The sequence below is a fragment of the Amblyomma maculatum genome, chromosome 1, assembly GCF_055883805.1.
Source record: "Amblyomma maculatum isolate TAMU_Amacu chromosome 1, ASM5588380v1, whole genome shotgun sequence".
In the NCBI taxonomy this organism is placed as follows: domain Eukaryota; kingdom Metazoa; phylum Arthropoda; class Arachnida; order Ixodida; family Ixodidae; genus Amblyomma; species Amblyomma maculatum.
In genome coordinates, this window is record NC_139344.1 from 215,984,756 (window position 1) to 216,225,329 (window position 240,574).

At 44.3% G+C, this 240,574-nt stretch overlaps 5 protein-coding genes and 4 long non-coding RNA genes across 21 annotated transcripts; 5 read left to right on the plus strand and 4 right to left on the minus strand.

The window, feature by feature from the left end:
* Positions 1-20,797: 20,797 nt before the first annotated feature.
* Positions 20,798-120,119, minus strand: LOC146205598 (uncharacterized). 3 transcript variants are annotated; one of them, XM_084590286.1, is made up of 10 exons: positions 119,916-120,118; positions 119,232-119,341; positions 115,839-116,109; positions 107,200-107,286; positions 104,751-104,912; positions 102,832-103,308; positions 90,908-91,112; positions 89,507-89,587; positions 63,578-63,616; positions 20,798-22,351 (listed from the first exon to the last, which is right to left on the minus strand). In XM_084590286.1, the coding sequence occupies exons 1-10, from the start codon at positions 120,024-120,026 to the stop codon at positions 22,236-22,238; spliced, it is 1,659 nt and encodes a 552-aa protein (XP_084446412.1). In that variant the 5' UTR covers positions 120,027-120,118; the 3' UTR covers positions 20,798-22,235. The 3 variants fall into 3 exon arrangements, with proteins under 3 accessions (XP_084446412.1, XP_084446413.1, XP_084446414.1); XM_084590287.1 differs by lacking the exon at positions 63,578-63,616 and having other exon boundaries at positions 119,916-120,119; XM_084590288.1 differs by lacking the exon at positions 104,751-104,912 and having other exon boundaries at positions 119,916-120,116.
* Positions 120,120-121,411: 1,292 nt separating this feature from the next.
* LOC146205599 (uncharacterized) lies at positions 121,412-136,643 on the plus strand. Its single transcript, XM_084590289.1, has 5 exons — positions 121,412-121,622; positions 133,291-133,339; positions 133,417-133,627; positions 134,034-134,092; positions 136,542-136,643. The coding sequence occupies exons 1-5, from the start codon at positions 121,499-121,501 to the stop codon at positions 136,549-136,551; spliced, it is 453 nt and encodes a 150-aa protein (XP_084446415.1). The 5' UTR covers positions 121,412-121,498; the 3' UTR covers positions 136,552-136,643.
* An 867-nt stretch (positions 136,644-137,510) lies between these two features.
* On the plus strand, positions 137,511-151,502 carry LOC146205600 (uncharacterized). Its single transcript, XR_014704218.1, has 5 exons — positions 137,511-137,537; positions 139,021-139,111; positions 144,050-144,283; positions 146,652-146,848; positions 151,431-151,502. It is a non-coding gene; the product is annotated as an uncharacterized LOC146205600 (long non-coding RNA).
* An 8-nt stretch (positions 151,503-151,510) lies between these two features.
* Positions 151,511-157,628, minus strand: LOC146205601 (uncharacterized). Its single transcript, XR_014704231.1, has 3 exons — positions 157,510-157,628; positions 153,637-153,726; positions 151,511-151,957 (listed from the first exon to the last, which is right to left on the minus strand). It is a non-coding gene; the product is annotated as an uncharacterized LOC146205601 (long non-coding RNA).
* Positions 157,629-157,729: 101 nt separating this feature from the next.
* On the plus strand, positions 157,730-182,126 carry LOC146205602 (uncharacterized). 6 transcript variants are annotated; one of them, XR_014704223.1, is made up of 8 exons: positions 157,931-157,971; positions 162,573-162,610; positions 163,902-163,960; positions 167,085-167,394; positions 168,878-168,968; positions 173,914-174,147; positions 176,516-176,712; positions 181,287-181,424. XR_014704223.1 is itself a non-coding variant. In XM_084590291.1 (5 exons), the coding sequence occupies exons 1-4, from the start codon at positions 157,742-157,744 to the stop codon at positions 163,481-163,483; spliced, it is 516 nt and encodes a 171-aa protein (XP_084446417.1). In that variant the 5' UTR covers positions 157,730-157,741; the 3' UTR covers positions 163,484-163,495; positions 167,085-167,200. The 6 variants fall into 6 exon arrangements, 1 of the variants encoding a protein (XP_084446417.1); XR_014704219.1 differs by lacking the exons at positions 168,878-168,968; positions 173,914-174,147; positions 176,516-176,712; positions 181,287-181,424 and adding exons at positions 163,159-163,207; positions 163,285-163,495; positions 166,407-166,507 and having other exon boundaries at positions 157,730-157,971; positions 167,085-167,223; XR_014704222.1 differs by lacking the exon at positions 168,878-168,968 and having other exon boundaries at positions 157,939-157,971; positions 181,287-182,126.
* LOC146205603 (uncharacterized) lies at positions 181,676-187,478 on the minus strand. The gene is made up of 3 exons (XR_014704229.1): positions 187,358-187,478; positions 183,463-183,552; positions 181,676-181,813 (listed from the first exon to the last, which is right to left on the minus strand). It is a non-coding gene; the product is annotated as an uncharacterized LOC146205603 (long non-coding RNA).
* Positions 187,479-187,577: 99 nt separating this feature from the next.
* Positions 187,578-212,004, plus strand: LOC146205604 (uncharacterized). 6 transcript variants are annotated; one of them, XR_014704228.1, is made up of 8 exons: positions 187,779-187,819; positions 192,427-192,464; positions 193,756-193,814; positions 196,939-197,248; positions 198,732-198,822; positions 203,774-204,007; positions 206,376-206,572; positions 211,145-211,282. XR_014704228.1 is itself a non-coding variant. In XM_084590292.1 (5 exons), the coding sequence occupies exons 1-4, from the start codon at positions 187,590-187,592 to the stop codon at positions 193,335-193,337; spliced, it is 516 nt and encodes a 171-aa protein (XP_084446418.1). In that variant the 5' UTR covers positions 187,578-187,589; the 3' UTR covers positions 193,338-193,349; positions 196,939-197,054. The 6 variants fall into 6 exon arrangements, 1 of the variants encoding a protein (XP_084446418.1); XR_014704224.1 differs by lacking the exons at positions 198,732-198,822; positions 203,774-204,007; positions 206,376-206,572; positions 211,145-211,282 and adding exons at positions 193,013-193,061; positions 193,139-193,349; positions 196,261-196,361 and having other exon boundaries at positions 187,578-187,819; positions 196,939-197,077; XR_014704227.1 differs by lacking the exon at positions 198,732-198,822 and having other exon boundaries at positions 187,787-187,819; positions 211,145-212,004.
* On the minus strand, positions 211,534-217,347 carry LOC146205605 (uncharacterized). The gene is made up of 3 exons (XR_014704230.1): positions 217,230-217,347; positions 213,335-213,424; positions 211,534-211,671 (listed from the first exon to the last, which is right to left on the minus strand). It is a non-coding gene; the product is annotated as an uncharacterized LOC146205605 (long non-coding RNA).
* A 99-nt stretch (positions 217,348-217,446) lies between these two features.
* Positions 217,447-235,588, plus strand: LOC146205606 (uncharacterized). Its single transcript, XM_084607518.1, has 7 exons — positions 217,447-217,676; positions 222,277-222,314; positions 222,863-223,207; positions 224,232-224,547; positions 230,980-231,213; positions 231,932-232,130; positions 235,416-235,588. The coding sequence occupies exons 1-7, from the start codon at positions 217,447-217,449 to the stop codon at positions 235,485-235,487; spliced, it is 1,434 nt and encodes a 477-aa protein (XP_084463644.1). The 3' UTR covers positions 235,488-235,588.
* Positions 235,589-240,574: the final 4,986 nt, after the last annotated feature.

The window sequence follows — 240,574 nt, forward strand, 5'->3', positions numbered from 1 at the left end:
ATTAAGCTCTCATCATCTGCTGGCATTGATAATATGAATTCCAAAGTCTTAAAAAATACCAACGGCATGTCCTCCGTATATCTGTCTCTTTTATTTTCCCAGTCTCTTTCTACAGGAACGCTACCGAACGACTGGAAGATGGGAAGGTCATCCCAGCCCACAAATCAGGTACATACAAGAGAATCGCCATTAAACTACCATCCCATCTCTCTAACTAGCGTTCCATGCAAACCCATGGAACACGCCATCTACTCCCATACCATAAACTTCCTAGATTCCAACTTCTTTCATCCTGGGCAACATGGTTTCCGAAAGGGTTTCTCATGTGAAACACAACTAGCAATCCTTACTTTCAACCTGCACACTAACCTTGATCATAACCAGCAAACTGATTCAATTTTCTTAGATTTTGCAAAGGCCTTTGATAAGGTGCCTCACAAACTTTTACTACTGAAACTTGCCGCTCTAAATTTGCATCCCAACATTCTAAACTGGATTAAAGAGTTCCTTGCTAACTGCTCACAGTTCGTCTATGTCAATAACAAAAGCTCAAACACAATGCCTGTAACCTCTGGCGTCCCACAGGAATCTGTACTGGCCCCTCTCCTGTTTTTAATATATATAAATGACCTGCCTCTTCATGCACACTGTCAGAGAAGAATTTTCGTCGACGATTGCGTAATCTATAGACATCTCTGATGAAATAGCTCTACAGCATGACCTATTCCAAGTACAAGAATGGTGCAACCGCTGGTTAATGACTTTAAACACCAAGAAGTGCAAACTCATCTCTTTTACTCGTCAGCATAACCCTCTTCTTTTTTCATATGAAGTTTCGAACTCTTCCATAGAATGCGTGGAATCATATAAGTATCTTGGAATCATACTGTGCAGCGATCTTTCTTGGTGCTCACACATAACTAACATCATATCATCTGCAAACAGATCTTTAGGATTCATAATACATCACCTACGTGATGCGCCCCAACAAGTAAAACTTCTGGCATATAAAACACTGATCAGACCAAAGCTTGAGTACCTCAGTCCAATATGGAACCCATCTCAGATATACTTAACAAATGCGATCGAATCAGTTCAAAACCGTGCCATCCATTTCGTACATCACGCATACCCATATTCCACCAGCGTTTCATCTCTAAAGGAAAATTCCAGCCTTGATAACCTTTTACTTCGCCGCCGCATTGCCAGTCTTTGTTTGCTGCACAAAATTCTAAACAGTTCACTAAATCAGGCACCTTACATTGTGCATCGCACCGACATATCTCATCGCGCTTCGCATCCGTTTCAGATAACTGGGCCTGTTGCTCGCACAAAAACCTTTTCAGGATCTTTTTTTTTCCCGAGCAATTGTGGACTGGAATGCCCTTCCTCGCGAAGTCGCCACCCTCTCATGGCAATCTTCATTTCTTGAAGCCGTAAGAATCCATTTTCAAACCCAATGACCTGTGATTGTATTTTTTCATGTCTGTAATTCCACCCCTTATGTAATGCCTCCAGAGAGAGGTCTTAAGGAAATAAAGTGAAGTTTCTTTTCCATAGAATTTATCCAATTTTTACCTTCTGTGTTTTTTACCTGTTGCTTAACACCCTTTATTTCTTCGTCCTTGTGGCCAGTATACTTAATGGTTAGTTTCCTAGTTCTCTTCCTACATTATGAGTCAACATATTTTAGGTATATATTTAAATACTTTAGCTGCCCACCTGTTACTGTCCAATTTCCTCAGGCGTTCCTCATATTTTACTCTGAGCTTCTCGAAATTCGAAAGATACCCAGCTTATATCTCCCTGTGCCGCCTCATTTGTGACTTTGCTGTGGGCACGAAGTGCTAATCGTCCGACGGCCCTCCGATTTATTTCTAATGTCGACTGTATCTGTGGTTTTAGGCACAAAACTGCATTTCCGAAAGTATTCCCGGGCACCATAATTCCTTTCCAAATACCCCTCAACACCTGATACCTGTTCTATTCCCACAATGCCCTATGCTTCATTATACTGGCATTTCTTTGCCTTTTGCCCTACGTGATTACTCATGCTTTTCAATGTATGCCAATCCTTCGTTTACCCATACCCCGAGATATTTATATTCTGCCATTCTGGGTATTTCATGGCCTTGTATTTTAAGACCCTGATCAGTTGAGCCGTTGAAAATCATCAGATCCAACTTAACTACGCTAAAGCCTACAGCGTCCACTTCATCTCCGCAATACTTAAATAGAGTTTGCAAGTCTTCCTGAGTCTTTGCTAGCAGCACAATATCGTCTGTATACATTAAACCGGGGAGGCGCTGCTCTACCACCGTTCCGCCTAATCTATATGACAAGTTAAAACCTAGGTTACTTTCTTGTATCCTCCGTTCCATATTTATCACATAAAGCATGAACAGCGGCGGTGATAGAGGACAACCTTTCCTTTGTATACCGACAGCTTCGTACTTCTCATCCCTTCCCATTTAATTTCTACTTTGTTATCCCAGTATATTTCCTGTAGAAAATCTGTTATCTCATGACCGATACCTTCTTCTTTTAATATGTTCCACAGGAGTTCCCTGTCTACGTTGTCGTATACGCCCTGTTTATGTCCAGGAAGGCCTAATACAAAGGTCTATTTTCCGCTCTAGATATTTCAATGCATTGGGTAAGCACGAACAGGCTATTATCTATAGGCGCCTTTCATTTCTATAGCCGTTGTGAAGTTCTCCAAGTATCTTTTTACTTTCTACCCATGCTTGCATCTTTAATTTCACCGCCTGCATGGCCAACTTGTATATAACATGTTACGGTAATCGGCCTGTAGGATTTTATGTGCATCCTTTCTCCTTTCCCTTTATAAATCAAATTCAGTTAACTCTGCCGCCAGCTGTCCAGAATTTGCTTATTCGTTGACTGTTTCCAAAGATTTTAACAACATTTCTTTACTTCTTGGACCAAGTTCATTAATCAGCTTCATCGAAACTTCATTTATTCCTGCAGATGTGCTTTTAGGAATATTTTTTCTGCCTTTTTCCAGTTTAGATTGGTCAGTTCTAAGCTGCTTTGTATTCGGCTATCTTGTGTTGCTTCCTGATTTGCAGAGATTACCCTATCGTCGCTCTTAAACGACTCGGCTATAACTGATGTAATGTAGTTCACTGCGTTGTCTCCCTTTAAACAATTTCCCTCGTTATTTTGAATCCGGTCCTGCTTTCTTTTATTCTTTTTACCTAGCCAGCTTTTATGGTTCCAGAATTTTCTTGGTCCGCCTCTAGTGGCATAGTGTATTTCAGCCATCCAGCGATCGGTGGACTGCTTTATTTTACTTTGGGCGAGGGCCTGTACATCAAGTTTCTTTTGTCGATACGATTCCCATTTTTGGTCTATTTCCTCCTGAGATACCTGTGCTTTCTTTGCTTCTCGGTGTTCCCTTGAAGCTGCCCGTCATTGTTCAGTGGCTTCCCTGATTTCCTTATTCCACCAGCTCCGTGGCTTCCTCTTTCCATTCCAGCGGTTGGCTACTTTAACCTCATTAACTTTTCTCCTTATGAGTAGTTCTACCTGTTCATAATCCCAGTCTTCCATGGGTCTTTTCTTTATTGCTTCCTCTATGTCTGCTGATATCTGCACTATTTGATCGTCGTTTAAATTTGCGTTTGCTTTTTGCCTAAGTTCTATTTCCCTTTTCTTTAAGGGCCCCATCTGCAGACCAATGCGTTTATGATCACTTCCCAGACTACACTCCCCTTCTTTGTCTATTTCCATTTTTGCGAGCTGGCTATAAATCGCCTGCGACATTGGACAGTAGTTAATGGTCGTCTGCCTGTTCCGGAATTCCCACGTGATTTGTCCCCGACATTTTGTTTTCCTATTTACAATAACTAGGTTGCATCGCTACACAGAAATCTAGCATTAGCTTTCCGTTACAATCCGTGTATCCATCCAGATCGTCGATGTAGCCGTTAATGTCCCCCAGTAGAATAATATCAGCCTAGTCTCCAAACTGGCTTATATCGTCAGTGAGACATTCAACGAGATCCTTGTTTTCCTGCCTGCATTGGTGTTCTGTTCCTAAATAAACTACCCCTAGCCATGGCCTTATGCCAGCAATTGTTCCTGATACCCAGATATGTTCTTGGCAAGATGATTTTATTCTTTGCCAATTTGTTCCTTGGTTTATCAACATACCTACCTTGTTTTCCGCACTTGTTCTGTTGCACCCTTCCCAGACGTAGCCTTCTATAAACGGCGGATCTTCTAGATTCCCGAGATGAGTCTCGCATAGAGCGTACACACCTATATCGTCATCCTTTAACTGCTGTTCTATTTCTAGCCATTTCGTTCTTTTTCTACCTCTTTGCATGTTTATGTAGCTGATCCTATAGTGCTAAATCTCTTTCTTGTACTTTTATTTCTCGACCTCCTCTTTGCCATTTTGTTGGGCTCAGCCTCCATTATTATGCTTTCTTCTACTTCACTTCCAACTACCCCTGTGCCCGGAGCCCTCGTGGAGCCCCTAAAAAAAGCTACAGCCCTGCCTGCCAGATGCCAGCCGATCTCTTCTCCCACCCTTCTGTTAAAATGGATGCCATCTCGCTGAAAAGCCCTGCCAAAACCTGCTCTATGCACCTCCCCGTTTACCTCAACCACTTCAAAATGCTCCTCCAGGCTTAACTTTCTTTTGTGATGATTAACTGTCACCACATCTTTTTCAAGCTTTCCTTTCGTTCCTAGTATATCCGGTACTGTGCACACAACGATCTGCGTTTGCTGTGCTATATCTCCCTGATATCGTCAACTCTCTGAGCTAAACTTTCCACTACTCCTGCAGCGTCACCATTTAGGACATCGTTCAGCCCCGTGGCTACTATCACCATATTGTGCTCTGCGGAATTTTTTGACGGCCTATTTTTGGTCTCTCTCAGCACTGCACTCATTATCATCCCTGGGAAGGTTCCAACTAATACTCGCTTATCACCCTTTACACTTTCCATGATATCTCGGCTGCACCTGCTCATGTTGGAATCCCCAATGATAAGCACCTGGACATTCTCTCTCTCCCTCCCAACTGTTGGCTCCTGCTTTGGGTTATCTGTGTTTTTCTCTCTGGGATTTTCATTCTTCCATACTTCTTCCTTCTTTTCCAACTTCTTAGTAGCTACTTCTAAATAACTCTGTCGGTTCGGCTCCGCCTGACCTACTTTGGTTTTGCCATCCATGCCAGTGCTGGTCCCAGCTACGTGGCCCGCACTGGAATGTCCATCCTCGTTGCTTCCAAGGATGTCGGCCATTTTTTTTTTCATTTGAGGAAGCTGTCCCAGCAGTTTCTGATTTTCTAAGGCTTCCACACGCGACACTAGACTGACCTTTTCTAGTCCAAACCTGTCTAGGCGCGCACTCAGCACGCAACACCGGCACAAAAAGTCACTGCCTCCGCTTCCTCTACAGAGTCGAAACGCGTTTTCCTGCACCTCACACTGAGTACACTTAACTTTCTTTAGGTTGCACATTTTAAGCCTATATCAACTGAACTATTTCTACTACGAGTCCTCAGAATAAACAGACTACAAAGGAGGAAAGACAGAAACGACTAGCAAACATGCGTTCAAATGTTGCGGATGCCAATAACCTAGAAAAAAGAATAATTACCTAAAAAGCTAACAAAATAGTTAAAGAATGAACGCTGAAAGACCTAGCTGCTTGCACGAAGACTAGGCCGCTAGGACAAAGAGCTAAAATCTATTCTTTAGGCTGCATCTAAAACTAACTAGCTGAAAATTAAATAAAGTTAATAAAACAAAGAGCTCATCTATTTGACGCTTTCGGAAGCTCCCACTGTCTCCAGTCGTACGTTTCCGGTAGCCACGTGCAATCGGAGGAGCGATGAAACACGCGTCCGCACCACACGACTGCCAACTGTCCCCCCTGCCCCGTCAATATCCCCGTATAGTGGCGCACTTAGCAGAAATAGCGGGTGCAACTGTAAACTCCCCAAGGACGCGCTTGCCCATTGATGGCGGCACGACGCAGCAGGCCGCACCTAGTGTACTTCCATCGAGCGGCCGTTGTTTAGCTTTGATTTGGCCATACCTGTAAGATTCGAACATTCTTGTAGCCGATGCGCTGGCCGCCAGCCGAATGGTGTGTTCAGTCATCTGGCGCGTATGTGCGCCTTGTGAATTTTTTCGACGTTCTTCCCATAGGGGTTGTGCATTTGCAAGGTCGCCGCTTGGCGAGACGTTCTGCCCGCTCTTCAGGCATCTCCGGCACACGCTTAGCCCTTCCAGCTGCATTCTTAAGGGCCAACCACATGGAGCGAACTTTCTCTGCGAACTTCATGCGGCGCGATGGAACGCCGACGCACCGTCGCCGTGCCGAACCACATGCAGCGAAAAATTGACGGTGTCGGCAGCATCGACGCCCGAGTGAGAAAACTCACGACATGGGATCGATTCAACAATGCACTTTTCACACTAAATGACATTTCAAGAGCAACACATAAAATAGGCACCGTCTCAAATTGCGCCCGACAGCGCTGTCAATGTTAACGCCGGCGCTTGAGGAGTCTGCGCATTCCCATATTATATGATCTAGTGTGCCTTTCTGGCCACAATTTTTACATTTTGAGCAGTCTTCCTCCCCGGTCTGTGTTAAGAAAACCCAGACCGGGTAGATGTAGTTACCGGCTTGTAATCGCCTCCAGATGCGTGCTTCATTGTTAGTGAGAGACAGATCTAGGGGGTGAGGGGGAGACTTTTTGATCTAGTTTGTAAGATTCAGTGATCTCATTGTATGTGATAGAGTAATCTTTTATTGCCCTGCATTCAGGCTGTTCCGTCTTTTGCAAAATTCCAGACAGCCGTTTTGCTCTCACTGATTATAGTTTCGGCCTGTGTACCAGTGCATGCAAGCGCTATTGCGACCTCTAGCTGTGCTAATGTCACGGGTGCGTGTTGAGGCCGCAATTATAGGTACACCTTCTCCATTTACTACTGCCGTGCCGAGACGACTGCTCCGTGTCGTCCGCATGATGCGTCTACATAAGCAACTTCCTCGACAGTTTTGTGTTCCATTCTTTTAGCGATGGCTTTGGCTCTGTGTTCTTTGCGTTCTTTGTTATAGTCTGGGTGCATGTTTCAAGGTAAGGGTGGTACCAGTACGTGTTCCCTTATGTTGGGTGGGACAGACGTTTTTGTCTGTGGGCCTCTGTCTGATTGGAGTCCGACCCAGTCTAGGATGGTTCTGCCTGTCTCGTCTGACTTAGTCTTTCCACTTGAACGATTCTGACTGCTTCAGTGAGCTCTTGCCATGTATTATGATTTCCCATTTTCTCCAGCTTCTCTGTTGACATGGAGATAGGAAGGCCTAGTGCACGTTTGGCGCATTTTCGAATTATGACGTCGATTCTTTCATGTTCTGTCTCTTTGAGATTGAGAAAAGGTGTGGCATAACATATGCGACTGATGATGTAGGCCTGTGTCATTTTGAGTAGACTGTGCTCCTTGAGACTGTGTCCTCTAAGCGCTACTCTTCTGAATATGCCTGTAACTTGAGATGCGTAGTTCCGGTGTTTTTGTTCTGCCCTGTTGCTTGGAGGACCATTCCCAAGACTTGTGGGACCGGGTAGTTTTGACATTTATCTTTATGTCTGCTTTACTTTTCTTATTTTTGGGGTCGTAGATGAATAGTTCTGACTTTTGCGGTAAGCAGGATAGACCGCGCTCCGCAGCGTACTCAACCACCTTATTTGCACATTTTTGGCGAAGCCTGAAGCGCAAAAAAGGAAGACAGGGACGTGAGAGACACACCGGACACAGCGCTAACTTGCAACTACATTTTATTGATGGCGCAGAAGCATACATATATACAGAAGATTGTTCATCAAAAAACAAAGAAAGAGAGATGACACTCATCGCATGCACATGTCATTACCATTGAGAAACGCGATTTTTTTATCTGACAGACTAATCGATGGAGTACTAATGCAATCAGCTGCTTTCTTGCGAATCATATGCACCTCGATTATTTCACGCGTGTATTTATCTTTGCTCTTTGCCTCCAGAGTGCACTCGCTGAACAATGGCTTGCAAGTTTTACTAGGGCAACCATGACAATGTACGGGCAGGGTACCATTCCTTGGTTGGGCCACATTACGCTTGTGTTCTGCAAGTCTTTTATTTAAACACCTGCCAGTTTGCCCTATGTATACTCGACCTGAAGTCAAAGGAATACGGTATACCACCGCTTGTACACACTCTACAAACTTACTTCTATGCTTTCTGATGTATCCCTTTGGGGGGCTTGGAACCGGGTTTGTGATTCTTGATAATTTCAACAGCTTTCCTTGGGCAGAGAGAACCAATCTAACACTTGCCTATTTTGCCACCCTCTTCAGTCTATGCGAAATTCTGTGCATATACGGAATCGCTGCTATCTTTCTACATTCGGTGGGCTTCTTGGAACTGGTTCTCCGGCATTTCTTCAGCAAGCTTTTTGCCACCGAAACAAGCAAGCCTTTGGAATAACTAGCGGCAGAAAGACGACTGGCCTGCTCGCTAAGGCTGATGGGTATCAAGAGAGGACAATATTTTTTCGTGGCATTATTAAAGCACATATTGACTATTGCCCTTTTTACAAGCTTTGTATGGGATGATGAATAAGACAAGAGGGGTTTGTTAGCCCTAGGGTGGTAATACCAGCTTACGTGGGTGTCGAAGAATGTTAGCATTAGGTCTAAAAACTGCAATTTGTTGTTAGCTGGTAGCTCATGGGTTATCACAAGTGGATGAAAATGCCAGCTAAAAATGTTTAAAAGGGATGCAAAGTCCCGTCCAACGCAAGCTAGGCTATTGTCAAGAGAAATTAAAAAATCATCCACGTAACGAAAGACCTTTAAAACCTTACAATCTGTAGATGGGTGGCAATCAACCTGTCACAGTGGGCTAAAAACAAATCACTAAGAACCGGTGCTATACAAGACCCTATGCAGACACCCTGCTTCTGTAAAAACACATCACCGTTCCACTCAGCATAGGTCGAAGTCAGATGTAGCTTTAACAGACACCAACAGCATTCTGAAACGCTACAGAGCCAAAACAATCGATGCTGTACTCCAGGCAAGCAAGCAGCTGGTCATGAGGGTGAGAATAATACAGGTCTTTTGTGTCTACAGACATTGCCGTCATGCGCTTGGTGGAATTATTTGTTAATTATTATTATTACAAGAATTATTACAAGAAAAGTTAAATCTCTTGGAAATCAACGATTTGTTTATAGCAAAGAATTCTGAAAGTTATTTTTAACAAATAATTCCACTAAGCGGATGACGGCAATGTCTGTAGACATAAATGACCTGTACAATTCTCACCCTCATGACCAGCTGCTTGCTTGTGTGGAGTACAGCATAGATTGTTTTGGCTCTGTAGCGTTTCAGAATGCTGTTGGTGCATCGGTGGCTGGGTTCATGGAACTGTTAAAGGTATATCGGACTTCGATCTATGCTGAGTGGAACGATGGTGTGTTTTTACAGAAGCAGGGTGTCAGCATAGGGTCTTGTATAGCACCGGTTCTTAGCGATTTGTTTTTAGCCCAATGTGACAGGTTGACTGCCACCCATCTACAAGATTGTAAGGTTTTAAAGGTCTTTCGTTACGTGGATGATTTTTTAATTTCGATTGACAATAGCCTAGATTGCGCTGGATGGGACTTTGCATCCATTTTAAACATTTTTAGCCGGCATTTTAATCCACTTTAGATAACCCATGAGCAACCAGCTGAAAACAAATTGCAGTTTTTAGACCATTATTTGACACCCACGTAAGCTGGTATTACCACCCTAGGGCTAACAAACACCTCTTGTCTTATTCATCGTCCCATAAAAAGCTTGTAAAACGGGCAATAGTCAATATGTGCTTTAATAACACCATGAAAAAATATCGTCCTCTCTTGATACCCATCAACCTTAGTGAGCAGGCCAGTCGCCTTTCTGCCGCTGGTTATCCCAAAGACTTGCTCGTTTCGGTGGCAAAAAGTTTGTTGAAGAAATGCCGAAGAATCAGTTCCAAGAAGCCCACCGAATGTAGAAAGACAGCAGTGATTCCATATATGCACAGAATTTCGCATAGACTCAAGAGGGTGGCAAAATAGGCAAGTGTGAAATTGGTTTTCTCCGCTCAAGGAAAGCTGTCAAAATTATCAAGAATCACAGACCCGGTTCCAAGCCACCCAAAGGGATGCATCAGAAAGCAAAGAAATAAGTTTGTAGAGTATGTACAAGGGGTGGTTCGCAAGAAAGCAGCTGATTGCATTAGTACTCCATCGATTAGCCTGTCGGATAAAGAAATCGCGTTTCTCGATGGTAATGACATGTGCATGCGATGAGCGTCATCTCTTTCTTTGTTTTTTGATGAACAATCTTCTGTATATATGTATGCTTCTGCGCCATCAATAAAATGTAGTTGCAAGTTAGCGCTGTGTCCTGTTTGTCTCTCAAGTCCCTGTCTTCCTTTTTTGCGATTCAGGCTTCGCTAAAAATGTGCAAAATCCACCAACTAGCCCAAGAATCAACTTTACTGACCTTATTTGCGGCAGCCTGGAGTTTGTTCTCTATCTCTGCGTCGCTACCTTTATTTATACAGAGATTTATGTCATCTGCGTACATGCTAAATTTTAAGTCCGGTATTTGCTTTAGTTGTGATGGTAGCCCCCTCATAGCAATGTTAAATAGAAAGGGAGACAAGTCAGTCTTGTGGCATTCCCTTGCTATCCAAGGTGACTGTGGGCGATTTGGCGCTTTGAAAGTTCATGGTGACTTCTCTGCTTGAGAGGAAGTCTTTGATATAGTTATAGGTTCCGATTCCAACCCCAATCTCTTGCAGACCTTCGAGCGCTGCCTTATGCTTGACATTGTCGAAGGCTTTGGTTAGGTCTAGTCCTAGTACAGTCTTTGTATCCGAAGATTCATGTGTTAGGATATCGTATCTAAGTCTGAGCATCATGTCCTGTGTGCTTAGTCCCAGCCTGAAGCCCACCATGTCGTGTGGCCAGAGGTTCTCTTGCTCCATGTATTTGGTAAGTCTCGCCTGAATAACGTGCTCCATTAGCTTGCCTACGCACGAGGTCAGCGATATGGGTCGTAGGTTTTTCTAGTTTTGGCGGCTTTCCCGGCTTGGGTACGAAGACTACACTGGAATTTTTCCATGCCTGCGGTAGCTCTCCAGTCTCCCATACCTTATTCATGTATTCTGTTAGGGCTGTGATTGACTCGTCGTGTAGATTTCTGAGGATCGTGTTCATGAGCACGTCAGGTCCTGGGGCCGATCTTGTTTTTAATCCAATAATCTCAGCTCGGACTTCAGCCCTAGTGACGGGGTTACGATAATCTCAGCTTGGACTTCAGCCCTATGTCTAGGTTAGGTTTCCCCTCATATGCTGGTAGCGTTTCGGTTTGCGTTTGTCAGATGTAGATTTTGATTAATTTACTCATCAATTGTTCGTCCGAGCCTTCGAAGGCATGCTTAATTTTAGTTTGATTTAGGTTGGCTTATATTTTAGATTTGTCCGGATCGAACATGTGTCGTAGAATGTTCCATGTTTTAGACAGGCTCATGCCTTGTTCCATTTCATCACATCTGCTACACCAGTTCTGTTCATTTAGTTTGATGGCGTATGTCTCTATCTCTTTATTATACCGAGATATTTCTCTCCTAATATTACGGTTCCATCTTTGCGTTTTTAGGCTTTTCTCTAGGTCCTGTTCCTTGTTCCTGTTTAGGAGTTTGCTATCGATACTGGGCGGTGCATCTTCGTCTTCAAGTGTGACTTTTGCTTTCTCCGAGTGTTTCTGCGTGGCTATTTCAACGCAAGGAAGTAAAGTCATAACAAAATGTGACATCATAAACCAGAATTGACGTTCAGACAAAAAGTGACGTCAATTCGTATGACGTCGTTGGTTTAATGGCGGATTGCTGAAATCATGGAGGAAGGAAAGAACTTAGGAGAGGCCCCAACGTCATTTTTTTGAAGCTGGCGCGGCCACGCCGCAACCGAACGCTGCAACGTCTCTCCTCCTCCTTTACCCTCCGCATTCTCTTTCTCCGTGACGCTCACGTACCTAGGGCCCTTAGCAGTGCTGTGGCTAGTGGCCCGAGTTTTCATGGCAACAGCGTCGCCGTTGCTAATGGGACGACTTGGCTAATCCTAAATTTTGACGTCACTACACCCACACTTTCTCCAATGCATTGGGAATGGCAAGGGCCTCTCCTAAGCTGTTTCCTTCCTCCATGGCTGAAATTTTTGTACTGTCCGTGCTGTGCTACCTGGTGCTAATTTGAGACATCGTCGACGCAATCGTGTTGCATCTTCTATTTCTAGGCGTACTGACTGACCGTCACTGCATTGCATTTTATGGTTTTTAGTATTGTTTATAGTCACTGCAGCGCTTATTTCAAACCCACATGGCGGGTTTGCTTCTGCAGCCTCCCTGGGCCTTTGTTGCGGCAGTTCCTAGCTTTACAAGGGCCATTGCTGAAACCAGACCTACTGGAGAGGATACCCAAGTGCAGCTGCTCAGTTACGGTACATCCTGGCTCGACCCGCAGCTCGGGTTTGCTTCCATTGCAGTATGGACTGCTCGCAACTACAAGAACGTAGAATTCAGGCGCCGTTGGAACGCTGACCATTTTTCTGCATCTACCGTGTGCCACTCTCCTGCTGGTGTACTGATGTTTGTGCACACAGAATTAGCTTCAAAATGGAGATGTCACGCTTAAATGACAACGGGACAAACGCAAAATATGGATATCTTCATATTGGTCCGGCATCGGCCGTGTCACGATACATACGAAAAAATTATACGTGGCAGTGCCCATGTCGCTTGGTTTTATTTACGCCGCTTATTTATTGCTTAGTAGGTCCAGAGTTTCAGGAATGTGCCATTCCCAAATGTAAAACTAAGTTCCCCTGACTTGCTGAATTGAGGTAGAGGCAAGTGAGTGTTGCTTTTCTGTATTTCAGTTATGAAAGAGACCTTCAATGGGAGTACTGAAGGACTTTTGTTATGAGTCAAGTTTTACTGCCAGGGTCATCTTGTAGTGAACGATCCAGCTGCTTGAGCAGGAAAGCATCGTCTGTGCCATCCGGCAATGATTTGCTGCCCAGAAGGCTTCAGCTGGGAAGCATAGTGGATACGTATCTAGCAGCCAAATGTTTTTGTTGTGAGATCTTAATTATACCAAGAGAAGGTCCATTCATTCAACCTTCCTTGACATGTTCTTTGCTGATGACTGAATATCTTTTGTGATACTGTACCATTCATTTCCTCATAAAAAAAAAAATGCATTTTACATAATGGTGAATAAATTCATTTGCGTGGCACTCCCAGTCAGTGTGCTAACTCATGCTGCCTAAAGTTTTCTCTTGCTAGCAAGGGCACCTTGAGTCTCGAGAATAATAGCACTTGGCACCATTACGGATCCTCAGTCGAGATCTAGTTCAGTGGGAGTTGTTCCATCACCAAGAACCTAGCAAACTTATCCTAGAAATAATCGAAGCTGAAGCCATAGATAGCTTAGGTGACATGTGCATTGCAAAACCGTCTGTTGGTTTATCTTAAAAAGAACTACATTATCTGAGAAACTATTGCAAATTGTTGGTCCTGCTGTCTGTGTAATGCGTCTGCGCAATGCATTGCCACGCCGTGTATATTTACCGCCCTGCGTTTCGTAATAAACTGTTGGAAGTTAGCGCTCGTGCGTGTCCTTGCTTGTCCTTGTTCTATCCCTGCGCTATTTTTGTTGACTTGGTACACGGTCACTCAAAAAGGAGCAGGCCATGCGGTGGCTGTCACAGAAAGAAGGTAAAAATAAAAATAACAGTGATTCAGCGAAGAGCAAGTCAAGTTCATCAGCGGTTTTTCAGCAAATTTGAGCGAAGAAACGAAATGCATCAAAGCCTACAAGGAAATATGAATAGAGCTTAAGAAGCGTAATGCTAATAATGCGAATTCACAGTCTCCATATCTTTTTTCTTTTTCGTCACCAAACTTGCCACCTCTAGCAGGCGGAATAAATTTTTGCCCAGTAAGGACACTCGCCGAGTCCACGTCTTTGGGCCGTTTTACCTTGCATAGTATGAACAAGTTCGAGTTATTCAATGTGTATGTGCTGAGCCGCATGTGCAAGGATGAGCGGGAGCAAGCGAGCTGCAATTCCGCGCGAATCGGTGAAATTAAAAGATATTAATATCGGACCGTATAAATGGGATAAAAAAAAAATCTTGCAAGGGCCACCTTTTACCGGCGGCGTGTACTACCTACCTTTGTAAATAAGCCTCTTGTACTGCAAACCATGCTATCACACTAAAGGAAAAGGATGTGAGCAATAAAACCGAGGAGGTTAAGTTTTCAAACTTCGGGGACCGAATAAAAATAGAAAAAGCTAGAGAATATGCTTTTTTTCCCCTAATATCGCAAGGTTTGGCAATCTTAATCACGGGATCTTATCTTGCTCCCAAGACTTGTAAAACAAGATTTCGCTGTCTACGAAGATAACAGCTTGTGTCTAGCGAGGGCATCTCCAGAAGAGCCCAATTCGAAGCCATGACTGCGATCAGCCTGTGCCCAAAAGCGAGCGCAATCCCGTCGGGGTGGAGCAGTGGTTACGGCGCTCGACTACTGTTCCCAAGGATGCGGGATCGAATCCCGGCCCCGGCGGCCGCTTTTCGATGGAGGCGAAGAGCAAGGCGCCCGGTCGAAATTTCCAGAGTACTCCACTACGGCGTCTCTCATAGCCTGAGTCGCTCTGGGATGTTAAACCCCACAAACCAACCAACCAAAAGCGAGCGCAGTATATATATTATATATATATATATTATATATATATATATATATATATATATATATATATATATATATATATATATATATATATATATATAAGTTGATTCAGAAGGAAACAGAAAAAAAAGAACAGCGACCAAAAGGTGTAAGGGCAAATGCCGAAGACAGATAAGAACGCGTTGTAAGCAAAGAAAACATGATGGACGAGCACATCTTCGGCCCATAATTTACGCTTTCTAGGGGCTGGCGATGCCTCGGGATATTAGGTTATATATTTCGTGCACAGAACAGACAATTCATAATATTTGAATGTTCCACCATCCGTAATGTTAATTTTGGCATTCTTGGGCTCAACTGCGGCGTTATGGATTTCAGTATTAAAGGCTTCTGCACGTTTCCCGGCCTTCTGATGGCGCCCGAAATAAATTTCAAATGTTATATTAGCACAAACATATAGAAGCCATAACTGATGCACCTGCTATGCTATCTGAAGACGGGAATGTGAGTCTATCAATGAGACAGCATAAAAACCTTGCTGTACATGAATGGCCCAACAAAATACAGCAAAAGAAAAAACGCAATACATCGATTAGAAGCATGGGCGCTTAAAACACTGCGTTGAAGTATTGCTCCAAAATCACAAGTACCACCACGGCCCTTTTCGCAGCGCGACAGAGTAGCAGTGGCGCCTCGTTATCCGTGCAGTGAAGCATCCCCAACCTGGGGCTCTTCTCGACACACATGGCCGCCGTTCGGCGCCATTTTTTTCTCTGATTGGTTCTCAGAACAGTCATGTGTTTCAAATTTGTGGCGCGAAATTTCAGTGTGACGAAATGGCTTTTTGCGGTGACTTAAAGATGACGTGAGCGTAAAAACGTGGAGGGTATATACAAGTAACTGTGGAGGGAAAACAGAGGTGTATATATGACAGAAAAGGAAGCACTTACGCTTGTATTACGAATGGGCTGAAGTGAACCGCCCACTGTCAAGAGCAGACTCCTGAAATCTGATTGGCTGACGTTGTGTGGCGGGAAATACGTCATGCACAAACATTTAATGATGATGTCAAAATGACGTTTCATTACGCAGAGGATGTTGTGCCATTGCTGTAAGTGATCCAAGGAGGTTATATAACGTCCTTGAAGTGACCAAAGTTGGGCGCCTCATTTTGAACCACTTGAGGCGGCAGCGAAAAAAACATGGCGAATTCGACGTGCAGTGTAGTCGGATATTAGCTCACCGCCGTTTGGTAAAGAGCTTGGTGGGTGGTGAAGTAAACTGACACATCTTGTTGTAATTGCAGAAAGCACTGAAACGACGTCATGAGAGAACTTTTCAGGTGCGTCATCTTTTAAAGGAAAAAGGATCTTTTAGAGGAAAAACTTTGGCAAGTTTCCATTCTGGAAGTATCCAAGCATTTTGAGAATAATTACTAGCTCTAATAACGAGTCAGTTGACTCCTCAACGTTACCAGGACCAGGAGCAGCAGCTGACAATCTCATCACTAAAGAAGAAAGCTCAGAAAAGGTAATTTGAGGGTCATAATTAACTGGATCCACTGGCAGTACAGACATCGAGCATGAAGGAAGTGCAGACGAGAAACACTTCTCCAATCGTTTGGCAATTGTTTCAATTGTGTCTAACGCTTCATGAGGACTCAAAACAAGAAAAGGTAGATTTTGCAATGCTGGAACCTTTTTCCGCAACCGTAAAAACCCGAAAAGAGCACTTCGGTTGCCAGATTTAGAAAGGAAATTAAAAAGTTTTTCATATTTGCCCTTTGCTTTTGCAATTGTACGTTTAAAAGTAGCTGCGATCAACTTATAATCATGCCAGTTTTTCCGGCACTGATTATGGATAAGCTTCTTCCATGCAGCCCTTTCTATGTCTGTAATCCCGGGAACAATCGGCATTGCACCAAATAGCTGTAGTACTCCCTTTTGAACTCCGTACCAAGATCTCAGACTTTTTATGGCAATCCTCAAACGGCAAGCATAGGCGTTTTGATTTTTTTTTCTTCATCCATGTTAATAACTGACTCGAGTAGAGTGTAAGGTTAACTGAAAATTATTATAGTTAATAAATGACTTCGCCGGTTGTACGGGGCAGTTACCAAAAACAATTGGTATGAGGTCACTAGAGGTGCCACAGTCAAGTGTCGACCAATTATTGACAGAAAGGCTGGAAGTGGTAAAAAAATCTAACACAGAATGAGTGTGTTCTCATATGAAAGTAGCTGAACCTGAATTTCTACAGAAAAAGTTATATATTACCCAATCCCAAAGATGCTTGCTGCAGCTATCCGTCTTGTAGCTCCACGGTACATGATGCGAATTAAAGTCACCAGCCAAGAGAACAGAGTTCCACAGCAGATCTAGAGGTCTAGTATTTGTACACCACTAGGGAAATAAGCACTCACTAATGAAAATGGACAGTGCCCCGGAATTTCAGTCTAGAGCCAATAACTCACATCTAGAGAAGATAGCTGGAAAGAATTCTTAGCCCTGTGACAGAATTTCGAAGAAATAAATATAATTAAACCTCTTCCTCTTGACTGGTGATCTTGTCAGAATAAACAATAATTTTGTAAATGGAAATGCTTATCAGCTATTAGCCAAGTTTCTTGCAAAACAATTATATCTGGATTATGCTGTGAAGAAATGTAAACTAAATCTGTTGAAGCTGTTAGAATTGATCGAGAGTTCCCCTGGATAACTTTTAGCATCCATATGATTGCAAAATTCGGGCAGCCGCAACTGCCTGCCCCAAAATATTCTCCTTTGGCTTAGAACCAAGCTGATGTTTCTTTGGTTTTGGCTGGGACTGGGGAGAAGTAGGGTTGGACATAGGAGACCCACACCAATTTAGAATTCTTGCGTCATTAATGATTCTGTTCTCATCTGGAGTAGTAGTCCTGTGAGAAAAAGCAACAGTAGTTCTTTCTTGAGGCTGAGACCTTTCAGAAGGCATGTTTAACATGACAGGGGCTGTTCCTGTTTGCAAGGCTTGTGTAAACTGAACTGCCAGAACGTTAGTAAAACACTGACAGTAGCAACTACTACTCAGTCCACCATTTAGTCATAGAGGCTTCCACAGCAGTCATTATTGCCATTGAGATTGATGCAACAAGAGGCACACCTGATCAGGCTGACACACCTGCATAACCATGTAACCTCTCTTTAACTACTGTTAAAGTGTCACAATACGAACAGCGTTTCCTGTCTATCACTTCTAGAATTTGAAATTCCTGCGTTCGAGATGAACAATCCAAGGAATTTGCAGCATGGGCTCCACCGAAAAGGCAGCATTTGTCATTTTGTCCTGAACATGATGACAAATGACCATCGTCGCATTTGCAACACTGCACGGTGGACTTGAACCACGAGCACTATGACCATATTGCCAGAAATTAATGCACTGCAGTGGCTTAGTTTGAAGAGGATCAACACGAAAGACCAATGGCTATGCTTTTATCTCTGACGGGGATGATGTTCCCGCAAATGTGGCGAATACTGACTCTGTTGGCACCCGCATATTATTAACCTTCCTGCTGCAATGATACACCGCTACCACGCCAGCCAAAGAGAGAAGGTCGAGAGTCTCAGCTGGAGTTAGAGTCTACTCCTCGGACAATTCCCTTTGTGCATGCAAGATGAGAAGGGATAAAGCTGCTTACCTGAAGCGATCCAAATGAAGTGCATTTAAGGAGATCCTTAACACAATCAAGGCCTGGTGATTAACACAGTGTCCTGCCACGTCCAAATTGTTTCACTTCCGTAATTGTATCATAAAGGAAAGAGGCTGCCTTGAGAGCAGCTCAAACAGTCCCAGGGTTGGTCATTTTGATGACTCCACCATTCTTAGGTACCAGTTCTATAGAATCCTGAGGCAGAATGAAAGCCGACCAGGGGGAGCTACCCTGGCCGGAAGACTGCGCAGACATCACTTGAGAATTACAATCTCTCCGCAAGCGTTACCTATAAAGTAAAAGGCACAAAGGCGCACAGGAAATAGAAAAAGAGGACCAGACGCCCAATACTTAGCCGATTCAAACCTGCATCGAAAGCCCCGTCAGCACAGGCCAGAGCTGTTGATGACAGCCTGCCAGTGTGGGTGGGCGAGTCCCCTGTGACTAGGTTTCAGTCATGTATCAAATAAAAAGATGCACTCAGCATTGATTTGTGAAGCCGAGAGTGTGCCATCGATAACAAGGAATAGCACACAACAATAGAGAAAATTGGCATCTGTATTGTACAAATTATATATGGGACTGGCAATTTACAAAAGCAAGGCAACGGGTGAAGCAAGGCAAAAATGTACTGTTGCAAATAATGATGCAGGTGCATTCAACCCAATAAGAATAATTGCAAATTTCACTTCAAACGTGCAACTCTTCTCATTGCATATGGTACAATGCAGTTTTCTGCAGCCTAGGAAAATAAAGTTTCATTACAATGCATAGAGCGACATAAGTGGAAGATTTTACACTAGCATCTGGCATAATGTACAAAGCGACAAGTATGAAAAATGAACTATCTACAGCTGCTTAGCTGGTAATTTATTTTTTAAAAAAAGTCTAACACTGATGCATCACTATCACGCTATAACGCACACACATTTGAAGAGAACGAAGCTATTCGAGCACATTCAAAAAAGAGGTTCACACCTGCACCTTGCCACATAAACGCATCAAGAAGTATTCACACAAATTCTCTGTAAATGAAATGCGACGCACAGTACTTAACACTACATGTACATATGCACAGTCACATACAATAAAAACTGCCAATGCAAAATTTTTAGACATGTAGCTACATGTGCAGCTCCTGCTTAAGTAAATCCTTCCTGGCCAAACTAAAGGTACTAAAAGCTTAAAATAGCAAAGTGAGCAGGGGAGGGAATAACAGCAGCTGAAGTGCACTTACTATCTGAAGTGCCCACATCAAACATAAGGCTGCACTGAAAAGCTACACAGCCATCAGTAATTTTCCATGCAAATGACTGAAATGGATTCAGTTTATATCGGATTAAAAGCTGGAATACAGGCACGGTTGCTCACACACATTTTGAGTGCACGCACACCTGCACACAAAATGATTTCAACAAGCACTGTAACAAGCAAAACCGATTGTGGCCTGTATGAGCCATATTTTATGAGCCAAGATAAGAAGATACCACACCAAGAAATGGCTAATCAAAATTAGCCTTTTTAAATTTCTTAAAGCTGGGTCCTGGTAGACACACCAAATTCACCTCTGCACTTAAGTTATACAACAAGGGAAACACATAGGGAGCTGTTAACTGTCAGTCAGGTACCTAATTAACTAAAATTGATAATGAACTTTCCAATGACTGCGGTTCGCAGGAGTGTTTATATCAAAGAACTTGAGAGAGTTGTAGCTCCTACACAATTCAGTTCGGTTGAATTCTCTTAGCACACAAATGTCCCAAGATATTCACTTCCAAACTTTCAGCTTGATGTACGCAACTGTGCATGCAAAGAGGTGACAATCGGTGTTAAAATGATGTAGAGCAAATGGTGAAGCTAATCAAAATAAAGAAAAGCTTGATGCAACAGCTGCACCATACTACAGAAAGTGGTGGCAGAAGGCTGTCACCGCTTTACACATGCAATTATGTAAAATCAGTGGAAACATTAGGGATGAATATCTTGGAATATGCATGTGCTAGAAGAACTTCGTATAAGTGTGACAGCCTCCATGTTACAAATATAAATATTAACGGCAACCACTTTTAAAATATTTGTTAATTAGGTACCTGTTGGTCACAGTTACAACCTATGTCCCCCACTGTCCAGATAACTAATGTGCAGAGACAGATTTCAATCACCTCTCCACATCCAATTGTAAGAAATCTGTGAAGCTGAACTTTTTTCTCCCTGTATATTTCTGCTTGTAAGGAGACAAGAGAGCAAACAATACCAAGAATAAAATGGGTGTTCCAGGCTGATTTATTGTTGAATACTTTTTATTGCCAATTAAAATGAAATGAAAATGTACAGAGTGACAGAAATTCAAGTGCTTATTTATGAAATCGGGCAGGCATAACACCTTTAACTAACACCCATTTACTTGATAAAACTAGAGCTACATTAGTGATGCAGCCAATTATGTGAAACTGTGGAAAGTGAAGCAACTTAATGTAAATTATAAATTAACCAGAAAGAAAGCCTCGAGGGTTGTACACAGACAGCAAAAGGAACATATCAATCATTCCAAAACGTCAGAAACAAGTAAATTCACTGTATATACTTTGAGATAATCTGCAAGTTTTGACCAAGCATGTCTACAGCGGTAAGACCGAATGCATAGGCATAAAGCAAAGTGTTTTTTTAAGTACTGTCAGGGGGCAAGGTTCAATACGCATGGTCCCTCGAGATTACGTCTGAAACTCGAGGGTATTTTTCCTCAGTTAAAAACTGGCCAAAGCATTTCGCAGCATAAGGTGTTTCAAACTGAAAAAAATAAAAAATAAAAGCTAACATAATGCATGTTTAACAAAAAACAATTACAGTATATGGTTCTGACAGACTCTTTGGAAAGTGATCTCTTTGGTCCATGCAGAGATGGGAAAGAAATGTACACACTATAGGGAGGCAATGCTCTGAACATATTACTTCACATTCTGCACATCTCGTTCCATGAAATAAACCTACATTTTGTGCGTGAATTTTTTTTTGCATTTTACGTTAATGAGTCAATGGTTTAACAAAATAAATATTACTCCTTGAAAAACATGAGGGACCATTGTATGGGCCAACAAATAATGAAAATGTACATCAGGTAACACAAAAAAGCCTTCAAAAAAACAGCCAAAAGCACTCATTACACCGGCAAGGTTTCTCCTCCAATGTCGTAACCTAAGCACCTTAAAGGAGCTTAAAGTGGAATACCAGAGCAATTTGCAGCATAATTTTTGTCATGATGCAAAGTATGCTTTTAGTGATGATGAAAAGGTAACCGAGCAGAACACTTTTAGTCAACCAAAATTCATACCTGTAAATAACACTAATTATGGCCAATAAATGCACTTTATTACCTTCCACAACCTTTTTATCATGTGAGTGAATTCCCACAAGTATGGCGACATTGGCTAGAGGCAAGTTTTAACACACTCAAAACATTTTACCCAATGCAATATAAACAAAATAATCAACTGCAGTGGTTGCAAAAAAACAAGGAAATATCACACAACTCTGCAACAGCTTGAACCCAACCTGCAAAATGACTAAGGGCCTTTACAGCCAAACGTAACCTTACTTATGATTACGCCAATAAATTTCCAGGCAGTCCAAATGATAGGAGAAAGCTATTCATGAGAAGAATGTTGATGAAATCTGGTCAGTTACTAAAAATCAAAGCGACAGCAAATCAATCTTGAAAGCCAGTCACACAGGTAGGATGTCGTAAAGGTCACAAATTCCTTCTGTGTCATCAAGGTTGAAGAAGTAGTCACGCTCATTAAGTGGTGGACTAAGGCACAGGAGTGGCAATGTTGGGATCACTGCAGAAAGAAAAAAGGATTGACCCTTTAAATAACACAGCAGATAAAAGGCTTCAGTATGAAAACCCTTAAAATAATATCAACTTTAGTTTTGAAACAATTAGACTTGTGTGGGGAAAAAAAAAAGACTGGCATGCATAGGACGTATCCCATACCATGCCAAATGTTTAAAAGCCAAATTACAGTGGGGGAACTGACAACAAGCCCCTTGTAACAGCTTTTGTAAAAAAACGACCTGCAGTAGAAATGCCTGGTTTTGAAGCAGGAACAGCGTTTTGTAGCAAGCATTCCTACATTATAGCAGAGAAAAGACTGTTTTAAAGAAAAATTTGCTTTAATCATCATCAGCCTGACAGCACCCACTGCAGGGCAAATAACTATCCCATATCCATCCAATTAACCCGGTCTTATGCAAGCTGCATTCATCTGGTCCCCGCAAACTTCAAAAGCTCATCCATGCACCTAACTTTCTGCCGCCCCCGCTACGCTTTCCTTCCTTTGCAATCCAATTTGTTACCCTCAACGACCACTGGTTATGTTGTCTTCGCATTATGTGCCCTTTACAGTGCTTCTTCTTGATTTCGACTAGAATGTCACTAACCCCAGTTTGCTGCCTGACCCACTCTGCTCACATCCCTTCTCTTAATGTCGCATCTATCATCTTCCTTCCCGTAGCTCGCTGCACTGTCCTTTACTTAAGTTGAACCCTTTTGTTAGCCTTCATACTTCTGCCCCATAGGTGAGTGATACACCTGTTACCCACTTTCCTTTTGAGGTATAGTGGCAAACAGCCATTAATGATCTGAGGATGCCAGTCAAATGTGCTCCATACCATTTTTATTTGTCAAGTTACAGTGCAGTCCACTTAAACGATATCTCACTTACAAAGATCAAATTCTTAGGATCTGTCAGTTTTCCCATTGCCCTTATGTAAAATAAACCAGATATAACGATCAATTAGCAGCAGTATGCCAGATGCAAAGATAGCTTTATCGCTACCCGATAGATGTTTGCCACGAAAATTTGAATGCTTGATACAAAACAAAATACTAAGAAGAAAATGACGTGACTTGACATATGCGGCTAGAACGGACCAGCGTGGAGAAATCCGCGAGGATTATTGCATGCAATGCAGTTAGGAAATGAACGCTATCGTTATCGCAATCACTGTCTGTTGCTGCGCAAAAGGTCACGTGCGGCCGTATCATCATTGCCATCGAGAATTATGCATTCTTTCCTTTCTTTTTTTGGTTTCACCGTGCGGCTGACGTCAAGGTCTCCCCATTAAAAAGGGTACAGCCAATATCACTATCACCATCACCATCACTATCAGTGGAAGACGGCACCAACCACAATGGCAGCGCGATAGTTCGAGATGAAACAGCAGATTCATTAGAATTTCTGGTGGGGTTTCAAGGCTGGAAGCCTCTCGAAAAAATGCGGGCATCTTCACTCTATGATTTCAATGATCATCAAGGCTGGGGATGTCCTGCCGTTCATCCAGTTGCTAATCGGTTTCTGCAGCTGCCAGCGTATGCGCTACTGCAAGCAAGCGAGCATGAATTTCTAACTTTTTAAGTAGACTAAGTTATTTATGGCTCTTGATGTATCCTGTAATAAAGTGTTCAGTGCTCTTTACGATGACTAGCTTGTTCAATCTGATCTACTCATTGCTGATAAGTAGGCAAGCCTACATGCATGGAAAAATATGTAGGTATGTGCTTTTTGTTTGTTTTTCCTTTTTTTCGCTAATCAGACACAATGATAATCGATTATAACAATCAAATTTTCCATTTTTTTCCCTCCCTTCAATATTGTGAGATGGGAGGAAGCACCAGCCAGTTCACCGTTCTATTGTCAGACAAGCCGACGCAGAAGCTAACAACCAACAGCAGTTTGTCTTCTCCAGACAAGCTGACCGATGATGATGGATATGTACAGATGAAGATGACATTCACTTACAGTGCTTACACTCTTCCTCTCCCTAACAAAAGCGACCATCCTGGTCACAGGTTATACAGTGCAGTCCACTTATAACGATACCAGAAATAATGATATATCGCTTATAATGATCAAATTCTCGAAATTTATCAGTTTTTCCATTGGCTCAATGTAAAAATGAACCAGATATAATGATCAATTATCGGCGGTACATCAGATACAACGATAGCTTTATCGCCACCAGGGGCCGTATCCAGCGGAGGTTCCTTTCGGGAACCGTTCTCTTTCAAGATGACGTCAATTTGACGTCAGCAAGGCAGCGGGTGCCACCTCACGGTGAAGACGGGAAAGACAGCGGCCAATCAGCGATGGCCCCAGATCGTAGGCGTGTCCATCACGAGCATGTGGCTTTTTCTGGTACCAAATACTTGTACCAAAGTGGTATTAAGCACGAAATAAATCTAATAATTACATAGTAATGCAAACTAGTGAATAATAGACTGAAATATTCTTAGAAGCATCCTGTTAACAACTGCCAAGCAATTATCTTGGCTCATGAGTACCTTTCTTCGCTGCTAGATGGTGTTGCGCGCGCGGCGGCGTCGTCTGCTTTCTCGCTCGCTGTGAAGTTTTTGTAAGTTCTGCCTTTCGCACAGAGTGGTAAATATCCTAATAACGATGTCTACAACGCCCATAGTATGCAGTCCGAATCACGCTAGCTCTTTGACAGAGGAGTTGCTGCCGCCGTTGCGAGTACGAACGAGCTGCTTGATACCGGCACCGCGCCGGCGCATCCGCACCTGCCTATGTAGCGGGGCAGCGTCCGTAGCCTTATCGGCCACTCAAGCGTCGTGAGTATGCGCGACCTTTCCGTGAATAGCTGTCAATGTAGGACGCAGCCAATGACACATGGAATCCGACTGCACTCGACCCAGTCAGCCACCGTCTGCTCCCCTTCCGCTGATGTAGGAGGAGGGAAAACTCAGCCCGCACTTACGGATGCGAATTATTTGTCTCTACGACTGCCGGATTCAAATGGTCGCACTGCTGTTGGCCGAGAGCTCCCGATCGCAAAGTAGCGATCGAAGCGCGTAGAGCACCTTTGCTTCTGACGGCAGCCCGGCATACCCCTTCGTCCCCACTTCGCTTTGCGATCGGCACGCAGCCTTAGCCAGTGTTGCCGCAAAACCTCCCGAGACATGTAGAAGGTGTTGTCTCGTTTTTCTTTTTTTTTTTTTACTGCGTCAGTTTACTAAACCCGCAAAGCGCTGCCCCCAAAAAAACACACACACAAAAAAAGGATACCACGGCCGTACTCAAGCAGCTGCGCGGCGCGCGCCGTCGCTCAACTACGGCCGTGAGGCGCCACAGCGAGCGCAAGCGGTTCCATCTCGAAGCAGACCAACTCGTCGCGGTTCCTGCGCCGGCCGGCAAAAAGGTTCCTTTCGGAGCGGTGGCCCCGCCCAGTGCCGCTCCGTGACGTAGGCGAAAAACGTGGAGCCGCCTCCGGAAGTTTTGGGGGTCACGCCGGACGTGACGCAGCAACCAATTAGGAGCGGCGAAAGGAACCAGTTCCCGAACGGAACCGTCGCGGGATCTGGCCCCAGGTAGATGTTTACCCCAAAAATTTGTATATTTAACAAAAATGAAATACTAAGAAGAGAATTGTTGTATTATGATTTATGTGTGTTTCAGTGCTTGTTTCTGTTTCAGTTCTTGTTTTGGTTCTGTGGATTGTCTTGTACTTGTCTTTGGATTTGTGTGTGTGACGTCATCTTGACTCTATATATACCGTGTCCCGCCAATAAACGGGGCTCTCGGCCATGGAACAGCATCAGTGACTTGGGCTCTTCTTACTAATGGCCACCCCAGCCGACACTACATTGGCGACGAGGACGGGATAGGCCTTGAATAATCTGATGACATCCGTCATCCTATGAAGTAATAGTCCTGCCGCTTTTTGCTATGCAAGCTGCACAAGGAAGCCCAGTCGGAATGGATACAAATTTCGAGAATTCAGCACATTTTCTTCTAGTTTTGAACTTCGTCGCATAGCGAGGTCGTCGCCTAGCTAGGAGGTTGCTTGCTGAGCCACCACCTGTTGGGACGCCAGGGCGGGCCGAATTCACCACTCAAAGTCCGTAAGTTAATACATATTTTAATTCAGTAAGACTTTTCGGGAAGGCAGGCAAGAAATTTTCGTGTTGGGCCGAATGTGCTACCCTACGCCAGCCTTTGTGCGCATTCTTAGTTCGCTGTCAGAAGTTTTCAAACGTCGCATTTGAACAAAGAGCATTTTTGGGGTAAGCTGCAAATAGGACCGTTCGTCTCCTTCGCTCAAGAATGTTGCGTCAAGCTTAGTCAAGCCTCGTTGTCGAGGAAAACAAAGAAAAGAAAAACGTGATCCCAGTACAAGAGAGTGCATACGTATACCGCCCGAGGCATTCAGAAGTATTTCCCGACTGCCGCGCGCTCTCTGTCCTCCCACAATTAATCACTGAAAACTTCCAATATCTGTCAAAATGGCTTTTTCGACTTCTTTCACTGGCGTCCGTGCACTGGACCCATATCTCCAGCATCCGGATCGTCCACTAATTCCATTAATTGAGTGGAAGCAAACTTCTCAACTTTACTTGAGTCTATCAGGTGGCTCTGCAGAGACTGCCGAGAACAAAAAAAAGCCTCCTCCTGTATAGCCTAGGAGATGAAGGATGGAGAATTCATTTCGCTCGCGCCGCATCTCAAAATGAGACAGTAGCTCACTCATTGACATAAACAGCCGATGCCGCGCCAGACATCAACAAGACAACTGTTGTCTGACTGCAACAAGAATTCAGTGCACCCTCCAATCTAGTGATGGAATCGAGAAGATTCCAAAACAGGCAGCAGTTAGCAGGTGAGTCTATCATGGAGTACATAGCTGCCCTGTGTGATTTGCTGCAGCTGTGTATTATGCTTCTCCCGAAGACATGCTGAGGGATCGATTTGTGACAGGAGTCTCTTTCCAAAGGGTTAGAGAGAGACTTTAGCTGGAAGGATCCAGAGTTACTTTCTCTGCAGCGTCTAGCGTCGTGTTGCAGTACGGACAGGTGACTCGCGATGGAAAAAGAAATCTTGGCCCCTGTCCAGCCCATAAGGCACGCAACGTCAAATCATCCAGTTTCATCAGAAAGGCCAGCACCTAGGCAATTTCGTCCTCATTTTCCGTCACAAGCGCCGAGCTTTTCTCAGCGACAACCTGCGCCACAGGCTGCAGAATATTGTCACAGAAGCCAGTGGAACCGGTTCAGCAGGTTTACTTACAACTAAGTAAAAGCACCGGCAAGATAAGGCATGGAACTGACTGGCGGGCGAGCACCGAGAGCGAAGACGACGAGCGCGTGCCAGTCTCTCAAGCTTGCCACAAGGCGGCGCCAGTAAGATAACATTGCGGCAATATCAACATAGGCACAGGGGTGGAAGCAAGCTCAAGCATGTTGGAGCAGCTTTGGGAGCAGTAATAAAGCCATTTTGGAGCAGCTTTGGAGCAAAAAAACAAGAACTTTGGAGCATTTGAATTATGTTCTGGAGCAAGTTTCTAAGGTTTTCTCTTCCTGAAATAAAAATCTCCAATCCGATTCCTTTTTATGCAAGTTCAATGCCTTTCCAACTTCACACTCATTACTGACAAAAAAATGCATGTGAAGATATATTATAACATAGGCTAACCTTAGCAACAATTAGGAATAGACTAGCGGCAAACGAAACGCCTGCTGGCGCAGACCTAAATTGTTTGCCCGTTTTCACTTGATAGATTCAAATGTCGAGCCTACCACTTCTATGCGCTCAACCAGTGCCACTATTTAGAGTTCAGATTAATGGGCACGACGTTTGCACCTCTATCTTATGCATATCCTTTTCGATCATATGTCCGTGCTGATAAATTTTTAAGCACTGGTCAGTAGTGCCTTCAGGAAAGATAGATGGCACTGAAAGGTAGCCTTTTCATACTTCAGCTTTTTTTTTAATTCCTTGTCTCCTGCCAATAGTTCTATCATTCTTCGCTTGAGTAATGCTGGGGTTCATTTTTATCATCTTACACAACCCTTTTGAGAAGCTTCCTAGTGGTTGACACCTTTGGCATGCCAACCTATAACGCTTCAAGTATGATTTTGTCTGCCATAGGCCTAACAAGCTAGTCACTGACGAAGAGGCTCGATGGTGAATGAGGTCTTGTTTTCAAAGCAGAACCATTAGAATAACTCATGCAGTTTTTGCAGTCAGACAAGTTTCCCAGCGGCTCACAGTAGTTTGTGGCTTCACTTGTTGCTCTCGCTTCTTCCTCCACCAGTGATTCAAAAGGCTAGGAGGAGGTGCTATCTCACTTGCACAGTGCATTTCTTTTAATTTCCTCCAATCACGTGTAGCTCACTAAATTTGATTGCAAACAAATATTTATTATGCTCCATGCTTCCCTCCCTTAGAAAAATTTTTTTTTGTACTAAGCCCAGTGCAAGATGCGTGATATCTTTGGCCCCGGTGCAGTGACATTGCTCCCGTGTTCTGCTAAACTTGATGGCAGAACACAGAGGCCGCCAGTTTGGAGCAGTTTTGGAGCAATATTGCACATTGGAGCAGGTTGGAGCAGGAAAAGCAATTCAGAACAGAATGGAGTAATTGGAGCAGCATTTCCACCTCTGCTTAGGCAGTACAATCCGCGGCACACTCGTCAGAGTTACCCTCCACAAAATAATGCAACACCGCCAAGGCTGCAACAGCCTACGAGGCCCCCCAACGTCAGGCATTTCCAACGGCAAAACCAGTGTTCAAGGCAGCCATCCTGTTTTAGGTGCGGATCCAGTTATCACAGTGCTGCAGCGCCTAATTGCCCAGCTCAAGGCAAGAAATGAGTCTTCTGCGAAAAAATAGAACAATTTCCGGTAGAAACGATCCAAGTGACAGAGCAAGCGAAGTTAGGCTTTCCCGCAATGCATCCCGCAATGCAATTCCAACAGCTGATACCGCAGTCACACAGCCAAACGCCAGACGAGTCTGGTCACAACCAAGGGTCAGAGCTTGAGCTCGCTCATTCCCTTGTCCGCTCATCGCCAAGCAATAGTCAAGCATCAGAACTAAAAAAAATCAGCGCCTCTGCCCAACAGATTTGAGGTCGCAGAGTCTCAAGGAGAACTTTGTGCAGAAAAATATTTGGCCAGCAATGTTTACGTTCTTGACAAGGACTGGAGGTCTGGCATTCATGTCCATTTGCAAGGAGCAGAGGTCACTTTGTCTTTCCTAGTTGATTCTGGGTCTGCTATTTCCATCATTAATAAGCACCTCATGCAACACTCATAGATTATTCCAAGAGTCTTATTAGGATGTTTCAGTGCACCAGTCAAGTATCATGACAGAACTGTTCCTATTCTTATGTTGTCTTTGAGGGTACTACACTTATTGGCTTGGATGCTATTGGAGCTCTCAATTTAGTTATTGTGGGAACGACCTTGCAGTGCTTTCAGACGGTGGCAAATTTCGTTTAAAAAATTCCTCCACACTAGTGACAGAGTTTCCAACACTCTTTTCAGACGAAGTGGGACGACTAGTTTTAAGCGTCACAAATTTTTCTCCTCCGCAAACGGGTCCGCGGGCTTAAGAGTCGCAGATTTTTTTGTCTGCTCCGCAGCCAGCATGAAATGAAAGTGCATCCGAAAGTGCAACCTGTAGTTTCCAAACTACGACAATTACCACTTGCTATCCATTCCAAAGACTCTGAGAAACTCGAACGGTTAAAAAAGCAGGACATTATTGAAAGAGTGAATGCTTCAGAATGGATTTCACCGATCATGGTTATCCAGAAGCCAAATGGGAGCATCCGCTTGTGTATTGGCTTGCGTGAAGTCAACAAGGCCGTGGTACCTGATGTGTTCCCACTGCAATACACAGGAAATTCTCCATGCACTGGTAGGTGCTACTCACTTTTCTAAGTAGGACTTAACTTCTGCATACTACCAGATTCCTGAAATCCTAATAGTCATGGTTTAACAACATTCATCACACATACAAAAAGAGTTTGTTTTGGTTTCAGTAGATCATGGCACAAATTTTGAAGGACTGTTCAGGAGTGTTGTTTTACATAGATGACGTCACTGTCTATGGCATATCAGAAGCAGAGCATGATAACAACCTTCGGAAAGTGTTGACTTTCATCCAAAAGGCTGGTTTGAAGCTGAATGAAAAGTGCATTTTTTCAGTTCAAGAACTGACTTTTCTTGGTCATAAGGTCACTTCACAAGGCATCTTTCCCATTCATAATGCAGTGGAAGCTATGATAAACACTCCAACACTGCAAAATGCAACAGAACTAAAATCCGTTCTGGGTTTGACAGAATACTATGCAAAGTTCATTCCATCTCTAGCTACTGTGGTAGAGCCTATGAGAGTTCTCCTACGCAAGAATCGCCCTTTCATTTGGTCAAATGAAGTGCATGAAAGTTTCAACAAAGTGAAATTTCTCTTGGTCTCTGCACCTGTCTTGCAAATTTTTGATCCCTATTTGTCTACTGTTGTGACTAACGATGCTTCAGATGTAAGACTGGGAGCAGTCCTCCAGCAAGTGGGTCCTCACGGACTCCAAATGGTAACCTTTGTGTCTCTGACCTTGTCTCCTACAGAGCGAAAGTATTCAGTGGGTTAGAGAGAAGCACTCACATGTCTTTGGGCATGTGAACGGTGGCATGTCTACTTATGGGGTTGTCCATTCACTTTGCGAACGGACCATCAAGCGTTAGTTTCATTGCTTTCAAGTCAGGGCACCAATCGATGACCGCTTCGAATTGCAAGATGGTACAATAGATTATTGCGCTATAACTTTGATGTTCGGCACTACAAGGGATCTAACAACCAGGTGGCAGATGCACTTTTTTCGACTGCCAGTGCTAGTTCCTAACAGAGTGTCAGATGACAGAGACGAAGTAATCGCTTACAGCCAGCTTGTATCACAGGTTAGGAGTTTAAGACAGATCTCACAGGAGACGCTTGTCTTAGAAAGTGCAACAGTATGTCCTTTCCAATTACCTTCGAAACTTCAGTCTTTTTCTTTTCGTTTAAGAGATGAACCCTCTATTATTGCTGGTCTCTTGTATTGAGCTGACCGGATTGTAGTCTCCATTTCATTGATTGATCAGCTGATTGCTACAGCTCATGAATCCCATCAAGGGATTGTCTGCACTAAGGCACGTCTCAGGGAAAAGTTTTGGTGGTCTGCGATGGACAGGAAAATTTAAAATGCTGTAAAGAACTGTCCTGTCTGCATAGAGGCAGACAAAAACATGAAGACTTCCGTAGCTCCTTCGCAACCAGTCCCGTATCCACAGCGCCCATGGCAAAAAGTGGCCATAGACATAATTGGTCCTTTCGAGAAAGCCCCTGCCAACTGTCGGTATGCCATCACACTAATGGATTACTATTCCAAGTGGCCTGAGGTAAAGTTCACCCCACAAATCACAACCAGTCATTACTGATTTCCTTCTTGAAGTTTTGGCGCATGAGGGTTATCCCGAGGAGGTCATTTCGGACCAGAATCCACAATTCATGTTCTTACATGTTCTGTGTCAAGCGAATCTTTACTGTTAGTGTACTTTTCCGAATCAATGTATCAGTCAATCTTTTTTCTCCAAGGAAGGGAGTATGTTGTATTGCGATTTACCATATACACGCGTGTAATGGCCGCACCCCGAACTTTAGAAAGAAAATTGGGGAAAAAAAAAAAACAAAAAAAAAAAATTCCCGAGTAAAAGCCGCACCATGAGCTTCAGGAAGTTGGGCAGTGCCGTCTACTGTGCGGTGCAAGAAATACGGAACGTTTTGTGGTTACTGCCGCCAGGTGGGGCCCAAAAATCAAGTGAAAGCCAAAATGAAGCGTAAGGTTAGAAGTAGAATTGCCAATAAGAATTAAGAACAAAATATTTGAGGAAAAAAAAAAGTCGAGCATGGGGCCAGCGGCCACCACTTCCGTTACAAAGGGGGCGCTCCTAGCCGCAGCGATGCCTGCCCGTTACAAAGGGTGAGGCCAGCAAATCCAATCCAATCCAAGTCTGTTCGCTCCTCTGTTTTACAGCCATTTCCTCGATCGCCCGAAGCATATCACATGCGATCTCGCAATCGGAACGCATCGCTGCCCTGATTTGTTCTGCGCTCGTGAGCTGAAGATTTTCTTTTTCCTCGATGGGAAAATATGTTAGTTATACCACTCACTTTAAGCTGAAAGTGATTCACTACGCGAAAGAAGAAGGAAAAAGAATGACTGGACGAAAGTTCGGCGTTGACGAAAAATGTGTACGGCGATGGTGCTCTCAAGAAGATGCCCTCAGGAAAACAAATGTTCAGAGGCGCGCTTTCCGAGGGAAGCAGAGCATGTTTCCGGAAGTTGAAGACTCACTTCTCGTTTGCCACTGGATACTCGAAGCGTGGGCCACGGTTTCGTTCGAGACTATGGAAAAAAGTTTCAAGGTGACAGGGATATCAAACAGGCTGGACGGTACGGAGGATGACCTCATCTGAGACAAGGACGAGCCTGAAGTCCCGATGAGTTCAGAGGAGGAAGACGACGACGAGGAGTGATGTTTTGGACACTGGACGAGCCTGAAATCCCGACGAGTTTAGCGAGGAGGACGAGGAGTTTTTTGACAATAATAAAGGCAGGTACCACCGCAAATAATTTTTTTCGCCGTCTTTTTTCTCATGTAATCGCCGCACCCCGATTTTCACCCCAATCTCGGAAAAAAAAGTGCACCCATTACACGCATGTATACGGTATATGTGTTCCAGTGCTTGTTTTTGTTTCAGTTAGTTCTTGTTTCAGTTCTGTGGATTGTCTTGTACTTGTCTTTGGATTTGTGTGTGTGACATCATCTTGACTCTATATATTGTAATGAGTACAAGGCAGCGATCACTGATCGGAACAACGCGCTACACTCAGTTTCGTCCTCTTTGTCCTCTGTTCCTCTTTTCAGAGAGGCACGCGGCATTACCCCCCCCCCCCTCTTCGAAAGCGGTGACTCGACGCCGGGAGTGTCCTCAAATTATGCACATAGGAGAAGCAGGGAACACAAAGCTGCACACACGCAAATCACTGCCCCTCATAATACGGTTTCATCCACACTACATGAACAGTTTCAGCACTTGAGCACCGACGTGTTGAAGGTCATTGGCCCCGAGCAACAGCTCCGTAAGTCACGTTACTAAGACGCCGAATGACCTCGTATGGCCCAAAGTAACGGCGAAGTAGTTTCTTGGAGAGTCCTCGACGGCGCACTGGTGTCCACACCCATACAAGATCGCCAGGTTGGTAGTGAGCGTCTCGGTGTCGGAGGTTGTACCGACTGGCATCGCGATGATGTTGATGTTGAATACGGCATCGTGCGAGCTGGCGCGCTTCTTCGGCCGGCTGTAGAAATATGTCGACGTCTGCATAGGCGTTGGTGACATCGTCGCCATGACTTATGGGTAGCATAGCGTCAAACATTGTGGTGACGAGATGACCGTAGACTAGCTGGAATGGCGCAAGACGCGTCGTCTCTTGTTCAGCCGTATTGTATGCAAAAGTTGCATACAGAAGGACTTCATCCCACGTGCGACGCTCAATGTCGACGTACATGGAAATCATGTCTGCAAGCGTTCTATTGAGGCATTCAGTCAGTCCGTTTGTCTGCGGATGGTAAGCAGTAGTCCTCCGATGACTTGTGTGGGTAAGACTGAGGAGAGCCTGCATTAGTTCGGCCGTAAAGGCTCTACCGCGGTCAGTAATAATAACCGATGGGGCACCGTGGTGCAGTATGATGGCCTTGAGAAAAAATTGGGCTACTTTAGCAGCAGTTGCACGGGAAAGTGGCTGTGTCTCGGCATATCGCGTTAAGTAGTCCGTCGCCACTACTATCCATCTGTTCCCTGATGCAGACGTTGGGAAAGGGCCCAGAAGATCCATGCCCACTTGCTGGAAAGGCGCTGTTGGTGGAGGGATCGGCTGAAGAAGCTTTGCAGGCTTCAGCGGAGGTGTCTTTCGCCGCTGGCAATCTCTGCATGTTCTCACGTAGTGCTGGACTGAAGGCAGCAACTTAGGCCAATAGTACTTTTGCCGAATGCGTGCTAATGTTCGCGTGACTCCTAAATGACCAGCCGAAGGCTCATCATGGCATGCGTGCAAGGTTTCTGGCCGGAGGTCGGATGCACAACGAGAAGAAAGGTTTCCTTGTTGTGCTGAAAGTTTCTCTTATATAGGACGCGATCGCGAATGCTGTAGGAGGATAAACCCCGTGCGAAAGCACGTGGGACAGCTACATCAAGGCCTTCGAGATGCTCAATAAGCGGACGTAAACCGGGGTCAGCCCGTTGACGCTGTGCCATGTCGGTGGTCGTGACGCCAGCAAAAAAACGGGAAGTCATCGTCTTCTCGGTCGGGAGGGGCAGCATCAACTAGTGCACGAGACAAGCAATCGGCATCGCTGTGCTTACGGCCGCTCTTGTATACAACCGTAATGTAGTATTCTTGGAGACGAAGGCTCCACTTTGCAAGCCATCCAGAGGGGTCTTTGAGGTTGGCTAGCCAGCATAACGAATGGTGGTCGCTCACAGCCCTAAAAGGGCGGCCGTAAAGATAGGGTCGGAACTTAGTTATCGCCCAAACTACTGCGAGACATTCCTTTTCCGTGGTTGAATAGTTTGCCTCTGCTTTTGAAAGAGAGTGACTCGCGTAAGCGATAACTTTCTCAGTGCCATTTTGCCACTGAATAAGAATGGCACCGAGTCCAAAATTACTGGCATCGGTATGAATATCCGTAGCAGCTTTTCCATCAAAATGGGCAAGTATCGGGGCGGCCTGCAGGCGTCGGCGTAACTTGTTGAAGGCATCCTCCTGATCATCTTGCCACGCAAACGGAACATTGTCTCGGGTAAAAAGCGTAAGGGGCTCGGCAATCACTGAAAAATTTTCGACGAAACGCCTGTAATAGGCACAAAGCCCCAAAACCCTTCTAACGGACTTTTTGTCGGTTGGGCGTGGGAAGTTTTCCACAGCAGCAGTCTTGTCGGGATCCGGTTTCACGCCCTCAGCACTAATAACATGGCCAAGAAAGCGGAGCTCCTGGAATCCGAAATGGCATTTCTGTGGTTTTATCGTCAGTTGGGCTGAACGCAGCGTCTGTAGTACTATTCGCAGCCAGTCGAGGTGCTCCTCAAAACTAGCCGCGAAAATGACATCGTCAAGATACACTAGGCACGCTTGCCACTTCAGTCCAGAGAGAACGGTGTTTATCATTCAAGGTTGCTGGCGCAGAACAGAGACTGAAAGGAAGCACTTTAAATTCATAAAGGCCGCCAGGGGTGACGAACGCTGTTTTCTCTTTGTCCCTTTCGTACACTTCTATCTGCCAGTAGCCATTCTTGAGGTCAAGCGACGAGAAATATTTGGCATTGCGTAACCGGTCCAATGTGTCGTCGATACGTGGGAGCGGGTATATGTCCCGTTTCGTTACCCGATTTAACTTACGATAATCGACGCAAAAACGCAAGGTGTTGTCTTTTTTTTTTTCACCAACACTACAGACGAAGCCCAGGGGCTGGTAGCGCGTGGAACTGTTCCGATCAGTGATCGGAACAGTTCCACGCGCTACACTCAGTTTCATCCTCTTTGTCCTCTTTTCAGAGAGGCACGCGGCAATATACTGTGTCTCGCCAATAAACGGGGCTCTCGGCCATGGAACAGCATCAATGACTCCGGCTCCCCTTGCTAACGGTGGCCCGGCTGAGACTTCAAGAATGATGTGAAAGCTCGACATATGCAGAAAAAACGGTCCGTCGTGGAGAAATGTGCGGACGGCATTGTGTACGGTTAGGAAATGAGCACTATCATCATCACAATCGCTGCCTGTTGTCACGCAGAGTGCGGCCATATCGTCATCGCCATCACGTCCGTAGAAGATGGCGCCAACCACATTGACGGCACGTATCGGCGCGATAGCTCTCGAGACATTAACGCCAGATTCATCGGGATTTCTGGCAGGGTTTCATGGTTGGAAGCCTTGTGAAAAAATACAGGCATTCGCACTCTACCATTTTAATGATCATCAAGGCTGGGGATGGCATGCGCGCAAGGACTGCCGCCAGCGAACGCGGTACTGGGAGCGATTTCACAGCGATTGTCAAGCTTTAGCTGCTGCTCAAGCGAGCATGAATTTCTGGCTTTTTCTAAGTATGCTTAAGTTATTTTATGGCTATTGATGTATCCTGTAATAAAGTGTTTATTGCTCTTTACGATGATTAGCATTGTTCAACCCGATTTACTCATCACTGGTAAGTAGGCAAGCCTACATGCAAGAGGAAATACGTGGATGTGTGCTTTTCTTTTCTTTTTTTTGCTGGTCTACATATAACAATAATCGGTCATAACGATCAGATTTTCCGGTTTTCTCAATATCGTTATAAATGGACTGCACTATAGATGAAGATCGGCGGGTTAAGTGCTTCATACATGACACGTGCACTACCTCGGTGCCGTGACAACTACGGTTAGAACAGGTGATGCAGAGGAGATTCGATAGTTCACTGGGAATGTTTGTTCAAGGATTGTGTACGAGCCAATAAAGTGGCTCAAAATCTTTTTACACATGCCGGGGATGTGAGTGGTGGTCCAAAGCAAATCAGCACTTTGTCACCAGGGCAGAAAGACACGAGGCAATGAGTGGGTTGAATCATAGCTACTTTTTCTTGAAGCTTGAGTTGCTTCATTTTGAAGGCGGGCAAGCTCACAGCAATGAGCGAGACGAGAAACAAACTGTTCATAAGAAGATGCAGCAGAAGCTGGGTAAGCTGAGAAGAAAGATGCTTCGAGCGAGAAGGTAGGAGGGCGGCCATAAACAAGAAAAAAAACGGAGAGTAGGTGGTGGTTCATTGAACGGCGGTGACAAAGGGGAGTAAAGAGTTCCAATTGTGATGCGGGCGGATGTAGGTGGACAGCATATCGCAAAGGGTGCGAAGAAAGCGTTCTGTGAGGCCGTTAGTCTGAGGGTGGTAAGCGGACATAGTTTTGCGACTTGCCACGATCGCTGAGGAGGACATGAGGTGCACTAAGGCGAAGTATGGTGTGGAGAAAAAAGTTGTCGATTTCAGAAGCGGAGCCGGAAGGAAGATCTGCGGTTTCAGCGTATCGGGTGAGATAGTAGACTGCAGTAATGACCCAGCGGTTGCCCACTGGAGTCAAGGACCGGGGTCCATACAAGTCGATGCTGACCACTTCGAAAGGTGTGAAAGGACACGGGAGAAGTTGCAGGAGACCGGCCGAAGGTGAGGTAGACCACTTGCTTCATTGGGACGGGATACAAGACGCGACATATTTCAGAACAGAGGTCGAGAGGCCAGACCAGTAGAAACGGCTCTTGATGCGGTAGTAGGTTTTCTGATAGGTTCGGTAGCAAAGATGGCCAGCAGTGGGACCGTCATGAAAAGCTTGCCAATTTGAGGACACAGAGAACGGGGAATTACGGGAACACAGGTATGGCCCAGCAGGCAGTAGTTGTGCCAATATAGCGTGCCATCTCATAACTTGAAATTCTTGAGCTGACGACGGAGACGGGCATTTGGAGGTATAGTAACATCACTAAGGTGATCGACAGTATGATGACAGCTGTCGACAGTATGGGTCAGCACGCTGGTAGTGAGCAAGATCACAGACTATTTCCGACGCGGGAGCAATGGAAGCGGCAGTCATGAGTGTAGGCTTTGAACGCTGTGGATCCAAAGGCGCAGGCAATGATGGGAAGGAGTGGTATTGTGACGGCGAAGCAATAGGACAGCGAGAGAGAGCGTCTGCGTCCTTATGCTGCTGACCTGATTTGTAAGTTACTGTGAAGTCGTACTCTTGAAGGCGGAGAATCCAGCGCCCGAGACAACCGGACAAGTTTTTCACAGATGATAACCAGCATAAGATGTGGTGGTCAGTAGGGATAAAATTTTTCAACAGCCTAGACAACAGCGAGACATTTTTTCTCAGTAATAGTGTAGTGTTCCGGAGCAGTGTTGTAATGAGTGACTTGAAGAGAAGGAGGGGAACACGTAATGACTGCTGATGCATTGCAGAGGAAATCCCAGCCGAGATTGAGCTGATGGACATAGGATGAGAGCACAGCGACTTTTCGTAGTTGTAAGCACAATTCAAGCTGCATGACGGAAACTGCGGCGCTGGTATCAAGTTTCTAGTATATGGCCTTCAACGACTACAGTCAACATGTTCGATGATGGCAGAGGAGGAATTGTAGCGACAGTAGGCGGTGCAGTTTTACCTCCGGAAACTTCACAAGTCAGTTTTCCGTGCGGCGGGCAGAGGTCGAAGAAGGTGGGCGAAGGGGCAACAAGGTCCAGCAATACGGTGATGGAAAGCGGCGACACGATGGACGTTCGTTTGTAGAGCGGTCAAGGAAAGTCGACGAGGAAGATGGGCGATGAAGCTCATTGTTGAGTAAGACTGGCGAGGAGGAAACTGGTGCTCGTCGTCACGTTGCAGGCACCCGTAGCCTGCACGCTCATTTCGCAGGAGTCTGTGACAGACACGTGCAACATGGCCTCGTATGCCACAGTAGAAACAAACCGGACGGGGTGGCAGGCTGTGTTGCACAGGCGCGGGATGGACAGGAGAACAAGGAGCAGGGGTCGCAGCAAGCTCAGCGTACGTCGGGATGTAGGCAGTGGCTAGTGCTTCTGGAGCCACGGGACGAGTGAAGGAAGCAATTTCGTCCTTGATGATGTCCCGCAACTCAGTAGATGGAGCAGGTGGACGAGAAAAGACAGGGGCTGAAGAAACGTCACTGTGCAGCTCCTCACGAATAATGGAGCAGATCATGGTGCGCAGATCAGCCACTGGCAAGCGGCACGAATGTCAGCTACAGTAGAGGGATTTTGTTGCGAATGCAAAAGATCCAATGCCCTTCCAATCATTGCGGTGTCACGACACCGCAATGTGTTTTCATGACAGTATGCAATCATGCATAGCAGTGGTGCAATCCTTCATGGTGTGCGTCATTACCAATACACTTGATGGCTCGGAGGATGGCAACCTGCATGGCGGACTGGCAGATACTGGAGCTGTGGCGCAGAACCCCAAGGCGGACTTCAAGCAAAATGTACTTTTTTTTTTTGCAACTGACTCAAAGTCTTTTTATGGTTTTGAAAGTGATTACCACACCTAGTAGTAAAAAAGTCTTTGGACTAATAAAGTTCATGTTCCCAGAGAAAAAATTTGAAATCCATGTGCACTGCACTTTTTCTTTTGGAGGGAAAATTCTGTCACCACCATCTTAAAATTCAGTGCCATCTGCTTCTTTTAATGTGGTTCTTGAGAAAATCCATGGTTAACGATGACTGCAGTTGCAAAACACTTTGCAAAACCATTGCAGGCAATGCCAACCTCCTTTGACGACTGAAGGATAAGAGCAGACGACATGAAGCAAGAAGTGCTCCCTGTTCATGCATCCTCAGTGGCTGTACTGTTAATTCGTGCAACTGTCATTTCAGCTGCTCACAGTACCAGGGTTCTCCCCATGGTGGGCAACAGTGATTTTGCCACCCACGTCTCCAACCACCAGCCCATCACCCGCCCACCTCTGCTGTCCTCTCGAGTGGTATGCACTGGTGACCACATGGCACCCAACCATGCCGCTGGCTGCCATTTTTATGGTGCATGTAGCAGACAAACTCCTGACAATCCTGCTCCGAAAGTGTGCTTTCGTCATGTTATGGCAAGGCTTGCGTGCGACATTCATGTTGTCAGTTAGAATCCACATGCTTCAGAGATCAAGTCTGTAACTGTAACATGCAATAGCTGCATGAAAATGAGTAGCAAACAGATGCCATGCACTTAGGGTGGGCACATGCGCTGGGTAGCGCTGCTCAAGTCGAGATACGTGAAAAGGATGCAGCGACGAATATTGTTCGTGGATTCGGTTTCTCTCAATTCTGAAATGAAAGTTCGGACAATGGTGACAAGAGCCCTTCCACGAACCCGGAAAGCCTCATGTGGTTTAAGCACACTAAAGGGAAATTAAGAAGACGCAACCAGATGGTTGCGGCTGGTCTACGGTGCTTTTGTATTACTCTGGACAACATAGCTGCGCAGAACTTTTATTTCCATCTCTTTGGCACATGTGACCTACTGTGAACATTTTGGACAAGGTGCATCCAGAATAAGTGCAGGAGGAGCACCAATTAAACTTTCCCACGAATGGTATGTATGAAATGTGTGACCTCATTCTGTTTTGGACCTTAAAATGAGTCCTTCAGGCGTGCGCTTCATTTTCTGGGGGTGTCGAGGCCACTATAATGGCTTTCTTGCTCTTCTTTGTGGACAGCTGGAAATCCATGCTTGCGTTGGGGCAATACTGGAAGCTCACCGCCTAGCTCGGAAACCCGCCAGTTTAACTCTGTCACTGCATCACACGTGCACTGTGTTTACAGATGCCAACACGAAAGATAGGCACAGCAGGGTTGAAGTGCAGATGACCGAATATTGGCTATACATTCATGCGTCAACTTTTGTCAACACATACGGCGCACAGTGCCAGATTGAACCACCACCGTGAAAATTAGCTCAGTTTGGTGCCTTAAAGGGGCACAGTGACGTTCGGCATGCCGCTAATTCCAGCCAACCTCTAGGTTCTTTGCACCGTGCCGACGTCAGTTCAAAAAGAATTACAAAAAATCAGCGTGCAGAAACAAGAGTTATTCGCTTTATAAAACTCCAAATACAAGAAGAAAAGAATAACGCGTCTGAGCCGGTGTAGGAGGGAGTCCCTCTCCCATTTCGCTCGCCCAGCGCTCGACTAGGGCAGAACCTATGAGAAACGCAGCTTTCTGCTGACGTATCGGAAGCTATCCACCATGGTTGCTTGTCCAACTCAACCTCTAGCCATGCCTTTCGGCAGCGAAGATGTGCTATAAAGAGCAGCTTCTCCGTCTGCTCAAAGCTAGCCTATCCCACCAGACGCTGCTCCATACCAGCTTTGCGGGGGTGTGGACGAGGTGGACCTGACGGTCAGCAAATCTGCATCGCCGTTTTAGCGTTCCGCAGCCATCTATCACTGCTGCTGCCGCGAACCACTCGAGCACTACTTGTGCGAAAGGCGGAGACGGAGGAATGGCGTGCAGGAGCTAAGGTGAAGCCTACCCTGGACCTGTACAGGGCCAGCAAGAAGGTCATCTGCCGGGAACGACTAGACAACTCCTTGGGCAGTAGCTTGCTGGCGGAAGCCCGCTGCGGAGTGCTGCGGACCAAGTGCGGACTCGGGTGTGGTGTGGTGAGCGCGCTCCACGAGCGATCTCAACACAACTTGCGCCATCTGTGGAGCGTCGGCTGAAACGATCAGCCACAAGATTTTGCGACCTCAGAGACTCGAACACGTCAGCTGCTTTGGGATTTGAGAAGCATGTTGAAAGGGAGACCACAAAGCAGCATCTCGAATTCTGGTGGCAGGGGAGCTCTGCAACCTCGGCGGCGGTTGGCGACTGCTGTGTGACCTTTGTGCTTGTGATCGTAAAGCCTGTACAGCGACTTGGCAATCTTTTTTCTCTGTTCTTTTTTTTTGGTTCCACCGTGCCAGAAGGCAATGCAGAACCGCTACAAAGAGCAAAGTCAGCATCACCATCATCACAGCAAGCAGACGCTCCTCCGCGCTTGTTGATAACACCGCATTTACCCGAGTTTACAGTCCCTATCTTTACAAGCGCTCCAAGAACATACGCGCAACTAAAAACACCTTTTATTTGTGTTCTGCATAGTAACTGAACATTCGATTGTAAAATCGAAAGTGCGTGCTCAACCAATCTACACCCAAGCAAGAAGGAAGCGTCATATCCGTTAACTTTGCCGTCGTGTGTCGCTCACATCGGTGCCAAAACACTGATTATTGAAGTGTATAAAAATATTAGGTGCTACGATTTTGCCGTTATGATTGGGCTTTATGGCACGGGGAAGGTAGAATTAGTGGCCTGGCGAACGTCACTATGCCCCTTTAATAAGCGACCATTGCGACAGTGGATAGCCACCTTTGTGTAAAAGAACAAAAAAAAATTAGCTGTGGTTTAGCTCTATAAAGTATGTTGCCAGGCTAGTTGATATAACATCTTTTAAGAACTGGGAAAAAACACTGGCGCAAAAAGTAACACACAAAAAGTTCCCTTGTCTCTCTCACGTGTGTGTTACTTTTTGCGCCAGGTTTTTTTCCCCAGTTCTTAACAGGTGGTTTAGCTCTGGTTAACCCTAGCTGAATTACAAAAGCAACGGCGGAAGCTTCATTTACCTGCTACATTATTCCCCTATCACACCCTATCAGTGTAAGGTGCTACATTTTTGGTGACACTTAAGCTCATCCTTTAAGGGTATGACGCGAGAGCCTAAGTTACCAGCCCACATATAAAGTCACGCTTCAACCAAGCCGTATGGACGTGCCTGCGTGTCACAGGGGTAACGAGAATGCAAATGGTTTTGGCAGGCTGATTCTGATATCACCCTCCCATATGAAAGGAACGACCAGAGTTGCCAGCTCCTGCTCGTGGCATAGAGGTAACGTGAATTCAAATGCCATGGAGGCCGATTCCACCGAGGTGAAGCGTGCTTATATCTGCAAAGCGTCACCTCCTCTCCTCTGCCCACGGCGCACACATCTGGCGGGAGCGAGTGGTAGCGGCGCAGCGCCAACCACACTACCTGGTGGAGCTCAGCTGAAACGGTTGCTAGGCAATGGAAGGCCATTCGTGCCCATTGGCCACCGACTACGCGAAGAGGCGAAACCTGGCGTAATGTTGCTTTCGCAACAAAATATATCTCTAGCGTGGTAACAATAAGGCTTCCAAATTCCAACTCTCCAATTTCACAGAAGTGCTGCAGCCCTTGACCATTATTGTCTGCACTTCCAGTCACCCCACGGCGTCGTTGGACTGTTTTCTCAACCTCGGCATGAGTAGCGCTAAGCAGCACAGCTGCCCATCCGAGGTGAGGTGGCATTTATTTGCAACATACAGGGTGTCAGCAAGCCACTATTTTCAAAATCCCCGACTTTTCCAGATCTCCCCTCATTATTTCAGTTCAAATTCCCCTGACAAGTGAAGAGGCTGAAGAATGTAGCTGCTAATGATGATGAGCGTAGACAAATAATTCACAACAAAAAGCTATTTATTAATCATATTCTACAATTTACAATAGAGAGAAGGCTGTAATAGTGTTAATGGTCATTAAGAATATCAAAAGTTTACTGCAAATCAAAAGCGCACTGATGCCAAGCCTCAAAGCACGCGAGCCATCCATTCTGCAAAATGTCGAGCCAATTCAATATGGCTGTACGCAAGCTTGGCAGCTTGCTGTGCACCAGCTTAAACTGAAAGTGCACTGCAGAATATATCGTGCCATTTTCCCTGACTTGGCAAAATTTTTGATGGTTTCCCTGACATTTCAGTGATTTTTCCCGGTGCATAAAATTTCCCTGAAAATTCCCAGTTTGCCCGGTTGCTAGACATCCCAGATATAGTTTCTTTGCCACAAAGTTGGTGCCTGCCCTGCTCCTTCCCACTTTTGTGGCAGCGGGGACCCAGGTTGAGTTCGACCCATCGTTGGGAATGAGGTTTCCGCAGCATTTCCTCTTTGTTTTGTTTTTGCCTTGAGCGCTTTACTGTTACAGTGACGATGTGGACCGGCCTTGAAGAAGGGAAACTCGGACCTGGCCGCACAGTCTCGAATGTAGGCCACTACGACTGTCAGTTACACTGAGGGGTAATATATGACCTTCTCCTGTCAGACTGTCCATGGGTTTGGTGAATTCGACATAGGCTTGACACCTGGTCGTCTCTGTAATTTTGGTCCGTAAAGTTGGTTTCTTGGAAGCGTATGAGTCAGGTGCATGTTCACACTAAATCATCATCATCATCATCAGCCTGATTATACCCACTGCAGGGCGAAGGACTCTCCCATATTTCTCCACTTAACCCGGTTCTGTGCTAGCTGCATCCACTTGACCCCTGCGAACTTCTTAATCTCATCCGCCCACCTAACTTTCTGCCGCCCCCTGCTACGCTTTCCTTCCCTTGGAATCCAGTTTGTTACCCTCAGCGACCATCGGTTATCCTCTCTTCCCACATGTCCTGCCCATGTACATTTCTTCTTCTTAATTTCCACTAGAATGTCGGTAACTTGAGTTATTTCTCTGACCCACTCTACAAGCTTTCTATCTCTTAATGTTACCCCTACCATTTTTCGTTCCATAGCCCTCTGGGTTGTCCTCAACTTAAGTAGAACTCTCTTGGTTAGCCTCCACGTTTCAGCCCCATAGGTGAGTACAGGCAAGATGCAACTGTTGTATACTTTCCTCTTGAACGAAACCGGTAAGCTGCTAGTCATAATCTGCGAGTGCTTGCCAAATGCGCTCCATCCCAATCACACTAAAGCCCCTTGATAATTTGAAAGTTACGCCGATTGAACTTTGCCGCAGCACTACCTCCTCGCCTCCTCCTCATCCCTTGCGCGCCACTTCCCTGAAGGCCGGCTGACGATTGGTCTCCCTGCCATTGCCCTTGGAAATGAACGCGCGTCTGGCGTTTTCCTTGTGTTTTTCTTTTTCCTTCGCGCCATTTTTCTCCTAGAGTCGGCAAGCGAATATTGCGCGCTGTGCTTTTATTGCAGTGTGCAAGCTCTATGCCGTGCTGTTGCGCGTACAATCGCAGCAAGTGGCCTGAATATGGTTATGCGGTATTCCTGATACCTCAAGGAAAGTGTGACGGCTTGCGCAAGAGTCAATGTATTCACAAGATTGGTCGAAAGAAGTTTATTCCTAGAAAGAACAGAGTTGCTTGCGACGTAAGGCTCCTTTCTCACTCCCCGTAATAACGAGTCACCTGACGCTGCATTTTCTATTCTTCCTACTAGCTTTTAAATATTGTTGTGGCGGCAACGTGTTCGTTGCATAAAAATAAGGTTGTCCTCTGCAGCATGCTCAATATTCTGCGAGGCATCATTTCATACGCTGTCGATTTCTGTAGTCAAAAATACTGCACTATAATCTGCTTTTTGCTGTCAGTGATAACTGGAAAAGAACAGCCTGTCAATTGCATTGGTCGCGATTATGTTTGGATCCCTGGCCTCCTTTACTAAAAATCAAAATTTGGGCTTTTAGAGGAGCTAGTTTTTCCAGCTTGTACTTGTAGTGTGCGTAGATTACATAGGAGCAATGAATGCTGGCCCCGAAAAACTCTTTGGCAAGTACACCCGCGGTATTGCGGGTAATCAGCACTAGCTAGGTCGTACTGCATTTTTTTTTTCAATTCCTGAATGTGTCTTGCCATGCTTTCACGCATCCGTAAGTTAAAAAGTATGGCTACGTTTTATCAGGGATATGACCAATGTGCAGGGGGTGTTCACATGATCACACACGCTTCACTTTGATCATGACTACTAGACGTTGGCAGGTTACCTTCACTTTGAAAGCTGGAGCTCTAAAACCGCAATTCCGCGCATTCATTTACTGCGGGAAAAGTTTTCCCATCGATATCAAATCAGCCAGAATTTTTGCATCAATTTGCTGTATTTGCGAAACTTAAACAATTAATAATGATTATAGTTATAATGTAAAAATAGGGGAACATTTTGCGAGCAACAATTCTTAGCACTGTAACATATTACTCATTTCAATTGTATGCAAGAAGATTTTTTTTCATTTATCCTGAGTGATTACCTCATCGCTCTATGTCCTTAATACATTTCACTGAAGACCAGTTTGAGCCGCGAATATTATACGAACTAGAAAAAAAAGCTGAGGCCCAACACAGTTCCGTCAATCTTCTCTCACCGACCTGTCCCGAAGCAAAGGAAGCCTCCTCGACAGAGACATGAACCTCGCGCTGATAGTAGTCAGTTATTTCTGTGGCTTGCTCATTTCCCACCTCCATTTATGAGAAAACAAGAAAGCACAAGAAATAAAGGTCAATGTATAGTTGTATCGTCAGATATTATGAGATAAAAGAGATATGACTGACAACGTAAGTTATATCAATGGGTCATGAGACGGCATCAGATTAAATAGTGATGGTTATGAATAGTGATAGCTAATGATGGTGACTGTTATGGATATTAATAGTAAATGATAGTAATAGGCCCGGATAGTGAGGTGATAGTGTTCGCTATGAATAGTGACAGTTATGATAGGTCACTTGACTGCTTTAGTAGATTTAGTGATAGATAGGATAGCGATAGTTAATGATTTGGCAGTTATATGCTTTCGCATTTCTGCACGTTGAAGACTTATGTGCACCCTGTAATTTTTTTATTTGATTGTTGCGCTCAATGAAGTTACGCTCTTTTACATAGCGCTTGAGGCCACAGCATGCTTGCCCCAGAACTGCAGTGTGTTGGCAATAGGGCCCACCACTTCTCCCAGTGTACCCTGCTGTCTTTTAACCACACGCGAAGTCAGTGAGTGCCCGCATACTCATACAATTATTTAATTCCTCCATCAGCATCATATCAAGACTGCCGTGGCGATCTTGTTCCTTGCCTCGAAGCGGCAAGTAACAGCTCAATGTTTGGTTTTATACAAAATTAACTAATTAACAAAGATTAATGCGGATCACTAACAAGCACAGTGCCATTACACTTGGCCTAAGCTTTCCAACGGTATATACGGTTCGATGCTGCAGCTAAAATTTTGGTTTTAATTACAATTTACTAAATATTAATTATTTGGCCTAGTAATTGATCAAAATACATGCACAATTAACCAATAATCCAAACTCATGGTTGATCACGTGACATATACTATGCTTAGACAGATAGCTTGACAGTAGCGAAATAGACTGTCCTGATTTGACCTCTGATGTTGAAGCTCAAAGCACCAGCCTGGATCGTTTTCCGAAGTTTTGCCGCGGTTACAGATTTCACGCTCTAAAAAACAAACACAGACAAAGTCAGAGGCAGTGCTAGACTAGGTGCACAAAGTAAAACATCTTATCAATTGACTTAAAAAGTGTCTGCAGCACAGAACTCGCCTGAAAGCTTTGTTTATCAGTATTCCCTATTCAAACAGTTCCAAGAAGAAACCAATTTCTTCATGAACGTTACTTTCGGCATTCTCAATGCTTTTCTCGTATTTTTTCAAAAATTTTGTGCTTTTCAATTTTTCAAAATTTTGGCCCAAAAGCTCGCGCTTCACTCTGCTGCGGCCAGCCGGTGGTTGCCAAGGAGAAAAAGCGTGTCGTGTGCAGCGCTCGCCGCCGTCTTGCGAGGAGAATCGAGGAGGAAAGAACGGCGCGGAGGAGAGTGTCGATACTTGCAAAATATTAAGGGACTTTAGTTCACACTTCCTGGGCTCTAGTGTCAGGTTACAGCCGGTTTTAGAGAGAGGAGACGGCGGCAAAAGAAACGCACGTCAGTCGGCTTGGAGAAATCGGTGCGTGTGGACGGATGTGCAAGGTCAGCCAGGGTGTGCAAGGGCGAGCCAGGGTCGGTCAACAAGCTTGGGCAGGGTTTATCGCAATGAGACACGTGGCCCCAGACCCACCTGTGTTCCAGACATCACCTCGGCCCTGCAGCAAGCATCTGCAGCCTGACACTCCCTGCGACCGGACCTTGCCAGATAGCTCCAGCTAAGCCATCGTTTCCTGCTACTCCCTCACAATCTTTTCTTTACCTCGTCACTCTATTGTTTCTTGTCTTGCTCTTTGGTTCAGTAATAATTTCAGCTAGTAAAGTTGTACAGTTCTTTCCCTGGCATTTCCTGCTTCATGTTCATAGTTGCCTGCATCATCTTTCTGCTTGATACTAACATTGCACCTTTGTTATATAATGCTACTGTGCTTTGTTACTTTTCCTTTTGTGTGTGCGTGTGTATGTAAGTAATTTATGTTGCCATTGAACATGAGTACATTTCAAGCCTCCGGCCAACAGCCAATTAAGCGTGGCCCCCATCGCTGGTCAGCCGTCCAAATCTTATTTTGCACGTGGGGGGAGAAAGTTTGTCGCTCCCTTCCCTCCAACGTACGGAGAGTGCAACGGTAGGCAGGTTGGCTCGAATAATTATAACTTCGATGCCGGCCAACCGACCAGCCATCCACCAAACTCTGATCATTCTTGCTGCTGCCACGCATGGTAACAGCCAGCCAAATCTCCTGCGCTCACAAATTCCAAGCAGCAATCTGAATGCGTAATGTGAGGAGAGCATGCTAGCGAAGGTGTTTTGTCTGTTACGTGCACCGCAAGCATGGCGGCTGGCAGCACAGTTGGGCGCCAGTGAATGACACCTACACTCAGCGACTTTATATGACTATGCAGCGGAAGCTACAAGACCAACTTCCACAAGCATGCTGTTTGCATGAGCTCACGAACCAGACGCAGCTAGACCAGAGAGGTGGTGGTAATCTTGGACAATCGCGGTATGCATGGTGGTATGTGACCTTCAGTGCACCAATACCATCTCGGCCTTATGGCGTGAGCTTTGCTCTAATTGCCTTTCCCTGCAGTAAAATCTCATTATTCGACCCTCAATAGTTCCAAAATTCCAACTAGGAGTGCAGTCCCGACCGAAGTAGTAAGTCTATGACATCAGATGCTCGCTAATTCAGCCATGGGCAGGCTTGCATCGGTTAATTCGGACGATGGATCACGAAGGCAACGATCGTCCAAGTCGACCTCCCCGAACCTGAACTTCATGGAACAGTGGTGCCCGCGCATCTGAAGCTTGCGCACTATGGCAGGCATAATGATGACTGGAAGTCTTCCATTGCACAGCAACATACAGTTTTGCTTCTCTTAAATTCATGCCATTCCGACGCTGCCATCGAGCATGCATGGGCCAGTTATGCCGTTTCAGACGCTGCGGCATGAGTCAATGACCTTTTAGTTTTAATTTGGGGCACCTTCACACCATTCTAATGCCGACTCATATTTTTCTTTCTTGCTTCCATGCGCTTCGCTGCTCTGAGTATGCTGAAACATTATAGTCGAGAATGCTGCACCACATAGGTCATGGTCCATGCAGGTGAATCATCCTCAAAACGCAACGGGGCTGTTCGTAATGAGGCACCACAACCACTGCATCGCACTACGAAAAGGGCCACAGTGGCACTTACGATTCTGCAGCGATTCTTCAACACTCCAAACAGTGTTCGTAAAGCAAAGCACTTGACAAATCTGCAAAAAATTGTCTCTCAGCTCTCATCTCAACTGTGCGGACAACCATAATCCAGGTATTTGTTAAATAAAACTGCTTTGATGCAAATTGTTTTTGGCAGTTTTTAGGGCCCTTAAATATTTTTAACATTCTTCCTGGTCCCTTGAAGGCCAAATTAATGAGATAGGGCCACCACTTTAATTCTTCATTTACTTATTTCATTATTCTTTGCTTCTGAAAAGCTGCATTAGTCTTTCTGTGCAATATCACCACTAGCACAATGCCTATTTCTCTGGCGCATTCACACTTTCAAAACATTCCATTTTTTACCATGGTGTGGTGCCATCGAATGCCCCGCATTCAGGCAAGGTCGACGTAAACCAAGATGCACTCAGCACTGCTCAGCACTGTGGACTGCTGGGAATGCAAGCTTAAACTGCTTCAAAATCCTAAAAGCCTCTGCTAACCTTTTTGCACATCTATGTAGTAGCAGTGGTGCCTCTTTACAAATGACCCATTACGTTTTGAGGATGCTTCACCGCACAGACAGTGAGAAGTATGTGACCAGCAAGCAGTTTTAAAGTACTCGAAAAACAGACGAAGCAAGCACATGGATGCAGCAAGCAAGGACAATACATTTAGTGGTTAGAACAGCACAATGCCATCCCCAAATAAAAATAATATACCAGTGACACATGTGCAAATCTAGTTTCTCCCGTTACATCTAAATGGCCAGCCATAGCCCCATCACATGCCAGGACAGCGCCAGCTGGCGAGAAGGCCAATTAGCTCCTTGAAGGGGGAAGCAGAAATAACGATGGGAGTGTCACCATGCTACGTGCAATCTCATAGAGAAATGAGGTCTGCATATGGCCAGCAACAGCGAATGAAAATGTTTCATCAGAGGAGTAAGAGTGGGCTAAAGAAGCTCCCATTCTGCCAACCAGCGTTAGAAATGGTGCAGCCAACCAAAGCGCGCACCCGACTGCAGCAGCACGATAGCATGAAATTAGGAACACTGAAACTGCCCGACTGGGCTATATTTCAGAAATAGTGGACTTTCCAATCGTCGTCATGCCTGCCATAGTGCACACGAAGTGCACTATTCAATGCAATTCATGCTTGGGAAGGTCCACTCTGGTGATTGCTGGTTGTGCGGGCAGCATGACCTGCTGTCCAAATTAACAGGTGCGAGTCTAATCATGTTTGCATTAATGAGCATCCGACTCCATAGACTTTCATGAATGTCAGCCGAGACTGCACTCCTAGTTCAAATCACCATATTTACCCATTTCCAACCACACCTCTTTTCAGCGAAAATAGGTGCTAAAATCGCATGCGCGTCAGATTGAAGTACATAGCAGCACATTAATTTGCTCAGCATTTCCAACGTTGCAGGATCCATTTGCAATCGGTGCGGTGTTGTCGTTGTCCGACACCCAGGCTCTCCTGCCAATGAATGAATGCCGCAGCGGCGATGAAGACACATCGTGTCCGCCAGGGGCATCAGTTTTAAGCGTAAAGATAATGTATGTGCTGAAGAGAGCGGCAATAGGGAAGCAGCACGTCATTTTGGCGTGGTGATGACTGAAAAAAAGTCAATCTTTGGACCAACATATCAAGCAAAGGCCGCCACGGTCCGCAAGCAGGGAGATTTCCAGACTTTGAAGATGAGCTGGCTGACTTAATGCAACATATCAAGCAAAGGCCGCCACAATCCGCAAGCGGGGAGGTTTCCAGACCTTGAAGATGAGCTGGCCGACTTCATGAGGTAGCTGTGGGTGGACCAGATGCCCGTGACTACCGAGGTGTTAAAAGTGGAGGCCCTTGAGCTTCCCGATTCATGAAGTGCAGACAATTTTCATTTCGTAGACGAACTGGTGTGTGCCACAAGTTACCGGAGGGTTTCGAAGACAAGCTGATTTCATTTCAGTGATACGTTCTCACTTTACGGCACAGCAATGCACATGAACTTGGGCAGGTCGGCAACACCGACTAAACACCATTATATCGATATGTCTGGCTATACTAACAGTGGAGTTGACCGGCGCGAAAAAAGTCCGCATGCTGACGTCGGGCAACGGGAAGACTCGGGGACCACAATGTTTGCCTTTACAGCAGGTGGTGGTAAGTTGGCACCTTTTCTTGCATTCAAACGGAAGACGCTCCCGAAGTCTGAAATTTCCCTTGGGTGTTAAGGTGCACGCCAACAAGAAAGGCAGGATAGTTTTCGACCTCGTCATAGACTGGATTAACTGTGTACGGCGCAAGAGGCCATGCACTAGCTCGGGGCTACGTTCTATGCTTGTTCTGGTCGCATTCCACAGCCACCTAGACCAGCTTGTCGAGAACAAGCTTGCAGCTTGCAACATTGCCACTGTGGTGAAACCTGGTGGAATGACCTCGCAACTACTGCCACTAGGTGTGTGCATTAACGAGCCCATGAAGGACCCCATTTGGGTACTGTACAATGAGTGGCTAATGAATGTTTGTCTCACGTTCACAGCCAACAATAGGCTGAAGCTTGTCTGAAATGGACAAATGGCCAGGTGGGTGTGCGAAGCTTGGCTTGGGATTTCCTCATTTATGGATGTGAACGCATTCAAGAAATGCGGCATTTCTAATGTCATGGATGGCACACTGAAGCCGAGATGTGTTCAGAGAGCGACAGTGATTAAGTTCACGCGAGTACAGATCCCGTTTTTAACTGAAAATATGCAAATGCTTACGCGCTTTATTTCATTCAATAAATCATATGCCCGTTAGAATCGGAGCTTGCAATTTTTTTTTTTCTTGCTCATGGCAATCGGCCAGGTGCGCGTTAGAATCAGGGCTTCTAGTTTTTTTTTCTCTTTCGGTCACGTAAATTGGGTGCGCGTTAGAATCAAGGGCGCGTTAGACATAGGTAAATACGGTATTTCAATTTTCGAATGAGCTAGATTTTGCTGTACATGCTTGCAACAAGTGCCCGCTCATTACAGTTTCTGCAGGCAATAAAAAGCCATAGAAATGCCGTGCCTACTGTGCCCAATGGTTCCATGATTTTTTTCTTTTTACGGCCCTTAAAGCATTTCGTAATGGCCATCCTTTTAAGTGTCTTCATTACAGAAATAACTATGTTTGTGAGGATATGAATGCATTCTTGGATGTAGGACTCCCTCTTAGCATGTGACTAGAAAACAGCCTTTTTATGGGGAAGAAAGCTTCATTGCAGTTGGCTTTTTAAGAGTTGCACGATTTACCACAATTCCTTCCACTCTTTAGAATATACTCTGAAGTCCTCTTCTGGGATTACCATAAGACGCTTTGTCGAGTCTTTTGGATTGTTTAAAATCTACTACTGTTCAAGCGAAACAGCAGATCTGGAATAGCCCTGACAGAGATCGAAGAAAACTGTTAACATTGCATTAGTGTAGTTCAAATTCTGTCATGCCTTTTTCTAATTTAATGATGCCAGTGATTTCCTCTGGTTGAAATGCATTTCTATCTTTAGATTACAGTCACAGATTCACTAGAAGTGAAGGACAGAATATGGTCATTACATGTATCATTCTTAAAACTCGTATCGAAAAGAAAATAAATCTCATCAATTTGCCCTTCAAGGGATCAGAAACAATGTCAGAATAAACCAAAAGTTTGAATGATCGAATGGGCCTATAAAAAAAAAGAAAAATCCTTTGTATCATAGCAATTTTATGTGATGAACATCTGTATAATGATTTCAAAACAATAAAACAGCTGTGCTACCATGAGAAGGACAAGGAAGAGGCAAGACATGCAGAAATGGATGCCTCATTGCGATGCGAACAAAGAGTGGGTATAATAGCGAAGCTCCAGTTCACATGCGTTGAACAGTTACCCGAGATGTACAAGGATCGTCAAAAGTTCCCAGGCCGCTCCGAATAGCCAAGGAGTGGTTGCTCTCCGCTAGTGCGGCGCTGCTATCAGATGCATGCACCACCATGCGCCGGTGGCGAGGGTATGCACTGAGAGGGAGACGGGCCCCTTTGTTCTCTCTCCTTGATGACAAAGCAGTGAAAAAGTTCCTTCTTTGGATTCCGCTGCGCTGTAGTCCGTGGCTAGGCATACGACCATTCGCCAGAGTGAAGCGTGATGCTGACCTCAATATTTAGCTCAGCAATGCACGCTTCTCTATACTTCTTGCCTTCTTGGCATGTGACAACATGCATTTACCTCGACATTAGCTGTTTCACAATCACAGGGCCTCAACTGTGCTTTCTCTAATCGTTTCATTTGCTGGCAATCTACTGGATGCGAATCGGGGTAGAGCACGCATTGTTTGCTTCTACTTCTGAAAGGTTTCCATGGCTGCTTTACTTCCAGCTGAACCTCTCGAACCTTGTATTAGCGAACATGTTCAGTATCCTCACGCACGTGAAGACCGGTGAATGTTGGGACTTCAGCACGTGTTACTATTTTCGCGAATTATTTCATGCATTTTACGCATTATGAACTACCACAGTTGCATTTTCAGTGCCTGTACTCGCCTTCCCACTCCCAAAAGAATGGAAGGAGTACTTTTTCATATTATCAAAAAATAAGCGGGGAACCAATTCGTTTCACACATGAGGTCATGTCACAAATGTTTAAGATGAAGTGACATGCTATTAAACCCGTCCCTCGCTTTTAGGTTCCACGCTTTTCGTCGGGCGAACTGATATATTCGTCACCACCGCAGAGGCATATAGTATAGTCAAAGAGTATAGTAGAGTATACAGCAGCCGACCGATTTTTCGGACCGCAATAATTAGGACTAGCATGATATTTCAAACTTCATTCAGGAACCATCACGCGCCCCATAGGAGAGTATACATTTTCACAACCGATATTGCGGACACTAAGGTATCTAAAAGTTCGATTTTTCAGATCAGCAGACCAGCTTAGCACGATCCGCTACTGCAGGGCACCACTGCGCATGTGGTGACCACTTTCGGCAAGTTACATGCTTCCCAGCGGCGTGCATACTTACCGCGTGGGGACCAGTTAGTGTGTCCGCACTGGCCGATGGGCCCATCGTATCAGATTGCGCTAGCGCGTGCGCATAGGCGGCGCGCAGAAGCTGATCATAGTAGCAGATCGCGCTATGCGATAACTCCCTATTATTGACTTATAAACAAAACATATAGGCAGCGGCAAAGTTCGTGATTTTTGTAAAGCTGATTTTGCGCAGAAAACGTTTTTTTTTTCACGTTCACTGATTTTCCCGGGTCCTGGATCCCGCCTTGTCCGCAAAAATGGTTGGCGACACACACACACACACACACACACACACACACACACACACACACACACACACACACACACACACACACACACACACACACACACACACACACACACACACACACACACACACACACACACACACACACACACACACACACACACACACACACACACACACACACACACACACACACACACACACACACACACACACACACACACACACACACACACACACACACACACACACACACACACACACACACACACACACACACACACACACACACACACACACACACACACACACACACACACACACACACACACACACACACACACACACACACACACACACACACACACACACACACACACACACACACACACACACACACACACACACACACACACACACACACACACACACACACACACACACACACACACACACACACACACACACACACACACAGTATATAGTATGGTATAATATAGTACAGGGTTGCGGACACCTCAGCTTTCATTTGGCGCTTAGGCAGTCATGCACACTCTCAATATATACATACCATGTCTATGACAGCAATGGGCTTACAGTTCTGTGTATTGCACTTTTGAGTTGCAAAGCCAAAATACATACGATGGCAATGCAACGATGTGAAAAGGGCGCATATGCCCATGACTACGCTCTTACAGTTGAATGAATGACCTGCCAAAGAACAGTTTGGAAATCATTTTCTACGGAACTGAAGAGCGCAAACAGTCTGTCTTCTGTTTGCACTCTTCAGTTCCGTAGGAAATCATGAACCAACTAGGCCCAACCAAAGTTTTATTGCAGTTTGGAAATGGACAGCTCAGATCAGTGCGCACATGCACCTTACGAAAGCAACCATGAACTGCAAGCCGTGGCACACATGTTGAGTATGTCTATTTACGAACTGTTTAGTGATAGGCCTTAGAAGAGCGAATATCGTCAAGGCGTCTTTTTTAAGACGCTACTTCGGCAGTATATGAGGATTTTCTGCGCAAAATAAAACGAAGCCCATTTAACTTTCAGGAATGCATGCCAAATATTAGGAACATGTATGGCTGCACAGGTGTGATATGAGTAGCTTCTATCACAAGCAGTCGTGTCGAGTCACGTGACTTGGCGGCACTTGCAGGGGGTATCGTCTGTTGATGGAAGAGCCAACACCAATCGTTCGTTGAGTTCGCATGTGGTTCACGGTTCCCATGTTCGCACTTTTGACTTTACGACCGGTCACATGCTTCGTCATGAGCTGTCCAGTGAAAAAAGCATTCGGCACTTGTTCCGCGCAGTGTTCAAGGAGGCGGCTATCATTTATGCTGAAGAAACAACTGCGCTGTGGGCCGTAAATTAAAAGGTTCTAAACAGGCTATGCAGGAATAGCAGAGAGACAAAACTTTCAACTGTGATGTCCGGCGAAGAGGCTTCCAAGGGATACAGTTGGTATGCTATACACAGCTGGAGGTCAAGCTTGCAGCATAAATCATCAAAATATGGGATTTGAAATGGAGACAAGTAGTGTAGCAAGGCAATAAATTTTTGTTGTCGAAAGCATCCATCGGCATGTTTTTTTTTTTTGTTTTTTTCCAGGACATGTGATTCAGGGGGTCGACTTATATTCGAGTTGACTAACAATCATGTACCGTATTTACTCGCATAATGTTAGCACTTGCCTAATGCTTGCACCCCCAACATTGGGCGTCAAAAATTGGAATTTTTTTTTCCCTCGCATAATCATCGCAGCACCAATATTACCACCGCGAGAGTCGTCTGCTAGTAGTAATAAGCACCATCTTTGGAGCGCTACTGCACCTAGCCGGCCTCGTTGTGTGCATGCGCTACCAGGCGGCGATAGCGTGCTTGGGTAATCATCATCATAGATTATGCGCGTCTTTTTCTTTTACTACCTCCATGATGCTCGTAGTCACGATTTCGCGAGGTGTCACCGCGTCTCGTCATTAACTACAGTGTTCTTGGCGTCACATCGCGATGGGGTGGTATGCAAGTTATACAGCTGGTTTTAAGCTGAAAGCTTTGGAGTACGCGCTACAGCATAGCAACCGCGCTGCCAGTAGGCACTTCGGTGCCAATGAGTTCTGCGTAGTATGTACACTCTGGAGACAGCGATTGCAGAGTTGGCACGGACTAGGGTCAAGTCTCTGATCAAGAGTAGAACTGTATGGACTGCTGTGAGCATTATACCACGAAACATGGGCAGTGATAAGACTGCGTGAGGCAAATAAAGTGCTCTAGCAATTTGTGCTTTTGGCGACCCTGTACTTTGATAACAAGGGTAAGTTCTGCTTGAAAGTAATGTTTTGGTTATATTTACAATAGCTGGCCGAAGAATCCCGATTCACATCTATTTAAATTTGCTTTTAGCGCTCCAAAACCTTTGCTCAAAAATTTTCCTCGCATAATTGTCACACCCCCCAACTTGGCATCAATATTTCGCGAAAAAAAGTGCGAGCATCATGCGAGTAAATACGGTAAATACGGTATTGGTCCGCTCGACAAAAAGAGCGTAATCTAAAATCGCGGGACGGAATGAAGAGCCTATCGACTATTCTAAAGGAATTTGGGATATGGCTGCATCTCGTGAAATACATTCATTGTCTGCTTGTTTTCTGACAATATTAGAAAGTGCGCTTTTTATTCTCGTAAAAATGCACAAGCACAAAAACGTAGCCCTGACATTTCATACTACGTGCAAAGCCATGAAATACTTTGCAGAAGTGTCAGTAACACATGCTAACTCCCCAATACACGCAGATGAAGTGCTTCACCTATGTACGTTGGTGTGTTAGCACACACTAATTAATATGATGCCTGAAAAAGTGAAATGACAATTACGGATCAGCAGTACCCTGCAGAAGCAAATAATGCGTGCTCTATCCCGATTCAAGTGCAGTTAATTGCCAGCATACTAAACGATTACAGAAGGCACAGTGATGGCCCCGCATGCTGTGAAAGAGCTGATATCAAGGGAAATGCATCTTATCGGACGCCAAAAAAGTGAAAAGCATGAAGGAGCGCACATAATTCAACTAAATATTGACGCCGGCGTCATGCTTCAATCCGGCGAACGGTCTTCTGTCGCACCACAGGCTGCAGAGCAGAGAAATCCAAAGAAGCAAGCATGAAGAACAGGAAGAACAAAAGGGGCGTTCCCCCTCTCAGCACACACACTCATCAGTGTGCGGCGGGGCGTGCATCTGATAGCAGCACCACAATAGCAGACAGCAACCGTCCGCTGGCTATTCAGAGCGGCCCGGGGACTTTTTACTACCCCTGTATTACTGCTTCGAACTCTGTCAGTCGAGAACGCGAAAATAGCCTCTCACTGCGCCGCCTCTTAAAGGTCTACAGAAATGGTCACCAAGAAGCCACTGATAAACGTGTTCAGTGTGCAAAACGAATCCTTTTGAGCATCAACCCAAAGTATAACTCCTTGGAACAAAGCCAGCGATTTATTATTATTTTTTAAAAACGGCGTTTTTTGACATTCGCGGGCAGAGAGGTTGTCGCTTGGCGGTGTCGCATGTAACTATTTCCTTAACCCGTGACGTCACGGGTGAGTTGACTGGCAAGTTTTGCTAGAAGCTGCCATTCGCTGCGGCCACTGCAGCCATGACGTCACGGACACATTTCTGGTAGCTGCGAAGGTCGTCTGCTCGTGCGCTGCGCGAACTCCTCAGGCGCCCCAGGCGTGTGCGAGCGAGGTCAGTGCCTTCACGCACATCGCACACATGGTTAAGATTTATACCCGTTACACGGCCGGCTTAACCGAGGTTACCAAACTTAACCATGGTTAACCGCCAATCGTGGTTCGCTGCTGTTACACAGCGCCGCCCTTCTCAGTTAGGCGGCCATTGCCCATCAAGTACAACAACAAAAGTGACACAGTGATCGGCTGGAACGAAGCTGCATTTACAAATATCTTATATATATAATGTGGTTTCAGGAGTACCGGAGTGCCGTCTAACGAGGCATGAACAGCACGGTCAAGCACCGCACGATGGCAGCACTTCCTCGACCGCCGTTAACACTGCCGCTGTGGCCCCTCCTCCCGCATACTGTACGCGAATGACACGGCGGATCGTTAGAGCCGATGTCCGAAATAAAGAGTGCTAAAATTTGTTGGCAACTGGAATACTGAGCCTAATATCAAGTATGAAGCCCTCGTGAAGATCGCTGACCCGCAGCAAATTGCTGGTAAGAGCGATAGCCGTGATACAAGCAAGTTTCTGCTCAAGCCAGCTGCCGCTGGCGCATTTCGGCTGATCTGATCTGCTCGTACTAGCTCTGCGATTAATGCGTCGCCAGAGTTAATCCTATGATTTTTTTACTATGGCAGGATAGGATTCACAATAAGGCAGTTTCATAAGTAGACTATTTACGACAGCGTTGATCAGTTCCAAAGCGCCAACCGCCGCGGCTTGAAGCGAAACAATTTAGGCCTAGCGACGACTAGGGACGGTCACGCACGGCGCCGTCGTTTGACGCACTCGCGCACCCCATCCCCGCAGTAAAGTGTAACGTACCTCAGCCTGCTCGCGGCATCTCATGCTGCAAGCGTTGCAAACTCGTGTACTTTCATTACAGCTAAGGCCGTGCATTTTTTGACGTTTTGCTCAACAACAAGCCGTTCAAACATACTACAGGCAGGACAAGGCTTCATTTCAGTACGCAGTCGCTGCGCTGTCGGCCGTAATCAAAGACGTCAGGCGGCACAGTAGACACCGCATATTCTATGCAATGATCTTTAAACGTGATACAGTGGGCAAATGAATAACTTTGTGAAGCAGACCCGCTCGTATGTTTCACGCACTCGGGCGGCAACAAGTAGCCTCCGTCAACAGATGCCGCCATAACCTCGGCTAATGATGCAAACCGAGGTCGCCAAGCTCGATTTGCAATAATCGCGGTTAGTAGTGTAACCATGATTTGGTCCACCGTGTAACATGGCTAACCACCGTATTACTCGTGCGTTGCGCGAACTGGCGAACTCCTGAGGCGCCTCAAGCTTGTGTGAGCGACGGGTTGATGAAAGTACGCCAGCAAGCGAGCGCACGGCAACCGGAAGTTTGTCGAAGTGACGTATTTCTGGGCGAAGCTTTGAACTTGCTTGTATTTTATATTTGTTTTATGACTCCCTTCAGCGTACGAGCTGAGAGAGAAAATTGGAAGGGTCATTTTTAAATGCAGATATCTCTGGTGTTGCAGAAGCTAGATCGAAAATTTTTGCGGGAGAATGATGGGTGGTTCAATATCTATCAGTGTTATGGCGTTGTTCACCTTTCTTGGAGATCATTTCTGTGGACCTTTAAAACGAACGTCTGGGGTGTGCATACCCCCGCGCTCATGACTGCTCCGGTGACTGAGTTCAGTCGACATCTTTTTCGTACTGCTGGGCTTTTTTTGAGAACCTAAAATCCAATCCTGCTTGCATTTTATACATTTAGCGGGCAAGAAGTCGGATCTATAATAATTTTCAATTCTTGCATAAGAGTCTTATACGACTTACTGTAACTACTAGTGCATCAATATTATGCAATATATTTTTAATGATTTTGAAAGCTGAAGTAAAGAAGAGCAGGTGGACAAAGTTTAAAAAAATATAAAAAATTTTTTTTAATTGTCCTCAGAAATTATCATTCTCTTTTTTCTTGAAATTAGCGCGATCATATCTCTGTATTGAAACGTAATATAAATATACGTCTTAGCAGTTTGATAGATAAGTATGCTGAGAACACAGTGTGGAATTACTGCTGTTCTACCATAAACCTTTCTTGAGATAAAGGCCTGCAAAGCAGGTAAATTTTCGTTTCCCGGGCAGATTTTGAGAAATTGTATAAAAGCAAAAATTAACAGAATACAAATAGAAACATGCATATATTTCGTCAGACAATTTTCAGCTACAGTCGAAACCCGCAATAACGAAATCGCCGGGGACAGCAAAAAAATTCGCTTTCACGAGAATTTCGTTGCCGCGAAAATGAGACAGAAAAGATAGAAAACAGCCCGCAAAAAGAAAATTTATTGCCAAAAGTCAGTCAGCTTAGTTTGCCGAGCCTTGCCTTGCAGCAACTTCATGGTTCTATTCTCACACTGCAAGAAGTGATCCATTGCCACGTCGTCGTGTGCGCCTTGTCGACACGACGACGAATTGTCGACAGTGAGCTGCACGCAATCCCGTATTCGTCGGCGATATCCATTTTTTTCCTGCCTTTTTCTGCTTGAGCAATGATGGCAGCCTTCTCTTGCAGAGACAAAAATCTTCGTTTTTTGGCTGGCGGAGACATCTCAAACGCAAAACGTGCGGACTGCTGCTCATACACACCGCCACCACACACAACGAACACATGTGCACCGCTCGCAGGCCTAAAAGTGCAGCGCTGATGATCTAGTGTCGCCCCCTGATGGTGTCGCTGCGAGGCTGCCTTCCCTGAACATAGCCTCCGAGATAAACAACCACGCGGAACCGATAACAGAGGACACGCGCTGCGCCGGTATGGTGGCTAGCACAGGCTCAAGGTGGCTAAAGTTTTTAAAGTTGTTCCGGCTGCAAGGTTGCCAGGCGCCAATGCTCTCGCTGTAGCCACGCAAGCGCGCTATTGCAGTTTGGTCAATTTGAGTGCATTTTTGACGCTGTTATTCATAATATGGGAGACAGTATGCAGACCGACGCTGCAGCAAATTTTGTTATCGTGGGATTGCGGTATAAAAATGTTTCGTTACCGAGAGATACGAAATACATTGGCCCCTATGGGCATTTGCCGGGATCTCGAAAATATTTCGTTGCGGCGAGAATTTCGTATTCTCGAGATTTCGCTATCGCGGGGTTCGACTGTATCTCATTTTAATATATTCTGTGTAATTCATAGCCAAAGTTGGCCAAAATACGCAGAGAAGATTAGCGCAGCACTCCAACTCGTCATCATTAATTCCTTGTGCCTCGAAAAAATTTCTGGCAGCAAAACCAATTGCAGCTCTCTTCTTTCTAGTCGTCAGGTGACAATATACAAAATTTTGAAATATATATCATAGGTCGATTGACCATGCTTTGTTTGACCTTACGTGGAAACACCAAATTTGCATTCCAACTCCATTATGCATTGCAAGTCCAGACGGTTGCTCGAGCTCATGAGAAAGCATTGCTTTTTTTTTTTTTAAACAAAGCACGCAGCAGACAACTTCCACTGCTTCCGCAGAGCCAGCCATCGCGACCATCACTGCTCTTTTTTTTTTTTTTTTTTTTTTTTTTTTTTTTTTTTTTGCGGGAGAAAAAATTAAGGCGCTGACATAGTGACGTGGGAGCAGCGATTTGCTGGTGTCTGGAGCCTCTTTGAATATCGCACCATCTCCAGCCACTGTTGTTCGGTTTTCCCACAGAAACAGAATGACAAGTTTTTCAAGCCACTCTGTGAATAAAGTGATGTTTTTTTAGTGTGAATTCATTTTTTCGAACTGCCTGGCTTTTATTCTGGATGCTTTTTTGGTCCACTGAAGGTCTGAAAAATCAGCCATCGACAGCATAACAATCGCAGCTGAAGAAAGGTTCATCTGCTGCAAAAGTTCAAGGGATGTTCTGGCAAAAGTTGGAAAATGTACTAAAGTTTTGTATTTCTCTTCCCCTTTTGACCCCTATATTCTCTCTCAGAAGCCCAGAATTTCAACCAGGTAACATTTACAAAAAAGGATTTAGCGAAACAGCATTTTAGGTTTCCGAGTTCAGTTTCCCCGCTGCAGCTGATGGAAAATGTTGGCGCTATGCCGTGGACGAAATCTCCGGCACTGAGCAGACAACTAAAAATGACCATCACTCCGCAGCCATTCAGAACCGGAATGGCACATGCCTCTAATTGTGCGTCAATGAAAGATGGCGCTGAACAAGACGATGCGCTAGATCTCGAGACGAAACAGCAGATTCATTGGTATATCTTGTAGGGTTTCAAGTTTGAAAGCCTCAAGAAAAAATATGGGCATTAAGGCTGAGGATGTCCTGCAGTTCATCCAGTCGCCGATCGGTTTTGTGCACGCAAAAGGACCGCCGCCAGCGTATGCGCTACTGGAAGCGATGCTTACAGCAACTGTCAAGCTTCAGCTGTAGCTCAAGCGAGTGTGAGTTTCAGACATTTTAAAGCGTTCTCATCACTGGTTAGGCAAGTCTGCATGCAAGAGAAAATATGTGGATTAGTTCATTTTTTTTTTCATTCCGCCAGTCTAGATATAACGATAATCGGTTATAACGATCAGACTTTCCCGTTTTCTCAATATCGTTATAAGTGGACTGCCCTGTATGTGTCTCGCATCAGTTACCACATGCCGTTACTATCCTCCGCGACAGCACAGAGCACACACGTGTTTAAAAGATCACAACTTATTCTGTGTTTATGGCAACAGAACCAGAACATGGGTAAGCACATATGCATTCCGGAATGCAATGGAATAATCTAGGCATAGCACAAATTAGACCACTAAAATTTTTGCTCTGTTTGATTAATTCTAACATTCTTCCGTTCCCAGTAAATTTAAATTAACATATTTTTTTTACTGTTTAAACTTTTGGCATCATAGGTAATCAATTTTTGAGCTTCCAATATTTAATCTTAGACCCTGCATTTTGCAATGCAATTTAGATTGTTTCAATGCTCTGCTCATTTGACATTGGCATGCCTGGCTGCAAACTTCAAGCACAAAAGAAGCATGCAGGCCAAAGCAGCACTAATCTGTCTGATCTGAAACCGGAAGGTGACATATGAACATGGCTAATGCAGTAGAAATGGGAGCGGAAGCAGTGTGCTATTTGGAAAAGTACAGCTAAGAGCCCTTGCAACTTACCATTTTCAAGGGGCTCATCCAAGTTGCCTACATTGATATCTGGAAAAAAAAAATATATATATATACATATGATGTAGCTAATCACAGATCACTATGAAAGAAGTAGCTGATTACATTAAATGTCTGTCTATAATTACATAAAATGCCCCTAATAACGTGAGAAATGTGGCTTACTTGACAATTGTGCATCCTCAATTAGAATTTGCTTCACCTACGTGGTCCCCATATCAAAAGTACCTAGTCAACTTGCTTGAATCCGTGCAAAATAGAGCCGCTCGTTTTATCACTTCAAAGGTCAGTCCTCATTTCAGCGTAACTAAGATCTAATTCGATATCTCCCTTGAACCTTTAGAAATTCGTCGCTCCATCGCTCTTTTATGCTTATTTCACAAATATTGTCACAGAACCATCGAAGAACCTACACGCATTTCCCGCCGCCTACATAACCAGTACAGTATTAAACGCATACAAGGTAGAACCCAAGCCTTCAATTCATCTGCCCTTCCACGTGCCATTCTTCTTTGGAATGATCTTCAAGACAGTATCGCATTCATCAGCAATCACAGACCATTTCATGACCAGCTGCACAAACATTTTCTTCATTGAGTTTGTGTCATTTTATAGGATTTATTGTCCTATAAGTTCTTTTTCTCATCGTTACTAATATATTGTGGTTTGGTTTCTTGTGCTGTTTCATCAATTCGATTTTTTGTTATGGCTTCTGCTTATTCTTTAGATGTGTACTGAGTACAAGCGATGCGAACTTCCCATTTGTTATGTACCCTTTACTAAACTGTTGCTTGCGGTGATGTGTCTTGTCATTATATTTACCCTGTATAATCCTAATTGTTTTTACTCTGTCTTGTACTGCACATTGTAGTGTTCCTATTGTACTTTGCAATTTTGCCCCCCCTTACTCAATGCCCTTCTAGGACCTGTAAAGTATTTTGAATAAATAAATAATCAATATGGTACAGGCCAGACTAATTAGTTATGTGCACTACATTCGAATGCTTGCTGTTATACCCAAAGTCTTCTGTTCCAACAATGAAGAACTTCCAGTTCTACTTTCCTTTAACAGCTAAAACTTTTGTCAAGACCCAAGTGATTTCAAGTTACAAAATACAAGCAAAACGGCTTTTGCAAAGAGGGGACATAATGGTTAAAAAGAAACTCAAGGGATCTCTGCTTTCTACAGGTAAAATGTTTTCATATTTTGACATTTTGCATTTCATCCACTTAGTCACAAATAATATAAAAAGAATCTTGTTCACCCGGAAGTGTTTATTGCAGCTGACAGCTCATAGCCCCATGCAAAGTCAGAGATCTGCCTAAAACACCAAAAAACATATCTCACTGAACTGGTACACTAAACATATTTGGTATAGGAGAAAATGCAAAAAAACTGCACTTTGAGAGAAAAATGTTTTGCACATGCTTGTTGTACTGCATCACACAGAAAGAAGCCTTTCCTGCCAAAAGTAGTCAACAGCATTACAAGAGTAGCACGAATTGCTTACCCACGGCGGATCAGCGGTTGGGGTGCGTAACTACTGAGCCGGTAGACCTGGGTGCGGTTCCAGTAGTGGCATCCAAATTTCGAAATGTCCCAAAAATCTACATGTAATATTTTTATGCAAGTCTCAGCAATTTCAACCACCTAGGGTTCTTCCATGTGTGCCGACACTGCACAGTACACGGGCATCTTGTGTTTCACACTCATCCAAACATGGCTGCCACAGCCGGAATCGAATCTAGGTCGCCTGGTCAGTTTATTAAGCCCCTGACATAACAGTGCTGGAGACAGAACATGCTACAGTTGTGAATCATATACGGCAGGATACAACTCAAGAAGGCAGCGGCATATACTCCTCAAAGGAGGCCCTTCAGCCAATGACACCAACTGGTCATCATGACATCGCGGTTAACACCATTTCACAGATGCAACTGCCATTTACCCGAGATTTTACTGCTATGCCACAAAAGCTGGTCGATAGCACTGACTAGAGGGCCTCCTTGAAGGGCACTGGCCTGTGCTTTAAGTTGTACCCCCTGTAGTTGAATACCTAACAAATGGTGCTGTGTATGCTGCAGATGAAAGATGGTGATGACAGTCATCATGCGTTGGTCTTGGCAATTCATTATTATTCATCATCTGTGTCTTGTTTGTTAACTAAGCTGTATGTTCAGTCCAGGAAGCTGGGATTAACTTTCATACCTTATTGCAATAAAATTAGATTAATCAAGATGTAATCCACTTGATAATAATACCAGATATAATAGAGCACTTACAACTATCAACCTTTTTTATGAGTTTTCGCATTGCTCCATGTAAAAATAAACCATATGTAACGATTAATTATCAGCGGCATATCATATACAATGATAGCTTTCTGGTCACCTGGAAGATGTTAACCGCAAAACTTTGCCTGAATTGTTGATAAAAAGTAAAATACTAAGAAGAGAATGACATGACAGCTCGGCATAAGTGCTGAAAAAAGACAGGTGTGAAGAAATCCATGGAAGGGCATTGCGTGCGTTTAGGAAGTGAGCACTATCCTCATCGTTATCATTGCCGTTACCGCGCAAAATGTGTGGCCGTATCACTATCGCCCGATTGTGCATATGTGTGTCGCTGATAAAGATAGCAGCAAAAGCAGGATTTCATCAGGCTGGCAGCCTCAGGAAAAAATACGCATTCACACTCTACGATTTTAACTAGTTCATTCAGTGGGTGATCTGCTCCGTGCATGCAAAAGGGCTGCTACCAGTGTACGCGCTACTGGAAGTGACGCTCAGAGATCGTTAAGGGGAGACACTGGTCTTAAGACAATTTTTCTTATTATTAGAGATATGGTAACAAAATTCGGTGTGTATATGCATCTCTTCCTGCTGTTTTCAAAAATATAATCTGTTTCACTATATCTCAATTAGTTCTCGTACTATGGGAACAAAACTGACACCAAATTAGGTAATTTCTTACAGGTCGTTAAGACATTTTCCCTCAATATTATATGGTTCCAATTAAAATTTATCTGTAGCCAAAGACCCGTCATGTGGAGCTACGCTATTTATATTGTCATTGAGGTGCATTATCATATAAAAATTCTTCCTGAATTCAATGGTATGTGTACGTGATGAAATTGTAAAAAATATTTTCAAGAAGTTATGGGTTGACTTTTTTTTAGTCCACGAAAGCGCGGGCTAGAGTGTCTAGCTCCAAGGACATTATTTTGAGCCCTGAAAATCATTCTTTGGGGGGAACTAGCGATCCAGAGCCAAGGAGGCCTGAGCGCCCCTTAGCAAACAGTTGGGTGGTCCTAAAAATGTCCATTGTGACGCCCGTGCGGTTGAATACCGCTTGTGCGGTTGAGCGATTGACCGCTCCCGTCTTCGCGATCACATCGCAGGTTCCGTGCTTGAAGTGCACGATAAATTTGTTCATCACTTTCATGTCCACAATCATGAACTCGGCACCGGCATCGCATTCCGCGCTGAGGCTGAGCTCGTGCTGGGTCACCGACTTTCCCAACAGAACGAACTTTGGGCAGACCGCTCACCACAGTGCGCCGGCTCCGGCGTCGAGTAGCACACGGCGGTGGCATCAACACGAAGTGTACTGTGATCCGGGATGCAATAGGTGGTGATCAAACGACGGCGGACATTGCGTCACGGATGGAGTTTTGTCACGTGAATTTCAACTTCAAGGTCATTTCTGTGTTATCGTTTGTGCAGCTATTGCTGGCTGGCGTGCGGTTTCAACCTGCATTTCGTCAATAATAGCACTTGTGGCATGCCATCGTCGTCTCGGCGAAGAAGATAGCCTCAGCACGCCTGCCAAGCACGCGCAGTTCTACGCGGCAGCAGGATTGAATGCCAGCGGTTCGTTGTCTCGTTGCCGCCTGGCACAATGGGTCCTGCCAAAATATATTTGTGCAGACCCGATGACTAGTGTCTGTGGTTCATCTCCACAAATTTGGTGACTTCGGATTTCGAGTCTTCGCCCTCTGATCTTGCCCTTGCATCAGCTGCTTCGCTAGGCTACCAGCGCCCGGAGCTCGAGATCCCGCCTACCTTCGATCGTGTAAGCCATGGCCACGGATTTCCCCACTCACGTACCGTCTCCGTCGCCTCACACGGCGCCATGTCATGAGTCCGCGGTCTTCGCTCTCAAGCTCCCTGACTTCTGGTCTTCAGACTCGGAACTTTGGTCCCTCACCATCGAAGCCTTATTCCGCCGGCACCGCATCACTTCGCAGGTGACCATGTTCGACCACATCATTGGCACGCTCACGCCTACTACTGCGGCGATTGTTCGCGACGTCCTGCAGTCTTTGCCTGCCGATCGCCCTTACGATCATCTCCTGGCGACGCTGATCCAGCGAACTTCTGAAACGTAGCCGCGTCGTCTGCAGCAGCTCCTTACCTTAGAAGAGCTCGGAGATCGCAAGCCTATCGAGCTGTTGCGTCGCATGACCGCCCTGGCTGGAGACTCTGCTGCTTCACATGACAGCGCACTCCTGCGGGAACTCTTCCTGCAGTGTCTACCACCACAGGTGCGCATGATCCTGAGCGTGTCTTCACCTCAAACACTAGAATCCCTCGCTACATTGGCAGATAAGATCATGGACGCCGGTTCTCCCTCCGTGGCAACAATTCATCGTCCTCTTGCCCCTCAGTGGCTCAGCGTTGCTGCTGACGATCACTATGCCTGCCTGACAGATGCTAATGAGAAGCTCACTCGGCAAGTAGCGCGGCTTACAGCTGAAGTTGCAGCCCTTAGTAAGCGGCAGCCGCGTTTCTCATCTCCACCTCACCATACCAACTCCAGTGCTCCTGGCAACCGTTCTCCGCCCTCCAGGACCTTTTGCTGGTACCACCGCCGCTATGGCTCTCGCGCACATCAATGCTGCCAGCCCTGCTTCTTTGCGGGAAATGGTCTGGCCGAACACTCGCGCGACCGGTGTTCTCGGCCCATGATCTAGTCGCCTCTTCCATGTAACTGATCATATAACGAAAGTCCGCTACCTAATTAACACCGGTGCCGAGATCTGTGTTCTTCCGCCTACGTTGGCGGAGTGACGCCGTCCTTCAGACTTTCCACCTCTGATTGCAGTCAACAGATCGACCATATGGACATCCAGACAGAAGTCTGTAACTCTCGAGATCGGACTCCGGCGTACCTCTCACTGGGTATAAGTCATCGCGGACGTGCGCTCGCCAATCATTGGCGCCGATTTTATGGCACTACAGGCTCCTAGTTGACATGCGGCAAAGCCGCATACTGGATTCCGAAACGAGCCTAGTCGTCCAAGGCATCTCTTGCTGCGATCCACCACTCCAGCTCCTCCAGGCGCACAGCACAGTTGTAATCACCACTGTCTTAGAAATGACTAATCAAAAATCATTAGGGCATTCAAGTTGTGCCAAAGTGATATGCCAAAATTAAAATGAGCCCACTAGTTGGTTCAACATTATGCAAAACTTGGTCAAAGGAAGGTGTAGCAAATGATTAAATTAACTTCGATCAAGCTTCTGTGTTTGCTAGAAAAGCCGAAGTAAGATTTCTGTGCACTGTACCATGCATTGTTGCAGTTTAGTATTTATCAGTCATAGGTCTATTCAAACACTTTAATTTTGTATGCTGTGTCGTGCATCTTGTTGCAATTTGCTCTTTATCCCTCACAGCTCTGCTTAGACTAATTAGTTACATGTTATGTATTGCAAACTTTTGCAAGAAAAGGTTGTTATTGCCCACATTACAACAAGGGCTTATCATTAGCAGCTGAGAAACTTTCCCCTTTCACAGTTGTATAATAAAGCTGCCTATGTCATGAGTTACGTCTTACTATTTTCTTTTTGTGGGACCCTTGAGTCCAAGTTTGTTTCTTTTGTGGTGCCTGTAGCAAACTGCGCACCAAGCTTTAAAACATACCTTCCTTTAATTAATACAGGTTTTCATTAGGAAGAACCACAAGACAAGCTCACCTTTTGCCTAGCTGTTCGTAATAAGTGCTTTACCTTGAACACACTGCGTAAAATGCATAAGTTACATTTTCCACATTTCTGTATGTATGCATCAGCAGCCGAGGTGTCCTCCATTCAAGGCATCTGTTTGTACACGGGCTGGTGATACTCGTTTAACCAGGCTCCGAGTATAAAATACACACTGGCAAAATGGCTACAGGCTTTTCTCTACATTGATGGGAAGCAAGTGCAGGGGTTTTACATTCTGAAGCTCCTGGAGGTTTCAAGGAGTGCCAGAAAAAAAAAGACTGTCTCTACTACTTTCTTATTCACATAATGCAGCAATCAGTACTGGGAAAAATTTAAAATGAACAGCTCCAGCAATTGTATGTATATGGTTAAAATATCTAGCCCCCCCTGCTTGGTTAAATTTGGCTAAGCATGGTTCTCTTGCACATACCAAAGCCTCAGCTAGTGAATGCCTCTCGTATTGCTGGATTAGTTAGGCCCATCCGGGCCAGGAACAGCTATAGTCCCTCCAGGCCCTTGACATACATTAGTAGAGCTTTTCAGCCATTTACTATTGGTTTCATGCATGTTGGGGCATAACGCATACATGCAAAACTGAACATTCACAAAAAACAATGCAACATATGCGATGCAGTTGCAGTTTTCAATACAGCTGAAATAAAATTCAATTGCATGAGACTTTTTATTTCTTTTATAATACTCGCAATCCTTTTATTTATTGATAGATATCAATAAAATGAGCCCAATTGATAGCTGTCAACAAATAAAAGGATTGTTATACCAGTAAAATGTTACTATACTAGTACCGTCAAACCCGGATATATCAAACTCAAAGGAGATCACAAAATAGTTCGATATACCGATAATTCAATATACAGAAATCGGCTTGAGATGCCATTTGCGATTGTGAAAAATGATACTGTATTTGTCGTGTAATCAACCCACTCGCATAATGAACCCACTTTTGACCCCCCCCCCCCCCCCCCCCCGAGAATTTAAATAATAATAAAAAAAAAAGCGTTCGGTGGCGCGTCCCTCCGTTTTGACCGTTGCATCCACAACTCATTTATTGGCTGCGTGCCAAATGCTATGCAGCGATAACGTCACAGCGTGTTTATCTCTTGACTACTTTTTATAGATCCTGCGGTGGCAGGGAGCGAACTCAGCAGATTGCCCGTGATGGCTTGATTGCACAAGCCTGGTTCGATTTATCGTGCCGCGCTTGGGGCGGGCATAGTCCACTGCCACAAAATCATTGGAAAGCGTGATAGCTGCAAATGCCGTTTGAAGCGAACAATGCTAAAAGCCAGTGTCATGATTGCAGCTGCTCAAGTGCTTTTGTTGATTCATAGATGCAAGAATAAACAACTCTTGCCAAAAAAAAGAGAAAAATCTGCTGCTTAACGTCCGCAGCCGCCGTAGCTTACGCTGCGCCACACGTTCAGGGATCGGATTACGCACCGCTCTCAAACGGATCGCTCTCAAAAGCCTATGTCCTATTGGTCAGTTCTGACCGGCGGCCATATTGATTTTCTGTGTCACCGGTGGACGTCATCAGATGTCATGAACACGAAAGAAACTATGACGTTGAGCACCTAAATGTGGCCGCCAATTGAGAGCGTTTTTTTGAGAACGACCGAAGCAGTCTCAAACGTTTGAGAGTGAAAATGGCGGCCGCGTACATTGCGATGCGCCGCTGTGAGGCATTGTGTCGGCGATCCACGGCGAGGGATGAAGCAAGAAAATGCGTTTGACTTGCCAGACGAGTTGTTCCGACTCTGCTCAACTCGGGAACAAGCAGAAAGTGGAGTGACTGCACGACGATTGGTTTGTGGGGTTTAACGCCCCAAAGCGACTCAGGCTATGAGAGACGCTGTAGTGGAGGACTCCGGAAATTTCGACCACCTGGGGTTCTTTAACGTGCACTAGCATCGTACAGCACACGGGCGCCTTGCTTTTCGCCTCCATCGAAAAGTGGCCGCCGAGGCCGGGATTCGATCCCGCGTCCTTGGGAACAGTAGTCGAGCGCCGTAACCACTGCGCCACCCCAGCGGGGTAACTGCGCGACGATTGCCGACGAACATCGATGAACGGAGGCTTGCGGACGAGTGCGTAGTCACGGTGACGGCAAGCGCACCACATTTTTTTTGCTACAGGAGGCTTTCAACCACGATTACACTGTGCTTCCAACGTGCGTAGGGAATGTAAGATTGTTTGCATCACACAGCGCGCTGGTAGACGGCGGGGAGATACAGAAACAAGTCGCTAGGCAAGGGGTTCTATGCACGTAGTGAACATCACAATAGTGAGTAGAATTTGTTTTTGACTGCGTGTGTTTGGCTAAGAGTTCGGAAGATCATAGTAAACTTGTATTGTGCCTGTTTTATCTCAGATCTGAGACGCGAACACGCGCATATTGTGACCGTCGCTGCCCCGCCAAACCAACGCCTCCTCCAAGACGCATTCGTCTAGCGGTACTGTGCACTGAAAGGTGAACGAAGATCTGCTGAACACCTGCGTCTTTTTTCCTGGTTAAGCTCTAAAAAACCCGTTTTGGTCATCAAACGATCTTGATTATATGCACTGATGTGTGCAATGAACCACTTGTCAGTCGGCTTCTCTGCCAGGCTTTTTTTCCAACCAAAAGGTCTCGTTCCCACGCGTGCATTGTTTGAAGAAACGCACAGAAGCAAGTTCTCTTTTCTTTTCAACAGTTGTCTTCAAGATGACTTAGCGAGAGCTGTCGAAAGGGTTCAATAGCTGTATACCTGCCCTTTATATGTAAAGTACAGGATGAAGGGACTATTGATTGTCCAGCGCGCCTTGCTCTCGGGCCATTTGTCATGCTCCCTGCCTGCGACACATTCACGACTTGAAAGTGAATGCGCCGTAAAAACGCCTGCTTCTTTTCATTTTAGCAAAGACCGAGAGCGTTTACTGATAACAAGACCTTTTTTTTCCTTGCAACGAGAGGCTGACTTCGATTTCGACAAGAGATCCATTTCCTGAATATGTTGAAGCTGCATGATTGAGACGGGCTAGTTATGCCAAATAATGCACGTTGCAGTGAAATTTTGTTGTTATGGCAAAAGTAACAGGAAACAAATATTTATAGTGTTTAAATTTATTTGCTGTCTAAGAAACCGGGGTACTTGCGTTATGCAGGTAATCATCACACGTTATTTATATCACTTCCAAGTTACAAGGCTGTCCTTACAATGATGCTTGCCTAAACAGCATTGGCACACACTGTCAGTATTCCTGCGAATGTTTACGATTCTAGCTGTGGGCTACTTGGTATGGATCTGCAATCGTATGCTAAGGCATGCTCTAAAGCTGTTGAGGTTAGCAAAAGGTGGGCCTAAGTGGATTGGTTGGTTGGTTGGTTGGTTCATAGGAAGGGAAAGGCGCAGTATCTGTCACACTTGCTCTGTGGACACCTGAACCGCGCCGTAAGGGAAGGGATGAAGGTGGGAGTGAAAGTGGATAGAGAGAAAGGGGGGCCGTAGTGGAGGGCTACGGAGTAATTTCGACCACCTGGGGATCTTTAACGTGCGCTGACATCGCACAGCACACGGACGCCACTTCGTTTCGCCTGCCTAAGTGGATGTCATATTTTGATTATGCAGGAGACGGCAGCTACACACTGAAGTCATGGCTGATTACACCAGTGCCAAGCCATCCCAGTCCCAGCTCACTGTCCCTTCTCTGCTACCATCTTGCAGCCTGGTACAGTTGGCTGTGGTCACTGTGGTGTAAACATGCTTAAACTGAAACGTGCAGCATTACAGCAAGGCAGTAAATGTTCATGATGCTGATTGTAATCAGAAAATACTACCAACAAAGACCTTTTAACTGCCACTTATATTCAGTAGAAAGGCTTATTTCTTGGCAGCTACATTTCACTTCAATGTTTTTATTGCAAAAGAGGCAGCATATAGAGAAGCACATGTACCTTGATGTAAATTGACCATACAACATTAACATGTACATTGGAGAATAAATTATTAGGCTCAAAGAAGCCATTCCTTTTCATATTGAAGCTACCTATACAAATAGGTACTGTATACATGGTGCAATATACAAAATGCTTATATATCAGATATAACAAAGCCAGCTTGATGGTAGACTATTAGACTTCTTGCTCTCTGCTGTAGCAGCTGCTAGGAGGATAGTGTACTTTACTAGACTTCAGTGCCCAGAATGACTGCTAAATGACAAAAATCTTAGTGACAATAAAATAACTGTAAGCATAACAAATGCATTTACGGGGCGATGTGTGAATAAAGGTTATTTTACATTAATAAAATGTGCAACACTGTCAAGAAGAATGCTAAACAGCTTGAAGACAGTAGAGTAAGCAAAACTATAAGCATCCAAAAAATGACTACGCCATAAACGTGTAATAGGTGCACCTTTAAACAGCTACTTTTGTCATTGGCATTTATTTTCTAAGTATTTTCAACAAATAACCAAAAAAAATTTATCTTCTGTTCAAACTGATATTTTAATAGAAAAGGCTTGTACATAAATCACATAATATTGAAAAAGAATGCGTAATGTGTATAAAATGAGAATATTTTGAAACACGACAGAGACTCCTTGATGGATATTAGACACTTGAAAGCTAGTTGTCATATTGCGATCGCAGAAATTAAGCCTATTTCCAGCTCACCTGCAGCATCACATGCGTGATACGCTTGCCTTTCCTGCCGACAGAGTGGATACCGTATAGCACGAACAGGCACTATGACACCATCGGAGAGGCTTTGCAACAATGCGCGACCAACACCACCACTCTTCCCGCTGCGCGAAATGCAACATACTAGACATCCCTGTTCAGGCCTACCTTTATCGCCTCTAAACTGAGGTCTGGTAGAACAAACTCGTTCTCGCCTCGGTGACAGTAAAAAAAAAAGTGTTTTCTTTCTCTTAAACAAACCAAGCGAAGCATAAACATCAGTTTTTGTACCTTACACAGTCTGAACAACATCAGCAACTGAACATGAACGGAATGGAGCAGCAACAGCATCAATCGCAATTATCAAGAACAGAGCCCAATGTGCCCGAAGTCAACTGGTTGCGAAGCACAGCAGCGAGTCACCGTGGCTTGCACGAGAAGTTAGTGGTGGAGGGTCGTGCGTCGGATCTCGTTTCCCGCACTGCAGTCGCGAGCTCTTGCATAGCGGCTGCCACCTACTTTACTGATACTGCTAGCTTCCATCTGTCGGCAGAAATAATAGTGAGCGTAATCGGGCAGAAGTGCGTAATCGGGCGACCCGACGAGCCTCTCCAGCGCAGCAGAGGGTGCTCGAAACAGACCGCTCGGTGTCGAGAGAGAACGGCAAAATGGTGTCAAGAGAACGTCGAGGCGGACGGGCATAGAGGAGGAAAAATGGACTATAGGAAGTTGTCTCATGCTTCGAGGTGTTATAGGCGTAAGTAATGAAAGGAAGCACGTCATCCCAGTTCTTGTGCCGCGAGTCAACATACATCGCAAGCATGTTCGTCAGTGTCCGGTTTGTATGTTCGACGAGGCCATTTGTCTGGGGATGGTACAGCGTAGAGTGACGCAACTGGCAAGTACAATAGCGCAAAAGCTGCTCCACAACATCTGCCGTAAACTAGCGGCCTCAGTCACTGATAATTACACGAGGAGGCCCATGACGGAGGACGACAGCGTGAAGAAGAAAGAACGAGACGTCAGCGGCGGTGGCGGAAGGGATGGCGGCAGTTTCACAGTAACGCGTGAGATGATCAACGCACACGATGACCCAGCGATTGCCTTTGGATGAGCGGGGAAACGGGCCTATGAGGTCAACACCCACTTGCTCATATGGTGTGGTCGGCAGTGTCATCGGATGTAAGTGGCCCAGCGGAGAAGTCGTGGGCAGCTTGAACCGCTGGCACTGCACGCAGGAGTTCATGTAACGCTGAGTCGTTCGACGCATATTTGGCCAGTAGAAACGTTCCTTAATGCGCCTAAGAGTCCCAGCAAACCCCAAGTGCCCAGCTGTAACGTCATCGTGCGTAGAGTGTAGAACAGAGGAGTAGAGGCTAGCCGGAACGACTAGCAGAAAGCGTGCACCGCCAGACGAGTAATTTTTTCAATACAGCAAACCATCGCGAATGCAGAAAGGGTTCGCAGATGCCGGATCACGAGCTTTTTCAAAAAGTGATACCAAGTTTTGATCTTTTCGTTGTTCTCGCTGGAAAGTGGCAAGATCCGGAAATTGTACGGAAACGGCGGCAAAATAGTTGTCAAAGTTGTCATCGCAGAGGGCAGTTGCGAGAGGCAGTCAGCGTCAGCGTGTTGGCGGCCACTTTTGTACGACACTGTAAAGTTGAACTCCTGAAGGCGTAATGCCCAGCGGGCCAACCGACCGCAGGGGTCGCATAGATTCACCAGCCAGCAAAGCGAATGATGATCGGTGATGACTGTAAAGGAACGTCCATAAAGGTACGAGCGAAACCGCTGTACGCCAAAAACGACGGCAAGGCACTCTTGCTCCGTCACGGTATAGTTGCGTTCGGACTTACTAAGGGTGCGACTTGCGTAAGCGACGTGTTGGTTTCCGTCATGCCGTTGTATGAGCACAGCACCCACGCCAATGCCACTTGCGTCAGTGTGGAGTTCAGTGGGAGCTGTCGGGCTGAAATGACGCAGTATGGGCCGCGAGGTAAGAAGAAACTTGAGCTGGCGAAATGCAGAATCACATTCAGGAGTCCATTTGAAAGGAATATCTTTCTGCAAGAGGCATGTGAGGGGGTAGGCTACGTCAGCAAACTTAGGGATGAAGCGTCGAAAGTAAGAGCAAAGTTCCAGGAAGCTCCTGAGTTCTTTCACAGACTTGGGCTCTTTGACGCACCTGACAGCTTCAATCTTCTGTGGGTCAGGCCTAACACCGTCTTTGTCAACCAAATGCCCAAGCACAACGATCTGGCGTTCACCGAAGCGGCACTTCTTAGAGTTCAGCACGAGACCCACTTTCTCCATGCAGTTAAGGACCACAGCTAAACGGCTGTTATGCTCGGCGAAGGTCCTCCCGAAAATCACTATGCCATCTAGGTAACACATGCAAATTTGCCACTTCAGTCCACGCAAAAGAGTGTCCATAAATCTTTCAAATGTAGCCGGAGCGTTGTATAGGCCGAAAGGCATCACGTTATATTCATATAACCCATCGGGAGTCACGAATGCTGTCTTCTCCTTGTCTTTCGGATGCATCGGTATCTGCCAGTATCCGGACCGTAAATCAACAGATGAAAAGTAGGAAGCTGAATGGAGGCAGTCAATGGCATCATCAACACGCGGGAGCGGGTAAACATCCTTCTTGGTGACAGTATTGAGGTGGCGATAGTCGACACAAAATCGCCAGGTGCCATCTTTCTTTTTCACGAAAATCACAGGGGCGGCCCATGGGCTAGATGATTCCTGAATGATTCCTCTTTGCATCATATCACGGACCTGTTCGTCAATTATCTTATGCTCTGAAGGTGAAACACGGTATGGTGTCTTTCTAAACGGGTGTGCAGATCCAGTGTCGATCATGTGATGGGTGCGAGAAGGCGGAATCGGTGGTGGCTGATCTCGGGCAAAGTCGGACACGTCCGCATGTTTCATAAGAACCTCCATCAATATTCGGCGGTCGTTGGTGGGTAGCGATTCATTTATCATAGACTGAAACTGGGAATCAGCATGATCGGGACGTCTAGTTGAACGAGCAATGCCGTCACTGACGCGGCGATGTGCACAGAAAGGCGTTCTTCAAAGTCGGCGAGTTTCAAACAACGCGGCAATACGGCAGGTTCATTGGTATGGTTGACAGTCCAAAGTGTGGCACGGCCCTCGTTCACTCGAACAACGCTGCAGGGCACCAACACACTCTTTTTGGCACCGGAAAGGGAAGCGGGTTCCACCAGAGCGTCGAAGGCATAGGGAACCGCACCCGAAGACACAACTGGGACGAAGATGGCGGACATCGCCGGAACGACGGTATCCTCGAAGACAGAAAACACTTGGACCGCCTGCGGCGATTCTTCTATGAGGGCCGATCGAACGCTAGGGCTTATTCATATCTCGCCACTGTTGAAGTCTAGAGTTGCGCCACACTGCTGTAAAACGTCAACTCCTAGAATAACGTCGTGCATAGAGCGAGGGAGCACCGTAAATTCAGTTCTAAACTCGTGCCCAGCCATCGCTACATTTACATAACAAATACCAAGCAGAAGCAACGATTCTCCCCCTACACCTCGAAATATGACAGTTCTATCCCAGCCAAACATAATTTTGCGGCCGAGACGGTTCTTAAAATCTAAGCTCATCACGGAAACTGTAGCACCCGTACCCACTAAGGCCATAACACAAACACCATCCACTAACACTTCCAAGCGGTTCTTCAGCATAACGACCGGTAGAGGAATTGGCAATATTGATGACCTGGCGACCGCACCTCCATCGGCCACACACGCTAGTTTCCCAGTGGCGGAGAAGAACGGCGGGGAGAAGGCGATTGTCGGGAGCGGCGGGCAGGAGGAGTCAGGCTGCGATCAGAAACTGGTGAGTCGTTGCGTGGTGGTACGTAGCGGTAGGAGCCCGAAGGAGGGGCATAGGTCGGGTCATGGACTTCTGGACTCACGGTAGAAAGGAGATTCCACCATTGGCGCTGGTAGCATGGTGCCGGGTTCCGGCGGCGGCAGAATCTGGATATGTGGCCAAGCATACCACAGCGGTAACAGACGGGTGGTTCACGAGCACGGTCCAAATAATAGCCCTCGGTAACAGGATCGAAGCGATCAGCAAAGTATAGCCGCTGGGGTTGTTGCGGAGGAGGTGGCGCCCTGTAGTGGGTACGAGCTCGGGGAGCAGGGCCATATGAGACGTTTCGGTGGTCACGGACGGGAGGAGGAGCGGTAGAACGCCAAGAAGAGCGCTGGATGGGAGCTGCCTGCAGGGAGCAGCTATCACAGGGGATTGCACTGCGGTTCACATCTTGATGGCGGGAGAGCTCATCACGAAAAATTTGGCGAATCATGTTGGCCAAATGCGGAGGCTCATGTGAATGCTCGTGAGAATCCATGCTTGCAACAGTGGTCACGTTAGGCAGACGGCCGAGTTTCGGGGTTAAGCGGGAAACGCATGTGAGCGAAAAAGTGAGCGAAGCGACAAGGCGGCGCGGCGTAAGCGATCATGGTTCGCTCCGTCACCTACTGGGGAAGACGCATGCACGCGACAGCGCGAACCGAGCGAAACGGCGACAATGCTCTGTGTAGGTTGTGTGGCTGGCATTTGGCTGGCATAGTGGCTTAGTACACCGCAAAACTATTGCCAAATCCAACAACAGTCATAACGATTGCAAGAATTAACGCTATTTTGCGACAACATGGCAAAGTAAAATGTATTTACAGCAAACCAAATCGAATGTGTGTGAACTAGCACTGTAATCGGCACGAATAGTCACGTGACCCCTTGGTTCCATTGTTGTTTCGGTTGTGATTAGACATTCTTTGAATCCTTGGCTATCCACCATTGTTCGTACAAAGCGAAATGTTTACGCGGCAATGCACAATCACAATGCAACACAGCAAAATAAAGAAAGCATGCGAAATGAGCGGCAGTGACGTACGGTTACTTCCGGGCGAACGAGCGAAATTTTCTATTTCGGCAGACCCGAGCGACGAGCCAAGCGACACATGCATTTCTGTTCGCGCGACGCGTGCCGCCGTCGCGTTCGCGTGAGTTTTCGCATGCATGCGATTCAGCCTTTATGCGACGCAGCTTTAAAGTTTCGAACGTACAACAGTGCTTGATCACGGCCGCGGGAGAATCTAAGTTTTCTTTTGTAATTAAAAAGTTATATACGTCCACCGCGATGCCCTTTAAGAGGTGGCCAACTCTGTCTTCGTCAGACATGCTCGGATTCACCGCTTTGCAGAGTTTTAGGACCTCTTCTATGTACATTGTGCATGTTTTACCAGGCCCTTGGGCTCGCTGGAATAAAGTCTGCTCAGCGCATTTCCGTTTTGCCGTGGTATCCCCGAAACAATTTCGAATCTCCTCTTCAAAACGATCCCAGCTCGTTAAGGATGCTTCATGGTTCTCAAACCATGTCAGGGCTGTGGAGTCCAAGAAAAAAACAACATTTACCAGCATTACAGTGGCATCCCAGCGATTATACTTGCTCACCCGCTGGTAATTGGTGAGCCAGTCGTCCACGTCTTCGCCAGCCTTGCCAGAAAAGGTCCGCGGCTCACGGTAATGCTGCCATGCGGGTGCCGCTGGACCTGGCTGCCGTGCATCGCCGTCTTGGATCATTGTGGGTGTCAAAGGGGGAAGCCCAGCAAGTCGTCGGCTCGAACGAGGTAGAGAGGAATCCGTGGTGATCTTTGCAGCACCTCCACCACACTGTTAAGGTTTATTTACAAAGTGGTTCTGCCCCTTAGCCTGATGTGCTAAGCAAGATATAGTGAGCTTCCTCTTCTTCCACTTTTATTCCGGAGAGCCTCTTTTTGCACTTCCTTGTTCTCTTCTGTTCGCATGCCTGACACTTGCATAGCGGCTGCCACCTACTTTACTGATACTGCTAGCTTCCATCTGTTGGCAGAAGTAATAGTGTAACCTTCATTTTCCTTTTGTATTTTCCAAAGAAACAGAACACTAGATCACATGGCTCCCGCTCATCGCTCTTGTCATCGCTGGTAAGCACTGATGGAAAACACTTTCTTCAGCAAGTCGACTTAGTCGATTTTCGTGACAAGCACTTTCACAAGCTGTTCACTGCAGGTTCGTAGCCTTCACTGCTTTCAGACAGATTTTTACGGCTACTAACGACATCAGCACAGGGCCTAGATTTTAAATGACGCGTAAAAAGCAGCAACCAGCCAGGAAATCAGCTGTTTCTTTGCATGCCGCCATGTCCATGCCTCGCTGTCGTCAGCGGACCCTCGCGGCGAAAATAGTTACCTAGGAGGACATTTAATTGCAATACTAAAAATGCTTCTATTATTAGTTGCCGTTTTTTAGCTTCAAACAATGTTGCTTAGGTAAAGAGAACATTTATACTTTTATTCGCTGCATTTTCATAAAAAATGTTTGCACACGGCCCTCTTATCGTGCAAATAAAAGTTTCCGGGGCGGGGCTCTGCTATTAAGCACCCTAGCCTTGCTTGTAATTGGCTAAAGCCGCGATGTTGTCACACTTATATTGTCTGGGCCTCGTCATTTCGACGTCACGCTCTCAAACTTGAGAGCGATTTTAAGAGTGGTGCGTAATCCGGCCTCAGCACAAGTATAGGTCAGCTCTTGCAAAAGAAAAAAAAAAAACACTGCTGCTTCTTAGCATTCCCAGTTGCCATAGCATACGACGTCACATGTTTAGCACGAGGGCAAGGATGAATGCCTCTTGCAAAAAAAAAAAAAAAAAAAATAATAATAATAATAATAATAATAATAAAAAAAAAAGATCTGCCGCTACTGTAGCATACGCAAGTTCAGCATGACGACACGTGACACACATCGCACGTCAGCCGCCGCACGCAGAGCGTTTACAACGCACACTGGACAAGCGTCTCTAGCATCTATGGTCTGCCACGGGCTGAGCCAAAGCCTCTGAGCTGGCTTGTCCGCGCATGCGTAATACGTGCTGCTGCGAACGAAGACCAGGAAAGAGAGAGATAAAGCTCGGCAGAAGAGTGGGCCCATCCTTGCGCTTCGCTCTACAGTTGAATCCCGCCACAACGAATACCGCCACAACGAAATTTCCGCGACAACGAATAATTTTTTATTCCCCGCGAGTATCCTATAAGAATTAATGGCCTAAATTTCTCTGCACAACGAACCATTTTTGCAGAGCGTTTCCGCTTCAACGAAATTTTCGCGTTCAAAATCGAAACCGAAACTAGTTTTATTGGCGAGAAGTCCAAGTCAAATCCAAAGCCACATTAAGCATGAAATCACGTGATTGCAGTTCCGCCATTTTGGCTTTGTGTCGTGGTCGCGTTGTTCACTCGCTGCCTTTCTCTTCGACAACGACGAGTTTTCATCCGCAGGACACGATGGCAACGCAAGTGAAAAAACGCAAAACTCTTTCCCTTGAGCAAAAAGGTCAAATAATCGCCCAAGCAGAAAGCGGAAGGAAGAAAGCGGCAATTGCTGAAGACTTCGGAATTCCTGCAAGTTCGCTGTCAATGATTCTAGGCAATAAGGACAGCGTGAGAATGGCACTTGCTTCAGGCACATCCTCGAAGCACAAAAAGGTGACGCGGCCCCTCCATGAAGAGTTGGACAAAGCAGTGCATGCGTGGTTTGTGGAAGCACGAGCCAGCAACGTCCCCCTGTCCGGAAGCATCGTCCAGCAGAAAGCCTTGAACTATGCATGCCTACTTGGCATTGATGATTTTAAAGCCAGCATTGGCTGGCTAAACCGTTTCAAGGCCCGCCATAACATCGTTGAAAAAGTGTTGTGCGGCGAGTCAATGTCAGCAGACGTGGACGGAGCAGCTGCTTGGAAGGCGAGTAACATGGCCGGAATTTTAAGCAACTTCGCGCCTGCAGACATTTACAACGCCGACGAGACTGGGCTATTCTACGAGATGTTGCCGGCTAGGACGCTCGACTTCAAGGGGCAGCGCTGTCACGGCGGCAAACACAGCAAAAAACGCATCACAGTGCTGCTTTGCACAAACATGGATGGCTCGGACAAGCGTCCGCCGTTAGTCATAGGCAAAAGTGCCAAGCCGCGCTGTTTTAAGGGAACTCGTAGCCTACCTGTGCAGTACAAGGCGAACAACAAGTCATGGATGACCCGCGCTATTTTCACCGAGTGGATGATGGCATTCGACCGCGACATGAAGCGGCAGGGCCGTAAAGTTTGCTTGCTTTTGGACAATTGTTCAGCGCATCACTCCGACGAAGTCAAGCTCACTAACACGGAGCTGAGGTTTTTCCCTCCCAATTGCACGTCTGTCTTACAGCCTCTCGATCAGGGCGTGATTCTTAGCCTGAAGCGCGCTTACCGCGGGAGGTTAATTCAGCGGCTGCTTTTTAACACTGAAACCGGCCGAGACACGAAGGTGGACTTGTACGTGGCACTGCAGATTATGTCTGCTGCCTGGAGCACACTGGGGCGCTCAGTAATTGTGAACTGTTTCAGGCACGCCGGATTTGCCGAAGGTCGACCCGTACACTCTGCTGGCCTAACACCAGGCGTTACAGACGACGACGAAGAGGCGTCACCGGCTCCGGGGATCGCGGCCGCCTGGAATACGCTGGGAGAAATAGGAACCGTGCCGCCTAATCTCGAGCTCGACGAATACATCGGCGCTGACGCTTGTGTTGTTGTTCACGAAGATGTGAGTGATGAGCAGATCATAAAAGCTGCCCGGAATGATAAGGACTCTTCCGATGAAGACGACGACGTACAGGAAGCGCCGGCTGCGGCAACCGCCGTACAGGTGATGGGCGCTTTTGATGTCATCAGGAATTTCGTTGCTGTCCGAGACGACGATGTTGCAATGGGTTTGCTGACCGAGTGCGAAAATCGCGTGACGGCGTTGCTCGCCGTGAAGCGTAAGCAAACCAAGCTTACAGATTTTTGGCATTAAACGCCTTTGCTGCTGCTTGGGCAATTCTTTCTGCGTTTCACGTCAAATTTTTGCGATAACGAAGTTCCGCGAGAACGAATTTTTTTTCGTGCACCGTGAATTTCGTTATAGCGGGATTCAACTGTATCGTGTTTTTCCCCTCTCCCGAACACCACGACTGCATTGGTTCCATCTCGTTCCTTCACTCATATGGCTTGCAAACGTCACGTGCTGGCGCGCGGCAAACGATCGCCGCAGATACGAGCGCCTTTGGGGAAAGGACGCGGAACTGCCCTAGACCACGGTGTAAGAGTGCTTAGGTGGGGACACAGCGGCGAGGCATTGGACGCAAGTTTCCAGATAAAGTACCAGCCGCGCTCCTCCGAACCGGGCCGCTGATGACAGCGTCAGCGCCGATGTAGCGGTGAATCTTCGCCGAAGAAAAAAACACATATATCGACGGCGCCGTTGCGATAGCAACCAGCTGATATTACAGTGCGCGTTTCTCCAGCGCAAGCCGTTCGCGTGGCCCGAACTGCTTCTCCGTCGTCACCAGGAGCATCAGCGTAGTACTTTATTCTTAAGCCGTGCACATTGCATCACTGCAGAAGCGAAGCCCAGAATAATTTACTGGCTTATCAATACTATTGACGTAATTTAAATCCTAACAACGAAGCGAAGAAAAAGTTGAAGTTACACTTTATGTTGAAATATTGTGGAGTGAGCAGCACATCAGTCAGCCATTAAGTCATGGTAATTCATTCCAAGGTGCTCTGGAAGCACAGTTTTCTCACTTTGGATAGCGTAAATAGGGCAGGGAAAGTGAAGCCCTCGTGTGAGTGGGAGAAAAATATACTTTTTGTAGGGTATTCTTAAAAATCCAACAGCGTCTCGTACTGTTTATATATCAAATAAATCGCTAACTCACAAACGACTAAATGGACGAATGGGATAAGTAAGCGAACAAAAGTACGAAAGATTCACATGTACGAAAACCGGAACAAATGCTGCCGTGATTCAAAGATTTTTTGTCTCAAACAAGCCCCACCGCCATCAATATTTGCACGAACCTCGCCTGCACGAACCACTACACGATCTCTGAAACGCGTAAGCATTTGCGCCCGCTGTGCCCCTTTTGCACATCTTGTCCGGGTTTTAGACATGCAGGCAATGACGAAGCGAGTTGGCACCGGGCGGACTGCCGGTCGGTGAGGGAGGTGAGGCATGCGTCAGGGCCAATCAGAGGGCTGCGCCTCGGAAAGCGCGCGCTTTACCCAATCAGCGGCTGTCTCGCGACGATTCACCCCTTGCGGACGGATGCCGAAAGCTCCGCTGTGCGAACACCTACAGCGTGTTGAGAGACGCCAGGAGAGAGAGCGGGAAACGAGCTTTCAAACGAGACCAAGATGGCGCCTATCGGTTGGCGCCGCGCGGAGCTACGGCGGCTTGAAAATGGTGCAAATTTTCGCGTTTGGCGTTCAATTTCGGCTCACCGACATTTCTAAATTGCCGTTTTTTTAATACTTTGAGTAGGAATTGAGCTATAATATTTTGTAGAGGCATAGTCGGGACATTGAAGACTTCAAAACAGTAATTTTTAAAAATTGCCATTTTTGACCATTTTTCGCGATTTTAAGACCCGCGTCCCTCCTTAACATAACAAGCCGTCGGCGCACAGCATCTTGGCCTACACCGACGGCGATTAAGCGAGGGGCTAGTTAGGTAATGAAATATTTACGCTCTAAAATAGGTTTCAACGAACTAGTCCCTGTGCATGGTCCGTACGCGCACACCACCCTTCATTTCTTATCGTCGTAACCACGAAAAGTCTCAGTGCGCCATTGCAATACGGGGACGTGTACAACCATATTTTCTAACAACCTAGTAATTAATGGAATGTCTTGCCCGCATTTTTAACGAGCATCAATAATCCTATCCAGCTCAAAACGTTCCTTACCACGCTGAGTAATCTGTGTTCATCAACTGACTTATATACTGCTTTGGCTCACCGCATGACATTGTTCGTCAATCTCTAATGTAGATTCAAGAAAAAGTAACCATAATTTTACCTCTATTGTTTTGTATTGTATAGTTATGCTTGGTGTTTTTTCTCCATTGTTGTGAAATTTTCTTTCCCTCTTTACTGTACCCTGTACCTTTAGGATAAAGAAAGAGAGAAAGGAAAAAAAGTAGCAAAGAAAGAGAAGTAATGGTATAGAGAAAGTAAGGGGGAGGGGGTGTTCAGTGGGAGCCAGCAGAACGCAGTTAAGGACCTCTAATTTAAAGAATAAAGGAATAAAGTAAGGAGCAAACTAAGGGTCGAACGAATGCGTGTGGAGAGGGCGAAAAAATGAGTGGGCACACTGATGTGTGAACAAAAAAGCAAAATCAAAAAACAAAGAAAACGACCAATGGTTAATGATTTGTTGTAAAAGTGCCGCTGCTTATTCGTGCAGCAGGTTCAAATTCCGCGCGAAAAATTCTTCACATTCAGCGCTTTTATCTAAGAATGCTCGAAGCCGCAGATTCACAAAACTGCGCTGAAGAATGGACCTAGACAAAAACAACGCGACAAAAATATTTTTCTCTCATCATAGGCCACAGTTTACGAGAAAATGGCTCTCAAAAAGCATGCATTCACCATAGAAAAGCAGTGCATCCCACTACGTCACAGGCCGCTGAGCGAGCTGCCATCTCATACGGCTTAGACGAACTAGGGGACTTTATCTGGAACCGGCGCGGCTCGCTGTGTCCCCACCTATATATCTTGCACCGTGCCCTAGATCAGCCATTGCCGAAATGTGCCCTCACATTCCGTCCGAGCGTGGCTCGAAAACGTCACGAGGCAAACGGCCGAGGAGGATGCCATCGTCTTTGGGGAAGGCGCCCCGCACCGTCCAATGCGTGGTGCGGAGTTCGATATATCAAACGACTGGTGCAACTGAGTGCAATATATGACGCAGCTCTTCTATACTTTTACATGGGATTTTCAAGGGGATATTCCGCGAGTTCGATATAACCAAAATTCGAATTATCCAGGTTCGATATATCTGGGTGCAACTGTATAATGTTAACCATGTGAACTATTCACTAAAGTAGTTGAGCTGTAGAGAGCATGAAGTTCCCTTGTAAGGCTGTGACGCTCTGGTAAGTAAACCTACCTCCGTATTCACAAACCGGCCTAACCTTTACCTTCCTGCAACTGCAAAGGCGACCTTCATAAAGGTAACGGAAAGGGGATGGTAACGCAAAGGCCAAGCCGCGTTTCAAAGACCCACCTTAGGGCAGCCTTCCGGAAGGGGCGCCTTAGCGCGGTTGTAAGCGATATGGTAGCGAGGCTAAACAAATAATAATGTTTCAATCAGCAGCATATGTTCGCATAGCTTGTTTTTGTCCTAGAAATTGCAGTTAAATATATACAAGAGCTGCCATGTGGCTACTCGATCGTCGGCGCCCGAGTGCGCGAAGCGTACGAGCGGGTCTGCTTCACAATGTTATTCATTTTCCAACTTCATCAGGTTTAAAAATCGATGCATAAAACAGGCGGTGTCTACTCTACCGCCCGACGCCTTCGGTTACGGCCGACAGCGCAGCGACGGCGTACTGAAGCCCCGTCCTGCCTTCAGTATCGTTTGAACGGATTGTCGCTGAAAAATGTGCGGCCTTAGCTCTATCATGAAAGTACACGAGTTTGCAACACTTTCAGCACGGGATGCAGCGAGCAGGCTGAGCTACGTTACACTTACTGAGAGTGCAGCGCACGACGGCGCCGTGCGTGACCGTCCCTAGTCGTCGCTAGGCCTAAATTGTCTCGCTTCGAAGCCGTGGCTGTCGGCGCTTTGGAACTGATCAACGCTATCGTAAATCGTCTACTTATGAAACTGCCTTATTTTTAACCTGTTCTGCCATAGTAAAAGAATGATAGGATTATGTCTGGCAACGCATTAATCGCAGAGCTAGTACAAGCAGATCGAATGAACCGCAATGCACCGTTGGCAGCTGGCTTGAGCAGAAACTTGCTTGTATCGCGGCTATCGCTCATACCAGCAATTTGCTGCTGGTCAACGATCCTCACGAGTGCTTCATTCTTGATATTCGGCTCAGTATTCCAGACACCAACAAATTTATCACGCTTTATTTCGGACATCGGCACTAGCGATCCGCCGTGTCGTTCGCGCACGGTTTGCGGGAGGAGGGGCTACCACGGCGGTGTTTACGGCGGTCGAGGAGGTGGTGCCATCGTGGGCTGTTTGACAGCGCTGTTGACGCCTCGTCGGACGGCACTCCGGTACTCCTGAAACCACGTTATAAATTATGATATTTGTAAATGCAGCTTCGTTCCACCGATCACCGAAGCGGTACCGTGGTATAAAGGAGCTGCTGAAGGTAGGTCAGACGCTACCTTAGCGAACGCTCCCTTTCCGAGGCCGAAAGGCTGGCTAAAGGTGTAGTTTAAAGAGAAGGCTGGTTTCTGAAACGCGATAAGGAGCTACAAAGGTGAGAACCTCCAAAGGGAAGGTAAAGGTTGGTTCGTGAATACGGGGGATAGACCTTCGCGAGCTCGATGCACAGTTAAGAACGGCATATCCCCGGTTAAGCTGCTGCGTACCTTGCTTGCAGGCTGAGACAGCTAATCGCGCAACCAAAAACCCTTGCTACTCCTGCTAAGTGCAACGCACGTAACATGTGAAAGTTTTGTAAAGACAATAAAAAAATTAATGCAGAAAGTCCTCTTAAAATTTGTATGCGTTCAGCTCCACTGTCGCAGCCGCAAATCGCGTGGCACTCCTCTTGTATGTACGTAATGCTAGGCTATGGCACCTATGGCAGCCTGAATATTCAGCTCTTAGTAACGAAGAACTGCCAGAATATGTTCACTCTAATGTATATTAGACACACATGTAGCAGCTGCACGATCAAAGTAGCAACCAATGAACTTTTAGGTAGTGATTGGAGTGTACGCTAAACTTCAGTGCGAAGAGGCGACACTGACTGAAACGGTGGCACTTACAACGCCTTTTCGCTCATTTTTCAGGTAGACAACGCTGAACGTGGACACAATAATGTACACAAATCATGCTAACCTTTTTTTACGACTTCATTAGAGCTCAAAGCACGAATGAAAAGTTGAATTAAAGCTTGACTGCGCCGTGTTTCAAGCGCTGCTCTGTAGACGCGCTCCTCGCCGAGCAACCCAGAAGTCAGAGTACTCAACATGCTTGCGCTTCGTTCACTTTGACTACCACCTATTCGCACTGCAATTGGAACCCGTGGTGTCATCATCAGGCAACGTGGTTGATGTTCCCTGCACATCTAACAAGTCTGGTAGCAGCTGTAACGCAGGTCCCGACAGCCCGCTTGTGGCCGGAGTCTTCTGGGTTTTGTTCCAAGCACATCTCTTGAGGCTTCTAAAGGCTCGTTGCATGCATGGTTGCAATCTACCATATTCCGACATCTCGATCGCAAGAAAAAAAAAATTAAAAAAAAAATACTCTGCACAAAGTGGTGCGTCAAGAAACACGAGCGCAAATGCAGACACGCACGAAGCGGCAGACACGGCGGCGAACGCAAAACAAAGAAAAAAGAAAATGACACTCCGGTCACGCCGGCCAATGGGAAACACAGAACAGCGCATTTGAAAAGCGTGCCACGTGACAGCCAATCAGAGACCACAAACGGCCTTTGGAAAACCAGCACGTGGAGCCACTACGCTTGAGCGACGCCATTTTGAGATACCGCAAATTGCGCACAAAGAAAACAGCTTCAAACCAAGCCCAAAATAGTGGCGATCGGCGGGCTGGAACGCCTGCGGCACGCTTGAGAATTTTGAACAAATTTCCTCTTTTCGGAGGGCATTCGTGGCTGCAATGTTTTGAAAGCTTCTTTTAATGCATTTCCCGACTGAATTCAGTGTTAATAATTTGAGTGCAGGTGCTCGAAAGAATAAATGTTCCGAAAATGAGTTTTTCTCAAAATAGCTTTTTTTACCATTTTCGACCGTTCTCAAGACCCGTGTTTAAAGCTTCAGCTGCCGCTCACCAGAGTGTGAATTCTCACCCTTTTTAAGCATGCTTAAGTTATTTTATGGCTATTTATGCATCCTGTAATGCATCCTTCACTTCTCACTTCATTTCTATTTATGATGGTTCGCGTTGTTAGACCAGATTCACTCATCGCTGGCAAGCAGGCTAGCCTACATGCTTGGGAAAATACATGGGTGTGTTTTTTTTCTTTTCACCGGTACAGATATAATGATAACTGGCTATAACAATCGGATTTTCCGGTTTTCTCACTATCACTACAAGTGGACTGCACTGTAGCTAAATGAATTTCAAGGAAAGCACACTATACCTCTCAAATCAAGAAGCTCTTCGGAGGCCAAATCCTTCTGCACAGGTGCCACAGCAGCAGATGGCTCAGGGTTTTCTGAAACTGTACCAGTATTTTCTTCTAACACGGAACAATAAAAAAGGAAAAGTCAGCAATGCATCTTTTAATAGTACTATATAGCAAAACGTCTTTGTATTCAAAGAAGTAGATGGCTCTGAATGAGTGGAGATGAAATGGGCAGGACATAAATGGGGTGGTCCCAATCAATGTCTTGTCCTAAAAAATTCTTGTCTTGAGGTAACTGATAACAGGAACTTCTATTCCTGTGTCAAGAAAGAAAAAGGCTGCCAAATTACTTAAGTGACAGTATGTTAGACCAGTATGAAGGAGCACTGAACAAGGGTAAAGGGGGGTGCCTCAGTGCGCAGGTCGAGCCAATGTTTTGACAAGTGGACTTGTCTTCGTCTGAGCGCACTGAAGCGTCCCCCCTTTACCCTTGTTGAGTGCTCCTTCATACCGTGTAAACCATCTTCTTCCTCTCGTTCTATGTTAGACCAGGTGACTTTCTATCTTGTTTTCTTCTAGATGAAAGAAATATGGTGCAAGTATGTTGTAACTGGAGACATTAGCCATCTTGTGTCTGTTTCGAAGGCTGTTTTAGAACTGCTTCTGTGGGTATGACATGTACAGTCTTTGTCAAAAATGTGGGGACCAAGCAGTCTGCTTCTGAGCCACTTTATGCGGCTTGTAATGCATGTACAGTATTCCGAATCTCTTGATTGCACGATTTTTTGTCCTAATCTCACTAGTGGTAAGGACCTCCACTAATGCTAAATCAGGACCCCTACACGGCTCAGAGGCAGACCACCCAGGCACTACACTTTTGACAAAGGACCCTTCCATATAAAAGGGATCGAAGTTTAAACATTCAATCAATAATTACCCTATAATTATGCACGACAAGTGCATTTTGTCCCCATTTTCTAACTAGTTTTCATCATGGCATACACTATCCCAAGGTTATTTTAACCTTTAGTTGAGAAATAACCAAACAATTCATATTCTTTTGGCAGTTGACATTGTATGCCAGTGTCACGGCTCTGCCTGCAGTAGTTTAAGACGCGCTGTACACTCACAGCCCCGCTTGGCCCTGCTGTAGCACTTTTAAGAACTAGTGTAGCTGGTGCAAGCCAAATCGAAGAGACTATTCACCTCACCTTCCACAACTCTTGTCACCTGGGCAAACTTTCCTTTCATTGTAATCCACTCTCATTACTTTGAAGCCACAGTGTTGAAAAAAAAAAAAAAAAAGATACTGTAGCCTGTACAGCCAATATATTTGTTTTGTCACATAAGTCAGACTCATTCAGCAATAGAGGCATTTTTTTCACTTCAAATAGCACTATCTTGAGCGCAACTTACTCGCTGAGAGACGTCCACGGTCTGATGCATCGGAGACCTTTGCGACAGAAGCGGCTGCAGCCTTCTGGCTCCGCGTTACCAAGGGACTTGACTGAGAGCTGGAACTCTGAACAGTTTTACGTGGCGAACTACGAGGTGAGTTGCGAGTCGTCATGCGTGTCACTGGTGCCTCGACGGGCATTTCCTTTGCTCTCTTGACTGCACCCTGCAAGAAAAGCAATTACCAGATGTAAAAGCATTTCATCTTTACTTTTATACACCAAGATCCCATCCAAGAAAAGCAATGTTAATAACTAAGACTGGACGATTAAAAGACTAATCCTTCAAATTGTATTTCAAATAAAGTCAGGTGAGATAAATGAGCCAAACATATGATTGCAAAAAAATTCTGTATAGAACCATCCGAGGTAGGGGTTCTAAACTGACTCCTTGCAGTTCTTGCCAAGTTCTCCAAGCCCCTAAGACTCAGCATGCCTTGGTTCTCGCCTTTCCTTTCTCCACTTAGTTTTAGGGCTAATCATCACCAACTGCTCACAGCAGAGTATCCCAATTTAGAGCCAGCCATCATTATTGAATTTAGCCATTTTTCTGGGGGGTTGTGCATGTGCAGCCATATTACACAAAGAGAAATGAAAACCTATGAATGGCTGTGTGATGACTCAGTACAGAAGTGCATGGGCTCAAGTTGGCCTGAAAACCTTTACCCAAACCAGCCCGCAGGCCGCGCTCGGGGCGGTCTGAAACCTTCTTCAGGCTCGGGCCATGCCCGGGTCAGGGTATAGGAGGTATCTAACTGGCACCACGGGGGCCATTTTGTGGTACAGAGCATAGCTTCAGCAGTGCAAGTTGAAGCAAATGGCGATAACATGATTAGATATGCTTACAGCCTTTCACCATGCTACATGCACCAGAAAATGGCAATCACTGTGACATAGGGGCACACTCCCTATATACGCTCAGGGCGTGCCGGACCAGGCTGGACACATCGATGCCGCGTACACGCAACTATTGCAAAAGCAAAAATATGGCCATGGTGCGCTAGGAGTCTAAAATGCACGAAATTTTATGTTTTCTTGCATCCTCTCACTCGAGAGCACCTCAGTTCTCCCCCTGACCTTGGTCCGCCTCTCCATGACGCGCCCTCACCGTTACCAGGCCTCATTATCTGTTCCGAGATTCACGTCATGCTGTCACCTCTCGCGTCTGTTGTGGCGCACTCCTGGCCTCGACACAGTCTCGGTGGAAGTGGGGCACAACACCTATTGGCAAAGCATCTATGGTGCTAAAGCTGCCTCATGGTTGCTAAGCCCAGACAATGCAGTTGTGGCACTCTTTGCTGGCACTATGAAAGGCATAAAAAGAGTGAGACGAGGTCCCCAAGTACTCAACCATAGAATTAACCTCTTACTCATAGTTACAGCCTTTCCCTTGCTCTTCTTGTTAAGATGAATTAGCCAAGCTTGATCATCAAGCTATTCATTGATGAAGGCTTGATGACAAGCCTTCATCAATCAATAGCTTGTTTTTGTATATATATATATATATATATATATATGTATATATATATATATATATATATATATATATATATATATATATATATATGTATATATATATATATATATGTATATATATATATACACATAAAATGACAGTTCTATGTAGGTGCTGTGTTTCTATGTTTTACAAATTTGTCCCCTAAACTTGAGAATTCAGCATTTGAAGACCTTAAATGAACTCATCATCCTGAAATTATTCCTTTTTGTATCACTGCTTCAGCTGCAATTACAGCAGGCCGGGCCAGGCCCGGGCTCCAAATTTCAGCCCGTGCACGCCTCTATTTCTCAGCACATTTTGGAAGTCATGGTCAGAGGGGCGGATTTCCATCCCACATGGTTCTTGCCGTACAAGGACAGCGCTGATGTTATTTAAGATTTCACGCCCTACTGAAGATACATGCTTATTGGAAAGTGCTACTACCCTCTAGGTGGCTTACAAGGAGCGTTAGAAAAGGTTGCGTAAGGTATTATCTTGAGGCAAAAAAAAACTGATCTTTATATTCAACCATGTGCCGCGTTTACAGGAACACGTTTTTGTGGTTTTGGTTTCTCTGTGTGATCACAACGGAGCTTCACGAAAGTCTTGACTGGCACTCTCTTGCTCAGGATGTTGATTTCTATTTTACTGCAGCTCTCCTTAATTACTCGTGCCCATGAAGCATTACTGCCCCCCCAAGTTTAAAGGGAAGCTGAAGCGGTTTTCAAATTGCATGAAATGCTGTGGTTGGGAAGAAAAGACCTTGAAAATCATATGTGTAAATTTTTTCTCGATTCTGTCCGTTAGAACAGCCGCAATCGCCTTTTAAAAACCCACCGCGGACACGCCCCCGTCGCCTCCGGAAGTGCCGGGTTGGGGGATGGCAAAATTGGAGAGCTGGCGGAAGTGACGCCATTCACGGGGAGCCGGCCGGCCGTCCTGCCCGTCCCGCATTGCTTGCTCCGCTGCGTCTCGCGCTTTGGCGTGGCGAACGACGATTCAACGTAATCCTTTCCTAGTGCCGTTTGTTTTTTTTCTAGTTCGAGCGTTCTGTGTGGAGTGGGTTTAGCGACAAGTGGCCATCATGCCGTCGTTCTGCGCAGCATTCGGCTGCGCGAACACTAGCGGCCGGGACGATGTGGTGTTTCACACGTTTCCAAAGGACAAGAAACTTTCAGCGCGGTGGGTCTCTGCCGTGAAGAGGAAAAAATTCGTACCTACGAAATCAACTGTGTTGTGCTCGAACTATTTCCGTGACAGTGACTATTATCGGAGCTTGGGAACGATGCGGGCACTCGGAATTCCAATTAAATCAGCGCGACTGTAGCCCGGAGTCGTTCTGTCAGTGTTCCCGCACAACAATAACGCCTCGCCACCTCCAAGAGCGGCCTTCGCCAAAAGAAAGCGGCGCCAAAATTCACCTAGCTCTCCACTCTACTACATCTCGTAGGACGACAGAAGAAAAAAAAATACAGGGGCGCACTTAAAGCACACACGAATAGCTTCCTCTGTCATCCCTTTACACTGCAGTCCAGCAGTGAACTCACTGAACAGGTTTGGCCCTCTTTCGTAGTAATAAAAGGCCTTCGGATGTAAGTAGGCACCGTGCTCTAAATAAATGAAAAACAAATGCTTTACCTCGCGTGACTCGAGTAGGCATGCCGGCGTTTTGAATTCGATATTACAGGTGTCTGGTGTTTCGGCTGTTATGCAACAGCCAGTAAGCAACAGCGTTTCGACATGATTTACTTTATTACCACTTGCACATCTACCTCGCAAAAATATGTAAAAACAAGCACCTACGCAAAACATAGGTACCAGAGGAGATTTCCAACCCGTGAAAATGTCGCGGCGTCACTTTCTCCATCGGCGTACTCCGCGGCGTCGTTGGTTCCGCCGTTTTCTGCAGCCGCTGATGGCTCGAACATATATGGCGAGAGTCCAAACTGTTCACTACTGCCCGCACTATCCATAATTTTCAAGACTAGGCCTTCCAGCCAACTGAAGCAACGTGCTAGCAACGCACTACGCAGCAACGCCGTCGGTGCAGGCCGGAGACCCACGGGACACCCGTAGATGACGTCACGACGATCCCGACCACTCACAGGCGACAGTGGCGTTCGCTCGGCGCCCTGAGGCGCTGGTGCGCGTTTTCTTCTAAAAAACAGCTGTTTGCGTTTATTTAAGCCCTTTTTTAATGCGATATTCTTGTTCAGTGGACCAAAAACAACTAAATGCTGCCGAAAACTCAATTTTTTCGAAAAGTGCTTCAGCTTCCCTTTAATGTGTTTCCGAACGTTGATTTCTATCTAAACTGACATGTCTCTTCAGGTTTATCGAGTTTTATTTAAGTTGTTCAGATGCCTGGCATCATGGGTGCATGAGATGCCTCCTCGCTTGGCAGTGACAGTATGCCTCTTCTAACATCAATTTTGCTCCATAAACTGAGTCTGAATGATGATGGCTGGTTTTTAGAGGATGATAGCTGATCTCCGGATGGCAAGCTACTTGCCGTCAGTACCAGCTCCAACCACAATCTTAAAGGGACAGAGCCTACTGTCGAAGACTAGTGGTATATAAATTTTTGCATATTTTGGTAGATCTCACAACAGAGTGCAATAACCACTGCTGTTCACAGACAGCATATTTTGAAAATGTCGCAATAAATTTTGCAGCGCTGGCAAAGCAACGCCCCTGCAAGTGCCAACTGTTAAAATGTTCACAAAGAAGTGAAGAGCCTCCAAGGTCACTGAAAGCATAGCAAAATATTATTTCTTCACAGCTACTCTGAGCTTGTGTCACATATCTACGATATGTTTACACATGTGCAGTGCAAACATGTGCACATCAAAATTCTGACCATAACATCTGGGAAGTAAAGTTATCTATGACCATGCTAATGGGGAAAATAAGAGTGTAGCTATGGGACAGTTTTATTGCCTGCGATTTAGAAAACATGAAACAGGAAATCGCATCAACCAGGAACATACAAATTAGGTTTTACTGTATTATGGCAAGAAAGCAGAGTCAAGATGGTGAAACACGCAGCTTCACTCTTTTTAGATATTTTAGATATTCATCTTTTACAGCCCAACAGTGTGCAAAATTAACAGCACTGCCAAATGTGTCTGCGTGCTCAGAGCTCCATCTGTATGATCAAAAACACATGGTCTATGCAGCACCATCCCAATGTCAACATAAGGAACAAACATAGAAAAAAAGAACAAAAAAAAAAAAGGAACAAGAGCAAAAGAACTGCAGAAGCTCAATTTGGCAAAACTTTGTACAATGTGCAAAAACACTAGTTTGGCATAGCTTGTCGTAGTAGATGGCAGCTTCAGCTGACGTCACTGTCTTCTGGCCATCCTCTGCCAGAGGCATGCTCGTGAGGGGGACTAAAATGTTATGCTGCCAAAGTTAACAGTAGTGATAGATATGGGTGTGTTCAGATAAAAATGGTAATCGAGGTCCCATGACCATTTTTTGTTTTCAATGACATTTTTACATGTGGTGGGCAAACGTCTCAACACAAAGGAATGAACCTTAGTTTTGCAAGATATGCAGCAGTTTTCTCATAATAAAATCGTATATCACTAGACGTGGAAAACATTGTTTTGCCATTTCAAAAAGTTGCAAGTTTCGAGCTCTACAGCTTGCACACTGAAATACTGTCATGCATTATTTGTACTCCATAAATCTATGCAACGTTTACTTTAGGGAAGTTATTAACATTTTTCCATCCTGCAATTGTTTTAGTAAGAAAATTGCAAGATTTGCTCCAGAAGCAACAAGGAGCAATTTGCTTCAAAAAAGTCGATTTTCCTTACATTCTAGCACAAAAAATTAAGTTATTGTAACTAAAACTTTTTGTCTTGATTATGAAGGCCGTGTTCCTAATTTCAGGCGAAGTTTGAGGCTTTAAACCATAAGGTGTTTTCTCCACAACGCATCATATTCGGCCTACTTTCGAAAATGGCGAAAAAAAGGACAACTTTGATTCCAATTTAATAAAAGAAAAAACCTCCAATTTTTATTAAAATCTCTGAAGAACCCTTAATACCTGATCATTAGGGACTAAAAAGGTGTCGCATTATACAGTCAAACCCGGTCATCACGAACTGCGTAATTCAACGCGATTTGTTCGCTATATAAAGTACTTTGCTATAACCGAACCAGTTTATAGCGAACTTCAGTACCAAATTCGTTATACACGATGTCCAGAACAGCGCAGCCAAAAACGCACTAACTAAAGAAAAACTGTGCCGCTCACCATGAATCTACAAAAGAAATTTATTGCAGATAAATGCTCACTTATTTGCAGTAGGCAGTGATCTTCGCCTGAACACTGCGTTTAACTCCACCAGCGAGAATCGCACTTTCCACACGCGACATCATTTCCACAACTCCAGTCCGCTTCCCTGTATTCCGGAGCAGTATCGGCGCAGCAGATCGGTAGCAGCAAGGGCTTCGTGCAATGTCGGGCGAGGGCGATCGTCTTCCGGCGGCGGCTCCTCGGTCTCCTCGTTCGCACCAGATGCCAGCATGTCGGCAACAATATCCGAGTCCAACGGGCTCGCTGTCACGGCTAAGTTGTCGTCAACAGTGAGAAAATCCTCCAGGGCAACTTCTTCAGGCACAGCGTCCAGAAAATCAGCGAGTTCTTCCCACAGCGTGGCAAAATCGCTGTCATCTTGCACAGTGCGCGCTTCACTAACAGCTTCTGCATCCTCTCGACATAGTCCAGCATGGTGGAAGCAGTTGAGGATTGTGCATTGCGTCACGTCTTGCCAGGCACGGTTAATCATTTCTATTGCGGCCAGCAAATTAATCTTGAGCTCGTCGTTAACCCGCAATTTCACCAACAGCCGCTCAACGACGCGTTTCCTGTAGCCCAGCTTGTAAGCGCAGATGATCCCCTGATCGAGAGGCTGCAAAACCGCTGTTGCATTCGGTGGCAGGAAACAAAGCTCGATGTTCTTGAGCGTGACGCCGCAGTGGTACGCAGAACAGTTATTGAGGAGGAGGCAAATCTTGCGCCCACTCGTTGCAAGTTCCTCGTCCCAGCCATGCTTCGAACAACGTTCTGGTCATCCAGGCCTTAGAATGTGACTGGGAGTGAAGTGCATCCTCGCATGCGCATAGGTGACTTGAACTTGCCTATGACAAGCGGCCGCAGCTTTGATGAACCGTCCATGTTTGTCGTGAGAAGAACGGTGACTCGGGCCTTATTCAATTTACCGCCATGGCACTTCTCATTTTTTACCGCCAAGGTTCTGCTCCGCAGCAGTTGCCAAAACAAAGCAGTCTCGTCGGTGTTAAAAATATTGCACGGTTTGTATCTCTCCGCGACAGCACGCCACACGTCTTGCACCCACTTCTCAGCACTCTCAGCGTCCACTGCTTGGCTTTCACCTGCAACCACCTTTCCAGTGATGGAGTAGCGGTCTTTAAATCGTTGGAAGGCAAAATCTTTTGCCTTCTGTTGCAGCATGGGGCCAGAGACAGGCAGATTTCGCGTGCGAACATCCAAGAACCATTGGTACAGCACTTTCTCTACTTGGTCGTAAGCCGGCTTGTGCCAGCTTACGGCTTTTGGTCGTTCCTGTACCATTTGGTCGTACCATTTGGTCGTTCCTGTGCACTGCCTCTGATGGCCAACTGGTTTTTCAAAATGGTGCTTAATGTGCTCCGCGGAATTTTGAAATGCGCGGCAACGTCAGACTTTTTTTCCGCGGCGAATTATCTCCAGCTTGCCGGAAAGCGGTAGGGCACGCCGCTGCTTCGTCGTCATCTTGCAGGATGTAGAGCTGGATGTTTTACGGAAGCGCGGCACGGGCCAAGGCCACCTGAAGACAACGCGGAATCGGCCAGTGGAGAACCCTAGCGGGCGTGTGACGACGTATGCGCTGTGTGAGACCTTGGGGAACGGAGCCGTTGCCAATCCCCCTCCCATCTGACAACGGCATGCGCTAGAAGTATTGCGGCCCGGCAGCGTGGGCTGCCCGGAGAATACTCGGAGCCGGCACAAAAACCCGCCCGCTGGCGGGCATTTGGCGACTGATCGTGCGCGCTCAGTTCGCTACATCCGATGTGCAATTCGTTACAAAAAATACATTTTATATGCATAATGCTAGCGGAAATTCGAGTGTTCGATATAAAACATAATTCGCTCTATCCGAGTTCGTTATGTTCGGGTTTGACTGTATAATTTAAATTATAAAAATTAACATTAAAATTAAATATTTAGCCCTACATTCTAGCACAATTCAGTGAATTGTTGCCACTGAAACTTTTTCTTAATATTACACAGGCCTTGCATTCCCGGAAAAATTTGCAGCTCTGGAGTTCTCTTTTCGTTCTCCATATTACTCTGAAATTGACCAAAATTCAAAATTATGAGAAAAATTGACAACTTTATTTCAAATTTTAAAAAATCATCTATCAATTTTCATTTAAACCACCTAAAAACAATACTCAATTCACCATAAATAGCTGGCACTCAAAAGTACTGCATTATGTAGAATAAAAATATATATAAAACTGAGTGCATGGTTTTATTCTACAGAATTGCTTAGGCCTAACTTTCTGAATTTTATTACATTTCATCTCGTGCAATATCCAAAGCATTTTCAGTGCTTATAATGCCCCTGTCCTCAAGGGCATTTCGAAGGCCCTCGAACCGATAAGTCTATCGACTCAAAGGCATTTAAGCGCTTTTACACAGGCGGTTTCAATGGCTATCGAGTCAATGGAGGAGCTCAGAACTCTATCGAGACTTCGAACGCCTTCGAAAGGCGGCAACGTGCCCTCTCGGATGTGCAGCGCGAGTAAGAACACGCTGATTGAAATCAGAGCAGCAAAACTGCTTAAAAATTCTGTAACTTCAGAATATTCAACTTATTTTTCAAAAAAGAAAAAAAAAAATGAAAAGATTGTTCAGACTTCGAAGCTAACAGAAAGCGCAATACCATAGTTGCTAGTGGTACAAAAATGATGATAACAGAAAGCGCAATACCATAGTTGCTAGTGGTACAAAAATGATGATGATGTTAACCCTTTCGCTGTCGGGCGTTTCTGGCCTGGACGCACCCCCAGTGTCGACTTGGTTTCAGGGAACGAGCATATCAAGAAACAAGCATAGCGATTTATTTTTGATTATGATTGCTATACAAATAACGTAGACAAAAGATTATGCGCACTTTAGTGTTTTGTGTTGTTAATTAACATTATCATCATTATCAGCCTTATTATAAATTAGATAAATGAGGATAATATAAAAAAAACTGCTCGATACTTCTTGAGAGTCCGAATCCGAGCTTAGCTGGTATTTTAATCAAAAGAGCCATCGCTCCAGTCCGCAGTCCAATGTCCCGCACAGTCAGCCATCCGAAAGTAACCGCGCGCACGGAGGGCGCACTTTCAGTGGCCTGCACAATGGAGAGAAATGGCAAGTTGCGAAATCAAGATGACAGAGGGAGATGGAAAGATGCTAAAAAAACCTCCTTTGCTAAAGCTGCTAGCCGCAAGCAAAGACGCGACAAAAGAGAGCGAAAGCAGTGATCGTCGACCTACTGGAGAGGGGAGGCGAGAGGCAACGGGGCGAGCCCCTGAACGTGATGCGTCGTAGCTGACACGCTAACAGAATAAAAATAAAATTCTGCAAGCCGGCAGCAGATGGCAGAACAACCCTTGAGCCCATGCAAGCCCCGCGCATCACATGATCACTTAGCGCGATAGAGTAGCGCGCGCGGAGCGACCACGCCCCCCTAGCGAAGAAGGTGGTGGGGGTGGGCGCGGTTGCTCCATACTCTTCACTATATACATACCACCACAACGCGGGGTGAAAATACGAACTTGTAGAAAGATATTACAGATGGCGCAGACTGTCCAAGCATGGCAGCTTCACGCTCAGGCGCGAAGTTTTGAACGCACGATAGAGAACGTACCGGTACGTTGCTGACACTGCGGGGCGAAGCGCGAAAACGTACCGGTACGTTCGTGACAGCGAAAGGGTTAACAACACCTGCAGAATACTGAAATGTGCATATTCCGTTGACTATGTTATTTGTATAGCAATCATAATAAAAAATGAATCGCTATGCTCATTCCCTGAAACCAAGCAGACACTGGGGGTGTGTCACAGCCAGAAACGCCGACAACAAAAGGGTTAAAGGACCCATGAAAAGCGATGTACGAAAACTAGAAAACACACATAAGCAATCAACATCCCATAAATTGTCACCGCAACGTAAACATTTTTTTTAAAGCTAACTTTATTAGCCTTGACGATATAGGCGATCGATAATGATGCTCCTCGTCTTCCCCCTCAATTCAATTCCCACCAGCACGGAAGAAGAAAAAAGAAATAAAGCGGTTTCAATGGCGCTCCACCCCACCCCATCCTGCCCGTGTAACTTAGGAGCGGCCAGCAAGCCCATGTGAAGTCACATGGGAGGTTTTCGTCTCGCCGCAATCATTTGTGAGGAGCACTTTTTAAAAATTTGTAAATTATATTCTCCATGCAAAGCTTTCAAATTTGACTTGAATACTCATAAGGATGACCTTTGTGGATTTCTTGCATTAGAATATTACCTGAGGTAGCATTTCAGTGGCCCTTCAAAGTGAAGTGCTGCATCTGCTAGGGTAGGCTGTCAGAAGCAGCAACAAGTTTTGTAGCGAGAGCTACATTGGCTACAGTCTCGCCATTTCGCCGTGCCTATCCGAAGAGCGAAGAAATAAGTCGTGGGAGGTGGTAGCTGGCAGCTGACAGCTGACATGGCTTAGCACTAACTGGACATAGGGCTTCCTGAAATACCGTTTGGCAGGAGCTGCCAACTCGGGCCTCTCCTTTTATCAACGTTACTAGAACCAGCTTAAGTTTAAAAACTCTGGAGCGCCGCGCAGCGAGTGGCGCTACAGTCGAACCAGGCTTCATCATGCCGGTGCCTTTGCCGGTGGCTGCAGGCGTTTCCGCGGCACGCGGGCGAGTACAAAACGCCGGCTTGACACCATAGAACCCTAGCGGCTCCAGAAATATGATAAATTTAGTATTCTTGAGCACTAACTTGACGTAGGACTTCCTGGCATTACTTTCGGCAGGAGCTGCCTCTCCTTTCATATGAAAGGGTGATATCACTACCAGCCTGCCAAAACCTTTGCATTCACGTTATCCCTAGGCCATGCAGGCACATTCATTTGGCTCGGTTAAAGCGGAGCTTTATATGTTGGCTGGTAGCTTACGCTATCGCGTCATCACAAAGGTGGGAGTGAAAACAGAAAGAAAGAGGTGCTGCAGTAGAGGGCTTCGGGCCACCGCGCAACAGACGCTTTCACTTCATCGCACTGTATTGGTCAAAAGTGCTTCCTAAGGCACAATAAAGTTGAAACCATAGAGTGAACTACAATGTGCAAAAGCCATGTCTTTACTTTCAAACTGGACCTGAGTGAAGCCATGCAGATAGCTCTCGCATAACTTCAGGTTTATATCACAAGCTAAACCACAGCTAATGTTTTAAAATCCATGACTTTTCCAGGTTTTCCCTGATTATTTCACTTCAAATTCCCTGACGAGTGAAGAGGCTAAAAAATGTAGCTGCTGATGATAATGAAAAAAAAAAAAAATCTATTAACCACTTTCAGCAATATACAATAGTGAAAAGCCTGTCATTATTATCAATGGCCGTTAAAAATTTCAAAAGTTTACTGAAAATTAAAAGCGCACTGATGTCAGCCTCAGAGCACGAGCAAGGGCACGCAAGCCGCCCACCCTGCAAACAGCCGAGCCAATCCAATCCAATAAGGCTGCGCGCATGCGCTTCGCATTTTTCGGGGACCATAGCAGCACAGCTCGCTGATCGCTTTCGCACTGACCGCGCGGTTATTCCCGCTTATTGTCGCGTACTACTCCACGTAGCGCTTTTGCATATTTTATTGAGTACCCACCTCACGAGCGTATCGGTTCTTCTATTGTGGCAGCTCAGCCATGCACTGGTGTCAAAGTATTATATCGCGCCTCACCTTCTAGCGCGGCGGCCACTGTGGTAGCCGCGCGATGGCGAGAGAGCACAAAAAGAAAAAAATCTGCTTGAATAACACACTTGCTCTGCGCCAGCTTAAAATGAAAATGCACTGAAGAATATAATGTGTAATTTTCCCTGACTTGGCGAAATTTTTGATGGTTTCCCTGACAATTCCCAGTTTTCCTGGTTGCTAGACACCATGGCCTGCCATAGGCAAACTGAGAACCAAGTCTTTATACCATAGTGAAAAATTTATCCCCAACTCCACCTGTTAGCAAATGAACTCCAGCAGTACTACCACTTGAAAATGTCACTATTAAAACAAACCAAAAAGTCAATGGAAGCACTTTGCATGCAACAGCAGCTCACATTAGGGGCCTTGGAGTCACTGAGCTTTCGCTTAGTCGGCAACTGCTGCTGGCGAGACTTGCGGCGAGTCATTGGCATAGGAGGAAGGGGATTCTCATCATCTTCACCAGACTCTTGATCCGAAGAGGCATCAGGTGGCTCTGAATCAGCCGATACGACTTCCTCCATTTGAATATCTTGAGCCTCCACAGACTCCCGTTTTACTGGTGATGCCGCTTCTGGAGCAGCAGCAGTTATAACTTCTGCAGCATCATCAGCAGGAGCCTCAGCTGCAGCTGCACTGGAAGCAGGTGCTGATGCAGCTGCACTGGAGGCAGGTGCGGATGCAGCTGCACTGGAGGCAGGTGTGGATGCAGCTGCATTGGAGGCAGGTGCAGATGCAGCTGCATTGGAGGCAGGTGCAGGCGCAGCTGCATTGGAGGCAGGTGCAGGCGCAGCTGCACTGGGAGCAGTTGCAGCTGCTCCATTGGGTGAGCCCTGCAAATGAAACGCATTACAGCAGTACAGTTATTTCATGCTTGTTTGCACCTGCTTGAACATTTCACTAAGACCTCTTTTATAGCAAATGCTGCCTGCTTGGTCACTCAAAATGCACAGCTACTAAGGAAGAAAATGAGCGAAATTTGATAGCATCAGTTTCCTAAACATTGCTCGCTGCTAGTGACGTGGTGAAAACTGTACTATGCACCATAGTCAACAGAAAACAAAAGTTGCCCATGCAACAATTGTTATGGGCAAACTGACAATTTCACCTGCATCCACAGTGTGAACCAGCTATGCCATAGTGTGGCACCAGTGCAGCGGAAAGAACACTTTGGACGCATTTTGGTATGATACGGCAAGCATTGTAAAAGAGGCTATGGCTTAACAGTTTGAATTTAAGAGTACTAAGACATGCAACAAAAAGCCCAGGCAAATTTCAATGCTAAAAATGCCATTTTCTAGTACAGTCAAATCTCGGTGATATGAATAGAGTTGATACGAATTCACAAAATTCCCCGAGTGCATTGTGTACAATGTGCAAAATTTCGGATATTTTGAATACACTCCCACGCCACTACTACGGATGATATGAACATGCAGACTGCAACCTTGAGCACTACGCACACTGTGCCTGCACATCATTGACTCCGCGATCACCAGCCGCGCTATATGTACGCCACACAGGCAGTTTGCAGTGACGCTAGGTCAGCAGTTCGCCGACGTCGCGACTGTCTGTTGGGCTCATGCCTCAAAAAGCTTTCAGCGGTGCATGGCCCACGAACCACAGACGTCCAAACCGCAGCAGCTGGCGGAAGCGTACGCAGCGTGCATGCACGGACCGCACATTGCTGGCTCTGCAATCGTGATACGCGAGCAGTGTGCGGCACAGCGTGGCCCGCATGCTGGCATCTCCGTGCCACGAGACGTATGCAGAGGCGGGTGGACTGCACATCACCAGTATCGCGATCATTTTCTACGCCGCGAAAACTTTGCAGTAGCACGCGGCCATGAGTAGTAGTTGGCAACGCACACGGCAGGTGCGCACAGGCCGCACATCGTAGACTTCGTGACCGCTAGTCGCACTGTGCACATGGCAAGCAGTTGTGGTGCTGCGTAGCCAGCACGTCACCATCTCCCGTCATGCTGTATGCGCTGCAAGAAGTCCGTGGAGGCACGCGGCCCATTTGTTACCAACGTCACGATTGCCTGTCGCGCTGTATGCACCACGAGTGGCGAGCTGTGTCCGCGCAACTGTAATAAACCTTCTCAGACATAAACAGATCTGCGTGACTGATCTCCCCGTGAGATTTGCATCACAGAGGTTCTACTGTACATTCTTTATGCAAAAAGCCCTCCACAAAAAAGGGTAAATTAATTGTGTGTGTGTGTGTGTGTGTGTGTGTGTAAAGGGGTATTCACACAAGGGAGAAACCCACCCCTCTCAACTTGAATGCTGTGAAAGGGAGCCGCCTTCGGAGACTGGAACTGGCTCCCTGGGGGCCGCTCAGGGGCGAGAAGTTTTTTGCCGGCTGGTATGAAAGCTCCCTCGGGTTCCACAGCCTTTCCTGCACTGTTCCGGCAACTGCGTAGGTCGCGCTCTGCGGGAAGCGCGTTGTTGTAGCTGGTTGTAGTGAGGTAAGATGCTCGTTTGCTGTAGCAAAGCTTATTGTGATCTACGAAGAAACATCCTTCACCACTTTCACTGGCTGAAGAGTACCCACTACTTCGTTGTTGTCGGTTGTACGGAGTGCTACAAAACAATCTCGAGTATGTTTGTGTGGAAGAACATAGCTAAGTGGACGGTCACACGCCACGCTGTCTGATTGTGGGACGCATAGTTAGTATGGAATGTCCATAATAAATTTAAATAAAACAGTTGGCATCCAATGTCGCCGCAAGCAGTCTTTAAACAACAATGAAAATTCTAACCTATAGTGTTTTCCTTCTGCCATCTATCATGTACCGCCTCCGCATCTGGAATGCAATACCTAGCAAATAGTCAGAATATTTGTCACACAAAAACGCAATGCGAAAATGATTGCTAACTTGCCGCCCCATTTACACACTTATGCATATTTTCATAAACTTACCATTGTCATGCCACCAACTTTACACACCCCGAGACTTTTACTCATGTATAAAACTGCTCTTCTAGTAACATTGACTGCATGTTTAAATGCTCGATTTATTTTAAACACACCTGCCTATCTAGTGCAAAACCACAACTTATGATCCTTTTCACTCTGCCGCACCCCTAATCATACTCAATCATTGTGCTGCAACTTCCCGAACTAATTGAACATTCATGCAAAACATGGCATGACCACTGAAAAACATGCAATATAGTTAGCTGTGATACCCCACCTCTCTGATGCAATGTTTTTGTTTCAGTCTTTTGGGTCTCAACGTCTTTTGTTTCCCACTCAAATTTTGTTTTTGCAGCAATTTTAATGCGTAATTTTTTTTCCTGACAAATTCAGTGTGCATCATTCGTAAAATGCACTTAACATATGCGGTATGTAATTCTCTGTTCTAATATACTGCTTTTTTGTGTACAAACTACAAATCTCGTACTATCCCACAAATGCTCAAGCCCGGTCACTGTGTGAGCAGGGAGTCTTTCAAGCTGTGGCTGGCAGCCTTTCGCTCTTTGTCGTTCGTTGTAATATTGAGCGAGCTAAATAAAATACTTTAAAGTAACTGCAGTCCTCATCTAGGGACCTTGAACCGATGTGATATCTATATAAAATATCCTAGCTACTTCATCGTAAACCGGCCTCCTTGTCCCTTTTCCGTCCCATCCACACTCCCAGAGTTACAAGTTCCAACAATGCACTTTGAACCCAGCTGCGGCAAAGGAGCGAGGCAGGCAGCGCAGATGTGCTCTCCTTGACCTCTCGTACCTCGCTGGTCCTGTGAGTGCGGGAGCACAGGTGGTGGTTCCCCCCTCCCCCAAAGGCTCCCTTATGTCCCTATGTGAGTACCACTAGGGGGAAGTAGCCTCATTTGAACCATGCAATTTTTTCCTCTTCCCATATAAAATTTTCTTCGCATGGGCAAATGGAGGTAAGGAGGGAGGGAGCTGGCAACACTCAATGTACACAACTGTGTACAAGTGCCACGCTGGCCCAGGGGTCTTACAAGAGAATAAGGGTCTTTCGAGCCAAAAAACGGAAAGTATTTTCCCAATCTGCGACCCATATTTTACTTACCAAGCTTTATATCTGTTATGCTACTCAGTGCCTACTCAGGTCCTGGCATGCTGTAAAGTTTGCCAAGCTAACCAGTCCAACCCGGCTTTGCCAAAGCAAACACTCCATGCGGCACCTTGGCATGCTGCCAAGGTCTGTGCCGTGGACAGTAAGCACAACCACAGAGAACAGGCCAGGACCTAACCCTCTAAAAAGCAGCATGCGGAAAGGTGGCACACAGATTGAGCAACATCTCTGTATGGCAGCGGCTGCACGCTTGTTTCCTAGCCCACTCTCGCGAAGAGATGCTCAGCACATTTTCACGGCAATTACTGAATGAATAGGTGTGTCTTATGCATTAGTGCAACTTATATGTGATATTTTTTTTCCCAAGAAGTGCCATTTGCAGGAGGGTTGTGACCTATACACAGGTACAAGTACTGAAAAATATGGTACATATCTGAAATCAGCAAAGAAAACAAGAGTACTGAAGTGTTTTGTTAGGTTTGGTCCAAAACAAAAATAAAATCAAAATAGTATAGTACAGCAGCCCCACAGGTGCGCTTTCCGCATTTCACCTGTACAGAAATGCAGCTGCTATGGCCAGGACTGAACCCAGGCCGCCTGGCTCAGAAGCCAAGTGCACTGAGCCATTGCTGACACTAAAAAACAGAGAGAGAGAGAGAAAACTTACTGCATCCTCAAGCTCTTTGTCCAGAAGCAGCACATCGATTGGACCTTGCTCAGATTTTGCATAGAGCCAGTGAGCCTTTTCAATAGCCTGCAACAGAACCAAAACTCACATTAAAAAAAATTACACAAATGGAAAGTGGAGAGCTAGGTGAACTTCAGACTGGAAGCTCGATACAGAATTGCCGAGTTTCACTGTCCTTCGATTTTCTAGGGAAACCAGGTGCTCGTTGTCTAGTTCTAGTTTCTAAATCATAAGCGACTCATAAAAATACCAAAGCAACGAATGCATCAATATTATTTGAGATGCAATACTATGGAAATAGCTGCAGCATCGACCGCACCAAAGCCTTTGAAACCCTAATGCATGCAATCTCACAAAACCCATCACGATTGTGTCACCGCTGCTATGAGTTTCATGCCCTTTTGTCTTTCTTTCCATTCCCACCTGTTTCTCAACAGCGTGCGCCCACTTCTTTCCATGTCCACAGCCACCCTCTACTCCACCTGTGCATGCTGCACAGCATCAAAGCCATCTCAAAGTTTGCATCTCCCAACAACTTGCAAACACAGTGGTAAGACCATTGTAGCTACCTTGAGGTCAAGTGAGAAAAGAGTGCTACTTATTTGTACCTTTGTTTCGAGTATAACATGAGATGTGTTCTGAAACAAGTCAAGTGAGAAAAAAAAAGTTCATATTATATACGTGTAAACACAGTTAAACTTGGTTATAACTAAACTGTAAAATGTCCGCAATGTTTTGTGACATCCAGGTTTTCGTTATATGCAATTTTTTGCGTAAAAGCTCGAAAGGACAATGCAGAACAGAAACCAAATTAAGAATTGAAGGCAAGAGAAACCACTTTGAAAGTGTTTACTGTAAATCAAAATTACGCAAAATTAAAGAAGTGGCGAAAGGTTCCGCGGTCGCGCTGAGGGGGGGACGAGACTACGGCAGCAGCCTTCACCTCCCCCGCAGCTCACAAGAAGCGTCTACGAGAGGGGCAGGGAAAGGGGGGTGGCAGAGAAGTCGCAGTCTGGGGGAGAGCGCAAGCGGTTGCACTGCCGCTGTTGAGCGAGGAAGTACCTGCGTCTTCATGCATGTTCCCTCTTGCCCCAGGAAACCAACTTTCTTGCCTCACGTCACCGTCGCTCTCCACTGTTCCCATTACCACGGCCGCTCGATGGAAGCGCACTGGGTGCGGCCTGCTGCATCGCGCCGCCGTCAATGGGCAAGCGCGTCCTTGGGGAGTTTACAGTTGCGCCCGCTATTTCTGCTGAGGGCGCCACTGTTCGGGGACACGTCGCTGCCGGGGTCGCCGGCTCTGAGCGCGTGGTTTGCTTCCTTTCTGGACGCATTCGCCTCGTGTCTGTGTGGTAAACGCAAACTTTTTTGTGTGCGCGTGTGCAAGCACGTTAACGTTGAGACGGGATGCATTTGTTTTTTAAGGCGAAAGCCGATCTAGGCTCATGGAGCGAAAATCTGTGCGCAGAAGCTGTGACTGTAATCTGTGCGTCGCATCTGTGCACTGGTGTGTCAGTCGCAAAAGCGGATGTGCAAGGAGGAAGATTAAGAATGAAAATGATTGATGGTGATAGGTAATCAATAAAAGTTATAGACATTGATAGAGGTAATGACTAATGCTAATGACTAATAATGGTTAATAATTATTAAAATGATTTGTAATGACCAGTATATCAAACTATGACATGTAATGATCGCAATTGATTAGAAATGAGTACAAGTGCTTAGCGATGTGTGGTAATGGCTATAATAGCTAGGCATGAGTCATCATTACTGCCAATGTCTACGAAATGATGAATATGTGAAAGGATGACGTGTAATGACCACTGCTGATTCTAAATGAGTAACCTGCTTAGTTATGAGTGGTATATGGCTACAATGACTAAGCAGGCAGACTCATCACGACTGGGAAACGACCAATATATCAAACGACGACTTAAAATGACGAACTGTGGCAAAAGATGAAAGGCAAATGATAGGACAAGGGTAGGCTTTCGCCGTCCTCCGCTTAAGAGACATCTAAGAGACCCTCAAACTTTATCTGCTGAGCTCGCTTCAGACTAAGGCAGATGCGAGGAGTGGAAATGCACTCGCTTCCTCTGAAATGAAAGCGGCGCTGAGGCTAAAAAGTCCAAATGCGGAAGCATAATGTCCTATCAGCTGCCATTGAATTTGCTACAAGGGACAGCATATTGGACTTGTCGGTGATTAATTATAGGTTAATAGTGCAAACAACGTGACGGGAACACAGAAGAGGACGGCACAATCGCGCTAGTCGTGTGGTCCACTTTTCCTGTGTTCCTGTCACGTTGTTTAACCTATTTAGGTACCAGGGAGCTGGCCAGTGAACTAGGATTTTTAACGATGTGGTGTGAAGCAGATGAACACGATGAGGTAGCACCAGAAGCTTTTCTCGCAGGTTATGTTTCGAGGACATATCAGAAAACGGTACGAAGCGTTTTCTTTTTTTATATAAGCACACAATTTGTTCTAAATTTTGACGCGCTAATCTGAGTGGCCTTGCAAGCAAAGAAGCCTGTGCATACAACATTTGTTTATACTCTTGAGACTGTTTAAGTTGATGCGATAAACTGAAAAGCCATGTTCCACAGAAAATTCGGCGCCCGCTCTGTCGGCGTAAAGTCGGAAAAATACCTCTCTGGTAAGAGGCATGTTCGTTGGTGATATGGCCAGACACCTTTGGCGCAATGAGAACACATGACATGTTCAATGTGGCAGGAGCTGTCAAATCAGAGAGAATCAATAAGATGTAAGGGTGAAATGGGAATTATTGAAAGTGGGACCCTTAGATCCCAAGTCAGACACACTATACTCCTATAGGGCACGTTCGTACGGCTTCAGTAAAGAGGGACTTTATATAGCTATGTGTAGGGTGCTATTTCATATAATGCGAGTGGTTAAGACTGCATTCTAATGATATGCGACAGAGGCAGCAATTACGGGATACGGTGAATAAGCAGGTAGCAAAGAGCGGGTACTCTAACGAGGCTCTGCAAGGAGATTTAAGAACCTCAAGTTTTGTTTATCACTACCAGGTTGTTGCTTAATTTATGCGATATTTGGTAACGGTTTTGAGGCGACACGTCAGTCGTGCAAAAGCCTGTTGCAGGAAATATGAGTCAACTCGACCAGTTACAGGTTGATGAAAACCAAGGACAATGGAGGCTTGATGTACCCCGTAAAGGAAGTTCTCAAGCTTTGTCAGCTTACGAGCACCTTCATTAACAGGATGATGAAGTCTGAAGAGGTCTGGCCAAGTAGGAAGCTGTGTAAACTTTTGATTTCATCATTGTTTTCTCACTGTACACGGTACCTGCAGCTAATCTATGAAAACAGTGATCGTGCCCATGCTGAGGCGCTATGCAAGATATTGTTAAGTTGCGGCACCCACTGATAGCGAGCTGGGCTGGAAATGTCAACTCAACAGTGGAGCGACATTTATGGCTATGGCATAAACCTCTCTCATGAAAGGTTTTCCATCTATGATTGGTAATTTTCTTCCTTTTTTTGTGTGGTCATCTAATAAGCGTACTCAGCTGCTCGCTGAACCTCGGCTGCAGTTGCGCTCTGAAGCGTGAACATTGTTGTGATCGCAGCTAAGAGTTTCACAACAGGAACACTCGACGCGCGTTCTTTCATTGAAAATTACAAACCAGCAAAAATTGTACGGGTTTGCGAGCAGCCAATAAAAATAGTAATAAAAACTTTTGGCGCATATACGTAGCACCTTGAGGCAGATCGGCTCTATGAAGCGCGCTTAGTTCGGTCATGCAAAATGCGGAATGCCATGACGGATAGCCTTCTGGCGTAAAAAGTTTAAGGTCTCCAACTGAGTCGAAGATCCCAGGTTATATGTAGATTTAACCTAATAAACATCTTCATATTTCCAATGTAACATTTGTCAGAATGAGAGAAAGGTTGGTTACATGTCGCATTTCAACAGAGGTTGCTCACAGTAGGACAATATATTTTATTGGATAGTGCTGTCAGCTTAGAACAGGTTGACATCAATATGTGTATAAAAGCTGTATGCAGGAATGAGTAAGTGGTATGAAAATGACACACGGAATTCGCGACATAGTTAAGTGGTTATGCATTAGGCTACCATGGCAGCTGAACAGCTTCGAATTGTTCACAGCCGGATGACATTTTCGTGTGACAAACAACTTGATCCGAATGCAACATCACTGTAATGCAAGCTCTCCAATCTAGTGGCCTTGACCCACCGTCAGATTAAGTTTTTCGGGGTACACTCCAGTATACATCGTTGCCGAGCAAGCGCTAAGTGCTGAAATGGTCACACTAGACATGGCAGTATATACTAATTCGTGTTGCCAAATTGTGTAAAGTGGAGCTCTTATATTCTTAAAATAAAAGGCTTCTAACACGCCGACGCCTCCCTGAAAGCGCAGCCAGGCGCAGCTCTCCGCTAACGGTGGCGCCGCGGCGGTGGCGACGGGAAGTAGGCGCCTCCCGCCGGTTTGGGGCGACGTAGCAGGCCGCCCCTAGTGCGCTTCCATCGAGCGGCCGTGCCATTACAGACACACACGAGAGCTCGCAAACAGCTATGTGGCGGCAACTGCTTGACCAGTCTTTTTTGTTTTTACTTTTTTTCTGTTATATTTCACTGATTTTGAGCATAAGTGACTGTAGTGCCACATCCCAAAAGCTTAAGCAGCAAAGACTACTGTGGCTGCCTCGTAGATGCACCGCCAGCGCCGAAGCATGGCCCGATATATCAAACGAAGTAGATCGCTGTGATTGTAAGTGTTCCCTTCATGTCAGTTCGTGTTATATCGTCTCGTCAGGTGCCACGAGTTTGTTATACCAAGGTCAACCGCCGCAACAAGTTAGTTGATTACACGGAGTTTTAAAATACACGCAATTCAATGTTGGCAAGTATTGGAGAATTGAATAACTTTGTAACATTGAGGAATTCGCTACATGGAAGTTTGTTACACAGAGGTTTAACTGTATAGTATGTGACCGCGCCGGTTTGGACTAACGGTAATACAGTTATGGGGCTAATTGGTCATCTGTCATCTTTATTTCACAACGTGCCATTTCTCTCCATTGTTCAGGCCACCGAAAGTGCGCTCTCCGTGCGCGCGGTTACTTTCGGACGGCTGACCGCGCGGGACCTTCGACTGTAGACTGGAGCGATGGCTCTTTTGATTATAAATACGAGCCGAGCTTAGATTCGGGCTCTCAAGAAGTATCGAGAAGTTTTTTTCTTATATTATCATTCCTTTATCTAATTTATAATCAGGGTAATAATGATTAATTAACAACACCTGCAGAACACTAAAATGTGCAGATTCCAATTGACTATGCTATCTGTATAGCAATCATAATAAAATAAAAACACTATGCTCGTTCCCTGAAACCAAGCCACCACTGGGGGTGTGTCACGGCCAGAAACGCCCACCAGCGAAAGGGTTAAACTTTTATCTTCTTCATCAATCATCCCTTGTAAACCACGTCGCTGGAAGCTCCACCTAGCTGACTGGTCATTGTTCAAATTAGAAGCAAATTTAAAAGAAATTTTTTCAAATAGCCTCAGTATAGATGAATTAAATGAGCTTTTCACGACCCATATCCTTAATGCTGCTCACCTTGCTATCCCCCAGTCCTCTGGCATAATATGACCAAATCATAAACTGTGGGACACACAGGAATGTAAGAAAGCAAAAAAACAAAATAAAGCCTGGGGTGTCTTTCGCAGGCACCCAATGAATGAGAACCTAATAAACTTTAAGAAAGCAAGAGCAAAAGCAAGATATATTTGCCGCAGTGAAGAAAAAACATCTTGAAAAAACTATGCTTCATCTATCAACAGTTCCAGCACATCCAAAAAGGTATAGGAACAGGTTCGCAAGCTAGATGGTACCTACTCCCCATACACAGTCCCTCTCCTAACACCTCTGGGTGTACAAATTAGCTTGGAGGAGCAGGCAGATATACTCTGTAAACACCTTCTGCAGGGTGTCTAGCTCTACCCACTACACAGAATCATTCCCAAGATATAAAATCACAGCTGAAAAACAAACTTCCAACTAACGGTGGCAGCAATGAACTGTCTAACAGTTTAATTACACTACAGGAAATCCATAAAGTTCTATCTACTGGCAAAAAAAAGTGCCCCAGGCCCAGACAAGATATGTACATTATGAAATGCTTCCCACCTCTCTGAGCCAGCTGTAGAAGCTCTTCTAAAGTTTTTCAGCAAGATATGGAAATTAGGACAGATACCGGAGGCATGGAAAAAAGCTCTTGTTGTACCATTCTTGAAGCCTGATAAGCCGCCAACTTCGGCCAGCAGTTATTGGCCAATATCATTAACTAGCTGTCTTGCTAAATCATTTGAAAGTATTCTTAATATTAGATTAATGCTTATCCTAGAATCCCAAGAGCTTCTTGACATTCATCAGTGTGGATTTAGGAAGGCATGCTGTACAACTGGCCATCTTGTTTGTCAGGGAAAATACCATCAGAGAATCATTCACACACAGACAGCGCTGTCTAGTGGTCTTTTTCGATCTCGAAAAGGCATACGACACAACTTGGAGGTTCAGAATCCTGCGTGACCTTGCAGACTTTGGGATCCGTGAGAGGATGCTAAACATCTTGAGTGACTTCCTCTCTAACCACTCATTTATGTTCGTCTAGGCACAACTATGTTAAAAACCTTTATCCAAGAGAATGCCGTACCACAGGGATGTGTTTTAAGCACTACATTGTTTGTTGTGAAAATGAATAGTATAAGTAAAGCAATCCCAAACTCTTATGTATTCACTTTACGTTGACGACTTGCAAACTGCCTGTACATCATCCAGCATATCATCATGTGAGAGGCAAATACAGATAACATTAAATAAGTTAGCTACATGGGCAGACACGAATGGGTTTAAATTCTCTACTCAAAAAACAGTAGTTTCTTTTTTCACTTAAGAGAGGCCTACAGACGGATCCAACTCTATATCTAAATGAAGCTGAACTGCCAGTGAAACAAGAGCACAAATTTTTAGGTATGACATTTGACAGAAAGCTTACATTCTTGCCACACATAAACCAACTAAAGAAAAAGCTTCAAGCCCTTAATATCCTAAAGGTACTTTCACGAAAACGCTGGGGCTCTGATAGGACTTGCCTTTTGCATAGATTATGGATGCATTGTTTATGGCTCCACTAGACCATCATATTTAAAAAGACTAGACCCAGTACATAACTTAAACCTTCGACTGTCAGCTGGTGCATACAGAACATCCGCCGTAAATAGTATCTATGTGGAAACCGATGAACCGCCGCTAGCAGATATAAGAATGATGCTTACCTGCGCGTACGTATTGAAAATAAGGTCTCTCCCAAAACACCTATTACACTGTCGTGACAACAACGCCATCCAGACAACTATTCAGCAACAAACCTTGTGCTGTCAGACCACTAATCCTTCGGTTTGAAGAAATATGCAGAGAATTGAATATACAGGATACTTTCCCAAATGTTGCACAGACACCCAATTCACTTTCACCATTATAGTTTTCCCAATGCATGCAACCTAACGCAAACACGCTTTCATAAAAATCAAAAATCCGTGAGCACATATTACAGGAGGTTTTCGAAATATATGAAACATACAAGCAATATACAGCATTTTATGCTGATGATTCGAAAACAGAAAAATCTGTTGGAAGTGCAGTAGTTACAAATAGGAACAAACAGTGCGACTATCTGAATGTTAATCAATTTTCACTGCGGAATGTTACGCAGTCTCTGTAGCAGAAGAAAACATTATGAAAGAAAACATCAAAAACAGTATCTAAGTGTAATTACAGCACTGCACCACAAAAATGCAACGGAGCCCTTAATTGGAGATATCCACAATATAAAAAAAGAACAGATTATAAAAATCTGCTGGGTCCTTAGCCACATGGGGATCAGTGGGAATGGGAAAGCGGATGAATGTGCTGCATGAGCTCATAACACTGAAATAAATCACGTCAACACGCCCGTAAAGACTGTATAAAATTTATAATGACTAAACTAACAGCTAAATGGCAGGCATCATGGGATAATGAAACAAACAACAAGCTACACTTGGTCAAGTCTATTGTTCAAGAATGGAATTCATCCAGTCATAAAGAGCATTTTTTTTAAGTGATCCTGCGTCACCTCCCCATTGGACATACACATCTCACACACAACTTCATACTCCTCAGACAAGAAAAACCTACATGTGAGAAAAGCAATAAACAGCTGACAGTAAACCACATTTTAATATCATGCATGAAATATGAGGAAATTAGGAGGAAACATTTTATGTGTTTCTATAGTAAACACATCCCATTTCATCCAAGTCTCTTGCTAGGAGAAAATGCCATTCGTCGACATTTCTTCAGTCTTCGATTTTTTAAAAGAAGTAAAGCTAATAAACTCTGACTTATTTTTAACAGAAACTGCTTTACCCAGAGTTTTGACACATGATGGCCTTAGTTGCCTATGCACCATAAAACCCACCACAACACAACACTCTTGCCACAGCAAATTTTCATGCAAAGTTGCAAAACAAGTACATATTCAAGAAATCGATTACACACCTGCCTGATATCAGGTACGCGAATGATTGTGTCAGGAGGTCCGCGCAGGCTGAACACTGTACTGTCAGGAAAGCAGATTCGCAGAGCATCTGTGGTAATATGGGCAAACGCCGCATTGGAGGAATCGTCGACGACGTTACGCAAGCTCTGCTGAGCCCAGGCCTTGTGCTCATCTAGTTTAGCTTCAGCTGCCTCAAGTTCGTCGAGTTCTCTCTGGAGCACCTGCAGCTTCTCACTTAACTCGAGCGTGTTGCAGCCAGGCCCAGCACCTCTGCGCAAAAAATGCAACATCTCTACGTAAGACAAAGCATGAACATATTTCAGCTGTGCAGCACAATCAATATAAAGGCTAAAAGCAAGATGTCAGTCATCATCCCAAGTAGCAGAACTGCATGTGCGAGATTGCATATGTGGTGGTATATTTTAAACTGACAGCCTCTCTCCTCACAGACACATACATCATGACAGGCCCCCTCACCTTTCTACCTTTGTGCCCTTGTTTGAAACATGAAGAGCAGGAGTACCAGGAGCCCATGTCGGCCAATTCTCAGCCTCCAGGTGAAGGAGCTATAGTTCCAGATTTGTTAGCAAAAGCACACATGGTGGCAAAATCTTGTTTCAGGTGCCCGAACTTTGAACTGCATGCACAACATCTAGTGATAATGTGCAGCTGGAGACGTGCTGTACCGAAACACGCAAAATGCAAGCATACACACTTATGCGCAGGCTCCACTGAGCCACGCATTATCACCTGCCATGCAGGGCAGCCACAGCCTTCACCTAGCATGTATTAGAAAAGCACTTCACCCTCTGTGCAATTTCATGGTCACCAAAGCTGGCAAGGTACATGCTACACAATCCCCATTTCGCTTAAGTTCCCAGTGGTAGAAACAGGCTCGAGCATTTTGGAGCAGCTTTGGAGCAATGAAACGAGAGTTTTGGGGCGTTTGAATTAAATATTGGAGAACGTTTGTAAAGTCAAATGCCTTTGATAATTGCAGTTTTCTTTTTCTGAAATAAAAAGTCTCCAATCTGATTTCCTTTTATGCAAGTTTAATACCTTTCCAACTTCGCACTCATCTCTGACAAGAGCAAAGATATATAACACAGGCTGGCAACAACTGCGAACAGACTAGCAGCAAACAGAACACTTGCTGGTGCACTTCATACCTGAACATCTAGTCTGACCTAATGCATTTACCTATTTTGACTTGATAGATTCAAATGTCGAGTCTACCACTTCGGTGTACTCTAGCAACGACACTAATTTGGAGTTCAGATTAGTGGGCATGACATTTCTGCTCCTTACCTTGTGCATATCTACTCTATTTCATTTATTTGGAATACACCTCAAAGCCCCCAAACATGGGGTCCTTTTGATCCTAAGTCTTGGCTGATAAATTGCAAAAAGGTCCCTTCAGACCACAATAACACGCCTTGACAATCTTGGTGCCAGTGCCGCTCCCGTGCTTTTTGCCAACTGTGGGATTGCAGACCGCAGCGTTACCTCGATTGTCTTGTCTGTAAATATAGTGGAGGTCTTCAAGGGTGGAAGCAGGCTCAAGCATTTTGGAGCAGCGTTGGGATATAAATAGATGGCATTGAAGGGTAGCCTTTCCATCCTTCAGCTTTTTTACTTCACTGTCTTTTGCCAATAGTTCACCATTCTTTGCTTGAGCAATGCTGGGCTCATTTTTAATATCTTGGCGATAGGCCCTGTACACCTTACAACACTCTTGAGAAGGTTCCTAGTAATTGTCAGCTTTGGTGCACCAACCCATAACGCTAAGTATGATTTTGTCTGCCGTAGGCCTGTCATTGACAGAGGCTCGGTGGTGAAGTATCTGCTTGTTTTCACAGCAGAACCATTAGAATAACTGATGCAGTTTTTGCAGTCAGGCAAGTTTCCTCCCTAACGGCTCACAGTAGTTTGCTCTATCTGCTTTGCTTGCTGCTCTCGCTTCTCTCCACCGGCAATTCAAATGGCTGGGAAGAGGTGCTACATCACATGAGCAATGCATTTTTTTTTTAATTATCTCCAATCGCAGGTGGCTCATACTCAATTTACTTGCGAACAAATATTTAATTTATTATGCGCCATGCTTCCTTCCCTTACAAAGTTTTCATTTGTATTAAGCCCTGTCCAAGATGCATTATATCATTGGCCCTGGTGCTATGACATTGTTCCCGTGTTCTGCTAAATTTGATGACAGAACATCAAGGCAAACAGTTTGGAGCAATATTGCATTTTGGAGCAGGATGGAGCAGGAAATGCAGTTTGGAGCAGCATTTCCACCCCTGAATTCCTTCCTCTGCTGCTGGAAAAGGCTACAGGTGGGCACCCCTGGTGTGCAATTACCAACATAAATACTACTGTTATTTTTGTGATGTCTGACATGAGAAGATATCAGGATTCAACCCGCAAGCATTTGATTTTTAAAGAGACACCCGGAATAACATCTATTTTCGTCCTGCCAAAAATTTGACTGCCTTTGGTGGCACGACGCGAGCACTGCAATAAAGAGAAAATGCTGTCGCTTTTGTGTTTTCGGCTCACTGTCCGTGACTTACTCGCACGCGTGGATTATATTAAGCTGTTCTTAATATAATCCATGTGTGCGAACAAGTCGTGGACAGTGAGCAAACAGTTTAATATAATGTGTGCATTCCATTTAGGTTCTAAGCTGAAATGAATAATAAAGTTGATTGAATGTGTGATGCGAGTCGGTTGCTCACTATTAAAGATGTGAAAAAATGACTTAAGAAATACATAAATTATATTAGGCTGTTATTACCTTATCTGCCCCGCCACGCAGTAGTTACAGTGCCGGAGTGCCCGGGTTTGAACCAGACCGCCGGCGGCTGCGTTTCAATGAAGGTGAAGTGGAGTGGTGTGCGTATGCTGTGTGATGTCAGTGCACACTAAAGAACCCGAAGTGGTAAAAATTTCAGGAGTCCACTACGGCGTCTCTCACAGCCTGAGTTGCCTTGGGATGTTTAACCCTACAAATAAAATAAAATGTTACCCTATCTAGGGTAAAACACATAAAAAAACTCAATGCACTAAATGCACACTGCGCTACTGATCTGAAGAAAAAGAAGTTGGGTGGGGGACGCCAGACTCGTATGTAGGCGCGAGGGACGCCGTAGCGGAATAGAGTGCTCCGGTTGCTACGGTTTAATTTTTACCAAACAGTATTCTCCAATTTTCAGTGACGTCGTACAGCACACACAAATTTTTGCATCTGTCCACTTGCAATCTTGTAAAAACGGCAGCTGCCGCCAGAATTCGATCCCGACGCCTCGGGCTGTGCAGCCGGACGCCAAGAATCACTGCAGCGGTTACAACACACAAATAAGAAAAAATGAGATAAAAATACAGAAGTTACATACTTCCACTGAATACTGTTCTTGGACTTCTTTTCAATCAGTCCGATTCCTTCCAGCACATTCGTAATATCATATATTCTTCTCTTTTGCCTCACTGCAAGGATGTCGGCAGCCTGAAAGAAAACGCAGCAGTTCGAACAAGGCGTACTCAAGCATTTTGCAGCGATCAGTGACAACCGACAATACACATGCTTGCGGGTTTTTTAAGATATGCACAGAGATGAGCGAGAGGAGTGACACTGCACGTGTCTGTGGACTTTAAGCAATGCACGTTTCGAAACGCACACAATCTGGCTTAAAGCAAAGTATGCAACATTTAGGTGACAACTAAATACTCACCATGAACACATATATAATTTGTAAAACAACCACGTTGTTGTACATTAAAGCACAGTTGTGCAGCACGTCGCAGACGCTTGTGAACAATTTGCCCGCTCAGAACATCCACAAAACTTCCCTTCCTAATAATCAAGCAAGAAAAAAATTCGAGCCCACCTAACAAACAATGTAGCCCGCGAATTTACTATTCGTGTAAGGTGCACTCAAGAAAAAGAATGAAACAAACGGCAAACGCTACTGGGGTTCTGTGAGGCCATTTAAAACTGGCTGGCGTTGCATACAAACGCAGGTGCACATAACGCAACGGTGCGAAAAGTACAAGTAAAACTAGACTTCTTGATACATTACCACTTTCAAATCCAACACTCCATCTGGTGCTTCTTGCAGCAAAGTGACAAACTTTGTAGTCAATAAACCAAGGCTTTTCTCATGACGACTCGGAGCACCGGCGTCCGCCATGTCACAGAGTACGAAGGCCGTTAAGTTCTGAAGCAGTCGAGGAGAGACTCTCCGAAACGCCGCGATCCGTGGCCGCCGTGGCGCTGTGGTCGCTGAAAGAGAAAAAAGGTGTCATGGAGGAAGGAAAGAACTTCCTTCCTCCATGAGGAGGGTAATGATATGATGGATGAATAGATGGATACGGCGGAAGTTGCTGAACCTAGTAACTAGTGTTCCTGAAAAAAGTACTGGAACAGCTGCGGCGCCCCTATCCTTTGCCTTCATTGGTTTACAGAAAAGGAAAAGCGCAGTATGGGCAAGGTATGGGCGGTATGGGCATTGAGGAAGTAGTTTTTTTCTTCCTCCATGGGTATGGGTCACATTTTTTTTTTTTTTCTAAAGGATCCAAGGTATAACAATAGTAGAACGAGAGAAAGAGATAGGAGCCGTAGTGGAGGGCTTCAGAGTAATTTCGACCACCTGAGGATCTGTGCATCTGCGTGCAACGACCAAGGTGACCAAGGTCCATCTTGCACTAACGTCACACGCCACACGGACGAGCTGCGGACGCCTCGATCCATTTCTCCTCCATCGAAACGCAGCCGCCGACGGTCGGGTTCGCTCCGACATTTTAATCAACTTTGAGATTTTTCAAAACTTTGAAGAAACTTCAAAAGTTCAATGGTTTAAAAGGATAAATAAATAAATTATTTTACAGACAATTAAGGCGCAGCATCTGTCACACTAATTGTTCTGTGGCGCCGCCATCCGCGCCAAAGGAAGGGACGAAGGTGAGAGAAAGCGGAAAGAGAGAAAGTGGTGCCGTAGTGGAGGGCTCCGGAGTAATTTCGACCACCTGGCGATCTTTAACGTGCACTGACATCGCACAGCACGCAAACGCCACTTCATTGCACCTCCATCGAAATGCGGCCGTCGCTGGTCTAAATAAAACCCGAGTACTCCGGCGCAGTAGTCGGGCGTCGTCTTCACCACCGCGGTGAGGCATCGGTCACAATTTTTTTCTAAAGGGAGGGGTAGTCAAAGTGGAATGAGAGATGGAGGAGAGATGGAGTCGGACATTTTAGTCAACTCGATCTGGTTTTGACGGCGGTCGAATCTAACGTGAAACATCAACTGAAGGGTCAGTTAGCACGACAGCATAAAAGATAGCAGCACAATTAAGTGTTACTGCACCAAGGCAAAGCGTAGACCACTGACTAGACTCGGAACAACAGACGCTTCACATTTAATGTTCCGTAGTTGAAGAAGATTTTCCTTTGCATTTGTTGTAAAATTTGTTGTAAAGTGTGTGTGATCACGTTTCCCCCCCCCCCCCCCCTTTTTTTTTTTTTTTTAAAGTCCAATCAGTGCAGAGATATATGATCATCATCATTATACATCACGCAATCTCACGTGTGCACGAGGGTCACGAGGGGACAAGGGCGCGACGTACCAAGCGCGCTGCTCGTACCTCGCGCTCACGGCTTCTCGCTATGCTCGCGCTGCATGGAACCAACGGCTGCCAGCGGAACGCCGGAACCCCTCTGACAGCGTTGGCAGCAAAAGGAAGCCTGATACAGACAGAACGGACCAGAAGCAAGCTAGACTGTCACCGTGGTAAGAAGTCTGCCTCAACCTCTTTAATTAGTTATCGTTAGAAGGTTGGTATTCCGGCGACCATTGTTTTTTATGTGGGCAATGGGGTCGCTCTCATAGTAAACAGAAGAATGGGCAAAGCAGTGCTAGGGCACAACCCCAAAAACGACCGAATGATTTCACTTCGGACCCAAGGTCACCCGTTCAACATAAGTTATCCAAGTCTATGCACCAACCACTACTGCTGAATTATGATCATGCCATCCCTTTCCATCCCAAATTACTTTTAGGAGAAAGAGCAATAATAAACTTAACATGTGTTCTTAGTTTTTTAAAAGAAGCAGACGTTCTGAATAAACTGTAAACTTAAACGAACCTTCTTCCCCTTTTCAAATAAGAACAGATTTTAACCTTGCTCTTGGCGCATGATAGCCTCAGTTGCTTATGCGCCATAAAACCCCAATACAATACAATACAATACTACTGCTGAAGAAGCTGATGTTGAGAGATTTTATGCTGACCTGCAATGCCTTTTAGACCGCACTCCATCATCAGGCGTCCTTTTTCTCATAGGAGACTGGAATGCTAAGGTGGGGAGTTCGGTCTTGGTGAGCCAAATGAACCTGGGCAGAGGCTAGTAGAGTTTTGTCAAGAAAACAACCTGACCATAGCGAATACTCATTTTCAACAGCACAAGAGGCGCCTGTACACATGGACTTCACCGGACGGTCTGTACAGGAATCGGATTGATTATATTCTTTGCCGGCAGAGTTGAAGTGCTATACAAGCAGTAAAAACAAGGCCGCCGATTGTGGCACCGATCATCAGCTTCTTGTTGACTAATTAAAGCTACGATTGAGGAAAACGCAGGAAACTAGAAGGCCTTTCAGGTATGATCTGGATCAAATTCCATCAGGATATGCTGTGGAAGTGAGGAATCGATTTATCTAGAAGACAAAGAGCCTGAAGAGATGTGAATGGTCGTGATATAATACAAGAAGTTTCTACTAAGGTAGTTCCAAAGCAAAAGAAATGCAAGAAAGAACTGGTTATCTGAAGAGGCTTTGCAAATAGCTGAGGAAGGAGGATGTCAAAAGTTATGTGGGAAAGAGAAAAATACAAGGTTCTCGATGCGGATTTTCAGAAAATAGCAAGGAGAGATAAGAATGCCTTCTTGAACATACGGTGCCAAGCAGTTCTGGACAACAGCCAATTGAGGAACACGAGCTCTGTATAAGACAATCAAAGATAATAACGAAAGCTTCTGTACTAAGCTGGTTGTGATAAAGGACAAACGAGGCAGGGACCTCACTGAAGCCTCAGAGATAAAGAAGAGGTGGCAGGAATAAACAGAACTGTACAAGAAAGACCCGGATGTGCATGCTAGCAAGGTCCCGCATGCTAGCAAGGTGATGTTGAAAATCCTCCAAGGTAGACTGCAACAGTATGTGGATCGGGAGCTTCCGGACGTGCAAGCTGGGTTTTGCAAGGGCAGAGGAACTAGAGACCAGATTGCCAACCTTCGCTGGATCATGGAAAAAGCAAGAGAGATCCAGAAACCCATCTACTTCTGCTTTATTGATTATGTGAAAGCGTTTGACTGCATAGATCACAGCAGATTGTGGCAAGCTCTCCAAGGGATGGGAGTTCCAATTCACCTCATCTGTCTCCTCAGGAACCTGTATGAAGGGCAAGAGGCCACAGTCAGAACTGGGCATGGTCTTACTGATTGGTTTCCGATTGAGAAAGGAGTGAGACAAGGCTGCATACTGTCGCCCTGCCTATTTAACCTATGTGCTGAGTGCATCATGAGGAAGGCCAGTCTGGACGAGTCTTCAGCTGGAGTGAAGATTGCTGGAAAACGTATCAACAACCTTAGATATGTGGATGATACCACTTTAATGGCAGAAAGTGAAGTGGAACTCAAGAGGCTTCTGATGCGCGTACAAGAAGAGAGTGAGAAGTTTGGGCTTAAACTGAACATTAAAAAGACAAAGATCATGGCGTCTTGCCCTATCAAGTCCTGGAGCATCAATGGACAAGAAGTGGAAGCTGTGACAGATTTTCTGTTCTTGGGCTCCAAGATTACCCCGGAAGGAGACTGCAGCCATGAAATTAGGAGACGCCTGCTTCTGGGAAAGAGAGCCAGGGCTAACCTTGGCCGGCTAGTAAAGAACAGAGACGTTAGACTGCCAACCAAGAGTCGTATAACGCATACTATGGTCTTTCCAGTTGTGATGTACGGATGCGAGAGTTGGACTGTGAAGAAGGCTGACTGCCGAAGAATTGACGCGTTTGAATTGTGGTGCTGGTGGAGACTCTTGAGAGTTCCTTGGATTGCTAGAAGATCAAATCAGTCGCTATTATAGACCATAAACCCTGACTGCTCATTGGAGGGTCAAATTCTAAAGTTAAAGCTCAGCTACTTTGGTCATCTGATGAGAAGAGAGGAGTCGCTGGAGGAAGATTTGATGTTGGGAAAGGTTGAGGGTCACCAGAGAAGGTGTAGGCAGCAAACGCGATGGTTAGGTGGTATCCTCGAGGCGCTGCAGATTAAGTTATTTGATGTTAGAAAGATAGTGAGAGACCGGAAAGCGTGGCATGATATGGACCATAGGGTCAAGAAGAGTCTGATACGACTGAACTGAACTGAGAAGGTTGGCGGATTGATCACTTTTGAGGTATATGAGACACGGTCGTAGTCGTTTCAGGCAGCAGTAGCCAAATGATAGGTTCAGGATAGGGGGCCCTGACTCATGTTCACTGCTAACAAAAGGCTTACGAAACTTTTGTATTTCGTGGCGGTGTTAGTTGAAGGGGTCACCTTTCATCACTATGGAAGGAAACACAAAGAACGGAAAGCTATAACCTGGCATTTTAGCTTGCTGATAACTATAAGACATGAAAATATATATATATAAGCGCACAGTCTGACGAGGACAGGGAAAAACGGGGGATACACTCTCGCTAACTTGCAAAAACTTATTATGAAACGCAGAGCGGTGAAAGAAGGTCTGTGCTTGACTATAGTCCCTAATTTGACTGCGCATCTTCAGTCCCCCCCCCCCCCCCCCCAAAAAAAAAAAGTTTTATGATTTCTTCGCGGATAGAGCAAAAAGAAAAAAAAAAAGCTGTTCACTTGGACGCATCAGGAATGCACATTTGTCAAAAAAAAAATATGGCCGATTTGAATGGTAAACAAATACGAAGTAGGTGCGTAGAACCACTTATCACTGTTATACCTTTGTCCAGGCGTCTTTCCGAGATGGATGGATGGAATATAGGAGCGCCCCCTTTGAAACGGGGTGGTAGCAGTAGCTATCATGCTCATTTTTCTCCCTATATCTTAATTATTGTTTTAGATTAGATTGGTTAACTATACCATCATTCTATTTATTGAATTTTTGTTTCTACATTACTAACATTGTCACTTTTCTGCTTTTATGCCACCAATCTTCCAGTCGTTTTTTGCTAGCTTCCACCGCCGGTTTATTCACCGGGCCACTGGTATCTCTAAACCCCGGAGCTTCAAGAAGAGTGACTGCGCCTGCATCGACTTCCGGATGGATACCATTACATTCGAGTATAATATGGTCAATTGTTTCACTGGAGTTACCACATATGATACAGCACATGCGTCATCTTCATTGTTAAATTTCTTTTTGTAGCTGCGTGTTGTAAGGCACCCTGATCTAGCTTCAAAAAGTAGGGCACTGCCTCTTGAGTTATCAAAGAAAGCTTCCTTCTTGATCTGTCTTTTCCACTTTCGGTATAATTCCACACTCTGTTTCTTTTCCATCGAATTTGTCCAATTTTTACCTTCTGTGTTTTTCACCTGTTGCTTAACGCTATTTATTTCTTTGTCCTTGTGACCAGCATACTTACCGGTTAGTTTCCTAGTTCTTTTCCTCCATCGTGACTCAACATTTTTTAGGTATAGGTATTTAAATACTTTAGCGGCCGATCTGTCACTGTCCAATTTCCTCAGGCATTCGTCATATAATATTTTACTCTGAGCTTCCCATATTTCAAAGATGCCTAGCCCATATCTCCCTGTACCGCCTCATTTGTGGTTTTGCCGTGGGCACCTAGTGCTAATTGTCCAACGGCTCTCCGATTTATTTCTAACGTCGACTGTACCTTTGATTTTAGGCACAAAACCGCATTTCCAAAGGTAAGCCTAGGGACCATAATTCCTTTCCAAATACCCCTCAAAACCTCATACCTGTTGTACCCCCCAAAGCCCTATGCTTCATTATCCCAACATTTCTTCGCCCTTTGGACTTGAGTGATTACTCATGCTTTCCAATGTATGCCAATCCTTTGTTTACCCATACCCCGAGATATTTATATTCTGTTACTGTGGGTATTTCATGGCCTGGTATTTTAAGACCCTGATCAGTTGGGTCGTTGAAAATCATCAGACCCAACTTAACTGCGCTAAAACTGAAGCCTAGAGTGTCCCCTTCGTCTCCGCAATACTTAACTAGAGTTTGCAATTCTTCCAGACTCTCAGCTAGCAGTACAATATCGTCTGCATGCATCAAACCGGGGAGGCGCTGCTTTACCGCCTTTACACCTAATCTATATATGACAGGTTAAAACCTAGGTTACTTTCTTGAATCTTCCGTTCCAGGTTTATCATATAAAGCATGAACAGCAGCGGTGAAGACACCGACAACAGCTCCCTCTGCCACGCATTCACCCCAGCATGTGTTCCGCCGCGCATTATGGCCTCTGCGCCCTTTCCCCTCAAACCGAGAGACAGAGCAGTTAGCACTGAACCATAGCCTTCTTTATACTTGAGTGCCTGCTCAATTCAGCGGCACACCACTGTTTAGCGGCGTCGAGGCAAGTTCGCGTTCCTGGCGATAGGTGGCGCTAGCAGTCCTGGGTGGAGCAGACGACATACAGGCAGCAGCACATGGCATGTATGCTGCTGAAAGAATAATTACAGCTCATTTTGTACTAAAAGAAAATTCTACCGTGAAGTGCCATATCATTTCCATATTCACACTACGCTTGGCTGATATATATGATATCATATTTGCCTGATATGAGTCAGCCTAAACTTGTATGTTTTTATAGCAGAGCAGCAGTATGCCGTCATAGCAATTGCGTCTAATATCGTGCTGATGTTAGTGTGGATGTCAGGGCTTTTTCTCGAAAGAAATGATAGATTTATTGCCCATGTATAGTGAAAAAGACCCATGCACTATAATAATATTGTTCCCGGTCCACATTTACTCGCGAAATGGAAGCTGCAAAAGCAACTAAACTTCATGTCAAACAGCTATTGTAAGATTTATATGAGACTCTTTCTTCTCACTTCCCTTTAATGTTTTATGCATATCTATCTTTCTTTTATGCGTGCTGATTTTCAGCTCAGTTTCAGCCTACGAGCACAGAAAGTTCTGTGTTAATATGCAGTTAAAGTAAGAAATGCAAACATATGCTTATGTGCATCACAGCAGCTTTATTGCTACATCAGGCTAGTCTCAGTTTGTATTCCAGGCTTCTCCTTGAAGTCAAAGGTCTGACAGAATCCCGTCTGGTCAGGATGGTGCATGATGAAAGTAGAAGACGCCGACAAAAAAAAAATAAATAAAAAATTTCATCACTTTCACTTTCATCAGTCTTCTCCTATAGCTTCAGTTGCTTCCGCGACAGTGGCTTGACGAAGAATGTCTTAGCCAAGTCATTTTTGTCTGTTACAGACAGAGCATAGTTAGTAAATATGGGCCTGAAATACTTGGTACACAAATTTTTAAGAGCTGCAGGTGGTGCTCGGAGAAAGAGCACTTTAGAACTCCACAGTCTGCCAGTACAGTCACAGCATTCTCAACTGATTCGTGCATTGGCTTAGCAAGATTCCTTCTCTTGCTCAATATCACCTCAATGTACATTTTGAAAGCACGCAGCAGACTCAATGATTAGGTCAGACTAGATGTTCAGTTATGAAGTGCACCAGTAAGCGTTACATTTGATGCTGGTCTTTTCCAAGTTTTTTCTAAGGTCGGCCTATGCTATATTTCTTTACGTGCTTTGGCCGTCTTGTCAGAAATGAGTGCGAAGTTGGAAAGGGATTGAACTTGCATAAAAAGAAATCAGATTGGAGATTTTATATTTCAGAAAAAGAAAACTACAATCATCAAAGGCGTTTGACCATAGAAGTGTGCTCCAAAACTCTCGTTTTGTTGCTCCAAAGCTGCTCTAAAATGCTCGAGCCTGCTTCCACTCCTGGTGATGTCGTATTTAGCACCCAGTACTTCCTAGATATCACTTGCAGCCACTTCACTCTTAAATCATCACTGGGAATTCCTGGCACTTTCCGCTTCACGTTTGATTTGCGCACACAGCAGTACGCCATAATTCGTGGCACACGAGAGAAGCTACACCAAGGGCTACACAACTTAAACAGAACGTCGACCTACGCTCGCCGCAGCCCCAGCCTGCCATCCAGGGCTGGCAGTGCCGCCCTGCGGAGAAATCCGGCAAAGGGGGTGTTGCTACCCGACGGCGCTTCAGCGGCGTTTGAGCAGGCACAAAGAAAATAGAGGAGGCTATGGCTGAACCCATAACCACTGCGCTTACGCTGTGCTTTTTAACTGCTCTGGCTTGCCTAGCTCCTTCGCGGCTCAGTCAAAGCGCGACTTTTCTGAGAATCGGAACAGACCGAACCAACGGCGTCGCCCGTTTCCATGTGTTCCTATATCACTTCCGAAGTGCAGCCTCCTGCGCGGCCGTCATAAATAAACTTGGCTGCCCCTTCGGAATCTCCCCCATGATAGTGGACTCGTGGCTTCGGACAGACATCGGAGAAACCCGTGATTGCGGCTAGTAGTGCTACACACTAAAAAAGCAGGTGCTGACTAAAGCATGGACTAGATCTGTGTGTCCAAGCTGCATAATTTCGTTTTCTCAATGATAGGGTCCGGCAACTTTTTTCTCATTACTGGTTGTCTCTCAGCGAGTTAAACGGTAATTCTAGCTGAGAGGTGTCTCTGAACTCAACCTAAAGGTAACATACACTCACTCGGCACGAAATGATTATGGGGAACGTAATTGCGTAGTGTAACCGTTGCCATGCTGTCACTGCCTGGCTCTATTCATGGCTGGTTCTGCGGCTATTAAGAAAAACAATCACTAATGCAACCTAAAGGGGAACACACCCCAGGAAAGATGTCATTTATTTGAATGTTATGAATTAAAAAAAAAAGTTAGAAAAAATTTCACTCGGAGCATCTTAAAAGATCTTTCACTGCTGACATAGTGTTAATCTATTGCGCCACAGAAGCAACAAAAATGATGGGCTTTAAATGCGCTCTTAATCGTTTTGACAATCTTTTCGCTATTTATCTCCAGGTGACACTGCTCAGAGGACCCTACAGTTGAGAGAACGAAATCACGCATCCAAGCCCTCTGTTGCTCTAATCACAATACTGTGTTGTCATTTATATTTTTTTTCGGGCTGCTCATGCTTGATGTCAAGGCGCGACTTGCCTTTTTAATGCTGATATGTCTCATTCTCTCATCTGGTTACGCGCTTAAATTTTTAAGTAAAGGAAAGATGTCATAAATCTGAAAATCAAGTGTAGAAATTGTTTGGTACTTTGGTGAAATCAGATCATTTAGTTTAATATTCCCAGAAAAATTCCCATCTATGTATTTGGAACGATTTGGATGCCACTTGTGTTTTTAAACAAAATGGAATAATTACATTGGACATTTCAGTTGGAGCCTATGGGCCTGGTGTGCTCATAAAGGGTAGAAAAGGTTGTTCTTTTCTTATGTAAGGCAATGGAAAGACAGTGAGGTGTCGGCTTTCAGATAGCATCACTGCCATAGAACAAAGATTCTTTCTGCTGCTGTTCTACATTCAACCATACACATGTATGCAGCGTGTATGTGTTGCAAGAAAGGAGGAGGAGGAAGATGAGGAGGAAAGGCAGGGAGTTTGGCAAAATACATGAAAAACAAAGCACCTAAATCCACTACTCATATTCAGCTGGGAGGGCTTTCCTTTGCCTGGACTCACCCGGCCTACATGCACGAATGCTTCTGATGACAGCACTTGGTTTCAGCCGGCCGCAAATCAGGTGCTAACAAGCGTCGTGGCTAGCAGTCCTTTTAAGAATGATGCAGGGTGACATATGATGAACAAACAGGGCTTTGCTCCCAGTGGCAGTATGCCGACAAGCTAGACCCATCCCCATAGTACGAATAAGCTGTTTGAAAAAAATCTTCCACAGCAGGAAGACCACGAATTCCTTGCAATAATTATATCGGATCTCCTTGAGGTGCCAGTGGCATACCATGAGCGCATGCGGCAACACTGCTCTGAGCTCCGTTGGAACCCACCAGCGGGGACCACGTCCGCCGCCATTCATTTTCTTTGCCACTGGCTCAGTCCAAACGAAGGGTTGTGTTTCAGCGCAGTCTCAAAAAAAAAAAAGTGCAGGGCTGGCATGGCTGGGCAAGCTCTTCAGTGTGTGCAGCTATGTGGCTTTTTGAGCGCTGAAAATGTTGACACGTTTCTAAAACAAGTTAGTGTGCAGATGCAAATTCCATATGCTCAAGGACGTGTATAATATGGGCGAATAAGTTTTCAGTGAGCCAGTACCCTCTGATATTTTCAAGAAATGCGTGGTCGTGTGGTTTGGAATTGAAGTTCATTCATTTATGTCTCGTTTCTTCACAGTGCGTGTAATTCAGTTTTCGATGTTGCCAATGCGATTACTGTCTGGAATGAAGCAGATACGAGATGTGAATATCAGATGCAGAGTGCCAACTCGGGCTAGTGTTCATGTCTGTTGTCCTCTCTGTCCCCGTTCTTAATGCTGCTTTCTTGCTACATTACAAGATTGCTTGCTACAACACAGATTTAGGCACATGTTTAAGAAGCATAATCAAACATACAAAAAACAGTGACCTTGCACGCTGTCTGTCTCATTCCGATCTTGGGCAGCTCTTTAACGGCATTCCTGTTGGTATTGTGATAATCAGAAGCGTGATAGTAAATGTAGTTGCGTGTTTCACAGTGCATTTTTCGTCTGTTCCTGGGGAAAGCCAGGATGGGATCCTAGCGCAGAATTGGTGGCACTGGTGTTGCCGGTTCCAAACAACAGCATTTTTACATGATGGCTCCCAGATGACGCTGCATCTACTGCTGAAACTGCAGCGTACCAGGTCCTTTAAAAGATTACCTGTCGACTCCCAACTGAAGTGGGCAAATGCATTTTGTTCACAGGCATGCTTGGATCACACAAACCGAAGGAATACTACAAGCATGAAGAGGGGGCACAAAACAGCACATGTTTACTGACATAAATGTTTTCAGCAAGCATATATAATGCTTGCATTGTTTCCGCCTCCTGAAGCCAAGTAGTGCTAGTTATGTGTAATGTTATTGCTTTTAATCATGACTGTAGTAATGAAACAAATGATAACTAAGCAAGTTAGCTGCTGAAACCCTTAAATTTTGTAGTCGAATACAACTCAATCTGCAGTAACCACAGCACAATTCCTCTTTCACAAAAAGCGCTCAGCTGTTAAGGGTTCTCTAGTTGCCTAAATAAAAAGGAAACAGTCGGGCCATATTATAAGTCCAAGAATTTTATTCATCTGGGTTTAGTGCAGTTAAATATCAAACTGATCAATCAAATATCAAATATCAAACATTTGCTGTTCTTTGGAGTAATACACATGCCGGGAATGATTGCCTATAGTTAGCAGCTGCTGTAATTTTTAACTTGTGTTCTACAGACCGGTTTTGTGGTGAGGAGGAAAATAGTCTCATACTTGAGTGTACTGCACCACTTTCTCCCTGGTATATGGGGATGCGGTGGCAGTAGTGGGGGCGTAGAGTACACTACATAGAAAGTGCATACGCTATGTAGTCTTTTGCACACAAAGCATCTTGAATAGCGTAAAAGTGTCTAAACTGCTCAGCTGATGTGACAATAGCAGCCGGCGGTGCGATATGTACGCATTTTCACATACCTTATCCCTTTCCTTTCTTCATTTCGCCCCCGTCTTTGCTTTCTCTCTCTATCTCCTACTTGTTTGTGCCATTTCAGCCGGTCGCAAATCAGGTGCTAACAAGCGTCGTGGCTAGCAGTCCTTTTAAGAATGATGCAGGGCTGAAATCACAATTTTCACGAAAAAGATGTTTTTTTAAATTTTAGTTGTTTTTGATTGTGCATGTTTTGAAAAAATTTCTCACTAACTTTGGTTGTCATCTCCGCAGTAGTAATATTAATATTATTTTTTGGGGAGATGGGGTGCACTCAACACCGAAAGCGCCTATGAACGCCGATTCCAAGATGCAGCCGCATAGCACGCAATTAATTGAACACGGAGTGTATCTACAAGTTCGAGTGTTTGTTTTTCGTGCTCTCTAGCCAAAAAAACCTGCTGTCGAGAAAATAGCAGACGGCTAAAAAGCAAAATAAAAAGGCATATTTTGGGCTGTTGAAACAGCAGATTGATAAACCGAAACAGAAGCTTGGATTGAACCTTTGAACACTGTTTTCACACTACTGGGAGCCAAGCTAAGCAAAGTGCTGGACAGCCTGGGGATAGAAAATGGAGCCTGTACGAAGAGGGACACCCAGTTAGCAACTAAGGAAAGCATTTCACAAGTGCAGACAAGGGTGCTGGACAGCTATAAAGCTGAAAAATACAATAGGAAATTCATAAAATAAGCAAGTTTGGTGACAACAAATGGACTATAAAAGAATTGTTCATAATAGCATATGGCTGCTCACAACAAGGTTCCTATGCTACTGCATTGTCACAACAAATAATTAGTTCAAACTAACTCAAATTTTTGTTTGTTTATTTCCTGAAGTTCAAGGCCAACCTGCAGGATGCATAAACTATATATGAAAATGGATTAGGGAACATGAGCCTTGTCACCACATGAAATTCCATCATAATGCTTGCAGTATGCAGCTTGGAACAGCAGTACTCAAGATAGCATACAACCTTTGGATGGTTGAAGCTAGACTAAAGTTTTAAATTGTTGTGCTGCTCATAGATTGCAACATAGTTTGAGTGTTGAATATTTCTGAACTTTATTTTTCTGCATCGCTTTTGCAGGAGGTTCATTAATAAAGAAGATGACAAGTCATGCACCGGTGCATAATTGCATATTTATCTATTTTGTTCTTCAATAAAAGTGTATGTTTTCTGGTACAAATTTTGATGGCTTGTGGAAGAAGACTGGTTGCTGCTTTTAATATGTGGAGTCCAGCTTAATGCACTACAATATTGAGCTTAATCAAGGGTGTATATTTGTAGTACATTTTCAGTGTAGTTAGTCATGAAATGGGGGTCAGCTTAAAAAAATAAATTTTGTAGTTTTTGCGTGCCATTGTATTTTGTTAATTTACAGAGCTTATGGACAAGTACGCACAGTAGTAGGAAACTTGTGAACATTTGGACTGGTTTTATTAAGTGAAGTCACGTCTGGCTTTTTGTTTAATTTGAAGTGAATAACAGTGATGACCAAAGTAATCTATTCTTTTAAGTGCACTGCCTATAGTATTTATTGTTTCGATCAAAGCATTGACAAATTGGGTAGAGAGTTCAGCACTGTGTATTTGCACAACTGCTGCTGTTTGAGTCTGGTACAGTAAACTGATGATGTTTTGTGCTGATGTTCATTTATGGCACGCATCAACAGCCAAGTCGACCAGTAATGACCTTGACCCTCTGGTGGACATGTTGGAAAGGTGCCTCAGAATTCGAACTACACTTCAGGAATTGGATTCTCCTACCTCAGACTTTATAGTCATTGTATTGCGTGCAGCCTGTCTGCCATTTGGCTTGAAGGAGGAAGCGATGAATGTGCCCCAGTGGTTCACTATCTGAAGCTGATGCAAGCCTTATTTCACCCCTTGGCCGTCGCTGATATTGGCTTGGCAGACCTAATGAAACCAAAAGGAAAACGCACTCAGGAGCTTCTGAAGATTCTCGTGGACAGTTGGCCACGCATGACTGCCACCTACACCAAGTATAAGGTCTGTTGCCCATTTTTGGGACCTGCTACTTTTGTCTTTCGGAAGTGCCTTTGGAAATCGCGATTGATATTAAAAAGTTGAAATTTCTAGGTTGTAACCATCCATGTTCGCAGTTAACCTGTAGTTTCACAACTATTTTAGTGCAGTTTAAAGAGTAGAGACACCAAAATTTTCTTAGCATATTTTAGCTTTAGAATGTTGTGCTAGTCATTTTGCCAACACAAATTTGTTTGTTCATGCTATTGTGGTTTCAGTAGCTGAAGGAGGATTGCATTATCACAAGTGAATATGAGATCAAGTGAGGCACACAAAAGCTGCAGTATAATTGTCCTTAATCCAGTCGTTGCCATTCTGGCTTCTGGAAATGTTTACGTTACAATTCCAAACTAGCGCCCCCTTTATGCAGGCTCCACCACCAGAAACACATGGACAAGCAATCTGGGGTTGTAGGGAGAGGTGTAGAAGGTAAGCACTTCCATAGGACAAAGCCGAGCAACTACACTTGTGCGCCTACAAACACACGTATTCAAACCGAGCACTATACCACAAGAAATGGCCCACACGATAAAAGCGAATATGTCTGGTTTGTAGACACCGTTACATTATACCACGCATAGAGATGCAGGGCTAGCCCCCCATAATGTCTAAAATAAATAGCTCCAGCCCTGACTTGTTAGAAGACCTTCTCCCCGACAAGGAAACGCAGCACCAGCTAGCTCATGCTGTTACAGCGATCCACAGCTGCAACACAGGCCAGCCGAGGATTGCCGATAAATTGTTCTCTCGCCAACTCTTTCCTAACCCACTGCCGCCAACACTGATATTTCAGTTAATGAAAGTTTATCAATCAGTCATATGCACACAGGTTGAAATTGCAGGCAAAGTGGGAGCTGGCACTGTTTCGCAATGGCACAGAAATTGAAGATGGCGATGACAAAATTTCCTAATCACTCTTAATTTAACCATGCCTCTAATGGAGTTGCAAAGCAGGATTGTATTTTGTCCTTGGGCTGGATGGGGGAGGTCAGTGTTGTGTGGGCGAAGCACGTGATAGAGGAGAAGGGGCTTTCCTGGAACAGCACGGAAATGTGAAATTAGCAGTGAGGTTAGAGGAGGGCACTTGTATGGGTGGGGTTCACGTACTCGGTGTTTACACTAGTTTAAGTATTGTTGTGAGTTAATATCAAAAAGCAGCGATTAAATTGCAGGTTTTGCATGTCTCTAGGGTTTTCATACTCGCAAATGGATGGAATCTGCTGGCCTTACCCTTTTTATCGGGCAGAAGCTTGCACCGCCTGGCCTATAATCCCCCTTTTCCGTTTCCCTTAAGAATCAGCCTGTGGTTTCGCAACTTCGCAAAGCAAACCTGTACACCACATGAGCATATACTACAAGAATATTTCACACTACATGGAATTACATGACATTTTACACTGACGGGTCAAAAACTGAAGACCTTGTCAAATGTGCAGTAATAGAAGACAGAACTGAAAAGGCAATACTTCTTGCTCAGCATGCAACAGTTTTAACCGCTGAGTGTTATGCCATCTATACCGCTGACAAAAAAATGGCAAATGAAAACATCGAAGACAGTGTCATTTACACAGACTCCCAGAGTGTACTTTCTGCGTTAAACTCTAAATATGTAAGCATCATGCACAATATAGCGAAGGTCACTACACAACGACGTACCATAAAATTCTGCTGGGTCCCCAGTCACGTTGGGATCAACGGTAACGAAAGGGCAGGTGCGTGCAATACACAGTCTAGAAGTATGAAAATAAAACACGCACACATGCCACACAGACACTGCTTTAAGTTAGTGCACTCGAAACTGAAAAGAAAATGGCAGACGGCTTGGGAAAAAGAAGCAAACAATAAACTTCATTCTGTAAAACTGTTTTTAGGAGAAGGGAAATTGTACCGCCATCAGGAACGTTTTATTGAAGTAATTTTATGTTGTCTACTAATAGGACATACACACATCATCCATAATTTTCTGTTGACAGAAAAAGTTTGTTCGTTTTGTGGGGTTTAATGTCCCAAAGCGACTCGGGCTATGAGAGACTCCGTAGTGGACGACTCCGGAAATTTCGACCACCTGGGGTTCTTTAACGTGCACTGACATCGCACAGTACAAGGGCGCCTTGCTTTTCGCCTCCATCGAAAAGCAGCCGCCGAAGCTGGGATTCGATTCCCCGTCCTTGGGAACAGTAGTCAAGTGCCATAACCACTGCGCCACTTCGACGGGGTAGTTGACAAAAAAATATCTACGAGTGCTTGTTTGCCAGAAAGCAATGCTGGATGAAATGGAATGCATTCTTTGTAAAATTTAGTAAAATACTTTTTCCTGAGCACTTAAAGATATGAACATGAGATTAAAATGTGATTAACTGTTCGATGATCACCACACATTTCACGCACAAGTGTGTCCTTTTTTTTTTCTCTTTTTGTTGACAAAAAAAAAAAAAAAACCTAAATCTAAAATGTGTGATGTTCACCTCACAGTTAATCACATTTTGAGCGTACGTTGCTCAGGAAAAAGTATTTTACTAAGAACGCATTCCATTTCATCCAGCATTGCTTTCTGGCGAACAAGAACTCGTGAATTTTTCTCTCATTTTTATGTTTCTTATAAAAGCAAATGTTTTGAATCAAATATGAGTATATTAAATCTAGGTACTTCATATCACAAATCATGTAACCTTGTGTATGGTGCATCATAGAGTTGCTTATGCGCCATAAAACCCCATATAACAGACTGTTCTTCCAGATAGTATTTGCTTTCATTTAGCCATATGCCCAGGCATTTATATTTTTTCACATAGTTAATCTTCGTTACCTGTATTTCTGTTTGGTCACATTTATCATCATTATATACCATTATCCCCGATTTCTCTCTACTGAATTGCAGCCACAACTGAACGCCCTGTGTCCCACAGATCCTCATTAGCTCCTGCAACCCATCCCGCTTGTCAGCCAGCAGGGCAGTATCATCTGCGTACATCAATCTCGGTAGCACTTGGCTTACTTTTTGTCCTCCCTGCATATATTCCAAGTTTACTCATGTGTCACTCTTTTCAAGCCATTTTTCCACCTGACTCATATATATCATGAATAGCAAGGGTGACAAGGGGCAGCCTTGCCTGAGTCCTCTTTTTATTCTTGCTGGCTTTGTTGTTTGTCCCTCCAATGTTATGATAGCCTCGCTATCTGTATATATGTACCTTTTTTAGGAACCTTGTGACTTTGCAACCATTGTTAGCAATCAAAATTGAAAGTACAGAATAAAAACATTCAGCCAAAAATTATTTATTAAACACTAGTTCCAGATGGAGATCCTTTCTACTAATGCTATACACATTGTTCCAAAACAAAAAGACAATAGGAAAACTTAAGTGTCCCACCCCGTTAATAATAGGCTTTCATGTTTTGCCAGAGGTGGTCGTTCTGGATATTTAGGCATATGAGTAAGCTAGTCAGTGCTTGCTTATTTTCTTTTTTTATTTTTTATTTTTTTTTTTTTTTTTTTGTATGTGATGTTGAACTTGTGCACAGCTTGTGGCATTCATCCAATTGACTGTTATTTCTCCCAACCAGGAAAAGGAAAAGAAGCACCTGGTGCCAAGAATGAAGCAACTAAAACTGCAATCGCACTTTCCACCAAGACGGAAGAGGCAAAAAAGCTTGCTAGTTTTCTTATCAAGGCTTCTGAGGAAGCAGAGCAGATTGAAAAAGAACGTTCTGCCTGCGACAAGTCTCTTCAAGTACTCGGTGACCATAAAGCTGCCATCATGGCCGACAAGGAAGAGCTCGAGTCAGACCTTGCTGCTTCTACCGAGGCAACAGGCTGAATTGGACATCGTGAAACTCGAGAAGCCATAGAAGAACAGCGAGCCACACTGTGCAGGTATGGGGGAATTGAACGTTTACTTCTGTGTGGTTTAAGTCAAATAGGAATGCTACATGCATTTTTCAGTCCAAAGCTTTAGAGGAGTTGCAAGGAGGAAGGAGAAGTGTAGAGAGAGCACATATGCGACAGATGACAACCAGTACCAGTGGAGAAAGAATGCACGAGGTAGAGAAAGAGCAGTAGGGAAAAAGAAAGGAAAAGTGGAAAGGAGAAAACGTGCACTGGAGTATAAGAGTAGAAAGTGTGTCAGGCTAGAAAAAAATGAGCTGGAGTTAACTCTGCTTAAACTGGTTAAGACATGCGAAAGCACCGTTTGGTGTGGTTTCGCTTGGTGGTTTAGCATTAGGACACTGGCACAGCGATGTCGGTGCTTGTAGAAGTCCACAGGTGGTGAAAATTATTCCACAGCCCTCCATTATAGTACGCCTTTTTTCTCCTTCTTTCCTTCCCATATGTGCGCTTAGGTCAAGGCAAAAAGTGTGAAAGATACTGTGCGTTTTCCTTTCCCATATACCAATTTCAAAGTTAAGCAGATTTTGCTAGGCGTTCATGTACTGTGCGATATCGGTGCATGCTAAAGATCCCCTAGTGTCGAAATTTCCACGGCCCTCTAATACAGCATCTCTCATAGCCTGGAAAAGTGCAGTAGCTGCCTCACTGTCTGGTGGACACCTACAAGAAGTGGGCATACGAACTTTAGACGACTTTGCTAGACTGTGAACCTCGATTAGTGCTTTCACACTAAAATGGCAGCCCGCGCTGGTGGAGAGTAGCATAGCTTTCACCTTCAGTGTGGCGAAAGTGGAAACTGAAGCACTGTGCAAGGAGGTGTAGTAGGAGTAAAAACGAGCAATGGCTATGTTTTCAAAGACTAGCTTAGGTTGCATGAGACATGCAAACACAGTCATTTTAGCTACTTATTTGTTACTCTGGCATTTATGGCAGGCTGACACAAGGGTTTTCTTGAAATAAAATGAAAGAGCAGTGACTACATTGCAAGTTTTTGCAAGCTTTATGTGACCTAAACTTAATTTTCACGTAACAGGCTGCCATTGAGCTGGTTAAGCTATAGCCAAAACAACATGAGAAGTGTAGTGATAAATTATTTACCATGCCTAGCCAATTTCCTGTGTTGAGCCATGTATACTGATGCCTTAAGCAGCATTTATTAGGAGAAAAGATGTAACCAATTATTTGGTCCCAGGATGCAAAGTTTTTTAATGCATAGATTGTTTTGGCCCATGTGGACTTTCCTGGTGCCATTGGTAGCTGTTAAATAGCAGTGACTTTGCTAGAAAAACTGTATTTGCCACGTTATTGCCGTATAATCTTACTCTTGTGGCTCCCTTGAACGTAGGCATTTGTTGGACGCAATGCCGACTGATCGACCTCTGTAATGCACACTTATGCCGTAGTGACCATGCCTGCAAGTGTGACTCGCCCCTACAAACGTTTGGTGCCATTCACTTTTCCTTCTCAGGTGGCTCGGTGCTAGCAACATGAAGACCCCAGAATAGAATATCAGTTACTTGGAACTTTTGTACTGATATCTTGATCATTCCCATACAAGGGTGTGTGTACATTGCCTGAGTCACTGTGCTCGATGCACTAGTTAGCTGATGTGCTTCCAAAAGAATTAAAATTGTTAATAACAGGGCTGTCATTCTGTCATTCCACCTGATGTCTACAACATCATTAATTGCCTCTTTCTCTCTGTTTTATTAACACTGTGCCACAAAAAATACTGAAGTCTGAATTTTTATTAAATGTAGAAAACCAAGGGGACATATATTTTTGAACCTTAATGAGCTTTCAGTACAATGATCTCATATATACTCGCCTTGTAGAAGCGTTCACTAATATTGCCGTACATGCAAAACATTTAACAGGTGTGCCAGTTCAGTGTAACCACGATTTTAAAAGTAAATGGTAGAGCTAAACTCTGTGTTCTACCATTCTCTTATGCTGCCTTGCCAGGCAATGGGGCGCGACCCGTTCAGCGTTGACGGTATGGTTCAAAGAAGTCGTTCCAGGAACCCACTGCCCGAGGAGCAATGGCCGGGGACAGTGGAATGCCTAATTGTATTCAGAAAGCATATTGGCCCCTCACTCTCTCACTGGGAAAGAAAAACTACTAAACGCTTGTAATGCGACCTCTGGCTCACGATCTTGCAGTCAGGTGACACTGGAACGGATTGTTGGCAAAATGAAAAGCAATAAACTTGCTCTGCAGGGCCGCATGATTTGTTTTAAACTGCTCCCGCACTGCATGCGCCTTGCTTGAGTGGTGGTGCGATCCCACGCTAGCCCTGGAAGGACTTCAGCTTCACTGGTTGTCCCAGGGGACCCTGCTAAACCTTATGAGATGCCGCCCCACGCTGCAAAAGGCAAGCGTCCTAGCGTAGTGAATCTGACGACTGTTGAGAGTAATGTGACCTAAACTGCAGTATTCATTATTTTGTGCTCCCCAAAGTTAATTAGAAAGCCCTAATTTTAGTTAACTGAATCCTTCAGGAAAAAAAGTTGTGCAGAAGCTTTTTTTATTGCTCGTTTCATTTTAAACCAGTCATGGGGCTGGACTTGAACAGCGGTTGCTGCGCACGCTTTGTACGACCTGCGCTCTCGGGATGTTTTCTGTCTGCTGCTGGACGGAATGGCTGCTGGCGCGCAAAGCACCTTGACACTTGTGCTCTGGGATTTCATTTTGGTGCGCTACAGACTGGCTTAAAATATACAGGTTGTTCAAGCCTGTGGCTGCAAGCTTGCACATACGTTAAGCGTACGTTACTCATTTGTAAACCATGTGTGCGGATGGTACTGAACGCTGTCATCTGCCCCAAGATGAAGCATACGCCTTGGGAAAGAAAGGTTATAATGTGCCTCTGCACCGAAAGAGTATCGAGAGTAGATAAGCCGCGTAACAGAGCCTATAGTGGGTCATTCACCAACCTGACTCTGTCAAGTCACGGGGAGATGCTCGGGATGGAAGACACGTACACAAGCGTCCAGAAAATCATTCGAACGTGAAACGATGCTGCCGCTCGGCATGTTGCAAGATAGTGCACACAGGCGAAACTGATACTCTGCCTCAGTCATGCTCTGATTGAAACTGGCTGGCAGAATGCGATGCATTGCATCGAACAATGAAATTGACAAAAACAGCAGACAACACGCTCGCTTATATGCATCATAACACGGCTCATGTTAACCTTACGCTTTGATGCTGCTAATTCACTGTTTGCAACGTACAGAAAATACGACAGAGAATTGGTGTTTGAGATTGCACTTTAAAACAAGTCATACACATTTAGAAATAACAAAAACATATGCTGATGCCTGATCATAGTCTTAACAACGTTGAGATTATACGTTAAGTGAGAACTACATGTAGTTAACTAGGGATGTCAGTGACTCAATTTCCGCTGCTGAGGGAAGTCATGTTAAGTCACTGGTGACTCATATTATTCAGATATCAAAAACATTATTATGTTAATCTTTGGCTGTGCCGGAAGAATTAGCTCGCATATAAATTACTTATTGGGGCATGCATCATTAATATCGTGGGCTGTCTGCAGGCTATAATATTAACACAAGAAGTCTGCATGTACGCTGCAGCTAGAGAGGAAGCCAAAGCTTTCACCTGTTGAGTCTGTAGCTACTGATGATCACGTTCACTACAGCTTGCTTTTAAAGCTTTTTCATTTTGGCATAAGCCCACATTCGCATTCAGTTTACTTTCTGTGAAGAATAAGCATGCGAAATAAATTAAAGTACCACTTCTCCATTTATGGCCTCAATGTATATTGTACACTCTGCATAGTTTTATGAAACGGGAGGGTGATTTTCTTCTTTGTAGTTTTTAACCGCCAGCTCTATAAAGAAAATATGTTATATGTTTGAACTTCTTGAAGTAGGTGAACCCTCTACATTGTTTTGTCTTTATTTTGTCGCCCTGTATCCTATAAATGAGCACTTTAAGAGACGAAACCAGGCGCGCACCAGCCGCCGCCGTAGAAATGAACAGCTGAAATGGGGTAGGCCCGCCTTGCGCCTAGTGGCGACACAGGACACAAGTCACTTAGAAGAGCTCCCATTGTATCCGTGGCCAAGCCCTTTAGCCCGTTATACCGAGTGGCACGAGCAGAGGCACAATATTTTGTTTTTTTGGGCAGCCTCACCATAATATATGTATCCGTGGCCAGTGTGCAGGCTGCACGAAAGCTCGCGCCGCTGCCACTGCTCCAGTCTGGTAGTGGGCCAGTAAAGAGCACTTGAACAATACCTTGGTGGAAACATTTCATTCAGCTGTTTTTCAAGGTGGCTCGCAACTTTATCATTTGCTGTTTTTTATAAAATGAATAACTAAGAAAATTGCTAATTGTGCTTTAGTAATTTACCTCAGAGTAAAAGAATGCTGCAGACTAGCCAGGTGACCCTCAGCAGCCTGCTATTGGCTTCAGTGGGCTGGGATGGCCACTTTTTTAAAGAGCTTAATTAAATGAAGGTGGCACCCTTCATGAAATGCCTGTTGACATTCTTGCTTGGCCATGTTGTCTCATACTAGATTGACCCTGCCAGGGTGGCACAGTGGTTAGGGCGCTAAGTTACCGATTCCAACGATGAGGGATCAAATCCCGCGTCTCCTCGGCCGCTTTTCGGTGGAGGCAAAAAGCCAGGCGCCCATGTGCTATGCTATGTCAGTGCACGTTTAAGAGCCTTAGGTGGTCAAAAATGCCGGGAGTCCTCAGCTACAGTGTCTCTCATAGCCCGAATCACTTTGAGACGTTAAACCCTACCAACCAACCAACCAATCAGATAAGATGGGCCGAGGTTAGAAAAAACAAGGAAACTCTTAGCGTTCTTCCAGCTTGAAAACAAATGAATCTTGTTGAGATTTATGTAAATTATCGGTCATTCCACCTGTTTGAATAATTAATTAGAAATAAAAAAGTTTTTAAATATGGCTTTAAACACTCTGACGCAAATAGGAAAATGGTTGAATAATAATAATAATAATAATAATAATAATAATAATAATAATAATAATAATAATAATAATAACTGGTTCACAGGAAAAGAAATGCGCAGTACCTGTCACACTTGTTCTGTGGGCACCTGACCCGCGCCGTATGTGATGGGAAGAAGGTGGGAGTGAAAGTGGAAAAAGATAAAGAAGCTGTATTGGGGCGCTACGAAGTAATTTCGACCACCTGGGGATCTTTAGCGTGCACTGACACAGCACAGCACACGGACTCCTCTGGCGAGTTGGTAATGGTTCATTTTAAACCAGCCAAAAGACGAGACACAGGAAAGAAGAGAACAAGACAAGGCTGGACTAACAACTGAATGTTTATTGAAGGAAAGAAGACAACGAAGACTCGTTCTCAAATGCGTTCGCAGAACCCAACCGATGAAATGGCAGGAAAAGGAGAAGAAGAATATGATGCTTGGGTTCGGTCCAGAGTTTCGATGGTTGAACGCCATGATAGTGGCCTGACCAAGGTGATTCCGACAAGGTAGCCTAGCGTAGCACCTTTTCTTGAGCAGCAATGAAAGCTAGCAAAGCTTGCTAGGGTGCACCGAAATCTTGTTTTCCATGTTGCTCATGGCAGAGCTTTGCATTGCTGCTGATGGTGCTCTTTTCGGGCACATTAGGGGCAACCACTAGTGCTTATCGTAGAACCAGCAGCAGTGGACATTTTGCTGCATGGAGCATGCTGTTACATGCTTTAATTTTTGCTGAATAAAAAGTGCTAAGAACCTAGGTCAGACTATTTTCATGACACTCAAAAACTTTGCTATTCATAGTTAAGCGTTTAAGGCTATATCTAAAATTTTTAATACTTAGTGTCACCAATTTACTCAACTGAGCAGAATGGAAAAAATACCAATCGATACTTTACATGACACCTTGACAAGATTGACTTCCATTCAGCTTGGAAGAGGGCTTTCATTTAAAAATCAATCTTGTTTCGTTTAACTGGGATGTCTTGAATAAGTGGAGTGAGAGTATTTATCCTAGTAATGGACAGAAGCATTTATATTAGTGACAGAAAACGTTGGGATAAGTCATTTGCAGGTTTTTCTCTTTGAATATGCAAACTCCTTAGATTAGCATCTGGATGCTATTTTATTTAGCCCTCATACATTCGGAGCAAGTTGTATGAAATGGGGCCTTTGGTAATTGGGTAATGTATTGCAGGTATTGAGGCTTCCTAATTTTAAGCAAATGTTGCTGTTTTGTTACAACTGTCTTCACTGCAACAAAGTTCTTTTGTACTTGTCAGGGATATTTGGTATATGTGAGCGAGTGCAGTGTAGTTAAAACATTCTTTTCACAGCTTCATGTTGCAGTTGCATTGGTTTATTTGATTTGAGTCTTATTTCATCTAATGCAGGCTTGGCTGACGCTTGAGCCTCATGTGGTTCACTTCTTTCTTGTCCGCACAAGTGTATTCATATTATTCTGGGAAAGTAACCTGGTAGCATGTGATTCATTCTGATTCCAGAGATCCAATTGCTCGAAAGGAGAGCATCGCAGCCCACACAGAAACATTGACTGGCCTTACGTCATCTGTTGAGGACTTGCAAATCAAGCTGTCTGGAGTAGAGGAAAAGCTCAATTCAGTGCCCAAAATGAGCGACGCCTACAATAAAATTCTTGAAGCTACAGACAAGTTTGAAGCCGCGATTACTGAGCTATCTAAACTGCAGGAGATCAAAGAAGCCCAAGAAAAGAAACGGTGAGTGTATACGTTTCTGATTATTAGGAATAGTTTATTTTCATTAACCTTTTTTGTAGTTTGCCTTAAATGGGCTTGCAAAGCCTTGTTTTTGTAGATATGTGGTGTGATAATGCAGCAAATTGATGAAAAGCACTCACCTTCAGCATGCCTGGTGAGAACAGTGCTCTCCAGTGCTTTCCATCTTAATAATTGGCTGTCTTTTGTGACCATAAGTTTAGTGCAAAAGCGAATTGACAGGACATGAACATAAATGTGGGTCGAGGTGCTTCATACCGTACTTCCCTGCTGGAGTGGAAGCGGTTAAGGCTCTTGACCGGTGAGCCCGAGGACGTAGGTTTGATGTTGGCCGCAGCAACTGCATTCTGACGTTGCTTGTGTACTGCGCGATGTCAGTGCTGGTTAGGGAAGCCCATATGATCACATTATTCGTAGGGTTGTTTTCGGGTAAAGCCCGATTTTACCCGATTTTTGCACCAACTGTGCCCACGGAATTGCTGTGCCTCCAGTTGGTGCGCAACCGAGAAGCGGCCGACAGACAGACAATCGTTGATTGCAGGCCTTGTGGCGCCATCTAACGTCGGAGTCCCGAACACAGCGCCGGTAGCTTGGGCACGCGCGGCGGCGATATTTACACATCGTGCATTCGCAGCACTGCTGACTAGCGTTCAAGATGGGAAGAAAACGAAAGACATTGGATGATTGGTGCAAAGAACACGAGGATTTGCAGACTACAACAAAAGACTCTGAAGACAGCCGCGTGCTGGTGTGCAAGTACTGCAACACCGAGATGGTCACTGATCCAGCGAAGAAGCCCTACGACCGAATTCGCGAGCATCTCGCGTCATCGCGTCATAAGAAGTTGAAGATGGCGGTCCAAGAAGCTGAAAAGGCGGGAACATCTCAGCCAACACTCTTCGATGTTTCCTGTAGGCAGCGTGCGAAAGAAAATGAAGCGGATGGCGTGATTCACGACTTCGTTCGTGCCCTGGCGTACAGTGGAATCGGCATGCATCAGGCGGACGGACCTCTGGGGGATTTCGTACGCAGATACTGCAAGGCCGCTAAAACTATGCCGACTGGACAGTGACTTCGGATTAAATACCTGAAAGAAGCTTTTGACAAGGACATGGCGAAAATCCGTAATGATATGCAAGCCGTTAAAGTGAGTGTTATCGTTGACGAATCCCCTGACATAACCGGAGTACCTACCATTAACACTGATGTGCTATTATAGTCAAAAAGCAAAAAAGAAGCAGGTTTGTTTAGTCGACGTCGACAGAGTTTATGCTTCGAACAGCTACACAGTGGCCCGGGTAGTCAACAAGGCTCTCCTTACTGTGGGCAAGACGTGGAAGGATGTTATAGCCGTAGCCACAGATTCCGCGGAGTACATGCGAAAAATGGTACATGAGATCTGCAAAGCTGAAGCGATCCACATCTTGCATGTAAAGGACTTAGTCCATTTGATCCATGTGAACGTTGACCATGCGATTTCGTCACCTTGCGTGTCTGATGTTCGATCCGCAGTGATCACGTTTGGAGCATTATTTAAGCACGCTAACAAGCTGCACCAAAAGTACATCGAAATATGTGCCTCTAATAGTCTGTTTGGCGCTGATGCAAAGAAGCCTCCTTCTGTAGTTCCGAACAGATGGTAAAGCTTCTACAAAGCGCTTGTTGTCGTCATGGAAATGTGGAGCTCATTAACAGAACTTGTTGAATGCTCACATAATAGCACCAAAGCGGAAGGTATTCGAGCGATACTTTCTGAAAAAGAGGTTTCTGAAAAAAGGCAGTCTTAATGAGAGATGCACTCGAGCCTTTGCAATATTTTCTTGAAAGCAGCCCAAAATCTAGCCCTAATTGTTAGCCATCGGTTAGAGCAAATCGAATAAATTATTACTTTGCAAATTTAACCCAATAAAACCCGAATTGCGGAATTTTCCCACGAAAAACCCGATTTCTCCCCTATTATCAAGCCGAAAAATAACGCCCGATTTTTACCCCCCGAATTTGAAAAAATATAAAACCTGAAAACGACTAACCCTAATTATTCGGGGCCCTCCACCCCTCTCAAAGGTGATGTCTTTTTGTGTTCCTTTGAAGTTCCTTGCTTTTAATCATTACTGTAATTTTCTCTTTATAACCAGTAGTTTGTAACCTGTGCGCACTAAGAATGTTTTCCACTACTACTGTTGCCTGCATCGCCCTGCCGAACACGCATAGCTGATAAGTGCTCGTCAGGCCGCATGATGTGGCTTTTCACTCCCATTCGTTCCTCGAGCATATATCGCCTGCTTAGAAATATAGAAAGACTAAACCTTATAAACCATACCAACCATGCTGTACTGCTCTGCACATGCAGGGCTGAAGCGGAGCACGCAAAACACACGCTGCAAAAAAAGCTGGAGCTCATGGCCCGAGAGGAAGAACATCTTCAGCACCTTATGTCAGTAGGAGATGCAGACTTTGTCTCGTGAGCAGCTCAACAAGGAAGCACAGGCCCAGTTAAAGGAGCTTGCAGAGGTTTACAAGGCTAGTTTAGCCTGAGAAAATGCAAAGGTACCGTCTACATTGTTTTTGCTATTGTTTCTTGCAGTTTAGTTTTGCATGTGCGGCAGGGATTCTCATCTTGCATCCTCCTGCAGGACAAAATGCCAACCTTTGGGTCACCTTCGTGATGTGTATTTTTGTTTTTTGGTTCACAGATGTGTGTGCATGTTTAATTGTCAGGCACTGAGCATATGTCATGGCATATGTCCTTATCGAGTCTTCTCAAGCTGTGAAAAAGTGCCAGCATATCATTGATTTTTGTTTTTAATTAACTTGGCAAATTGTATTCACTCGTGATGTACATGTAGTATTCTTCTGGGTTCAAAAAGGGTTTAGTGTAGAGAGCAGAAGTTCATATGGCTTTGAGGCTTCTTCTAAGATGCCATGTGTCTAAAGTATTACTGTCTATACTTTGACTGAGGAAGAGCAAAAAGTCTGTTTTTCTAGCTTTTTGCGTTTTGCTCAAATAGTATTATATCATCGCATCTCTTGTAGCCAATTTATTGCTTTGAGACATCAAGTTCCACAGTTCAGAATTTACATTCGTTGAAAGTTTGAAGACTTTTGCAAATTAATTTATGTGTAGCTTAACTGAATGAAATTTTAAAGCTTAGGAAATTGCAATGGGGTCATAGCATAATCCAGTTACACCTTGTGAGTGCGGGCTTTGTTTCTTTTTTTCTTTGTGGAGATAAACATTTTATTTCTGTCTTTATCTTGATCATAGAAGCCATTCATGAAAACATCACCTTTAATTATACGCAAACTTGTGCATGTGTTGTGAAACCAACCTCGTAATTTGAGTCGCATGGCACAGTGAAACTCCCCTATGCTTGAGTTAGGGTGCCATGATGTGCCTGTCTGTGTCGTCATTCTGGCTGGTGGCAGCATCACGGGACTGCCGTTCTAACAATAGCGTTAAAGGCCCGATTCTTCATAAAATCCAACATCGACACGGGCGTTATGAGCGAAATATTTTGTAGCCGATTGCAGTTAGCATGGGACATAAGCATGTGCTGACTGGATGTCGGCTTGTGTGATGTCTCTAGACCACTGACATAGCCAGTAGACAGACACTACCCATTCAGGCTTTGCTTTTCAGAAGAAAGAGTGAGATAGGTGTCCACACAAGTCCGTTCATACGGCTTACCTATGTAGGGTGGTCTTTCACATAATGGAGTGTCTTACAACCTAAACTGCTACATGTTGCGTGGTTGACTGTGCACCTCTGACGTGCGCGCAATGGAAAGTGTCACGAAGCACAAATGGGCTCATTCAACACTACCTTAATAGGCTGACTACGTTTCAGTTTCGCTTCTGCGGGCTTCGCGCCAGTCAGCAGCAGTGGCGCTCATTGGCTACGCACCAGCCAGCTAACTGATCCCAGTTGCACGGAGTTTCAGATAGTGGATTTTTTACGCGCTTTCAATGCGGTTCTTTGCTGCTCCCAAAGCGTGCTCTTATCAAGTGCCATGCAACGGGTCGTGCAGCGAGACCTCACACGTGCTGTGCCGCAGGCTGCTTGTGAAACGGCACTCCATTTCTTTCTTTATTGCACACCTGCTACCACCCTGAAGAATGAGCGCCAGAGAGGAGTAAGTGAAAGCCGTTGGCACTCTGCCAAGTTCGCCCCCCCCCCCTTCCCCCCCCCCCCCCCCCCCCAAACCGGTACAGCTAACATCAAAAGACACCCACACTGTGATGTTGCCAAGAAATAGGCTGAGTGCTGCTACGGCACGAAACAGAGGGACCCGATAAAGACCGACACTTTTTTCTTAATTCTCAGCGGGAAAAGTGGGCGTTGAGTTCATTATGCGTTTGGGTTCATTACGCCAGTGAATACGGTAAATTTACCCCAATGCAAATGGTTCTTGTCAGGTTTTTCGAGGCATTTCGATAATTCGAACTTCTTTTCTGGTCCCATAAAGTTCAAATTACCTAGCTTTTACTGAACTGTAGGCAGCCAGGGTCTGCAAATAGCGCTGTTTTTTGTCTCTGTAGAATTCCACTTGTCAAGTGGGTTCTTCTTGCTTCAGTTTGTGGAGCACACAAACTTTATCTCTCTTTGAAAAGGACTTGTCTTTTTCAAAGCTCGACTCGGGTCCAGGCTGAGGACTGAAACATAGGCGCAGCACATATACACGAAAGGTTTGAATGGATGGCATTGCGAATACCACCTATTGAGCTGTTGACATTGCACCTCTTTACCCTGCCACTAGTACCCATGACTTGAACTGTTTCCATCCAATTTTACGCTTCAACAGATGATGGGGCAGTGGAAGCTCACCTTGAACTTTGTGCACAAGAAGCACATATAGAATTACACTTGAGCCAAGTCAGTCATAGTCTTCGCTTGGCTTAATTTTTTACTGTACAGTTTTATGCTAAAGATAAGAAAGCAACAAATCCACAGTATTTATTGAACAAGTAAACAGTGTTGTACCATTGGCGACAGGAGGAGGAATGCAGACAACTGTTTTGGGCAGGTGATGCTGCAACATATGTTGTCAACATATGGATATCCAAGTAATAGCATCAAGTATAAGCTATCGTTGGATAGCTTGTATTGAATACATTTGCAGTACACTAATTTCAGGTCCTAATTACCATTAATTGTGATTAAGAATTGAACTTTACAACGTTGTCATATGTTGTTGCAAAGGTCTCAACGAGTAGTGTCCATAGAAAAAGTGCTAATCCACGCAAAACCATGCAAATTTGAACTATTGGTCATTTAACTTGGTTCAACCATGGTTAAATCTTAAGCTAATAAAAAAACAAACAAACTGGGTTGTTTTTTGGCCACCTTAAAGGTACTTATCGCATGATCTGGAAACAGGGTGCCAGTCTTTCTCATCTCCTCTACTCTGCAGACAGTAGTAGCAGCTGGAGACAGGCTGCTACCTAAATCAGGTCACTCCGGCCACATAGCGCAACTTAATGGAGAGGCAACGAGTGCACTAGTCATTGTGGATGACAGGTGACAGCTGCAGCTAAGGGGTTGATTACTGTTTTGCATCAGTAACTGCACTGCAGACATGCTTGGTCATTCTAGGTGTTTTCACATGTAGGTTAAGTGCCGAGGACAATATATGGATCTGATTTGTGCCAATACATTGCAGCTGCTTAGTTGTAGTTTTCCCCAGCCACCTAAACATACCGATCCCTGTTGATAGTGCAGGAAAGGCAGCGGAGCTACAAATGCTACAACTGATAACCCAACTCGCCGTGATTAAAGCGCTTAAGTTTAAATTTTAAATTCTGCAAAATTCCAGAGATTGAGAACCACAGATCCATGAAATTTTGTGAGAGACCTGAAATTGCTTTTGGAATGCATCTCGCTTTATATTCTGATCTGTTATTGTGAATTCTTTTCCTTCTTTATCAATCTCTTCAGTGTGGCTAAACAAGTGACCTTTGCCACTATGCTTAGGAGCCACTAGGAGTGGCCAGCTTTCTAATTATCATATGTTTGTAATTTTTGGCACCTGCCAATTCTTAGCACCCTCCCCCCCCCCCCCCCCCCTTTTCCCGTCGCCCCAACCTTCGTGAAAGAAAATTAAAACAAGGTTTTGCATGCGAATCTCGGCTCCTGCCTTTTGCGAGGAAGAACACATAGAGCCGGAGCCGTCAGCAGTCCCGAGATGCTGCAGTGTCCACAGTGCGATCTCTGGCTTCTTATATCGATGCATTCTGGCCCTACACAACAGCTGGCAGCACAGACCGCCAAAAAGACGGCCTGGAATCAACGGCCATTCGGCATTGCTCAGCATGTTTCGCAGGCCTGTCTAGATTTGTTTCGTGGCAGCTGTTTCATGGCCATAACAGAAGTTTGATGAGGGTGCCCCAGCTTGAAGTTAAAGCAAACTAATTGTGCTTGCCGGAGATGTTTATCAAGTTTGCTTGCCAAATAAAATTTTATGCCCATCTCGTCAAGATATTACCGCAAAATTGGTGGTGCTGACGACCAAAAGTTAATTCTATGTGTAATTTTAGCTGAAAGGTTTTGCTGGGAAAACCATTCTATGTCACGCATGTAATTGTGCAACACATTGGTTCATCTGCTTCAGCCACGGCTCAACGCAGCCACAATTGTAACGTAGTTGCGTCCTTCGCGTGATACATCGGCTTTTATTTGTTTTCTCTTGACGAAGCTCATCCGCAGCACGAAAAATTGATGAATGTCGCACGTATTTATGCACGGCCACAGGTCTATGCTGACCGTGCAGTCGCGCACATTGACTGCGCACATCGACTGCAAATGGGTTGGTGCTGCACATTTCCATTTTTTCAATGTCTGTCCACATCGCGCAGACTGTCCAGATAGTTGTGTCTCATGATGTTGATTTAATGTTCACTGCTTCAGTGCTGGCATGAAGTAGAGTAACAGAGAAAACAGATGAACACAAGTATAGTTGAACCGCCAACCACACTATTCAAAACTGGACACCAAGACGGCGTTTGTCGCACACTAAAGTCAACCTCGACGTCACGTTAATACCCCTTATTGAAAACGGGTAAAAATCCATAAATTGTTTTAAACAGCCAAATTAAAACTTCTAGCACATTGGCAATTTTCTTGTCTTTACAGGTTGCAGAAATAGAAGCAGCTACGCTACGCATTTATGAAGAAATTGACAAACTTCAGAAAGAACATGAGTAAAAAGCGGCATTGTCTGGAAGATGCTTGCTGAAGGAAATCCTGGTGATTGAGGTGCTCCTTGGCCCAGCATCCATACACTGTTGTTAATATTTTTTTTTTACTCACAACTGGTACTGACTGTTCTGTGCGACCTGCGAGCTAACCTTTAATAAAAATGTCATTCTAGCAATTTATTGTAGCAATTGTAGCAAGTGTTGTAGTCATGTGTTCTGTACTTTGTCGCTCTTTGTTTGGTTTGAATCGCTGTTTATAACGGTGGGTTCATTTGGTGGACATAAATCGCAGAGTTCTTGTTTCTGTTCATCCTGTGAATGCTTGCAACACATGAAGAGTCCCCGGAACTTGGTCGTTGTGGATTTGTCTGCACGACCTCATTCATTGTGTAAATCCAGCTTTAGGTGATGTAAATATTGTCCACAATTTCATTCTCTTCATCCATTTTTGGCCAAACAGGTCTGCAGTGTTATGCAAATAAAACAAAATCCAATTTTATGGTAAAGAAGCTTCATACTTTTCATAAATACTTAGGCATAATTGTTACACTCTTTCATGAACTTGAACAGTTCTCTATGTATTGTCCATGTGAGTAGCATTGTAAAATACAATGATCCTTTTCCTTTGCAAATATTCCTCCATATTAAGTTCAACCCAGTGTTAGCGGTGGAATTTTCAACCTTTCTCCTGTTAATAATGTGTATGGAAACAGACTGAATTTGTTTGAAGATATGGAATCAAATACCAACTAAAATAAAAGCAAAACATAATTTGGCAAACTGTGCGTGCGTGCGTGCGTGCGTGTGTGTGTGTGTGTGTGTGTGTGTGTGTGTGTGTGTGTGTGCGCGCGCGCGCATGCGCATACATATTTGGTAGCAGAAATCATTCATTGTAAACCTCGCAATTTAGCCTCCATCTTATGAAATGCTTTATTTCACCTCTCATATACAACGACCACATTTTTGATATTCCTTGCACCCAGTCCCAAGACTAACTAGTCTATTGGGTTCAACAACATTAGCCTAAGAAATGAAGGAATGAATTTTCAGAGTATTGTAGGCATTTGGATACTAAAATACTAGACTAAGCTTAATTGAGGCATGTCCTGTATTAAGGGGAATACGAGCTGTCGAAAAGCTATTATCTCAAACATAATGACTGGGTAAAATTTTGATAGTGGGTAAATGGTCTTATTTTAGTCTTGCCGAGCCTGAAAGTTTGTGTACAGTTCCATCATCTGCCAGGAGTTGACTGTAGGACGTCCCTTTGGTTTACTCTGTGTTTTGTGCCATTTGGTTCAGTTTACTGAGCCTTACATTAATCATATGGACCTTGCTGCTGTAAGAACGATTCACTGTCATCGTGTTTGTGAATGCAGTGAACTATGCATATTAGGTTGAGCTAAAAGTACTGCCATAGAAACTTTTCAGCACGCCAAACGGGCTTTAGTTGCAATGAGGGCACTGTTCAAGAATTTGCTGAGCCTGCTTATCCATAAGCCCCCATGTTTATATCAAGTTCTTGCCCAGGCGGCACAGCTATTACAATAAAAGTATGAGATAGACTGTGGCACGACTTTTAGCTCCAGCAGGACGTGGGTTCTGCAGTGGTCCTGGTTCCAGTGGCAGACTTGTGGCAGGCCTGGCTCAGCTTAGCTGAAACTCAGATAAATTAGAGCTAAGCCCATTGGCAGAATGGGACCTTGATTGCTCCTTGGACTGAAACCGGTCCTGGCGTGATATACAGTTTATATCTTATGTCAGCTATAATGGATGACTAATGCATATGCACGACTGCAAATTATTCAAGCAAAATAAAATCTTGACACAGATCATAAAGGAAGGCTGTAAATGAATATTTAACAGAAAAATATCATTGATAAGAAAGGTCTGCATTTTGTACAAGAACATGCCATATGAGCGCATGTATTAAAGGCCCACATAGTACTACATCAGGTCTAAGCTCGGTATCTAAATGAGAAAGCTAAGATGTCATCTTTTGTGGTCCTCTTTTGCTTTCTCAGCAGTACTGCACTCTGTGTAGGAAAAAGCATACAAGCGAAAACACAGATCAAGCTTGGAACCTAGCCAGGTAGCCAGGAATGGCGCTAAAATGTAGCGATACAAATACAAATACATACCTCTTGTGGCTCTTCATCACTAACGTGTGGATGCAGGCTCGAGCATTTTGGAGCAGCTTTGGGAGCAGTAGTGAAGCCATTTTAAGGCAGCTTTGGAGCATTTGAATTGCGTTTTGGAGCAAGTTTCCAAGGTCAAACGCCTTTGATAATTGAATTTTTTTTTTTTCTGAAATACAAAATCTCCAATCTGATTCCTTTTTATGCAAGTTTAATGCCTTTCCAACTTTGCACTCACCTCTGACATGACAAACGGCCAAAGCATGTAAAGATGTATAATATAACACAGGCCGACCTCAGCAAAAACTTTGAACAGACTAGCAGCAAACGTAACACTTGCTGGTGCGCTTCATACCTGAACATCTAGTCTGACCTAATGCATTTACCTATTTTGGCTTGATAGATTCAAATGTCCAGTCTACCACTTAGATTGGCTCTAGTAGCGATACTAACTTGGAATTCAGATTAATGGGCATGACATTTCTGCTCCCTATCTTGTGCATATCTATTTTATTTATTTAGAATATAGCTCAAAGTCCGCAGACATGGGGTATTACATGATCCCTTTTGATCCTATGCGTGGCCTCATAAATTCCTGAGCACATGGATATTTCGTCTGCCAAAAAGGCGCCTTCAGACCATAGTAGCGAACATTGACAAGCTTGGCGCCAGTGCCGCTTCAGTGCTTTTTGCCTACTGTGGGATCGCGGACAACTGCAGTACAACCTTGATCGTCTTGTCCGTTTGTAAATATGGTGGAGGTCTACAGGATTGGAAGCAGGCTCGGGCATTTTGGAGAAGCTTTGGGCTACAGACAGATGGCATAGGGTAGCCTTTCCATCCCACAGCTTTTTTAATTCACTGCCTCCTGCCAAAAGTTTGCCATTCTTTGCTTGAGCAATTCTTGGGCTCCATTTTAATATTTTGGCGCTAGGCCCCGTATACCTTTCCAACACTCTTGAGAAGCTTCCTAGTGAGTGACAGCTTTGGCATACAACCCATAACGCTTCAAGTATGGTTTTGTCTGCCGTAGGCCTGGCAAGCTTGCCAGACAAAGAAGCTCGATGGTGAAGTACCTGCTTGTTTCCACAGCAGAACCATTAGAATATAACACATGCAGTTTCTGCAGTCGGACAAGTTTTCTTCCTAACGGCTCACAATAGTTTGCACTACCTGCTTCGCTTGCTGATCTCTCTTCTCTGCGCTGGCGATTCAAAAGGCTGAGAGGAGGTGCTACGTCACATGCACAGTGCATTTTTTTTTTTCGCAATTATCTCCAACTGCCGGTGGTTCATACTAAATTTACTTGCGAACAAATATTTATTATACTCCATGCTTCCTTCTCTTACAAAAAGCTCATTTGTATTAAGACCAGTGCAAGATGCGTTATATCTTTGCCTCTGATGCAATGACATTGTTCCCGTGTTCTGCTAAAATTGATGGCAAAGCATCAAAACAACCAGTTTGGAGCACTTTTGGAGCAATATTGCATTTTAGAGCAGAATGGAGGAATTGGAGCAGCACTTCCACCCCTGCGTGACTAATGACATCTGAAAAGTAATGCACCTGTGGACAGAGTTTTTGAACTTAACCGATTCATGTTATATGGGATCAAGATAGTTGACGGCACACCAGACCAGGATGCGTCATGTTTTCTTTAATAATGGCACTCTTATTATTTTGTTAGTAGCTCTAGTGTTGATTTCAAAGTGTACATAAAAAAAAATAATTTTCGGTTGACTTTAAAAATTAGTCTCTGAAACATTTTTTTTAATATCCTATGCACCATTTTACAACCCCTGGAGAAACCGGTTTGACTGGGCAGTTAAGGGAGGAAGTCGTCAACACTTTCCTGTGCTACGAGAGCAGCCCAGCTCCCTATTATGGCAGCGCCCTTCACCCCTTTGTAAAATCGTGTATGCGGGTGTCCTGAGCTCCAACCCAAATAAGCTGACTGACTGTTATCTAACCAACTACTTAAGCTTGTGCGACCAGCTTTGTACCTGCAGTACAACTGTGGGCGGTGAACTGGATTAGGAAGTTGCTGAAAGGTGCGGTCTGACAGCCACACCATGAAAAGAGTTTTTACCACCACCATCCATCCAAATTACTAGAGAATGCAGATGACACAAAACCTTGCTTTAAGTTTTTGTCGTTGCTGCAAACAGCATGCCTCTTCTAAATGTGTGCTTAGAAAAATTTACACAATTCATGTTATCAGCGCACAGACAAAACTTTTCAGCTTTTAATTTTTGTGGCTGCCATGAACCTGTCCAGACTGAGAAGACAATTTCATATAAGAAATTTAAAATTAAAAAATCTGAAAAACAAAATGTCTTGGTCTGCACTGGGCTTTCAGGAGTGAAACGAATGAAACGGCGTCAAAACAAATAAAATAGTCGTAAAGAAATCTCCTTCACCATATGATCAACACCTTGAAAACCAGAATGGAGAAAAGCGCTCATCGTCTGAGCATTCTTCCGACATGCAAAGCCAACACAGGTCATGAAACAATTTTTTTTTTAATGCTTCTTTGTTGATTGCGGCACTGAAGTTTCCAGGCTGCATATAAAATGAGGTTATACAAGTGAATACAAATATTTCTAAATTTTTGCGATTTTGAAGTTAAATAGAATGATACAAGCCACAGATACCTTGTTTCATTGTAATCTGTGTAGTGTTTGTTTTTATAATTGTCTTCAATGTAGGCTAGAAGTATGTAATTTGTTTCACCTTTGTATGCCACACACTTCAGGCAGCCATAGAGCATTAGCAAACATTACAAGGCAAGGATGAATTGTGCATGCCTGGAAGGAAGACTTTGTACAGGCCGTGAGAGCTTGGAAATGCCTTCTCTCTGGACTGCTGCATTCTAGTGCGTACTACTCAGGTCCATACAATAGACCCTTTGCAAAACTCTGGAAGTCAGCTTCCCTGCACAGCAAAAACCCCTGCACCATGGCGGCCAAACCTGATTTCAGAGCCGAAGTTGGGTGCATTGCAGGAGACGTCTATGTGACAATAATGGCCACGTCCATTTCCTGCACACCTGTCTGTTTTTGCTGCCGCAATTATGGTATCAAGATGCCATCGGGGAAGCCAGTTCCTCGCAAGTGCCATTCAAATCGCCTCTCCCGCCCCTTTGCTTCCTCCTCGTTATCAAAAGCGAAGGAAGTTTCACCAGGTTCATACATGACATCAGGCTTGACACACAAGTATTCTGCGCTGCACCCAACTTCTGCCCCCAAAACAGGTTTGGCCGCCAAGGTGAAGGGGTTTTTATTGTGCAGAGAAGCTGAACCCCGAGTTTGTATATGCTGCCAAAAAGGTAGCATTATTATATACAGTAACTATAGCTCTGCTAACAGTATGGCTACATCCACGAGCTGTCTAGCACTCGACTCCACAAAAGGCGCAGCATGGTTCAATTTTTTCTGTCGACACTCGGCCTACGCCGCAAGGGAAGGGAGGAAGGTAGGAGTGAAAGTGGAATGAGAGGAGAAGCAGAAACAGTGTAGGGCCAGGCTACGGAGTAATTTCGACCACCTGGGGACATTTAAGTGCACTGACGCCGCACAGCACATGGGCGCATCTCCATTTCGCCTCCATCGAAACGCAGCTACGCAGCTACCATAACGCAGCTGCCAGCGTTCGGTTTCGAAGGTTTCGAACACGGGTACCACGGGGGAGACTGTAGCCTTCCTCCATGTCCGGCACAGTAATGGGACATTCTTATCAACTCGAGTTTTTGACAGCGGTCGAATCTGACGTGAACTATCAACTGAAGAGTCAGTTAACAAGACGCCATAAAACAAAGCAGCACAAAACAAAAATTCATACTCTTCACCAAGGTTACAGTGCTCTAGAATACCATACCTTGGAATACCAAGGTAGACCAGGTAGACCAGTAGACTTCTCACTAGAGCTCGGTCTAGACTCGGAGCAGCAAACGCTGCTCCGTATTTGGAGATTTTCCTTTGTATTTGTAATAAAATGTGTGAGTATCACGTTATGCTTTTTTTTTTTTTTTTCATGTTCAATCAGTGCAGAGATACATACCAAGGAGATACTGGAGATACTACCAATACTACATACTACTGGCTCATACATGGCGGAAGTACCTTGGCTCATATATGAGCATGACGAAATATCATCATCATTATATCTCGAGTGCACGAGGGCGCGACGTACAAAGCGCGCTGCTCGCGCCTCGCGCTCACGGCTTCTCACGGTGCTCGCGCTGCATAGAACCAACGGCTGCCAGCAGAACGCTGGAACCCCTTTGACAGCGTTTACAGCAAGAGGAACGGACCAGAAGCAAGCTAGACTGTCGCCGTGGTAAGCACTGTCTTCTCAACCTCTTCAGTTATAGTTAGGAAGCTGGCGGATTGATCACTTTTGAGGTATAACAGGCGATCGCATTCGTTTCAGGCAGCAGTGGTTAAATAATAGCTTTAGGATAGGGGGCCCTGACTCATGTTCACTGCTAACAAAAGGCTCACGAAACTTTTGTATTTTCAAGAGGTTTTAGTTGAATGGGTGGACTTTCATCAAGATAGTAGGAAACCCAAAGAAAGGAAAGCTAACGTGGCATTTTAGATTGTTGATAAGACATGAAAATATATATATATATATAAGCGCACAGTCTGACAAGGACGGAGAAAAACGGGGGATACACTATAACTTGCGAAAATTTATTATGAACCGCAGAGGGGTGAAAATGTAAGTCTATGCTTGACCGCGCATGTTCAACCAGCTTCCCCCCACCCCCCACCCAAAAAAAAAAAAAGAAAAAAAAAGATTTCTTCGAGGATAGACAAAAAAAACAAACAAACAACTATTTGGACGCATCAGGTATGCACATTTGTCAAAAAAAAAAAAAAAAAATGCAGGTGCTGACTAAAGCATGGACAAGATCTGTGTTTTCCAAGCTTCAATGGTAGGATCCGGCAACCTTTTTCTCCTCACTGAAGGGTGTCTCTCAGCGAGTTAAACCGTAATTCTTGCTGAGAGATGACTCTGAACTCAACCTAAAGGTAACATACACTCACTCGGCACGAAATGATTATGGGACTGCATAGTCTAACCGTTGCCATACTGTCACTGCCTGGCTCTGTTCATGGCTCGTTCCGCGGCTATTAAGAATAAAAAAACATCACGTAATGCAAACTAAAGGGGAACACACACCAGGAAAGATGAGTCATTTATTTGAATGTTATGAATTTAAAAACAATTAAGAAAAAATTTCACTCAGAGGATTTTGACAAATCTTTCACTGCTGAGATAGTGTTAATCTATTGCGCCACAGAAGCAACAAAAAGGGCTTTAAATGCCCTCTCGTTTTGACAATATTTTCGCTATTTGTCTCCAGGTGACACTGCTCAGAGAGGATGTCATAAATCTAAAAATCAGGTGTAAAAATTGTTTGGTACTTTGGTGAAATCAGACCATTGAGTCTAATTTTGCCAGAAAAATTCCCATCTGTGTATTTGGAACCATTTGGATGCCACTTTAAATGGAAGTGTGTTTTTAAAAAAAATGGAATAATTACATTGGACATTTCAGGTTGAGCCTATGGGCCTGGTGTGCTCATAAAGGGTAGAAAAAGTTGTTCTTTTCTCATGTAAGGCAGTGGAAGGAGCAGTGAGGTGTCGGCTTTCAGAAAGCATCACTGCCATAGAACAAAGATTCTTTCTGCTGCTGTTCTACATTCAACCATACACATGTATGCAGCGTGTGTGTGTGTGTGTGTGTTGCAAAGAAGGAGGAGGAGGCGGAAAGGCAGGGAGAGTGTGTTACAAAATACATGAAAAACAAAGCACCTAAATCCACTACTCATATTCAGCTGGGAGGGCTTTCCTTTGCCTGGACTCGCCCGGCCTACATGCACGAGTGCTTCTGATGGCGGCACTTGGTTTCAAGCCCTTAAGTCTTCACACTAACAGCATGCCACACTGAGTGGAAGGTGATAAATAATGAACAAACTGGGCTTTGCTCCCAGTGGCAGTATGCCGACAAGCTAGACCCATCCCCATAGCGAGCACAGACGGCAGCTGTCACAGGGAAAGCATGTTTGAAAAAAACTCTTCCACAGTAGGAAGACCACGGATTCCTTGCAATGATTATATCGGATCTCCTTGAGGTGCCTGTGGCATACATGAGCGCATGCGGCAACACTGCTCTGAGCTCCGTAGGGACCCACCAGCAGGGACCACGTCCACCGCCATTCATTTTCTTTACCACTGGCTCAGTCCAAACGAAGGGTTGTGCTTCAGCGCAGTCTCAAAAAAAAAAAGTGCAGGGCTGGCATGGCTGGGCAAGCTCTTCAGTGTGTGCAGCTATGTGGCTTTTTGAGCGCTGAAAACGTTGACACGTTTTTAAAACAAGTTAGTGTGCAGATGCAAATTCCATATGCTCAAGGACGTGTATAATATGGGCGAATAAGTTTTCAGCGAGCCTGTATCCTCTGATATTTTCTAGAAATGTGTGGTCATGTGGGTTGGAATTGAGGTTCATTCATTTATGTCTCGTTTCTTCACAGTGCGTGTAATCCAGTTTTCGATGTTGCCAATGCGATTCCTGTCTGGAATGAAGCAGATATGAGATGTTAATATCAGATGCAGAGTGCCAATTTGGGCTAGTGTTCATGTCTGTTGTTGTCCTCTCTGTCCCCATTCTTAATGCTGCTTTCTTGCTACATTACAAGATTGCTTGCTACAACACAGACTTAAGCACGTGCTTAAAAAGCATAATCAAAACTTATACACAAAACAGTGACTTTGCACGCTGTGTGTCTCATTCCGATCTTGGGCAGCTTTTTAACGGCATTCCTGTTGTATTGTGAAAATCAGAAGCGTAACAGTAAATGTAGTTTCGTGTTTCACAGTGCATTTTTCGTCTGTTCCTGGGGAAAGCCAGGATGGCATCCGAGCGCAGAATTGGTGGCACTGGTGTTGCCGGTTCCAAACAACCGCATTTTTACATGATGGCTCCCAGATGACGCTGCATCTACTGCTGAAACTGCAGCGTACCAGGTCCTTTAAAAGATTACCTGTCGACTCCCATCTGAAGTGGGCAAATGCATGTTGTTCACAGGCATGCTTGGATCACACAAACCGAAGGAATACTACAAGCATGAAGAGGGGGCACAAAACAGCACATGTTTACTGACATAAATGTTTTCAGCAAGCATATATAATGCTTGTATTGTTTCCGCCTCCTGAGGCCAAGTAGTGCTAGTTATGTGTAATGTTATTGCTTTTAATCATGACTGTAGTAATGAAACAAATGATAACTAAGCAAGTTAGCTGCTGAAACCCTTAAATTTTGTAGTCGAATACAACTCAATCTGCAGTAACCGCAGCACAATTCCTCTTTCACAAAAAGCGCTAAGCTGTTAATGGTTCTCTAGTTGCCTAAATAAAAAGGAAACAGTCGGGCCATATTATAAGTCCAAGAATTTTATTCATCTGGGTTTAGTGCAGTTAAATATCAAACTGATCAATCAAATATCAAACATTTGCTGTTCTTTGGAGTAATACACATGCCGGGAATGATTGCCTATAGTTAGCAGCTGCTGTATTTTTTAACTTGTGTTCTACAGACCGTTTTCGTGGTGAGGAGGAAAATAGTCTCATACTCCGAGTGTACTGCACCACTGTTTCTCCCTGGTATATGGGGATGCGGTGGCAGTAGTGGGGGCATCAGAGTACACTACATAGAAAGCGCATGCGCTATGTAGTCTTTTGCACACAAAGCATCTTGAATAGCGTAAAAGTGTCTAAACTGCTCAGCTGATGTGACAATAGCAGCCGGCGGTGCGATATGTACGCATTTTCACATACCTTATCCCTGTCCTTTTCTTCATTTCGCCCTTGTCTTTGCTTTCTCTATCTCCTACTTGTTTGTGCCATTTCAGCCGGCCGCAAATCAGGTGCTAACAAGCGTCGTGGCTAGCAGTCCTTTTAAGAATGATGCAGGACTAAAATCACAATTTGCACAAAAAGATGTGTTTTTAAATTTTAGTTGTGTTTGATTGTGCATGTTTTGAAAAAATGTCTCACTAACTTTGGTTGTCATCTCCGCAGTAGTAGCATTAATATTAATATTTTTTTGGGAGATGGGGTGCACTCAACACCGAAAGTGCCTATGAACGCCGTTTTCAAAATGCAGCCTCATAGCAGGCAAATAATTGAACACGGAGTATATCTACAAGTTCCAGTGCTTGTTTTTTGTGCTCTCTAGCCAAAAGGACCTGCTGTCGAGAGAACAGCGGAGGGCTAAAAAGCAAAATGGAAAGAAAAGGCATATTTTGGGCTGTTGGAACAGCAGATTGATAAACCGAAATAGAAGCTTGGATTGAACCTTTGAACACTGTTTTCGCACCACTGGGAGCCAAGCTAAGCAAAGTGCTGGACAGCTTGGGGATAGAATATGGAGCCTGTACAAAGAGGGACACAAGTTAGCAACTAAGTAAAGCATTTCACAAGTGCAGACAAGGGTGCTGGACAGCTATAAAGCTGAAAAAAGCAACAACAGGAAATGGACTATAACAACAACAAATGGACTATAAAAAAATTGTTCATAATAGCATATGGCTGCTCACAAGGTTCCTATGTTACTGCATTGTCACAACAAATAATAATTAGTTCAAACTAACTCAATTTTTTGTTTATTTATTTCCTGAAGTTCAAGGCCAACCTGCAGGATGCATAAACTATATATGAAAATGGATTAGGGAAAATGAGCCTTGTCATCACATGAAATTCCATCATAATGCTTGCAGTATGCAGCTTGGAACAGCAGTACTCAAGGTAGCATAGAACCTTTGGATGGTTGAAGCTAGACTAAAGTTTTAAATTGTTATGCTGCTCATAGATTGAAACATAGTTTGAGTGTTGAATATTTCTGAACTTTATTTTTCTGCATCGCTTTTGCAGGAGGTTCATTAATAAAGAAGATGACAAGTCATGCACCGGTGCGTAATTGCATATTTATCTATTTTGTTCTTCAATAAAAGTGTATGTTTTCTGGTGCAAATTTTGATGGCTTGTGGAAGAAGACTGGTTGCTGCTTTTAATATGTGGAGTCCAGCTTAATGCACTACAATATTGAGCTTAATCAAGGGCGTATATTTGTAGTACATTTTCAGTGTAGTTAGTCATGAAATGGGGGTCAGCTTAAAAAAATAAATTTTGTAGTTTTTGCGTGCCATTGTATTTTGTTAATTTACAGAACTTATGGACAAGTACGCACAGTAGTAGGAAACTTGTGAACATTTGGACTGGTTTTATTAAGTGAAGTCACGTCCGGATTTTTGTTTAATTTGAAGTGAATAACAGTGATGACCAAAGTAATCTTTTCTTTTAAGTGCACTGCCTATAGTATTTATTGTTTCGATCAAAGCATTGACAAATTGGGTAGAGAGTTCAGCACTGTGTATTTGCACAACTGCTGCTGTTTGAGTCTGGTACAGTAAACTGATGATGTTTTGTGCTGATGTTCATTTATGGCACGCATCAACAGCCAAGTCGACCAGTAATGACCTTGACCCTCTGGTGGACATGTTGGAAAGGTGCCTCAGAATTCGAACTACACTTCAGGAATTGGATTCTCCTACCTCAGACTTTATAGTCATTGTATTGCGTGCAGCCTGTCTGCCATTTGGCTTGAAGGAGGAAGCGATGAATGTGCCCCAGTGGTTCACTATCTGAAGCTGATGCAAGCCTTATTTCACCCCTTGGCCGTCGCTGATATTGGCTTGGCAGACCTAATGAAACCAAAAGGAAAACGCACTCAGGAGCTTCTGAAGATTCTCGTGGACAGTTGGCCACGCATGACTGCCACCTAAACCAAGTATAAGGTCTGTTGCCCATTTTTGGGACCTGCTACTTTTGTCTTTCGGAAGTGCCTTTGGAAATCGCGATTGATATTAAAAAGTTGAAATTTCTAGGTTGTAACCATCCATGTTCGCAGTTAACCTGTAGTTTCACAACTATTTTAGTGCAGTTTAAAGAGTAGAGACACCAAAATTTTCTTAGCATATTTTAGCTTTAGAATGTTGTGCTAGTCATTTTGCCAACACAAATTTGTTTGTTCATGCTATTGTGGTTTCAGTAGCTGAAGGAGGATTGCATTATCACAAGTGAATATGAGATCAAGTGAGGCACACAAAAGCTGCAGTATAATTGTCCTTAATCCAGTCGTTGCCATTCTGGCTTCTGGAAATGTTTACGTTACAATTCCAAACTAGCGCCCCCTTTATGCAGGCTCCACCACCAGAAACACATGGACAAGCAATCTGGGGTTGTAGGGAGAGGTGTAGAAGGTAAGCACTTCCATAGGACAAAGCCGAGCAACTACACTTGTGCGCCTACAAACACACGTATTCAAACCGAGCACTATACCACAAGAAATGGCCCACACGATAAAAGCGAATATGTCTGGTTTGTAGACACCGTTACATTATACCACGCATAGGGATGCAGGGCTAGCCCCCCATAATGTCTAAAATAAATAGCTCCAGCCCTGACTTGTTAGAAGACCTTCTCCCCGACAAGGAAACGCAGCACCAGCTAGCTCATGCTGTTACAGCGATCCACAGCTGCAACACAGGCCAGCCGAGGATTGCCGATAAATTGTTCTCTCGCCAACTCTTTCCTAACCCACTGCCGCCAACACTGATATTTCAGTTAATGAAAGTTTATCAATCAGTCATATGCACACAGGTTGAAATTGCAGGCAAAGTGGGAGCTGGCACTGTTTCGCAATGGCACAGAAATTGAAGATGGCGATGACAAAATTTCCTAATCACTCTTAATTTAACCATGCCTCTAATGGAGTTGCAAAGCAGGATTGTATTTTGTCCTTGGGCTGGATGGGGGAGGTCAGTGTTGTGTGGGCGAAGCACGTGATAGAGGAGAAGGGGCTTTCCTGGAACAGCACGGAAATGTGAAATTAGCAGTGAGGTTAGAGGAGGGCACTTGTATGGGTGGGGGCACGTACTCGGTGTTTACACTAGTTTAAGTATTGTTGTGAGTTAATATCAAAAAGCAGCGATTAAATTGCAGGTTTTGCATGTCTCTAGGGTTTTCATACTCGCAAATGGATGGAATCTGCTGGCCTTACCCTTTTTATCGGGCAGAAGCTTGCACCGCCTGGCCTATAATTCCCCTTTTCCGTTTCCCTTAAGAATCAGCCTGTGGTTTCGCAACTTCGCAAAGCAAACCTGTACACCACATGAGCATATACTACAAGAATATTTCACACTACATGGAATTACATGACATTTTACACTGACGGGTCAAAAACTGAAGACCTTGTCAAATGTGCAGTAATAGAAGACAGAACTGAAAAGGCAATACTTCTTGCTCAGCATGCAACAGTTTTAACCGCTGAGTGTTATGCCATCTATACCGCTGACAAAAAAATGGCAAATGAAAACATCGAAGACAGTGTCATTTACACAGACTCCCAGAGTGTACTTTCTGCGTTAAACTCTAAATATGTAAGCATCATGCACAATATAGCGAAGGTCACTACACAACGACGTACCATAAAATTCTGCTGGGTCCCCAGTCACGTTGGGATCAACGGTAACGAAAGGGCAGGTGCGTGCAATACACAGTCTAGAAGTATGAAAATAAAACACGCACACATGCCACACAGACACTGCTTTAAGTTAGTGCACTCGAAACTGAAAAGAAAATGGCAGACGGCTTGGGAAAAAGAAGCAAACAATAAACTTCATTCTGTAAAACTGTTTTTAGGAGAAGGGAAATTGTACCGCCATCAGGAACGTTTTATTGAAGTAATTTTATGTTGTCTACTAATAGGACATACACACATCATCCATAATTTTCTGTTGACAGAAAAAGTTTGTTCGTTTTGTGGGGTTTAATGTCCCAAAGCGACTCGGGCTATGAGAGACTCCGTAGTGGACGACTCCGGAAATTTCGACCACCTGGGGTTCTTTAACGTGCACTGACATCGCACAGTACAAGGGCGCCTTGCTTTTCGCCTCCATCGAAAAGCAGCCGCCGAAGCTGGGATTCGATTCCACGTCCTTGGGAACAGTAGTCAAGTGCCATAACCACTGCGCCACTTCGACGGGGTAGTTGACAAAAAAATATCTACGAGTGCTTGTTTGCCAGAAAGCAATGCTGGATGAAATGGAATGCATTCTTTGTAAAATTTAGTAAAATACTTTTTCCTGAGCACTTAAAGATATGAACATGAGATTAAAATGTGATTAACTGTTCGATGATCACCACACATTTCACGCACAAGTGTGTCCTTTTTTTTTTCTCTTTTTGTTGACAAAAAAAAAAAAAACCTAAATCTAAAATGTGTGATGTTCACCTCACAGTTAATCACATTTTGAGCGTACGTTGCTCAGGAAAAAGTATTTTACTAAGAACGCATTCCATTTCATCCAGCATTGCTTTCTGGCGAACAAGAACTCGTGAATTTTTCTCTCATTTTTATGTTTCTTATAAAAGCAAATGTTTTGAATCAAATATGAGTATATTAAATCTAGGTACTTCATATCACAAATCATGTAACCTTGTGTATGGTGCATCATAGAGTTGCTTATGCGCCATAAAACCCCATATAACAGACTGTTCTTCCAGATAGTATTTGCTTTCATTTAGCCATATGCCCAGGCATTTATATTTTTTCACATAGTTAATCTTCGTTACCTGTATTTCTGTTTGGTCACATTTATCATCATTATATACCATTATCCCCGATTTCTCTCTACTGAATTGCAGCCACAACTGAACGCCCTGTGTCCCACAGATCCTCATTAGCTCCTGCAACCCATCCCGCTTGTCAGCCAGCAGGGCAGTATCATCTGCGTACATCAATCTCGGTAGCACTTGGCTTACTTTTTGTCCTCCCTGCATATATTCCAAGTTTACTCATGTGTCACTCTTTTCAAGCCATTTTTCCACCTGACTCATATATATCATGAATAGCAAGGGTGACAAGGGGCAGCCTTGCCTGAGTCCTCTTTTTATTCTTGCTGGCTTTGTTGTTTGTCCCTCCAATGTTATGATAGCCTCGCTATCTGTATATATGTACCTTTTTTAGGAACCTTGTGACTTTGCAACCATTGTTAGCAATCAAAATTGAAAGTACAGAATAAAAACATTCAGCCAAAAATTATTTATTAAACACTAGTTCCAGATGGAGATCCTTTCTACTAATGCTATACACATTGTTCCAAAACAAAAAGACAATAGGAAAACTTAAGTGTCCCACCCCGTTAATAATAGGCTTTCATGTTTTGCCAGAGGTGGTCGTTCTGGATATTTAGGCATATGAGTAAGCTAGTCAGTGCTTGCTTATTTTCTTTTTTTCTTTTTTCTTTTTTTTTTTGTATGTGATGTTGAACTTGTGCACAGCTTGTGGCATTCATCCAATTGACTGTTATTTCTCCCAACCAGGAAAAGGAAAAGAAGCACCTGGTGCCAAGAATGAAGCAACTAAAACTGCAATCGCACTTTCCACCAAGACGGAAGAGGCAAAAAAGCTTGCTAGTTTTCTTATCAAGGCTTCTGAGGAAGCAGAGCAGATTGAAAAAGAACGTTCTGCCTGCGACAAGTCTCTTCAAGTACTCGGTGACCATAAAGCTGCCATCATGGCCGACAAGGAAGAGCTCGAGTCAGACCTTGCTGCTTCTACCGAGGCAACAGGCTGAATTGGACATCGTGAAACTCGAGAAGCCATAGAAGAACAGCGAGCCACACTGTGCAGGTATGGGGGAATTGAACGTTTACTTCTGTGTGGTTTAAGTCAAATAGGAATGCTACATGCATTTTTCAGTCCAAAGCTTTAGAGGAGTTGCAAGGAGGAAGGAGAAGTGTAGAGAGAGCACATATGCGACAGATGACAACCAGTACCAGTGGAGAAAGAATGCACGAGGTAGAGAAAGAGCAGTAGGGAAAAAGAAAGGAAAAGTGGAAAGGAGAAAACGTGCACTGGAGTATAAGAGTAGAAAGTGTGTCAGGCTAGAAAAAAATGAGCTGGAGTTAACTCTGCTTAAACTGGTTAAGACATGCGAAAGCACCGTTTGGTGTGGTTTCGCTTGGTGGTTTAGCATTAGGACACTGGCACAGCGATGTCGGTGCTTGTAGAAGTCCACAGGTGGTGAAAATTATTCCACAGCCCTCCATTATAGTACGCCTTTTTTCTCCTTCTTTCCTTCCCATATGTGCGCTTAGGTCAAGGCAAAAAGTGTGAAAGATACTGTGCGTTTTCCTTTCCCATATACCAATTTCAAAGTTAAGCAGATTTTGCTAGGCGTTCATGTACTGTGCGATATCGGTGCATGCTAAAGATCCCCTAGTGTCGAAATTTCCACGGCCCTCTAATACAGCATCTCTCATAGCCTGGAAAAGTGCAGTAGCTGCCTCACTGTCTGGTGGACACCTACAAGAAGTGGGCATACGAACTTTAGACGACTTTGCTAGACTGTGAACCTCGATTAGTGCTTTCACACTAAAATGGCAGCCCGCGCTGGTGGAGAGTAGCATAGCTTTCACCTTCAGTGTGGCGAAAGTGGAAACAGAAGCACTGTGCAAGGAGGTGTAGTAGGAGTAAAAACGAGCAATGGCTATGTTTTCAAAGACTAGCTTAGGTTGCATGAGACATGCAAACACAGTCATTTTAGCTACTTATTTGTTACTCTGGCATTTATGGCAGGCTGACACAAGGGTTTTCTTGAAATAAAATGAAAGAGCAGTGACTACATTGCAAGTTTTTGCAAGCTTTATGTGACCTAAACTTAATTTTCACGTAACAGGCTGCCATTGAGCTGGTTAAGCTATAGCCAAAACAACATGAGAAGTGTAGTGATAAATTATTTACCATGCCTAGCCAATTTCCTGTGTTGAGCCATGTATACTGATGCCTTAAGCAGCATTTATTAGGAGAAAAGATGTAACCAATTATTTGGTCCCAGGATGCAAAGTTTTTTAATGCATAGATTGTTTTGGCCCATGTGGACTTTCCTGGTGCCATTGGTAGCTGTTAAATAGCAGTGACTTTGCTAGAAAAACTGTATTTGCCACGTTATTGCCGTATAATCTTACTCTTGTGGCTCCCTTGAACGTAGGCATTTGTTGGACGCAATGCCGACTGATCGACCTCTGTAATGCACACTTATGCCGTAGTGACCATGCCTGCAAGTGTGACTCGCCCCTACAAACGTTTGGTGCCATTCACTTTTCCTTCTCAGGTGGCTCGGTGCTAGCAACATGAAGACCCCAGAATAGAATATCAGTTACTTGGAACTTTTGTACTGATATCTTGATCATTCCCATACAAGGGTGTGTGTACATTGCCTGAGTCACTGTGCTCGATGCACTAGTTAGCTGATGTGCTTCCAAAAGAATTAAAATTGTTAATAACAGGGCTGTCATTCTGTCATTCCACCTGATGTCTACAACATCATTAATTGCCTCTTTCTCTCTGTTTTATTAACACTGTGCCACAAAAAATACTGAAGTCTGAATTTTTATTAAATGTAGAAAACCAAGGGGACATATATTTTTGAACCTTAATGAGCTTTCAGTACAATGATCTCATATATACTCGCCTTGTAGAAGCGTTCACTAATATTGCCGTACATGTAAAACATTTAACAGGTGTGCCAGTTCAGTGTAACCACGATTTTAAAAGTAAATGGTAGAGCTAAACTCTGTGTTCTACCATTCTCTTATGCTGCCTTGCCAGGCAATGGGGCGCGACCCGTTCAGCGTTGACGGTATGGTTCAAAGAAGTCGTTCCAGGAACCCACTGCCCGAGGAGCAATGGCCGGGGACAGTGGAATGCCTAATTGTATTCAGAAAGCATATTGGCCCCTCACTCTCTCACTGGGAAAGAAAAACTACTAAACGCTTGTAATGCGACCTCTGGCTCACGATCTTGCAGTCAGGTGACACTGGAACGGATTGTTGGCAAAATGAAAAGCAATAAACTTGCTCTGCAGGGCCGCATGATTTGTTTTAAACTGCTCCCGCACTGCATGCGCCTTGCTTGAGTGGTGGTGCGATCCCACGCTAGCCCTGGAAGGACTTCAGCTTCACTGGTTGTCCCAGGGGACCCTGCTAAACCTTATGAGATGCCGCCCCACGCTGCAAAAGGCAAGCGTCCTAGCGTAGTGAATCTGACGACTGTTGAGAGTAATGTGACCTAAACTGCAGTATTCATTATTTTGTGCTCCCCAAAGTTAATTGGAAAGCCCTAATTTTAGTTAACTGAATCCTTCAGGAAAAAAAGTTGTGCAGAAGCTTTTTTTATTGCTCGTTATCTTTTTAAACCAGTCATGGGGCTGGACTTGAACAGCGGTTGCTGCGCACGCTTTGTACGACTTGCGCTCTCGGGATGTTTTCTGTCTGCTGCTGGACGGAATGGCTGCTGGCGCGCAAAGCACCTTGACACTTGCGCTCTGGGATTTCATTTTGGTGCGCTACAGACTGGCTTAAAATATACAGGTTGTTCAAGCCTGTGGCTGCAAGCTTGCACATACGTTAAGCGTACGTTACTCATTTGTAAACCATGTGTGCGGATGGTACTGAACGCTGTCATCTGCCCCAAGATGAAGCATACGCCTTGGGAAAGAAAGGTTATAATGTGCCTCTGCACCGAAAGAGTATCGAGAGTAGATAAGCCGCGTAACAGAGCCTATAGTGGGTCATTCACCAACCTGACTCTGTCAAGTCACGGGGAGATGCTCGGGATGGAAGACACGTACACAAGCGTCCAGAAAATCATTCGAACGTGAAACGATGCTGCCGCTCGGCATGTTGCAAGATAGTGCACACAGGCGAAACTGATACTCTGCCTCAGTCATGCTCTGATTGAAACTGGCTGGCAGAATGCGATGCATTGCATCGAACAATGAAATTGACAAAAACAGCAGACAACACGCTCGCTTATATGCATCATAACACGGCTCATGTTAACCTTACGCTTTGATGCTGCTAATTCACTGTTTGCAACGTACAGAAAATACGACAGAGAATTGGTGTTTGAGATTGCACTTTAAAACAAGTCATACACATTTAGAAATAACAAAAACATATGCTGATGCCTGATCATAGTCTTAACAACGTTGAGATTATACGTTAAGTGAGAACTACATGTAGTTAACTAGGGATGTCAGTGACTCAATTTCCGCTGCTGAGGGAAGTCATGTTAAGTCACTGGTGACTCATATTATTCAGATATCAAAAACATTATTATGTTAATCTTTGGCTGTGCCGGAAGAATTAGCTCGCATATAAATTACTTATTGGGGCATGCATCATTAATATCGTGGGCTGTCTGCAGGCTATAATATTAACACAAGAAGTCTGCATGTACGCTGCAGCTAGAGAGGAAGCCAAAGCTTTCACCTGTTGAGTCTGTAGCTACTGATGATCACGTTCACTACAGCTTGCTTTTAAAGCTTTTTCATTTTGGCATAAGCCCACATTCGCATTCAGTTTACTTTCTGTGAAGAATAAGCATGCGAAATAAATTAAAGTACCACTTCTCCATTTATGGCCTCAATGTATATTGTACACTCTGCATAGTTTTATGAAACGGGAGGGTGATTTTCTTCTTTGTAGTTTTTAACCGCCAGCTCTATAAAGAAAATATGTTATATGTTTGAACTTCTTGAAGTAGGTGAACCCTCTACATTGTTTTGTCTTTATTTTGTCGCCCTGTATCCTATAAATGAGCACTTTAAGAGACGAAACCAGGCGCGCACCAGCCGCCGCCGTAGAAATGAACAGCCGAAATGGGGTAGGCCCGCCTTGCGCCTAGTGGCGACACAGGACACAAGTCACTTAGAAGAGCTCCCATTGTATCCGTGGCCAAGCCCTTTAGCCCGTTATACCGAGTGGCACGAGCAGAGGCACAATATTTTGTTTTTTTGGGCAGCCTCACCATAATATATGTATCCGTGGCCAGTGTGCAGGCTGCACGAAAGCTCGCGCCGCTGCCACTGCTCCAGTCTGGTAGTGGGCCAGTAAAGAGCACTTGAACAATACCTTGGTGGAAACATTTCATTCAGCTGTTTTTCAAGGTGGCTCGCAACTTTATCATTTGCTGTTTTTTATAAAATGAATAACTAAGAAAATTGCTAATTGTGCTTTAGTAATTTACCTCAGAGTAAAAGAATGCTGCAGACTAGCCAGGTGACCCTCAGCAGCCTGCTATTGGCTTCAGTGGGCTGGGATGGCCACTTTTTTAAAGAGCTTAATTAAATGAAGGTGGCACCCTTCATGAAATGCCTGTTGACATTCTTGCTTGGCCATGTTGTCTCATACTAGATTGACCCTGCCAGGGTGGCACAGTGGTTAGGGCGCTAAGTTACCGATTCCAACGATGAGGGATCAAATCCCGCGTCTCCTCGGCCGCTTTTCGGTGGAGGCAAAAAGCCAGGCGCCCATGTGCTATGCTATGTCAGTGCACGTTTAAGAGCCTTAGGTGGTCAAAAATGCCGGGAGTCCTCAGCTACAGTGTCTCTCATAGCCCGAATCACTTTGAGACGTTAAACCCTACCAACCAACCAACCAATCAGATAAGATGGGCCGAGGTTAGAAAAAACAAGGAAACTCTTAGCGTTCTTCCAGCTTGAAAACAAATGAATCTTGTTGAGATTTATGTAAATTATCGGTCATTCCACCTGTTTGAATAATTAATTAGAAATAAAAAAGTTTTTAAATATGGCTTTAAACACTCTGACGCAAATAGGAAAATGGTTGAATAATAATAATAATAATAATAATAATAATAATAATAATAATAATAATAATAATAATAATAATAATAACTGGTTCACAGGAAAAGAAATGCGCAGTACCTGTCACACTTGTTCTGTGGGCACCTGACCCGCGCCGTATGTGATGGGAAGAAGGTGGGAGTGAAAGTGGAAAAAGATAAAGAAGCTGTATTGGGGCGCTACGAAGTAATTTCGACCACCTGGGGATCTTTAGCGTGCACTGACACAGCACAGCACACGGACTCCTCTGGCGAGTTGGTAATGGTTCATTTTAAACCAGCCAAAAGACGAGACACAGGAAAGAAGAGAACAAGACAAGGCTGGACTAACAACTGAATGTTTATTGAAGGAAAGAAGACAACGAAGACTCGTTCTCAAATGCGTTCGCAGAACCCAACCGATGAAATGGCAGGAAAAGGAGAAGAAGAATATGATGCTTGGGTTCGGTCCCGAGTTTCGATGGTTGAACGCCATGATAGTGGCCTGACCAAGGTGATTCCGACAAGGTAGCCTAGCGTAGCACCTTTTCTTGAGCAGCAATGAAAGCTAGCAAAGCTTGCTAGGGTGCACCGAAATCTTGTTTTCCATGTTGCTCATGGCAGAGCTTTGCATTGCTGCTGATGGTGCTCTTTTCGGGCACATTAGGGGCAACCACTAGTGCTTATCGTAGAACCAGCAGCAGTGGACATTTTGCTGCATGGAGCATGCTGTTACATGCTTTAATTTTTGCTGAATAAAAAGTGCTAAGAACCTAGGTCAGACTATTTTCATGACACTCAAAAACTTTGCTATTCATAGTTAAGCGTTTAAGGCTATATCTAAAATTTTTAATACTTAGTGTCACCAATTTACTCAACTGAGCAGAATGGAAAAAATACCAATCGATACTTTACATGACACCTTGACAAGATTGACTTCCATTCAGCTTGGAAGAGGGCTTTCATTTAAAAATCAATCTTGTTTCGTTTAACTGGGATGTCTTGAATAAGTGGAGTGAGAGTATTTATCCTAGTAATGGACAGAAGCATTTATATTAGTGACAGAAAACGTTGGGATAAGTCATTTGCAGGTTTTTCTCTTTGAATATGCAAACTCCTTAGATTAGCATCTGGATGCTATTTTATTTAGCCCTCATACATTCGGAGCAAGTTGTATGAAATGGGGCCTTTGGTAATTGGGTAATGTATTGCAGGTATTGAGGCTTCCTAATTTTAAGCAAATGTTGCTGTTTTGTTACAACTGTCTTCACTGCAACAAAGTTCTTTTGTACTTGTCAGGGATATTTGGTATATGTGAGCGAGTGCAGTGTAGTTAAAACATTCTTTTCACAGCTTCATGTTGCAGTTGCATTGGTTTATTTGATTTGAGTCTTATTTCATCTAATGCAGGCTTGGCTGACGCTTGAGCCTCATGTGGTTCACTTCTTTCTTGTCCGCACAAGTGTATTCATATTATTCTGGGAAAGTAACCTGGTAGCATGTGATTCATTCTGATTCCAGAGATCCAATTGCTCGAAAGGAGAGCATCGCAGCCCACACAGAAACATTGACTGGCCTTACGTCATCTGTTGAGGACTTGCAAATCAAGCTGTCTGGAGTAGAGGAAAAGCTCAATTCAGTGCCCAAAATGAGCGACGCCTACAATAAAATTCTTGAAGCTACAGACAAGTTTGAAGCCGCGATTACTGAGCTATCTAAACTGCAGGAGATCAAAGAAGCCCAAGAAAAGAAACGGTGAGTGTATACGTTTCTGATTATTAGGAATAGTTTATTTTCATTAACCTTTTTTGTAGTTTGCCTTAAATGGGCTTGCAAAGCCTTGTTTTTGTAGATATGTGGTGTGATAATGCAGCAAATTGATGAAAAGCACTCACCTTCAGCATGCCTGGTGAGAACAGTGCTCTCCAGTGCTTTCCATCTTAATAATTGGCTGTCTTTTGTGACCATAAGTTTAGTGCAAAAGCGAATTGACAGGACATGAACATAAATGTGGGTCGAGGTGCTTCATACCGTACTTCCCTGCTGGAGTGGAAGCGGTTAAGGCTCTTGACCGGTGAGCCCGAGGACGTAGGTTTGATGTTGGCCGCAGCAACTGCATTCTGACGTTGCTTGTGTACTGCGCGATGTCAGTGCTGGTTAGGGAAGCCCATATGATCACATTATTCGTAGGGTTGTTTTCGGGTAAAGCCCGATTTTACCCGATTTTTGCACCAACTGTGCCCACGGAATTGCTGTGCCTCCAGTTGGTGCGCAACCGAGAAGCGGCCGACAGACAGACAATCGTTGATTGCAGGCCTTGTGGCGCCATCTAACGTCGGAGTCCCGAACACAGCGCCGGTAGCTTGGGCACGCGCGGCGGCGATATTTACACATCGTGCATTCGCAGCACTGCTGACTAGCGTTCAAGATGGGAAGAAAACGAAAGACATTGGATGATTGGTGCAAAGAACACGAGGATTTGCAGACTACAACAAAAGACTCTGAAGACAGCCGCGTGCTGGTGTGCAAGTACTGCAACACCGAGATGGTCACTGATCCAGCGAAGAAGCCCTACGACCGAATTCGCGAGCATCTCGCGTCATCGCGTCATAAGAAGTTGAAGATGGCGGTCCAAGAAGCTGAAAAGGCGGGAACATCTCAGCCAACACTCTTCGATGTTTCCTGTAGGCAGCGTGCGAAAGAAAATGAAGCGGATGGCGTGATTCACGACTTCGTTCGTGCCCTGGCGTACAGTGGAATCGGCATGCATCAGGCGGACGGACCTCTGGGGGATTTCGTACGCAGATACTGCAAGGCCGCTAAAACTATGCCGACTGGACAGTGACTTCGGATTAAATACCTGAAAGAAGCTTTTGACAAAGACATGGCGAAAATCCGTAATGATATGCAAGCCGTTAAAGTGAGTGTTTTCGTTGACGAATCCCCTGACATAACCGGAGTACCTACCATTAACACTGATGTGCTATTATAGTCAAAAAGCAAAAAAGAAGCAGGTTTGTTTAGTCGACGTCGACAGAGTTTATGCTTCGAACAGCTACACAGTGGCCCGGGTAGTCAACAAGGCTCTCCTTACTGTGGGCAAGACGTGGAAGGATGTTATAGCCGTAGCCACAGATTCCGCGGAGTACATGCGAAAAATGGTACATGAGATCTGCGAAGCTGAAGCGATCCACATCTTGCATGTAAAGGACTTAGTCCATTTGATCCATGTGAACGTTGACCATGCGATTTCGTCACCTTGCGTGTCTGATGTTCGATCCGCAGTGATCACGTTTGGAGCATTATTTAAGCACGCTAACAAGCTGCACCAAAAGTACATCGAAATATGTGCCTCTAATAGTCTGTTTGGCGCTGATGCAAAGAAGCCTCCTTCTGTAGTTCCGAACAGATGGTAAAGCTTCTACAAAGCGCTTGTTGTCGTCATGGAAATGTGGAGCTCATTAACAGAACTTGTTGAATGCTCACATAATAGCACCAAAGCGGAAGGTATTCGAGCGATACTTTCTGAAAAAGAGGTTTCTGAAAAAAGGCAGTCTTAATGAGAGATGCACTCGAGCCTTTGCAATATTTTCTTGAAAGCAGCCCAAAATCTAGCCCTAATTGTTAGCCATCGGTTAGAGCAAATCGAATAAATTATTACTTTGCAAATTTAACCCAATAAAACCCGAATTGCGGAATTTTCCCACGAAAAACCCGATTTCTCCCCTATTATCAAGCCGAAAAATAACGCCCGATTTTTACCCCCCGAATTTGAAAAAATATAAAACCTGAAAACGACTAACCCTAATTATTCGGGGCCCTCCACCCCTCTCAAAGGTGATGTCTTTTTGTGTTCCTTTGAAGTTCCTTGCTTTTAATCATTACTGTAATTTTCTCTTTATAACCAGTAGTTTGTAACCTGTGCGCACTAAGAATGTTTTCCACTACTACTGTTGCCTGCATCGCCCTGCCGAACACGCATAGCTGATAAGTGCTCGTCAGGCCGCATGATGTGGCTTTTCACTCCCATTCGTTCCTCGAGCATATATCGCCTGCTTAGAAATATAGAAAGACTAAACCTTATAAACCATACCAACCATGCTGTACTGCTCTGCACATGCAGGGCTGAAGCGGAGCACGCAAAACACACGCTGCAAAAAAAGCTGGAGCTCATGGCCCGAGAGGAAGAACATCTTCAGCACCTTATGTCAGTAGGAGATGCAGACTTTGTCTCGTGAGCAGCTCAACAAGGAAGCACAGGCCCAGTTAAAGGAGCTTGCAGAGGTTTACAAGGCTAGTTTAGCCTGAGAAAATGCAAAGGTACCGTCTACATTGTTTTTGCTATTGTTTCTTGCAGTTTAGTTTTGCATGTGCGGCAGGGATTCTCATCTTGCATCCTCCTGCAGGACAAAATGCCAACCTTTGGGTCACCTTCGTGATGTGTATTTTTGTTTTTTGGTTCACAGATGTGTGTGCATGTTTAATTGTCAGGCACTGAGCATATGTCATGGCATATGTCCTTATCGAGTCTTCTCAAGCTGTGAAAAAGTGCCAGCATATCATTGATTTTTGTTTTTAATTAACTTGGCAAATTGTATTCACTCGTGATGTACATGTAGTATTCTTCTGGGTTCAAAAAGGGTTTAGTGTAGAGAGCAGAAGTTCATATGGCTTTGAGGCTTCTTCTAAGATGCCATGTGTCTAAAGTATTACTGTCTATACTTTGACTGAGGAAGAGCAAAAAGTCTGTTTTTCTAGCTTTTTGCGTTTTGCTCAAATAGTATTATATCATCGCATCTCTTGTAGCCAATTTATTGCTTTGAGACATCAAGTTCCACAGTTCAGAATTTACATTCGTTGAAAGTTTGAAGACTTTTGCAAATTAATTTATGTGTAGCTTAACTGAATGAAATTTTAAAGCTTAGGAAATTGCAATGGGGTCATAGCATAATCCAGTTACACCTTGTGAGTGCGGGCTTTGTTTCTTTTTTTCTTTGTGGAGATAAACATTTTATTTCTGTCTTTATCTTGATCATAGAAGCCATTCATGAAAACATCACCTTTAATTATACGCAAACTTGTGCATGTGTTGTGAAACCAACCTCGTAATTTGAGTCGCATGGCACAGTGAAACTCCCCTATGCTTGAGTTAGGGTGCCATGATGTGCCTGTCTGTGTCGTCATTCTGGCTGGTGGCAGCATCACGGGACTGCCGTTCTAACAATAGCGTTAAAGGCCCGATTCTTCATAAAATCCAACATCGACACGGGCGTTATGAGCGAAATATTTTGTAGCCGATTGCAGTTAGCATGGGACATAAGCATGTGCTGACTGGATGTCGGCTTGTGTGATGTCTCTAGACCACTGACATAGCCAGTAGACAGACACTACCCATTCAGGCTTTGCTTTTCAGAAGAAAGAGTGAGATAGGTGTCCACACAAGTCCGTTCATACGGCTTACCTATGTAGGGTGGTCTTTCACATAATGGAGTGTCTTACAACCTAAACTGCTACATGTTGCGTGGTTGACTGTGCACCTCTGACGTGCGCGCAATGGAAAGTGTCACGAAGCACAAATGGGCTCATTCAACACTACCTTAATAGGCTGACTACGTTTCAGTTTCGCTTCTGCGGGCTTCGCGCCAGTCAGCAGCAGTGGCGCTCATTGGCTACGCACCAGCCAGCTAACTGATCCCAGTTGCACGGAGTTTCAGATAGTGGATTTTTTACGCGCTTTCAATGCGGTTCTTTGCTGCTCCCAAAGCGTGCTCTTATCAAGTGCCATGCAACGGGTCGTGCAGCGAGACCTCACACGTGCTGTGCCGCAGGCTGCTTGTGAAACGGCACTCCATTTCTTTCTTTATTGCACACCTGCTACCACCCTGAAGAATGAGCGCCAGAGAGGAGTAAGTGAAAGCCGTTGGCACTCTGCCAAGTTCGCCCCCCCCCCTTCCCCCCCCCCCCCCAAACCGGTACAGCTAACATCAAAAGACACCCACACTGTGATGTTGCCAAGAAATAGGCTGAGTGCTGCTACGGCACGAAACAGAGGGACCCGATAAAGACCAACACTTTTTTCTTAATTCTCAGCGGGAAAAGTGGGCGTTGAGTTCATTATGCGTTTGGGTTCATTACGCCAGTGAATACGGTAAATTTACCCCAATGCAAATGGTTCTTGTCAGGTTTTTCGAGGCATTTCGATAATTCGAACTTCTTTTCTGGTCCCATAAAGTTCAAATTACCTAGCTTTTACTGAACTGTAGGCAGCCAGGGTCTGCAAATAGCGCTGTTTTTTGTCTCTGTAGAATTCCACTTGTCAAGTGGGTTCTTCTTGCTTCAGTTTGTGGAGCACACAAACTTTATCTCTCTTTGAAAAGGACTTGTCTTTTTCAAAGCTCGACTCGGGTCCAGGCTGAGGACTGAAACATAGGCGCAGCACATATACACGAAAGGTTTGAATGGATGGCATTGCGAATACCACCTATTGAGCTGTTGACATTGCACCTCTTTACCCTGCCACTAGTACCCATGACTTGAACTGTTTCCATCCAATTTTACGCTTCAACAGATGATGGGGCAGTGGAAGCTCACCTTGAACTTTGTGCACAAGAAGCACATATAGAATTACACTTGAGCCAAGTCAGTCATAGTCTTCGCTTGGCTTAATTTTTTACTGTACAGTTTTATGCTAAAGATAAGAAAGCAACAAATCCACAGTATTTATTGAACAAGTAAACAGTGTTGTACCATTGGCGACAGGAGGAGGAATGCAGACAACTGTTTTGGGCAGGTGATGCTGCAACATATGTTGTCAACATATGGATATCCAAGTAATAGCATCAAGTATAAGCTATCGTTGGATAGCTTGTATTGAATACATTTGCAGTACACTAATTTCAGGTCCTAATTACCATTAATTGTGATTAAGAATTGAACTTTACAACGTTGTCATATGTTGTTGCAAAGGTCTCAACGAGTAGTGTCCATAGAAAAAGTGCTAATCCACGCAAAACCATGCAAATTTGAACTATTGGTCATTTAACTTGGTTCAACCATGGTTAAATCTTAAGCTAATAAAAAAACAAACAAACTGGGTTGTTTTTTGGCCACCTTAAAGGTACTTATCGCATGATCTGGAAACAGGGTGCCAGTCTTTCTCATCTCCTCTACTCTGCAGACAGTAGTAGCAGCTGGAGACAGGCTGCTACCTAAATCAGGTCACTCCGGCCACATAGCGCAACTTAATGGAGAGGCAACGAGTGCACTAGTCATTGTGGATGACAGGTGACAGCTGCAGCTAAGGGGTTGATTACTGTTTTGCATCAGTAACTGCACTGCAGACATGCTTGGTCATTCTAGGTGTTTTCACATGTAGGTTAAGTGCCGAGGACAATATATGGATCTGATTTGTGCCAATACATTGCAGCTGCTTAGTTGTAGTTTTCCCCAGCCACCTAAACATACCGATCCCTGTTGATAGTGCAGGAAAGGCAGCGGAGCTACAAATGCTACAACTGATAACCCAACTCGCCGTGATTAAAGCGCTTAAGTTTAAATTTTAAATTCTGCAAAATTCCAGAGATTGAGAACCACAGATCCATGAAATTTTGCGAGAGACCTGAAATTGCTTTTGGAATGCATCTCGCTTTATATTCTGATCTGTTATTGTGAATTCTTTTCCTTCTTTATCAATCTCTTCAGTGTGGCTAAACAAGTGACCTTTGCCACTATGCTTAGGAGCCACTAGGAGTGGCCAGCTTTCTAATTATCATATGTTTGTAATTTTTGGCACCTGCCAATTCTTAGCACCCTCCCCCCCCCCCCCCCCCTTTTCCCGTCGCCCCAACCTTCGTGAAAGAAAATTAAAACAAGGTTTTGCATGCGAATCTCGGCTCCTGCCTTTTGCGAGGAAGAACACATAGAGCCGGAGCCGTCAGCAGTCCCGAGATGCTGCAGTGTCCACAGTGCGATCTCTGGCTTCTTATATCGATGCATTCTGGCCCTACACAACAGCTGGCAGCACAGACCGCCAAAAAGACGGCCTGGAATCAACGGCCATTCGGCATTGCTCAGCATGTTTCGCAGGCCTGTCTAGATTTGTTTCGTGGCAGCTGTTTCATAGCCATAACAGAAGTTTGATGAGGGTGCCCCAGCTTGAAGTTAAAGCAAACTAATTGTGCTTGCCGGAGATGTTTATCAAGTTTGCTTGCCAAATAAAATTTTATGCCCATCTCGTCAAGATATTACCGCAAAATTGGTGGTGCTGACGACCAAAAGTTAATTCTATGTGTAATTTTAGCTGAAAGGTTTTGCTGGGAAAACCATTCTATGGCACGCATGTAATTGTGCAACACATTGGTTCATCTGCTTCAGCCACGGCTCAACGCAGCCACAATTGTAACGTAGTTGCGTCCTTCGCGTGATACATCGGCTTTTATTTGTTTTCTCTTGACGAAGCTCATCCGCAGCACGAAAAATTGATGAATGTCGCACGTATTTATGCACGGCCACAGGTCTATGCTGACCGTGCAGTCGCGCACATTGACTGCGCACATCGACTGCAAATGGGTTGGTGCTGCACATTTCCATTTTTTCAATGTCTGTCCACATCGCGCAGACTGTCCAGATAGTTGTGTCTCATGATGTCGATTTAATGTTCACTGCTTCAGTGCTGGCATGAAGTAGAGTAACAGAGAAAACAGATGAACACAAGTATAGTTGAACCGCCAACCACACTATTCAAAACTGGACACCAAGACGGCGTTTGTCGCACACTAAAGTCAACCTCGACGTCACGTTAATACCCCTTATTGAAAACGGGTAAAAATCCATAAATTGTTTTAAACAGCCAAATTAAAACTTCTAGCACATTGGCAATTTTCTTGTCTTTACAGGTTGCAGAAATAGAAGCAGCTACGCTACGCATTTATGAAGAAATTGACAAACTTCAGAAAGAACATGAGTAAAGAGCGGCATTGTCTGGAAGATGCTTGCTGAAGGAAATCCTGGTGATTGAGGTGCTCCTTGGCCCAGCATCCATACACTGTTGTTAATATTTTTTTTTTACTCACAACTGGTACTGACTGTTCTGTGCGACCTGCGAGCTAACCTTTAATAAAAATGTCATTCTAGCAATTTATTGTAGCAATTGTAGCAAGTGTTGTAGTCATGTGTTCTGTACTTTGTCGCTCTTTGTTTGGTTTGAATCGCTGTTTATAACGGTGGGTTCATTTGGTGGACATAAATCGCAGAGTTCTTGTTTCTGTTCATCCTGTGAATGCTTGCAACACATGAAGAGTCCCCGGAACTTGGTCGTTGTGGATTTGTCTGCACGACCTCATTCATTGTGTAAATCCAGCTTTAGGTGATGTAAATATTGTCCACAATTTCATTCTCTTCATCCATTTTTGGCCAAACAGGTCTGCAGTGTTATGCAAATAAAACAAAATCCAATTTTATGGTAAAGAAGCTTCATACTTTTCATAAATACTTAGGCATAATTGTTACACTCTTTCATGAACTTGAACAGTTCTCTATGTATTGTCCATGTGAGTAGCATTGTAAAATACAATGATCCTTTTCCTTTGCAAATATTCCTCCATATTAAGTTCAACCCAGTGTTAGCGGTGGAATTTTCAACCTTTCTCCTGTTAATAATGTGTATGGAAACAGACTGAATTTGTTTGAAGATATGGAATCAAATACCAACTAAAATAAAAGCAAAACATAATTTGGCAAACTGTGCGTGCGTGCGCGCGTGTGTGTGTGTGTGTGCGCGCGCGCGCATGCGCATACATATTTGGTAGCAGAAATCATTCATTGTAAACCTCGCAATTTAGCCTCCATCTTATGAAATGCTTTATTTCACCTCTCATATACAACGACCACATTTTTGATATTCCTTGCACCCAGTCCCAAGACTAACTAGTCTATTGGGTTCAACAACATTAGCCTAAGAAATGAAGGAATGAATTTTCAGAGTATTGTAGGCATTTGGATACTAAAATACTAGACTAAGCTTAATTGAGGCATGTCCTGTATTAAGGGGAATACGAGCTGTCGAAAAGCTATTATCTCAAACATAATGACTGGGTAAAATTTTGATAGTGGGTAAATGGTCTTATTTTAGTCTTGCCGAGCCTGAAAGTTTGTGTACAGTTCCATCATCTGCCAGGAGTTGACTGTAGGACGTCCCTTTGGTTTACTCTGTGTTTTGTGCCATTTGGTTCAGTTTACTGAGCCTTACATTAATCATATGGACCTTGCTGCTGTAAGAACGATTCACTGTCATCGTGTTTGTGAATGCAGTGAACTATGCATATTAGGTTGAGCTAAAAGTACTGCCATAGAAACTTTTCAGCACGCCAAACGGGCTTTAGTTGCAATGAGGGCACTGTTCAAGAATTTGCTGAGCCTGCTTATCCATAAGCCCCCATGTTTATATCAAGTTCTTGCCCAGGCGGCACAGCTATTACAATAAAAGTATGAGATAGACTGTGGCACGACTTTTAGCTCCAGCAGGACGTGGGTTCTGCAGTGGTCCTGGTTCCAGTGGCAGACTTGTGGCAGGCCTGGCTCAGCTTAGCTGAAACTCAGATAAATTAGAGCTAAGCCCATTGGCAGAATGGGACCTTGATTGCTCCTTGGACTGAAACCGGTCCTGGCGTGATATACAGTTTATATCTTATGTCAGCTATAATGGATGACTAATGCATATGCACGACTGCAAATTATTCAAGCAAAATAAAATCTTGACACAGATCATAAAGGAAGGCTGTAAATGAATATTTAACAGAAAAATATCATTGATAAGAAAGGTCTGCATTTTGTACAAGAACATGCCATATGAGCGCATGTATTAAAGGCCCACATAGTACTACATCAGGTCTAAGCTCGGTATCTAAATGAGAAAGCTAAGATGTCATCTTTTGTGGTCCTCTTTTGCTTTCTCAGCAGTACTGCACTCTGTGTAGGAAAAAGCATACAAGCGAAAACACAGATCAAGCTTGGAACCTAGCCAGGTAGCCAGGAATGGCGCTAAAATGTAGCGATACAAATACAAATACATACCTCTTGTGGCTCTTCATCACTAACGTGTGGATGCAGGCTCGAGCATTTTGGAGCAGCTTTGGGAGCAGTAGTGAAGCCATTTTAAGGCAGCTTTGGAGCAACGAAACGAGAGTTTTGGAGCATTTGAATTGCGTTTTGGAGCAAGTTTCCAAGGTCAAACGCCTTTGATAATTGAATTTTTTTTTTTTCTGAAATACAAAATCTCCAATCTGATTCCTTTTTATGCAAGTTTAATGCCTTTCCAACTTTGCACTCACCTCTGACATGACAAACGGCCAAAGCATGTAAAGATGTATAATATAACACAGGCCGACCTCAGCAAAAACTTTGAACAGACTAGCAGCAAACGTAACACTTGCTGGTGCGCTTCATACCTGAACATCTAGTCTGACCTAATGCATTTACCTATTTTGGCTTGATAGATTCAAATGTCCAGTCTACCACTTAGATTGGCTCTAGTAGCGATACTAACTTGGAATTCAGATTAATGGGCATGACATTTCTGCTCCCTATCTTGTGCATATCTATTTTATTTATTTAGAATATAGCTCAAAGTCCGCAGACATGGGGTATTACATGATCCCTTTTGATCCTATGCGTGGCCTCATAAATTCCTGAGCACATGGATATTTCGTCTGCCAAAAAGGCGCCTTCAGACCATAGTAGCGAACATTGACAAGCTTGGCGCCAGTGCCGCTTCAGTGCTTTTTGCCTACTGTGGGATCGCGGACAACTGCAGTACAACCTTGATCGTCTTGTCCGTTTGTAAATATGGTGGAGGTCTACAGGATTGGAAGCAGGCTCGGGCATTTTGGAGAAGCTTTGGGCTACAGACAGATGGCATAGGGTAGCCTTTCCATCCCACAGCTTTTTTAATTCACTGCCTCCTGCCAAAAGTTTGCCATTCTTTGCTTGAGCAATTCTTGGGCTCCATTTTAATATTTTGGCGCTAGGCCCCGTATACCTTTCCAACACTCTTGAGAAGCTTCCTAGTGAGTGACAGCTTTGGCATACAACCCATAACGCTTCAAGTATGGTTTTGTCTGCCGTAGGCCTGGCAAGCTTGCCAGACAAAGAAGCTCGATGGTGAAGTACCTGCTTGTTTCCACAGCAGAACCATTAGAATATAACACATGCAGTTTCTGCAGTCGGACAAGTTTTCTTCCTAACGGCTCACAATAGTTTGCACTACCTGCTTCGCTTGCTGATCTCTCTTCTCTGCGCTGGCGATTCAAAAGGCTGAGAGGAGGTGCTACGTCACATGCACAGTGCATTTTTTTTTTTCGCAATTATCTCCAACTGCCGGTGGTTCATACTAAATTTACTTGCGAACAAATATTTATTATACTCCATGCTTCCTTCTCTTACAAAAAGCTCATTTGTATTAAGACCAGTGCAAGATGCGTTATATCTTTGCCTCTGATGCAATGACATTGTTCCCGTGTTCTGCTAAAATTGATGGCAAAGCATCAAAACAACCAGTTTGGAGCACTTTTGGAGCAATATTGCATTTTAGAGCAGAATGGAGGAATTGGAGCAGCACTTCCACCCCTGCGTGACTAATGACATCTGAAAAGTAATGCACCTGTGGACAGAGTTTTTGAACTTAACCGATTCATGTTATATGGGATCAAGATAGTTGACGGCACACCAGACCAGGATGCGTCATGTTTTCTTTAATAATGGCACTCTTATTATTTTGTTAGTAGCTCTAGTGTTGATTTCAAAGTGTACATAAAAAAAAATAATTTTCGGTTGACTTTAAAAATTAGTCTCTGAAACATTTTTTTTAATATCCTATGCACCATTTTACAACCCCTGGAGAAACCGGTTTGACTGGGCAGTTAAGGGAGGAAGTCGTCAACACTTTCCTGTGCTACGAGAGCAGCCCAGCTCCCTATTATGGCAGCGCCCTTCACCCCTTTGTAAAATCGTGTATGCGGGTGTCCTGAGCTCCAACCCAAATAAGCTGACTGACTGTTATCTAACCAACTACTTAAGCTTGTGCGACCAGCTTTGTACCTGCAGTACAACTGTGGGCAGTGAACTGGATTAGGAAGTTGCTGAAAGGTGCGGTCTGACAGCCACACCATGAAAAGAGTTTTTACCACCACCATCCATCCAAATTACTAGAGAATGCAGATGACACAAAACCTTGCTTTAAGTTTTTGTCGTTGCTGCAAACAGCATGCCTCTTCTAAATGTGTGCTTAGAAAAATTTACACAATTCATGTTATCAGCGCACAGACAAAACTTTTCAGCTTTTAATTTTTGTGGCTGCCATGAACCTGTCCAGACTGAGAAGACAATTTCATATAAGAAATTTAAAATTAAAAAATCTGAAAAACAAAATGTCTTGGTCTGCACTGGGCTTTCAGGAGTGAAACGAATGAAACGGCGTCAAAACAAATAAAATAGTCGTAAAGAAATCTCCTTCACCATATGATCAACACCTTGAAAACCAGAATGGAGAAAAGCGCTCATCGTCTGAGCATTCTTCCGACATGCAAAGCCAACACAGGTCATGAAACAATTTTTTTTTTAATGCTTCTTTGTTGATTGCGGCACTGAAGTTTCCAGGCTGCATATAAAATGAGGTTATACAAGTGAATACAAATATTTCTAAATTTTTGCGATTTTGAAGTTAAATAGAATGATACAAGCCACAGATACCTTGTTTCATTGTAATCTGTGTAGTGTTTGTTTTTATAATTGTCTTCAATGTAGGCTAGAAGTATGTAATTTGTTTCACCTTTGTATGCCACACACTTCAGGCAGCCATAGAGCATTAGCAAACATTACAAGGCAAGGATGAATTGTGCATGCCTGGAAGGAAGACTTTGTACAGGCCGTGAGAGCTTGGAAATGCCTTCTCTCTGGACTGCTGCATTCTAGTGCGTACTACTCAGGTCCATACAATAGACCCTTTGCAAAACTCTGGAAGTCAGCTTCCCTGCACAGCAAAAACCCCTGCACCATGGCGGCCAAACCTGATTTCAGAGCCGAAGTTGGGTGCATTGCAGGAGACGTCTATGTGACAATAATGGCCACGTCCATTTCCTGCACACCTGTCTGTTTTTGCTGCCGCAATTATGGTATCAAGATGCCATCGGGGAAGCCAGTTCCTCGCAAGTGCCATTCAAATCGCCTCTCCCGCCCCTTTGCTTCCTCCTCGTTATCAAAAGCGAAGGAAGTTTCACCAGGTTCATACATGACATCAGGCTTGACACACAAGTATTCTGCGCTGCACCCAACTTCTGCCCCCAAAACAGGTTTGGCCGCCAAGGTGAAGGGGTTTTTATTGTGCAGAGAAGCTGAACCCCGAGTTTGTATATGCTGCCAAAAAGGTAGCATTATTATATACAGTAACTATAGCTCTGCTAACAGTATGGCTACATCCACGAGCTGTCTAGCACTCGACTCCACAAAAGGCGCAGCATGGTTCAATTTTTTCTGTCGACACTCGGCCTACGCCGCAAGGGAAGGGAGGAAGGTAGGAGTGAAAGTGGAATGAGAGGAGAAGCAGAAACAGTGTAGGGCCAGGCTACGGAGTAATTTCGACCACCTGGGGACATTTAAGTGCACTGACGCCGCACAGCACATGGGCGCATCTCCATTTCGCCTCCATCGAAACGCAGCTACGCAGCTATCATAACGCAGCTGCCAGCGTTCGGTTTCGAAGGTTTCGAACACGGGTACCACGGGGGAGACTGTAGCCTTCCTCCATGTCCGGCACAGTAATGGGACATTCTTATCAACTCGAGTTTTTGACAGCGGTCGAATCTGACGTGAACTATCAACTGAAGAGTCAGTTAACAAGACGCCATAAAACAAAGCAGCACAAAACAAAAATTCATACTCTTCACCAAGGTTACAGTGCTCTAGAATACCATACCTTGGAATACCAAGGTAGACCAGGTAGACCAGTAGACTTCTCACTAGAGCTCGGTCTAGACTCGGAGCAGCAAACGCTGCTCCGTATTTGGAGATTTTCCTTTGTATTTGTAATAAAATGTGTGAGTATCACGTTATGCTTTTTTTTTTTTTTTTCATGTTCAATCAGTGCAGAGATACATACCAAGGAGATACTGGAGATACTACCAATACTACATACTACTGGCTCATACATGGCGGAAGTACCTTGGCTCATATATGAGCATGACGAAATATCATCATCATTATATCTCGAGTGCACGAGGGCGCGACGTACAAAGCGCGCTGCTCGCGCCTCGCGCTCACGGCTTCTCACGGTGCTCGCGCTGCATAGAACCAACGGCTGCCAGCAGAACGCTGGAACCCCTTTGACAGCGTTTACAGCAAGAGGAACGGACCAGAAGCAAGCTAGACTGTCGCCGTGGTAAGCACTGTCTTCTCAACCTCTTCAGTTATAGTTAGGAAGCTGGCGGATTGATCACTTTTGAGGTATAACAGGCGATCGCATTCGTTTCAGGCAGCAGTGGTTAAATAATAGCTTTAGGATAGGGGGCCCTGACTCATGTTCACTGCTAACAAAAGGCTCACGAAACTTTTGTATTTTCAAGAGGTTTTAGTTGAATGGGTGGACTTTCATCAAGATAGTAGGAAACCCAAAGAAAGGAAAGCTAACGTGGCATTTTAGATTGTTGATAAGACATGAAAATATATATATATATATATAAGCGCACAGTCTGACAAGGACGGAGAAAAACGGGGGATACACTATAACTTGCGAAAATTTATTATGAACCGCAGAGCGGTGAAAATGTAAGTCTATGCTTGACCGCGCATGTTCAACCAGCTTCCCCCCACCCCCCACCCAAAAAAAAAAAAAGAAAAAAAAAAAAGATTTCTTCGAGGATAGACAAAAAAAAACAAACAAACAACTATTTGGACGCATCAGGTATGCACATTTGTCAAAAAAAAAAAAAAAAAATGCAGGTGCTGACTAAAGCATGGACAAGATCTGTGTTTTCCAAGCTTCAATGGTAGGATCCGGCAACCTTTTTCTCCTCACTGAAGGGTGTCTCTCAGCGAGTTAAACCGTAATTCTTGCTGAGAGATGACTCTGAACTCAACCTAAAGGTAACATACACTCACTCGGCACGAAATGATTATGGGACTGCATAGTCTAACCGTTGCCATACTGTCACTGCCTGGCTCTGTTCATGGCTCGTTCCGCGGCTATTAAGAATAAAAAAACATCACGTAATGCAAACTAAAGGGGAACACACACCAGGAAAGATGAGTCATTTATTTGAATGTTATGAATTTAAAAACAATTAAGAAAAAATTTCACTCAGAGGATTTTGACAAATCTTTCACTGCTGAGATAGTGTTAATCTATTGCGCCACAGAAGCAACAAAAAGGGCTTTAAATGCCCTCTCGTTTTGACAATATTTTCGCTATTTGTCTCCAGGTGACACTGCTCAGAGAGGATGTCATAAATCTAAAAATCAGGTGTAAAAATTGTTTGGTACTTTGGTGAAATCAGACCATTGAGTCTAATTTTGCCAGAAAAATTCCCATCTGTGTATTTGGAACCATTTGGATGCCACTTTAAATGGAAGTGTGTTTTTAAAAAAAATGGAATAATTACATTGGACATTTCAGGTTGAGCCTATGGGCCTGGTGTGCTCATAAAGGGTAGAAAAAGTTGTTCTTTTCTCATGTAAGGCAGTGGAAGGAGCAGTGAGGTGTCGGCTTTCAGAAAGCATCACTGCCATAGAACAAAGATTCTTTCTGCTGCTGTTCTACATTCAACCATACACATGTATGCAGCGTGTGTGTGTGTGTGTGTGTTGCAAAGAAGGAGGAGGAGGCGGAAAGGCAGGGAGAGTGTGTTACAAAATACATGAAAAACAAAGCACCTAAATCCACTACTCATATTCAGCTGGGAGGGCTTTCCTTTGCCTGGACTCGCCCGGCCTACATGCACGAGTGCTTCTGATGGCGGCACTTGGTTTCAAGCCCTTAGGTCTTCACACTAACAGCATGCCACACTGAGTGGAAGGTGATAAATAATGAACAAACTGGGCTTTGCTCCCAGTGGCAGTATGCCGACAAGCTAGACCCATCCCCATAGCGAGCACAGACGGCAGCTGTCACAGGGAAAGCATGTTTGAAAAAAACTCTTCCACAGCAGGAAGACCACGGATTCCTTGCAATGATTATATCGGATCTCCTTGAGGTGCCTGTGGCATACATGAGCGCATGCGGCAACACTGCTCTGAGCTCCGTAGGGACCCACCAGCAGGGACCACGTCCACCGCCATTCATTTTCTTTACCACTGGCTCAGTCCAAACGAAGGGTTGTGCTTCAGCGCAGTCTCAAAAAAAAAAAGTGCAGGGCTGGCATGGCTGGGCAAGCTCTTCAGTGTGTGCAGCTATGTGGCTTTTTGAGCGCTGAAAACGTTGACACGTTTTTAAAACAAGTTAGTGTGCAGATGCAAATTCCATATGCTCAAGGATGTGTATAATATGGGCGAATAAGTTTTCAGCGAGCCTGTATCCTCTGATATTTTCTAGAAATGTGTGGTCATGTGGGTTGGAATTGAGGTTCATTCATTTATGTCTCGTTTCTTCACAGTGTGTGTAATCCAGTTTTCGATGTTGCCAATGCGATTCCTGTCTGGAATGAAGCAGATATGAGATGTTAATATCAGATGCAGAGTGCCAATTTGGGCTAGTGTTCATGTCTGTTGTTGTCCTCTCTGTCCCCATTCTTAATGCTGCTTTCTTGCTACATTACAAGATTGCTTGCTACAACACAGACTTAAGCACGTGCTTAAAAAGCATAATCAAAACTTATACACAAAACAGTGACTTTGCACGCTGTGTGTCTCATTCCGATCTTGGGCAGCTTTTTAACGGCATTCCTGTTGTATTGTGAAAATCAGAAGCGTAACAGTAAATGTAGTTTCGTGTTTCACAGTGCATTTTTCGTCTGTTCCTGGGGAAAGCCAGGATGGCATCCGAGCGCAGAATTGGTGGCACTGGTGTTGCCGGTTCCAAACAACCGCATTTTTACATGATGGCTCCCAGATGACGCTGCATCTACTGCTGAAACTGCAGCGTACCAGGTCCTTTAAAAGATTACCTGTCGACTCCCATCTGAAGCGGGCAAATGCATGTTGTTCACAGGCATGCTTGGATCACACAAACCGAAGGAATACTACAAGCATGAAGAGGGGGCACAAAACAGCACATGTTTACTGACATAAATGTTTTCAGCAAGCATATATAATGCTTGTATTGTTTCCGCCTCCTGAGGCCAAGTAGTGCTAGTTATGTGTAATGTTATTGCTTTTAATCATGACTGTAGTAATGAAACAAATGATAACTAAGCAAGTTAGCTGCTGAAACCCTTAAATTTTGTAGTCGAATACAACTCAATCTGCAGTAACCGCAGCACAATTCCTCTTTCACAAAAAGCGCTAAGCTGTTAATGGTTCTCTAGTTGCCTAAATAAAAAGGAAACAGTCGGGCCATATTATAAGTCCAAGAATTTTATTCATCTGGGTTTAGTGCAGTTAAATATCAAACTGATCAATCAAATATCAAACATTTGCTGTTCTTTGGAGTAATACACATGCCGGGAATGATTGCCTATAGTTAGCAGCTGCTGTATTTTTTAACTTGTGTTCTACAGACCGTTTTCGTGGTGAGGAGGAAAATAGTCTCATACTCCGAGTGTACTGCACCACTGTTTCTCCCTGGTATATGGGGATGCGGTGGCAGTAGTGGGGGCATCAGAGTACACTACATAGAAAGCGCATGCGCTATGTAGTCTTTTGCACACAAAGCATCTTGAATAGCGTAAAAGTGTCTAAACTGCTCAGCTGATGTGACAATAGCAGCCGGCGGTGCGATATGTACGCATTTTCACATACCTTATCCCTGTCCTTTTCTTCATTTCGCCCTTGTCTTTGCTTTCTCTATCTCCTACTTGTTTGTGCCATTTCAGCCGGCCGCAAATCAGGTGCTAACAAGCGTCGTGGCTAGCAGTCCTTTTAAGAATGATGCAGGACTAAAATCACAATTTGCACAAAAAGATGTGTTTTTAAATTTTAGTTGTGTTTGATTGTGCATGTTTTGAAAAAATGTCTCACTAACTTTGGTTGTCATCTCCGCAGTAGTAGCATTAATATTAATATTTTTTTGGGAGATGGGGTGCACTCAACACCGAAAGTGCCTATGAACGCCGTTTTCAAAATGCAGCCTCATAGCAGGCAAATAATTGAACACGGAGTATATCTACAAGTTCCAGTGCTTGTTTTTTGTGCTCTCTAGCCAAAAGGACCTGCTGTCGAGAGAACAGCGGAGGGCTAAAAAGCAAAATGGAAAGAAAAGGCATATTTTGGGCTGTTGGAACAGCAGATTGATAAACCGAAATAGAAGCTTGGATTGAACCTTTGAACACTGTTTTCACACTACTGGGAGCCAAGCTAAGCAAAGTGCTGGACAGCTTGGGGATAGAATATGGAGCCTGTACAAAGAGGGACACAAGTTAGCAACTAAGTAAAGCATTTCACAAGTGCAGACAAGGGTGCTGGACAGCTATAAAGCTGAAAAAAGCAACAACAGGAAATGGACTATAACAACAACAAATGGACTATAAAAAAATTGTTCATAATAGCATATGGCTGCTCACAAGGTTCCTATGTTACTGCATTGTCACAACAAATAATAATTAGTTCAAACTAACTCAATTTTTTGTTTATTTATTTCCTGAAGTTCAAGGCCAACCTGCAGGATGCATAAACTATATATGAAAATGGATTAGGGAAAATGAGCCTTGTCATCACATGAAATTCCATCATAATGCTTGCAGTATGCAGCTTGGAACAGCAGTACTCAAGGTAGCATAGAACCTTTGGATGGTTGAAGCTAGACTAAAGTTTTAAATTGTTATGCTGCTCATAGATTGAAACATAGTTTGAGTGTTGAATATTTCTGAACTTTATTTTTCTGCATCGCTTTTGCAGGAGGTTCATTAATAAAGAAGATGACAAGTCATGCACCGGTGCGTAATTGCATATTTATCTATTTTGTTCTTCAATAAAAGTGTATGTTTTCTGGTGCAAATTTTGATGGCTTGTGGAAGAAGACTGGTTGCTGCTTTTAATATGTGGAGTCCAGCTTAATGCACTACAATATTGAGCTTAATCAAGGGCGTATATTTGTAGTACATTTTCAGTGTAGTTAGTCATGAAATGGGGGTCAGCTTAAAAAAATAAATTTTGTAGTTTTTGCGTGCCATTGTATTTTGTTAATTTACAGAACTTATGGACAAGTACGCACAGTAGTAGGAAACTTGTGAACATTTGGACTGGTTTTATTAAGTGAAGTCACGTCCGGATTTTTGTTTAATTTGAAGTGAATAACAGTGATGACCAAAGTAATCTTTTCTTTTAAGTGCACTGCCTATAGTATTTATTGTTTCGATCAAAGCATTGACAAATTGGGTAGAGAGTTCAGCACTGTGTATTTGCACAACTGCTGCTGTTTGAGTCTGGTACAGTAAACTGATGATGTTTTGTGCTGATGTTCATTTATGGCACGCATCAACAGCCAAGTCGACCAGTAATGACCTTGACCCTCTGGTGGACATGTTGGAAAGGTGCCTCAGAATTCGAACTACACTTCAGGAATTGGATTCTCCTACCTCAGACTTTATAGTCATTGTATTGCGTGCAGCCTGTCTGCCATTTGGCTTGAAGGAGGAAGCGATGAATGTGCCCCAGTGGTTCACTATCTGAAGCTGATGCAAGCCTTATTTCACCCCTTGGCCGTCGCTGATATTGGCTTGGCAGACCTAATGAAACCAAAAGGAAAACGCACTCAGGAGCTTCTGAAGATTCTCGTGGACAGTTGGCCACGCATGACTGCCACCTAAACCAAGTATAAGGTCTGTTGCCCATTTTTGGGACCTGCTACTTTTGTCTTTCGGAAGTGCCTTTGGAAATCGCGATTGATATTAAAAAGTTGAAATTTCTAGGTTGTAACCATCCATGTTCGCAGTTAACCTGTAGTTTCACAACTATTTTAGTGCAGTTTAAAGAGTAGAGACACCAAAATTTTCTTAGCATATTTTAGCTTTAGAATGTTGTGCTAGTCATTTTGCCAACACAAATTTGTTTGTTCATGCTATTGTGGTTTCAGTAGCTGAAGGAGGATTGCATTATCACAAGTGAATATGAGATCAAGTGAGGCACACAAAAGCTGCAGTATAATTGTCCTTAATCCAGTCGTTGCCATTCTGGCTTCTGGAAATGTTTACGTTACAATTCCAAACTAGCGCCCCCTTTATGCAGGCTCCACCACCAGAAACACATGGACAAGCAATCTGGGGTTGTAGGGAGAGGTGTAGAAGGTAAGCACTTCCATAGGACAAAGCCGAGCAACTACACTTGTGCGCCTACAAACACACGTATTCAAACCGAGCACTATACCACAAGAAATGGCCCACACGATAAAAGCGAATATGTCTGGTTTGTAGACACCGTTACATTATACCACGCATAGGGATGCAGGGCTAGCCCCCCATAATGTCTAAAATAAATAGCTCCAGCCCTGACTTGTTAGAAGACCTTCTCCCCGACAAGGAAACGCAGCACCAGCTAGCTCATGCTGTTACAGCGATCCACAGCTGCAACACAGGCCAGCCGAGGATTGCCGATAAATTGTTCTCTCGCCAACTCTTTCCTAACCCACTGCCGCCAACACTGATATTTCAGTTAATGAAAGTTTATCAATCAGTCATATGCACACAGGTTGAAATTGCAGGCAAAGTGGGAGCTGGCACTCTTTCGCAATGGCACAGAAATTGAAGATGGCGATGACAAAATTTCCTAATCACTCTTAATTTAACCATGCCTCTAATGGAGTTGCAAAGCAGGATTGTATTTTGTCCTTGGGCTGGATGGGGGAGGTCAGTGTTGTGTGGGCGAAGCACGTGATAGAGGAGAAGGGGCTTTCCTGGAACAGCACGGAAATGTGAAATTAGCAGTGAGGTTAGAGGAGGGCACTTGTATGGGTGGGGGCACGTACTCGGTGTTTACACTAGTTTAAGTATTGTTGTGAGTTAATATCAAAAAGCAGCGATTAAATTGCAGGTTTTGCATGTCTCTAGGGTTTTCATACTCGCAAATGGATGGAATCTGCTGGCCTTACCCTTTTTATCGGGCAGAAGCTTGCACCGCCTGGCCTATAATTCCCCTTTTCCGTTTCCCTTAAGAATCAGCCTGTGGTTTCGCAACTTCGCAAAGCAAACCTGTACACCACATGAGCATATACTACAAGAATATTTCACACTACATGGAATTACATGACATTTTACACTGACGGGTCAAAAACTGAAGACCTTGTCAAATGTGCAGTAATAGAAGACAGAACTGAAAAGGCAATACTTCTTGCTCAGCATGCAACAGTTTTAACCGCTGAGTGTTATGCCATCTATACCGCTGACAAAAAAATGGCAAATGAAAACATCGAAGACAGTGTCATTTACACAGACTCCCAGAGTGTACTTTCTGCGTTAAACTCTAAATATGTAAGCATCATGCACAATATAGCGAAGGTCACTACACAACGACGTACCATAAAATTCTGCTGGGTCCCCAGTCACGTTGGGATCAACGGTAACGAAAGGGCAGGTGCGTGCAATACACAGTCTAGAAGTATGAAAATAAAACACGCACACATGCCACACAGACACTGCTTTAAGTTAGTGCACTCGAAACTGAAAAGAAAATGGCAGACGGCTTGGGAAAAAGAAGCAAACAATAAACTTCATTCTGTAAAACTGTTTTTAGGAGAAGGGAAATTGTACCGCCATCAGGAACGTTTTATTGAAGTAATTTTATGTTGTCTACTAATAGGACATACACACATCATCCATAATTTTCTGTTGACAGAAAAAGTTTGTTCGTTTTGTGGGGTTTAATGTCCCAAAGCGACTCGGGCTATGAGAGACTCCGTAGTGGACGACTCCGGAAATTTCGACCACCTGGGGTTCTTTAACGTGCACTGACATCGCACAGTACAAGGGCGCCTTGCTTTTCGCCTCCATCGAAAAGCAGCCGCCGAAGCTGGGATTCGATTCCACGTCCTTGGGAACAGTAGTCAAGTGCCATAACCACTGCGCCACTTCGACGGGGTAGTTGACAAAAAAATATCTACGAGTGCTTGTTTGCCAGAAAGCAATGCTGGATGAAATGGAATGCATTCTTTGTAAAATTTAGTAAAATACTTTTTCCTGAGCACTTAAAGATATGAACATGAGATTAAAATGTGATTAACTGTTCGATGATCACCACACATTTCACGCACAAGTGTGTCCTTTTTTTTTTCTCTTTTTGTTGACAAAAAAAAAAAAAACCTAAATCTAAAATGTGTGATGTTCACCTCACAGTTAATCACATTTTGAGCGTACGTTGCTCAGGAAAAAGTATTTTACTAAGAACGCATTCCATTTCATCCAGCATTGCTTTCTGGCGAACAAGAACTCGTGAATTTTTCTCTCATTTTTATGTTTCTTATAAAAGCAAATGTTTTGAATCAAATATGAGTATATTAAATCTAGGTACTTCATATCACAAATCATGTAACCTTGTGTATGGTGCATCATAGAGTTGCTTATGCGCCATAAAACCCCATATAACAGACTGTTCTTCCAGATAGTATTTGCTTTCATTTAGCCATATGCCCAGGCATTTATATTTTTTCACATAGTTAATCTTCGTTACCTGTATTTCTGTTTGGTCACATTTATCATCATTATATACCATTATCCCCGATTTCTCTCTACTGAATTGCAGCCACAACTGAACGCCCTGTGTCCCACAGATCCTCATTAGCTCCTGCAACCCATCCCGCTTGTCAGCCAGCAGGGCAGTATCATCTGCGTACATCAATCTCGGTAGCACTTGGCTTACTTTTTGTCCTCCCTGCATATATTCCAAGTTTACTCATGTGTCACTCTTTTCAAGCCATTTTTCCACCTGACTCATATATATCATGAATAGCAAGGGTGACAAGGGGCAGCCTTGCCTGAGTCCTCTTTTTATTCTTGCTGGCTTTGTTGTTTGTCCCTCCAATGTTATGATAGCCTCGCTATCTGTATATATGTACCTTTTTTAGGAACCTTGTGACTTTGCAACCATTGTTAGCAATCAAAATTGAAAGTACAGAATAAAAACATTCAGCCAAAAATTATTTATTAAACACTAGTTCCAGATGGAGATCCTTTCTACTAATGCTATACACATTGTTCCAAAACAAAAAGACAATAGGAAAACTTAAGTGTCCCACCCTGTTAATAATAGGCTTTCATGTTTTGCCAGAGGTGGTCGTTCTGGATATTTAGGCATATGAGTAAGCTAGTCAGTGCTTGCTTATTTTCTTTTTTTCTTTTTTCTTTTTTTTTTTGTATGTGATGTTGAACTTGTGCACAGCTTGTGGCATTCATCCAATTGACTGTTATTTCTCCCAACCAGGAAAAGGAAAAGAAGCACCTGGTGCCAAGAATGAAGCAACTAAAACTGCAATCGCACTTTCCACCAAGACGGAAGAGGCAAAAAAGCTTGCTAGTTTTCTTATCAAGGCTTCTGAGGAAGCAGAGCAGATTGAAAAAGAACGTTCTGCCTGCGACAAGTCTCTTCAAGTACTCGGTGACCATAAAGCTGCCATCATGGCCGACAAGGAAGAGCTCGAGTCAGACCTTGCTGCTTCTACCGAGGCAACAGGCTGAATTGGACATCGTGAAACTCGAGAAGCCATAGAAGAACAGCGAGCCACACTGTGCAGGTATGGGGGAATTGAACGTTTACGTCTGTGTGGTTTAAGTCAAATAGGAATGCTACATGCATTTTTCAGTCCAAAGCTTTAGAGGAGTTGCAAGGAGGAAGGAGAAGTGTAGAGAGAGCACATATGCGACAGATGACAACCAGTACCAGTGGAGAAAGAATGCACGAGGTAGAGAAAGAGCAGTAGGGAAAAAGAAAGGAAAAGTGGAAAGGAGAAAACGTGCACTGGAGTATAAGAGTAGAAAGTGTGTCAGGCTAGAAAAAAATGAGCTGGAGTTAACTCTGCTTAAACTGGTTAAGACATGCGAAAGCACCGTTTGGTGTGGTTTCGCTTGGTGGTTTAGCATTAGGACACTGGCACAGCGATGTCGGTGCTTGTAGAAGTCCACAGGTGGTGAAAATTATTCCACAGCCCTCCATTATAGTACGCCTTTTTTCTCCTTCTTTCCTTCCCATATGTGCGCTTAGGTCAAGGCAAAAAGTGTGAAAGATACTGTGCGTTTTCCTTTCCCATATACCAATTTCAAAGTTAAGCAGATTTTGCTAGGCGTTCATGTACTGTGCGATATCGGTGCATGCTAAAGATCCCCTAGTGTCGAAATTTCCACGGCCCTCTAATACAGCATCTCTCATAGCCTGGAAAAGTGCAGTAGCTGCCTCACTGTCTGGTGGACACCTACAAGAAGTGGGCATACGAACTTTAGACGACTTTGCTAGACTGTGAACCTCGATTAGTGCTTTCACACTAAAATGGCAGCCCGCGCTGGTGGAGAGTAGCATAGCTTTCACCTTCAGTGTGGCGAAAGTGGAAACAGAAGCACTGTGCAAGGAGGTGTAGTAGGAGTAAAAACGAGCAATGGCTATGTTTTCAAAGACTAGCTTAGGTTGCATGAGACATGCAAACACAGTCATTTTAGCTACTTATTTGTTACTCTGGCATTTATGGCAGGCTGACACAAGGGTTTTCTTGAAATAAAATGAAAGAGCAGTGACTACATTGCAAGTTTTTGCAAGCTTTATGTGACCTAAACTTAATTTTCACGTAACAGGCTGCCATTGAGCTGGTTAAGCTATAGCCAAAACAACATGAGAAGTGTAGTGATAAATTATTTACCATGCCTAGCCAATTTCCTGTGTTGAGCCATGTATACTGATGCCTTAAGCAGCATTTATTAGGAGAAAAGATGTAACCAATTATTTGGTCCCAGGATGCAAAGTTTTTTAATGCATAGATTGTTTTGGCCCATGTGGACTTTCCTGGTGCCATTGGTAGCTGTTAAATAGCAGTGACTTTGCTAGAAAAACTGTATTTGCCACGTTATTGCCGTATAATCTTACTCTTGTGGCTCCCTTGAACGTAGGCATTTGTTGGACGCAATGCCGACTGATCGACCTCTGTAATGCACACTTATGCCGTAGTGACCATGCCTGCAAGTGTGACTCGCCCCTACAAACGTTTGGTGCCATTCACTTTTCCTTCTCAGGTGGCTCGGTGCTAGCAACATGAAGACCCCAGAATAGAATATCAGTTACTTGGAACTTTTGTACTGATATCTTGATCATTCCCATACAAGGGTGTGTGTACATTGCCTGAGTCACTGTGCTCGATGCACTAGTTAGCTGATGTGCTTCCAAAAGAATTAAAATTGTTAATAACAGGGCTGTCATTCTGTCATTCCACCTGATGTCTACAACATCATTAATTGCCTCTTTCTCTCTGTTTTATTAACACTGTGCCACAAAAAATACTGAAGTCTGAATTTTTATTAAATGTAGAAAACCAAGGGGACATATATTTTTGAACCTTAATGAGCTTTCAGTACAATGATCTCATATATACTCGCCTTGTAGAAGCGTTCACTAATATTGCCGTACATGTAAAACATTTAACAGGTGTGCCAGTTCAGTGTAACCACGATTTTAAAAGTAAATGGTAGAGCTAAACTCTGTGTTCTACCATTCTCTTATGCTGCCTTGCCAGGCAATGGGGCGCGACCCGTTCAGCGTTGACGGTATGGTTCAAAGAAGTCGTTCCAGGAACCCACTGCCCGAGGAGCAATGGCCGGGGACAGTGGAATGCCTAATTGTATTCAGAAAGCATATTGGCCCCTCACTCTCTCACTGGGAAAGAAAAACTACTAAACGCTTGTAATGCGACCTCTGGCTCACGATCTTGCAGTCAGGTGACACTGGAACGGATTGTTGGCAAAATGAAAAGCAATAAACTTGCTCTGCAGGGCCGCATGATTTGTTTTAAACTGCTCCCGCACTGCATGCGCCTTGCTTGAGTGGTGGTGCGATCCCACGCTAGCCCTGGAAGGACTTCAGCTTCACTGGTTGTCCCAGGGGACCCTGCTAAACCTTATGAGATGCCGCCCCACGCTGCAAAAGGCAAGCGTCCTAGCGTAGTGAATCTGACGACTGTTGAGAGTAATGTGACCTAAACTGCAGTATTCATTATTTTGTGCTCCCCAAAGTTAATTAGAAAGCCCTAATTTTAGTTAACTGAATCCTTCAGGAAAAAAAGTTGTGCAGAAGCTTTTTTTATTGCTCGTTATCTTTTTAAACCAGTCATGGGGCTGGACTTGAACAGCGGTTGCTGCGCACGCTTTGTACGACCTGCGCTCTCGGGATGTTTTCTGTCTGCTGCTGGACGGAATGGCTGCTGGCGCGCAAAGCACCTTGACACTTGCGCTCTGGGATTTCATTTTGGTGCGCTACAGACTGGCTTAAAATATACAGGTTGTTCAAGCCTGTGGCTGCAAGCTTGCACATACGTTAAGCGTACGTTACTCATTTGTAAACCATGTGTGCGGATGGTACTGAACGCTGTCATCTGCCCCAAGATGAAGCATACGCCTTGGGAAAGAAAGGTTATAATGTGCCTCTGCACCGAAAGAGTATCGAGAGTAGATAAGCCGCGTAACAGAGCCTATAGTGGGTCATTCACCAACCTGACTCTGTCAAGTCACGGGGAGATGCTCGGGATGGAAGACACGTACACAAGCGTCCAGAAAATCATTCGAACGTGAAACGATGCTGCCGCTCGGCATGTTGCAAGATAGTGCACACAGGCGAAACTGATACTCTGCCTCAGTCATGCTCTGATTGAAACTGGCTGGCAGAATGCGATGCATTGCATCGAACAATGAAATTGACAAAAACAGCAGACAACACGCTCGCTTATATGCATCATAACACGGCTCATGTTAACCTTACGCTTTGATGCTGCTAATTCACTGTTTGCAACGTACAGAAAATACGACAGAGAATTGGTGTTTGAGATTGCACTTTAAAACAAGTCATACACATTTAGAAATAACAAAAACATATGCTGATGCCTGATCATAGTCTTAACAACGTTGAGATTATACGTTAAGTGAGAACTACATGTAGTTAACTAGGGATGTCAGTGACTCAATTTCCGCTGCTGAGGGAAGTCATGTTAAGTCACTGGTGACTCATATTATTCAGATATCAAAAACATTATTATGTTAATCTTTGGCTGTGCCGGAAGAATTAGCTCGCATATAAATTACTTATTGGGGCATGCATCATTAATATCGTGGGCTGTCTGCAGGCTATAATATTAACACAAGAAGTCTGCATGTACGCTGCAGCTAGAGAGGAAGCCAAAGCTTTCACCTGTTGAGTCTGTAGCTACTGATGATCACGTTCACTACAGCTTGCTTTTAAAGCTTTTTCATTTTGGCATAAGCCCACATTCGCATTCAGTTTACTTTCTGTGAAGAATAAGCATGCGAAATAAATTAAAGTACCACTTCTCCATTTATGGCCTCAATGTATATTGTACACTCTGCATAGTTTTATGAAACGGGAGGGTGATTTTCTTCTTTGTAGTTTTTAACCGCCAGCTCTATAAAGAAAATATGTTATATGTTTGAACTTCTTGAAGTAGGTGAACCCTCTACATTGTTTTGTCTTTATTTTGTCGCCCTGTATCCTATAAATGAGCACTTTAAGAGACGAAACCAGGCGCGCACCAGCCGCCGCCGTAGAAATGAACAGCCGAAATGGGGTAGGCCCGCCTTGCGCCTAGTGGCGACACAGGACACAAGTCACTTAGAAGAGCTCCCATTGTATCCGTGGCCAAGCCCTTTAGCCCGTTATACCGAGTGGCACGAGCAGAGGCACAATATTTTGTTTTTTTGGGCAGCCTCACCATAATATATGTATCCGTGGCCAGTGTGCAGGCTGCACGAAAGCTCGCGCCGCTGCCACTGCTCCAGTCTGGTAGTGGGCCAGTAAAGAGCACTTGAACAATACCTTGGTGGAAACATTTCATTCAGCTGTTTTTCAAGGTGGCTCGCAACTTTATCATTTGCTGTTTTTTATAAAATGAATAACTAAGAAAATTGCTAATTGTGCTTTAGTAATTTACCTCAGAGTAAAAGAATGCTGCAGACTAGCCAGGTGACCCTCAGCAGCCTGCTATTGGCTTCAGTGGGCTGGGATGGCCACTTTTTTAAAGAGCTTAATTAAATGAAGGTGGCACCCTTCATGAAATGCCTGTTGACATTCTTGCTTGGCCATGTTGTCTCATACTAGATTGACCCTGCCAGGGTGGCACAGTGGTTAGGGCGCTAAGTTACCGATTCCAACGATGAGGGATCAAATCCCGCGTCTCCTCGGCCGCTTTTCGGTGGAGGCAAAAAGCCAGGCGCCCATGTGCTATGCTATGTCAGTGCACGTTTAAGAGCCTTAGGTGGTCAAAAATGCCGGGAGTCCTCAGCTACAGTGTCTCTCATAGCCCGAATCACTTTGAGACGTTAAACCCTACCAACCAACCAACCAATCGGATAAGATGGGCCGAGGTTAGAAAAAACAAGGAAACTCTTAGCGTTCTTCCAGCTTGAAAACAAATGAATCTTGTTGAGATTTATGTAAATTATCGGTCATTCCACCTGTTTGAATAATTAATTAGAAATAAAAAAGTTTTTAAATATGGCTTTAAACACTCTGACGCAAATAGGAAAATGGTTGAATAATAATAATAATAATAATAATAATAATAATAATAATAATAATAATAATAATAATAATAATAATAATAATAACTGGTTCACAGGAAAAGAAATGCGCAGTACCTGTCACACTTGTTCTGTGGGCACCTGACCCGCGCCGTATGTGATGGGAAGAAGGTGGGAGTGAAAGTGGAAAAAGATAAAGAAGCTGTATTGGGGCGCTACGAAGTAATTTCGACCACCTGGGGATCTTTAGCGTGCACTGACACAGCACAGCACACGGACTCCTCTGGCGAGTTGGTAATGGTTCATTTTAAACCAGCCAAAAGACGAGACACAGGAAAGAAGAGAACAAGACAAGGCTGGACTAACAACTGAATGTTTATTGAAGGAAAGAAGACAACGAAGACTCTTTCTCAAATGCGTTCGCAGAACCCAACCGATGAAATGGCAGGAAAAGGAGAAGAAGAATATGATGCTTGGGTTCGGTCCCGAGTTTCGATGGTTGAACGCCATGATAGTGGCCTGACCAAGGTGATTCCGACAAGGTAGCCTAGCGTAGCACCTTTTCTTGAGCAGCAATGAAAGCTAGCAAAGCTTGCTAGGGTGCACCGAAATCTTGTTTTCCATGTTGCTCATGGCAGAGCTTTGCATTGCTGCTGATAGTGCTCTTTTCGGGCACATTAGGGGCAACCACTAGTGCTTATCGTAGAACCAGCAGCAGTGGACATTTTGCTGCATGGAGCATGCTGTTACATGCTTTAATTTTTGCTGAATAAAAAGTGCTAAGAACCTAGGTCAGACTATTTTCATGACACTCAAAAACTTTGCTATTCATAGTTAAGCGTTTAAGGCTATATCTAAAATTTTTAATACTTAGTGTCACCAATTTACTCAACTGAGCAGAATGGAAAAAATACCAATCGATACTTTACATGACACCTTGACAAGATTGACTTCCATTCAGCTTGGAAGAGGGCTTTCATTTAAAAATCAATCTTGTTTCGTTTAACTGGGATGTCTTGAATAAGTGGAGTGAGAGTATTTATCCTAGTAATGGACAGAAGCATTTATATTAGTGACAGAAAACGTTGGGATAAGTCATTTGCAGGTTTTTCTCTTTGAATATGCAAACTCCTTAGATTAGCATCTGGATGCTATTTTATTTAGCCCTCATACATTCGGAGCAAGTTGTATGAAATGGGGCCTTTGGTAATTGGGTAATGTATTGCAGGTATTGAGGCTTCCTAATTTTAAGCAAATGTTGCTGTTTTGTTACAACTGTCTTCACTGCAACAAAGTTCTTTTGTACTTGTCAGGGATATTTGGTATATGTGAGCGAGTGCAGTGTAGTTAAAACATTCTTTTCACAGCTTCATGTTGCAGTTGCATTGGTTTATTTGATTTGAGTCTTATTTCATCTAATGCAGGCTTGGCTGACGCTTGAGCCTCATGTGGTTCACTTCTTTCTTGTCCGCACAAGTGTATTCATATTATTCTGGGAAAGTAACCTGGTAGCATGTGATTCATTCTGATTCCAGAGATCCAATTGCTCGAAAGGAGAGCATCGCAGCCCACACAGAAACATTGACTGGCCTTACGTCATCTGTTGAGGACTTGCAAATCAAGCTGTCTGGAGTAGAGGAAAAGCTCAATTCAGTGCCCAAAATGAGCGACGCCTACAATAAAATTCTTGAAGCTACAGACAAGTTTGAAGCCGCGATTACTGAGCTATCTAAACTGCAGGAGATCAAAGAAGCCCAAGAAAAGAAACGGTGAGTGTATACGTTTCTGATTATTAGGAATAGTTTATTTTCATTAACCTTTTTTGTAGTTTGCCTTAAATGGGCTTGCAAAGCCTTGTTTTTGTAGATATGTGGTGTGATAATGCAGCAAATTGATGAAAAGCACTCACCTTCAGCATGCCTGGTGAGAACAGTGCTCTCCAGTGCTTTCCATCTTAATAATTGGCTGTCTTTTGTGACCATAAGTTTAGTGCAAAAGCGAATTGACAGGACATGAACATAAATGTGGGTCGAGGTGCTTCATACCGTACTTCCCTGCTGGAGTGGAAGCGGTTAAGGCTCTTGACCGGTGAGCCCGAGGACGTAGGTTTGATGTTGGCCGCAGCAACTGCATTCTGACGTTGCTTGTGTACTGCGCGATGTCAGTGCTGGTTAGGGAAGCCCATATGATCACATTATTCGTAGGGTTGTTTTCGGGTAAAGCCCGATTTTACCCGATTTTTGCACCAACTGTGCCCACGGAATTGCTGTGCCTCCAGTTGGTGCGCAACCGAGAAGCGGCCGACAGACAGACAATCGTTGATTGCAGGCCTTGTGGCGCCATCTAACGTCGGAGTCCCGAACACAGCGCCGGTAGCTTGGGCACGCGCGGCGGCGATATTTACACATCGTGCATTCGCAGCACTGCTGACTAGCGTTCAAGATGGGAAGAAAACGAAAGACATTGGATGATTGGTGCAAAGAACACGAGGATTTGCAGACTACAACAAAAGACTCTGAAGACAGCCGCGTGCTGGTGTGCAAGTACTGCAACACCGAGATGGTCACTGATCCAGCGAAGAAGCCCTACGACCGAATTCGCGAGCATCTCGCGTCATCGCGTCATAAGAAGTTGAAGATGGCGGTCCAAGAAGCTGAAAAGGCGGGAACATCTCAGCCAACACTCTTCGATGTTTCCTGTAGGCAGCGTGCGAAAGAAAATGAAGCGGATGGCGTGATTCACGACTTCGTTCGTGCCCTGGCGTACAGTGGAATCGGCATGCATCAGGCGGACGGACCTCTGGGGGATTTCGTACGCAGATACTGCAAGGCCGCTAAAACTATGCCGACTGGACAGCGACTTCGGATTAAATACCTGAAAGAAGCTTTTGACAAGGACATGGCGAAAATCCGTAATGATATGCAAGCCGTTAAAGTGAGTGTTATCGTTGACGAATCCCCTGACATAACCGGAGTACCTACCATTAACACTGATGTGCTATTATAGTCAAAAAGCAAAAAAGAAGCAGGTTTGTTTAGTCGACGTCGACAGAGTTTATGCTTCGAACAGCTACACAGTGGCCCGGGTAGTCAACAAGGCTCTCCTTACTGTGGGCAAGACGTGGAAGGATGTTATAGCCGTAGCCACAGATTCCGCGGAGTACATGCGAAAAATGGTACATGAGATCTGCGAAGCTGAAGCGATCCACATCTTGCATGTAAAGGACTTAGTCCATTTGATCCATGTGAACGTTGACCATGCGATTTCGTCACCTTGCGTGTCTGATGTTCGATCCGCAGTGATCACGTTTGGAGCATTATTTAAGCACGCTAACAAGCTGCACCAAAAGTACATCGAAATATGTGCCTCTAATAGTCTGTTTGGCGCTGATGCAAAGAAGCCTCCTTCTGTAGTTCCGAACAGATGGTAAAGCTTCTACAAAGCGCTTGTTGTCGTCATGGAAATGTGGAGCTCATTAACAGAACTTGTTGAATGCTCACATAATAGCACCAAAGCGGAAGGTATTCGAGCGATACTTTCTGAAAAAGAGGTTTCTGAAAAAAGGCAGTCTTAATGAGAGATGCACTCGAGCCTTTGCAATATTTTCTTGAAAGCAGCCCAAAATCTAGCCCTAATTGTTAGCCATCGGTTAGAGCAAATCGAATAAATTATTACTTTGCAAATTTAACCCAATAAAACCCGAATTGCGGAATTTTCCCACGAAAAACCCGATTTCTCCCCTATTATCAAGCCGAAAAATAACGCCCGATTTTTACCCCCCGAATTTGAAAAAATATAAAACCTGAAAACGACTAACCCTAATTATTCGGGGCCCTCCACCCCTCTCAAAGGTGATGTCTTTTTGTGTTCCTTTGAAGTTCCTTGCTTTTAATCATTACTGTAATTTTCTCTTTATAACCGGTAGTTTGTAACCTGTGCGCACTAAGAATGTTTTCCACTACTACTGTTGCCTGCATCGCCCTGCCGAACACGCATAGCTGATAAGTGCTCGTCAGGCCGCATGATGTGGCTTTTCACTCCCATTCGTTCCTCGAGCATATATCGCCTGCTTAGAAATATAGAAAGACTAAACCTTATAAACCATACCAACCATGCTGTACTGCTCTGCACATGCAGGGCTGAAGCGGAGCACGCAAAACACACGCTGCAAAAAAAGCTGGAGCTCATGGCCCGAGAGGAAGAACATCTTCAGCACCTTATGTCAGTAGGAGATGCAGACTTTGTCTCGTGAGCAGCTCAACAAGGAAGCACAGGCCCAGTTAAAGGAGCTTGCAGAGGTTTACAAGGCTAGTTTAGCCTGAGAAAATGCAAAGGTACCGTCTACATTGTTTTTGCTATTGTTTCTTGCAGTTTAGTTTTGCATGTGCGGCAGGGATTCTCATCTTGCATCCTCCTGCAGGACAAAATGCCAACCTTTGGGTCACCTTCGTGATGTGTATTTTTGTTTTTTGGTTCACAGATGTGTGTGCATGTTTAATTGTCAGGCACTGAGCATATGTCATGGCATATGTCCTTATCGAGTCTTCTCAAGCTGTGAAAAAGTGCCAGCATATCATTGATTTTTGTTTTTAATTAACTTGGCAAATTGTATTCACTCGTGATGTACATGTAGTATTCTTCTGGGTTCAAAAAGGGTTTAGTGTAGAGAGCAGAAGTTCATATGGCTTTGAGGCTTCTTCTAAGATGCCATGTGTCTAAAGTATTACTGTCTATACTTTGACTGAGGAAGAGCAAAAAGTCTGTTTTTCTAGCTTTTTGCGTTTTGCTCAAATAGTATTATATCATCGCATCTCTTGTAGCCAATTTATTGCTTTGAGACATCAAGTTCCACAGTTCAGAATTTACATTCGTTGAAAGTTTGAAGACTTTTGCAAATTAATTTATGTGTAGCTTAACTGAATGAAATTTTAAAGCTTAGGAAATTGCAATGGGGTCATAGCATAATCCAGTTACACCTTGTGAGTGCGGGCTTTGTTTCTTTTTTTCTTTGTGGAGGTAAACATTTTATTTCTGTCTTTATCTTGATCATAGAAGCCATTCATGAAAACATCACCTTTAATTATACGCAAACTTGTGCATGTGTTGTGAAACCAACCTCGTAATTTGAGTCGCATGGCACAGTGAAACTCCCCTATGCTTGAGTTAGGGTGCCATGATGTGCCTGTCTGTGTCGTCATTCTGGCTGGTGGCAGCATCACGGGACTGCCGTTCTAACAATAGCGTTAAAGGCCCGATTCTTCATAAAATCCAACATCGACACGGGCGTTATGAGCGAAATATTTTGTAGCCGATTGCAGTTAGCATGGGACATAAGCATGTGCTGACTGGATGTCGGCTTGTGTGATGTCTCTAGACCACTGACATAGCCAGTAGACAGACACTACCCATTCAGGCTTTGCTTTTCAGAAGAAAGAGTGAGATAGGTGTCCACACAAGTCCGTTCATACGGCTTACCTATGTAGGGTGGTCTTTCACATAATGGAGTGTCTTACAACCTAAACTGCTACATGTTGCGTGGTTGACTGTGCACCTCTGACGTGCGCGCAATGGAAAGTGTCACGAAGCACAAATGGGCTCATTCAACACTACCTTAATAGGCTGACTACGTTTCAGTTTCGCTTCTGCGGGCTTCGCGCCAGTCAGCAGCAGTGGCGCTCATTGGCTACGCACCAGCCAGCTAACTGATCCCAGTTGCACGGAGTTTCAGATAGTGGATTTTTTACGCGCTTTCAATGCGGTTCTTTGCTGCTCCCAAAGCGTGCTCTTATCAAGTGCCATGCAACGGGTCGTGCAGCGAGACCTCACACGTGCTGTGCCGCAGGCTGCTTGTGAAACGGCACTCCATTTCTTTCTTTATTGCACACCTGCTACCACCCTGAAGAATGAGCGCCAGAGAGGAGTAAGTGAAAGCCGTTGGCACTCTGCCAAGTTCGCCCCCCCCCCCCCCCCCCCCAAACCGGTACAGCTAACATCAAAAGACACCCACACTGTGATGTTGCCAAGAAATAGGCTGAGTGCTGCTACGGCACGAAACAGAGGGACCCGATAAAGACCGACACTTTTTTCTTAATTCTCAGCGGGAAAAGTGGGCGTTGAGTTCATTATGCGTTTGGGTTCATTACGCCAGTGAATACGGTAAATTTACCCCAATGCAAATGGTTCTTGTCAGGTTTTTCGAGGCATTTCGATAATTCGAACTTCTTTTCTGGTCCCATAAAGTTCAAATTACCTAGCTTTTACTGAACTGTAGGCAGCCAGGGTCTGCAAATAGCGCTGTTTTTTGTCTCTGTAGAATTCCACTTGTCAAGTGGGTTCTTCTTGCTTCAGTTTGTGGAGCACACAAACTTTATCTCTCTTTGAAAAGGACTTGTCTTTTTCAAAGCTCGACTCGGGTCCAGGCTGAGGACTGAAACATAGGCGCAGCACATATACACGAAAGGTTTGAATGGATGGCATTGCGAATACCACCTATTGAGCTGTTGACATTGCACCTCTTTACCCTGCCACTAGTACCCATGACTTGAACTGTTTCCATCCAATTTTACGCTTCAACAGATGATGGGGCAGTGGAAGCTCACCTTGAACTTTGTGCACAAGAAGCACATATAGAATTACACTTGAGCCAAGTCAGTCATAGTCTTCGCTTGGCTTAATTTTTTACTGTACAGTTTTATGCTAAAGATAAGAAAGCAACAAATCCACAGTATTTATTGAACAAGTAAACAGTGTTGTACCATTGGCGACAGGAGGAGGAATGCAGACAACTGTTTTGGGCAGGTGATGCTGCAACATATGTTGTCAACATATGGATATCCAAGTAATAGCATCAAGTATAAGCTATCGTTGGATAGCTTGTATTGAATACATTTGCAGTACACTAATTTCAGGTCCTAATTACCATTAATTGTGATTAAGAATTGAACTTTACAACGTTGTCATATGTTGTTGCAAAGGTCTCAACGAGTAGTGTCCATAGAAAAAGTGCTAATCCACGCAAAACCATGCAAATTTGAACTATTGGTCATTTAACTTGGTTCAACCATGGTTAAATCTTAAGCTAATAAAAAAACAAACAAACTGGGTTGTTTTTTGGCCACCTTAAAGGTACTTATCGCATGATCTGGAAACAGGGTGCCAGTCTTTCTCATCTCCTCTACTCTGCAGACAGTAGTAGCAGCTGGAGACAGGCTGCTACCTAAATCAGGTCACTCCGGCCACATAGCGCAACTTAATGGAGAGGCAACGAGTGCACTAGTCATTGTGGATGACAGGTGACAGCTGCAGCTAAGGGGTTGATTACTGTTTTGCATCAGTAACTGCACTGCAGACATGCTTGGTCATTCTAGGTGTTTTCACATGTAGGTTAAGTGCCGAGGACAATATATGGATCTGATTTGTGCCAATACATTGCAGCTGCTTAGTTGTAGTTTTCCCCAGCCACCTAAACATACCGATCCCTGTTGATAGTGCAGGAAAGGCAGCGGAGCTACAAATGCTACAACTGATAACCCAACTCACCGTGATTAAAGCGCTTAAGTTTAAATTTTAAATTCTGCAAAATTCCAGAGATTGAGAACCACAGATCCATGAAATTTTGCGAGAGACCTGAAATTGCTTTTGGAATGCATCTCGCTTTATATTCTGATCTGTTATTGTGAATTCTTTTCCTTCTTTATCAATCTCTTCAGTGTGGCTAAACAAGTGACCTTTGCCACTATGCTTAGGAGCCACTAGGAGTGGCCAGCTTTCTAATTATCATATGTTTGTAATTTTTGGCACCTGCCAATTCTTAGCACCCTCCCCCCCCCCCCCCCCCCCCCTTTTCCCGTCGCCCCAACCTTCGTGAAAGAAAATTAAAACAAGGTTTTGCATGCGAATCTCGGCTCCTGCCTTTTGCGAGGAAGAACACATAGAGCCGGAGCCGTCAGCAGTCCCGAGATGCTGCAGTGTCCACAGTGCGATCTCTGGCTTCTTATATCGATGCATTCTGGCCCTACACAACAGCTGGCAGCACAGACCGCCAAAAAGACGGCCTGGAATCAACGGCCATTCGGCATTGCTCAGCATGTTTCGCAGGCCTGTCTAGATTTGTTTCGTGGCAGCTGTTTCATAGCCATAACAGAAGTTTGATGAGGGTGCCCCAGCTTGAAGTTAAAGCAAACTAATTGTGCTTGCCGGAGATGTTTATCAAGTTTGCTTGCCAAATAAAATTTTATGCCCATCTCGTCAAGATATTACCGCAAAATTGGTGGTGCTGACGACCAAAAGTTAATTCTATGTGTAATTTTAGCTGAAAGGTTTTGCTGGGAAAACCATTCTATGGCACGCATGTAATTGTGCAACACATTGGTTCATCTGCTTCAGCCACGGCTCAACGCAGCCACAATTGTAACGTAGTTGCGTCCTTCGCGTGATACATCGGCTTTTATTTGTTTTCTCTTGACGAAGCTCATCCGCAGCACGAAAAATTGATGAATGTCGCACGTATTTATGCACGGCCACAGGTCTATGCTGACCGTGCAGTCGCGCACATTGACTGCGCACATCGACTGCAAATGGGTTGGTGCTGCACATTTCCATTTTTTCAATGTCTGTCCACATCGCGCAGACTGTCCAGATAGTTGTGTCTAATGATGTCGATTTAATGTTCACTGCTTTAGTGCTGGCATGAAGTAGAGTAACAGAGAAAACAGATGAACACAAGTATAGTTGAACCGCCAACCACACTATTCAAAACTGGACACCAAGACGGCGTTTGTCGCACACTAAAGTCAACCTCGACGTCACGTTAATACCCCTTATTGAAAACGGGTAAAAATCCATAAATTGTTTTAAACAGCCAAATTAAAACTTCTAGCACATTGGCAATTTTCTTGTCTTTACAGGTTGCAGAAATAGAAGCAGCTACGCTACGCATTTATGAAGAAATTGACAAACTTCAGAAAGAACATGAGTAAAGAGCGGCATTGTCTGGAAGATGCTTGCTGAAGGAAATCCTGGTGATTGAGGTGCTCCTTGGCCCAGCATCCATACACTGTTGTTAATATTTTTTTTTTACTCACAACTGGTACTGACTGTTCTGTGCGACCTGCGAGCTAACCTTTAATAAAAATGTCATTCTAGCAATTTATTGTAGCAATTGTAGCAAGTGTTGTAGTCATGTGTTCTGTACTTTGTCGCTCTTTGTTTGGTTTGAATCGCTGTTTATAACGGTGGGTTCATTTGGTGGACATAAATCGCAGAGTTCTTGTTTCTGTTCATCCTGTGAATGCTTGCAACACATGAAGAGTCCCCGGAACTTGGTCGTTGTGGATTTGTCTGCACGACCTCATTCATTGTGTAAATCCAGCTTTAGGTGATGTAAATATTGTCCACAATTTCATTCTCTTCATCCATTTTTGGCCAAACAGGTCTGCAGTGTTATGCAAATAAAACAAAATCCAATTTTATGGTAAAGAAGCTTCATACTTTTCATAAATACTTAGGCATAATTGTTACACTCTTTCATGAACTTGAACAGTTCTCTATGTATTGTCCATGTGAGTAGCATTGTAAAATACAATGATCCTTTTCCTTTGCAAATATTCCTCCATATTAAGTTCAACCCAGTGTTAGCGGTGGAATTTTCAACCTTTCTCCTGTTAATAATGTGTATGGAAACAGACTGAATTTGTTTGAAGATATGGAATCAAATACCAACTAAAATAAAAGCAAAACATAATTTGGCAAACTGTGCGTGCGTGCGTGCGTGCGTGTGTGTGTGTGTGTGTGTGTGTGTGCGCGCGCGCGCATGCGCATACATATTTGGTAGCAGAAATCATTCATTGTAAACCTCGCAATTTAGCCTCCATCTTATGAAATGCTTTATTTCACCTCTCATATACAACGACCACATTTTTGATATTCCTTGCACCCAGTCCCAAGACTAACTAGTCTATTGGGTTCAACAACATTAGCCTAAGAAATGAAGGAATGAATTTTCAGAGTATTGTAGGCATTTGGATACTAAAATACTAGACTAAGCTTAATTGAGGCATGTCCTGTATTAAGGGGAATACGAGCTGTCGAAAAGCTATTATCTCAAACATAATGACTGGGTAAAATTTTGATAGTGGGTAAATGGTCTTATTTTAGTCTTGCCGAGCCTGAAAGTTTGTGTACAGTTCCATCATCTGCCAGGAGTTGACTGTAGGACGTCCCTTTGGTTTACTCTGTGTTTTGTGCCATTTGGTTCAGTTTACTGAGCCTTACATTAATCATATGGACCTTGCTGCTGTAAGAACGATTCACTGTCATCGTGTTTGTGAATGCAGTGAACTATGCATATTAGGTTGAGCTAAAAGTACTGCCATAGAAACTTTTCAGCACGCCAAACGGGCTTTAGTTGCAATGAGGGCACTGTTCAAGAATTTGCTGAGCCTGCTTATCCATAAGCCCCCATGTTTATATCAAGTTCTTGCCCAGGCGGCACAGCTATTACAATAAAAGTATGAGATAGACTGTGGCACGACTTTTAGCTCCAGCAGGACGTGGGTTCTGCAGTGGTCCTGGTTCCAGTGGCAGACTTGTGGCAGGCCTGGCTCAGCTTAGCTGAAACTCAGATAAATTAGAGCTAAGCCCATTGGCAGAATGGGACCTTGATTGCTCCTTGGACTGAAACCGGTCCTGGCGTGATATACAGTTTATATCTTATGTCAGCTATAATGGATGACTAATGCATATGCACGACTGCAAATTATTCAAGCAAAATAAAATCTTGACACAGATCATAAAGGAAGGCTGTAAATGAATATTTAACAGAAAAATATCATTGATAAGAAAGGTCTGCATTTTGTACAAGAACATGCCATATGAGCGCATGTATTAAAGGCCCACATAGTACTACATCAGGTCTAAGCTCGGTATCTAAATGAGAAAGCTAAGATGTCATCTTTTGTGGTCCTCTTTTGCTTTCTCAGCAGTACTGCACTCTGTGTAGGAAAAAGCATACAAGCGAAAACACAGATCAAGCTTGGAACCTAGCCAGGTAGCCAGGAATGGCGCTAAAATGTAGCGATACAAATACAAATACATACCTCTTGTGGCTCTTCATCACTAACGTGTGGATGCAGGCTCGAGCATTTTGGAGCAGCTTTGGGAGCAGTAGTGAAGCCATTTTAAGGCAGCTTTGGAGCAACGAAACGAGAGTTTTGGAGCATTTGAATTGCGTTTTGGAGCAAGTTTCCAAGGTCAAACGCCTTTGATAATTGAATTTTTTTTTTTTCTGAAATACAAAATCTCCAATCTGATTCCTTTTTATGCAAGTTTAATGCCTTTCCAACTTTGCACTCACCTCTGACATGACAAACGGCCAAAGCATGTAAAGATGTATAATATAACACAGGCCGACCTCAGCAAAAACTTTGAACAGACTAGCAGCAAACGTAACACTTGCTGGTGCGCTTCATACCTGAACATCTAGTCTGACCTAATGCATTTACCTATTTTGGCTTGATAGATTCAAATGTCCAGTCTACCACTTAGATTGGCTCTAGTAGCGATACTAACTTGGAATTCAGATTAATGGGCATGACATTTCTGCTCCCTATCTTGTGCATATCTATTTTATTTATTTAGAATATAGCTCAAAGTCCGCAGACATGGGGTATTACATGATCCCTTTTGATCCTATGCGTGGCCTCATAAATTCCTGAGCACATGGATATTTCGTCTGCCAAAAAGGCGCCTTCAGACCATAGTAGCGAACATTGACAAGCTTGGCGCCAGTGCCGCTTCAGTGCTTTTTGCCTACTGTGGGATCGCGGACAACTGCAGTACAACCTTGATCGTCTTGTCCGTTTGTAAATATGGTGGAGGTCTACAGGATTGGAAGCAGGCTCGGGCATTTTGGAGAAGCTTTGGGCTACAGACAGATGGCATAGGGTAGCCTTTCCATCCCACAGCTTTTTTAATTCACTGCCTCCTGCCAAAAGTTTGCCATTCTTTGCTTGAGCAATTCTTGGGCTCCATTTTAATATTTTGGCGCTAGGCCCCGTATACCTTTCCAACACTCTTGAGAAGCTTCCTAGTGAGTGACAGCTTTGGCATACAACCCATAACGCTTCAAGTATGGTTTTGTCTGCCGTAGGCCTGGCAAGCTTGCCAGACAAAGAAGCTCGATGGTGAAGTACCTGCTTGTTTCCACAGCAGAACCATTAGAATATAACACATGCAGTTTCTGCAGTCGGACAAGTTTTCTTCCTAACGGCTCACAATAGTTTGCACTACCTGCTTCGCTTGCTGATCTCTCTTCTCTGCGCTGGCGATTCAAAAGGCTGAGAGGAGGTGCTACGTCACATGCACAGTGCATTTTTTTTTTTCGCAATTATCTCCAACTGCCGGTGGTTCATACTAAATTTACTTGCGAACAAATATTTATTATACTCCATGCTTCCTTCTCTTACAAAAAGCTCATTTGTATTAAGACCAGTGCAAGATGCGTTATATCTTTGCCTCTGATGCAATGACATTGTTCCCGTGTTCTGCTAAAATTGATGGCAAAGCATCAAAACAACCAGTTTGGAGCACTTTTGGAGCAATATTGCATTTTAGAGCAGAATGGAGGAATTGGAGCAGCACTTCCACCCCTGCGTGACTAATGACATCTGAAAAGTAATGCACCTGTGGACAGAGTTTTTGAACTTAACCGATTCATGTTATATGGGATCAAGATAGTTGACGGCACACCAGACCAGGATGCGTCATGTTTTCTTTAATAATGGCACTCTTATTATTTTGTTAGTAGCTCTAGTGTTGATTTCAAAGTGTACATAAAAAAAAATAATTTTCGGTTGACTTTAAAAATTAGTCTCTGAAACATTTTTTTTAATATCCTATGCACCATTTTACAACCCCTGGAGAAACCGGTTTGACTGGGCAGTTAAGGGAGGAAGTCGTCAACACTTTCCTGTGCTACGAGAGCAGCCCAGCTCCCTATTATGGCAGCGCCCTTCACCCCTTTGTAAAATCGTGTATGCGGGTGTCCTGAGCTCCAACCCAAATAAGCTGACTGACTGTTATCTAACCAACTACTTAAGCTTGTGCGACCAGCTTTGTACCTGCAGTACAACTGTGGGCGGTGAACTGGATTAGGAAGTTGCTGAAAGGTGCGGTCTGACAGCCACACCATGAAAAGAGTTTTTACCACCACCATCCATCCAAATTACTAGAGAATGCAGATGACACAAAACCTTGCTTTAAGTTTTTGTCGTTGCTGCAAACAGCATGCCTCTTCTAAATGTGTGCTTAGAAAAATTTACACAATTCATGTTATCAGCGCACAGACAAAACTTTTCAGCTTTTAATTTTTGTGGCTGCCATGAACCTGTCCAGACTGAGAAGACAATTTCATATAAGAAATTTAAAATTAAAAAATCTGAAAAACAAAATGTCTTGGTCTGCACTGGGCTTTCAGGAGTGAAACGAATGAAACGGCGTCAAAACAAATAAAATAGTCGTAAAGAAATCTCCTTCACCATATGATCAACACCTTGAAAACCAGAATGGAGAAAAGCGCTCATCGTCTGAGCATTCTTCCGACATGCAAAGCCAACACAGGTCATGAAACAATTTTTTTTTTAATGCTTCTTTGTTGATTGCGGCACTGAAGTTTCCAGGCTGCATATAAAATGAGGTTATACAAGTGAATACAAATATTTCTAAATTTTTGCGATTTTGAAGTTAAATAGAATGATACAAGCCACAGATACCTTGTTTCATTGTAATCTGTGTAGTGTTTGTTTTTATAATTGTCTTCAATGTAGGCTAGAAGTATGTAATTTGTTTCACCTTTGTATGCCACACACTTCAGGCAGCCATAGAGCATTAGCAAACATTACAAGGCAAGGATGAATTGTGCATGCCTGGAAGGAAGACTTTGTACAGGCCGTGAGAGCTTGGAAATGCCTTCTCTCTGGACTGCTGCATTCTAGTGCGTACTACTCAGGTCCATACAATAGACCCTTTGCAAAACTCTGGAAGTCAGCTTCCCTGCACAGCAAAAACCCCTGCACCATGGCGGCCAAACCTGATTTCAGAGCCGAAGTTGGGTGCATTGCAGGAGACGTCTATGTGACAATAATGGCCACGTCCATTTCCTGCACACCTGTCTGTTTTTGCTGCCGCAATTATGGTATCAAGATGCCATCGGGGAAGCCAGTTCCTCGCAAGTGCCATTCAAATCGCCTCTCCCGCCCCTTTGCTTCCTCCTCGTTATCAAAAGCGAAGGAAGTTTCACCAGGTTCATACATGACATCAGGCTTGACACACAAGTATTCTGCGCTGCACCCAACTTCTGCCCCCAAAACAGGTTTGGCCGCCAAGGTGAAGGGGTTTTTATTGTGCAGAGAAGCTGAACCCCGAGTTTGTATATGCTGCCAAAAAGGTAGCATTATTATATACAGTAACTATAGCTCTGCTAACAGTATGGCTACATCCACGAGCTGTCTAGCACTCGACTCCACAAAAGGCGCAGCATGGTTCAATTTTTTCTGTCGACACTCGGCCTACGCCGCAAGGGAAGGGAGGAAGGTAGGAGTGAAAGTGGAATGAGAGGAGAAGCAGAAACAGTGTAGGGCCAGGCTACGGAGTAATTTCGACCACCTGGGGACATTTAAGTGCACTGACGCCGCACAGCACATGGGCGCATCTCCATTTCGCCTCCATCGAAACGCAGCTACGCAGCTATCATAACGCAGCTGCCAGCGTTCGGTTTCGAAGGTTTCGAACACGGGTACCACGGGGGAGACTGTAGCCTTCCTCCATGTCCGGCACAGTAATGGGACATTCTTATCAACTCGAGTTTTTGACAGCGGTCGAATCTGACGTGAACTATCAACTGAAGAGTCAGTTAACAAGACGCCATAAAACAAAGCAGCACAAAACAAAAATTCATACTCTTCACCAAGGTTACAGTGCTCTAGAATACCATACCTTGGAATACCAAGGTAGACCAGGTAGACCAGTAGACTTCTCACTAGAGCTCGGTCTAGACTCGGAGCAGCAAACGCTGCTCCGTATTTGGAGATTTTCCTTTGTATTTGTAATAAAATGTGTGAGTATCACGTTATGCTTTTTTTTTTTTTTTTCATGTTCAATCAGTGCAGAGATACATACCAAGGAGATACTGGAGATACTACCTGGCTCATACATGGCGGAAGTACCTTGGCTCATATATGAGCATGACGAAATATCATCATCATTATATCTCGAGTGCACGAGGGCGCGACGTACAAAGCGCGCTGCTCGCGCCTCGCGCTCACGGCTTCTCACGGTGCTCGCGCTGCATAGAACCAACGGCTGCCAGCAGAACGCTGGAACCCCTTTGACAGCGTTTACAGCAAGAGGAACGGACCAGAAGCAAGCTAGACTGTCGCCGTGGTAAGCACTGTCTTCTCAACCTCTTCAGTTATAGTTAGGAAGCTGGCGGATTGATCACTTTTGAGGTATAACAGGCGATCGCATTCGTTTCAGGCAGCAGTGGTTAAATAATAGCTTTAGGATAGGGGGCCCTGACTCATGTTCACTGCTAACAAAAGGCTCACGAAACTTTTGTATTTTCAAGAGGTTTTAGTTGAATGGGTGGACTTTCATCAAGATAGTAGGAAACCCAAAGAAAGGAAAGCTAACGTGGCATTTTAGATTGTTGATAAGACATGAAAATATATATATATATATAAGCGCACAGTCTGACAAGGACGGAGAAAAACGGGGGATACACTATAACTTGCGAAAATTTATTATGAACCGCAGAGCGGTGAAAATGTAAGTCTATGCTTGACCGCGCATGTTCAACCAGCTTCCCCCCACCCCCCACCCAAAAAAAAAAAAAGAAAAAAAAAAAGATTTCTTCGAGGATAGACAAAAAAAACAAACAAACAACTATTTGGACGCATCAGGTATGCACATTTGTCAAAAAAAAAAAAAAATGCAGGTGCTGACTAAAGCATGGACAAGATCTGTGTTTTCCAAGCTTCAATGGTAGGATCCGGCAACCTTTTTCTCCTCACTGAAGGGTGTCTCTCAGCGAGTTAAACCGTAATTCTTGCTGAGAGATGACTCTGAACTCAACCTAAAGGTAACATACACTCACTCGGCACGAAATGATTATGGGACTGCATAGTCTAACCGTTGCCATACTGTCACTGCCTGGCTCTGTTCATGGCTCGTTCCGCGGCTATTAAGAATAAAAAAACATCACGTAATGCAAACTAAAGGGGAACACACACCAGGAAAGATGAGTCATTTATTTGAATGTTATGAATTTAAAAACAATTAAGAAAAAATTTCACTCAGAGGATTTTGACAAATCTTTCACTGCTGAGATAGTGTTAATCTATTGCGCCACAGAAGCAACAAAAAGGGCTTTAAATGCCCTCTCGTTTTGACAATATTTTCGCTATTTGTCTCCAGGTGACACTGCTCAGAGAGGATGTCATAAATCTAAAAATCAGGTGTAAAAATTGTTTGGTACTTTGGTGAAATCAGACCATTGAGTCTAATTTTGCCAGAAAAATTCCCATCTGTGTATTTGGAACCATTTGGATGCCACTTTAAATGGAAGTGTGTTTTTAAAAAAAATGGAATAATTACATTGGACATTTCAGGTTGAGCCTATGGGCCTGGTGTGCTCATAAAGGGTAGAAAAAGTTGTTCTTTTCTCATGTAAGGCAGTGGAAGGAGCAGTGAGGTGTCGGCTTTCAGAAAGCATCACTGCCATAGAACAAAGATTCTTTCTGCTGCTGTTCTACATTCAACCATACACATGTATGCAGCGTGTGTGTGTGTGTGTGTGTTGCAAAGAAGGAGGAGGAGGCGGAAAGGCAGGGAGAGTGTGTTACAAAATACATGAAAAACAAAGCACCTAAATCCACTACTCATATTCAGCTGGGAGGGCTTTCCTTTGCCTGGACTCGCCCGGCCTACATGCACGAGTGCTTCTGATGGCGGCACTTGGTTTCAAGCCCTTAAGTCTTCACACTAACAGCATGCCACACTGAGTGGAAGGTGATAAATAATGAACAAACTGGGCTTTGCTCCCAGTGGCAGTATGCCGACAAGCTAGACCCATCCCCATAGCGAGCACAGACGGCAGCTGTCACAGGGAAAGCATGTTTGAAAAAAACTCTTCCACAGTAGGAAGACCACGGATTCCTTGCAATGATTATATCGGATCTCCTTGAGGTGCCTGTGGCATACATGAGCGCATGCGGCAACACTGCTCTGAGCTCCGTAGGGACCCACCAGCAGGGACCACGTCCACCGCCATTCATTTTCTTTACCACTGGCTCAGTCCAAACGAAGGGTTGTGCTTCAGCGCAGTCTCAAAAAAAAAAAGTGCAGGGCTGGCATGGCTGGGCAAGCTCTTCAGTGTGTGCAGCTATGTGGCTTTTTGAGCGCTGAAAACGTTGACACGTTTTTAAAACAAGTTAGTGTGCAGATGCAAATTCCATATGCTCAAGGACGTGTATAATATGGGCGAATAAGTTTTCAGCGAGCCTGTATCCTCTGATATTTTCTAGAAATGTGTGGTCATGTGGGTTGGAATTGAGGTTCATTCATTTATGTCTCGTTTCTTCACAGTGCGTGTAATCCAGTTTTCGATGTTGCCAATGCGATTCCTGTCTGGAATGAAGCAGATATGAGATGTTAATATCAGATGCAGAGTGCCAATTTGGGCTAGTGTTCATGTCTGTTGTTGTCCTCTCTGTCCCCATTCTTAATGCTGCTTTCTTGCTACATTACAAGATTGCTTGCTACAACACAGACTTAAGCACGTGCTTAAAAAGCATAATCAAAACTTATACACAAAACAGTGACTTTGCACGCTGTGTGTCTCATTCCGATCTTGGGCAGCTTTTTAACGGCATTCCTGTTGTATTGTGAAAATCAGAAGCGTAACAGTAAATGTAGTTTCGTGTTTCACAGTGCATTTTTCGTCTGTTCCTGGGGAAAGCCAGGATGGCATCCGAGCGCAGAATTGGTGGCACTGGTGTTGCCGGTTCCAAACAACCGCATTTTTACATGATGGCTCCCAGATGACGCTGCATCTACTGCTGAAACTGCAGCGTACCAGGTCCTTTAAAAGATTACCTGTCGACTCCCATCTGAAGTGGGCAAATGCATGTTGTTCACAGGCATGCTTGGATCACACAAACCGAAGGAATACTACAAGCATGAAGAGGGGGCACAAAACAGCACATGTTTACTGACATAAATGTTTTCAGCAAGCATATATAATGCTTGTATTGTTTCCGCCTCCTGAGGCCAAGTAGTGCTAGTTATGTGTAATGTTATTGCTTTTAATCATGACTGTAGTAATGAAACAAATGATAACTAAGCAAGTTAGCTGCTGAAACCCTTAAATTTTGTAGTCGAATACAACTCAATCTGCAGTAACCGCAGCACAATTCCTCTTTCACAAAAAGCGCTAAGCTGTTAATGGTTCTCTAGTTGCCTAAATAAAAAGGAAACAGTCGGGCCATATTATAAGTCCAAGAATTTTATTCATCTGGGTTTAGTGCAGTTAAATATCAAACTGATCAATCAAATATCAAACATTTGCTGTTCTTTGGAGTAATACACATGCCGGGAATGATTGCCTATAGTTAGCAGCTGCTGTATTTTTTAACTTGTGTTCTACAGACCGTTTTCGTGGTGAGGAGGAAAATAGTCTCATACTCCGAGTGTACTGCACCACTGTTTCTCCCTGGTATATGGGGATGCGGTGGCAGTAGTGGGGGCATCAGAGTACACTACATAGAAAGCGCATGCGCTATGTAGTCTTTTGCACACAAAGCATCTTGAATAGCGTAAAAGTGTCTAAACTGCTCAGCTGATGTGACAATAGCAGCCGGCGGTGCGATATGTACGCATTTTCACATACCTTATCCCTGTCCTTTTCTTCATTTCGCCCTTGTCTTTGCTTTCTCTATCTCCTACTTGTTTGTGCCATTTCAGCCGGCCGCAAATCAGGTGCTAACAAGCGTCGTGGCTAGCAGTCCTTTTAAGAATGATGCAGGACTAAAATCACAATTTGCACAAAAAGATGTGTTTTTAAATTTTAGTTGTGTTTGATTGTGCATGTTTTGAAAAAATGTCTCACTAACTTTGGTTGTCATCTCCGCAGTAGTAGCATTAATATTAATATTTTTTTGGGAGATGGGGTGCACTCAACACCGAAAGTGCCTATGAACGCCGTTTTCAAAATGCAGCCTCATAGCAGGCAAATAATTGAACACGGAGTATATCTACAAGTTCCAGTGCTTGTTTTTTGTGCTCTCTAGCCAAAAGGACCTGCTGTCGAGAGAACAGCGGAGGGCTAAAAAGCAAAACGGAAAGAAAAGGCATATTTTGGGCTGTTGGAACAGCAGATTGATAAACCGAAATAGAAGCTTGGATTGAACCTTTGAACACTGTTTTCGCACCACTGGGAGCCAAGCTAAGCAAAGTGCTGGACAGCTTGGGGATAGAATATGGAGCCTGTACAAAGAGGGACACAAGTTAGCAACTAAGTAAAGCATTTCACAAGTGCAGACAAGGGTGCTGGACAGCTATAAAGCTGAAAAAAGCAACAACAGGAAATGGACTATAACAACAACAAATGGACTATAAAAAAATTGTTCATAATAGCATATGGCTGCTCACAAGGTTCCTATGTTACTGCATTGTCACAACAAATAATAATTAGTTCAAACTAACTCAATTTTTTGTTTATTTATTTCCTGAAGTTCAAGGCCAACCTGCAGGATGCATAAACTATATATGAAAATGGATTAGGGAAAATGAGCCTTGTCATCACATGAAATTCCATCATAATGCTTGCAGTATGCAGCTTGGAACAGCAGTACTCAAGGTAGCATAGAACCTTTGGATGGTTGAAGCTAGACTAAAGTTTTAAATTGTTATGCTGCTCATAGATTGAAACATAGTTTGAGTGTTGAATATTTCTGAACTTTATTTTTCTGCATCGCTTTTGCAGGAGGTTCATTAATAAAGAAGATGACAAGTCATGCACCGGTGCGTAATTGCATATTTATCTATTTTGTTCTTCAATAAAAGTGTATGTTTTCTGGTGCAAATTTTGATGGCTTGTGGAAGAAGACTGGTTGCTGCTTTTAATATGTGGAGTCCAGCTTAATGCACTACAATATTGAGCTTAATCAAGGGCGTATATTTGTAGTACATTTTCAGTGTAGTTAGTCATGAAATGGGGGTCAGCTTAAAAAAATAAATTTTGTAGTTTTTGCGTGCCATTGTATTTTGTTAATTTACAGAACTTATGGACAAGTACGCACAGTAGTAGGAAACTTGTGAACATTTGGACTGGTTTTATTAAGTGAAGTCACGTCCGGATTTTTGTTTAATTTGAAGTGAATAACAGTGATGACCAAAGTAATCTTTTCTTTTAAGTGCACTGCCTATAGTATTTATTGTTTCGATCAAAGCATTGACAAATTGGGTAGAGAGTTCAGCACTGTGTATTTGCACAACTGCTGCTGTTTGAGTCTGGTACAGTAAACTGATGATGTTTTGTGCTGATGTTCATTTATGGCACGCATCAACAGCCAAGTCGACCAGTAATGACCTTGACCCTCTGGTGGACATGTTGGAAAGGTGCCTCAGAATTCGAACTACACTTCAGGAATTGGATTCTCCTACCTCAGACTTTATAGTCATTGTATTGCGTGCAGCCTGTCTGCCATTTGGCTTGAAGGAGGAAGCGATGAATGTGCCCCTTTTCTATTTGCCACCTGATAAATCACATATTGAGGACTCAGTGCCAGTGGTTCACTATCTGAAGCTGATGCAAGTCTTATTTTACCCCTTGGGCGTCACTGATATTGGCTTGACAGACCTAATGAAACCAAAAGGAAAACGCACTCGGGAGCTTCTGAAGATTCTCGTGGACAGTTGGCCACGCATGACTGCCACCTACACTAAGTATAAGGTCTGTTTTTCTCTTATTTTTATGTTTCTTGTGAAAGCAAATTCTTTGAATCATATATGAGTATCAAAAATCTAGGTACTTCATATCACAAATCATGTAACCTTGTGTTTGGTGCATCATAGAGTTGCTTGTGCGCCATAAAATTCCATATAACAAACTGTTCTTCTAGATAGCATTTGCTTTCATTTAACCATATGGTCAGGTATCTATATTTCTCCACATAGTTAATCTTTGTTACCTGTATCTCTGTCGGGTCACATTTACCATCATCATAAACCATTATCACCGATTTCTCTCTACTGAATTGCAGCCACAACTGAGCTCCCTGTGTCCCACAGATCCTCATTAACTCCTGCAAACCATCCCGCTTGTCAGCCAGCAAGGCAGTATCATCTGCGTACATCAATCTCGGTAGCACTTGGCTTACTTTTTGTCCTCCCTGCATATATCCCAAGTTTACTCTTGTGTCACTCGTTTCAAGCCATTTTTCCACTTGACTCATTATATCATGAATAGCAGGGGTGACAAGGGGCAGCCTTGCCTGAGTCCGTTTTTTATTCCTGCTATCTTTGTTTTTTGCCCCTCCAGTGTTATGATAGCCTCGTTATCTGTATATACCCTTTTTAGGAACCTTGTGACTTCGCAACCATTGTTGGCAATCAAAATTGAAAGTACAGAATAAAAACATTCAGCCACAAATTATTTATTAAACACTAGTTAATTCCAGATGGTGATCCTTTCTACTAATGCTATACACATTGTTCCAAAACAAAAAGACAATAGGAAAACAACTGTCCCACCCCTTTAATAATAGGCTTTCATGCTTTGCCAGAGGTTGTCGTTCTGGATGATACAGGCATATGAGTAAGCTAGTCAGTGCTTGCTTATTTTCTTTTTTTCTTTTTTCTTTTTTTTTTTGTATGTGATGTTGAACTTGTGCACAGCTTGTGGCATTCATCCAATTGACTGTTATTTCTCCCAACCAGGAAAAGGAAAAGAAGCACCTGGTGCCAAGAATGAAGCAACTAAAACTGCAATCGCACTTTCCACCAAGACGGAAGAGGCAAAAAAGCTTGCTAGTTTTCTTATCAAGGCTTCTGAGGAAGCAGAGCAGATTGAAAAAGAACATTCTGCCTGTGACAAGTCTCTTCAAGAACTCTGTGACCGTAAAGCTGCCATCATGGCCGACAATGAAGAGCTCGAGTCAGCTTTTGCTGCTTCTACCGAGGCAATAAAACAGGCTGAATTGGACATTGTGAAGCTCAAGGAAGCCATAGAAGAACAGCGGGCCGCACTGTGCAGGTATGGGGAATTAAATGTTAACGCCTGTGTCATCTAGATCAAATAGGAATGCTACATGCATTTTTTAGCTCAAAACTTTAGAGGAGCTATATCGATAAAACATGGCATTATTGTGAGGTTGCGACAAGGAAAGAGAAATGGAGAGAGCACATAAGCGACAGAGGAGAACCAGTACCAGTGGAGAAAGGTAGCGGAAGGTGTGCGAAGGTAGTAAGGAAATGTAGAAGGGCAGCATACACGAGGTAGAGAAAGAGCAGTAGGGGAAAAGAAAGGAAAAGTTGAAAGGAGAAAACGTGCACTGGAGTACAAGAGTAGAAAGTGTCAGGCAACGAAAAAATGAGCTGGAGTTGACTCCGCTTAAACTGGTTAAGACATGCGAAAGCACCGTTTTGGTGTGGTTTCGCTTGGTGGTTTAGGATTAGGACACTGGCACAGCGATGTCAGTGCTTGTAAAAGTCCGCAGGTGGTGAAAATATTCCACAGCCCTCTATTATAGTACGCCTTTTTTCTCCCACCTTCTTTCCATCCCATATGTGCACTTAGGTCTCGGCAAAAAGTGTGCAAGATACTGTGCGTTTTCCTTTCCCATATACCAGTTTCAAAGTTAAGCAGACTTTGCTAGGCATCTGTGTACCGCGCAATATCGGTGCATGTAAAGATCCCCTAGTGTGGAAATTTTCACAGCCCTCTAATACAGCATCTCTCATAGCCTGGAAAAGTGCAGTAGCTGCCTCACTGTCTGGTGGACACCTGCAAGAAGTGGGCATACAAACTTTAGACGACTTTGCTAGACTTTGAACCTCGGATTAGTGCTTTCACACTGAAATGGCAGCCCGCGCTGGTGGAGAGTAGCGGGGCTTTGACCTTCAGTGTGGCGAAAGTGGAAACAGAAGCACTGTGCAAGGAGGTGTAGTAGGAGTGAAAACGAGCAATGGCCATGTTTTCAAAGACTAGCTTAGGTTGCATGAGACATGCAAACGCAGTCATCTTAGCTGCTTATTTGTTACTCTGGTGTTTATGGCAGGCTGACACAAGGGTTTTCGTGAATTAAAATGAAAGAGCAGTGACTACATTGCAAGTTTTTGTAAGCTTTATGTGACCTAAACTTAATTTTCATGTAACAGGCTGCCATTGAGCTGGTTAAGCTGTAGCCAAAACAACATGAGAAGTGTAGTGATAAATTATTTACCATGCCTAGCCAATTTCTTGTGTTGAGCCATGTATACTGATGCCTTAAGCAGCATTTATTAGGAGAAAAGATGTAACCAATTTTGGTCCCAGGATGCAAAGTTTTTTAATGCATAGATTGTTTTGGCCCATGTGGACTTTCCTGGTGCCATTGGTAGCTGTTAAATAGCAGTGACTCTGCTAGAAAAACGGTATTTGCCACGTTAATGCCGTGTAATCTTATTCTTGTGGCTCCCTTGAACGTAGGCCCAAGTCGTTGGACGCAATGCCGACTGATCGATCGACCTCTGTAATGCACACTTATGCCGTAGTGACCATGCCTGCAAGTGTGACTCGGCCCTACAAACGTTTGGTGCCATTCACGTTTCCTTCTCAGGTGGCTCGGTGCTAGCAACATGAAGACCCCAGAATAGAATATGAGTTACTTGGAACTTTTGCACTGATATCTTGATCATTCCCATACAAGGGTGTGTGTACATTGCCTGAGTCACTGTGCTCGATGCACTAGTTCGCTGATGTGCTTCCAAGAGAATTAAAATTGTTAATAACAGGGCTGTCATTCTGTCATTCCACCTGATGTCCACAACATCATTAATTGCCTCTTTCTCTCTGTTTTATTAACACTGTGCCACAAAAAATACTGAAGTCTGAATTTTTATTAAATGTAGAAAACTAAGGGGACATGTATTTTTGAACCTTAATGAGCTTTCAGTACAATGATCTCATATATACTCGCGTTCACTAATATTGCCGTACATGTAAAACATTTAACAGGTGTTCCAGTTCAGTGTAACCAAGATTTTAAAAGTAAATGGTAGAGCTAAACTTTGTGTTCTACCATTCTCTTATGCTGCCTTGCCAGGCAATGGGGCGCGACCCGTTCAGCGTTGACGGTATGGTTCAAAGAAGTCGTTCCAGGAACCCACTGCCCGAGGAACAATGGCCGGGGACAGTGGAATGCCACATTGTATTCAGGAAACATATTGGCCCCTCACTCTCTCACTGGGAAAGAAAAACTACTAAACGCTTGTAATGCGACCTCTGGCTCACAATCTTGCAGTCAGGTGACACGGGAACGGATTGTTGGCAAAATGAAAAGTAATAAATTTGCTCTGCAGGGCCGTATGATTTGTTTTAAACTGCTCCCGCACTGCATGCGCCTTGCTTGAGTGGTGGTGCACTCCCACGCTAGCCCTGGAAGGACTTCAGCTTCACTGGTTGTCCCAGGGGACCCTCCTAAACCTTATGAAATGCCGCCCACGCTGCAAAAGGCGAGCATCCTAGAGTAGTGAATCTGACGGCTATTGAGAGTAGTGTGACCTAAACTACAGTATTCTTTATTTTGTGCTGCCCAAAGTTAATTAGAAAGTCCTAATTTTAGTTAACTGAATCCTTCAGGAAAAAAGTTGTGCAGAAGCTTTTTAATTTATTGCTCGTTATCTTTTTAAACCAGTCATAGGCTGGACTTGAACAGCGCTTGCGGCACATGCTTTGTACAATGTGTGCTCTCGGGATGTTTTTTATCTGCTGCCGCCAGTAGGCAATCGTGGCACTGCTACCCTACCCTTCTTTTGCGGACGGAATGGCCGCTGGCGCGCAAAGCACCTTGACACTTGTGCTCTGGGATTTTGTTGTGGTGCTCTACAGACTGGCTTAAAATATACAGGTTGTTCAAGCCTGTGGCTGCAAGCATGTACATACATTAAGCGTACGTTACTCATTTGTGAACCATGTGTGCGGATGGTAATGAACGCTGTCATCTTCCCCGAAGAGAAGCAGACGCCTTGAGAAAGAAAGGTTATAATGTGCCTCTGCACCGAAAGGGTATCGAGAGTAGATAAGCCGCATAACCGAACCTATAGTGGGTCATTCACCGACCTGACTCTTTCAAGTCACGGGGAGATGCTCGTGATTGAAGACACGCACACAAGCAACCCGAAAATTGTCCAAACGTGAAACGATGCTGCCGCTCGGCATGTTGCAAGATAGTGCACACAGGTGAATCTGGTACTCTGCCTCAGTCATGCTCCGATTGAAACTGGCTGGCAGAATGCGATGCACTGCATCGAACAATGAAATTAACAAAAACAGCAGACAACGCTCTCTCTTATATGCATCATAACAGGGCTCATGTTAACCTTACGCATTGATGCTGCTAATTCACTGTTTGCAACATACAGAAAATACGACAGAGAATTGGTTTTTGAGATTGCACTTTATAACAAGTCATGCACATTTAGAAATAACAAAAACGTATACTGATGCCTGATCATAGTCTTAACAACGTTGAGATTATACGTTAAGTGAGAACTACATGTAGTTAACTAGGGATGTCAGTGACTCAATTTCTGCGGCTAAGGGAATTCATGTTATGTCACTGGTGACTCGTATTATTCATATATCAAAAACATTATCATGTTAATCTTTGACTGTTCGGGAAGAATTAACTTGCATATGAATTACTTATTGGGACATACATCATTAATATTATGGGCTGTTGGCAGGCTATAATATTAACGCAAGAAGTCTGCACGTACACTGCAGCTAGAGAGGAAGCCAAAGCTCTCACCTGTTGAGTCTGCATCTACTGATGATCACATTGACTACAGCTTGCTTTAAAGCTTTTTAATTTGGCATAAGCCCGCATTCGCATTCAGTTTACTTTCTGTGAAGAATAAGCATGCGAAATAAATTAAAGTACCACTTCTCCATTTAAGGCCTCAATGTATATTGTACACTCTGCATAGTTTTATGAAACGGGAGGGTGATTTTCTTCTTTGTAGTTTTTAGCCGCCAGCTCTATAAAGAAAATATGTTATATGTTTGAACTTCTTGAAGTAGGTGAACCCTCCACATTGTTTTGTCTTTATTTTGTTGCCCTGTATCTTATAAATGAGCTCATTAAGACTTGAAACCAGGCGCGCACCAGCCGCCGCCGTAGAAACGAACAACCGGAATGGGGTAGGCCCGCCATGCGCCTAGCGGCGACAGAGGACATAAGTCACTTAGAAGAGCGCCCATTGTATCCGTGGCTAGTGTGCAGGCGGCACGAAAGCTTGCGCCGCTGCCGCTGCTCCAGTCTGGTAGTTTAATTAAGAGCTTAATTAAATGAAGGTGTCACTCTCCGTTAAATGTCTGTTGACATTCTTTCTTGGCCATGTTGTCTTATACTAGATTGACCCTGCCGGGGTGGCACAGTGGTTAGGGCGCTACACTACTGTTTCCAAGGATGCGGGATCGAATCCCGGTCTCCTCGGCCACTTTTCGGTGGAGGCAAAAAGCCAGGCGCCCATGTGCTATGCAATGTCAGTGCACGTTAAAGAGCCCCAGGTGGCCAAAATTCCGGAGTCCTCAGCTACAGTGTCTCTCATAGCCCGAATCACTTTGGGACGTTAAACCCTACCAACCAACAAACCAATCAGATAAGATGGGCCAAGGTTAGAAAAAACAAGGAAACTCTTAGTGTTCTTCTAGCTTGAAAACAAATGAACCTTGTTAGGATTTATGTAAATTATCAGCCATACCACTTGTTTGAATAATTAATTAGAAATAAAAAAGTTTTTAAATATGCCTTTAAACGCTCTGATGCAAATAGGAAAATGGTTGAATAATAATAATAATAATAATAATAATAATAATAATAACATAACTGGTTCACAGGAAAGGAAAGGCGCAGTACCTGTCACACTTGTTCTGTGGGCACCTGACTCGCGCCATAAGTGATGGGAGGAAGGCGGGAGTGAAAGTGGAAAGAGATAAAGGAGCCGTATTGGAGCACTACGAAGTAATTTCGACTACCTGGGGATCTTTAACGCACACTGACACAGCACAGCACACGGACTCCTCCTCGTTTTGCCTCCTTCGAAACTCAGCCTCCGAAGGGTAGGATTGAATCCGGGTACTTGGGTTCAACAAGGTTGACGACTGGGCAAGTTGGTAACGGTTCATTTTAAACCAGTCAAAAGACGAGACACAGGAAAGAAGAGAACAAGACATGGCTGGACTAACAACTGAATATTTATTGAAGGAAAGAAGACAACGAAGACTCGTTCTGAAATGCGCTCGCACAACCCAACCGGTGAAACGGCAGGAAAAGGAGAAGAAGAAGAATATGATGTTTAGGTTTGGTCCAGAGTTTCGATGGTTGAACGCTATGATAGTGGCCTGACCAAGGTGATTCCGACAAGTTAGCCTAGCATAGCACCTTTTCTTGAGCAGCAATGAAAGGTAGCAAAGTTTAAAGAATACCACTTGATACCATTCTTCATGCACATGTGTGCTCACCGATTACCAAGCTCTCATTGCGTGCCTTGCTAACATGCGCCGGAATCACATTTCCATGTTGCCCATGGCAGAGCTTTGCATTGCTGCTGATGGTGCTCTTTTTGGGTACATTGGGCGCAACCACTGGTGCTTATCGTAGAACCAGCAGCAGTGGACATTTTGCTGCATGGAGCATGCTGTTACATGCTTTAATTTTTGCTGAATAAAAAGTGCTATTATAAGTCGACCTCGTTGACAGAACCTAGGTCAGACTATTTTCATGACACGCAAAAACTTTGCTATTCATAGTTAAGCGTTTAAGGCTATATCTAAAATTTTTAATACTTAATGTCACCAGTTTACTGAACTGAGCAGAAGGGAAAAAATACCAATACCAAAAATACCAATTGACTTCCATTCAGCTTGGAAGACGGCTTTCATTTAAAAATCAATCTTGATTCATTTAGCTGGGATGTCTTGAATAAGTGGAGTGCGAGTATTTATCCTTGTGATGGACAGAAGCATTTATATTAGTGCCAGAAAACATTGGGATAAGTCATTTGCAGGTTTTTCTCTTTGAATATGGAAACTCCTTAGATTAGCATCTGGATGCTATTTTATTTAGCCCTCATACATTCGGAGCAAGTTGTATGAAATGGGGGCTGCGGTGGTTGGTAATGTGTTGCGGGTATTGAGGCTTCTTTGTTGCTGTTTTGTTACAACTGTCTTCACTGCAACAAAGTTCTTTTGTATTTGTCAGCAATATTTGGTATATGTAAGCGAGTGCGGTGTAGTTAAAACATTCTTTTCACAGCTTCATGTTCCAGTTGCATAGGTTTATTTGATTTGAGTCTTATTTCATCTAATGCAGGCTTGGCTGACGCTTGAGCCTCATGCGGTTCCTTCTTTCTTTTGCACACAAGTGTATTCATATTATTCTGGGAAAGTAACCTGGTAGCATGTGATTCATTCTGATTCCAGAAATCCAATTGCTCGAAAGAAGAGCATCGCAGCCGACACAGAAACTTTGACTGGCCTTACGTCATCTATCGAGGACTTGCAAATCAAGCTGTCTGTTGTCGAGGAAAAGCTCAATTCAGTTCCCGAAATGAGCGACGCCTACAATAAAATTCTTGAATCTACAGACAAGTTTGAAGCCAGGATTACTGAGCTATCTAAACTGCAGGAGATCAAAGAAGCCCAAGAAAAGAAACTGTGAGTGTAGGTTTTTGATTAGTAGGAATAGTTTATTTTCATTAACCTTTTTTGTAGTTTGCCTTAAATGGGCTTGCAAAGCCTTGTCTTGGTAGATATGTGCTGTGAAAATGCAGCAAATCAGCATGCCTGCTGAGAACACTGCTCTCCAGTGCTTTCCACCTTGATAATTGGCTGTCTTTTGTGACCATATGTTTAGTACAAAAGAGAACTGACAGTACATGAACATAAATATGGGTCGAGGTGCTTCATACCGTGCTTCCCTGCTGGAGTGAAAGTGGTTAGGGCTCTTGACCGGTGATCCCGAGGACGTAGGTTTGATGCTGGCCGCAGCAACTGCATTCTGACGTTGCTTGTGTACTGCGCGATGTCAGTGCTGATTAGGGAAGCCCATATGATCACATTATTCGGGGCCCTCCACCCCTCTCAAAGGTGATGTCTTTTTGTGTTCCTTTGAAGTTACTTGCTTTTAATCATTACTGTAATTTTCTCTTTATAACCGGTAATTTGTAACCTGTGCGCACTAAGAATGTTTTCCACTACTACTGTTGCCTGCATCGCCCTGCCCAACACGCATAGCTGATAAATGCTTGTCAGGCCGCATGATGCGGCTTTTCACTCCCATTCGTTCCTCGAGCATATATCGCCTGCTTAGAAATATAGAAAGACTAAACCTTATAAACCATACCAACCATGCTGTACTGCTCTGCACATGCAGGGCTGAAGCGGAGCACGCAAAACACACGCTGCAAAAAAAGCTGGAGCTCATGGCCCGAGAGGAAGAACATCTTCAGCACCTTATGTCAGTAGGAGATGCAGACTTTCAGTCTCGTGAACAGCTCAACAAGGAAGCACAGGCCCAGTTAAAGGAGCTTGCAGAGGTTTACAAGGCTAGCTTAGCTGGAGAAAATGCAAAGGTACCGTCTACATTGTTTTTGCTATTGTTTCTTGCAGTTTAGTTTTGCATGTGCAGCAGGGATTCTCATCTTGCATCCTCCTGCAGGACAAAATGCCAACCTTTGGGTCACCTTCGTGATGTGTATTTTTGTTTTTTGGTTCACAGATGTGTGTGCATGTTTAATTGTCAGGCACTGAGCATGTCATGGCATATGTCCTTATCGAGTCTTCTCAAGCTGTGAAAAAGTGCCAGCATATCATTGATTTTTGTTTTTAATTAACTTGGCAAATTGTATTCACTCGTGATGTACATGTAGTATTCTTCTGGGTTCAAAAAGGGTTTAGTGTAGAGAGCAGAAGTTCATATGGCTTTGAGGCTTCTTCTAAGATGCCATGTGTCTAAAGTATTACTGTCTATACTTTGTCTGAGGAAGAGCAAAAAGTCTGTTTTTCTAGCTTTTTGCGTTTTGCTCAAATAGTATTATATCATCGCATCTCTTGTAGCCAATTTATTGCTTTGAGACATCAAGTTCCACAGTTCAGAATTTACATTCGTTGAAAGTTTGAAGACTTTTGCAAATTAATTTATGTGTAGCTTAACTGAATGAAATTTTAAAGCTTAGGAAATTGCAATGGGGTCATAGCATAATCCAGTTACACCTTGTGAGTGCGGGCTCTGTTTCTTTTTTTCTTTGTGGAGATAAACATTTTATTTCTGTCTTTATCTTGATCATAGAAGCCATTCATGAAAACATCACCTTTAATTATACGCAAACTATAAATTTCATTGAAGGCCTCTATATGCCACATGAAAATCTTTCGTTAGACGTTTTTTGTGCATGTGTTGTGAAATCAACCTCGTAATTTGAGTCGCATGGCACAGTGAAACTCCCCTATGCTTGAGTTAGGGTGCCATGATGTGCCTGTCTGTGCCGTCATTCTGGCTGGTGGCAGCATCACGGGACTGCCGCTCTAACATCAGCGTTAAAGGCGCGATTCTTCATAAAATCCAACATCGACACGGGCGTTATGAGCGAAATATTTTGTAGCCAATTGCAGTTAGCATGGGACATAAGCATGTGCTGACTGGATGTCGGCTTGTGTGATGTCTCTAGACCACTGACATAGCCAGTAGACGGACACTACCCATTCAGGCTTTGCTTTTCAGACGAAAGAGTGAGATAGGTGTCCACACACGTCCGTTCACACTGCTTACCTATGTCGGGTGGTCTTTTACATAATGGAGTGTGTTACAACCAGAACTGCTACATGTTGCGCAGTTGACTGTGCACCTCTGACGTGCGCGCAATGGCAAGTGTAACTAAGCACAAACGGGCTCATTCAACACTACCTTAATAAGCCGACTACGTTTCAGTTTCGCTTTTGTGAGCTTCGCGCCAGTCAGCAGCAGCGGCGCTCATTAGCTACGCACCAGCCAGCTAACTGATCTCAGTTGCACGGAGTTTCAGATTGGTTCAACCATGGTTCAACCATGGTTAAATCTTAAGCTGATAAAAAAAAGAAATGCAGTTTTATGGCCACCTTAAAGTTACCTATCGCATGATCTGGAAACAGGGTGCTAGTCTTTCTCATCTCCTCTACTCTGCAGACAGTAGTAGCAGCTGGAGACAGGCTGCTACCTAAATCAGGTCACTCTGGCCACATAGCGCAACTTAATGGAGAGGCAACGAGTGCACTAGTCATTGTGGATGACAGGTGACAGCTGCAGCTAAGGGGTGGATTACTGTTTTGCATCAGTAACTGCACTGCAGACATGCTTGGTCATTCTAGGTGTTTTCACATGTAGGTTAAGTGCCGAGGACAATATATGGATCTGATTTGTGATAATACATTGCAGCTGCTTGGTTGTAGTTTCCCCAGCCACCTAAACATACCGATCCCTGTTGATGGTGCAGGAAAGGCAGTGGAGCTACAAATGCTACAACTGATAACGCAACTCGCCGTGAATCAAGCGCTTAACTTTAAATTCTGCAAAATGCCAGAGATTGAGAACCACAGATCCATGAAATTTTGCGAGAGACCTGAAATTGCTTTTGGAATGCATCTCGCTTTATATTCTGATCTGTTATTGTGAATTCTTTTCCTTCTTTATCAATCTCTTCAGTGTAGCTAAAGAAGTGACCTTTGCCACTATGCTTAGGAGCCACTAGGAGTGGCCAGCTTTCTAATTATCATATGTTCGTAATTTTTTGGCACCTGCCAATTCTTAGCACCCTCCCCCCTTTCCCCGTCGCCCCAACGTTCGTGAAAGAAAATTAAAACAAGGTTTTGCATGCGAATCTCGGCTCCTGCCTTTTGCGAGGAAGAACACATAGAGCCGGAGCCGTCGGAAGTCCGGAGATGCTGCAGTGTCCACGGTGCGATCTCTGGCTTCTTATATCAATGCATTCTGGCCCTACACAACAGCTGGCAGCACAGACCGCCAAAAGACGGCCTGGAATCAATGGCCATTCGGCATTGCTCAGCATGTTTCGCAGGCCTGTGTTGATTTGTTTCTTGGCAGCTGTTTGACAGCCATAACAGAAGTTTGATGAGGGTGCCCCAGCTTGAAGTTGAAGCAAACTGTAATTGTGCTTGCCGGAGATGTTTATCAAATTTGCTTGCCAAATAAAATTTTATGCCCATCTCGTCAAGATATTACCGCAATAATGGTGGTGCTGACGACCAAAAGTTAATTCTATGTGTAATTTTAGCTGAAAGGTTTTGCTGGGAAAACCATTCTACGGCACGCACGTAATTGTGCAACACATTGGTTTATCTGCTTCAGCCACGGCTCAACGCAGCCACAATTGTAACGTAGTTGCGTCCTTCGCGTGATACATTGGCTTTTGTTTTCTCGTAACGAAGTTCATCCGCAGCACAAAAAATTGATGAATCTCGCACGTATTTATGCACGGCCACAGGTCGATGCTGACCGTGCAGTCGCGCACATTGACTGCGCACATCGACTGCAAATGGGTTGGTGGTGCACATTTCCATTTTTTCAATGTCTATCCACATCGCGCAGACTGTCCAGATAGTTGTGTCTCATGATGTCGATTTAATGTTCACTGCTTCAGTGCTTGCATGAAGTAGAGTAACAGAAAAAACAGATAAACATAAGTATAGTTGAACCGCCAACCACACTATTCAAAACTGAACACCAAGATGGCTTTTGTCGCGCACTAAAGTCAACCTCGACGTCACGTTAATACCCCTTATTGGAAACGGGTAAAAATCCATAAATTGTTTTAAACAGCCAAATTAAAACTTCTAGCACATTGGTAATTTTCATGTCTTTACAGGTTGCAGAAATAGAAGCAGCTACACTACGCATTTATGAAGAAATTGACAAACTTCGGAAAGAACATGAGTAATGAGCGGCGTTGTCTGGAAGATGCTGAAGGAAATCCTGGTGATTGAGATGCTCCTTGGTCCAGCGTCCATACACCGTTAATATTTTTTTTTTTACTCACAACTGGTACTGACTGTTCTGTGCGACGTGCGAGCTAACCACTAATAAAAGTGTCATTGTAGCAATTTATTTATTCAAAAACTGGCAGCAGCAGATGTGTTCTGATGCTTTGCTATGGAAGTGTTGTAGTCATGTGTTCTGTACTTTGTCTCTCTTTGTTTGGTTTGAATCTCTGTTTATAACGGTGGGTTCATTTGGTGGACATAAATCCTGTGAATGCTTGCAACACATGAAGAGTCCCCGGAACTTGGTCAGTGTGGATTTGTCTGCACGACCTCATTCATTGTTTAAATCCAGCTTTAGGCAATGTAAATATTGTCCACAATTTCATTCCCTTCATCCATGTTTTGGCCAAACAGGTGTGCAGTGTTATGCAAATAAAACAAGATCCAATTTTATGGTAAAGAAGCTTCATACTTTTTATAAATACTTAGGCATAATTGTTACTCTTTCATGAACTTGAACAGTTCTCTATGTATATCCATGTGAGTAGCATTGTAAAATGCAGTAATCCTTTTCCTTTGCAAATATTCCTCCATGTTATGTTCAACTCAGTGTTAGCGGTGGAATTTTCAACCTTTCCCCTGTTAATGTGTATGGAAACAGACTGAATTTGAAGATATGGAATCAAATACCAACTGAAATAAGAGCAAAACATAATTTGGCAAACTCTGTGTGTGTGTGTGATAATGTGCATACATAATTTGTAGTAGAAATCATTCATTGTAAACCTCGCAATTTAGCCTTCATCTTATGAAATGCTTCATTTCACCTCTCATATACAACGACCACATTTTTGATATACCTTGCACCCAGTCTCAAGACTAACTAGTCTATTGGGTTCAACAACATTAGCCTAAGAAATGAAGAAATGAATTTTCAGAGTATGCACAGACGAGAGGTTCACAGAATAACAAACGCTAAGCATGCGATTACACAGATATTCAATAACATAGAGGCTTTACAACAGATCAAACACGAGAGAGTTACATAAACAAACACCAAATTGTTCACCGGGCACTGTTGCAGTCCGACGCCTCAAGAGTCACGATGTGGCCGCCATACGAGACGAGCGCCGCTCCCTTGAAAGTCCGTGGGCTTGCCAGCAGCGGGTGATCCCCGGGAGTCCAGCCGAAGCACAGGCGAGCACGTCGCAAAACACTTGACGAACTGACTGACTGACTGACTGACTCATCAAGCGGCGCGGTCTCTTTAAATAGGGCGCGCCGCGTCTGTTTGTTAGCACGCGTTAAAGCTAGCGCGCACACACACTTAGCTTCGCTGGTTATAGCGCTCTCTCTTCCTCCCGTCGAGCCGCGCGTTGCCATTGGCCAGGTCCCATAGAAGATGCTGGAATTTTCTGGCTGATTCCAGTCCGATGAACCACCGTCCTCCCCGGGCAATGGGAAAGAGGGTGACGGCAACGCGTACAAAGCTACGCGCTCTCCCGCGCGGGGAAGTAGGGCTTTTCTCTCCATGCCTTCCACGCGACGCCGCGCGGGCCTCGCGCCGTGCCGACTTGATGAATATGTGCGCCGATTTCGTGACAGTGGCAGACTTGTGGTAGGCCTGGCTCAGCTTAACTGAGACTCGGATAAATGAGAGCTAAGCCCATTGGCAGAATGGGACCTTGATTGCTCCTTGGACTGAAACCAGTGCTGGCGTGATATACAGTTTATGTATATCTTATGTCAGCTATAATGGCTGACTAATGCATATGCACGACTGCAAATCATTCAAAATAAAATCTTGACACAGATCATAAAGGAAGGCTGTAAATGAATATTTAACAGAAAAATATTGTTACGGGGATGTACTTAATGTGACGGCACTGCGATGGGCTGAACTCGACGCTAAGACTTCGGTAGCCGTGCAGAATCCACTCTCTCAACGCTTCGTCGTGCCCGCGTTCCTCGATCGTCGTCTTTGTCAGTGAGCAAATCACTTTGGTCCCGCGTTTCCCGGTAACACTACCCCCCTCGGCAAAAGGCAACGTCCCGGTGCGTATTAGGCGTGCGGTGTGGAAGGGGAGTAATATGGCTTGAGGCGGGCGACGTACGATTTCGGAAGTGGGTGTAGCAGTCGGTGACTTTGGGTGGAGCGGTGCCATCTCATAGGTCACGCCGGTCACTGGGCGTAGTACACGGTAAGGACCCGTGTAGTGGGGCAGAAGTTTTTGACACAACCCCACACGACGGCACGGAAGCCAGAGCAACACCAGAGATCCGGGAGGATAGTGCACATCGCGGTGGTGAGCGTTGTAGCGGCGTTTTTGAGTTTCTTGAGAGACGGTGAGATTGTGGTCTCTTCCAAAGAGAAGATAGAATGGAGAGTACCCAGCAGTGTCACGACGCGAAGAGTTATATGCAAAGGTGACAAATGGCAGACTAATATCCCAGTCGCGATGACTGTCGGATACGTACATTGCGAGCATGTCGGTGAGTGTGCGGTTAATACGCTCCGTAAGGCCCTTCGTCTGGGGGTGGTACGCAGTGGTGAACTTGTGCCGAACGGAGCAAGAACGAAGTATTTCCTCAACAACCCACGGTCGGTAAGTAGTTGACGGGGAGCACCATGATGAAGTATGACGTCGTACAAAAGGAAGTCAGCAACGTCTGTGGCGCAGCTGGTTGGAATGGCGCGAGTGATCACGTACCGCGTGGCATAATCGGTGGCCACAGCGATCCATTTGTTTCCTGACAAGGACTCGGGGAAGGGCCCTAGGAGGTCAAAGCCAACACGAGAAAATGGCTCAGTCGGGATAGCAATCGGCTGCAGGTGTCCAGATGGTAGCACAGGGGGTTTCTTCCGGCGTTGACAGAGGTCGCAAGCGGCTACATAACGTTGGACAGAGCGGTAGAGTCCAGGCCAGAAGAAACGCCGGCGCACGCGGTCGTATGTGCGTGAGAGGCCAAGATGACCAGCTGTAGGGGCGTCGTGCATTTGTTCTAGAACGGCAGAGCGTAGGTGTTGGGGAACGACCAGCAAGTGCTCAGCGCCATCAGGTCGCCTGTTGCGGCGGTACAGCGTATTCCCATGAAGGAAGAACAGGGCGAGGGAAGAGTCACGGCTGTGTGTGCGAAGGCGGTCGATAAGAGAACTGAGGGTTGGGTCCAAGCGCTGTTCGTCGGCAATATGGGAAAAGTCCGATATAGAGAAGACACAGGGGTCCGGCTCGTGGTCAGTAGAGGAAGGGGGATTGACGGGATAACGGGACAGACAGTCTGCATCCTGGTGGAGCCGACCTGATTTGTATACAACGGAAAGGGTATACTCCTGCAAGCGCAGTGCCCAGCGGCTGAGGCGACCAGCAGGATCCTTGAGGGAAGAGAGCCAACATAAGGCGTGGTGATCGGTAATTACAGTGAATGGTCGGCCAAACAAGTAGGGTCTGAATTTTCCAACAGCCCAGACGAGAGCCAGGCACTCCCGTTCCGTAATAGAGTAGTTCTGTTCCGCTGATGATAGGAGACGACTGGCGTATGCAATCACGCAGTGTTGGCCGCGTTGTCGCTGTGCAAGAATGGCACCAATCCCGTGGCCACTGGCGTCGGTGCGAAGTTCCGTCTGGGCAGACGGGTTGAAATGGGCCAACACAGGAGGATTGGTGAGAACAGCGATGAGGGTGGAGAATGCGTTAGCCTGCTCTGGTCCCCATGAGAAAGGAACGCCTTTCTTCAGGAGATTAGTGAGAGGACGAGCAACAACGGCAAAGTTTGGGACGAACCGGCGAAAATAAGAGCACAGTCCTATAAAGCTGCGGACATCACGGGGTGAATGGGGAGATGGAAAAGCACTGACAGCGCTAACTTTGTCGGGATCAGGTCCGGCACGGCGGAAAAGTGCGAAGATGGCTTTCGAACGAGGGCGAGAAGACAATCACGTCATCCAAGTAACATAGACAAGTCGTCCATTTGAAGCCGTGGAGTAAGGAGTCCATCATTCGTTCAAACATCACGTGTGACAAAAGCTGTCTTCTCGCGGTCTTGTTCGTCAACAGAAACCTGCCAGTAGCCGCTACGAAGGTCGATAGAGGAAAAGTAGCGGGCTCCATGTAAACAGTCCAAGGCATCGTCTATTCGCGGCAGCGGGTAAACATCTTTCCTTGTAATCTTGTTCAGATGTCGATAGTCGACGCAAAAGTGCCAACTGCTGTCTTTTTTTCTAACGAGCACCACAGGAGATGCCCAGGGGCTGTTCGAAGGTTCGATGATATTGTTGGCCAACAACTTGTCGACCTCCTGCTGGATGACTTGGCGCTCACAAATGGACACACGATAAGGCCTCCGATGTACAGGTTTTGCATCGCCGGTGTCAACGCGGTGAGTCACAACTTTGGCCAAGAGAACCAGCAGCAAAGTCAAAAATGTCGGAGAAGGGTAACACAAGGCTGTGCAGGTCCTGAGCGTGTTCGGAGCTGAGGTCAGAGGCAATCATTGCGGAAATAGGGTCGGTAATTGTGGTGGGAAGTACGGGTGTTGGAAGGACGCTTGAATGTGGGCCAGGAGTGAGTGCACAAATAGTGCAGTCTGTGAGAGGGGACAAGGTAGCAAGGGATATTCCTTCGGGGAGAACTTGGGGTGACAGACTGAAGTTCAGGATAGGAAGGTAGGTGCTGTTCTGTGTAACGCGTACGATGAGATGAGGAAGAACGATGTTGCGGTCAAGAAAGACCTCGGTGATAGGGCAAGCAACATAGTCACCGTCAGGCACAGGCGGGAAAGGTGACAGAGGTAGGTAAACAGCAGAGTCAGGGGGCAGGCAAGCGAACTCGGTGGAGCAAAGGCGGGGTGTAGATGGAGGATGTTCTGAGCAGACAGGTAGGAACGAAGAAGGCCGCTGGAGCAGTCGATAAGGGCAGAGTGGGCCGTTAAAAAGTCAATGCCGAGGATCACATTGTGAGGGCACTGGTTGAGGACGGTGAACAAAACAGGGATGTGATGACCGGCAAGGGTGACTCGGGCAGTGCACAGCCCAGTGACGGCGGCA

Coding starts and splice junctions, on each gene's coding strand:
- LOC146205598 (XM_084590286.1), bottom strand. CDS start 120,026: ATGGCGGACGCCGGTGCTCCGAGTCGTCATGAGAAAAGCCTTGGTTTA. Junction 89,588..90,907: donor CCGTGGACGTCTCTCAGCGA/GTAAGTTGCGCT, acceptor ATACTGGTACAG/TTTCAGAAAACCCTGAGCCA. Junction 63,617..89,506: donor AGAGCTTCTTGATTTGAGAG/GTATAGTGTGCT, acceptor TTTTTTTTCCAG/ATATCAATGTAGGCAACTTG.
- LOC146205599 (XM_084590289.1), top strand. CDS start 121,499: ATGCTCGCGCTGCATGGAACCAACGGCTGCCAGCGGAACGCCGGAACC. Junction 133,340..133,416: donor CTGGTGGACATGTTGGAAAG/GTGCCTCAGAAT, acceptor TATTGCGTGCAG/CCTGTCTGCCATTTGGCTTG. Junction 133,628..134,033: donor CCACCTACACCAAGTATAAG/GTCTGTTGCCCA, acceptor CCCTTTATGCAG/GCTCCACCACCAGAAACACA.
- LOC146205602 (XM_084590291.1), top strand. CDS start 157,742: ATGGCGGAAGTACCTTGGCTCATATATGAGCATGACGAAATATCATCA. Junction 157,972..162,572: donor CAAGCTAGACTGTCGCCGTG/GTAAGCACTGTC, acceptor TCGCTTTTGCAG/GAGGTTCATTAATAAAGAAG. Junction 162,611..163,158: donor AGATGACAAGTCATGCACCG/GTGCGTAATTGC, acceptor ACGCATCAACAG/CCAAGTCGACCAGTAATGAC.
- LOC146205604 (XM_084590292.1), top strand. CDS start 187,590: ATGGCGGAAGTACCTTGGCTCATATATGAGCATGACGAAATATCATCA. Junction 192,465..193,012: donor AGATGACAAGTCATGCACCG/GTGCGTAATTGC, acceptor ACGCATCAACAG/CCAAGTCGACCAGTAATGAC. Junction 193,062..193,138: donor CTGGTGGACATGTTGGAAAG/GTGCCTCAGAAT, acceptor TATTGCGTGCAG/CCTGTCTGCCATTTGGCTTG.
- LOC146205606 (XM_084607518.1), top strand. CDS start 217,447: ATGGCGGAAGTACCTTGGCTCATATATGAGCATGACGAAATATCATCA. Junction 224,548..230,979: donor CAGCGGGCCGCACTGTGCAG/GTATGGGGAATT, acceptor TTCTGATTCCAG/AAATCCAATTGCTCGAAAGA. Junction 231,214..231,931: donor GAAGCCCAAGAAAAGAAACT/GTGAGTGTAGGT, acceptor CTGCACATGCAG/GGCTGAAGCGGAGCACGCAA.